Source organism: Ostrinia nubilalis, chromosome 14 (assembly GCF_963855985.1).
Source record: "Ostrinia nubilalis chromosome 14, ilOstNubi1.1, whole genome shotgun sequence".
In the NCBI taxonomy this organism is placed as follows: Eukaryota; Metazoa; Arthropoda; class Insecta; order Lepidoptera; family Crambidae; genus Ostrinia; species Ostrinia nubilalis.
In genome coordinates this window covers 13901739-14182835 of record NC_087101.1, presented here as the reverse complement: position 1 = coordinate 14182835, position 281097 = coordinate 13901739, and the positions used below count along the sequence as shown (strand labels likewise).

General features: G+C 37.2%; 20 protein-coding genes and 2 long non-coding RNA genes across 24 annotated transcripts; 14 read left to right on the top strand and 8 right to left on the bottom strand.

The window, feature by feature from the left end:
• Positions 1 to 10447: 10447 nt before the first annotated feature.
• On the bottom strand, positions 10448 to 11458 carry LOC135077914 (large ribosomal subunit protein bL17m). Its single transcript, XM_063972444.1, has 2 exons — positions 11120 to 11458; positions 10448 to 11034 (listed from the first exon to the last, which is right to left on the bottom strand). Exons 1-2 carry the CDS (start codon positions 11315 to 11317, stop codon positions 10612 to 10614), a joined length of 621 nt encoding a protein of 206 aa, XP_063828514.1. The 5' UTR covers positions 11318 to 11458; the 3' UTR covers positions 10448 to 10611.
• A 256-nt stretch (positions 11459 to 11714) lies between these two features.
• Positions 11715 to 21043, top strand: LOC135078358 (uncharacterized). The gene is made up of 13 exons (XM_063972956.1): positions 11715 to 12256; positions 12339 to 12540; positions 13182 to 13366; positions 13793 to 13931; positions 14231 to 14377; positions 17059 to 17121; positions 17460 to 17588; positions 18434 to 18562; positions 18787 to 18918; positions 19170 to 19301; positions 19715 to 19843; positions 20711 to 20842; positions 20895 to 21043. The coding sequence occupies exons 1-13, from the start codon at positions 11849 to 11851 to the stop codon at positions 21041 to 21043; spliced, it is 2076 nt and encodes a 691-aa protein (XP_063829026.1). The 5' UTR covers positions 11715 to 11848.
• Positions 21044 to 29465: 8422 nt separating this feature from the next.
• Positions 29466 to 42107, top strand: LOC135078272 (uncharacterized). The gene is made up of 10 exons (XM_063972871.1): positions 29466 to 29482; positions 29761 to 29942; positions 29998 to 30119; positions 30830 to 31058; positions 31757 to 31949; positions 35995 to 37600; positions 37793 to 38585; positions 38843 to 39066; positions 39640 to 39977; positions 40797 to 42107. Exons 1-10 carry the CDS (start codon positions 29466 to 29468, stop codon positions 41038 to 41040), a joined length of 3948 nt encoding a protein of 1315 aa, XP_063828941.1. The 3' UTR covers positions 41041 to 42107.
• Positions 42108 to 44320: 2213 nt separating this feature from the next.
• Positions 44321 to 45967, top strand: LOC135077912 (uncharacterized). The gene has a single exon (XM_063972443.1). It carries the CDS (start codon positions 44618 to 44620, stop codon positions 44987 to 44989), a length of 372 nt encoding a protein of 123 aa, XP_063828513.1. The 5' UTR covers positions 44321 to 44617; the 3' UTR covers positions 44990 to 45967.
• Positions 45968 to 109767: 63800 nt separating this feature from the next.
• Positions 109768 to 113771, top strand: LOC135078206 (NPC intracellular cholesterol transporter 1 homolog 1b-like). Its single transcript, XM_063972792.1, has one exon. The coding sequence runs from the start codon at positions 109791 to 109793 to the stop codon at positions 113517 to 113519; it is 3729 nt and encodes a 1242-aa protein (XP_063828862.1). The 5' UTR covers positions 109768 to 109790; the 3' UTR covers positions 113520 to 113771.
• Positions 113772 to 114602: 831 nt separating this feature from the next.
• LOC135078246 (helix-loop-helix protein 1) lies at positions 114603 to 117272 on the bottom strand. Its single transcript, XM_063972847.1, has 3 exons — positions 117191 to 117272; positions 115612 to 115734; positions 114603 to 114986 (listed from the first exon to the last, which is right to left on the bottom strand). The coding sequence occupies exons 2-3, from the start codon at positions 115725 to 115727 to the stop codon at positions 114689 to 114691; spliced, it is 414 nt and encodes a 137-aa protein (XP_063828917.1). The 5' UTR covers positions 115728 to 115734; positions 117191 to 117272; the 3' UTR covers positions 114603 to 114688.
• A 6672-nt stretch (positions 117273 to 123944) lies between these two features.
• Positions 123945 to 278468, top strand: LOC135078232 (uncharacterized). Of its 3 annotated transcripts, XR_010258583.1 has the most exons (5): positions 123945 to 124036; positions 127225 to 127438; positions 128509 to 128669; positions 129631 to 131566; positions 278398 to 278468. XR_010258583.1 is itself a non-coding variant. In XM_063972833.1 (4 exons), the coding sequence occupies exon 4, from the start codon at positions 130119 to 130121 to the stop codon at positions 131430 to 131432; it is 1314 nt and encodes a 437-aa protein (XP_063828903.1). In that variant the 5' UTR covers positions 123945 to 124036; positions 127225 to 127438; positions 128509 to 128669; positions 129631 to 130118; the 3' UTR covers positions 131433 to 131881. The 3 variants fall into 3 exon arrangements, 2 of the variants coding, with proteins under 2 accessions (XP_063828903.1, XP_063828904.1); XM_063972833.1 differs by lacking the exon at positions 278398 to 278468 and having other exon boundaries at positions 129631 to 131881; XM_063972834.1 differs by lacking the exons at positions 123945 to 124036; positions 127225 to 127438; positions 128509 to 128669; positions 278398 to 278468 and adding an exon at positions 128748 to 128817 and having other exon boundaries at positions 129631 to 131881.
• On the bottom strand, positions 131804 to 145542 carry LOC135078247 (nonsense-mediated mRNA decay factor SMG9-like). Its single transcript, XM_063972848.1, has 9 exons — positions 145362 to 145542; positions 145048 to 145285; positions 144686 to 144820; positions 144197 to 144454; positions 143666 to 143882; positions 135484 to 135603; positions 134702 to 134758; positions 134049 to 134203; positions 131804 to 132180 (listed from the first exon to the last, which is right to left on the bottom strand). Exons 1-9 carry the CDS (start codon positions 145395 to 145397, stop codon positions 131978 to 131980), a joined length of 1419 nt encoding a protein of 472 aa, XP_063828918.1. The 5' UTR covers positions 145398 to 145542; the 3' UTR covers positions 131804 to 131977.
• Positions 155912 to 165736, top strand: LOC135078205 (uncharacterized). Its single transcript, XM_063972791.1, has 5 exons — positions 155912 to 156272; positions 159321 to 159472; positions 160268 to 160346; positions 160797 to 161006; positions 163104 to 165736. The coding sequence occupies exons 1-5, from the start codon at positions 155973 to 155975 to the stop codon at positions 163197 to 163199; spliced, it is 837 nt and encodes a 278-aa protein (XP_063828861.1). The 5' UTR covers positions 155912 to 155972; the 3' UTR covers positions 163200 to 165736.
• Positions 166592 to 168148, top strand: LOC135078204 (uncharacterized). The gene is made up of 3 exons (XR_010258580.1): positions 166592 to 166679; positions 167010 to 167118; positions 167641 to 168148. It is a non-coding gene; the product is annotated as an uncharacterized LOC135078204 (long non-coding RNA).
• On the bottom strand, positions 170629 to 172884 carry LOC135078240 (general odorant-binding protein 28a-like). Its single transcript, XM_063972841.1, has 5 exons — positions 172819 to 172884; positions 172273 to 172443; positions 171565 to 171682; positions 171131 to 171216; positions 170629 to 170728 (listed from the first exon to the last, which is right to left on the bottom strand). Exons 1-5 carry the CDS (start codon positions 172864 to 172866, stop codon positions 170699 to 170701), a joined length of 453 nt encoding a protein of 150 aa, XP_063828911.1. The 5' UTR covers positions 172867 to 172884; the 3' UTR covers positions 170629 to 170698.
• On the bottom strand, positions 175160 to 178555 carry LOC135078245 (general odorant-binding protein 72-like). The gene is made up of 5 exons (XM_063972845.1): positions 178456 to 178555; positions 176341 to 176416; positions 175967 to 176055; positions 175552 to 175663; positions 175160 to 175263 (listed from the first exon to the last, which is right to left on the bottom strand). Exons 1-5 carry the CDS (start codon positions 178507 to 178509, stop codon positions 175175 to 175177), a joined length of 420 nt encoding a protein of 139 aa, XP_063828915.1. The 5' UTR covers positions 178510 to 178555; the 3' UTR covers positions 175160 to 175174.
• Positions 179438 to 180706, top strand: LOC135078241 (general odorant-binding protein 19a-like). The gene is made up of 5 exons (XM_063972842.1): positions 179438 to 179544; positions 179708 to 179783; positions 180054 to 180142; positions 180251 to 180362; positions 180576 to 180706. Exons 1-5 carry the CDS (start codon positions 179470 to 179472, stop codon positions 180662 to 180664), a joined length of 441 nt encoding a protein of 146 aa, XP_063828912.1. The 5' UTR covers positions 179438 to 179469; the 3' UTR covers positions 180665 to 180706.
• LOC135078357 (uncharacterized) lies at positions 180829 to 192903 on the top strand. Its single transcript, XM_063972954.1, has 10 exons — positions 180829 to 181174; positions 182633 to 182708; positions 182970 to 183058; positions 183322 to 183433; positions 183775 to 183851; positions 184831 to 184959; positions 185118 to 185193; positions 187262 to 187350; positions 191390 to 191501; positions 192815 to 192903. Exons 1-10 carry the CDS (start codon positions 181118 to 181120, stop codon positions 192901 to 192903), a joined length of 906 nt encoding a protein of 301 aa, XP_063829024.1. The 5' UTR covers positions 180829 to 181117.
• LOC135078244 (general odorant-binding protein 72-like) lies at positions 193607 to 195864 on the top strand. Its single transcript, XM_063972844.1, has 5 exons — positions 193607 to 193720; positions 193920 to 193995; positions 194593 to 194681; positions 195025 to 195136; positions 195751 to 195864. The coding sequence occupies exons 1-5, from the start codon at positions 193658 to 193660 to the stop codon at positions 195837 to 195839; spliced, it is 429 nt and encodes a 142-aa protein (XP_063828914.1). The 5' UTR covers positions 193607 to 193657; the 3' UTR covers positions 195840 to 195864.
• LOC135078239 (uncharacterized) lies at positions 202516 to 207590 on the top strand. The gene is made up of 5 exons (XM_063972840.1): positions 202516 to 202654; positions 204021 to 204194; positions 205192 to 205309; positions 205805 to 205890; positions 207460 to 207590. The coding sequence occupies exons 1-5, from the start codon at positions 202595 to 202597 to the stop codon at positions 207475 to 207477; spliced, it is 456 nt and encodes a 151-aa protein (XP_063828910.1). The 5' UTR covers positions 202516 to 202594; the 3' UTR covers positions 207478 to 207590.
• On the top strand, positions 208269 to 223613 carry LOC135078356 (uncharacterized). The gene is made up of 12 exons (XM_063972953.1): positions 208269 to 208455; positions 208912 to 209088; positions 209527 to 209644; positions 210153 to 210238; positions 210608 to 210626; positions 213710 to 213768; positions 214271 to 214436; positions 220557 to 220702; positions 220901 to 221068; positions 222369 to 222486; positions 223055 to 223140; positions 223523 to 223613. Exons 1-12 carry the CDS (start codon positions 208396 to 208398, stop codon positions 223535 to 223537), a joined length of 1218 nt encoding a protein of 405 aa, XP_063829023.1. The 5' UTR covers positions 208269 to 208395; the 3' UTR covers positions 223538 to 223613.
• On the bottom strand, positions 212714 to 216242 carry LOC135078243 (general odorant-binding protein 28a-like). The gene is made up of 5 exons (XM_063972843.1): positions 216055 to 216242; positions 214268 to 214444; positions 213702 to 213813; positions 213112 to 213188; positions 212714 to 212834 (listed from the first exon to the last, which is right to left on the bottom strand). The coding sequence occupies exons 1-5, from the start codon at positions 216109 to 216111 to the stop codon at positions 212823 to 212825; spliced, it is 435 nt and encodes a 144-aa protein (XP_063828913.1). The 5' UTR covers positions 216112 to 216242; the 3' UTR covers positions 212714 to 212822.
• Positions 216992 to 219652, bottom strand: LOC135078238 (uncharacterized). Its single transcript, XM_063972839.1, has 5 exons — positions 219540 to 219652; positions 219025 to 219201; positions 218504 to 218618; positions 217998 to 218083; positions 216992 to 217254 (listed from the first exon to the last, which is right to left on the bottom strand). Exons 1-5 carry the CDS (start codon positions 219603 to 219605, stop codon positions 217237 to 217239), a joined length of 462 nt encoding a protein of 153 aa, XP_063828909.1. The 5' UTR covers positions 219606 to 219652; the 3' UTR covers positions 216992 to 217236.
• LOC135078249 (uncharacterized) lies at positions 224362 to 229742 on the top strand. Its single transcript, XM_063972850.1, has 8 exons — positions 224362 to 224427; positions 224710 to 224877; positions 226005 to 226122; positions 226235 to 226320; positions 228365 to 228532; positions 229013 to 229130; positions 229364 to 229449; positions 229656 to 229742. Exons 1-8 carry the CDS (start codon positions 224380 to 224382, stop codon positions 229674 to 229676), a joined length of 813 nt encoding a protein of 270 aa, XP_063828920.1. The 5' UTR covers positions 224362 to 224379; the 3' UTR covers positions 229677 to 229742.
• LOC135078354 (uncharacterized) lies at positions 231306 to 242935 on the bottom strand. Its single transcript, XM_063972952.1, has 5 exons — positions 242807 to 242935; positions 242045 to 242131; positions 233515 to 233584; positions 232906 to 233129; positions 231306 to 231802 (listed from the first exon to the last, which is right to left on the bottom strand). Exons 1-5 carry the CDS (start codon positions 242933 to 242935, stop codon positions 231347 to 231349), a joined length of 966 nt encoding a protein of 321 aa, XP_063829022.1. The 3' UTR covers positions 231306 to 231346.
• Positions 274500 to 275601, top strand: LOC135077911 (uncharacterized). Its single transcript, XR_010258545.1, has 2 exons — positions 274500 to 275307; positions 275462 to 275601. It is a non-coding gene; the product is annotated as an uncharacterized LOC135077911 (long non-coding RNA).
• Positions 278469 to 281097: the final 2629 nt, after the last annotated feature.

Sequence of the window (281097 nt, the reverse complement as noted above, 5' to 3'; positions counted from 1 at the left end):
TTAACTTTTCATTCCAGCATCTGGGAGCTTCTTTTAATCCGTAAAGAGCTTTTCTGAGTTTTAGTACTTTTCCTTGTTTTTTTTTATTTACACCTTCGGGATAGTCTATATATATATCTGTATTTAATTCTCCATTTAAAAACGCTGTTGGGATATCTAGTTGTTTGATACTTAGATTTTCTTGAACTGCTTTGTTTATAAATAATCTTATTGTTGTCATTCTTGCTACTGGTGCGTAAACATTCTGAGTGGTTTCTTCTTGAAAGCCTTTAGCCACTAATCTGGCTTTCTTAGTGTTGTCAGATTTTGTACGGAATACCCATTTTGTATCGATTATCTTGTGACCTTTGGGTAATTCACACTCTTCCCATGTGCTCAGCTTTTTATGTGCTTCTAGTTCCTTCTCTATAGCTTCTGACCATCCTTCTTTCTGTATTGCTTCTTTGTAGCTTATAGGATCTTCTGAGATTAATGCATACGCTATATTTGTCATGTCATAGTCATCATATTTCTTAGGAATCTTTACTTGTCTCTTTTCACGATGTAGTTCCTGGCTTTCTTCTGTGCCTTGTACTGGTTCTTCTGTCATATCCATGTTTGTCATATCCGTGTCTGTCATATCCGGTGTAATATTCTTAGAGTTTTCTTCTTCTTCACTTTCTTCTATGTGAATAGTATTATGATTCTTTTCTTCTTCATATCTGTAATCTGCCTCATCAAATCTTACATCTCTTGACTCTATTATCTCATTAGTCTTTGGATCCCATAGTCTATAGCCTGATCCACAGTATCCTATCATTCTCATAGGTTTTGCTCTTGGCTCTAATTTGCTAGGCCTTGGAAGTATTAGGCTCCAAGCCTTTGCTCCGAAAACTCTCACTTTATCCAGATTGTTTTTGCCATACCATATTTTTGCTGGTGTGTCACCTTTAAGTGCTTTCGTTGGTGACCTGTTTATTATATAGGCCGCACATCTGATTGCCTCACCCCAGAGATACTTTGGGAGGTTGGTTTCTAATAACATTGCTCTTACTTTGTTTAGTAAAGTTAAGTTCATTCTCTCACAGATAGAGTTCTGCTGTGGAGTGTATGCGCATGTAGTTTCTTGTATAATTCCATGCTCTTCATAGAATGAATGCAGTTCCTCATTTAAAAATTCTCCACCTTGGTCGGTTCTGATTCTTCTAACATTGTTTCCATTATTTTTCATAATCTTTATGTACCTCATAATATAATCCTTGGCTTCATTCTTTGATTGCAGAAGATGTACCTCCAAGAAATGTGAACAGTCATCTATGATGGTTAAGTAGTACCTTTCTCCTTCTAGTGTTACAGGTGTGACTGGCCCACCTATGTCACAGTATACCAATTGACCTATTTTGTGTGTTCTCGGTATAGGATTTTCTGTAAATGGGTTTCTGCCCGCTTTTGCCTCCATGCATACAGTACATTTTTCTTTGGATAAGGGCAAATCCAGGATTTTCATACTACTGTAATTTAAGTGGCCCATTCTTCTATGCCATAGAAGCTCTTGCTCTTCTTTTGTGATCAATCCGTGTGACGCATTTAGATTCAATTTCATTTTAAATAGTTTCCCATCACAGTTTCCTTCAATTTTAATATTACCTTTTCTCATCATGGCTTTTTCTTTGTTAAATATCACTTGAATTCCTTTCTCATTTAGTTTTAATACTGACAGCAGATTGTGTGTTAAGTTTTCTACAATTAAACAATCTTCTATAGTCACTCTGTATCCTTCTTCAGACATTCCAATTAAGTCTCCTTTGTATAAAGCTGTCATAATTCCTCCATTTGCTGCTCTTATATTTATTTGTGAAATCTTCTTTATGTTTGTCATGTATTTTTCATATTTTTTATTTATCAAATGGTAAGTAGATCCTGAGTCTATAACTAGTTGTATATCTTCATCATGTGACATTGTCTCAGCCGGTATAGTTTGTGTGGCTACAAATGATACATTCTTGTCTTTGGTGTTCTGTCTCTCTCCGATATTTGCCGAGGCTCCTCGGTTTCCTCTTCCTCTGCCTCTGTAGTTGCCTCGTCCTCTATAGTTATTGTAATTTCTCTTCGTGCAATTTCTAGCAATATGACCGAGTCCTCCGCAACTGTAGCATTTGAATGTGGTGCTCTGAAATACATATTCTCCTTTTGAATTATTTGTTGCTTTGTTATGAGCCTTCTCTTTCATTTCCACATCAAGTAATTTGCATTTTATAAATTCCACAGTGAGTTCGGTGTTAGACATTTCCAAAGCTGTTACTAAAGGTTGATATACTTTCTCAATACTAAGTAATAATTGACAGACTTTTTCTTTTTCATCTACTTTTGTACCGCTCGCTTCTATGTCTTGTATTATTTTCTCGAACTTATTTAGAAATTCTTGTACGTTTTCTTCTTTTCCTATTTTTAGGTTACTGAGCTGGCGTTTTAGGCATAAAGTGCTGAGAGTGCTCTTTCTTTGGAAGACAGATTTCAGCTTCACAATCATTTCAAATGCTGATTGGGCTCCTTTGACGTACTCCAAGTATTTATCAGGTATTCCTTGTATTATCAAGTTTCGTGCCTTCGCATCATTCTTGTTTGTTTTCTCTTCACTTTTGGTATAAATTGTTTCTTTTATTCCTTTTTCATCGAGTGCCATCTCAATCCTGAAAAGCCAGTTTTCAAAATTTCCACTATCCAATTATGGCACATTGCTTGTTGTTGCAGACATTGTATATATTTTCTCTGAAATCAAGAGCCTACCCCAGGAGAATTTCTATAACACGTGTGGACCTTTTTTTATGACCACGTTTTTTGATTAGACTTTTTTTTTTTTACTGCCTATTCTATCCTTTGTCCATCTGACTTACTTATGGGACTGGGCCCATAACCTATCGGAATTCTTGTTTAAATGAAAGCCCCATAAGTAAAAGTAATCAGTGACATTTATTTTTAACTTCTCAATTATATCTAATTAAACCTACGCACAACACGTCCGCCATTGCGAGTACGAGGGGACCGGGGATGAGGGTGTCATTTTGACAGCTCCACAGATAAAGTATTTTATCGAATAAGACCAAATAGTACAAGTTTTACAAAACAATAAAACTTGTATTATTGAGCAGAGACGATGCACAGCATCTGGTGAGAGAGATGCGTCTACTTCCGGTGTAGTTTTTTACCATTTTATACCTTAAATGACGTCATTTCCGCAATTATTTAATAGGAATTGATTTGACTTACTTCCGTTTGCCGCCATTTTAGTCACCTGGGGGCGAGCTTGCTCGGAGTTCTTCATAGAGAGCTCACCAGGAGGCCTTCTTGGGATGCTGTGCATCGTCTCTGCTCAATAATACAAGTTTTATTGTTTTGTAAAACTTGTACTATTATTCGGCATGTGACGATGCACAGCATCTGGTGAGAGACTTGTTTATTAGCTCCTGGTGACTACTTACCAATGGCGCTATGTGATGAAAGTTTTCGAGTTTCTGTAACAGAACTAGATTAGAACATGATTAATTTCAGGGTATTAACATGTTTTGTTCTAAATGCACAGTGAGAGCAGCACTAATATCACAAAGTAGGAGGGCTTGTACTTTTGTATATTTGAAATGAATAAACTGGAAAGCTACTGAACTGAATTCAGAAATTCTTTCCTCATTAAAATGCAGATTGAGTGTGTATTGATATAATTTGCCCGTATGGCAGTAAGATTCATGCGAGTCATCAACATAAGTTTATAATACAGGCGTACGATGTGATTGAAGAGTATCCAACATGCATGCTTTAGATCTGTTGATTGAAAGTTATTAATTAAATAATAATTATGTTATTTGGTGTATCGGTCGTAGATCAGTTAATAAAAGTGTCTGCCTTATAATATTGCTATTATTGTTCTGCCTACACCAGTATCTCATCAAATAATTTCATCTATGGCTAAATATCAACCCAAATTAAAGATGCCACAACGAAGTCAACAATGCCAGGAGAGGTTTTAAATCCAACAACCTTTATACTGTTTTTATCCATGTAGATTCCTAGTATTACTTGGTGTTGAAAAAAAAAAAATAATGTGTTATTATATTCCGCTGTTCGCCTCTGCTCGCCTGATTCCAGTAACTTACGCCACCGTAGCAAGGGCATACCTATGTTGTTTTTTGGGATTTGCTGTCATTTTTCCCAGTTGTTTGTATGATGCCGTAACGGTGCCGAACTTACTCGTAGGTCAAGGTTTATTAACTTAATCTTGAAATTATTCAGGTGAGACTATGTTTTGTCATGTCAGCAGCTGATCTAGATGGTAGGAGGAAAATATACATAAGCTAGTCTACGAGAAGCCTCGTAAAGGTCACATTTTAGATACCTACTGTTGGGTTTAAGGCCTTTATCAGGAAGTGAAATTGGTTAAGCTTTTATGCTTAGTAAGAAAATTAAAGTTATCTTTAATATAGTTTTAGATTAGTAATACCAGCCCCCCTAGACAAGTAGCACTTTTTGATCGAATCGAAAATTGGATACGTTATAACTTCATATAGAAGAAAGAAGGCTAGTCGACCATCCTTCGACTGGTTTGCGATTTTAAAGTGAATTTTGTCTAGACCCACAGGGCATAAAGGTAGTAGAAGAGTAGATAAACGATTTAGTCTAGCAAATAAATCTTGCTGTCGAGCTTCAAGAGGTAAGTATATAGCTACGACTGTTTTCCTTAGGCCATTAGTTTAACCACCAAGGCCAGGTTATTTTATAAGTTTTTAAAGTGGATTTTTGCCAGGTATGTTTTAGGAACGATACCTTATTACCCCCAACTCAACATACTAAAAAATTACATGTTACCTGATCCTGACGTGGAGGTCACCATGTGGTAAGAACATGGTGGAGATTCTGTATTTTGAGGGTCGGCCTCGAGCCCTGCTAAGAAAAGCCAGAAAGGTCACTTCGAGGTGCTAAGCAGGTACCTTTTGCTGTGGTGAGAAACGGGACAGCAAAGATTTAGCCTAGTTTACCACCATAGCCACCCTGGTTGAAGTCGTTGCAAAGGCTGCTGGTGAATCTCTGTGGGGTCTCTGGATATCCAGTTTCCCGAACTTTTGGAATATTTACCTTTGGATTTGAACCCAGGAGATGCCACTAAGTAGGTTGTTTTCCCCGTAAATCGACCTAGATCGTCAGATAAATTTGATTGAATCGACCTGGGAGATAATATTTTGCGCTGTCAGAGCTATTTTTACCCGACTGAACCGAAAGGAGGTGATGTTTTTCAAGTTGAAAAGTTAGAGAGACAGTTCCAATAGAGGCTCTGAATGTGCCCCTTCCTCCCTTAGTTTCGAGTATAGGCTATGCTTTGATTGTCCGATAGCAAAATTAGTGAACGCACATGAAATGAATGAAAGAATGAGAAATCCCCCATCGCTGATTATGATTTCTGATATTTTGTAGACATCCAGATGGTTGTTAAGAGATGCTGAGCTGGAGTCTTGTGTATTGGATCGGTTGTGTGGGGTCGAGTTGTGATGAGCCCTCACTGGATATCAAGCTTACCATTATAGGCACTTGTTGAGTCGTATAGATTTCGTATTTACCGACAAAATCCTTAGAGATGACGACTTGTTGAACCTGAGTTCACGTAATTGACAAGGTTTAAAGTGTTCCAGAAGATAAAATGTTACACACTAACCTTCCGTTCTAGTAGTTGCTGTCTCGTCTGGTTTGTCAAAGGTGACGAGGTTTAGTAAGTAGTTTGTGATTGTATTAATGTTTTTCGGTATGCAGTAAAGAACGAGAGATTGATAATTTTAGGGTACCTTGACAAGACATGCGGAGAGCCCGGCGGTGTCTCTGTGATCGGTATCTGCATCCAGATTTAGAATTTAGCATTCACTACTTCAGATCGGATCAATACTTACATAATTGTATCTACTGATTAGGACGTTTAATAGAATAGGTTGTTTGGTCTGTCCTTCTTGCGAAGGAATATTGTGAGGAGCAGGCTCATGCTGAGCGGTGCCTTATCTGGTAATTTCAGCATTTCGGTTTATTTGGTCAGCGTTAGACAGTCAATAGTGTTAAAACGCTGAATAAAGCACGGCGTTGAAGGGACAAGCACCGGCTTGGAGGTGAATGGCAGACGCATCCCTGGAACCATTGTCAGGTAACAGGTTGACCTCCGCAGTCTGATGACGCCTGCCACTGCCTAAGATACGCTCAAAGGCAGCCTCCGTAGAATTTGCTGAGTGGAAAGTCACTTGACTTTGCTATTCTTATTTGGTCAGCGCTAGACAGTCAAGAGTGTTGAGACGCTGAATAAAGCACGGCGTTGCAGGTGCAGGGGCAAGCACCGGCTTGGAGGTGAATGGCAGACGCATCCCTGGAACCATTGTCAGGTAACAGGTTGACCTCCGCAGTCTGATGACGCCTACCACTGCCTAAGATACGCTCAAAGGCAGCCTCCGTAGAATTTGCTGAGTGGAAAGTCATTTGACTTTGCTATTCTTATTTGGTCAGCGCTAGACAGTCAAGAGTGTTAAGACGCTGAATAAAGCACGGCGTTGCAGGGGCAAGCATCGGCTTGGAGGTGAATGGCAGACGCATCCCAGGAACCGTTGTCAGGTAAAAGGTTGACCTCCGCAGAATGATGACGCATGCCAATGCCCAAGATAGGTACGCTCAAAGGCAGCTTCCATAGAATTTGCTGAGTGGATGGTCATTTGACTTATTGGTCGTCAAGGGGACCTGAAGGGACTGATTTGGAATCCTTGGCTTTTTGTTTTATTAGTATTTGACGATTTGTAAGAACTAATTTAATCAGTCTAAGCAAATAAAGATATTATTATGTTTTGATTTTGCTTGAAGTGACCGGCTAGAGAACCAAGGTCGGATTATTTTTTAGATATCACCAGTACGAGCACAGGGTGATTTTGCCGAACAAAAATCCAGCACTGGGAGGGTGCTCCTCGCACAATGCTTATTAGGAATTTTAGCCAGGATACGCTCGTGACATGTTCAAATTCAAATTCAAAAACGTTTACTGCATGTCACATTACAATTTATATGTTGTTGCAAAATAGAAGTATACATGTTCGATGCACTTAGTACATTTTGTCATACTTATTAAGCTTCTTGATTTGCAAAAAACATTAGAATTTAATAATTCAAGCTGTAAGCTGGCTCAGTGTTGGGGGTGGCCACCCAGTCTACTAATAGTTGTAGTTTAAAGTGCTTTGTTGATGTGGTAAAGCATTTGTAGGTGCTTTATTTTATGAGCACAATGAGCCTTTTAAAATGGGTATTTATTAAGAAACTCGTACCAGAAAGAGTTATCGTTCGATTGTGGTGATGCTAACAACGTATTTTGTGCGATTGGGGCTGACGGGGCCGCCGTTAAAATTGTATAAGATGGTTGTGGGTACGTTATTCAATCTATTTATACAATATAGAGATTCGCGAGAATGCTCATTTGATCGAAAAGAGTGTTAAAGCTATCAGAATCCCACGTACCTCGTTTCATCCGTTTTGAATCTCGCCGGGGTCCGAGTTTCTCCGGTATCCGACGCTCTGGGTCCACCTACCTGCTCGTCGTCCGGAAGACACTCGTCCCCTTTGGCGCCAACCACCATCACGTACATGTCGTTCGCGGTCACATACGCGCGGTCAATTGCACTTTTTAATTTTAAACTTAGTATAAGAATGTTGAGAAATAAATTATTTCAGTGAAAATCTGAGCAGAGTTTCTGCTTACGATGTTGCTAGTTTGGAAGTTAAAGACGCTATGAAGAACTCCGAGCAAGCTCGCCCCCAGGTGACTAAAATGGCGGCAAACGGAAGTAAGTCAAATCAATTCCTATTAAATAATTGCGGAAATGACGTCATTTAAGGTATAAAATGGTAAAAAACTACACCGGAAGTAGACGCATCTCTCTCACCAGATGCTGTGCATCGTCACATGCCGAATAATGAATGATTATATTCAACATACTCAAAATAATGGTTAACCAGTCAAATGATAAATGCCTTAAAAATCATTTTAGTAAATACTCAAAGTCACTAAAGAAATGCATTAAATCTTCAAAAAAACTACTTTATACGAATGAAATGAATATGGCAAAAAATAAAACTAAACAAATGTGGAATATAATTAAAAGAATAACTGTTAAACGTAAAAACATTAGCGTTAATAACAATATCCAACTTGAAACACATGATAACTTATTGTTACAATGCCCCCACGACGTTGCCAACACCTTCAATAACTACTTCGCCTCAGTAGGACAACAACCTCCGTCTCAAAGCACAAACTGCCCCCCAGCCCCTCGCGGTCACCCTGTCGTATCACCTGCCACCAATTCCATGTTCCTACAACCTGTAACTGAAAAAGAAATCTTTAACATAATTCGAAAAATCCCTAACAAACGAAGCTGTGGAGTTGATAACATCCCCCCTACATTGCTGAAAGCATGTGCCCACGAACTGACCCCCCCGCTCACCATGCTCATTAACCAGTCATTTTCAGAGGGAATTTTCCCCACTAGGCTTAAAACGGCTATAGTTAAACCTATTCTTAAAAAAGGCGGTAAACCTAAAGACCCCGGCCAGTATAGACCGATTGCAATCCTCCCAGCATTATCTAAACCGTTCGAAAAAGCAATTGCAAACCGATTGTGCAGTTTCATGAATAAATATGACATCCTAGACGACAACCAATACGGATTCCGAGAGAATAGATCTACGACCTTAGCAATCTATCAGTTCATTCAGGAAATACTAAATTACATACGTGATAAAAGCTATGCAGTTGCAGTACTACTCGATATGACCAAAGCGTACGACAAGGTCTCCCACCCTATTCTACTAGAAAAACTACACGGTGTGGGCATCCGAGGATTGACCAACGATTGGCTACGATCTTACCTCAGTGACAGAAGACAGTGTGTACAGATCGATTTTTTTGATGATGTTACTAAGGAACAGAAGCATATTTACTCGAACTACCTCATCACAAATTGGTCTATACCACAAGGCAGCGTTCTAGGATGTATCCTCTTTTTAGCTTACATTAATGACCTCCCAAAAATCTGTAACTCATTGTGCCTACTATTTGACGACGACATCTCGCTTTTGTTTAAAGTCCCCAACAATGATACGGTACATACTGACTGTATCACAAAAACCTATGACACAATAAAAATTTGGCTTCAGGAACATAACTTACTAATAAATAATAAAAAGACTAAAATCATTCAATTTAAACCCCACCAAAAACAGCCAATAGACCTCAAAACAATAGTTAAACACCTAGACGTCGAAGAAGTAGATGAATGTAAACTCCTGGGATTAAATTTAGATACACACCTTAATTGGAAAAAACATATAGAAACCACTAAATCAAAAATATCACAATTCATATACGCGCTAAATCTCCTCAAAACAAACACAAATAAACAGTGTGCCCTGACCGCCTATTACGCCTATGCTTATGCCTGGCTTCGGTACGGAATCGTCATGTGGGGCCACACCGCCGAAGCTAAAGACCTATTTGTGGCCCAAAAGAAGTGCCTGCGAATAATTGTAAATATTAGCAGAAGGGAAAGCTGTAAACCACATTTTATCAAGGAACGGGTCCTAACTCTCCCGTCACTGTACATAATGGAAGCTGCACTATTCATAAAAAATAATAAACACCTGTTCCAAAACGACAAAAATATACGCCGCCGACACCAACTTGCACTCCCAGTCCCAAAGTTAGAAATGTACAGAAACGGTCCACAGTATCGCTGCATCCAAATTTATAATCAACTCCCTGAATACCTAAAAACTGAAACAAAAACAAATACATTCAAATTCAAATTGAGATCCCTATTATTTGACAAAAGTTACTACAGTGTTGACGATTACATGAGTGACCTAACCCTTAAAAAAATGAAAGAGAATGTGTCAATATCTTTAAGAAAGTAAAATGTAATATAGTGCAATATCCTACCTATAATACCTAATAAACAATATAATATATAGTATATAATTGTACAAAATAATATTATAATTTACATTAATATTAAGGAAAATTATTACCACTAAGCATTATTTTGTAATTGTTAATGTTAGATGTTAACTAAGTATTAAATGATTGTGACTTTGCTACACCCTCACAGGGTCAATGTATGAATGCATGTATATCTGTATGTGCTGAATATGTTAATGCAAATGAATAAATAAATAAATAAATAATATAATAAACTTATCAAAAAAATAAATTATGCTAAAACTAGCGCAGACCACCGATTTTTAGTTGGCCGATAGTTGGGCCCGATTTTAATTTGTTTATCAGCATTGTCTTCATTACTTCAAATTATTTAGGTTAAAAATAAACTTAATGCGTCACTCCCACAAAAAATATTGTTCAGAAGAATCAGACAATATTATTTTATGGGTTTTAAATAAAAAGTCTTATACATAATTTTCTAAAACTAGAATGTATTATCATTATATTAGTTTATAAACTTAGATAAAGCTTCATCCAATAACTTTTGATGGCAAATAGAAATTACAGATAATGAAAGTTATGTCTTGTCTAAAAACATTTCTATGTTATTTCAAAATCTGGATTATTGTGTTATTTTAACTTTCAGGTGTTTTACTCTCAGCACTTGTTTTTGAGGGCTCCTGTGATGTTGCCATTGATGCTTGGGTCTCCTCTGCTTTGCCTATTTTTTCGGCCATTTCTGCATATTTTGATTGCCTGTAGTCATATTTGGCTGCATCCAGTAAAACATTTTGGATCAGTTGTCGGTTATTTGACTGCCTGTTCACCAGCGAAGGATAAGGATTCCCTCTCAATTCAAGCACCACTTTATCATTGCATCGGCTGGGAAGTACTCTGGGAGCATTCAACATTCTTGTGAAAGCTGTGTTGCAGTTTTCAAATCGTGGAACCAAAACTTTAAATAGTTTATGAACAAGTTCTTTCTCAAGAAGCCAGAAATTCGCTACATCCATAGTTGGTTTATGACAGTCCCCATAGCGGATCGCCTCTGAAATAAGCTGCAAAACAGAAACAAAGTAAGAAGTCAATAAGTTGGTAAATACCCATGGAATTTTAATAATTATACAAGTAAGTAATACTGACCCTCTCGGCGTACTGGCGAGCTTCATCGCCTCTGTTATGATTTAATTCAATTCTTTCGTATTTGATTAAGCCAGTAACAGTTTTACGTAATTTATCTAGTCTACCTTCGGGGCCTTTCACGTTTTTTAAGTTGCGATGTCTAGTGGGAACCTTTATGCGCAGTTTAGACACCAATTTTGAAACATCTGCTTGGTTCATTTTGAATTTATCTGCGTCGCAACAGAATATTTATGAAATTACTGGTGGTTTATAGTACCTATTTCTTCAATTTCAATATTTTTGGAATCCTGTTTTGAGGTTAGGATTATTTTGTATGATTTTGACAGTTCGCCGACTGGCCGTAGCTTTTGACAGTGACATTCTTTTTTTTTTAATATAATTTACGCTCTAGAACGCTCATAGAAAGAACGCTAGTACGCGAATCAAGGGTTAATTTATTAATTAGTTTATACTATTTTAATTAAAATTAAATGTGCATTCTTCAACATATTAGGTGTATAGTTTAATTAAAAACTATAAATTATAAAAAAATCGAAGTAGGTATTTAAATAAATTTGTTTTCATATAAAATATAACTGTCAAACAAAATATAACCTTCAAATTTTATTTTGTCAACAAAATAGACAAAATATTGTAAATAAGCGAAAATAAAATAATTAAGCCGATTAAAAATATCATGTGATGTATTTATATTAATTAACAGTCTGGTTAATCTTAGGTTTCAAAGAAATGGCCTCATCTGGAGAAGGACCTCCTGAAGATGGAGTTTTCGACCTTCTCACTGAATTGTGCAGTAACACTGCATCCAAATATTGTTCCCACAACCGTATATCACAGAAACGGCTCACCAACAAGATGCGGACCCATGCTTATGAGATAATCCTGAAGAAAACTACGAAGGAAATACCTACCAGTGACAATGATCCAGTGGTTGATTTGTTATCGTTCTACTTAGTTTCTCATCAGAACGCAAAGAACGTTGCAGAGTATAAAAGATGCGTGGAGTTGAAAAAAGCTATAAGTACAATACGACGGCATGATTTTGGAGAAAATAAGGATAACATTGATAGTGTGCTTAAATTCCTGGTAGGATTGAGTAATTCTGTAAAGGAGGATTTGTCCCCAGAAATGTACAAGGTAATATTTTTCGTGTAATCTGTCTTATTGTACCAATATTTGAACACTTAGTATCTTGCCTACAACCTATGTTTTCTTTCAGAGTCCATTTTCATTTGGCCTATTCAATGAAATGCTACCGAAACCTCCTCGTGAAGTGTTTGGATCTCCACAGCCATATCCTTACTTCCCATCTCATGTGTTCGATTTGCCATACTCTCTGCGGCGCCAGGGAAGAATGCTGGACAGCCAGATTTCTCAAACTTACACCGAATACACTGTAGAAAGTTTCGATTCTAGAGCTTGTAAGTTTAATATAATTTTTAATAATTTACAAGATGCAGTAACTGCTTGTAAGTTAATTGATAAAAGTTAGCAAATGTGATTGGCCAAAATAAATGTACTTAGCTGCTTCATGATCTGTTTTTATTGACATGATCTTTTGACTTGATTTGAAATTATAAAAGTAATTACCAACTTAAAATTAAATATTAACACAATTATTTTTTCAATTATTTGTCAGGTGAGCATTACCAATGGCAATAGGCTAGTTTACCTAAAAAAATTTTTTTAGTCTGTCAATTTTAGTATAAAAAGCTATTGCACACGTATATTTTTAATTGTCAATCAAACAAATAATTAAAAAGTTATAGTGCGTTGAAGTTCCGCGCGACGTCACAAAGTGCTGCAATTTTACGCACTCACTGACGTCACGGGCCTTTTCTTTAGAACTTTGGTACGCTTTATCTCTTTACATTTTCATTAGTTTTAAAAAGTGAAAAATAGGTGTTGAGGAGTTTTTGATATAAGCTAACTGACGGACTAATTAAAACTTGCTTTTTTACGCAGGAAACATCCCTATTTGCCATGCTAGAGTTCTTTTTGTTGTTTTATTAGAAACCATAATATTCTAAATTAGAGTATTTTTTTCAATGTAATGTTTCAGTGCTAGCTGATACAGCATCTCAACAGAAGTCAGAAGTGAAGACATTCCTGAGCCCTATGTCTCTAGCATCCATGACTTCCACCCACTTGTCTCCTTATTCAGAAAGCTTGGTGAACTATACTCGGCTCACTGGCCCAAGAGACCTACAGATTCCCTCATCACCACATACTGAGGCCAATATAAAGGTTTGTAAGCTTTCTTGCTAAATATTCATCAAGTATGCAAAATTATAGCCTGATATGATAATGAGATGATGAATTTTTGGGCATTGAAATAAACTGGCAGAAATAGGAAACTGCCAGGGAATGCAGTTTCGATAAAGCCATGTCATGTTAGATATTATTAAGCCTTTTCTAATACTAGCTTTTGCCTGCGGATTCACCCGCGTGAAATTTAGTTTGTCACATATTGTCATAAATTATAGCCTATGTGTTATTCTGGGTTATAAACAATAATACTGTAAAGTTTCGTCAAAATCCGTTCAAACAACGAGTAACAAACATCTAGATATCCAGACATACAAACTTTCACATTTATAATATTAGTAGGATCTAACATGGCAGAGCATGTCAATCCTTGATTATGCAGTTTTTTTATCATCCATGTTTCAGGTGTCTTTCACAAGCACAAATGAGAAGCTGGACATGAAGGAGGTGTTCCGAGCGAAGACAGACGACGAGTCGCTCGACATCTGGGAGCTGGCGACACAAATAGACAAAGACGTGCCCAACGATATCTGGGAGATTGTTTGTAAGTGTTTTCTTTACTTTCTGTCTTCTTCTAGGAAGAGTTTGAAATATTACAAGATTACCTTTTGGAAAGGTTGCCAAAATGTTCAATATCAGTGTTCCAACCCTAAATCAGCTAAAGAAACAAATGTAATATTGCCATCATTATCATCATCATTTCAGCCACAGGATGGCCACTGCTGAATATACACCTCCCTCAATGATTTCCATTCCACATGGGCTAGATATAAAATTGCCATGCTTTCTCTTAGTTCACTTTTGACTCTTTCTTCAATCTTAGTATTTTTCATCTTTTTACAGCAAAGTTGCCCCCAATAACCGAACGACAGCTGATCGCGAGCTCGTCACGTGAACTAGGGCTGTGGAAACGGATATACGCAGACAAAATGGACTCCTTGAAGGTCGTGTCGGAAAGACAATTCATACGGCATATCATGTACCTCATCAGTGAGTATTTGACTTCTTACCATGTACAGTCGGCGTCAAATAGTTGGTGACACCCAAAGTAGCCAATAAGTTCGCATTACGTTTTTGTTACTGGCCACTTTAGGCTTTACGAACTATTTGGCGCTGACTGTATTAGCTCTAATAACAAATACATAATTATCTAGACCGCCAATAGGGATGTTGTTTCCTGGGTCAAAAAGCAAGAGTTTTAATTAGTCCGTCAGTTAACTTATCAAAAAATACTCTACACGTATTTTTCACTTTTTCAAACTAATGAAAATTTAAAGAGATAAAGCGCGCCAAAGTTCATAAGAAGAGGCCTGTGACGTCAATGCGTGCATAAAGGTGCCGCACGTTGTGACGTCGTGCGGAACTTCAACGCACCATAACTATGTAATTATTTGTTAGATTGACAAATAAAAATATATGTGTCCAATATTTTTTGATATTAAACATGACGGACTAAAAAATTTTTTTAGGAAACTAGCCTATTCGAGAGTCGTTAGTTCGATCCTCGTCCACCGCCGCATATGACTTCTCGCACATCTTATTTGTGCAGACTGACTAGTTTTAGCCAGTTTTCTCCCATTACAAATTAGACCTCTCTCTCGCGGAGGGCGTGGCCTTAGAAGGCGTGTCGAAGCCCCGCCTCCGTCGCTACAGTGCTGCGCTGGCGCTTTTATGCTGTCAGTCTTATTTCACGCGAGTTGTGAGATTTAAATAAAAAATTCTTTCAGTTGGCGTCGAAACTAGCTCATTTCCCTACAACGAGGAGACAGACGCTCTCTCTTTCGCAGAGGGCGTGGTTTTGGGAGATTTACGTCGCTACAGCGCTGTGCTAGCTTGGCCGGAATCATACCATACTTACACATATCTCAGTCTTTTTCCTCGCGATTGATTCTTGTAACATTTTGCATAATTACCTTCTAGTTGGCGTCGAAACTAGCTCATTTCCCTACAACGAGGAGACAGACGCCCTATCTCTGGCAGAGGGCGTGGTCTTAGAGGGCGTGTCGCGATCCCGCCTCTGTCGCTATAGCGCTGCGCTGGCGCTTTTATGCTGTCAGTCTTTTTTTACGACAGTTGTGAAATTTTAAATAAAAATTTCTTTCAGTTTTCGTCAAAACTAGCTCATTTCCCTACAACGAGGAGACAGACCCCCTCTCTCTCGCAGAAGGCGTGGTTTTGGAAGGCTTGCGTCACTACAGTGCAGCGCTGTGCTAGCTTGGGCGGAATCATACCATACTTACACATATCTCTGTCTTTTTCCTCGCGATTGATTCTTGTAACATTTTACATAATTACCTTCTAGTTGGCGTAGACAAAATACTTTCCAGTCGGCGTCGAAACTACAACGAGGAAACAGACGCCCTCTCTCTCGCAGTATTTTTTTTCTATGCGATTTATTGCTATGATTTGAAATAAAATATCTTGTCGTAGCTCGTTTCTTTATAACAAGGAGTCAGACGCCCCGTCACTCGCGAAACAGTGCCATAGTTTGGCCGCTAGCGTATTCTAATACACAAGGACACGTGTACATAAAATAAATACCGATCATAGTCGTTTCATATAGCAAAATATCTTCCAGTCGGTGTAGAGACCAGCTCATTCCCCTACAACGAGGAGACAGACGCTCTCTTTCTCGCGGAGGGTGTGGTCTTAGAGGGCGTGTCTAAGCCCCGCCTCCGTCGCTACAGCGCGGCGTTAGCACGCGCGGGCTCGTACTATAGATGCTCTTTCTTTTTCCACGCGATTTATTGCTATGATTTGAAATGAAATATCTTGTAGCAGGGTTAAAAATCAGCTCGTTTTATCAGGACAAGGAGTCAGACCCCCGTCACTCGCGGAGACAGTGCCATAGTTTAGCCGCTAGCGCATTATAATACGCTCATCTTATTTAGTTTCCTATTTAAATAAATAAGACAAAATATCTTCCAGTCGGCGTAGAGACTAGCTCATTTCCCTACAACGAGGAGACAGACGCCTCGCAGAAGGCGTGGTTTTGGAAGGCTTGCGTCACTACAGTGCAGCGCTGTGCTAGCTTGGGCGGAATCATACTATACTTACACATTATGTCTGTCTTTTTCCTCGCGATAAATTGCTGTAAGCTTTTACATTATTATCTTCTAGTTGGCGTCGAAACTAGCTCGTTTCCCTACAACGAGGAGACAGACCCCCTCTCTCTCGCAGAAGGCGTGGTTTTGGAAGGCTTGCGTCACTACAGAGCAGCGCTGTGCTAGCTTGGGCGGAATCATACTATACTTACACATTATCTCTCAGTCTTTTTCCTCGCGATTGATTCTTGTAACATTTTGCATAATTACCTTCTAGTTGGCGTCGAGACCAGCTCGTTTCCCTACAACGAGGAAACAGACGCCCTCTCTCTCTCAGAAGGCGTGGTCTTAGAGGGCGTGTCGCGGCCGCGCCTCTGTCGCTACAGCGCGGCGTTAGCACACGCGGGCTCGCACTATTGACGCTCTTTCTTTTTCCACGCGATTTATTGCTATGATTTGAAATAAAATATCTTGTAGTAGGGTTAGAAGTCAGCTCGTTCTCTCAGGACAAAGAGTCAGACCCCCGTCACTCGCGAAGACAGTGCTATAATTTAGCCGCTAGTCCATTATAATACGCTCATCTTATTTAGTTTCCTATTTAAATAATTAAGACAAAATATTTTCCAGTCGGCGTCGAAACTAGCTCGTTTCCCTACAACGAGGAGACAGACCCCCTCTCTCTCGCAGAAGGCGTGATTTATGGAAGGCTTGCGTCACTACAGTGCAGCGCTGTGCTAGCTTGGGCGGAATCATACTATACTTACACATTATGTCTGTCTTTTTCCTCGCGATAAATTGCTGTAAGCTTTTACATTATTATCTTCTAGTTGGCGTCGAAACTAGCTCGTTTCCCTACAACGAGGAGACAGACCCCCTCTCTCTCGCAGAAGGCGTGGTTTTGGAAGGCTTGCGTCACTACAGAGCAGCGCTGTGCTAGCTTGGGCGGAATCATACTATACTTACACATTATCTCTCAGTCTTTTTCCTCGCGATTGATTCTTGTAACATTTTGCATAATTACCTTCTAGTTGGCGTCGAGACCAGCTCGTTTCCCTACAACGAGGAAACAGACGCCCTCTCTCTCTCAGAAGGCGTGGTCTTAGAGGGCGTGTCGCGGCCGCGCCTCTGTCGCTACAGCGCGGCGTTAGCACACGCGGGCTCGCACTTTTGACGCTCTTTCTTTTTCCACGCGATTTATTGCTATGATTTGAAATAAAATATCTTGTAGTAGGGTTAGAAGTCAGCTCGTTCTCTCAGGACAAAGAGTCAGACCCCCGTCACTCGCGGAGATAGTGCCATAGTTTAGCCGCTAGCGCATTATAATACGCTCATCTTATTTAGTTTCCTATTTAAATAAATAAGACAAAATATCTTCCAGTCGGTGTAGAGACTAGCTCATTCCCCTACAACGAGGAGACAGACGCCCTAACTCTGGCAGAGGGCGTGGTTTTAGAGGGCGTGTCTAAGCCCCGCCTCCGTCGCTACAGCGCGGCGTTAGCACGCGCGGGCTCGGACTATACTTACACATTATCTCTCAGTCTTTTTCCTCGCGATAAATTGCTGTAAGATTTTACATAATTACCTTCTAGTTGGCGTCGAAACTAGCTCATTTCCCTACAACGAGGAGACAGACGCCCTATCTCTCGCAAAAGGCGTGGTCTTAGAGGGCGTGTCTAAGCCCCGCCTCCGTCGCTACAGCGCGGCGTTAGCACGCGCGTGCTCGGACTATACTTACATATTATATCTTGTCTTTTTCCTCGCGATTTATTCTTGTAAAGCCTGGTCCGTGAGCACGTAGAATTTTGTCCAATGACCCCAAGCTACCCATCCTTATCGCTCGCGCGTAATTATATTGCTGTCGCGACTGTGCGACCCGCGCCCGCAGTGAGTGTGCGAGAGCGACAGCAACAAATGGTGATAAGGATGGGTAGTTTGGGGTCACTGGACAAAATTCTACGTGCTCACGGACCAGGCTTTAACATTTTGCATAATTACCTTCTAGTTGGCGTCGAAACTAGCTCATTTCCCTACAACGAGGAGACAGACGCCCTATCTCTGGCAGAAGGCGTGGTCTTAGAAGGCGTGTCTAAGCCGCGCCTCCGTCGCTACAGCGCGGCGTTAGCACGAGCGGGCTCGTACTATAGACGCTCTTTTTTTCCATGCGATTTATTGCTATGATTGATTTGAGATAAAATATCTTGTCGTAGCTCGTTTCCTTGTAACAAGGAGTCAGACCCACGCCCCGTCACTCGCGAAACACATAGTTTGGCCGCTAGCGTATTATAATACACAGGGAAACGTGTACATAAAATAAAAACCGATCATAGTCGTTTCATATAGCAAAATATCTTCCAGTCGGTGTAGAGACCAGCTCCTTCCCCTACAACGAGGAGACAGACGCTCTCTCTTTGGCAGAGGGCGTGGTATTAGACGGCGTGTCGCGATCCCGCCTCCGTCGCTACAGCGCTCCGCTGGCGCTTTTATGCTGTCAGTCTTTTTACGACAGTTGTGAGGTTTTAAATAAAAAAATCTTTCAGTTGGCGTCGAAACTAGCTCATTTCCCTACAACGAGGAAACAGATGCCCTCTCTCTCGCAGAAGGCGTGGTTTTGGAAGGCTTGCGTCACTACAGTGCAGCGCTGTGCTAGCTTGGGCGGAATCATACTATACTTACACATTATCTCTCAGTCTTTTTCCTCGCGATTGATTCTTGTAACATTTTACATAATTACCTTCTAGTTGGCGTCGAAACCAGCTCGTTTCCCTACAACGAGGAGACAGACGCCCTATCTCTGGCAGAGGGCGTGGTCTTAGAGGGCGTGTCTAAGCCACGCCTCCGTCGCTACAGCAGCGCGGCGTTAGCACGCGCGGGCTCGTACTATAGACGCTCTTTCTTTTTTCACGCGATTTATTGCTATGATTTGAAATAAAATATCTTGTAGTAGGGTTAGAAGTCAGCTCGTTTTCTCAAGACAAAGAGTCAGACCCCCGTCACTCGCGAAGACAGTGCCATAGTTTAGCCGCTAGCGCATTATAATACGCTCATCTTATTTAGTTTCCTATTTAAATAAATAAGACAAAATACTTTCCAGTCGCGATTTATTGCTATGATTTGAGATAAAATATCTTGTCGTAGCTCGTTTCCTTGTAACAAGGAGTCAGACGCCCCGTCACTCGCCAAACAGTGCCATAGTTTGGCCGCTAGCGTATTCTAATACAAAGGGAAACGTGTACATAAAATAAATACCGATCATAGTCGTTTCATATAGCAAAATATCTTCCAGTTGGCGTTGAGACCAGCTCGTTCCCCTACAACGAGGAGACAGACGCCCTATCTCTGGCAGAGGGCGTGGTCTTAGAGGGCGTGTCTAAGCCCCGCCTCCGTCGCTACAGCGCGGCGTTAGCACGCGCGGGCTCGTACTATAGACACTATTTTTTTTCCACGCGATTTATTGCTATGATTTGAAATAAAATATCTTGTAGCAGGGTTAGAAGTCAGCTCGTTTTCTCAGGACAAAGAGTCAGACCCCCGTCACTCGCGGAGACAGTGCCATAGTTTAGCCGCTAGCGCATTATAATACGCTCATCTTATTTAGTTTCCTTCCTATTTAAATAAATAAGACAAAATACTTTCCAGTCGGCGTCGAGACCAGCTCGTTTCCCTACAAAGAGGAAACAGACGCCCTCTCTCTCGCAGTCTTTTTTCCATGCGATTTATTGCTATGATTTGAGATAAAATATCTTGTCGTAGCTCGTTTCCTTGTAACAAGGAGTCAGACCCCCGTCACTCGCGGAGACAGTTTTATAGTTTAGCCGCTAGCGTATTATAATACACAGGGAAATGTGTACATAAATAAATACCGATCATAGTCGCCGTCTCGTCGCCAGTCGGCGTCGAAACTAGCTTATTTCCCTACAACGAGGAAACCGACGCCCTCTCTCTCGCAGAGGGCGTGGTTTTGGAAGGCTTGCGTCGCTAGCTTAGGCGGAATCATAATATACTTACACATTATCTCAGTCTTTTTCCTCGCGATAGATTGCTGTAAGATTTTACATTATTATCTTATAGTTGGCGTCGAAAATAGCTCGTTTCCCTACAACGAGGAGACAGACGCCCTATCTCTGGCAGAAGGCGTGGTCTTAGAGGGCGTGTCTAAGCCCCGCCTCCGTCGCTACAGCGCGGCGTTAGCACATGCGGGCTCGCACTATACTTACACATTATCTCTCAGTCTTTTTCCTCGCGATTGATTCTTGTAACATTTTGCATAATTACCTTCTAGTTGGCGTCGAAACCAGCTCATTTCCCTACAACGAAGAAACAGACGCTCTCTCTCTGGCAGAAGGCGTGGTTTTAGAGGGCGTGTCGCGGCCCCGCCTCCGTCGCTATAGCGCTGCGCTGGCGCTTTTATGCTGTCAGTCTTTGTTTACGACAGTTGTGAAATTTTAAATAAAAATTTCTTTCAGTTGGCGTCGAAACTAGCTCATTTCTCTACAATGAGGAAACAGACGCTCTCTCTTTCGCAGAGGGCGTGGTTTTAGAAGGCGTGTCTCGACCGCGCCTCCGTCGCTACAGCGCGGCGTTAGCACGCGCGGGCTCGCACTACAGACGCTGAGAGCGTTCTTTCTGTTTCCTCGCGATTGATTTGCTTTGAAATTTAAAATAAGATCTTGTCAGGGTAGACGCTAGCAAGCTAGCTAGTCGGCGCGGCGTCGAGACCAGCTCCTTACCATACGACGAGGAAACAGACGCTCGCTCTCTCGCAGAGGGCGTGGTCTTAGAAGGCGTGTCGCGGCCTACGTAGCGTGTAGACGCTACAGCGCTGCGCTGGGCTCATACATATTATCTAAGCTCTCAGTCTATTATGTGATTGATTTTATGTGAGATTTGATTTGATTCCGTATAACAAAGAGTCAGACGCCCCGTCCCTCGCGGAGATAGTGCCTTAAATAAAGGAATTTACGTATTAATCTATAATATAGCCGCTGTATAAAATACCGTGTATTATAAATATACACTTGGGAAGTGTTTAGATAAATATTTAGTTTATTATATTAATAAATGAGGCGAAATATCTTCCAGTCGGCGTTGAGACCAGCTCATTTCCCTACAACGAGCAAACAGACGCCCTATCTCTGGCAGAGGGCGTGGTCTTAGAAGGCGTGTCGCGGCCCCGCCTCTGTCGCTATAGCACTGCGCTGGCGCTTTTATGCTGTCAGTCTTATTTCACGCGAGTTGTGAGATTTGAAATAAAATTCCTTCCAGTTGGCGTCGAAACTAGCTCATTTCCCTACAACGAGGAAACAGACGCCCTCTCTCTCTCAGAAGGCGTGGTCTTAGAGGGCGTGTCTAAGCCCCGCCTCCGTCGCTACAGCGCGGCGTTAGCACGTGCGGGCTCGCACTACCGGCGGTTGTATCGGTTTGCTTTCAACCACTCGCTGGGCGACGGAATGCACAGTCGGGGACTGGTTTATGAGGTAAGTTCCCAACCCACACTATCTATATACAGGGTGTTACTTTGCATTCTTGCCATATTTACAGAGGTTACTATATTACTGATACTGAACACAAATCCGTAAAAAAATAATGCACGAAAATTTTGTTTTTTAATCTTGAGTATTTTATTTTATCGACAATCTGTTAAACACACCACTAATTATCGTAACGCATGCACATCACTTGTTGGCGATGGCGATGGAGACTTTTTTACTTTTTATTGTATTTTTAAATATCTATTGCAATCTATTGTCTTTAAAATGTCTTTTTGACACTTGTAAAAAACTGAGAAATCCATCAATCACAAATCACGTTATAAATAATACAAAAATGTCTGAAGCGTATTCAAACAACGAATAATTTAATCAAAATGGTGCTTGGAGTGTCTGCAAGACGTCTTAGACGAAATGCTTGATGACGTGCCCTTAGCGTTACACCAAATGCTCTACTACCAGCAGGATGGTGCTCCCCCCACAATAAGGACGTCAAGTGCGCTTATAATACGTTTGGTGAACAGTGGATTGGACGAGGGGTCCAGTAGCTTGGCCACCACGATCCTCGGACCTGACCCCAATGGATTTTTGGAGTGACTTGAAATGACTAGTATGCGCAGAAGAGATAAACAGTGAAAGGAGAGATGAAAGGATTGTTTTAGTGAAACTGTGAGACAAAAAGTTTATGTGTTGCGAAAACTAAAGCGAAAAATCTACGCTTCGCCGTAGACTGTGCCTTCATCAGATGATCAGAACGGAGGACACTTTGAACACTTGCTTCGCAGTACGTAAACTTTGTAAGTAGGAACTTATAAATAAATAGTTAATTATTGTGAATAAGGTGATTTCATTTCATACTTAATTTATTAATTTGTAAAAATAGGGTACAATGTTATAAATTAATTAAAACCCTAATAATTATTAGGTACGTACTTTTGACGGTCCTAAGCCCGTAAAGTAGAAAGGAAAATCTAAAATCAACTGAAGAGTATTTTAAAATAATTATTATGACTGGATAAAAAGGCTGGTACCCAGAGCCATAAATCAACAGATTATTAAGAACTAGGCCACGCCCACTAGGTTTATTCCACTTGCACCTGTAGAACGTGCGAGACAAAATTGGTTTATTCCAATTTGTACTGAAAAACCAAATTTACTAAAATCTTAGTGTACTTTCTTTATGGGAGTCTCTTGTTTATCTTAAATAATAGGTATTGTTCCCTACTTTTATCTCTGTGAATATGGCAAGAATGCAAAGTAACACGGTGTATATAAAAGAAAGTCGTGTTAGTTACTCCACTTATAACTCAAGAACGGCTGAACCGATTTAGCTGAAAATTGTCAGGGAGGTAGTTTAGAGCCAGGAGAAGGACATAGGATACTTTTTATCCCGTTCGAAATTAAAAAAAAAGTCTGCTTATTTATTGCCATTAAGGCGGAACAAAGTTCGCCGGGTCAGCTAGTAAAAAAATATTCCTGAATTGCATTCTTCCTTGAATTTTATGTTCGTTTTTATCTTCTTGGTTTGTAAATTACCCTCAATCAAAGGGTTAATTCGTCGCTTACCTCTCTAACTGATGTATCTGAAATTTTTTTCGAAACTGAGTTATCTACACCATCTTAATCAATTTTGCAAAACGAATCGATCTGTCTTATCCCCTGAGCATTTTGCTCAATGTCAGTTACGGCAGTTAGAGAGGCAAGTGATTAATTGTGAGACCCGGTTTCTACCTAGGCAGAGCGGAGCAGAGAAGTGTTTTGAATAACCAATCAGATTTCATTATTTCCACTTCTCTTCTGTGCTCCGCACAGCTCCGCTCTTCTCACACATCTCGAATCGTGAGAGCCAAGGAAGATCTTAATAATGTACAGTCGCGGAATGAAAAGGTTCGTCAGTTTTCAAATTGATTCCTTCAACGAATCGCGAGCACATATTACCTTTTGAAACTATGTTACAGAATAATCTCGAGTTAGACAAAATAATCTTTAACTGTTAGTCAGTAAAGTTCAAAATTATTCAGATTAAAGTTGTTTGACATTTATCTTGTCAAGAAGATTATTATGATTGAACTAAAACCTTCTTGTTGGTTCAACCTGCCATTATTATTTCTATTAAATAAAAAAAAATACATTTTGTAACATATTGCACTGATGGGACAGAAAAATAAGCAAAACCTTCTTCGTTAGCAAACGTCACATTTATTTAAATGTTAGCAGCACTGTTTCTTGCACTGTTATGTTGGCAGGTTTGACTCTTACAGTACCTAGTGCAAGCGAAAACCGACACTAAGGTGACGAACCTTTTCATTCCGCGACTGTACATGCGGTTACAATAAAATTATGTATAAATGGAAATGAATGTCCCTTAACTAAACAAACTATCATCTTCGACTAGGCTGCCAGGGAAGTCATCAGACGGTACCTTCTCCAATACCGTCTATCAGCTACTGAGATATACGAAGAGTGTTGCAAGAGCAGCGCCGAAGACATCAACTGCATGCCCACGCTGCTGCAGATAGCTTACCACATGGAGCCATTGGTTGCTGAGATAGAAACCGTCGCTTCCATCTACAGGGTGGCGGAACCTGGTAAGTTAGGAACATTCTAGCAACTACGTACTAAAGCCTGGTCCGTGAGCACGTAGAATTTTGTCCAATGACCCCAAGCTACCCATCCTTATCACTCGCGCGTAATTATATTGCTGTCGCGACTGTGCGACGGGCGCCCGCAGTGAATGCGAGCCAGACCAGGCTTTAGTACCATTTACTAGGCAGAGACTAGGAGTAAAGCTTCAACCACACCAACGCGTGCAGATCGCCATCGCGGTGTGATCAAAGGCCAATGACAGGTCGCGCGACTTATGACAGTTCACGCGACCTGTCATTGGCCTTTGCGCCGGCGATGGCGATCTGCACGCTTTGGTGTGGTTGAAGCTTAAGTGGTGATGGGAGTATCAACTGTATGACTACATACGAAGAATGTCGCAAGAGCAGTTCGGAAGACATCAACTGCATGCCCACGCTGCTGCAGATAGCTTACCACATGGAGCCGCTGCTTGCCGAGATAGAGACCGTCGCTTCCATCTACAGGATGGCGGAACCTGGTGAGTCCAAGGAACATTCTAGAATAAGTTATTCGAATCTGTGACTTATGGCATTCTCTATTCTTTCTTCAAGCAACATCTGTCCCCTCGCCAGCATGGGTTCATCGAGAAAAGATCGACAGTGAGTAATCTTTTAGAATACAAGAACTATCTCTGCTCGGCCTTTGCTCGGGGACTCCATTTACACGGACTTCTCTAAGGCATTTGACAAGGTAAATCACTTCATACTTTGTCGGAAGCTCAAGGGTTATGGTGTCCACGGCAGTCTACTGCGCTGGCTAGAATCGTATCTGGATAATAGGAGTCAAATAGTAAGTGTACATGGGCATCTTTCATCGCCGACAGCGATCACCTCCGGTGTTCCGCAAGGCTCGCATCTGGGACCGTTGCTATTCTCGATTTTCATCAATGACCTGGCTGAACAACTAACGGTTCCCTGCTTGCTCTACGCTGATGATCTCAAAATTTTCTTAGAAATTAATGATCTTGGAAACTGTTCTGAACTGCAGAGGAACTTGTCATTGGTGGCCAAGTGGTGTTCTGATAACCATATGTTCTTAAATACCAACAATTACCTTGTTATATCTTTTGGTACTTCTAAAAATAAAACATATTATGATTATTCTCTACACGGATTTGTATTAAGACGCGAATCCGTTGTCAGAGACCTGGGGGTGTACTTTGACGAGGGTCTTTCATTTCGTTGTCATTACGACCATATTGTCTCCAAATGTACTCAACTCCTTGGCGTTGTCACACGTTCTACAAGGGACTTCAAGAACCAATCTACCCTTATATGCCTATACTACTCACTGATCAGAAGCATCTTGGAGTATGGTTGTGTAATCTGGTCGCCATTCTATAATGTTCACTCGGACCGAATTGAGGGTGTCCAAAGAAAGTTTCTGAATATTCTTTGCTTCAGATTGGGTTTGGGTCGCGAATATAGGTCATACAGGGCAAGGCTACAGCGCTTCAAAATGACGTCTCTGGCCTCCAGACGTGAATGTCTTGAACTGGTCTGTCTGCACAAGATTTTGCACTCTGAACTTGATTCACCAAATCTTCTTTCCCTTCTTAATTTTAACATTCATTACAAATCCCGAAACCCTATCAAAAAATTATTTTCGCTCCAAGTCTACAAAAACAATACCTCTTTTTACAACCCTATAAGGGGCCATCCATAAAGTACGTCACACGAATTTCATGATTTTTTGACCCCCCCTCCGTCCTTGTCACAGGTGGTCACATTTCTGAGACCCCCCCCTCCCTAGTGTGACGTCACATGTTTTGCAATTTCACATCGAAAAATTATTAAATTAACAGCAGTTCGGAAATTAGTTTTATTTCCATTTAAATTAAGTACATTTTTTATGAAATCAACATTATATCAAATATTTAAAACAATTGAAATGTGATGTCACGAAACTTAGGACCCCTCCCACCCCTTGTCACACCATGTCACACTTTGTCAACCCCCTCCCCCCCTCTTTACGTGTGACGTACTTTATGGATGACCCCTAACCAGAATGTGCAGACTTTATAATGACACTGTCACTGAACACTCTTCTTTGGACATATTATGTTCTAAGCTGTCCAAATTCAGGAGAGATATCCTGAATATAAAGTCAAGTTGTCCTTTGTAAACTTTAATAACACTTATTAACATTAAATACTAAGCATAAAATAAGTTAAACTAACACTACTTATAGCCCGACCAGGAACATAAAAACCCTCGCCATGTTGCGGAAAACTAATGGTACTAATTTCTTTTAATGGCAACAGTAACTGAAAACTTCATTGACATGTCACCTTGCATGTCAGTCTATTGCTGTCAAAGTGTAAACAAACTTTATTTTAAATGTGCGCAATTGATTTTGTGAATTAAATTGCTAAAATCTTTTTATAGTCGTAAAAGAAAAGTGGTTCACAATGTGTTAAAGTATTTGTCGAAGAGAAATACTAAGGGTTCGGACAATATTTTCATTGAATAATGTTTCCGACAAAGGTTGTCAAATTGACTGACATGTTTATCGCATAGTACAGTCCACTATGAAAATTAGCTGTGGTTTGTTTCAACTACCTATTTTAAAAATGTTTGTCACTTCTAAGTGTTGAATTTTATGGAATTGGGAAAGAAGTACCGAGTTTGAAGCGTTCATGAGCAAACATTGCAGTTGAATATTCAAGTTCTGAATTTGATTATTGATGAATAATAAAATAAATCCTACTAGCTCGATTGATGGTTTCATTTAATTTATTTAAACCAGGTTACCTATAATAATATTTTTTCGTTAATTTATGAAAATATCAAATTAGCCCGTACTAATCCTGAATCCTGATACATAAAGTTAGCCTATTAATTTAACACAGGTACGACTGTACTCAGTGTTGCACTATCAAATGCAATTGACGCGCCTCTATGCCAGGGTTTTTATATTCCTGGTCAGGCTATACCCTCTTTATTTCATCATTTTCAATTCATTCTGTGCACACATCATGTTTAAGAGTTGCGGTTTAGATTAATCTATGGAATATTATCTGTGCCTGAATATGACTGTAACTTGTTTTGTGAGCCTTAAATAAATAAATAAATAAATAAATTAAGGATTTTGTACCAGACAAAAGTTGGTGGACATAGAAGATTAAATTGTATGCCTACACTGTTGTATTATATTCAAAGCCCCTTTGAAAGTCCTGGTTTCAAAGACTGTATGCCAACGCTGCTGCAAATAGCATATCACATGGAGCCGCTGGGTGCCGAGATAGAGGCCTATGGTAGAATCAATAGTATGTCGACGCTGTATTTAGCGCACCTCGGAACCCCACTCTTGGTTCCTGAAAATTGAGATTGTCACCACCCATCTACAAGAGGGCGGATCCTGGTAAGTGAAAGGAACATTCTAGCAACTACAGGACTGTACCAGCCAGTGAGCCAGTGACATAAAGTAGGTGACGATCGAAGTATCAACTGTATGACTACATACGAGGAATGTTGCAAGAGCAGTTCGGAAGACATCAACTGCATGCCCACGCTGCTGCAGATAGCTTACCACATGGAGCCGCTGGTGGCCGAGATAGAGACCGTCGCTTCCATCTACAGGATGGCGGAACCTGGTGAGTGAGGAACATTCTAGCAACTACGTACTAAAGCCTGGTCCGTGAGCACGTAGAATTTTGTCCAATGACCCCAAGCTACCCATCCTTATCACTCGCGCGTAATTATATTGCTGTCGCGACTGTGCGACGGGCGCCCGCAGTGATTGCGAACCAGACCAGGCTTTAGTACCATTTACTAGGCAGAGACTAGGAGTAAAGCTTCAACCACACCAACGCGTGCAGATCGCCATCGCGGTGTGATCAAAGACGAATGACAGGTCGCGCGACTTATGACAGGTCGCGCGACTTATGACAGGTCGCGCGACTTATGACAGGTCGCGCGACTTATGACAGGTCGCGCGACTTATGACAGGTCGCGCGACTTATGACAGGTCGCGCGACTTATGACAGGTCGCGCGACTTACGACAGGTCGCGCGACTTATGACAGTTCACGCGACCTGTCATTGGCCTTTGCGCCGGCGATGGCGATCTGCACGCTTTGGTGTGGTTGAAGCTTAAGTGGTGATGGGAGTATCAACTGTATGACTAAATACGAAGAGTGTTGCAAGAGCAGCGCCGAAGACATCAACTGTATGCCAACGCTGCTGCAGATAGCTTACCACATGGAGCCGCTGGTAATCGCAGGACTGAGGACCATTCGTAACTTGGTTCAAACTTGGAGTGAAAGTGTGGTTGTATTCCCCAGTCGATGAAGCACATGATATCGTGGCTTGCGTGCCCAAACAACTGCACGCAAGAAGATTCAAATTCAGATAGTTTATTTAATACATAGGCCCTTTCCAGGGCACTTATACACGTCCCAAATATACCTCTTGTAGCAGAGTTTTGGGCTGACACAGTGTGAGTTTGTTGTCGACACGACAAGAAGAGGAAGGTTCGTAACAGCATTATTCTCTTGCAGACAGCAAGCCGTCGATGCCGCACGGCGCGGAGCTCATGTCGTACCTATTCAACGAGATCTCGCTCGTCACGCACAAGAAATCCGCGCTCACCATGTATACTGCACTGTATTCCATCTGCAAGGTTTACTTCAAGTAAGTGGCTGTGTTGCATTTGGCTATGTTTTAAAATAGAGTAAAACCGGGTCTCGGCGGGCCGCCACCAACCGGCTATTGTGGAAATCATTGGGGGAGGCCTATGTTCAGCAGTGGGCGTCCTATGGCTGAAATGATTATAATGATGATGATGAAAGCCGGGTCTCCAGCGCATGTTTTGTCCTACACAATCAACAAAAACATCTCAATATTCAAAAAATTGCCAAAAAAAATGTTGACATGTTTTTGTTGATTGTGTAGGACAAAACATGAGCTGGAGATCCGGTTAAATGTCTACTGTAGATAAGTAATGGAAATCAATTTTCATTGTATTTTCCCTCTTGTTACTTTGTCTTTTTTATTTAATGCAACGGATTACAAATTGCAATCATTGAAACGTTCATGATGATAACCACAATGCAAGTATAGTTTGGAACTAAAGATGTGCTGAATCCTTAAGGGATTATTCATACACAGTTCCATCCCAGAAAGAGTGTGCTCACATTGGAAAGTTCATATTACCTACTAGAAAAAAGTTTTCGGGAACACATTAGGTATTCGGCTACATGAATTACATTTCTGCAGGTTCATAGAGCGCTTCATATTCGAAGGCGAACTCGACGACAGCCAGCACGAGTTCTTCATTCGCAAGGACGCGGCGTACGTCGGCGCGCGCTCCAAGCGATACTGGGACAAGGGCTACCACCTGGCTCCCGGCGCCGTGCCCGGCTTCCTTCGGCCGCTGGCGCGCTTCATCCTGCTGTGCGGCAAGTCGCTGCGCCTGCTCAAGCTGTGCAGCCCTGGCGTGAGTACCGTCCCCAGGGCTACCGGGACAGGGCTGCCACCTGGCTCCCGGCGCCGTGCCCGCCTTCCTGCGGCCGCTGGCGCGCTTCATCCTGCTGTGCGGCAAGTCGCTGCGCCTGCTCAAGCTGTGCAGCCCTGGCGTGAGTACCGTCCCCAGGGCTATCGGGACAGGGCTGCCACCTGATGTTGCTAATGGGACAAGCTGTGCAGTCCTAGTATAAAATTCCAGTAGGAACTTACAGCATAGTAGCTACCAATTCGTGCGCAAGACGTCTTGCTAAACGTGACGTGAGTAATAAGGATGGTCACCCTTATTGCTTTACCCCCTTTAGTGCTACAGTCTCCTCCGCCCGCATCGAGTGCTGGCGCTTATTCGAGGAGCTGACACGGCACCAGCAACTTATAATGACACCTCTTAGCTTATCTGTCTATATTTTATGTCAGACAGTAAAGAGGGTCTCTTCCTTCTACAGGACCCACTAGTGCTACTGGTCTCCTCAAACCACCACCCTCGCATCGAATGCTACCGCTTGTTCAAAGACGTAGCTCGACAGCAGACATCTAGCAAGACGTCTTGCGCTTGCATATCATAAGGTCGTACTAAGCCTGATGTCTTGTCAATCGTGACGGTGACCTTTCTTATTCCTTCTTCAGGATCCGCTAGTGCTACTTGTTTTAAGACCACCCTCGCATCGAATACTGCCTTTCATTCGAAGAGTTAGCTCGGCAGCAGAAACTCTTACAAATGTACCGCACTCGCTGTCTATTAGTGCGCGGACATCTTTCTACGCATTTCATCTTCTTAATTCTTCACGACTGATTATGACGATTCTTCATATTTCTTCACCAGGACCCCCTAGTGCTACTAGTGTCTTCCGACCACCCTCGCATCGAGTGCTGTCGTTCATTCGAAGAGTTAGCTCGACAGCAAGAACTCTTACGAGTGTACCGCACTCGATGCCTATTCGTGAGGGAGCCGGCGTCGCTGAGACAACTCCTGCTCAATAGAGAGGCCGAGAGGAAGGCATTTGCTGAGATGGCTACTTTGAAGCAAGCTGAGACCATGGAGAAGATTATTGGTGAGTTGCTAAAGTACAGAAACAGCAATAATTACTGAGATCTTCTCATTTACAATAGACATGTTGACACCACAGTCAATTGACGTACCTACTTTTTAAAACTGTCAAAACGAAACTCTCCCATAGATTTTGTATGGCACTACAAGCAAGTGACGTCACTATTTTGTCAACCCAATTAAACTGCTTTTTTTCAATTACAATTCGAACAAAAATCGAAATTTATAGGTAATTTAAAGTAAATTAGGTTTTTAAGACCAGTATGAAGAGTCTTTTTAAAACAGTTGTGGTTTCGAATTATTGGGGTATGGTGTCAAACTTTTACTGAGACATGTTTTCTGGAGAATCAACCAGAAAACACGTCATTATCATTGTGCTTGAAAAAGGTGAGTACACCTTTTTCAAGCAATAGAAAATAAAAATGAATAATAAATAAAAGTGAGTAGTAATTCATTCAAACTTTATGCGTGCGCGGATAACGCACGCAGTTCAATATATCTGTATCAGTCGCGTTTATCTGTAAGAGCACACTAACGCTTTTTGAGCGTTAGCGTTAAGTATCAAATTATCATGGAATGTGGCATTTTGAAAAGTTCTAATTGCTAAAAATAAATGGTTTTAAGTATGCACTTCGTTTTCCAGCATATCCTAGCTGCATCCAGTACTTAGAAGTCACAAACACATTCCAATTTCTTTTCCAGCCGAACGCAAACGTCTCGCCCAACTCATAATAGCTGAAAAGCAGCACTCCCTACGAGTGCTTGAAGCAGCTATGGCCGAAGCAAAGGCGGCCAAGCTGAAGGCCAAGCAACGTGAGAGGCGCCGCTACCAGTTGGAACTTGAGGCTGAAAAAGCTACGGAGGAGGTCGACTCCAAACTGAGGGACGATGAGAGGTAAATAGACGAGAGGCGAGAGCTACAATGAGGGCTATCGTTTTAGCGCTCACCAGTAAGCGCCACTGTAGAGTAAGGTCCTGTCACTTGCTAGTAGCGAAGACAGTGGCACCAACTGGTGAGCGCGAAAGTGGTAGGAGAACTATCGCAATTGCACTCATCAAGATGGCGCCACTGTAGAGTAAGGTCCTGTCAATCGCCAGGGGTGCCAACTGTTAAGTATAAAAACGATAGCCCTCATTAACTGCGCACTTGGCAGCCGTGAGGCAGAGTACTCACCTGCAATAGCACGTAACGTATCCAACCTTCAAGTGAGTACGGCCAGAGTAAATACAAATGAGTAGGTCATCTTCATAGGAACGCACGGGCGCGGTTTGTATGTGAGCGCGCCAACACGTATGCGGCGCGCTCACATACAAACCGCGCTCGGTGCGTTTTTATGAAGATGACCTACTCATTTGTATTTACTCTGGTACGGCTCGTCCACGGTCATCGCGTATCTGGCTGCGAGCTCCTGGATCCTACTGCGAGCCGCCTTTGTGCTCGCAGTGATACCGCCAGTCGGCAGGTCGCTGCGATCTCCCTGCGAACCACGCGCGAGCAGCTCGCAGCGGGCTCGTGCCTATGTACTCACTTGATACAGTATCTGATACATCAAGGAAATAATTAACTTTTTAAAAAAATAAAACCGACTTCAAATGCGTGAACACAAAAAAAAACTAAAAATTGAAAATATTGCGTATAAAAAAGTTCATCCCCAATTTTCCACCCTTGGGGGTGAAATATTTTCTTCAAATTCGCATGAAACCACCCTTTTGATAATACCTATTCAACAAAAAAATAATCGTTCAAATTGATTTATAATCGGCGGAGATATTGCGTATAAAAAAGTTCATCCCCAATTTTCCACCCTTGGGGGTTGTTTTTTCTATTATTAAATTTAAATGGGACCACCCTTGAGGTATTACCTATACGCAGAAAAAAGATTTGTTCAAATCGGTTCATAATTGGCGGAGTTATCGCGTAACAAACATAGAAAAAAAAAAAAACATACGGGTCGAATTGAGAACCTCCTCCTTTTTTTGAAGTCGGTTGAAAAAGGAAAAATTTCCGTGCTTTTAAGCGATTATTATTGGCAGGTAGTTGCTAATTGCTCATAAGATAGGCCCCCTTAATTGATATTTATTGTCCGTGGTGCATAATCTTTTCTTAAAGGTTTTATACCTTTGTTTGTCACCTGTCATCCGCTTTGCAATGGAGGGAAGTCGAACCTTAATTTCGAACTCCTCCTATGTTCTTCTGATTAATTTCGTTGCGGGTCCAATGACAGTTTAACTTTCCCTCGGGACAAACTTGACCTTCATTGGTTGGGTTTTTGTGGCGGTTAGGGCATGCATTATTCGTTCGATATTGGTATTCGAATATTTCGAATACTAAAATTTATGGTATTCGAATACTTCGGATAAAACGATTTTTTCGAATACTGCTATTTTCAAAATAATGTAAATTAAAAGAAACACTTTTTTGTCTATAATCATTTTAATAAGGATCAATTTGCTTAATACAATCATCTAACTTCAATAACTACTTGAAAAAAAAACGCTGCTATCGAAGGTATTTGAAAAAATACTGTTCAAACGAATGAAGCCCCAGATCGGTGATCTGATACCTGAACACCAATTTGGTTTCCGGGAAAGACACTCCACAACTGAACAGGTCTACAGAACCACAAACATCATCTCAGAAGTACTAGAAAAGAAACGATACTGCTCAGCTGCGTTCTTGGACATAAGTCAAGCCTTCGACAAGGTCTGGCATAAAGGGCTCTTGTACAAACTGAAACAGAACCTCCCATGCCCGTTCTACGAAATACTTAGGTCGTATTTGAAAGACAGATGCTTTGAAGTCAGATCTGGAGACTCTTGTTCTGCCCTATGCAACAAACCGTCCGGTATATCCCAGGGTAGTGTCTTGGGGCCCGTGCTATACCTATTGTTTACCGCAGACCTGCCAACAACTGCAAATACATTCACAGGAACCTGACGACAATGTAACAATGGCAACACACGACGATCCAGTCACGGCCTCATTCTATATCCAGGAAAGCCTGACGGAAATGGAGAAATGGTACCATTCATGGCGTATTAAAGCGAACAGAGAAAAATCTGTGCATGTTCATGTAACCTTCACTTTAAAAAGAAACTCCTGCCCACCGGTTAAACTTAATAGTATCCAAATACCTCAGGCTGAGCCGCTGAGGACATTAGGTATCTGGGCTTGCACTTGGACCGCAGGCTAACCTGGAGAAAGCATATATGGACAAAGAGGAAGCACCTAGATGCCAAACTAAGAAACATGATGTGGCTTGTCGGAGGCCAGTCACAGCTGAACACCAGTAGCAAAATGATGGTCTACAAACCTATCTGGACCTACGGGATACAGCTGTGGGGAACAGCTGCCAACTCCAATCTCGACATAATCGAGCGCTTCCAGACAAAAGCCATACGTTTGATTTACCAAATCCCGTGGTATTTTAGCAACAGGCTCATCTATCAGGACTTGCCATTGCCCACAGTCAGAGAGGAAATAAAGAGCCACACACTCCGTTACAAGGATAAACTTTCAAATCATCCAAACTCATCAGACCAACAACTCATGACCATTGAAGGCTTCCTATTCAACAGACTGCAAAGAGCTAGTGTCAAGAGTCTCCTTAGTAGATTCCAGGACAGTTGAGAAACCATGACCACTGAGGGCAACTGAGTCACTGGACTGCTGATTTACTACAAACAAAAAATCTCATTACAACAGGAGATAACTACACCATAACACTAGCACCATCGCTGCATCGAAAGCATTTATGTCTAACACTTTAACCTTTTTCGCGAATATTGGTTGGCACTTGAAGGGATATCTGCGATTGCGCGCACTTGTCCATTCATCTAACCTTACCGCTAACTTCTTGCCTGCAGTTTTAATAGTTCTAAGTTTTATTAAGTAGTTTGCGGTCAGATATTTTTACAAGTTTTTAATAGGAAAGGCGTATTCGTATTGTTCGAAAAGACCGAATAATTATATAGATGCTATTCGAATAATGAATGTGGCGAATATCCGAATAATATGGATATCCGGATATCCGAATTGCATGCCCTAGTGGCGGTCAAGCTGTAGATCCTGGCTACACAGGAGTTGCAGTGGTGGGAACGAGAAGTGGGTATAGTCCCGTATCTGATACATCACATGCTACACGGCTAGATGAGTGCCCTGCTTGACGTCACATCGCCGCTCTGGTACGGACGGGGCGAACGCGGGGAGGTGTGATGAGTGGGAGGGAGAGTTGCATTCCAGCAAGATGCGCAGCTAGCTCAATCGGGTTGTGTATAGATTATCAGGTTTTTAGTATAGACAATGTTTTAGATACATAATTAACTAATCGATTCCTCGAGATGCGTGTTGAACCAACGACGACTTTTCGTTTGCCGGGTGACTACTTTACTTTGACCGCAGAGCCGGTCTTTAAATCTGTCAAAAACCCAATTTCATCATCATCATCATTTTTAGCCATAGGACGTCCACTGCTGAACATAAGCCTCCCCCAATGATTTCTACAATGATCGTTTGGTAGCAGCACTAGCAGCCTGCATCCAGTGCCTTCCTGCTACCTCTATGAGGTCGTCGGTCCACTTTGTGGGTGGACGTCCCACGCTGCGCTTTCCGGTACGAAGCCTCCACTGCAGAACCTTGCTGCAAGTTGCTGCCCCATCGGCCGTCAGTTCTGCGTACTATGTGCCCTGCCCATTGCCACCTCAGCTTGCTAATCCGTTGGGTTCTCCTCATTTCTGATTCGATCTCCTAAAGAAAACCCAATTTAATCTAAATTAATTATCTGGACTTAATGTAATGGTATTATGAATTACTCTGAATTATTAACCACTTATCTGATAGCTATATCAAAGGTCGTTACTCTATCGGGTATTGTGCGATAAAATTAATCGTAATTGATTTTTAAGTAATATTCTCTGAACACCTGTGTTTTTTCCCATAGGAACAAGATAATGGAATATTACTCGAAGCTAAATATGGAAGTTGAGAAGAGTAAAATTCACACGGAGTGGAAAATGAAACGATTGCAACTAGACCAAAGTAGAATGCAGCTTCTATCAACCGAAGAACGAAACCTCAAAAGAGAGAAGTTAGAACTTGAACATCAGCGAAACGAAGTGATGGCGATGTCCACACAAAGCGACTGTTTCAGAGACGAAAGCGATCCCAAAGATGATGAAATTGTCGCAGCTATTGATCCCAAAATGACAAAATCAGATTCCTTGGTCATAGGAGAGAGTTCAAGCCCAAATGATAACGCTAAATCAACCAGTGACATGTTCAGTGTTCTTTGCAATGCAGCAAAAAGTATTTTTGGTGTTTCGAAAACTCCAGATGACAATAACGTGCTCAAATTAGATGCCCAAGGAAATATTTTACCTGACACTACAACTTCCAGCGAAGTGATAGGAAACAAACTCGACTGGGCACACGATAATGAACAGTTTTTGAAGATGAGACAAGAGGCATATTTGAACAAGCAAAAGGTAATGGCACACGAGTTTGGGCAGCTGGATAAAGAGAACAATCCAATGAAAGATCCGCCCCTGATACCTTCGATAGACGAAGAGAACAATTTTGAAGATATTTGGTCTCCATTCGCGGAAGCGAAACGCAATAAATTGAAAGTTCTTGGGGCAGAGTTTGGTATGGCCAAACCAGAGGGGGCGCCAATCGTGACTGAACCGAGGACTGATGCTCATAAAGAGGCGTTGGTCAACAGGCAGAAAGTGCTAGGTGTTGAGTATAACCTGCCCAAAGATATGACTAAAAGAGAGCCGGCAACAGAGGCGCAGGAGGAGGCTTTAGTGAACAAGCAAAAGATTATGGGTGTGGAGTATAATCTTCCAGCGGAAGAAACTGTTCAAAGGGAGCCAGCAAACGAGGCACAGGAAGAAGCTTTAGTTAATAGGAACAAGATTATGGGGGTAGAATACAATCTGCCAGCAGAAGAAACCATAAGAAAAGAACCAGCGAATATAGCTCAGGAGGAAGCATTAGTTAATAGAAACAAAATAATGGGCGTTGAGTACAATCTGCCAGCTGAAGAAACTGCGCAAAAAGAGCCAGCAACCGAGGCCCAAGAAGAAGCTGTAGTGAACAGAAACAAAATTATGGGGGTTGAATACAACCTTCCAGCAATAGAGATCGCTCAGAGAGAGCCAGCAAACGCAGCACAAGAAGAAGCATTAGTGAATAGAAATAAAATAATGGGCGTTGAGTATAACCTTCCAATAGAAATCGCTCCGAGAGAGCCAGCCACCAAAGCTCAGCACGAAGCTTTAGCTAACAGACACAAAGTGATGGGCGTCGAATACAACCTCCCTTTAGACGCGACCAGAAGAGAACCGGCAACCGAAGCTCAGGAACAGGCCTTGAAGAATCGGAAGAAGGTTATGAATTCAGATTTTGAGGGCATAGAGCCTAGTCGGAAACCACAACGGTCGGGCTTGACCTTGAATTTGAAGCCGTTTGGAGAGACTTCGACTCAGTTGTTGGGAGTTACTCCGAACACTGGAGCGGTGACCCCAGGAGAGTTCTATTCCAGGGTAAGTTTCAAATACTACTCCTTTATCTATCTATTACATAATGATGTATTTGAAAGTACAAACAGTAAGAGCGATCTCAAGATCATCTTTCTTCTGATGTGAATTTGACAAAATCATTTTAGGTGCTTAATTAATTTTTTTTCTATGCATAACAAGGCAGTTATTTGACCACAATGTATGTTTCTTTTACAGCTGGACTTAGAAACACCAACCACTGCAGATGTGCCTCTCGAAAGCGCTGTGACCAGTGACTTCTATACCCCCCGAAGCGAAGGCAGCAAGGATTTAGACTCCGGCAAGAAGACCGACAAAGACCTAATCACTTCCGAAGGCTTCACCTTCCCGGTCATAGACGATGATACCATAGACTCGGAGAACATAAGCGACGTCCAAACCGGTGAAAGTCCTGAAGTATCTCCATCTAAAATAGGCCTGGAAAATAAAAACTTCAAACGCAACATATCCTTTTTCAACATTCTAGACGGGTCTTACAATCTTGATGAGTTTGATCCATTCGGAGTAAAAGATTTGAAAAGTTATTCCAAAGACCATTTTCACAGTAAAATGGATTTGGAAATGGCGTCATCGTGCTATACGCATCCAGCTATTATTATGGAGGAGGTGAAAAAACGCCCGTATTCGAATATCTTTGCATCCCATTTCGAGGAGGAAAAGGATGAAAAAATTACAAATGATAATATAGCTACGTTGACGGCTTGCCTTCAAAGGTCGGTCATGCTACCTCTGACTTACCAGCTGGAGATTGTGAACAACTCGATTTTGACGTATTTTCTGGTAAACTTGGATATGTATGAGCATCTGAGGAGTTTGAAGGATTACTTCTTCCTGATGGATGGAGAGTTTTCCAGGAGTATTTGCCACAACTTGTTTTCGAAGCTGACGAAGACGTTGAATCCGCAAGAGCTGCTCAATTTTGCAACGTTGCACAACATCCTTGATAAGGCATTGGGTTCTTCGATATCACGTAAGTGTGTTCTTAACTTATTATCCTAGACGTACTAGTATCAGTACATATTAACATTTCAATTCAGAATGATTTGGCAACCTATTAGTTCAATTAACTATTTTGAATACTCTTACCACTGAGATCAAAAGCCTGTATTTTCACTTTTGTTCTATTTTGTCAGATGCGTCTTAAGTTCATTCACTTCTGGCGTCAGTGTGACTTGTAAATTTTGGCACACCCTGTATATGTGTTAATAAAGTTTCTATCTGCTTCAGATGTCCACAAATTCTCGGAAAACCTCTCGTTCACGATAACGGAGTCGCCTCTAAGCTTCCAGCACAGTTCGCCAGACGTTCTCCAGTGTCTATCGCTCACTTACGCGGTGTGCTGGCCGCTTAACATCATTCTGTCGCAGGAGGCACTGCTGCGGTACGCCAAAGTGTTTCAATTCTTGCTGAAGATGAGGAGGATCTTTTGGGTGTTGGGTGAAGATTTTGAGGTAAGAAGATTGGCATCTTTAAGGGTTGTTTTTTTTCAGCCAAATGACGTCCACTGCTGGACAAAGGCCTCCCCCAAGGTTTTCCACAATAAACGGTCCTGCGCTGCCCGCATCCAGGCTCTTCCCGCGACCTTTACCAGATCGTCGGTCCACCTAGTAGGAGGCCTGCCCACGCTACGTCTTCCAGCCCGTGGTCGCCACTCGAGAACTTTCCTGCCCCAACGGCCATCGTCTCTACGAGCTATGTGCCCCGCCCGAGGGTTGTTTGTACTGTAGAAATTTATGTATTTACCTGAAGAAGACTGTCTTGTTTTTTGGACAGATATTAATGGTTTTTAAATGTCTTGAGTAGTGTATACCGAGCTACATATTCGTGATTCAGAGAAGCCGTCAAATGCAAACGAACAGCTCGCTGTGGTGTTCTCTGGATGCATTTGGACTTTTAAAGGTTGATTAATGCTATTATTAATGCTAGATCGGTGTGACTACAGTCGCACTACTATTTATTCTATTTTTGTGAAAGAATAAATACTGATCTACTCATCAAACTAAAAATAAAATATTTTGTTTCAGTCTCTAAAACTATCCGTGAAACTGTCAAAGCAAAACTCAAGAAAGCTTCTCAAGTCCCCTCACTACACATCAATCCAAATATATCGCCACATAATGGCGTCCATGATCCGCGCTTTAGACAACTACATCGTCACCACATGCATACTGTCTTCCTGGACGGAGTTCGAGAATGACCTCACCAAGGCTCGAACCCTGGACGATTTGTACGAATGCCACGTGGTGTATATCAAGAAGGTGTTATTCAGATGTCTGCTGAATAACAGGTCTACGCCAGTCATGAAGTTGCTGAACGATATATTCACGGTTATACTGAAGTTTAGCAGGGTTTTGAAGGCTGGGTGAGTTGTTTTTTATATTCAAGTACTACACGAAGATGTGAAACAACTCAGTTATTCTATTACCTTCAGCTTTTTACAGTGATTCTGCTAAATTAAAAAAATAAATATAAGTGTCAGGTTCTTATTAGGACTAATCGAGTTGAAAATATAGTTTTTGATATTGTATGTTACAAACTTAATTGAGAACTTGACTGGTTTTCTTTTTTTAATTAGGTATCAACATTTTTTCTTACCTATCCCTTAATACCTTTAAGGTTATCAGGTTTCGTAATGTTTCTCGTAGAATCAGGGTTCGAAAATATCCGATATTTATTATAAATATCAAAATATCGGATATTTATGATATATATCCGATATATATCAACTTTGATATATATCAATTTTGTATGAAAGCCATAGTATTATTTTATTGTATTATTCATGAATACTATTGCATATGTGTTACATAAACATTTTTTTAATGTTTTTAAAACTTAAAATCAGACAAATAAAGCAAAAACATAAAATATCTTTGAAATACGGCAAAATCAACTAAAAAAATAAAAATCTTATGTCAAAAAGTACAAATACAGTAACAAATTTTAAAAGTTGATATATATCATCAAAACCGGCTTGATATATATCGGATATATATCCGATATATATCTTGATATATATCCCTTGATAATGCCAGACATGACAACCCATTCTACGGGGTTGTCATGTCTGGCATTATCTTTAGCAAAGTTCTTAGTTGCTCAGATAGCAGTACGCAAAAGTACTGAGAGTAGTAGATTAACTAGACCTAAAAATAATTTCAAATAATCTCACATTTTCCAGCGAATGGCAACAACAAGAACCCAACGGTCACTTCACACACACCAGCTTTACGCAACTCGAAGAATTGTTCCATCTGTTCGAGAAGCTCGCCAAATACCTTCACAAGGTCGTCACGAAGCTTATGGAGTGTGGTTACCAGCGACACTTGGTGGAACTGCTCACTATGGTCAACCTGAACGGGTATTATGACCCAGAGAGGACAAAAGAAGACCACAACGTGAGTGCTATGTCTACAGGATTTTGAGGTTTTTGCAACATAATTTTGTACCTTTTTGAGTAATTTTGGGAAAACAATTTTTTGTTTCGTTTTGCTGGTACAGATTTGACGTACTAGGAAAGGGGACATAGAGCGTTTTCACATTAGGGCGTTCGTAGCGCGACTGCAGCGAGGCAGCGGCGTTTTTATAATGTGAAGGCATGCATCCGCTGTCAAATAGTATGAAATTTTCGGCAGCGCGTCTGTCGCGCGTTTATCGCGCTGCTAAATCGACTGAATGTGAAAGCGCTCTAACGCGACTTGAAAAACTAATGTTGAACGCGTATTTTGATCTAAACGCTTTTGAGGTTGTGATGTTTACATATCTTTCGGCTAAAGATGCGCTGATTATAATGTAGACAGGGCAAGGCACTTTTTACCGCGTTCTCGTTACGATCACGTGTTGAGGTTGTTCGAATATAATTTTGTGCGAGTGAAAAGCTTCTTGAAATCGTACATTCAATTTAAATCTGAAGTGCTCGATGTGGTAAAATGATGTTATGTATTGGACACGATGAGACTTGGAATATATTGCGAAGGAAAATCGAGAATGAAAATTGTTGAAGAAAAAGATCGATGCGAAAAATAGTAAATAACACGGACGAGGATTAAGCGAATCAATATATCTTTTACTTATTTAAAGTCATAAAGTACAATTACTTTTAACTGCATAATGACTTCACAAGGCAAACAAATATGGTGTAAAGCGGAGCGTTACCTTTATCGTACATACCTACTTGTATTTATAATTATGAATTTGAGTTCAACAATACCATTAGGGTCTATTGGTATAATCAAAATCATGTTAACTGGTAATGAACCATGTTTTATATGAAGAAATCTAGTATTCAAAGTAAAAACAAAAAATATGAAATAGTACAAATCCCAAATAATCATAAAACAAAATACATATTTTTCTAGTCTCTTACATAAGCAAATATTATAAAAATTACCCTATCAAAGCCAATAACCTATGCAAACTCTCAATAACGTATGGAAACTTTTAACTCATATTATGATACTGATAATAATTATACTAGATTTTAGCTTATTAATAAGTATAGCCTGACCAGGAACATAAAAACCCTGGCATAGAGGCGCGTCAATTGCATTTGATAGTGCAACACTGAGTACAGTCGTACCTGTGTTAAATTAATAGGCTAACTTTATGTATCAGGATTCAGGATTACGGGCTAATTTGATATTTTCATATATTAACGAAAAAATATTATTATAGGTAACCTAGTTTAAATAAATTAAATGAAACCGTCAATCGAGCTAGTAGATTTATTTTATTATTCATCAATAATCAAATTCAGAACTTGAATATTCAACTGCAATGTCTGCTCATGAACGCTTCAAACTCGGTACTTCTTTCCCAATTCCATAAAATTCAACACTTAGAAAGTGACAAAAAACTTTAAAATAGGTAGTTGAAACAAACCACAGCTAATTTTCATAGTGGACTGTACTATACGATAAACATGTCAGTCAATTTGACAACCTTTGTTGGAAACATTATTCAATGAAAATATTGTCCGAACCCTTGGTATTTCTCTTCGACAAATACTTTAACACATTGTGAACCACTTTTCTTTCACGACTATTAAAAGATTTTAGCAATTTCATTCACAAAATCAATTGCGCACATTTAAAATAAAGTTTGTTCACACTTTGACAGCAATAGACTGACATGCAAGGTGACATGTCAATGAAGTTTTCAGTTACTGTTGCCATTAAAAGAAATTAGTACCATTAGTTTTCCGCAACATGGCGAGGGTTTTTATGTTCCTGGTCAGGCTATAAATCGTATTTTAATACACATTGCATCCATGACAAGTCCTAGAGATATTCCTGAAAAATGTGATATTATTTTTCCCACCTAGAGTGAATAGTAATAGGGTAGGTGACACAAAATATGGCTTGTCTGGCGTCGATTTAGTTGCACGCATTTAGTTAATACTTTATTTAGCCAATATTAAACTTATGTATGGGTATGTTGGATCAAAAATGTGGACTGCACCCCACTCTATGGTTACATGTTATGAAACAATGAAACCTTTTTTGAGGTTAATATGTCTGCATGATTTCAAGTACGGATATTATTGATATTTTAGCGAATAATATTCGAAGATCTGTCTTATAGTCCACTTTCTTGGCTGACTGTACTATGAGCCATATTAACCGTGTCATATTATAATGGTAAATTAGTTTAATAATAGTGTTTATACCCTTACGTTATTATTACGGAGCTTAGCTTAATATTATTGTTCAACTAATGTTTTGCATTTATACAAAATGTTGTCTGTTTAATGTTATTATTACAAATAATCGGGTTACTAATAATACTCCTAGACTTATATTACGTTCCTTTGCCTATTAGTGCATTAAGTTTACTGTTTAGTTGTTCCCAAATATATGTACAGTCAAATGAAAAAATATGTTAACATAATTATGTACTTTATACTTGACATAATATTATTATGTTAACATAATATGTACTTTATAGTTGAAATAAAAAAAAATTGAATCTTGCTACATTTGTCAGGATATTTAGAAATGTTCAAGTCCAATGTGTGCTTGTAATTAGTTTTTGCCCCACAATTTATAAGTGAATTTCGGCATCTGGCTGTACATACAAAAAAGAGGATTTGCCTAAGTCGATCATGTATATTTATTTATTTAATTGTTCATCTGCATTGTTAGATCTGCATGCCATTTTAACGTTTTAAAATAATAACGATATTATTATTATTAAATTTGTTTCATTTCTTGATTTTTAATACACATTTTTTTGAATTTTAGACTTCTTTGAAGTTAAAAGAACGAAAGAAAGAGTTGATTGATAAATAAAAATACATAAAATAATATTCAACACGAAAAAGCTTTTTTTTAAACCCGTAATAAGTGCCCTCTATTCAAATAGTGAAGAAGCATCTAGAAATTTCCAAGCAGCTTTAAGTTCACACAAGCACCACCTCGGTTGTGTAGCGCCATCTGTCGAGGAGTAGCGGTACTAGTCTCGTTGCCATCGCCTACCAGATGGTAGTAATTGCTAAAGTTTTTATAGTTTCTCCATGTATTTAATAAATTTATGGTATAATATTTATTTTATCAGTAGATATTTATTTACACGTCATATAATATTATAGGCGTCACAATATAGGTTATCATTCGCTCAGGAAAACACAACTCGAGTGTATCAGTAGTTTCTTAAAGCGGCCGCTAAGACAGTGGCGCCGATATTTTCCTTATATTCAGGGTGTGTTTTCACGAATACTTCATTCCACCGCAATTCGTCCTAGGGTTAACATCCTATCAAAATCGGTCGAGTGCCAGTGACATTGAAGTGAAAGCCGGCGTTTTCCCATCAGCTCCCTAGCTCGGATTCGGAAAGAAGTCAACATTTGAAAAATATAAAATTAAAAATAAAAGACTGTTTGTTTTGAAAAGGTGATAACCGTAGCGTGAGCGCGAAGCGTATCGATCGTTATCGGCGCTCTCTGTGTTTCGCCGTCCACACTCGCTACGAAGACGTTCAGCCGAGGGACATTTCGTCGCCGAGATGGCGTTCATGATGCCGGTAGTGAAGAACGACTGGGACATCTACAACTCCCAGCGTTCGCGGCGGACTTCGGAGTCCGCGGAGAAGAGTATCGGGCGGGTGCGGAAGGTGTCGGAGTCTCGGTCGGAGGGGCCAGCTTTGGGGGCCATGGGGGCCCGTGGGGCGCTGAGCCCGCACCGCAGTGCGCCCGCTATGCGCTCGCTGTCTTACTGCCGCGCGCCGCCGTCTCGCGCGTCGTTGCGCGTCGACAGCCCCAAGAGCTCGGCTAACGTGGCGCCGCAGAAGGACTCGGACAAGTTTCACAGCAGGTTGGTGGAGAAGCTGAAGCGGGCGCTGGGCCGCGACGGGCGGCGGGACGAGCGCAGCTCATGAGCGTGCTTGTGTGCAGGCGGTGCCGCGCCGAGTCCCCGGAGCGATCGCGCTGCGCCGGCTGCGTGCCGTACTTGTGAGCGCGCCGGCGGCGGTTCCGGCGGCGGTTCCGGCGGCGCCGACTCGCCCGCCGGCCGCGCCCGCCGACACACCATCTGTGATATCTACCCCCTCGCGAGAGATGAGTACTCGAGTGGACACTAACAGCATGACTTTGTCAGCGCTAGGTTGTATGAATGAAGACTGAGTTAGGCCGGTGACGGCGGTTTGCGTTCGGTATCTGTGATTCGTTACTTGTAAGCTGTTATTTATTAATGTTCATTTGACGCGGAAGCGTTATCGCACCTGGCATACAAATTCCGTAGACTCGTCTAGGACAGGATTTAGTTTTAGTTTCATTGCATATGTTTTGGAAACTGTCGATAGTTTGTTTGTAGGAACGAGTTGTAGTCGGCGTTAGGCAGTGATAGTATGTAATATACGTTAGGTTATCGTTCGGGGTCTGGCTCCATATCGTATATGATATCTTTTTGTTACGAATATTGCATGATTCTATGATGTTACGCTGTTTTGACTGTGTATATGGACCAGCTTTACTAAGTATAGTATTATATTAGTATTATGTCAGTGAAACTGAACCAAAATTGATGATTCTAGTGATGCTTGGCGCCTCGGCGCAAGTATGTAATTCTAAAAGTAGGCATATCTCCACGAGATTTGACCAAATGTTATAAATTATTTCAGTAGTTTTTTATTTGCTCGATGTTCCTTTGTAAGTTATTGATAATATACTGTAATTAACTATACACTGTCGTAGTATTGATCGTTCATAATAAACGTTTTCTGTAAAGCAAGCGAACTTACATATTGTGTCTAAGTCTGGTGTAACTGTATTTTACTGTTTTGCATGTATTCAAAAGTTGTCTGATCTGATTTTATATGTGATTGTATGAAAACAATAAACCGAAAGCTTATTCTGGATGTATTTCTTTTATTTCATTAACTCTACATCACGTGAGCATACTTCCCATGTTCAACATTGCCGTTTGTTTACTTACACATTAGCTCTACGTTACGATTTGAAATTCAGCCAAGTGCGTGTGATATACGTAGCGTAGGTATAGCGCCGTCTACGACGTGCCCGTGAAAATGTAGAGCAGAGCCAAAAAGGTAACAATAATTTAGACTAAACCAAAATAGTTCAAAGCCCGGAATGCTGAAATTTCATGATCTAATTAATAAATAATAAATAAAAAGTAAAAACTTTGCCTGCGAAAATGTTATAAGTGTTAGATAATGTAGAAATGCAATTCTGTTACAGAAATTAATTGCAATTAACCTCTTGTTAACTGTTATTATAAAAAAAATAAGATCGTCTTATAATTAAGATCTATGATCTTAATAAAATAGTAGTAATATACATACCTACATCACATACAAGAGGGCATGTATTTTTCGCAGATTTGATTTTTTTTCAAAAAGTATGCGTGAGCTTATTCGAATGAGTGTGCTTTTCGAAATTTTCACTTTTATGGTGTAATCGGGGTTTCTAGATTTTATATTGTTAGTAAAACTAAAACTGCCTCAAAAAATACTAATGCCCAGCACTAAGTCAAGCAATAAGTGTTTCAATCTACAATAAGTATTTCTTTGAATTTCTGGGAGTGTCACAGTCACTGCAGACATTTATTATTATTTTCTTACACTTATCGATCGATAGCAATTGATTACAATCTACGATCGATTTCCATTGTAGACGCATTATGCTGTCATGAATTTTGTGAAATAGGTAATTGATTATATTAAAATGTGCATGGCAAAGTTTAAATATTTACTGATTATGTATTAAAGGCGATAAAGGTACTTTTATTGATAGTAAATTCGCTTTAATTGGGTTTTACTGGAGATTTAGATAGTCGTATCGACGATGACTGTATTTACGAGTATTTTCACTGCTGTCATAATTTACTATTAGCTACGACTTTAACGTGTTGAGAGATATGGGAAGCTTTCATTTTCACTGCCGTCATAATTTGTAACTAAATGTTACTTTATGATTTATGATCTAATATGGGAAGCTTTGTTTGCCTTGAACCAAAATGTTGACCTGATTTTATAGTCCTGACTAAAATAGATGAAACATTTGAAGTATTAACCATTTACTATACATATACATAATAAAATATACCACCCGAATTGCAAATCTCCTCCTTTTGTTGAAGTCGGTTAAAAATTAAGATGCATGTTGGACAGTGGTTTACAAGTGACATTTGATAATATCTTTAAATAGTGCTTAACTTGCTTGCCGTGTAACTTTTTATAAGTAAGGAATTAAAGAATGAAAAACATACCTACTGACTCTATTTCTATTTGTTAGTTGTGGTACTTGTTGCGTGATTTAGAGACAATTTAATGAAACAAATACTTTGTAAACAACTTTATATTTTGGCTTTCAGTGAGGGTGACTTTTTCAAGGCTGAAAATCGCTTTCAGTACGTTTCGTGAAGAAAACATGCAAACGAAAGTTATTTAGTGTTTTTTTTATCGTATGTTTAGTAGATCGACAGAGAGGCGCGGTAACTAGAGCTTTTCAAGGCTGAAGCTTTTGACGAAACGTGCTTTAATTAACGTGTTTTTTTTGTAGGACATAATGGTCGCTCACATCTCCAAAGATTTATGAGTCGTCATAGGTGACTAAGATGGGTTAGTCCAATAAACGTAGATTTTTTTTTCATTTCATTGGACAATAATTTAATTATCCTATAGCTTCTGAAATTCATACATACTTACCTACCTACTTATGTTCTTAAAATGGTAACAAGATGTTTGTCTCTGCTTAATACAAAAATCTTTAAGTAGAGCAGTCGCAAAATCTTACAAAACACTAGCCACAATACCCTTCTTTCGAGACCTGCGCAATTTGCAACCCTTCTCCCTCAAGGCCACAATGCAAGGGGAATCAAACCAACCCTCATCCGACGCAATGAACAGGTGGGCATTGCATCACCCTTCGATCGATCCAGACAGGACGTCTGGAACGTTCGACGCATTCGGGAGAGTGCATTGAAAACAATTGGACGTACTGCGCTGCCCTTTTTGACCGACTTCGAAAAAGAAGGAAATTCTATGTTCCAGTGTTTGATTTTTTTTAGTTTCAATACTGTATTTCTGTATGCCTGAAATCAGATATAAATGAGTTTAGTAGATTATGAATTATGTTAGTAGGATACAGTTTTCAGGAAGCTTTTTGTTTTTCCAAAGAGCTTCCTCGTTGTGGATATATTATAAAGTAATATTAAGTAAGGTGCAATCCAGACGTTTTGAAATCTTATTCATTGTATTAAATTAATAATTGTAGAGTTCATAATTTTAAAATTTAAATAAATTAATACGGTTGTTGAACTCGAACGTAATGTACGATATGTCTTTGATAAATGTATACGTTCCAGGAATGAAATCCTAGGGCATTATGAGGCTAGGGCCCCATGTGTCTCATACAACTCAAGGCCAAGGACATGTCGATAGGACCTTCTTTGCAAGCTCGTTACGCAGATTAAATCTGCACCCTTCGTTTAAAATTATAAGTAATCAACAGCAAGACTACAACATAAATAATGAAAAGAAATAAAGTAAAACTAACAATCGTAACTACTACTACTGTTATGTTTACGCTAACAAACGTATATTAATGAAAAGCTAAATTAAGAACGCTACATTTAGCAGTTGATTAAACTTTTTATCTCAAATTACTCTTTTAACCTTACCAAACGTGTAAAAGAAAAGAATCCCTTACTGTAGGTGTACTAACATCAAGTTTACACACTCATGCGAAGTTTTATTAGTCATTAGGTATTTTTGTATTGACGTCACGTGGTATATTTCCATTCGACTGCTTCAGTGCTTAAGCATGTAAGTGATGCAAACTTTCATGCATTATCAAACGCTGTATATTTTATTATAGATATTGGGCCGGATAAGAATATTAAATACATCAAAGATTGCGTGGAAATGGGGTAAGGTCTGATAAATTGCGATTTCACTGTAAACAAGGATAAGGCTTGGATTAAAACAAAGTTACTCACAAAGGTGACCTAATGACAATAGAAGGTTATGTCCTATCAAGCACCTAACGATTCGATAGATAGGATAACGCTTTGCATCTATTAATTTTTATATTAACTTATCTTTTTTTATAGTCTTGAAAAAATGTACAAACCTACTTGCTATAATATCCATAGCCACGATAGCCGAACGGTGAAGGGGTCGGAGTGGCCGACTCGAGATCCGGAGGAACGCGCGCGGGTTCGAAGAATCCCACCGCTCGACTATTGTGGTGAGCCCACTCGTAACACAAGCTTATTTAGCTTAACACGAGGGACTAATGGGACTATGTATTAGTAATTTGGGCAATACAAATTGCTAATAATCTTTAAAAAATAATAATTAAAACTAACGAAAATAAATTGGAACTTAGAAAAGATTCAGATGTGAGTAGAGCTTACAAAGCACAATGCTAAACGCAAATTGAAATACTTACCTAAGTACTGAAAGAAAACATTCAGTCTCCGGCGCAATTATTGAATACTACTACATATTTATATTCGTGGTACTTACAAATGATATTTTTAGCATCTTGTGGTTTCAGTTGTTACTCTATGTTATTATTTTTACGTCACATGCTAACTCTACATCTTGAGTATTAGTATAAATACAATCATTCACATCACGCGATACGATTCGTTCCATTCCTTTGCTTTGACGTAGTTACACTCACCTATTATTTACAAACAAAGGTGTTGATAATGTAAATACTGGTTTTTGAACATTACACAAACGCTTAAGGGGTATTAAGTTTAACACTGTTTTTATTACCTACTTGTACCGGTCCATTTACAGGAGTATTAACCTTAATGATAGTTATAAAAACGTCACACCATTCAGTAAATTGCTTACAGGATAATTTAGAGTGTTTCTGAAGCAGGTTTCTGTGATAGTCTTACAAAAGAAAATCTAAATAATGACGTCTAAGTCGTTTACCACCTTATTTGCAGTCGGGTATGTAGTCGGATGCGGGCAGCGCAGGACCGTTCATTGTGGAAAACCTTGGAGGAGGCTTTTGTCCAGCAGTGGACGTCATTCGGCTGAAACGAACGAATGTAGTCGGATATTTTTGTTAAATTTAAGAATTTTTGTCAAATTAAGCTTATAAGTTCCTTTTTCTCTAAAGCTTTAAAAACTCTATCTACACTTACAACGTAACTTGAGATTTCTTCAACATTGTTTGATTCAGATACAGCAAAGCTTTAAGCTTTAAATAAAGCTTTCTGTGTAGTATAAACAAATGTACATTTACGTTTTAACTGACGTCATTTAGAGCTGGAATTCACTCACGTTACGTATGGAAGCCATAATACAAATTGTCTGATAGTGATATGCATTGAACGTACCGCCGAATATTGTTAAACGTGTATTGTCGCAGATTAAGATAGCCGGTGGTAAATATTGATAAAAGCGTTAGTACGTGCAATTATCATAATGATATGATTGTAGTAAATGTTTATATTTTTTTTTTTTTTTTTTTTTTTTTATGTGATAGGAGGCAAACGAGCAAACGGATCACCTGATGGTAAGTGATTGCCGTCGCCCATAGACACCCGCAGACCCAGGGGCGTTACAGGTGCGTTGCCGGCCTTTAAGGTAAAGATACGCTCTCCTCTTGAAAGCTTGCTTATATCTTTGATAATGTCGCAAACAGACCAGCGGTTTACGTGCGGCGAAGTGAAGACGCGGATTCGAATTCCGGTAGGGGATTTTTTAAATTTTTCCATATAATAGAAGTATCAGAACTAGGTTATTTTCCGGCTTCCAGTTTACATTTCCACTCGTAATATTAGTATAAGTAGATAGAGTTAAATATAATTCTAACGCCCTTATTCACAAACATTCCTATGAGGTATCACAGTGCGCGTAGACGCACAGGGTAACACACGAACCAATCACGGAGCTCTATTCAACCTGTGCGTTCGATTTGCTACTTCACTTATGAAAGCATCATTCGGGAATACAGGCGTAAGATACTTATTGGACATCTTCCGGGGATGACTTTACTCGTATTAGTTCTATTTTGATTTTCGTTATTGTAATACCTACTACGGGTGTGACTTTATTGAAAAATCTTCATCACTATTTTTTCTCTCATTTAAGTATATTTCGGCGAAACTAAAAATGGGTTAGGTATTGCATAAAGTGACCTAATACCTACATGTATGTGGCCCGATTGCCGCGATAAGAGGGCGTAGGAAAATTCCCATACATTAAAAAGCTCTCGTCTGTCAACAGTGTATGTAACAGGATGTGCTAAAAATACCCGTCTGATATAGTTTATTAGGTTCATTTTAGATTAATACGAAAACCGTGGGTTACGTTGGAAAAAAAAAATTGATAATATCATGTGATATTTTTTCTCCGACTTTAGAACTAAAATAACTATGAATTTATTTGATACAAAAATACGTGGTATTATAAAAAGGGCCAATTTAATAATAGTTTTGTCGGATTCTCTTGATACGTAACAACAACGGTGCTACTATTTAACGTAAATGCGCCTATTACCGCCAGTTTAAGCTGACTTCGGATAAACGTTAGAAAATTAGATATGAGACGTGGTGATAGAAAAGACACTTTAATTTATTTATAACAATGATGAAGTAATCTTAGAATTCAAGTAGCACCAATGAGTATTCAATCACACAATAATTAATAAATAGCAATTTAATCTGAAAAAGCAGTTGTTTCTATTACCGACCTATAGACGAGGTGTGTTTCTATTAACGTTTTTTCTGTTTCTATTACCGACCGCTAAGAATATTGCTCTTCAATTGGGTATATTCCAAGAGGCACGGGTTCGATTCCCGCTCAGAGGCTCGGGAACCACTAGATTTTTTCAAGTTAAATTTGTTTTGCTTTTAGTTTTAGTTAAATTTGTTTTTTTTTTTGAAGTTATTTTTTTTTAATTATTAAAAGAGAAAAGGCACGCTTCTCGAAAATAAATAAATAATCAAGCAGAAATAGTAGAATAATAAATTCCTCAATTATACTTGATTACGCGATACCCGGTCTTCTAGTGAGTAGTGGGGGTCATTATTTAAACTATATTTGAGTTTTAATAAAAAATAATTTTCATTTAATATTTTATTTTTAATTTGACTATAATTTTTAATTCGTTTTTGACTGATGTTTTTGATTTTAATTGTGTGTAATTGTGTATTTTAATTTAAACTATGGACAATTGGATACTGTCTATATAATTATTTTAATTTTTTTTTATTAATCCAAAAGATCTTAAAAAGTTACATAGTAGTTGTGATAATGCATGATTGGTTTGGTGTCATGTCATAAATGTTAGTTATATACAAAATACAGGCTTATAAGTCTTCGCAGGTGGCGTTATAGTTATGAGGCGGTAATAGAATTAAGTATGAATATTACTTTATTCTATTACCGACCGTAAAAAAAAACAGTAACCAGCTAAAATATCTACTTTAATGAAGACGTGATCAGTGAAGTATCATTTCTATTAGGTTTTATTTTATTTCAAATAAGTACTAATTAGAATTTAACAGGTTTTTATAAAATCTATTGTCATACATTATTAGAGATATTCTTTAATGTTCATTGCAGTTTTATGCCAAACCTATGACAATTAATGTATGGCGTTAATTGATTTAATTATGTGAAATATTCTTATGAATCGATCAAGACAACAAAGTGGAGGTTAAATGCGTAATTAAAGATATAAATACTAAAATAAGAAACTTAATCAAAATTCTAACAACGCCATGGGTCGGTATTAGAAACCAAATTATGAAAAGTGTTTCTATTACCGCCCTTATTTAAAATTGTATTTAAGCCACGAAAATACAGCGAGAGGGCTATATTGAGGGTTTATTAAGGAAACTAAAGTACGAATTAATATTGTTATGCAAAAACATGTTGGTATACTCATTTTAAATGTGTTAAAATCGCTAATTAATAACAAGGTGCACCTTAAGTAGCTGGGAGCGCGTCAGTATGAAAAGTGCGACCGTTGCGGGCGCGTCCCATTTAATGTGAAATAACTCCGTTTACTGGTTATTTACGAACACAAACTTTAATCGTTTTGATAGTCAATAAACATATCTAGATATTTTTTAAGTAACGTGTTTTCTGGAACCTGTTATTATGTCTTTTATGAAAGAAAGAAAAATAGGGCGGTAATAGAATACAAATTTTGGGGGGTCGTTAATAGGCGCACTTACGTTATATTAATGTTAAAAGTTCGTACTTAGAAGAAGTTGGTTGATTGAATCCGATCCTGAAAGAAGTATAACATAAAGGTTTTGTGTGATTATCATATACGATCTTAAGATGCTTAGGTACTTGTTTACGAAGAGTGCACTCTACTGCATTATTGGAAAGCGTCCATCGCATTAGGCCTTCCAAGGACCTTTAGTAGGAAGTTGTAATCGCAGGGCTTCTTTCTAGGCCGAGTCGCTGCAGTAATCCAGTTATGTTTAATCTCGTTACAGAAAATGTAGTGAAATGGAAATAGAAATCGATTTTGTGACATTTTCTATAATGAATAAGCGTAGTAGGGACAAAAACGAGAGTATAAGCATTGAGTTATAACGTATTACTTCAATGAGAATAAGTAGCTTTTTCAGTGGTTTTCAGGGCTTATTCATAATCCTCAGAAATTATGTAACAAGATTTTCATATTTTAGCTCTATCAACATCCTCAGCTCATTTAGTCATAACATAAATATAATGTAACACCTAATGTACTATTAAGGAAGCAATAAAGTTATTGAGTATTGAGGAGCTACTGCAGGAGGATGACCCTCTGGCCAGACTGGTAGGGAGCCCTAATATTCGCATCCTTCCTTACTTGCCCTGTGACTGTGCTATTCTAATTCCTGGAACCACACGGCTGGTGGTGATTTTAGTTACCAGCAAATTTATGTCACCGATTACGATATAAAAAACGACTTTTCATGCAGGGTTCAAGTTACAAAACCTCGGTTTAAATTAGTGTGTTTATTGAAAGAATGAATGAATTCCTCGCCAGGTGATCAGCATTCCTCGAGCAGTGCAAGTGCGAACGCTCCACTATGTCCGGCGCGGGTGCGCGCGCGCCGGTGTGACCGGTTCGCGCCGGTTTGCGAGCGATGATTCTGACAGCTTGATTAAACACGTTCGGGTGACCACATGATTGGAAGAAGAGGTATGAGCTTTGATGAATTATTTCCAAAATTTATTTACCTATACTTTTTATGCGTTGGTTTATGGCGTTTCACCCATTGAAGAGTTTCGATGACTCTTTTATAATGCGAACAGCTAGGGACTGGAACTCGCTGCCTGCTGCTATCTTTCCTGAACACTATAATCCGGGCCTTTAGGCGAGAGTGAATAGGCACTTACAGGTCAGATATGTACCATCCTGCCTTGTCCTGCATAAAAAAGTGTTTGAGAATAAGTAAGTACCAATTGGGCATTTAGGTAGATGAGATCGAGTCAGATTTTGATCATCTTTTTAGTAGGTACGTGAATTATAAAAGTTCGGAGCTAATTAAAAAGAAGAAACTCCAACATTTCTTAACGAATGGTGCATCTAGCGATTGTTATTGTCGCACCAACCGATGTAACGATCGACAGATACTGCCCGCCTTAGATTGCTTCTAAATATAGCTAACCGCATCGTTACCATACATCAATGTATACGTACATAAATTGATCTCCTTCCTTCCTTGTCCGGTACTGAGATGCAGAAGTAATGTATTACATAGATAGTAGATACTGATAAGATTATATTTAATTTAAGGTATTTCATGATTGGCAATATTTTGTATGAAATAACTCACGTCAGAAAAATATCTTCCTTTTTTGCGTAGGTATTAATCTATGCTGGGAAGTGCATATAATGACAAAATAATGGACACCCTCTTTTCCAAATTAACAAGAAAACTCGAGCGTAAACCGAAAATCTGTTGACGCCATGACATCAGCTCTAACCAACGAATACCACTTTTAAATTTCAAGTGGATAGAATTGATTAACAAACGTTTGTCTAAGGCTGAGTTACACCACCTTATTTTAACCGTAACAATAACGAAAACCGGTGCTATTTGTATGGAGTTTGACAGTTTTTTGACGTTTGTCAAAGTTAAAGTAAGATGGTGCAACCCAGCCTTAGTATTCTGGATCAACCTGACAAATCTAGTTTGGTCTATGTCAATACCAAGATATGAGATAATATAATATATCATGGCAATCGAACAAAGTAAAAAACTAAAAAAACAAAGTGTCAATAGCCGAACCAAACGCTGCAGGTTCGAACCCCGCCGCCGTTGGACTACTTATGGTGGTGAATCCACTCGTAGCTCAAGTATTATTTAGCTTAAGAATCAGGCGGTAATAACGGTACTATAAAAATCAAAAGCCCGTAGTTCTATTTAGTCATGTCAGAATCAGTAACTCTACATAATTATTATATTATTGATTTTGTGATAAAAGTTCTGATGCATAATAGTCAAAATAATCAAACCTTCGTAGAAAATGAATTTGGAAAAGATAAGGTTTATCTTAGTAAGTGAGAAATACCTAATGAATGAGTTGATTGATATATGATTGATTGACTAACTACACTAACTAGTCATTAATAATGCAGTGGATGATTCAAAGTCAGGTGCTCATAGTACAATGACATTATTCGCGATCAATGAATCAGTTTTAAGCATTCAGAAACAAAAACATTCCTATTTAAGCTTAGGTACCCGTATAAAGCGATAACTCCTATGTTTAAGGTAAATAAAATGTTCTGTCTTGTCTACATGTCTTGAATATGCAAAAATACTATCAGAGTTTAAACTTTTTACATATGTACTTGTTACTAATACGGATTGTCACCTGACTCTATCAACGATCTAGGCGTTTTTAATTCCCTTCCTTTGTTCTAGTTCAAGAAAGCTTTAGGAAACTAATAAAATATATAGTTATTTGCTCGTTATTGATCCCACTTGATTAGCACCAAAATGGAGAATACACGTACATAGGTCCTAATTACTATGTTCCGTTAGGATTAGGAGTAGCATCTTTGACCACCTGGTTATTGGTGTTTCTAATTACTACACTACTGCCAATGTCACGGTTAGCGGCTTTAGGCCAAAGTGACATAATAGAATTTAGAATTAAGTTAGATAAATAAAAGATAGATTTAAGTTAACAAGTAATTTATTTAGATTTAAGAGTAAGAGACCTTAAGGGTGTGGGTTACGAGCTAACTATCATATCGCACGAGATTCATCACCGGTGGTAGTATATTCAAACCACTGTCCTCGCTTATACATAAAAGTAATGTAAAACATATCATTGTCACCTACTCCTAATGCTAATTTAATTCATGTAAAGTTATACTAGCTAGAGATTAAAGTTTGTGGTGAGCAAAAGCGCGAAGCTTAGTCATATTATCGTGTGCCAATGGGGTGTGGCGACCACAACAAACCGCGGCCCAGCTCAGGTGGCCATGTTTGTTTACATTCTAACGAGGTGTGAGGAACGTGATACCACAATATATTGTAAGAGCAACCTACAAGCTCCGCCTTGATTTGAGAGTAAGTACATAGTATAATAATGGGTAATTGGCAGCACACAGACTAGTAAACACACATTCTTGTTACAAAATCCTAGCAATAGTTTCGTCTTTTCAACCGACTTCAAAAAAGGAGGAGGTTCTCAATTCGACCCGTATGTTTTTTTTTTCTATGTTTGTTACGCGATAACTCCGCCAATTATGAACCGATTTGAACAAATCTTTTTTCGGCGTATAGGTAATACCTCAAGGGTGGTCCCATTTAAATTTAATAATAGAAAAAACAACCCCCAAGGGTGGATAATTGGGGATGAACTTTTTTAAACGCAATATCTCCGCCGATTATAAATCAATTTGAACGATTATTTTTTTGTTGAATAGGTATTATCAAAAGGGTGGTTTCATGCGAATTTGAAGAAAATATTTCACCCCCAAGGGTGGAAAATTGGGGATGAACTTTTTTATACGCAATATTTTTAATTTTTAGTTTTTTTTTGTGTTCACGCATTTGAAGTCGGTTTTTTTTTTTAAAGTTAATTATAATCATACGTTTCCTCGAATCGTTTAGTGTGACAATCAATGGGCAAAGGAAGCCCGCATGTTCAGCAATAGGCGTCTAATGGCTGGAAAAAAGTTGGGAATTCCTAAATCAATGAGCTTTTTCAACTTCAGTTCAGTTAAGTTGAAGTCGCGTAGTGGAGTATGGCCCGACCACAGCACTGTGTGCTGAAGCCTGGGGCTTTTGGAGGGATTATTTTATTTAACTAGGTAAAGTATAAGGCTGGAAGACGTAGCGTGGGCAGGCCTCCTACTAGGTGGACCGACGATCTGGTAAAGGTCGCGGGAAGAGCCTGGATGCGGGCAGCGCAGGACCGTTCATTGTGGAAAACCTTGGGGGAGGCCTTTGTCCAGCAGTGGACGTCATTTGGCTAAAACGAACGATAGTTTAAGGAATACCAAAATACCCGGAAATATTTTCAGTAAAAAACAGTGGACTTTAGCAGTAGACTCAAAGAGTTACGGGGAATACCTCTCATATTCATTCCTACCTCATTATAATTCTGTATAATAAAGTCTGTCTGTGTAGTTTACCTAGCACCTTGGAAGACAATTATTTTACGTCAGTGAGTAATTGATGACGTCATATTGGCGTCCAAGTGTCAACCTCAAAGGTAGCTCGGGTTTCACTTTGTTTCCATTTAGTCCCCTAACGGCAACGTGACCTACAGGACATTCAATCTAGATGTCTATAGCAAGGCTCAATTAAGTGTGACGTCACAGTCTGTCACCTCCTCCCAAGGGGATCTCATATTTCAGCTGCTTTGTTTGGTAGTTCGTACGTAACTTCGGCACGGTAATAATATCATACAGTATTGTAACTTCATAGAAACGGACGAAACGCGAGCTTTCCTTCGAAATTCAAATCTCGGTATGCGCTCGACATGCAAAAGTCGGGGGTGTCGCGAATGTGCCACAGTAAAAAACGGACGATGTGTTGTTTTTTAAACAGTAAGCGCTCTTACTTCTTCTAATAAAAATAATTACAAGTACCTATTTATACAGGGTGTTAGGTAAATAAGTTTATAAGCCGACACTAGACCATGTTAACATACTTATGCATATAAATGTTATGGTGAAGTCAGTGATATCATTTTATTTTTTTAATTTTCATACGAAATAAAATTTATAAAATCAGATTTGTATGAAAATTAAAATTATTAAAATTTTGATATCAATTTTCTGACTTCACCATACCATTTATATACCATGGGCTAATGTCGGCTTATAAACCCATTTACCTAAACAACCTGTCTAATAATCAAGCATTTTGTACGCCTAAGTCGAGACGCGTACATTTTACGGTCGTAATTTATAAGATTTGTTACTAAATCTTAACACTAATATACAGGGTGACTGGAACTGAACCCGCCATAGCTAATACGCGTATAGAGGAGGTCATTTGCTAATTATTGAACCTTACTTTCTATGGCTAAAGTTTTATAGTTTAGGAGATATGTCAATTTTTATACTTATTTCAGATTTTTCCGAAATTAGACCTAAAAACTGCTTCAATTTTTTTCTCGCGTGATTTCAACAGTTTTTTTTATTTGATATTAATATCGAATATGTCTTTATTCAAATAGAATAAATTTCTGATCCAGATAATGATTGAATAGCTAGTTAAGAGCCGTTAAAGTCTAACAAAAGTACAAACCACGATAAAAAATTCTACTTCGAATTCGATTGAAACAAAAATTAATGGTGATAATGGATTGCCAATAATCTTAAAAATATCTCTAGCTTCTCTTCTTTCCAATGATATACTTATCACACGTTGTAATTAGATATTGAAATTTGTCAAAAAATCAAAGTTTATGGAAGAAAATGGAGTAATAATACAAAAATTATCCATACAAAATTGATTTTGAATTTTTTTAAACTCTGTTCTTCATAATATGATTATTATTTCAAATTCATTTTTCAAAAAACACGCAAAAATAGTTATGAAAAGGAGTATAGCAGAAAATATGAGATGTTTGAAGAAACTTTGTATGGATAATTTTCGTATTATTACTCCATTTTCTTCCATAAACTTTGAATTTTTAATAAATTTCAATATCTAATTACTACGTGTGATATATCATTGGAAAGAAGAGAAGCTAGAGATATTTTTAAGATCATTGGCAATCCATTATCGCCATTAGTTTTTTTTAAATCGAATTCGAACTTGAATTTTTTATCGTGGTTTGTACTTTTGTTGAACTTTGGCGGCTCGTAACTAGTTATTGAATCATTATCTAGATCTGAAATTTATTTTATTTGACTAAAGGTTTATTCGATATTAGTATCAAATAAAAAAATCGGTTAAAATCATGCGAGAAAAAAAAAATAAGCAGTCTTTAGGTCAAATTTCGGAAAAATCTGAAAAAAGTATAAAAATTTACATATCTTCTAAACTATAAAACTTTAGCCAAAGAAAGTAAGGTTCAATAATTAGCAAATGACCTCCTCTATACGCGTATTAGCTATGGCGGGTTCAGTTCCAGTCACCCTGTATTTTTTTAATTAAATCTACTAATTACAAAACAACATGCATTTTTATCCTATTTCATTCACAAAGTATTTTGTTTGTCAAAATAAAATAAAAATTACAATCACAAAATACATTCACAATACTATATAAAAATTCTAAGTAGGCAGATGTAATGAAAATGGGGTCTGGAAGTGGGCAGCCCTATCGCATGTTGTCATACGGTGACGTTCCGCGCGGCTGTTGACATTTATTTAAAAAATATGGCCGAGTTGGAATACTGTATAGATAGTATTACCGTGACTTCGGCTATAGCCATCAAAGGTCATCGAGGTTAAGGTCATTAGGGAATTTGTGAGGGCTATTATTCACCCTCCTTAATTAATTTTGGTGCCAGTAAATCATGTGGGGCAAAAGAAAGACATGGATATAGCAAAAATGAATAAATATTAAACGGGATGAAAGAAAAGAAGCCTGAAAAAATCTATAATTGGTCAATTTGTCAGAGATATGGAAACGACGGGTTCATCCAGTGTCTAAGTAGCTCAGATAAAAGAGCAGTCACCCGGCAAGCGTAAGGTCGAGGGGTCGATTCCCATCTCAGGCAGTTCGGCTTTTTCGATTTTTATAGGTATGATTTCACAAACAGGTACACGAAGTGATTTGACAAAGTGTTGTTCCTGGTAATACAACCTCCGAGTGGTGGGAGAGGGTCAGTCACATTCTCCTAAGGGATGATTTTTCACTGAAGAATAAGTTTGGCACATTGACAGTTTTGGTATGGGAAATAATATGTCATAATTAACTTTAAAAAAAAATAAAACCGACTTCAAATGCGTGAACACAAAAAAAACTAAAAATTAAAAATATTGCGTATAAAAAAGTTCATCCCCAATTTTCCACCCTTGGGGGTGAAATATTTTCTTCAAATTCGCATGAAACCACCCTTTTGATAATACCTATTCAACAATAAAATTATCGTTCAAATTGATTTATAATCGGCGGAGATATTGCGTATAAAAAAGTTCATCCCCAATTTTCCACCCTTGGGGGTTGTTATTTCTATTATTAAATTTAAATGGGACCACCCTTGAGGTATTACCTATACGCCGAAAAAAGATTTTTTCAAATCGGTTCATAATTGGCGGAGTTATCGCGTAACAAACATAGAAAAAAAAAAACATACGGGTCGAATTGAGAACCTCCTCCTTTTTTGAAGTCGCTTGAAAAAGACAAGTTCATTCTTCAGTAATCTGACGATTGGAAAATCAGTCATAAATGGACTATAGTTCCAAAATACTGAACTGTCCTATCCATGGCATTGACAGCGGGGCGCCACCGTCAATACCGGATCGCTGGTTCCGATTTTTGCCATGTTGGAAACCATAAAGTTGAACGATGGTAGCGCCCCCTGTCATTGAGTTTAGTGGGACAGTTCAGCGTGGGTCATCTTTACACGGACGGACTCAATATACAAAGTCATGATGACTGAAAACGCGTGCTGCAAACGTGACGCACAAATCCAAAGACCTATCAGTTGTCAATGCTTCCTGACATCACGCCGAAGCCGTCATGCCTGAAGGCTGGCTCGGGTTACCGAAACGTGTCAAACTAACGTGCTCGCAACGTGACACACACAGGTATTGTTACAGTAATGATTCTGCCGTCATGATACGTTTTCAGTCATGGTAAAGGTAGGCCACTTATTGCTTTGTGAGTAAAACACTCAAATTAAAGTAATTGGCATCGTCATCCTCTCTAAATACCATAATGCTGAAATAAAACTTCATAATATTGCAAGATCCTGGTTATTTTAAATTATAACTACAAAAACTCCTGGCTATAGATATGTTGATATTGTTAAGGGTTCAAACTACGTAAGATCAAGTAAAGTGTAGGATCCAGATTCCAAGAATGGAAGATGTTTCGCTAATGAACAAGATATTAATTACATTACAACCATATACCTTAATGGTTTGTTTCTTGTTCATGCAAAACAGAAACTGTGTTTTATTTTAAGTATAACTTTTTTACGTAAAAGTTAATTGGTGTTCTTTCTTGATAATTGAAAATACTAAAAAAAATTGGTAACGATAATTAGAATAAGATTATAACTGAAGTATTCTTGAAACTTAATTATTAGCTTAATATGTATTAGTTTTATAATGCCTTTGTTTTATCGTATGTAGAGCTACTGCCGGTTGTTATTGTAGGATTAAATGTAAAGCCTAAAGGATTACGGGCGTCGCCCTGCCGGTAAAGATAAGGTTCGATATCTCTAAATCATTGATCATTGCTTTGTCATAATGGAGATATGTGCAGCAATTATACTTCTTTTAATTGATTTGAAAGTACTATCAGACATGTAAAATGTTTTAAATAAATATTATTTATTTTTGTAAAACTTATGTAAGCAACATCATATGGAAGCTTTTCAGTTTCCAGAGCTTTTAGTTTTACAACCAGGGATGATCCGTATCCGGCTCAAAGGACCGTTTGTTACGGATGTTTTCTTAAAAGCTTGCTACTACATGCTCAGTAAAATTCCCTTTTTCCACATACAGGGTGGAAACGTTAAGTGATCTCACTCGATTATTTCTAAACTATACAAGATATTGAAAAACTGGTTACTGATCCTGAAACTGCTTCATGACCTCTTTCAAACGGTACCAATAAAAGGTTACAGAATAAACTTGATCTATCTGAAAATTCAATGTTTCCAACTTCCATACTAAATGTATGCCAGACACAATATTGGAAATGTAATTTTTTTTATTTAATAATTAACTCTTAAAATAAACTCGTAAATTGTATTCTTATTTAAAATTATTCATGGAAAATATTGGTTTTAGGCTTTACTTGCTATAATGTTGTCACGAGACGAGTGTCATGACTGTGGTAGTACTAAATGTATGGAAGAAGGAAACATTGAATTTTTGGATAGATCCAGTTTATTCTGTAACCTATTATTGATACCACTGGATAGAGCTTGTGAAGCACTTTTAGAATCAGTAATCAGTTTTACGATATCATGTGTAGTTTTTAAAATGATGTGACTTTACCGAATGTATGGAAGCTGGAAACATTGAATTTTCGGATAGATCCAGTTTATTCTGTAACCTATTATTAATACTGTTTGATAGAGCTCATGAAGCACTTTCAGGATCAGTAACTAGTTTATTGATATCTTGTATAGTTTAGAAATAATCAAGTGAGATCACTTATCGTTTCCACCCTGTATAAGTTAATTCATAGTGCAAGTCATCATAAATTGTATACAATTTTCCATCCCACAAGAAAAGAACCAGGCTGTGCATGTCTGAACCGTGGAATATTTTATTTCAAGCGTAGGTAAGTATTAAATGTATATTTACAGACCATGAATATTGCGTCAGACTTCCTTATTTTATGTGAGACGACGTTACAGGGAAATATGTCAACAGTATTATATTTTATGATCGCTAGGTATGACTAGTGTTTAAAGTTTAATGGTTGCCTATAGCATTTTCGAGATAATTTCACCCACAATAAAACCCAGAGAAAGGGACTCTTGACTTTTTTTTATCATAATTCGAGCTTTTGTTTTGACTCTATCTAAATTATATTCCTTTAATCCTCCTAATTTGTTCTTTGTCGGACTCGAGATTAATGCAATCAGTCATAATCACAATTATTAATCGTTATCAAAGGAACTCGCAACGACTTTAATCCAAAGATTAAAAGAAGAATAATGAGCAAAAGTAATTTCAGCCGTGAATTTCAGGGTTACTTTTTGACAACTTGATATGAAAAGTTTTAAATGATTCGTTAGATGTGCGCCGTCATCGTATTTGATTAGGGCTAAAATTGTTAAGTTTCTTAAGTTTTCTGAATTCTGAATAATGTATTAGCTACTAAAATAACTTAATTTTAATAACAAACTTGACCTTTACCTATGAATATTTCATTTTAGTTTACAAAACGTATGTAACGCAATGATAAAGCACAAAATCCTCCAAAAGAAAAACAAAGTCAAGCGTTTCCAAGATGGCGGTCGTAATTTTCCGCGCGCTGTCAAACCGCGCACGTTAAAGGGCGCTGACCTATCGACCTGTGACGTCACGCACTTTTCGTTGAGGAAGGGCGTGTCCGTGATTTGTGCGTGGAAAGTTATCAAGACCGTTTTCGTTAGAGATTTCTTACAAAAATCGTATTTTTTTTTTTGTGAAACGTCTCTGAATGCTTAGATTATATTAGAATAGGTATTTTCTTTTCTTTGTAGTTGTAAGGTGATTCTTGAACAATAGATTAGGAATATTATCACAACAATAGATTAAAGGAAACAAAATGTAGGTACTCCAAGTTATCGCTACATTTATTTCAGCTACATTTACTATTACTAGCTTTCCGCCCGCGGTTTCGCCCGTGTGAAAATTTGTCTGTCACAGAAAATTTTTATCGCGCGCGCGTTTCAAAACTGGGATAAAAACTATCCTATGTCCTTTCCCGGGACTCAAACTATCTCTATGCCTAATTTCATCACAATCGGTTCAGTGGTTTAGCCGTGAAAGCAAGACAGACAGACAGACAAACAGACAGAGTTACTTTCGCATTTATGTATAATATTATTTATTAGTAGGTAAGGATTTATTTTTATTGATTGATTTCTTGTGATAAGTTGTGGTCTCCATTGCCAAACAAATAAAGGTTTTGTTGACTTACTTAACACATTACTATGAATCTTAATAGGTAGGTACACATACAACATTGTACAGGTCCTGTCAGCCCTATGACATCACTTCGTGTTTATTCATGATCATAGTACGACAATGCACACGCCTCCACTGACACGCTCATGTCATGTTACGTCACGCAGACATCCTTGTGATTATGGTAATCGGGTTAATACAGAAAACTGATAAGCAGAAAATGTTAAGTTACCTACAAAATTAATTCACTGTTGTTATTCATCAATTACTCACTGACGTAAAATAATTGTCTTCCAAGGTGCTAGGTAAACTACACAGACAGACTTTATTATACAGAATTATAATGAGGTAGGAATGAATATGAGAGGTATTCCCCGTAACTCTTTGAGTCTACTGCTAAAGTCCACTGTTTTTTACTGAAAATATTTCCGGGTATTTTGGTATTCCTTAAACTATCGTTCGTTTTAGCCAAATGACGTCCACTGCTGGACAAAGGCCTCCCCCAAGGTTTTCCACAATGAACGGTCCTGCGCTGCCCGCATCCAGGCTCTTCCCGCGACCTTTACCAGATCGTCGGTCCACCTAGTAGGAGGCCTGCCCACGCTACGTCTTCCAGCCTTATACTTTACCTAGTTAAATAAAATAATCCCTCCAAAAGCCCCAGGCTTCAGCACACAGTGCTGTGGTCGGGCCATACTCCACTACGCGACTTCAACTTAACTGAACTGAAGTTGAAAAAGCTCATTGATTTAGGAATTCCCAACTTTTTTCCAGCCATTAGACGCCTATTGCTGAACATGCGGGCTTCCTTTGCCCATTGATTGTCACACTAAACGATTCGAGGAAACGTATGATTATAATTAACTTTAAAAAAAAATAAAACCGACTTCAAATGCGTGAACACAAAAAAAACTAAAAATTAAAAATATTGCGTATAAAAAAGTTCATCCCCAATTTTCCACCCTTGGGGGTGAAATATTTTCTTCAAATTCGCATGAAACCACCCTTTTGATAATACCTATTCAACAATAAAATTATCGTTCAAATTGATTTATAATCGGCGGAGATATTGCGTATAAAAAAGTTCATCCCCAATTTTCCACCCTTGGGGGTTGTTATTTCTATTATTAAATTTAAATGGGACCACCCTTGAGGTATTACCTATACGCCGAAAAAAGATTTTTTCAAATCGGTTCATAATTGGCGGAGTTATCGCGTAACAAACATAGAAAAAAAAAAACATACGGGTCGAATTGAGAACCTCCTCCTTTTTTGAAGTCGCTTGAAAAAGACAAGTTCATTCTTCAGTAATCTGACGATTGGAAAATCAGTCATAAATGGACTATAGTTCCAAAATACTGAACTGTCCTATCCATGGCATTGACAGCGGGGCGCCACCGTCAATACCGGATCGCTGGTTCCGATTTTTGCCATGTTGGAAACCATAAAGTTGAACGATGGTAGCGCCCCCTGTCATTGAGTTTAGTGGGACAGTTCAGCGTGGGTCATCTTTACACGGACGGACTCAATATACAAAGTCATGATGACTGAAAACGCGTGCTGCAAACGTGACGCACAAATCCAAAGACCTATCAGTTGTCAATGCTTCCTGACATCACGCCGAAGCCGTCATGCCTGAAGGCTGGCTCGGGTTACCGAAACGTGTCAAACTAACGTGCTCGCAACGTGACACACACAGGTATTGTTACAGTAATGATTCTGCCGTCATGATACGTTTTCAGTCATGGTAAAGGTAGGCCACTTATTGCTTTGTGAGTAAAACACTCAAATTAAAGTAATTGGCATCGTCATCCTCTCTAAATACCATAATGCTGAAATAAAACTTCATAATATTGCAAGATCCTGGTTATTTTAAATTATAACTACAAAAACTCCTGGCTATAGATATGTTGATATTGTTAAGGGTTCAAACTACGTAAGATCAAGTAAAGTGTAGGATCCAGATTCCAAGAATGGAAGATGTTTCGCTAATGAACAAGATATTAATTACATTACAACCATATACCTTAATGGTTTGTTTCTTGTTCATGCAAAACAGAAACTGTGTTTTATTTTAAGTATAACTTTTTTACGTAAAAGTTAATTGGTGTTCTTTCTTGATAATTGAAAATACTAAAAAAAATTGGTAACGATAATTAGAATAAGATTATAACTGAAGTATTCTTGAAACTTAATTATTAGCTTAATATGTATTAGTTTTATAATGCCTTTGTTTTATCGTATGTAGAGCTACTGCCGGTTGTTATTGTAGGATTAAATGTAAAGCCTAAAGGATTACGGGCGTCGCCCTGCCGGTAAAGATAAGGTTCGATATCTCTAAATCATTGATCATTGCTTTGTCATAATGGAGATATGTGCAGCAATTATACTTCTTTTAATTGATTTGAAAGTACTATCAGACATGTAAAATGTTTTAAATAAATATTATTTATTTTTGTAAAACTTATGTAAGCAACATCATATGGAAGCTTTTCAGTTTCCAGAGCTTTTAGTTTTACAACCAGGGATGATCCGTATCCGGCTCAAAGGACCGTTTGTTACGGATGTTTTCTTAAAAGCTTGCTACTACATGCTCAGTAAAATTCCCTTTTTCCACATACAGGGTGGAAACGTTAAGTGATCTCACTCGATTATTTCTAAACTATACAAGATATTGAAAAACTGGTTACTGATCCTGAAACTGCTTCATGACCTCTTTCAAACGGTACCAATAAAAGGTTACAGAATAAACTTGATCTATCTGAAAATTCAATGTTTCCAACTTCCATACTAAATGTATGCCAGACACAATATTGGAAATGTAATTTTTTTTATTTAATAATTAACTCTTAAAATAAACTCGTAAATTGTATTCTTATTTAAAATTATTCATGGAAAATATTGGTTTTAGGCTTTACTTGCTATAATGTTGTCACGAGACGAGTGTCATGACTGTGGTAGTACTAAATGTATGGAAGAAGGAAACATTGAATTTTTGGATAGATCCAGTTTATTCTGTAACCTATTATTGATACCACTGGATAGAGCTTGTGAAGCACTTTTAGAATCAGTAATCAGTTTTACGATATCATGTGTAGTTTTTAAAATGATGTGACTTTACCGAATGTATGGAAGCTGGAAACATTGAATTTTCGGATAGATCCAGTTTATTCTGTAACCTATTATTAATACTGTTTGATAGAGCTCATGAAGCACTTTCAGGATCAGTAACTAGTTTATTGATATCTTGTATAGTTTAGAAATAATCAAGTGAGATCACTTATCGTTTCCACCCTGTATAAGTTAATTCATAGTGCAAGTCATCATAAATTGTATACAATTTTCCATCCCACAAGAAAAGAACCAGGCTGTGCATGTCTGAACCGTGGAATATTTTATTTCAAGCGTAGGTAAGTATTAAATGTATATTTACAGACCATGAATATTGCGTCAGACTTCCTTATTTTATGTGAGACGACGTTACAGGGAAATATGTCAACAGTATTATATTTTATGATCGCTAGGTATGACTAGTGTTTAAAGTTTAATGGTTGCCTATAGCATTTTCGAGATAATTTCACCCACAATAAAACCCAGAGAAAGGGACTCGCCAAAAATTATAATAAAAAAAAACTTTTATAAAAACAAGCTTTATTCTGAAATGCAGTTGTACTAAAACGAAAACAATAATTGTATGCAAGGTTCAAATAATTTCGAAAGCTTGTATCGCGCATGGAATTTATTCCCCTTATATTCTGTTTGCGCTACAAGCTTTCGAAATTATTTGAACCTTGCATACAATTATTGTTTTCGTTTTAGTACAACTGCATATCAGAATAAAGCTTGTTTTTAAAAAAGTTTTTTTTTATTATAATTTTATTTTACACTTTTTAGTTGTATCTCAATCTGGGCCCTGGTCATCAATTTTTTACATCAATTAGCACCAAAGTGCTCGGGAAGACGAATCCAACGAACCCAAACTCGATAAGTTTCCGCCGTTTCGTTTAGGAGTTCTTATGGCCACCTCCCGAATCCATCATCAGGACCCTGGACATTATCTAGCACTAAAGTGCTCAAAAAGACAAATAACGAACCCAAATTCGATGCGATTCCGCCGTTTCGTTTAGGAGTTCCTATGACCACCTCCTGACTCCACCATCAGACCAGCTCAATGGTACCATAACATTGCATTGTCATCGTACTTACATAGGTATACCAAATTTCAGCTCAATCGGTTGAAGAGAACTGGTCTTAATTTCAGTTGCAAGATTTGTCCCACACATACTAACAAGTGAAGTCAATATAAAGCTTGTAATAATAATAAAAATGATGGAACTGAAATGAATATTGTCCACGAAATCACATTGTGATCATCATCTTGTTCTTATTAGATGGTCTATTATGCCTGTAGGTGACATCTTTTTAAAATTATTACGTGGAGTAGTATGAAATTATAGAGTCGAGATCGCCCGAATTACTCGAAATGTAGAAGTCAAATAATGATAATCAATATTTATTCAATTGCTAATGGAAAATGTAATTTATATGATTCAATTCGTTCTATTTACTTTCTTATCTATCACTAGTTAGTTTACCTTGTCATTGCATAAGTTATTAGAACATTGAGTAATTAGTTTAATAGTTTATAAGGTGACTCAGAATACTAGACACAAGAGCAATTAATTAAGTAGATAGTTCTACCACAGAATAATAATAAGTACTACCTACCTATCAATAACATCAAGGTACAAATATAAAAAACATTTTTACTACCCTGAAAAACATTTTTTTCTTAATTTTCAGAAAAATAACGTTTTGAAATTACTAAATTAGCAAAACAAGTTAATTGGGAAAAATAGTGAAGCCATAAGTTTGCTAAAAGATGGCTTAAATGAATTCACTTTTTGACAGATCATAAAACTATTGAAATTAATTTCTTTATAACTTTTTGACGAGTCACGTGTACTCGTGACATCAATTACGTTAGATTAGATAGGGTCCTACGTCAACTGGGTCTTTGGAGGGTACTTCAGAGGTGCACTCAATAGCACATACACTGTATTGTTGTTGAAAAACAGCACTTATTAAAACTGCAATAAAAGCCACTGTATAGGCTTAGTTTGATGTGTTGATGTCTAAACATTGTTGAAATATTTCAGTCAATAGTGTTATTTAATCTTTTGACGTCATTGTATGTAAGTTGGCAATTTCAAAACAAAACGTTTTCTAAATTAACTCGATCAGGATTTTAAACTATGTTAATTCCTCACTTGTATGTAAACTTGTATGTAGGTAAGTAAGTAAATACATTTATGTAATTAATTATTTAGTGCCTGAAAAAGTATCTAGGTTTTTAGTTTCAAAATATTGAATACGTAAACGATATTTAAATAAATGGGTAAGTGAATAGATAAGGCTTTTCATCAAAATGTCAATGATTGATTGATCACCAACCACCACTAAACTGACACACATAGATTTGAAAAATGTAGTCCAAATAATATCTGTTTGTTTTCGTAGAAAACTTCTTGATGAGATAAAAGACAAGGAAAAGAAAAAACAATCTTGGAAGAATGGAAAATTTCATACTGATAAATCAACTTCAAGTCTGAAGAAACTTTCAAACTTTTTCTTCTGTCGTTTTCGTAAGAAAAAATAAATTAAATACAAAAGATGTTAAAGCGATTATTTGAATACAAAATAGGAAGCAATTAAGGGCTTGTAAATGCCCTTTCAGTCTGTTACAAAAACAGCTTTAAGGAAATGAGTTAGTCATTGTTAATCTGATGAAAAGGCACCGCTTCGGGAAGTCCAGTGTAGATTTAACTAAGATTGTAAATATATTTCAACTAAATACTCAATTCAGAGATAGGCCCGAATAAGGTCGAATTATAGAGTAAAAAACATAAAAAACTAAAATATTTAGACATATAGTTAAAGTTAGGTGTTGTTAAGCGAAAAGTTGTAAAATACGAAATGTTCTTTTATCTATGTGGTAAGTAATAAAACAGACTAGAATACGGGTGCAGGTATAATTTAAAATATACCCGCATCGTCTTTAGCCGTACGGTCGTCGAGAATATATAGCACCTATTCGAGGTCATAATTTGATTTGTAGTTTTCTTCAAGAATGTACAGACTCTATCCATCAATATACATACATTGATTCACTTTGATACGAAATAAGCGATTTACTTCAAAGTGAACTGTAAGGGAATGGAGTTCTCTACAACATCTGTCTTCCAGCTCTCCTGTAACTATAAGTGTTTTTCTAGAATGAATAGGTATTAAGAGTAAGTGTGCTCTATCTTAGATCTCATCATCATTTACCATTGCGATAACAAAGAGGTGAGATTGAGGTCAGACACACTCATTTACAAGTAAAAAAAGATATTATGTACCTTTCAGATAAATCTCGTTATGCAAAACTACGTGAGTTATATGTTTACTAAAGTTGTTTAAAGTTATTCTGTTTCTGAAATGTATCCTTCTCCATAAAAGTCTAATATTTTATAGTGCCTCATACAATTTAAATTATAGAGTAGCTGTCAATAACGTCATGTATTATGTACACGCGAGGCACTGAATCGTAATGAACCGAAAAGCGGTGTGTCGGCTGATGGAAAATTTACTGTAGCTTAGACCTATATTAGGTAAGAGGATAGAAGTCTGAAAAACAATAGGTGTGCGTTTGGTTCCGTCTAGTTTATAGGGCTAATCTTTTCAGATCTTTCAATTATTGCTATAGTTAATTAGAAGTATAAGATGCATTTAAAATCGCTGGGTACGAAAGCTGCCAATAATCCCGTGTAAAGCACATACATGAGTTTTCATATCACTGAGATAGGAAATAATGGGTTCACTATTATAAACTATCGTTATTCGTTCCATATTTCAAACGACAACAGGTACCTATTTCGTACGACTAGGGCCCAGTTACTCGTAATGTGGTTACTTTCGTATTTGTCATTTCTTTATACACTTGGGAATTTTTGTTAGGAGTCACTTCTTAACGTAACTTACGGGGGGCACTGATTATAATAATATGTTTTATGGTTGATGGGTATTTTAGGGATCATTCACTGAACCCTATTGACTATTCTCATACATAAGTACATTTTCGTATAGAGCACGTGTTCGGAGGCGTGCCATTGCACTTGCTCTTGCCAAATGTTCGGAAAAATTGGCTCCACTGCCCCAACGAATTTTAAATAGCTATTTTTAAGGGTTCTCTACCACTTTAGAAAAAAAGAGAACACTCAGGTGATCGTCTGTAACAGGTATTTTTCCAAAAACTAGATAGATACTAGCTAGATAGATATTAATAGTGCATTAAATGGTGACCCAAGGAATGACGTACAAATTATTTTCAATCAATTTTAATTAACAGCAGTTAGGATCGTATTACTTGTACATTTGTATGACCTGACCTTGGAGAGCTTATCAGTTCATTATTTTTCGGCCTAGTCGTAATATTTTTCGTAATTGGAAAGTATATCCAGAAAGTTATTGGAAAGAACATAATTAGGTAAAATAACATCCTTATCTGCAAAACAAGATAATTAGAAAAATGTAGAGCGAAATAAAAATATTATGTTTACAATGAAGTGATGCGTTAAAAATGTAGAGAACCCTTACAAGCGAGTAAAGCTCACACTTGACACTTTTTTTTCATTCTCTACCCACAATAGCATTGCTTTTAAATTATTGCTTTGTTGAAGGTGGTCGCCCGTTTGAAAAGTAAATATTTACGTGAACAATCCAAAAAAATATGTTCATCTTTGCTTTTACTTTTTGTTAAAATAACAAAGCGTGATTTGAAGCTTTTTTGTAAAGATGAAACGGTAGGTAAATAGAACTCTATTTCGTTTTTATTCAATCATCTTTAACTGGCAGTTCAATAAAAAGTTGACGCCATCGTTTTTAAATACCTACTGTCTAGTGTTAAGGAATTTAAAAAAGTTTGGATCCTTTTCATGAACTTAACATTGTCAAAAAAAGAAAAGGGTGTAGTGTTTATTTATGAAACATACAAAATAACATATTACATAAGCGATTATTATACCTAATGCCCGATCGAGCAAGAAGCGTGTACCCACTACTTTTCCACCAACTTCCATTGTTTTCGAGGTGCAGTGACTGATCAGGTGTCGTGGAAAAATACTGTCATACGAGCACGCGAGCCACCACGGTAGGCCACTCTACTGCCATAAAATTTACTGCTGGGGCTTTCCTAGCGGTGGTACTCTGGTAACACGAGTGACTATCACTGTGAGTGAGAATGAAGTGAGATTTACAGCACGAAAGAATAGGTCAGCGCCAAATAGTCCGTAACACCCAAAGTGGACAAAAAAAACCTTACTTAAATTGAAACATAGATGTGTTGCGACCTTTTTGGCTACTTTGGGTTGGGTGGTACGAACTAAGTGACACAACTCACAATTTTTAGTAAAATTGTTAGCTACCAAATTTGTTATATCATTAAATAAATAAAATAAATAAATAAACATCCTTGGACATTTTACACTGCGCTTCTAGTCCCAAACTAAGCAAAGCTTGTACTATGGGTACTAGACAACGGATATAAACATACTTATATACTTTTTTTTGTAAATACATACTTAAGTATTATACATAGAAAACACCCAGTCCAATACAAACAAATATGTTCATGTACACAAATGTTTGTACTGTGCGGGAATCGAACCCGCTACCTCCGGAATAGTAGTCCGTTTCGAACCACTACACCAAATTACAATTTATGAACAATGATTTGTAATAGTTGGAACTATCAGTATTTCACAGTGACGCATCGTAGTCGAACGGCTTCAGTGGCAGAGTGATCTATCGCCTTGCCAGAAAAATATTTACTTGCAGTTCATTGATGCCTAGTGCAAACTACAAGTCATTATATTATACTTACATGAAAGATCTACAGTTATGACGTGAAGAATTGAGAAAGTTAAATATTAACGTAGACTTTGCGCCACTACGTGCCTGATTTTTATTTAATTCATAGATAGAGACTTTCATCGGGAGTTTAACAAATATTATATGTACTACATTACGTTTATTAATGTATGTTACGTTACGTTATGTACTCACGGCTTGACGTTTCGGCTGCGATGCTGCAGCCGTGGTCACAAGCAGACTACATTGTTTGTATTAATTACATTGTGGCAATAAAAAGTCATTATTCTATAGCAACTTTCGTTTCCACTCCGCAGATCCTGAATAGCAAAGCTCTACATTTTGCTTAGCTACCAAAAAATCTTAACCAGTGATGGTTGAGTTAGTCCCAGGGAAAGTTATAAACTGACCAAAAAAATAAACAAAAATAAAATAGGATGTGTACGAAGCTCATACATACTGTTTAGTATAAGTTTCGCATTAGAACAGCTATTCTCCAGTCCTAGCCGGTTTCTATTTAGTCTAAACCTGTCTAAACAAAAACAGTGTCAACGACCAAAATCACATGTCTGTCTGTGACAGTAATAAATTAGCATTAGAAAACTAAATGTTCAAACATGATTTGTTTTTCTCATGTTTACTCACTAACAACATCTCGTTTTAATTTCTCACATACTCGTACTTAGGCATATAATCGTACTGTGAAAATATTCTAGTTAGCTTAATTTATCTTTTAAACGGGACTATGCCCACATCTCGTTGCCACCGCTGCAATTCCTGCGTAGCCAGGATCTAAAGCTTCACCGTCAATAAAAACCTTGAGTTTTAATTTATCTTTTTAGTGAAAATTGTATCGAAATTCATATTACTTTGAGATTAGCATATCTATTAAGTAGGTGTAGGTATAAAGATATGCGGAAGGCACCGCGGTGGCGGAATACTTAATATCTTTATTTTATACATGTTATAAGTACATAGGTACCTATATCTTTTATTATCTGGGGCATGTAGTAGTGGCTGATAATCACACTGACAAAGGTGACTGAGTTTCTTCCGCCACTTCTTCTCAGTACCAGCCCATATGTTGTCCCGAAGCTCGTTGCCCTACCAGCTGTGTAGATAGTGTATATGTGCCTTGGAAAGGTCTATGTACTTACTGAATAAACTATTTATTTCATTTCAGTCATTATTTCGTACCAAACATACATTTTCGTAACCTTAGGGAAATGATTGCTTTGTACAAACTTTTATCCACAATCCAAGGGGGATTACCTCTCCATTAAAGTTTTTGTTATTTGTTACAAAAGATTTTCTTTTTGCAGCCTCTCCCTTAAAATTGGTTTTGCAGTTTAATTGAGAAAAAGTAGAAGTAATCAAGCATACTTAACTACGAGTATTTTTGCATTATACTACTAATGTAGAGTGTAGATTACACCAAGGTTGTTTCAGGCCGATTGCATAATTGCATATTCTCTATGTTATTCTTCGTGGGGTTCATGGAAACTCCTAGTGGGAATCTGTCAAACACTGTTTTTTCAACATGCATTTTTTAATGCAGAAAAAGGCAGGTATTTGACTGCAATTACACCGGAAGTTAAGTGAGATGCAGCCTAGGGTAGTACCTGACCTGTGAGTGCCTACACACTCTCGCCTACAAGATGCCCGGATTATAAGGCTCGTAAAAGACAGCAGCAGTCAGCCAATTTCAGTCGCTATTTGTTCGCATTATAAAAAAGTTAGAGAAGTTAGCATTACTGGGATATTGCTTGATTATTACTACTTGTATAATAATTTGTTTATTTACTGTTGTGACGCAGGATCACACGACATAATGTGGTCCTGGGCGGGCAGTTAGCATTCAATTATCAGGTTTATGCTAATCAGTTAAAGTGCTCCATAATGTTTTTGTTTGGATAGAGAAATAGGTGTGTATCTTCGATGCACGACTATAGGCGTGACAGATAACTAGAAGTCTATCTTTTGATTTCCCGTTAACCTCAACAGGTTAGTTAAACGTTAAATATGCTTTTGTCAAAGATCCTCCTTGTTTTTAACCAAAGGTATGTCGTTTTAGAGTAGGGTTTATTCTATCCTATTCCTAATAGTATTATAAAAAAAATGTACGCAATTCAGGCAATATTCATCGGACATGTAAGTGATAGTATCAAGAAATAATCTTTAGTTTAGATGTCATATTAAGTATTATACCTACGACCTTTATCAATCAATTCTAGCAAGTTCTTTATCAATTGTTATTGTATGCCATCTAATCAGCTCCTGTTATCAGTAGCCTACAAATTGATCAAAAAGAATAGACACGCATTCGGAATTAAAGGTTTAGCATTAACGATTATACCTACTACGTGACTGACTCGTGTTACTGCATAGATAGAGAGATACTCTTTTGCAGACTTTACAAAAATTGACAATTGGGTGTTTTAGGCCCGATTCCCACCAAAGCGGAGCGGAGAGGAAACTAGACGAGAGGAGAAGAGATGTGGAAATAACTAAATCTTATTGGTTATTCAAGACAAATCTCCTCATGTCTCCGATTTAGGGTAGATTCGACCAAACAAGAGTAAATATTAATCTCAGAATAAATCGTCAGTTTTGACATATTTCCCATACTGAAACTGTCAATGTGCCAGTTATATCAGGAGTTATTCTCGGATAAAAGTTTGTTTCATCATTAACCAATCAAGTTCTAAGACGTAACTGCTAAAAAAACAGACACATTGCCACAATCAAGGTGAAATCGTTCCTTACATGATGAGCAATCCAAAAAATCTTTGTTTGTGATTTTATTGTTACATTTCTTACATTTAAGCGTCCTAATACCTAATACCTCCTAATACCTAATACGTCCTAATACCTAAAAATTAGATTAGCTTTTTAGTCATTTAGTAAGTAGGTAGCTTTAAAATCAATATAGAGTTCGCGAAAAAGTAACGTGAATTACTTTTGCCATCCAAAATATAGTAGAGTCACTTATACTTAGTTATAGCACAGAATACTTAATAGTAGCAACAGAAATTGCACTCCTTTGTGTAGGATCAGATGCCGACATTTTAACGGTAATAATAATAATGCAAAATATCCAACGCACTTGGTGCATTCGAAATCGCACCTTACTACTACGCTCATAAGAGCGCAATTTTTTTGTGTTCAGAATTGATCTACCTCACAGCTCAAGCGTCAGGGTTGTATAAGCAAAGTAAAATAAATAAAAACTTAATTTTAAGAAGCATTTATTGTATTTACGATTGGTAAACTTTAATCTAGTGGTGTTTGTATAAACGTACCATCACTAAAGTACCTATTAATAAACTTCAGTGTTGCGATAATTCGAAATTAGACAAACAGTTTTAAAAGGTGTAGTGTCGGAAAATAGACACGGTGAAGTAAAGTTAATGTTTATATTAGCTAAAATATTTTTTTTGCTACAGTTTTTTGTCATAAATATTTCAAAATTATTTAAAAAGTGTAGTTTTTTTTAATTATTTAAATTACTGCCGTTAATTATTATTCCTAAATATTACGATTTTCCATTAAAGAAGGATAACAGTGCTGTTGGAACAATAAACCTTGATTGTGACGATGATCGACCGAGCGTGTATAGAAATACGCGTGTGCTCACAGGCGCGTGGCGGCCCTGACTGATTTGCAACTTGAAGTTGTCGCGCGCTGTAGGTAATTATCTCGGCCGGCATAGGCGAGTGACGGAGGCCTGGTTATAGTGTAATTATAGGTACATTATTGGATTTTCTTTTCTTTTTAAACAGGGTATTTCGACTTTTTATTAAAGTTCATTTATTACCCAGATATTACTATAGATATTGCCGTTATAATAAAGGAAATGTATTTATTTTGTAAGGACGGTTTATCGTAAACAAATAAACAATGCTACGTGACTAAACCAACGTTTGACTTTACGCGGCTGGATCGGTAAAACAATTTCAAGGGAATCCCAAGTTTGATTAATTTGAATCGAGCTGTTTTGCTCAAATAATATTTTGTGATATTTATGCCCGTTTTCACCATCAATCCCTAATTTTTAAGTGACCCCGATGTAAACAAAACTTATGAAAATTCCTATTATTTGTTACCATTAGGGGTCACTTAAAAATAGGGATTGATGGTGAAAACGGGCATTAATCAAATAAGTTTACTTTGCAAAAGTTCAAGTTCTGACTTTTATAGGTAGAGTTTTTGTTTTTAGACCTTTTAGACACGTATTTACAGTATTTCAAACAAAAAAAAAGTAGATGAAAAGTATTATTCAGTAAGGGTTTAAGCCTAGTGGCATAATGAGATTCACACTGAAATAAACAACAGTGAATTAATTTTGTAGGTAACTTAACATTTTCTGCTTATCAGTTTTCTGTATTAACCCGATTACCATAATCACAAGGATGTCTGCGTGACGTAACATGACATGAGCGTGTCAGTGGAGGCGTGTGCATTGTCGTACTATGATCATGAATAAACACGAAGTGATGTCATAGGGCTGACAGGACCTGTACAATGTTGTATGTGTACCTACCTATTAAGATTCATAGTAATGTGTTAAGTAAGTCAACAAAACCTTTATTTGTTTGGCAATGGAGACCACAACTTATCACAAGAAATCAATCAATAAAAATAAATCCTTACCTACTAATAAATAATATTATACATAAATGCGAAAGTAACTCTGTCTGTTTGTCTGTCTGTCTGTCTTGCTTTCACGGCTAAACCACTGAACCGATTGTGATGAAATTAGGCATAGAGATAGTTTGAGTCCCGGGAAAGGACATAGGATAGTTTTTATCCCAGTTTTGAAACGCGCGCGCGATAAAAATTTTCTGTGACAGACAAATTTTCACACGGGCGAAACCGCGGGCGGAAAGCTAGTAATAGTAAATGTAGCTGAAATAAATGTAGCGATAACTTGGAGTACCTACATTTTGTTTCCTTTAATCTATTGTTGTGATAATATTCCTAATCTATTGTTCAAGAATCACCTTACAACTACAAAGAAAAGAAAATACCTATTCTAATATAATCTAAGCATTCAGAGACGTTTCACAAAAAAAAAAATACGATTTTTGTAAGAAATCTCTAACGAAAACGGTCTTGATAACTTTCCACGCACAAATCACGGACACGCCCTTCCTCAACGAAAAGTGCGTGACGTCACAGGTCGATAGGTCAGCGCCCTTTAACGTGCGCGGTTTGACAGCGCGCGGAAAATTACGACCGCCATCTTGGAAACGCTTGACTTTGTTTTTCTTTTGGAGGATTTTGTGCTTTATCATTGCGTTACATACGTTTTGTAAACTAAAATGAAATATTCATAGGTAAAGGTCAAGTTTGTTATTAAAATTAAGTTATTTTAGTAGCTAATACATTATTCAGAATTCAGAAAACTTAAGAAACTTAACAATTTTAGCCCTAATCAAATACGATGACGGCGCACATCTAACGAATCATTTAAAACTTTTCATATCAAGTTGTCAAAAAGTAACCCTGAAATTCACGGCTGAAATTACTTTTGCTCATTATTCTTCTTTTAATCTTTGGATTAAAGTCGTTGCGAGTTCCTTTGATAACGATTAATAATTGTGATTATGACTGATTGCATTAATCTCGAGTCCGACAAAGAACAAATTAGGAGGATTAAAGGAATATAATTTAGATAGAGTCAAAACAAAAGCTCGAATTATGATAAAAAAAAGTCAAGTTGGTATAGTAAGGCTGAATTGCACCACCTAACTTTGACCGTAACTATAACGATAACCGATAAAATGTATGGAGTTAGACTGATTTTTGACGTGTGTTAAAGTCAAAGTAAGATGGTGCAACCCAGTCTTAGTGAAATATTTGACTTTAACATCAAATAGCTGAGTAAATGCAGAATTGTCTCTAGGTATGCGAGTGCAGTCGGTAGCACATTAGACCTTACATTTTTGTTACAAAACAGCATTTATTGCAAGTACTTTAGACTTAAGATGCCAGTGTTACCCAGGATTATGTTGTCGTCTCTACATAAAATTATTTTCTTTGCAGAAGCAGACCATGGGTTACATACAGGGTAAGTAAGTATAGTTTTTTATTGAGCAGCTTATGCCCGTTTTCACCATCAAAGCCTAATTTTTAAGTGACTCCTATGAAAACAAAATTCCTGTTATACTATGTTACCATGAGGGTCACTTAAAAATTAGGGATTGATGGTGAAAACGGGCATTAGTCTACTCTAATTGCTTCTTTTATATTTTAGTAAGCTCAAACATTATAAATTAGAAATTGCGTGTATATTTTATAACAGAGACTTGCTGGAGTCATCCTCGTTTGAAGACGGCTTCGTCATAATTTGTCATCAAAGTTAATATTTGTGTTGTCTTATAACGTTTGACTTGCTAAGACGCCTAAAGCCTGTGACTCATAGAGGGAAATCTCCTTTAAGGTGCGAGTACACAACCGAGATAAGTGAGTAATTAGTTGATAAGGCGGTTAAACTAACTGCTGCATTTATTTTTAGATTAATATTATGTCACTGACGTAGACTTGTGGTATCAAATTCAAGTTATAGGTCTAAGTCAAGGACTCACATGTTATGTCATATATTTATGTTATTGAAAACTTACACAAGTGGTTCTGATACGTAATCAGTGATATGATTTTTGGGGTTATCAATATTGCTCTCATTGTAAAACCCGTTACTAAAATATTTTCCTTCCGTATTTGAATTTAATCAATAACTCTAAACCATGAAAACTAATTAAAATAGGGTGTCAATTCCCGTTGGGTCATTTTGTAACCTTATTCGTAAACATGGGGCGTCCTTGGGTCCATGACCGATATACGTTACTCGGTCACGGACCCACCCTCAAGTGAACAATAATAATATTGACTTTTTGTTACCACGTCATGTTTGGATAAAGACTTGTCGCTCATATCAATAGAAAATAATTTCAGTGCGTGCAGTTGCGTGCCCGCGAGGAATAAAAGCTTTTATTGCTTAAAATGGTTCTTATCTAAAAAGCTTTCATAAGATATTTTTGATTCAATATACTTATATCTTAAAATATCATTAGAGTTTCAACGGGGCTATGTGAAAATTTACAATCCGAGAAAAGTATGTAGCAGATTTATTAGGTTTTCACAAAATGAGCGCAAAGTTAAATCCAGTACATAAATGTGTCTTTTGATTCATCGCTACCCCCGCATCGCTTTAAGCGTTACTAATGAATGAGGTATTTATTTATAAATACAGAGACATTAACGAGTGTGACGAAAGCTGAAGCCTCTTACACTGCCACCAATATATCAATATATTGAGTTGGCAGAAAGAGGAACAAACTATCGAGTAAAACTTTCATACGAGCCTGTGTTTATACACATTTTCTGTGTCAGTGCCAGAACACAATTACCAGTTTAATAAGACCTCTAAAATCCCGATAAACTCTGCCTCTTTCTCTCAGTTTCCTTCATCAGAAGGAGGGTGTGTAGGTCTTTCAAAATGGTGTTTAGACCAGGAGTACACAAATTACATACGTCATACGAACTTATTTTTAAATCGAGTCTCGGGCGTGTCTGCTACGAGGAAGCTTTGTTTTAGACCATTCAACATGATTAATGAATATTACCGCATATTTTTTGCATGGACAATGTATGACTCTAATCTGAAGAGAGCTCTACATAATCTCCTGGGTTTTCCGAACGAGTGGGTATATAATACTGATACTGATTGTTGGGCTACAATAGAGTACTGTAGTTCGATAACTGTTGCATACATGAGGTATCACAGCGTTTAACATGACTTGCCACATCGCCTCTACATAAAATAGCACAGGAGAACAAAAACGGTGACATCTATGCAGTTGTAATAAATATTATTTTGCAAAAAAAATTTAGAGTCGACACAGAGCTTAATTTTAACAGGATTGACCTCAATCTGCTGCTGCATCAGAGTGTCAGTTCCGCTACCGTCATAAAATAGAGTTAATAATATAAATGTAACGAATTTATATCTTCGAGGTCACCCAAATACTCTGGAGAGCATTTGGCAATGTTAATCGACCTATTATAAAGTCTCATTGCGAGCGATATACCGTGAACGTAATAAATTAGATAGCGACCTCATTCTTTTTGCCATTAAATTTATTACTCCTGAAAATAACGGCCAATTACAATAAACAGTGCTGTAAAATAAAATCACGAACAATGCGAATTTATATTTTAGTTACTACTAATTAGATGTCTTCTTTTACAGATATTTTTTTCGTAGCAATTTAATTTTAGCTTTCAGCTTACGCATAGTAACCGTCCCTACGTTAATACCATTTTCCAGCAAAACCCAAAGCTGAATCCATAACACGTGTATAAGTGCCCTGAAAAAGGCCGTACTAAATAAAGAGTCTGAATTCGACATAAATAATAAGCTTTTTGCTTTGTTAACCAGATTCAAGTTAAAAACTTTTTGCAAAAAGATTTGAAAGTAGGCGGGATGAGAAGTTAAGCAATGCTTTTCCTATGAACTTTGTACGGTATCAAAACACTGGTTACTATGACATGGAAATTACCATGAATTATAAATTCGCCTGAAGCAGTATCGATCCCTGCACGGGACTATTCCCACCTCTCGTTCCCACCACTGCAACTCCTGTGTAGCCAGGATCTACAGCTTGACCGCCACAAAAACCCAACCAATGAAGGTCAAGTTTGTCCCGGGGGAAAGCTAAACTGTCATTGGACCCGCAACGAAATTAATCAGAAGAACATAGGAGGAGCTCGAAATTAAGGTTCGACTTCCCTCCATTGCAAAGCGGATGACAGGTAACAAACAAAGGTTTAAAACATCGATCGATCCCTGCACTGTGCGCCGTACCCTCGCTCTATTTACCTAGATGCGGCGTGCATTACAAATTCATATCAAGGCTCTATTATCGATTCTGCTTGTGTCCATGCACACAATATGATGGTTTTGGTGGGTATGGCAACCAAGTTTCAGTATTGTGGCATAACCTTCTCGTTTGTAACAATACAAAAGCAATCTACTCACTCCTCTATTCACAATCGGAAGTCAGAATAAAGTTTTTGAATTTCTGTTGTCTACCTACTGGCCTATCACAGTAAAAAAATGGGCTCAAGATAAAATGAGAAACTCATAATGAGAAAAATAAAAATAATAAACCATTTGAGAAAAAGGATAGAAATTGATTATTGGAAACTCAGTGTGATAAGTTTTTGTGCTCTATTATTTTTTAAATTAAAACACATGCTGTTAACATTTAAAATTTTTAGCTAGTACAGTAAAAGTTTGACGTAGCGTTTACGAAGAACTTGATCGATAGACTGTCTAGGGTCCCTGACCCGATAACCCAGTTTGCACTCGATGCAATATTTATAATAGCAGACATATTGATTTCCGTAAGGACTGCATCTTTTGTTGTCCATAGAAATACTACGATGTACTCATATAACATTATACAAAAGTTGACTAAAGAATGAATAAATGAATTCGCCAGAAGTTTTTGTTTGAAGCGAAGACTTGATTCTCTTTCTAGGTTCTAGTAATGTGCCGAAGGGTCCCCAACGAATTCCTAGTTCATATATTCGGATTAAGAAAGAGAGCTTGTTCTGTATTGTCTTAACTAGAAATCAAATTTAGGATCTTCTGGTGTCATACCACGTCGTTACCTGTTAACTTATTATTCTGTGCCTCTGTCGTTACCTTACTCTGCCATTAAGTAGTAAATATTTTCTATGGTGGAAAAAGAGAAAGAAAGTTTAAACACCTTGCCTATTGCCTTCCTTTCTTATACTAAGAAGCGAAAAAACATTGTTAATGAGATAAAATGCGTGCGTATACATAATACTCGTAGATTAATGGGCTTTGTTTAAATAATACTGATTACAAAGTTCATCTCAAAATCTTCAATGTCAACATATAATCAACGTTATTGATGACGCGCGGGATCTGGCTCACTCCTGCGCATACCGACGCGCGCTGGTCCGAGTTAGGGTTGCCACTTTTTTTGCAGCTAAAATACATTGATTACAAAAGGCGAGAATAAAGTCTATAGTATAAAAATAGAGTACATTTTATTTTTATTTGTTATTAGGTTTAAAAACTTATTTTTTATTGTTTTTAGCAGTTCATCAAATTAGTATCTCTATTAAACAATTGCACAGCATCTTTACAGTCTATATTTTTAAACTTACTTTCGAAATCCCGCAGATAGCAAATCATACCAAATAAAGTAACTATTTTCATGTGCTTTAGAGTACAATTACCTGAAATAACATACAATATTTTATTATAAAGTACGGGTGGCAACCTTAGTCCGAGTGCGAATCACACGCATACATCTTCAATTGGACAACGACCAGAGAAGCAAGACCTCCTGGACTGGCCACCACGCTTTTAATAAGCTTCAAAATTTTATATTCCTAGAGGAGAGACAGGGTTTTGGTAAATTGGACACAACATAATAGACCTGAACCAGAATTTAAAAAGCTCTTCAGCAAAATACAGCTTAGGGTCTTTCAATGAAAGTGGATAATAGAGTCGCAGGCGAGATAGAGATCTTTAAAATCTGGTGATTTTTTTATTGTACCGTCAAACAAAAAGCATCGCTCTATTAATAGCATATCAAAACAGAACCCGATCTTCAGAAAGCAGTAAAAAATAGTCTTGTAATTTTTGGCAATACTAAAAAATTTCGGCAGTTATTTTTTAACGAATTTCAAACGCGTGGGCAGTATTTATGCGATAAACAGGCGTATTATTAGCTCTGTTTTGTTATTGTAATGGCATGTAATGCAGATGACTTGGCTTCTTGTCAAATTGACGTGATTTACTGTTGAAGTTTGAAGCCTACGTGTACTTAGTTGGAGAATTTTAACGTGCTCCGAGGTTCTGAGATCATTTCTCTATTGGAAAACACAGTGTAAAACCACTATGGTTAATAATTTAGTTGGAACTTTAGAGATTGCAGGCTTGTAGAAGCAATATTGCTTTATTCATCATCATCATCATTTCAGCCATAGGACGTCCACTGCTAGCAAGCGCTGGATGCAGGCCGCTACCAACCGTGCGATGTGGAAGTCATTGGGGGAGGTCTATGTTCAGCAGTGGACGTCCTATTGCTTTATTGTCTGGAAAGAAATATATTATCTTCAGAGGGCATTTCAGCAGTAGTCGGTTCATTTCAGATTCAGGCAATGTTCGAGGCAAAGGTATCAAATACTAACAGAAAATCTCAGCTTACAATTAGCTTTTTCAATTCACCAGTTCATAAACAACCGTGTATAATTAATTTAGTTTCATACAAACACTTGTTCAGACAGAAACCAGACGTGTTACATAATTCCGCGCGATCTCGGCATACGTCCAAATCTATTATTTGAAACTCAGTTCCAAATAAGACTGAGCATCACGCTGCATTCAGCTACGCCTTAGCCATTTTACTTTGAAAGATTTTATTTATCATATTAAAAAATGAAAATAGAAAACAAAGAGAGGTAATAGAGCCACTTTCATAAGTCATCACCAGTCGCCACAAAAGGCCCTTAAGATTTTTCATGCATTTCATACTTATGGTATCGATAACATTAGCGCTCGAGTGAGTTTTGTCTCGTGACTGGAATCCTAGCCACAAGCAAACGTATTCATGGCTTGTGGCGAATCAGTGCGTATAAATAAAGTAGCAGTAGTAGGTACACACCTAAGTGAAGTATAAAAGTGAAAATAAAACGACCTTTATTTAAGAGCAGCCTTCCATCATGAAAAAGCCCTGACTCCACAATTTTTTGAGGTTTAAATTCAATCAAAGCTCGGGAATACTTTTGAATTTAGCTAAGATGTTACAATAATTTTCAGTACGTTAAACAGACCAGATCTAATATAAAAAGATCATAAAAAGAAAAACTAGAACAACGACAAGCTCCTGTAGCTCCTTACAAGGTCCCAGAAAGTACGAGCACGTGCCTACTTTTCCCCTTACCCAATCAAGTGCGACAAACTAGACAGCAAAGACTGTATTAATTAACGTTAAAAATAACTCTTTGCACCTACTCATTTCCTACCGGTCTTCCAAGCCGTTCAAGGCAAACTCGCCGGTAAAGGTATGGGCGATTCCGTTGGCAAGATTGATATTGGCTTGATAAGCGGTCGTGGTCGAAGGCCAAAGTAGGGCGATGCTTCGACCTTGCTGACCACGTGGGGACCGCGTGCGCAGCTCGTTATGCGCCTGAGTTCGATTACTCGTATCATGAGAACACAGTTGTTTGTGCAGTTTTTTCGATACTTTATAGACGGTTTTTCTTTTTGACATTATCTAATTTTACTTTAAGTAGTGTGAGTCACGATTGAGATCATTTATCAAATCTCTATTTCGTCGTAGAATTAATTAGTATCTTGATTTAGATATGATTTTGGCGATGAAGTATTCCACAAGGATACTTACTTTCTCACACATAATATCAATGAATACTAGATATTTGCTCAAATACGTAGTTTCATCACACTTTCAGTCACAATAGAAATCGAGAAGCTTTAAGCTAAAAAGAAAATTACCATCCTACGTCATATTTCATGTAATGACGAAGTATCGTGATTTTGTCAACATTATTTCCACAATGGGAAGGTAACGTACGTTTCCCTGTAGATAAGATAAATTCTATGACATTTGTCTGTAAACCTTTTGATTGTGATCGAATTATATTATTGCTGTCTAGGGAAAAAACTATAGAATTTCCTTTTCGTTTTACCAGATATGGAAAATTTTAAGAAAAATATTTTGGAGGTCGTTACAAAAAAGAGAAAAAATATGTAATAACAACAAATATAAATAGCAACAAAAACATAAAGTAATATCAAAAAGAGTTTAGGTTTTGATGTGATAAGTTTAAAAATAAATGGAATAATTTAGCTCGATAACATGTAAATATGATGGCATATGAAGCTAAACATTGGGGTATTTTATGTCGTTTTAATAAGTGCGATATTGCAACAAAAACTTAAAAGTTAACCTAAAAATTTTGGTAAATGTGGAATCTACCTACGACCTTTCGAAGATCAGCGGAGTTTTCCTTAATAGCAGCTAAAGGATTTATTGCTGTTTTTAAATGCCAACCTTACCTAACCATATTAATGAAAATGTGAAATTAAAACCGTCTAACAATATCTACGTAAAATGATTTTTGTGAAAATGTTCTCCTAAGTACTCCTAACTATTTCAACTCAATTTATTATATCGACTCATATGTATGTTTATTTCTGAAGTTCTTCTTCTACGTTATATTAGTTCACTTGCGGTGATTTCACAAAGTAATGGAAGGTTTTTTTCCGGTTTACATCATGCCCTGATAATGAAAATATTTTACAACACATGAACTAAGTTAACTCTGTACAGTTGGACGTGGGCATTGATTGAATTAGCGATAAAAATGGTTCAATTGATAACCAACATGCTTACTTACCTGATAAAAAGATTAGATCATCAAAATGATTAGTGTTTATTAAGCATGAAATAAAGGTCTCTTTGAAGTACATAATTTAAAATAACAAATCATAAGGTTTAGGAGTTTTAACTCCATAAAACTATTTGTTCATTTTATTCTACTTTCTTTCGTGTATGAATTGTTGTCCTTATGTCAATAGGTAATAACATGTTTTCTGTACTCCTAGCTCTTCTATTTTCATCACAATATATCTGCAAAATTATAGTGACGTATAACTCCTCTGGTTGTTGATTGGACTGCGAAAGTTTTATGCATGGGATTTTACGAGGCATTTCCTCCATTTCATTAAGCAGATAATGTCCAAACCAAGTGACAATCCACGTTGCAGCAATGGGCACAGCTCCATTTCATCTTAGGAACATTCTTAAAAACATCATACAGACTCTATAATTAAAATTGACCCACAAAAACAAAACATATGAGGTTTATTTTTGGCAGCCCTTCTGGCGTACTTCCGTGATACGACATTGGCCGTGACCCTGGCCTATATGAGCGGCCTCGGCTCCCACTCCTGCTGAGGACGTAGACCTTCGTAGTAGGCTGTATGAGTTCACACAACAGCTGTTTATGTAACTGCTCTTTGAATGAAATGCGTGGCAGGCTTCCGTATTATTTCGAAATAGAGTAGGAACTTAACGATTTGAAACCAATGATCATTTGGGACCGTGATCACAATCGTCAGTAAAAATCGACTGTTAGTTAGGCGGTACCCAAACACCTCTACGAGTATAGGTGTTGGTTCTATTTCACAATTTAGAACTTATTGGTGTGTTCTAAGGTGAATTTCAGGTTAAATTAAATTATGTAAACATTTTTTTTTAATATGGAATGTCATTATTATTTTTCATGCAAAACCCCATGAAAACGCTTTGAATGGGTCTGTACTGTAGACAGAAACCTTAGTTAGTGTCTTATTTTTTTATCGTGGTGGTAGGATGGTAAACAAAAATACTGATAGAGAAATGTACCTACTCGTACTACGAACACGGAAAACAACCAGGGTGACCTAATTCGGGTATTTTGTAACATTGACCCATCGGCCCCCCCGTGACCTTATAAGCCTGGTAAATTAACCTATTTTCCGACGTTTATACGCAGCGGGTCAAGGTCATAGCCATAGCCCAAATTACCGGATTCTGTCAAATACCTTCAAGTAAGATTATATTGATTCTCCTTTTGTCTTTTCTGGTGCATGTTTTACAACAAAAAAAGGTATTGTTTCCAAACTTGTTTATACTTTGTGTGGTTTCTGCTTCAGCTTCCAAAGGAGAATAAAAACTTCTTTCTAAAGATACAGGAACAATACACATTGAGATTCAAATCGCTTTTTGTTTTGCTTAGATTGAACTTGCGAGTGCCTTGTTTCGAAGCAGCGTTTTAGTTTTAAATTTTGGCGTAGTCAGTTATTCAAGATTTAAAAGGAACCTTTTAAACAACTGCAACAGGCAGTTACGCTATGTACAATACCACAATAATTATGCTATTGCGAGGCCAGAGCGGGCAACCAACACTTGCATGGTGTTTAATAATGAGAAGGCCTGATCCTCAACCAGATTTCCGCATTTTCGGAATCATCTTTCCTTTTCCCTCACTCCAGGGCTTCGTGACGAGTAAGCGAGAAAGATAGAGCCCATAAATATGGTCATAGTTCCACGAAACCAGCGCTTGTTTTAGCAGGCGAATCCGCGGTCGGTAACGGTGCGCGTGCTGTACGAAATAGAAAGCCAGGTCGATGACCCCTGTGACCGAGAGCATCTTGTTCGCAGTCGCGGATTCGCTTCTAGTTCAAGCCATGAGCGCAGTGGAAAATTACTGAGGTCGATTTGCAAAAAATTGGCCGCGACTGGTAGGTATAGCGAGAATTCTGAGTTTCATTTGTTAGCTATTTGCGATACTGTTGATGATACAATTTTGTTAATTTGTCTAGTTCTAGGTCATAGTAAAAATTATGAGAACAGGTTGATCGAATACATGCCTATAAAACAATTGAACAACGGAATGAGTTAATTAAAATTAACTCTTATGTAAGTTAATTCTAATGTAGAGATAAATAAAAATCTTTAAATTAATTGGACAGTGTAATAAAAATGTAAATTAATTGAAATGTAGAGTTAAAAAAAACCTTTAAAATTAATTGGACAGAATGATAAAAAATCCCACTTGAGGCAATTCTACTTTTTCAAGTTTAAAAAAATATAAGTAATTTTAAAAGAACAATATCTAAGTAAACCAAGCAGCACCAGCAACTTTTTAATGTGACAAAAGCAAATAATAAACAAAGTTGGAACAAAACATTAGATAAAAATAATCAAACAGAGATACAGCCCATAATATGTCGATGTCGCCAGCTCCCTCCAGACATTGATTACAAAACTTTCCAGCGCCGAAATCTGTCTGTATTCTCCTAACTTGTTGTCTGGTCTAAAAATACTCGTCCATTGAGATGACCTTTCACAACAACGTTATCGCAGAACAGATAATGGAACTGTCGCTATTATGTCCCGGGAGCTGTAAGCTGTAATGGTCCTTTGTGAGCTGGTATTGTTCCGGCCTCAGCGGCTATATTGTAGTCAGTAGCCAATATTGTGAGGGTATTACGAGCTGAGCTCATCTGAGTAGCATAGTTGTATATTGGACAGAAGCAAGACATCTTACAATATTTCTAGATCTTGTGAAGGCCTTTGACATCATTTTGGTACTCATACCGTTACCAAATTAGAAGCATTGGAAACCCTACCCGGAAAATAGACGCTCAACCTGCCTCTTTGTTAACTATTTCTCAAGACGGTTCTAGGATGTTAAGAGAATGAATTCGAAATTTGAGTTCTGACCTTTCTATGAAGGCGTTCTTAAGGGCAGTATTCTTGACCCTTCGTTCTTCCTGGTGTAAATTAAACTGTGCTCATTTGTTGTCCCAGACTATAAATCATTATTTATTGATGACGCTGCCCTTGTCTATTAGATACAGCTGAGTTTCTTATGCCATAAGTCTTATGGGATCATTCATAAGTCTTTCTTAAGTTTACTAAATTCAGTACAGTACTTAGTCTAAATTCAGTATGTAATATAATATTAAATAAGCAAGCTTTGTCGTTCGAGTGTGCTGAAATCGTGTTACCATTTTTGTGATTACACAAAACCCAAATTACATAAATTACCAAATAAGTAGGTGCTTATTAAACTGCTGCAATTAATAACTGCAATTTACCCACGTGCAAAATTGTTTTATAAGGTAAAGCATTTGTGCAAAGGGAAATCATGAAATGCACAGTGAAAGCATCTCAAACGTCTGACATTTTCAGCATAGTTCTCCTAGAAATTAAATTTCGCGATAAAATGCCAAGCAGATTTAAAATACCTTTTGCCCTTTGCTGCTTTCTTGACGAGCAAAATTCAATTTCTTGAAATAGGATGACTAAAAAGAAATAGTTGGAAAGAGCTTCTCCTAGATAACCCAATCAGCCCACCTACGTTCCTTTATAGATTCAACTTGCAGAACAGTATTTTTCCCTTAAAATCATACCCTTTATTCATCCTTGTATGTTTATTTATAGCCGTCCTTCTAAAAGGACGTCGAGAGATTGCGCCGTTGCTTTTAGCGATATTTGCGATGTTCCTCTCTTCAAAACATTATTACCTATTTTTAGAACAAACTGCGTATCAGATCAATCTCGAAGATGTTCAATTGGCGTCCCACTTCCAACACATTGACGACAACCAATCTAGAACGATAGAATCTAGTTTTAAATCATATTGTTGTTCTGCACGTCGGTTGGGATCGGAGTCACATTGGGTACTTCATCCGAGTCAATAAATAAATGAATATGCGCCATATGGTACTCCAATTGATGTATGGTCACGTAGAAAGAAGTTACATACAGAAATTTCATGAGAGTCGCAAACAATTCAATCTCTACTTATCAATAAATCTATCCAGTAAGCGAATCCGGGATTTTATTTTACTTTGTCATTAAAAATGACCGTATTGATAAAAAAAATAGCTTTAGTTCGCTAATCCACCAGGAAGCTGTGCAAGGAAGTAATTGCGCTTTGGGTGAAGAAAAACATAGCCAATTAAACTGTTTCATTTTCATTGCTGCATTGCTGAACTTTTAACAATTTCTTCGTAAGACGGTTTTGTTAGGTATATTCGATATTTCTAAGTCATCCAGGGACATTCAAGAGTGACAGGATCCGATTGACCCTGAAATATCTAATTGCACAGTAGACTCACCATAGAAAAGAGTTTATAACATAAAAGGCTTAGTAAATACGAGTATATACGACATACATAATCAAGGTTACCACTGTGAAGCCTTACATTGTTGTAATAGAAGCGATTTTGCAACAAAAAAGTATTTCTCTGATAACTGCTGATGACTGTATAAGATGAATAGCTGATCAATCAATAAATATCATCATTATTATGGATAGATACTTCAATTATCTCGGTAATTTCATTGTTTATTGCGATAGTTATCTTGAAATATTATGTCACTTATCACAAAGGAGACAAGTTCAGTGGGTACATTCATGCCATATTTCAGATTTTTAGAACAGAATAGTTAACCTCAAACAGTTTCAGTTTCAAGAGCATAATTATATTCATAAACTATGTAATAGCAACAATATTTTTAATTTTCTTTTAATAAAGACCTCTCCTCTAGTTTTTGTCCAGGCGTTACAGATTCAATTTCACGATCGCTTCATGGAGCGAAGATATTACGTCAACTAAAGACAAAGCGATGCTAAGTACCTATTTCATATTTAAAACTATCACGATTATTACACGGCCTTAGATGATAGTGTCCATCATGAGACTGAAATTGTGACTTGAAAATTGCGATGTTATTGTACGAGCTAATATTAGAGTTCTTTCTAGACGTTTTGAGACGGAAGTTTGTCGTCCGTTTGCAGGACCGCACACTGAAAATGATATGACAACGTTAGAATAAAAAAAATACAGTCAATTACCAACAGAGTGTGCGGTCTTGCAAACGGAAGACAAACGTCCGTCTCAAAATGTCTAATTTGAAAGAGCCCTTGTTATCTGTGGTGGTGTTAATGTTACACATCACGTTATTCGAAGTGACCTTACTGACCCTATCTACAGTGTGCCTTATCTCCGCAGTAGGTGTGAGCCAGTTTATGTAACGATAACTGACCTATTCCAGTCTAAATATAGCAACACCATTATACAATGTTCTGCGCAGAAGGCATCACTTCCATAATGCATTTATTTAACGCTCTACAATCCAATTGCAACCTTAGTTTAATGCATTTAACGCTCTATAATCCAGTTGGATCCTTATCATCACGTTGTGGCGTGTTGGAAATAGAACGCAATTGTAATACATTTATTTAATTTAAAATCTAAATCATACCCTTAGAAAGTTAGCAACCACAGGTTAAACAATTTAGACGTTTCAGCATTTCCACTTATATCCACTCTGAATTTAAACGTAGTAGGTACGTTAATTAAAATATCTACCTCTAAACTATTGATGATTGTTAAAAACTCATATTCACAACAATTAGTTCTGAAACAATAGATTAGTAACGACGCCAATGTAAAAATAATACTGGATTTATCCAGCTTTGTTTAACATTGAAGCAAAACATGCATTTGTCAAACAGAGCACTAAGTATCAACACAGCTGTTATTTTTTCACTCTAAAACAAAATGTTTTCACTGAAAAGAAGGCCTGAAAAATCTACAGTCAGAATGATAAAATATAATTACCCGCTGAAGAAGTAATATTAGATTACATAAAAAATAATTAGTAATGTTACAATAACGAAAAGATGATTATTTTCAGAAACTGTTCATAACAAATTTAATTGAAAATATGATTATTGTATCCAGTCTATTATAGAAATATACAATTTAACTCTAAACAAACATCATGACATAAAATACATTAAAATATAAGATCATATTTTCAGCCATCTGAAAAACATCAGTATTTGAAGAAAATATATGGTTTTCCCTTGAAAATAGAGACAAATGTTCTCTTAAAAGAAATTGATGAGTATGAAAGTTGAAAGTGAATGGATTTATTTTTACTGAGTGGACACTAAAATATTTTAGAGTTGAGTGTAGGAAGTGGGTGTATTTTGATTTTAGGAATTTAGCGAAATATCTCCGCTAACATTAACCTTGATTATAGCCTAGTTTACATTCTTTCGGTCGCCTTGTGTCTGCCGTTCCTTTTGTTAATTTTAGACGAAATAAACTACACTTTTTGTCATTTTCGCGAACGAAATTAATTGACTTTTACTCTTGAAAACAGAATCGAAATATTCACTGCGTTTTTAGTTTTTAAACCCGCCACGTTTGTTGTGCCGTGTCTGTATGTAATGTAAATAAATTATTTTAAATATTAAAATACAGATAATGAGCTTAGTACCAACAGTCAATTCAAATTTATACTAACATTATAAATACGAAAGTAACTTTACCTGCCTGTTACTTATTCACGTTTAAGCCTCTGAACCGATTAGATCAGATTCAGACCCGAGAAAAATATAGGATAGATTTTATCCCAGTTTTTTCAGTCAGTCTTTCTCTGTAGGCCTAAGATGCGCGCCGACCTAACTTTTATCAACGTCAATTTGTATGGGCAAAATCGATAAAATGGCGTGATAACCGCCTATCACGGCGCGCATCTTAGGCCTACTTGTAGACCAAAGTTTTCGCGGGTGAAGCCACGAGCAAAAAACGTGGTTTTCAGTCGGGTTACGAAAAAGCATGAGTCGTGTGAAAATATTCCTACAACTCTAATTGCAATTACCATCACGTGTCTCTGATATGTTGTTACAATACCTACTACTAAAGTGTCATTAGTCATAATCATAAGATACGTTGAATCATGCAAAAAGATTAAATTATAACGATACGTTATTATTAAGACCTTGTTAGTTTTTCCGTCACATAAAAAGCCGAATGGAAAATTCTCAATTCATATTCCTCTGTGGAAAAGTAGGACCATTCTTATCCTTATAATCGTTTATTGTTGTATTTGGACTTAAATGTTGAGATGAGAAGCCTGAAATTGTTAAATCCACAGAAACCAAATGTACCAGAGTTAAAAAGGCATTATAACTTTACAAAACTTCGAATTATATTGAGCAAAGCGAGAGCACAATTTATAAAAGTAATTTATTCTTGGTAAGGAGACTTGTAAAACTTTTACGGGGACTTTTAATATAAATTGCTTCGCTGTGTAACTCGGTCTTTACTTAGTATTTTAAGTTTTCAAAAGTCTAATCGGCACTGCACTGCTACATGCAAGTCAACTACAGAATCAATAATAATTTGCTACTTAATTACGACAATAAAGGCTATTTATTGCAAAAGAAAATTTAAAATAGTACAATAATTATGCCACAGAGTTATTTGCTGTGTTAAACATAGACTTATTTCCTTAAACGACTGAAAGAGAACCGGACTGAACTGGTATTCAATCATTATTTTAATTGAACGAAATGTGAATCATTCTCGTAAAATCAGCTGCAAATCAAGACAATGTATGTAGATACAGTTAGCAGCTGAATACATTATTATTTTCGTTCTTATGCCATTGAAAATAAGAGTCTGGTAAGGACTGTACGTCAAGGCCGCGTTTCTTGGACCGCGAAGATATGTATAATACTCGTTGTGTAAGGTTTGCACATAATTCCGAAGATAAGGATAACTATTAAAATATTGTGCATTGGAATTACATTTGTGTAATTTGAATGAATATGGATAATTATAAAAGTAGCGCAAAAATGCCCGTTTGCCTCCTGGCACATAAAAAAAATGGCGATTTATAGATTGGACTCCGATTACCATTACAACTAATAATTAGGTCTAACATAAAATGAAATATTATTTGTAACATTTGTAATATCCTGTCTGCTGGAATACAAATTCCAAAGTCGACTCTACATCATGCGGCCAATTAAAATTGAATATTTTAAAAATAAATATGATTAGTATTGTTTATTTTATTCTGTGATAAATTCACAGTAAGCAGATGGACTTTCATAAGATCGTTGCATGACACAATAGATTAAATCAATCCAATATCTTATACTTAGCACATAAAATTACATGTACCTATGTCTGTTTATACGTCTGTCTGTGTTTAGTGACTCTACATAAAATGTAGCCAATTGATTACTCTTTTGGATTTCATTATAAGCGCCTCAATAGCTTACATTTTTCCCATGTAGAGACAGTATCCTTGAACTTCTTTACTTTATTTCATTCCGAGCTTCAGGATTCATAAAATTTATTGGTGTTTACCATCATCATTTCAGGCATAGGAAGTCGTACTATGATTTCCAGATTGTCCAGTTATCTTTTGCTTTCAGATTTCTTTTATTTCAGATGTGCGCGATATACCTAGGACCTTTTTGGCGCACATTTATTTCTATATTTATTTTAATTCTGTTGAGGGTTTCTATACATTATTATGTTTTTTTCTTTATAATGTGTGCTAAATTAAGATATTGTCTCTTCTGTAAAGAAAGCGTCGCTGGCTAGACTAGCCTGCTAACAGCCGTGGCAACGGAGCGCCTAATCTGTGGTCTCGGACGAGCCGTTAGCACAATTATGCAAGCGAGCGAGGCGCGGGCGCCGACGCGCAGTGCTGGGCACTTCGAGGTCATTTGATGTCGATATCGATAGTTTTGTCCAAAATAATTTGATTTTTAAAGTTGCAAAATTGTTAATGATTCCGCTCTGCTCAGTTCGTACACAGAAGGTTAAAAATATAGAGCAACGGTGATAAGTGAAAAACCGTTTAAAATATTTTTGAAAATTACCTAATTCTTGAAAGTCTCGTTGGTGGAAAAGTCTATCAAAAGCTTTCATAGCTTGGAAATGCGAAATAATTAGAATCAGAGAAGTTTGAAGTTACTTTTAGAGTAGACAACGTTATATTTTCATCATTAATGCTGTGCTGTGTTACGCCTTTAGTAAATGAATGAACAGACTTGTTTGTTGAAAGTAATCGTAACACCTGAGAAAATTAGTGCCTTTTTCAGAATTACCCGAGCAAATTATCGCTACTATAGAAATGCGGCAGAAATTATGGTGTAGTTTCCTAGAGGACTACCATTATATTACCGTTTATCTTGATAAGATGTACTAAACAGCATGTTTGGTAAATTATATTGATGATATTAAAATTCTCGGTCTTATACAAACAAGATAATAACGAGTAGTCAAGTTATCATACTAACAAGATAATTAGAATATTGTAACCATAATTTTGAAAATCAAAATCAAAAAAATCAAAATCAAAAAATATTTATTCAGTTTAGACCACAAGTGGCACTTATGAACGTGGAATCAGAATCATTTTCAGGACTGTGATTTTCCTGCTCAAGAATACTAATCATCTGCGCTGCGTACATGAATAATTCTTTTTGACATAAATAAATTGAAATGACACCTTTGGTGCCATTGAATCACCAATGATTGCCAAAGAATGTTGGCGGTCAGCCAAAACACAAAATAATCTCTATCGATAATCAATAAACTAATCGATACGCTTCGCTATCGCCATCACTAAGCTCTCCCATGCGTTCAAGTTTCATTGTCTGCAGTGGAAAATTCCACGATTAAACACGCAACCTTCGGACGTGCTCCTCTAACATGAATAACTTAACATAGCGCTCTCTCGTTCTGGCGAAATCAACGCAGACGCTCTGACCTAACCGGTCCGGACTGCTTCCACAAGTCGATTTCTCCATAACTCTGTCTCTTTCGACGCCAACAAGTTAACGTTCTATTTTACGAATAGCTCTGTGCTATGTATACTTCTCGGTCGTCGGCCAAATGATTTTTGTTACCTGTCTTTCTCTAGAGCTTGAATGGAGAATTTTGTTTGCTGGTAACAGAGCTACAGCCTCAAATCCAACAAAATACTATGGATACTACAACCACGTGCTCCGGAGGTTAACGACTGATAAATGCAGATAACATGCAATATAAATAAACAATAAAACGGGGAGATGCAGGTCGCGTGACGTCGCGCTTTTTTTCTGGGAATTTCGCTGTATTTTCCAAACGCGTGATGCAAAGCTAGAATCATTGGTACAGCGATTTCTTCGCTGTGAAAAGTGCAATTGATTGGCGATTTTACGGTCGTCATCGTATTTGATTCGTATTTGCCGATGACTTCTTAGATTGGTATTTTTTCGAATTCGTACTTTTCCTACAGTGAAATAATAGAAAAAGTAGAGTTTGGAGCTATTTAATGCCTTAATTTGTTTTAGAATAAAAATATTACTGAAATTATTTAGATGATGCATGCATGACGATATAAAAATGAATAAGGTGAAATAAACGATGCAATCAGGGCCTACATTTGCGTGTCTAAAATGTAGAGTCACGCCTAGGAAAACGTTAGTTTTATGATTAGAAACCATTTCAATAGTTTCATTAAATTACTTGAATAAAATAATAAAACTTATACGAGTAAATAATTAAATTTCTGGGCAAGTGGGTCGAGGACTTGGAAAATTATAATCAGGAAAATATTAAGCGTCTTATTTTATTATTTAGATACGGGCTTTTTGTTTGATGATTGTAAGTAGGTATATTGTGAAAAGTGGTTACGAAACCTACTACTATTTAGTATGAGGAAGTTTTCCTTCGATAAAGGCCTACTTTATCATAATCTATGTTGCAACTTTTTGTAAGAATAAAATTTTCCACGAAAAGTGTTCGATGCCAGTGATTCGCGACCAGAGAGCTGGAAATATAAATATTTTGAGGCGTGTTTATAAACAGCTGGCTGGTGTGGATCCTTCACCGAGCTGGACTCTTTCGAAATGAACGCTTATTCACACAGTTGGTAGTCAGGCGATTCATTTTTGTTGTAAAATAACGCCTATCTAAATATATATAACTTAAAGGTGACTGACTGACATAGCGATCTATCCGATCTAGAGCGATATGACATAGCCCAAACCACTGGACGGATCCGGCTGAAATTTGGCATGTAGGTAGATGTTATGACGTAGGCATCCGCTAAGAAAAGATTTTATGAAACTCCACCCCTAAGGGGGTAAAACGGGATCCACGCGTATGAAGTCGCGGGTGGCCGCTAGTAACATAAAATGTGCAGAGCACTGCAAGGTTTGAAAACAGATTAAAATATTCTGCACTTATTGTCTGTTGATTGATAAAAATAAATGACTTACTAATCTGATATCGTCGTACATACTCACAATCTATTTATTTTATTTATTGGGAAACATAGGGCTTACCTTACAGGTAATACCGATGGTATAGTAAAAGAAAATTACAAAACCGCTTGGGTTTTTCATGGAAAATTACAATGCAATTATACTAACTAAAAATAATCAGAATTTTGTATTTAATACTAAGCTTATTTTACATCCTTTAGTTACGATAATATCCTTAAATTAGATACCATGTACACTGTACAAATAATAGAGCGTAGGAGTTAAGTCACCAGGAAATCCAATACCCTTATTGAATTCGTGCAGGCATTGTCCGTGATGGACTCGCCCACGCGTAAAAGCTTTAATCTCACGGTACATTACAGTGATGATTTTCAGGTGTAAATATGTACACAATGTAAATAGCTAGCACTCGAAACTATTGTCAAGGCTCCGGAGGAAGGAACTATTTCCTAGTGTTGTTTATCCTAGGTATAGTCGGCTATTTATCTCGGTAGATCGTAAATATCTAAAGTTATGTTTAAAGTATTTTACCCGTCATTTCTAGCAAGTACCTACATGATTTCAACTACAGATGTGTCGGTACTATTAGTTTCAAGTTATGTTTCACACTTTATTTAGTGGATTTCGAAGTGCGGTGGCTGGTTATTCACGTAGTTTTTCGTCTTTAGTCACTATGTAGTAGTACAGTAGTACAGTAACTGATACTGTCATGTTTTTCATTGAAAATCATCACCAAAATGTAGAGTCATTGTGTGTGTTCCGGCAGTTAGAGGTAAGATAGCCAGTTCCTCCGTGGTTGAGCATTTCAGGTGAAGCTCGCTTCCATATTCGGCCTGATCATCACTTACCATCAGGTGACGTACAACAGGCCAAGAGCTTCCTCGTTGTGGATTAAAAAGAAAGTCGTATTTTAATTTCGTTAAGACCAAAATAAAGTAAATAATTTTAACACATTAATTCCAGACATAACATTCCGTCCGATGCAGCTTCCGGCGCCCGCGCATGTATCGCGAAGTTTATTATTAACTTTATATTGTAGGGCGGAATCCGCGCGAAACCGGCGCTCGTGACATTGGGCGGTGGCGTCGGCCACCGGTAGCGCGCCGAAATCTGACTGAGGTGCGTTTTCATTTTACTACGAGATTATTTTTTATCCATATCGGAGAAGCTCTTGGCCTGCATCTTGACTTACTTGACTTTAAGTCAAGTCAGTCCTATGTCCCCTAGATGGGGCAGAGGGCGTCCACAACAGTCCTCCATCGCGTTCGATCTTGAGCTTCGCGCTGGATCTCGCTCTAGGGCTTGCCGATTTTCTTCGCCTCGTCTGAGCTGACCTGCATCTTACCTTATGGAAAGTGATGATTAGGCTGAAGGTGGAAGGGAGCTTTACTCAGAATTCTACACCACAGAGGAACTGGCTACCTTACCCCTAACTACTTACTTACAATAGGCGCACAACATCTTTTTGTGGCCGGTTGGTTGCCGTAAGATAGCGATAGGCAACCCTCAACCTATTTTGCATTCATATTTAAATCTGTCTTCATTGTACTGAATCAGAGAGGGCAACTTCAATGTACAGGGAATCCTATAAAGATAACGTCTGGCTTAAGGTTTTTAATCTTTACAAAGGCTGCGCTAGTAATAGAAAAAAACTTTTTACCATTTTAACTTTTTACCAGTTAAGTTTTTTATAAGAACTTGTCTTGACTATCGTCCTCAGTAAGACTAAAAACCATTATCTTATTTTGTCTACGTATTTGATTTAATCTAAAGAATATTGTTACTACTTTATCATTCCCGTGTCGTCTAAACCGTGGAAACCCGGGTAGAGTCATAAACACGGAGTGACGCGGGTGTAGTTACGTGTTTTGGCACGCGCCGTGTTTATCCCGGCCGACCGTGAGTCGGGTTCAAGCCACTCGTAATATTGCCTAAATAGGCTACCTCGGCCAACACGACAAATATTAGCTCCAAGATCAAAAGTATTTATTTTAAAATGTAATCTACCTAACCAACTTTAAGGTTTTTGTAAAAATTTGCGTAGCCAATGTCGAGCTATTTCAAAGTTTCCAAAAGCTTTCCAGTGCCAGTGCTGATAGAGCTTTTTACTACCTGACCTATGTATATAAAAACCTTAAAATTTGTCTCAAATGTTGTGGATGGAAAAATAAAATTACCCGCTTAATTTAATTATAAAGTTAGTCTATAATTACATGGGTACGTAAAAAGTATAAACTAGAGATGGGCCGACTAGTCGCCGACTAGTCGGGAAAGCCGACTATTCGGCATCATTTGTAGTCGGCCGACTAGTGACGACTATTCGGCAAAATATGCCGATTATAATCGGCGCATTACAAAATTAAATATGTGAATGAAATAAACTCATAATCACCAAGATAATCATGAGGTCTAACCTCGTGATGTAACCAAGGGCGTTTATCTAATTCTAAACCACGTTTGACTGCAAAAAATCAGTAAAAAGTGGTTTCACCTGATTTAAAATTTTGACAATCAGTCTTAATTCATACAAAGTTAAGATTAGTTAAAATTACCAGGTAATCATCAAAAATGTGTAAAGTTTGTGTAATTAAAAAAAAAACAGCGTCGTGGCCTTTCCCACCGTGGGCCACGGCATAAGCTGAGTGGAGTCCCATTGCGATGGGCATCGCTGTTGCAACAGGGTGGCACTGCTCAGTTCACTTTTTATTTCCTTGAAATATTTATATGCTATTTCTGTCTTTTTTCCGTATACTTTCTTTGTTCTCTGAGTGATGTTCATCGTAATAAATATTTCTTTCTCTCTTCTTTCTTTCTTCTTTCTTTCTAATTTGTCCATATAAAAATTATGACACTTTTATTTCGGGGAAAAAATGCATGGAATTGCATACCTATCCTGCGGGGAAGTGATAGATTATGTGGGGCTCCTCTCATCGGAAGCATGAGGAATACCCACATAAATAATCCCTGAGATCGCCTTAGTGTGAATAACTATGGGAATCCGGACAAAGCCATCAACTATCACAGTCCGTCCCGGCAATTGCCCACCTGTATGGCGGACCCTGCCTATCCGACGGTGGTGGTAGTCCGTGCAATGCAGGCGGGGGTACCCCCACGCCCCCAGCTCGCTGACTATCACCGTGGAGTGGAGGGTGGAGAGGAATCATTGGCCTAGATATTATTCTTTGGACAAGTAGGTATTAGAATGATCGGCATTGCCGATTAGTCGGCCGACTAATCGGCAATTTGAAAACCGATTAGTCGGCTAGTCGGTTAGTCGGCAAAGACCATAGTCGGCCCATCACTAGATAAACGTTACCAGCAGTAGGTAATATAAAATATAAATTAGGCACAGGACATGTCTGGAAGAAACCACTTGTAGAGCTACATTGGTAGAGTTATTACTCAATTGACGAACGCAGTCTGGCTGAAATTGGCCTGGTACACGTGTCGGACTCGGACTTCGCTTGTTACATTAGCGGGTTCGAATCCCGCTGGTGCCAAATAACAGTGTGATGAGCACGAGTATTATGTAGAGTCATGGTCATTTACTGTTAGTCATTATTAGCTCATATATTTATGTATCTATGTACGTCTTTATCCGTTATCTAATCGCTGTCAAGCTCTACATGGATGGGTCTAGTTATATTGCGTTTTATGCTGCAATATACATCATTGAAGTATCTCTAGATTTTTAGGTATTTACGCTTAACAATAGACGACGTATGCGATGATTAATGCATGAAGGTGAGAGACCAAGTCGAAAGTGGAGGCTTTACAATGTCTACGCATTCAAAACAGAAATCATACTTTGCAATCTGCAATTTTAATATGAATGCTCTTCAACCAATTCCAAAGATATTTGAATTTCAATGCGTATTGTCAATAGAATGCGAGTTTATGTTCACACAATTCTTTCAGTCGTCGGAATCGGGTACTTAAATTTATGGCCTGACTCGTAATAGCTTATGTGCATGTAGCGAATACGTTGGTATAGAAATACCTCCGTGTTATCGCGTTGCATTGCATCGCACGAACGCAGACTTGTGATCAGCGCATGCCTAATGCCTACTATGACTGCAACCAAAGTATTTGCATCTGCTGCGTATCGGCGTACACTGCCAATTTTATTTGCATTAGATAATTTTAATGTGTACCTATGTGGTGCATTAATCCTAACTTTGTATTTTACTGTGTGAAATACATTTTTTTAATGTGTTACAAAAGACTTGGCCCGCCATCTGTCGAGGAGTAGCGCAAAATAAAAGTCAAGCTATTCGCCGCGAGATGGCAATAGTGTCGAACAGAAAGCAGTGCTTGTTTAAAGCACGACAGTACCGCCGTCTGTTGAGTGAGCTAAAAAACCTAGAGCAATCAATGGTACCATTAACTTCTTCAAGATGGCAGTGTACGAGTTTCAATTTCTTGAACCTTCAATGTTTTTTTTTCTGACTGCAGATAATGAGGACTATGTTTTTTGATATGGTGTGTAGTGTATGTAAACAAGACGGTTACGATTTTGTACATGATACAAAATAGAAAAAAAAACAAGCCAAACGCGACTCGACCGCAGAAAATAAGGGTTAAGCTTTTCCTTACTGACGCACAGTAGTTTGATTTTAAAAAAAGGTGGACATACGATCGAAAGTCATAATTTCACCGAAACAAAAATTGTTTTGGATAGCATTTTGAATGCTGATCAAGATTTGTCATTATGCATTTTTCGATAAAACGAGCCTTTCATGCTTAAAAAAAATACGACAAGAAAATTTGTATGGAGAAAAATATTTTTTATTTTTTTTCTGGCTACTGTTGCAAACTGTAGCGGTCAAACCTTATGTAGTCGTAAGTACCTATGGTGCCTAACATTACCACATACATACTTTTTGCGGGCACGCGCGGCGAAGCGAGTAATGGACATGCAAAATTTTAAATATTTTTATTTATTCATTATTGATTTTAATGCACTTAAAGTAATTATTAATAGATAAATATACTTAGTCTAACTTACTACAGCCCCCTATTACCTCATTTCACGCTAAAACCTTTCAAACTAGAACCTAAGTTTGTAGGTGCTAGGTAGTCTAAGTTGTTTTTATTGTCATTATAATATTCACTACTGGTCTACTGGTTATCGTTTAAGATAGATTAGGTAGATATCAACCCTTTACCTAGGTATACAGGGTCCTTCTAAACTAGCTACATTCCTTTTAATGGGGGCATCTATACGGTACACTGAACAAGTTCACCAAATTTGAGTATGTGTTTTATAATGATTTTACAAAGTTACATTTTCTAACAAAAATAAAAATTCATTTCGTCTTACATAATGGAACATGCTGTATTTTTTACTCACACAACAAAGCTGTAGTGTATTCATTCTGCACAGGAACACGAGACACAACACACACAACGCTCACTACCACTGCACACTTTTTTGTTGTTTACACTCACGTCATAACAACTCACAGCAGTCGTCACAGCTGATAGCCGATTAGCTGATCGACTGATTATGCGAGCTATCACTTCAATGTTGCAGGCCTACTCTCATATCGTTGTCTATCCTTATTATCTTATGTTAATCACAGTAAAACGGACTCACGATACCATCGAAAAATCAACCAGCAAAGGCCATGATTTTTAAGGCGCGTCTTAGTAAATTTATTTGCATTTGTGCATCTGTGCGTCATAGTTCACTTCACGAGCACTACAAAACGCACCTTCACACAAGAAAGCTAGTCAAAAACTGAATTAAATCAAAGCGCACGCGCCGACAAATGCCGACAAGCCGCACGCCTTTTGTTGACACAAAGACGCCGACGCCGCCAAAGCAAGAGCCGAAAAGTTGGCATAAGCGTACAGTCGACAAAAAAGAAACTTATTTGTTTATTATTTTATCTGCTTGCTTTCGATTTCAATTGATTCGAATCTAAATTATGGTGTTGAGTATTTCATGGTAAAATATCCTATAACAGATAATAATTAAAAATTAATCGAACTTATTGTTTTGTGAAGGTAACTCAATGCCCTAGTCAATTATTTAGAAACATTAAATTAGAATATTGAAGCAAATAAAACTCTTCAATTTGTTTGTATTGATATTCCATTTATCCTAAATCAAAGTCCATTCTTAAATTAATCGTTAATGTCATCATTTCTATTACAATAGAAAAGTAGATGAGGTAGGTAGGTACCTAATTAGTTAAATAAAATTTCCGAATCATTTCCGTTCCAACTTGGTATTTATTTATGACCTATCTTATGTACCTGTGATTTAACAATAAACACAATTTTAATTTGAATAGTAAAAAAAAGTTTGTTGCATTTCTTAATTTTATTTTGGTGAGTGTACATTGCGCTAGCCGGCGGCCGGCGGCACGTGTCTAAAGGCGGCGGCACGTGTCTAAAAGTTCGTTTGCTGCGCGCCGGCTAGTGTTGTACGATACGACACTCGAGTCTTGGAATCTTAATTATTAAAAGTTTGAAGAAAATAAAATAGCTATGAATGAAGACTGTGTGTTTATTATTTTATTGGACCGTTTTAACTTTTTGATTACGAAAATCGTCAGTCTTTAGAAGGATACTTCTGATTCGATTATTTGCGTTTAATGCAATTTTATTGATATTACATTTGTATAGTGCGATTTATTTTATTTTCAATTAGGATATAACATACGGATGATGATATGAAATCACTCATTATTGCCTATTAGTATACACCAACTCAAGTTCATGTCATGATTCAGTCTAGCTCAAAGAACTTAAAATACTCGAAAGGACTCGGAAGACTCAATTATTCCCTTATTCATGTGACTAACGAGTCCTAGTCTTAAAAATAAACTCAAGTCTCAAAATAAAGACTTTAAAGACTCGAGGTTCTTACAACACTAGCGCGGTCGGCTATTGTGAGGGACGGCTGTCTTTGATACCACCGACTCCGCCACGCATAAATAAGGATGTCAACTCCAAAATTCTTTCTAATCTTAACAATAATAAAACTATCATTATTTACTTTTATAATTTTTTTTTGTTTCTACGATGATTTTAATGATTATTATTTCAGTTTAAAATTGATAGTTGGGAACAATTATTTACTTATTTACTTCGGAATACTAAAGACTGCCGATAATCACAGGTAGATAATTCGATAGCGTTTAGTTTCTGCTATGATCGAGTCAATTACGAATCACATTTTTAATTTGCTAAGGGGATATTAAGCGATTAAAATTAACATGAAAAATGTGCCTGCTTTATCGTAATAATAACCGTAATTCTAAATTTCATAGTCATGGTAACTATCCCATTTGTGTATGGCATAAAAATAAGTCATTGATTTCGGCAACTAACTTTTTTGCTTCGTTTCGTTGCTACGTTTGAAATAAAAGATTTTTACAAGCGCAAAAGTATTTTAACGAACTTTTGAATAAACATCATTCCATTAAGGCCACTAAATAAGTACTTACCACATAAGATTTTTTTATGTTACCAAAAATAAATAAACTTTAATTTTCTGCTTAATTTAATTCCTTAAATAACTAGTAGTAGCCCTAGAATAGCTTGTGTGGCGCCCGGTCCGTCGTCCGGCGGCACTCTTGTGTTCGCGGCCAGTGGCCCAACGGCAGCACAAGCGCAATGGCGGCCATTACGTAAGCTCGTGTGCGTGCGGATTTTTGTCAGTGTAGTAGTGAATCAGCTGAACAGGGTGTTGTATTGGGTTGATAAGAAATAAAGTTGTTTCCTTAATTATCTCGGAAACTAGCCTGAATTTTTGGCTCAAACTTTGGGAACGTATTCAGTGTGACGTATACATGCTCCCATTAAACGGAACGTAGCTGATTTAGAAGGACCCTATATACCTAGTTCTTGGCACTTATAATACCGACATTATAATAAATACCGACCATACATGATTTAAAAAAGTCTTCAAGCAAGAACCCTTGACTTCAATGGTTATGAAAGATTTTTTAACTTTCTAGAGTAGTCCTGAATAGATCCTTAAATCATTTTGACTGTCATAATCGATTACAGTAGGTAGTGGGTTCAGTAAGGGTTTCAACCCATATAGCTCAGGTGATCCGTCTGCTCGTTTGCCTCCTATCACATAAAAAAAAAATAGCAAACAATACATTTTTATGGCTCTCCATTCAGTTAGTCAAATAATTCCATCATAAATGGAAATATCCGTAACCCTCTTCTACACATTATTCATCATCCATCATCATTTCAACCATAGAACGTCCACTGCTGAACATAGACCTCCCCCAATGATTTCCACAATGGCCGCTTGGTGGTGCCCTGCATCCAGCGCCTTCCTGCTACCTTTATGAGGTCGTCGGTTCACCTTGTGGGTGGACGTCCTACGCTGCGCTTTCCGGTACGTGGCCTCCACTCCAGAACATTGCTGCCCCATTGGCCATTAGTTCTGCGTACTATGTGCCCTGCCCATTGTCACTTTAGCTTGCTAATCCGTTGGGCTATGTCAACGACTTCGGTTCGTTTACGGATCTCCTCCTCATTTCTGATTCGATCTTGTAAAGAAACACCGAGCATAGCCCTCTCCATAGCACGTTGTGCAATTTTGAGCTTATTTATAAGGCCTATATTGAGAGGCCACGTTTCCGAGCCGTATTGCCACACATTATTGCAGATTCATTATGTACACCTCTACCTATAGTTTTATATGCCAGCTAACGTACACAAAAACTACTGATACATGGTGCAGATAATGTGATAACATTTTTGTGTACTGCAAACCTGCCTATTGGATTCTTTCGGAAAAAGTAAGTATGTGATGGACTTTGATTATTTTGAACACTCTGATCAAGATAAGTGAATAGGCTAAAATATCTTTTTTTGATTGTTTTTCGAACGAAGATAATAATTGAAGACATGAATGGAAGAAGGTGATAAATGTCGGATTTCAGATTTTTCTCAGTTCGATGATTGGGTAAAGGTATGCTTTATGCTTTATGTTTGAGGCTACTTATAAAGGTGTTATGTACGTTATCTTTTAAGACGAAGGGAAAGAAACTTACACCTCTTTAAAGGAGCCAAAAAAAAAAATATTTTTGCGAAAGTATAAGACTATTCAACAGAAGAACTGGAAATTACAGTTCTATCAAAATTGAAACTATCCCGCTACCTACTGTAATCGATTATGACAGTCAAAATGATTTAAGGATCTATTCAGGACTACTCTAGAAAGTTAAAAAATCTTTCATAACCATTGAAGTCAAGGGTTCTTGCTTGAAGACTTTTTTTAATCATGTATGTCGGTATTATAAGTGCCAAGAAGTAGGTATATACCTAGGTAAAGAGTTGATATCTACCTAATCTATCTTAAACGATAACCAGTAGACCAGTAGTGAATATTATAATGACAATAAAAACAACTTAGACTACCTAGTACCTACAAACTTAGGTTCCAGTTTAAAGGTTTTAGCGTGAAATGAGGTAATAGGGGGCTGTAGTAAGTTAGACTAAGTATATTTATCTATTAATAATTACTTTAAGTGCATTAAAATCAATAATGAATAAATAAAAATATTTAAAATTTTGCATGTCCATTACTCGCTTCGCCGCGCGTGCCCGCAAAAAGTATTTATGTAGTAATGTTAGGCACCATAGGTACTTACGACTACATAAGGTTTGACCGCTACAGTTTGCAACAGTAGCCAGAAAAAAAAAAGATTTTTCTCCATACAAATTTTCTTGTCATATTTTTTTTAAGCATGAAAGGCTCGTTTTATCGAAAAATGCATATTGACAAATGTTGATCAGCATTCAAAATGCTATCCAAAACAATTTTTGTTTCGGTGAAATTATGACTTTCGATCGTATGTCCACCTATTTTTAAAATCAAACTACTGTGTGACGGTAGTTTTTTCTTCCTACCGGCTATCATCCTAACTTTTTTTTCAAGGTTCCTTATAAGTTAAAACATGAGTTTCTTTACTACTTGCTAGCCAAACTTTCAATTCTTAGTCCAATACCCCAATCTCATCACAACTACTGGACCGTGTGAATGGTCCAGTCACCCCTCTATTCCATATCAATTACCATGCGATGCTGATTTCCCAAGGCTGCGATAGGCGATTTGTCTCCCACACGCGGCTTGTCAACGCCCATTCTCCAGTAATCACTAATTGATTAGCTAATTTGGGAATTTGCCGCTGGTGGATAACGTGTGGGGGTGTGAAAGATGGGACCACTTTCTTAATGGAATAGTAATGATGAGTTACCTACATCTTACTTTTACTTAACTTTACTCTATAAGTAGCTATAGAACTAGTGAACTAGGTAGGTTCATAAGTAATTTGGCTTTGAGCTCAGTAGGTAGCACTTACTTTCAGACTACGTTAACGATTTGTTCAATACCCGTAGCACGAACAAATTTTAATATCGTACTCGTTAAGGTATCGTTTTTCTTGTATGAAAAACAAAAAAATACTACATGATTACGAGATTCATTTATGCTTGGGACATTTAATTAAACTCAATTCTCACAAAAAATTAATGAAGTAAAGGTTGAATTTTAATATTTTGCCCAATTAGACATTTATTACACCTTTCATTCGATTATATTAATTTCCACTTCATTTGTTAGGCGCGAAAGTACGATATCAAATTCCAAAGATCTTCATTCTTTTATCCAATAAAAGACCGTAATTGTATTTGAAAACGATCTAAAACTGTTAACAGTTCCCTAATTTCCAATCTAATTCAACGCACACGTGCTCCTGAGTCCGTACCGAGTTAAGAATCCATTACATTCCCCTCGACGGAGTTCTATTGCCATTATGTCGCTGGTCAATTGAACATCTAATGTGCTTATTGAAATCTGTTTAAGTTGTACAGTGAAGCAGGCTTTTAAATCATCAACACAGCAAGGACAGTTTCTTTCGCATTTAAATTGGGTATTAGTACTTAGTAGGTACTGTGCTATCGTACAGATTGGGTACGTACTATAAAGTCGATGATTATTTAAAAGATAAAAATGTTTGGGATGCGTTACTGCCTAGCTCGCATAAATATTTATAACTTTGTACATTTGAAAGCCTGTAAACCTTTGAAAAAGAGGCTGACAATAGTGACTGAGTTTCTTGCGCTGTTTCTTCTCAGCACTGGCCCATTTATTTATTGTCCTGAAGCAGTGTTAGGGTTAATACTGGGACGTGTAAAAGTGCTTTTTTAAGCCTATTTACAGAAATAAATGAGTTTTACTGAGTTTTATTTTTTTACTGAGTTTACTTAAGTTTAAACATTTTCAAGAAGTCTTCCTAGGTAGGTATAGGTAGGTACTCTATCTATAAGGATTTCGTGTCCAATAGGCTCTTCCATTCCATGTAAGTACAGTGTTAACATATTTTACGAGAACGACATCGTAACACGAATATTGATGTGAATTTCTCGTGTGCGCTGCAAATGTTATTTTTATCGCCAACATTCGGTAAATATTTAACAAGAGGTGCGATCGAAGCGAGCCGCAGATTATTGGCTCGTTTATATGTATGGAGATGTACGAATAGGCAAGCAGCTGTGTTGCAGGGAGCTTGCTCCCCGTATTCCCCAAGGACGCCCCTCTCGACACCTGCGTCCACTGCGTCTCCCGATTTAACGTTATCTAAAATTATCGTAAGAAATTTGGACTGTTACTTAGTCACATACGTCGTAATTATCATGTCAGTTATCTCAGTTAATTCCAGATAACGTATCGATATTGACGTCTAATTTACCCGTGGTCCAAATTAGTCGATCATTTCGTAACGAGAGCCAGTGTGAGCGACTCGTCGTGGGATCATGAACAGTTTATAAAAAAACGTTACAAGTTCCAAAATGAAGCCTGTTTTAATTACTGTGACATTGTTGTTCCTGTTGGGGCAGACCTCAGCAAAATGCGTAATGCGAGGGGAGTGCTATTCGGTGGGAGGGTTCCCACAAAATTGTCCCGTTGATGAAGAAGCTCCTCCGCTGGTCAATGGGCTGTCACCTGAAGACGCTGCAGAAGCTGTTTCTATAATCAGACACAGATGTCCAGAATTGGCCACAGACGAGAATGGAGAGCCGATACCAGACGACCAGATCCGTGTTTGCTGCGCATTGGACCAATTACGCGGGATGACGGAGAGCTTGCTGTTAGCGGATGGAGTCCTCGGCCGTTGCCCAATCTGCTTCCGCAATTTCGCCCGACAGATCTGCGAGATGAACTGCTCACCGGATCAGTCCCGATTCGTCACTGTATATGAAGGTCTCGGCACGAATAACACGCGGTACGTTAACGAGGTAGACTACAGAATGTATCAGGACTTCATGGATGGCGCGCACGCGTCTTGTGCTGGAGTGATATTACCTCAAACGGGAACGCCGGCTATCAATATGATGTGCGGGAACGCACCCGAGTGCACCCCAGAAGCATGGTTCGGCTTCACAGGCGACAAGAGTCAGAATCCACTAGCTCCTGTTCAAGTCAATTTCCTAAAATGGGAGACGCCTGAAGATTCGATGAGTGTGCGAGCGCCTCCATGCAACGAGACTCTACCAGGAGACCTGCCGTGCAGCTGCGTCGATTGCTTCAGCACTTGCCCGGTGGGCAACGAGCCAGTCGTCACGGAATCTTGCACAGTTTTCTTGTCAGTTAACTGTATTTCTTTTTATGTCGGCATTGGGTTCTTCGCACTTGCTATCTTGATATTTGCTACCCTAACTGTAATAGAAGTAAGAAGAACCTCTAAGCCTTCGCAATCGTCAGGCGGCAACAGAATTACTCGTGTCTTCCAAAATATCTTCGCTGGCATTGGTGCATTCTCAGCGAGTCATGCCGTTCTCGTACTTATGCTTACTTCATGGGTTGGATTCGGAATGATCTTCGGAGTGTTCAACCTCAGACTTACATCGAACCCTATCGAACTTTGGTCAGCACCTGAATCTCGCAGTCGACAGGAGTTGGAATATTTTAATTCAAGATTCGGACCTTTTTACCGGACTTCGCAAGTGTTCTTGACAGTGAAGTTGGATCCTTTCACAATTTTCAATAATGCAACAAACTCGAGTATTACATATGGCCCAGCATTTAGATTTGAAGCTGTGCAGGAGTTAATAAAACTAGAGTCCGATATAAAGGCCTTGACCGCCGGCAGCGTCACCTTAGATCAAGTGTGCTACGCTCCTCTTCGTATGCCAGGCGACAAGTCGGATATTGATCTGTGCGTTACTATGTCAGTTGCTACTTATTTCGGTGAAGATGCCGGTAACATCAATAACGTAACGTATCTTGATACGATGATGGGTTGTATAAACAACCATTTTGCTCTGAACTGTATGGCACCGTGGGGAGGAGGCTCAGAACCGGAGCTCTCTTTAGGAGGGTTTGAAGACAATAATGTGCTCAGTGCAACTACTTTGACTATCAATTTGCCTTTGAGCAATTTTCTTTTAGAAGACGATCTCGTACCTGTATTAGAGTGGGAGCAAAGGTTTTTAGACTTTATGCATGCATATGAGGCGAACTCGAAGCCAGACTTTATTGAATTGGCTTTTGCTGCGGAGCGATCAATAGAAGATGAGATAATACGCGTTTCGGTGGCCGAGGCTGTGCCAATTGCAATCAGTTACATAATAATGTTTGTCTATGTCATATTTGCATTAGGACACAAAAGGTCTTTTAGGACGTGGCTAGTCGACAGCAAAGTTTTAGTAGCAATTGGTAGTATTTTAGTTGTAGTCACGTCGATTTTCTGTGCGATGGGAATGATGGGTTATCTTCAAATCACTGCTACTTTATTAGCAATCAACGTGATACCATTTTTCATACTTTCAATTGGTATCGATAACGTTTTCCTTATGATAAATACTTTGCACGAAATAGAAAGTAATTTAAAGAGCTATGACGATTATAATGAAAATTTTGATTTCGAAATGAAAAGAAAATTCGTGTTTTCGAAAATGATGGGCACAGTTGGGCCCTCAATTTTCGTTTCTTCGGTGACACAAATTACTTGTTTCGCAATTGGTTCTCTCGCTAATTTCCCTGCTGTTGTAACGTTCGCTATTTTCGCTAGTTTTTCTTTAGCTTTCTTGTTCGTTTTTCAAATTACTACTGTCGTAGCTATAGTATCACTTGACTACAAAAGAGTCTCACAAAAACGCTTAGATGTTTTATTTTGCGTTCAAAAGAAGGTTTTGGATGACACTGATCCTCTCCACTCTGAAACACCTCATCAAGGTGTGACCAAGAGGCTGATGGAACCATATGCCAATATTCTGCTGAAACCGAGCATAAAAATAGTAGTGGTAATATTTTTTGTTGCTCTCACATCAGTAAGCATAATTCTGATTCCCAGTATAGAAATAGGATTGGACCAAGAAATGGCTTTGCCTACTGATTCGTACGTCTATCGTTATTTGCAGGCTGTCGCTGAACTATTGCAATTCGGACCTCCAGTCTATTTCGTCTTGAAAGGTGGACTTAACTTCACCAATGTTGAGCACCAGAATGCAATCTGTGGCGGCCGACTTTGCAACGAGACATCTCTCATAACACAGATCTTTTTAGCTTCTTTACACAGTGATATAACGTACGTTGCGAGAAGTTCAAATTCTTGGATTGACGATTTCATCGATTGGACCGGTTTGCCCGGTGCTTGCTGTAAATACAACACTACGGATGGCAGCTTTTGTAGCAGTATGGACCAATCTGCAGAGTGTCAGTTCTGCGAAATAAGTAGAGACGAATGGGCCGGTGGCTTGCGACCCTCGGCCGAAGCTTTTGAAAAGTACATTCCATTCTTCTTGCGTGACACTCCTAACGAACAGTGTAACAGGGGAGGTTTAGCTAGTTACTTCAGCGCTGTGAACTATCTGCTAGATTCAGAAGGACGAGCGACTGTCCACGATACAAATTTCATGGCATATCATAATGCTTTAGCGTCTTCGCAAGATTACATAACCGCTGTCAAGTACGGCTACGAGATTAGTGCTAATATTTCGACAGGAATCAAAGAGTTGATAGGCGTAGAAGTCGAAGTTTTCCCTTACTCCATCTTTTACGTGTTTTACGAGCAGTATTTGACTATGTGGTGGGATACTTTTGCTTCTATAGGATACTGTTTGATAGGAGCCGTCGTTTTCAATTTGGTAGCATCAGGATTTAACTTCTTGACGACTTTTGCTGTGATGTTCACCGCGATCATGGTTGTGATCAACATGATGGGCGTAATGTTCATATGGAACATCCCTCTGAATGCTGTGTCGTGTGTGAACCTCATCGTCTCTATAGGAATTGCTGTAGAGTTCTGTAGTCATATCGCCTATGCCTACTCTACGAGTACTGAACCCTCGGATGAGAGAATCAAAGATGCTTTGAAAAGAGTAGGATCCACGATCATCACTGGAATCACGTTTACCAACATCCCGATCATAGTTTTAGCATTCTCGTATACGCAAATCATTGAGGTATTCTTCTTCAGAATGTTCTTCAGTGTGGTTATTCTTGGTTTCACGCACGGAATGATATTCTTCCCAGTATTTTTATGCTACTTAAATAACTTGACCTGCCGCCGTTCATAGTGTTAGCTCTACGTGATTTCAGACAGATCTTGAAGGCTATTTATGTTTTATTTGTTAAGAATTCAGTGCTTAAATAAATAGCCAATAATGATATTATACCGTTTAAAATAAGAAATACGATTTTAGTCATAAGTGTAACAATATAGGTATTTAAGTATAATAATAGCAATTGTTAATAATAGGATCGAATATATCAATTATAGAAAGGGTCCACTTGTAAATATTAGTAAATAAAAACGATTTCATAACGAATATCTAGTTTATTGTTATTATGTATAATACCCTACTACTAAAATACATGAACAACCAAGTTAATTTATCAACTAAAAATATAATACACGATAAGGAAAGGAAGACATCACTACAAGTAATTTACATTAATTATTTTTATTTACATAAACATTGAGTTACTTTGACTAGAAACGTGCAATAATGAAATCTACTATATAAAAATAAGTCGGGTTTTCCTTCCTGGCGCTATAACTCCCGAACGCACGAACCGATTTCCACGGTTTTGCATTCGTTGGAAAGGTCTCGGGCTCTGTGAGGTTTATAGCAAAGAAAATTCAGGAAAATTTAACAAACGAAATTCGAAATTAGTTAAGTTAATAAGAAACCTATAAACGATTTGCAATAATTAAACCAGTTACATATACAGATGAAAGTTAAAATGACTAGAAATTAAATAGGCACTAAAGACTTTGGCACATTGTCTTTGAAAGTTTATGGAGAGATATTTCGCTATCACATTTTAATGACTAGAAATTATATAAGATAAATGTACTTACTGCGAGTGAATTACGTCTTATTTTCATTTAAATTAATTACTAACGAAGAACTAGCCAGACTCTCAATACTCAATACTCAATATGTACCTTATAATACCTTACTATCGCAGATAAAGCTGAAGAATATCCAAGAATTTATATTGTAGGAGATTGGTGCAGTTCTATTATGCCCTTAAAATTTGAACGACCAAGTAAAGGTCCAATTTGAGATTACAAAACATTTTCATTCAAGTAAGTTTAAATGTTTAGTGTTAGTGAATGATTTTTAGATACAAGCTTTGACCCATTCACAATGCTGTTTGACTGTCTGGAAAGTAAAAAAAAGTATTATAAACCTCCCAAAATTTTCAAGAATAAGATCATGTGATACCACAATAATACTCAAGCCTCCAGCACATGGTTCAAGTACGCAATGTAACAAATAGCCAGCCTCAAGATCTCTATCTTGGACAGTTTCTTATCTGGAGGCAGAGTCGGCAACAGTCTCCTAAGAGCTGCAAAAGCTGCATTGAAGGCTTCCACCCTGATCCGTTCCCTGGTGGCGTGGGCGGTGCGGTACTTCAGGGTAGCTCGTCGCCGTCTCCTCCGTTCTTCCCTGGATAGACCGGCACAGGGCGACCCTGGCCCGCTGGAGAGGTACGCTTCTTCTGATAGGGCGCAGGGCTCGAGAGTTCTTTCTCTGTGAAGAAGGAATAAATAAATAATAAATCCTTGCACATTTTACACTGCGCCGCTAGCCCCAAACTAAGCAAAGTTTGTACTATGGGTACTATACAACGGATATAAACACGTTTTATTTACAACCTAAAGAGACAAACCTAAAGAGGATTTAGGACGCTATTTGGATCAAATATGTAATTGCTCAATAATGAATAATAAATAAATAAATAAATAAATAAAATAAAATATTAAGAATCAAAATCAAGTATTATTAGTGTGGCAATTACCTATAGCAAAGTTTATGTTTCAATTGTAGGGTCGACTGCTTTCAATTTTTAAGGCAATAGATTCAACAATAGTTGGTTGGCACCTACATATTATTATGTCACTAACAGCATCGAAAGCATATAGACTACCTACCTATGCCAAATAGCAACTTTTACAACTACATAAGATGTTACAGTATTCAGCTTTAGGTGCATGTGACGTCGCCTGTATCACTGTATTAATTTTGTCAATTACTAGATATGTGCTCAGCTCATTGTATTGAAAAGATAAACGACTGCATACGTATTGTTCCTATGTCTAAGAACATAGACTTTTTGTTTTACTAAAGTTAGTAATAAGTAAGTAAGGTGCCCTACCTCTTCCTTGGTGCCAGGTTCTCTCTGCCAGTGATGGGCAGCAATGCTTCTCTGGGTTCCGCCAGCATGCAGGGCAGAGAGTCCTCCATACCGGTCGCTTCTAGCCAGCTCTTCATGGTGAAGCTGCCACAAAAGTACACTTTAAAATTAAGACACTCTTTTGCTCCCAAGGTTTAAGTTCCGTTTCTTAAAATATGCGTAATCAGTGGCGGATTTACAGATTTGCCGCCCGTAGGATGTTGGATCTTATTTGACTGGCCTAGCGAATATTGATATATTCATATCCGAAATACGTACCTACTTTGTGTATGTAAAAAATAATTATGAACTAAGTAAATCTGCCGCCCCTTAAAATTTGCCGACCTAGGCTTCAGCCTACTCCACCTGCTGGTAAATCCGCCACTGTGCGTAATATAAAATAGTCGCTCAAAATTTGACTCTACTACCCAATGCACTACGAGTAGGTATCAACCCTTATGACATACTTAAGCAGTAGAGATACTACTTTAGTTCCTAGGTAGTTTAAGGTTTGCAATTTTAGTTTTAGACCAGTAAGAATTAATAATGTATAGACATAGAGCAATAATATCAAGTAGTCAAGTCGAATGGATTCGATACGGGTTGATCGTGATTCGATTACCCCATCCACTACACAGGGGGCGATATAAAAAGAATAAATACGGATTTATTATCCCCTAAAGGCCCGCTTAGGAGGTGCGAACTTATTATTTATACACCCTTCTTGTGGTTCAATTAGATTTGGGATCAAAACAAACGTGTCAAGGGTTAGGACGTGGTCAGAGCATCCTTGGAGTATTCTTAAGATATTCATTGAGTGTCCTTTGAAGGGCAGGATCAGATGGATGTAACCTTTGTGGGTTGCATTCTAATTTTCAATTGAGAATGTAAATCTGTTAAATTGTCTTTCTTCTCCTTATCGTTCCTGTGGGCACTTCCATTCCTCTGTGAATTCCGACGTTATTTGTCTCTATTATCTTGTATAAACAAATATAATTTTTACTTTTGTGTTGTGTTGCGGTAAGTTCAGAAGAATGAATATTATGCAAACTTTTTTACTCAAATGGTAACTTTAGTATTTTTCAAGTTGGTGTTTAGTGCATATCTCTGCTGTGTAGAGAAACAATAAAAATGAATACATACTTTATGATACTATATTTTAAATCTAAACACCAGTATTTGGTCGAGGTGAGGATATACTCGTAGCTCTACTTTTGTGGGGATTATCACGAGTGGCCTTTATCACCCTTAGTCAATACTTACAACATAAACATAGTCGTAGTAAACAATATTACATTTTTATTACTTCTCCATAGTCACCTAGATTAATAATAAGTGATTTCGAATGGTTTCTGCTATACACTACTCACAATCTTCAAATCTTATGATTCTACCTGCTTCTATTTAAGATTCAAATAGGTACTAGGTACTTAATATTAGATGTGGAAAATTTGTTCCAGAAATTATCCCCCAAAATGCATAATTACATAACTTTACAGAAAGAGAAGAAAGGGAAAAAATTTAAGATAAAAACAGAAGTAATTTACAAATGCAACCACACCTTTTGAAATTTCTCTTTCAAAAATTCCACAATCCACTATCACCAATGTCCAATGACACTACCGCACCATTTCACACACTCCTCTCACCACACTGATCACACTGAGAGTGCCCTCAGCATCCCTCCGGTTATATGACGTCAGAGGGCCGGGCCAGCCCTCTCGGAGGGCGGCGCTTGTGCAAATAGCGGAGGATACAAGATGAGGTGCAGGATGCAGTGAGGTCGTGTTTTAATAATATGTCCTTCAAAATTGAGTTAGCTTTAGCCCGGAACTTCGACAACGAAGTCATTTTTTTTTAAAGTATTGTGCTGTAGGCATGGACCTATAAAAAAAGTCGGACGGATTCTCATCAACAAAATACTGTGACATTAGGATACACCAGCTTGCCTGTACGTACAGGCCTGCACGCACACATTCACACCCTGTTACACCACTTCGAGTGCAAACTTCACACAGTTGACACATTTAAGCAGCGAAAAAACAACACGAATACGACATGTCTTGTGTGATGAAATTGTGTAAAAACCGTTCTGTTCGAACAAACAAAAATTAAGGAATCACATTTCACAGGCAAAATAATAATCCAATCACTTATTTCCCGATATTAAAATATTGAAATTAATTGAAATCAAACGTCATTCACTCGAAAAAATAATACGTCAAAGACCAGTGTTCTCAGTTATTTACGTGGGAAAATTACCCGAAATAAGGGAAATTAATAATAATTTTAGGACTTTTTAGTTATTTATTACGCATACTATGGAAATAAAATAATTTATCATAATAATTGTGTTTTAATGGGATATATTTTCATAGGCAAATTTGATCCTTCCCAAAAATGTGGAACTGCAAAATTCAAATTTTCTTACATTGATTGCAAGTCAGTGTCAGGTTGTATGTTAAAAAAAATCTTTCAGAGATAATAATAACAACTGTCTACAGCATTTTTGCGCACGGGTTATGCATAGCTTATTTTTATTGCTTTAATACCTAGAAATAAGAATAACAACAAAAAATTGTTCTGAATTTGCTATTATGTGTAAAAAATAGAAAAATTCATATCAATGAATGTATGAAACATGAACATAGAGAGGATTTAATTAGTTGCCAAATGTATTTTTTTCTTTCTTTCTTTCATTCTTTCTAATTATTAAAACATACCAAACATCCATTTAAGACTCATTTTCACAAGAGAAAATTTAAAATAGAGTCCAAATATTTATTAAAAATGAAAAGTTCTAATTTCCTGTCATGTTCTATAGAAGATTTTTCTCATAAAAATCTAACCCTATCATGCTTTCAGTTTACTGGCCTTGGTAACGTCATCTCTCAAATCCCACTATATTTTGATGAAAGCGTGCCCCTTGTTCTTGCGAATAAGCCCCCATAATTATCTATAAATATATCCCAATGAGAATGTGACGTGCATCTTTAGAGACATTCTTCTATGAAGATGGAAAATTCAAATCGCTATAACTCTTTAAAAAGCAAATATTTTCGATTTGTAATCGCACTTTTTATATAAATTTGCTTATACAGGGTGTTAGGTAAATGGGTATATGAGCCGACACTAGCCTATGTTAACATATGCATATAAATGGTATGGTGAAGTCAGAAATTTGATATCATCATTTTAATTTTTTAAATGTTCATACAAAATAAAATTTATAAAATCAGATATGTATGAAAATTAAAATAATTAAAATGATGATATCAATTTTCTGACTTCACCAGACCATTTATATGCATATGTTAACATGGGCTAGTGTCGGCTCATATACCCATTTACCTAACACCCTGTATAATCTGAATATAATAAGTAAAATCCATGCGCAAAAAAAAATTTTTTTTTTGTTGACCGGTGTAATATATTGATGATGCATAAGATTATGATTATAATGTACACAAGATTCGTAATTTGTAACTGCGTGAATCATTTTTAATCAACATTATGTACATACCCTGACACACTGACTTGCAAACAATGTAAGAAAATTTGAACATTGAAAATTTCGCGCCTACCTCAACGCATTCACCTTTCATCCTTTTAAAATGGCACGGAATAATTCTGTCTACATTTCCAACATCTGCCGATCTATGTTTTTCTTAAAATAAATGGGTAAAATTTTTTGGCTAACATGGCATCCCTAAATTCACTCACACAATAGACAAACGCCAAAATTTTGCGTCACAGTTTTGTTGTAGCGCGAGTTCCGTCCGCCTTTTTTTATAGGTCCATGGCTGTAGGTATATTTGAATCCGTTCAGTAGTCGAGCACATTACCTGAAATAAGTACCCCTTCTACTCTAATTGCAAGCTTATGAAACCAATCGCTTTGTGGGTAGGACATACTGAAAGATTTTGAAACTCTACTTAGGTTGTAAAAGAAATACAAAGCCAATAAATATTTTTATTTTATTTGTTTAACAATTTGAAAGCTTTCAGTAGGTATGTCTGTGTCATCGAGTGGTTGACTGAAAAGTATTGGGAACTTTAACTAGAACTCTGCTGCTGTTTTTCCTGAACACTATAATCCGGGCCTTATCAAGGCGAGAGTGAATAGGCACATACAGGGCAGATATGTACCATCCTAGACTGCATATTACTTAACACCAGGTACGATTGCGGTTAAATTCCTTGTCCTGCGTAAAAAAAAACTTACTATCATAAAAACTATTGCAGTAATTAACACTATGCCATATTGTCGTTAGGCTGTGCAGGTGTTTACTAATCCCGTTGTCTGCCTTAACTGCCCGATACGATATCACGGCATTATAGATAGTATTTAAATGCGCGGATTATTCGTCATCTAAAGACACATGTTACATTGTAATTATGTCGTGACTTTCGAATTTTGTTATTAGTATTTATCATTCAAAGTCCGTTATAATGTTGTCATGCAATCAGCTTTTGTTTCAGTGGCTGGTAAGCTAGACGCTTTTCACTTTTCAGAGGTAGCGAATCCTAAGTGGTAATTTTTTTTCATATTAGTTAGATCGTTTAATTAGCACGAAGACATTATATTTTGAGATTTTAATATAGTAGGTAGGTCCAATATAAAAAGTTGTTGTTTTCAGCACCAGAATCCGTATTTTTTTTATCCACAACGAGGAAGCTCTTAGTCTGTATCTCACCTGATGTTAAGTGACGATCAGGCTGAAGGTGGAAGCGAGCTTCACCCGGAATCCTCAACCACGGAGGAACTGGCTATCTTACCTCTCTGACGGAACACAACAATCCTGTTAACATTGTTGTTATGGCGACAGACTTAGGTAAGATGGTGGTAGCTAGCCAGGCGGACTTAGAACAAGCCCTACCACCAACCAAACCGAACAGAAAAATCTGCCCCCACTGGGAATCGAACCCTGGACGCAGAGGGCGTCTGAAGCTTACCACTAGACCACAGAGGCGGTCGATGTATGGGATCACATAGAGTTGACAGGGTTATTTTTTTTTAAATACTGCTTCGAAAAAGCAGCTGTAACTTCCATTTTCTGTCCTGTCCCGGTGTATCCCGGTCCTCCCAGCCTCCGACTCCGCCCCGGCCAATCCCGCGTCGCCCCGCCTATCGATCCGGGATCAGGTGCGCCCGCTAATAAGAGTCCCGGGTTGGAGCCCGGGATGGGACACCTGTGCCTTGAAGTACTTGGTTTAATGGGGAGAGAGGATAGATACATGTTTTATTTGGAACCAGTCTTACTGCTACGAATATAGCATTTGAAATGGCTCCTGTAGACTCTAATTAAGTTTGAAATAAAATTTAAAATTATTAACACTGGGTTGCACCATCTTACTTTAACCATAACTGCACTTCCACCCCCATCACTTAGATGGTTGGCAGTCCACAACAGTACGTTTCTCTAGAAACTTCCTGCCCCGTACAACCAAACTGTGGAATGGACTGTCGTCTGCGGTGTTTCCGGACGGATACGACCTACAAGCTTTCAAGAGGAGAGCGTATCTTTACCTTAAAGGCCGGCAACGCACCTGTAACGCCCCTGGGTCTGCGGGTGTCTATGGGCGACGGTAATCACTTACCATCAGGTGATCCGTCTGCTCGTTTGCCTCCTATCACATAAAAAAAAAAAAAAAAAAAAAAACAAACGTCAAAAGTCTGCCGAAATCCATACAAAAACACCGGTTATAGTTACAGTTACGGTTAATATTAAGGAGCTGCAGCTGAAGCTTAGGAGCGGACAAATTCAAGTCTGAGTTTTTATAGCGTTGTAAATCACAAGGAAGTTTCCCTTGTACTTTCCTTTGTTTGTAGCTGATATGCCACCGGAGAACCCATCAAACCTAGAACCACCTGGCTGTAATTTAAGTAGCATTTAAGTGTTAAGATATTCTAAATATGACTAAATATGATAACTATTTCAAATATTTTTCAGGATTCGGGGATCAACACAATAATGTACTAATCCATTAGAATTTCTTCTTACTTTTTACATTCACTATTAAATCAACTTTAATAAACTAATATATTGATAACTATAGTTGAGTTAGTTGAACATCGAGTTGTGCAATCTAGCTGTAGCGCTGTATTTCATCAAGTTACCATCTAAAAATAGACCGCCTCGAAGTAACTTGAATACAAATCAGTATTCCTCGTTAACTTTAAACTATAGTAGTGGAGTTTAAGCACCAATAAATATGAGTGACTGTTGAATTTAAATCACTAGCGTGCTGTCACGGCTCTCCCAAGAGAGCGGGTAATTTATGCACAGATCTGTACCGGTGTGCGACGTCCACGGATAATTTTCTTTGCGATCCGATATTAACGTAATAAGCAGTTATACAAGTCGCGGGTAAAGGTGGATTTTACTATTTATACATCAAAACTTTTATCACTTTTCGTCGATTAGCGATTAGTGGTCAAACTTCGCGATGTAACCACATCCTATGTTCCTAACACTCAACCACTGCACTCAGTCAGTGATTTAAATAGACTATGACTACTTATTGACTTAATAGAATCAGAATAATGAAAAGCTTCAACAAATCTAGGCATTTTAGCAAGTTACGCCAGCCGCAGTGCAGAGCTGGCAGACTTTGGAAGAGAGTCCCACTTTCCAGCTGCCTAGTCGTCCACTCACGTCAGAGCGGGTAGACAGACTTTAGGAGAGAGTTCTACTACCTTCCAGAGAGCAGGAAGATAGACATTCTCCTAATGTGTGTCTCCAACTATCTCCATAGATCCACTCTCTCTCAGTCTGCATGACGATGACGTAGAGGCAAATCCATCCGTTTTTCAACCGCTTCAGTTTTCCTATGTAACCGCAGCATGCTCCTCCGCCGAAGGTCGCGGCACACTAATTTAGTTTATAGCGATGTCGCGGGGAACACGCAACATGCCAGATAAAGGTTTCCCCTTTACAACGGTATTAATGGTCTGCAGAAATGCCTTTTGCATTTGCCATCAGTTTCGTAAATGGTCGTAATCAATTTAAGGTTTTTTGCGACTCGAAACGGCGGTCAGGGTTACGTTCATAAAGTATTTTTGTCGTTAAAACGATTTTTTGCCAAGGTTGTGGAGTACTACGTAGGTGCTTGTAGCATTCTACGAAGGCATAGACAGTTTTCAGAACAAAAAGTTTTCGAAAGGAAAATACAAATGCAATTGTGTGCTTAGCAGTTTATTTAAACCTAAATAAAATGGCTCATTATGCGTCACTTCGAAGTAACTGTGTTCTAAAAGTTTCTTCATCTTTATCAGCCTACAGCAACTGCTGACCTTCCCCATAAGCATGTCTTTAAGGCGCTCCTTTGCTGTCTGTGTCTTCCAATCCAACCGCTACCTCGAAAGATACTGAAAAAGTTATGTATCTGCACATTGTTCTGACTAATTACGTCAATGTTATTTAGAAGCTTAAAGTATTTTTGATTTATTGCGGTTGTTTCGTCTGCGAAGTTCTATCGAAGAAAATTAGTTTCTTTTTATAGTTACGACGTTTCGATATTAAATTTTTGCCTCCGACCATAAATCCAGAATAGGCATATTGTAGAGGCAATGATGATAAGATATACTTAGGATTTGGTTAAATTTTGTCCCTTTTATGAAATTTAGTAATTAAAAAGACGTTTTGTGTATGATCTAGATACGGAGGTCACAACAAACTACAATAATTACCGCCAAAAGTTAGCTTAACCATTTGGTTTTATTATCCAACTTTGATAATTATATTGCTAAATGATTAGGTCTAACGTTGGTAAAAATAAAACATTGTTCAAAGAGCTTGCGGATTTTCGAAGCAAATAAGTAGTTGAATGAAGATTTTGTCGATTCACTTGCTTTTATAAACTTTTCAGTTGAGAATTCCCTTCAAAGTTCTAAGCAATTGCACATTGACACGATAGATTCTATATTTAGTTTCGATTAGCTACTTGTTAGGTTTCGAAACGGATTTAAGTACCTTTTAATTAAGATAAAAACCTTTGATTAAAGACAATACGTTTTCAAGCGTTAAATAAACATTTAAATTACTTAACTGAAACGTCAATGCCCAGTTCAGTCGGCGAGCTATGAAAAGTTCGTCGACCCCACAGTCCTGCTTGCGTGTGTCAACTAGGAAACTTTACAGGACGCGTCGGGAAATCGTTGCCTCGGAAACCACGCAGTTGTGCCGATAGTTTCTCCCATTTTCACAATTTTCCGCCGTTCGAAGTTCGAACTACGAACCTCTTTACTTCATAACCTGCCAGTAACAGTGTTGGCAGCGATTAGTTTTTAATTTTTTATTCTGTGGCAACTGACATTTTGTTGTGCTTCAAAAAATTGTGACTGTTTTTGAATTTTAATTTTTGTGTATTATTTTGTGATGGCGTTCAATTTCGATAGCGGACAAGTAAGTAGCTAATTTATAATGTTGTTGCTGCAGGTATTAAAACTTAAGTTACCGACCTACATTACTTGTAACTTGTTTATTACATAAGTAGTAACAGCGTTTAAAGTAAGTTATAAATCTTGTATTCTTGAAAGAAAATACATATCCGTTTATTGCTTTTTACGACAGGTATACTAAAGAACTGGTAGAGACAGTCTAAGGGTGTCATCATCATCATTTCAGCCATAGGACGTCCACTGCTGAACATAGGCCTCCCCTAATGCTTTCCACGTTGATCGATTGGTAGCGGCCAGCGTCCAGCGCTTCCCTGCTACCTTTATGATGTCATCGGTCCACCTTGTAGGAGGACGTCTCACGCTGCGTTTTCCGGTACGCGGCTTCCATTCCAGAACCTTGCTGCCCATAAGGGTGTACTAGGGTGCATTACATACCTCATGTTTTTCAGGGGATTTTGTACCATATTTCAATGAAAAGCTATTATAGTAATTAGATTAAAGTTAACATCTTAATAAGAAACCAGGAGCAACGCACTAAATAAACCAAGCTGTTTTTTAAACCGTTTTTAAAAGCCCCAGAGACGTAGGGTAGGTAACTATTTTAAGGCATAAGTTTTCCAGCTTGCACTTATCGTCTATAGTACTCGTAAGGTACATATAGTAAGGACTGTCTTGCCGTGTTTCTACTCCAGCTAATCTAACAAAGTTAATCCCAGGCTTCGCTTGACACCGGCCACGCGTCGTGCCCGCACCTGCATCGTCCATTCTCCCCAGAGCCTCGTTTTTTGCGCCATACAAATTGTAATTCCTTTAATCCAACTTAGTTTCATCCAATTACATTGCAAACATCTTAAGTGTTATCACCAAAATTACATATTAAACCCTAAAAATAGACAATGTAGAGTCGAGAGTCGTCTGTATTTTGTTAGAATATTTTATTTTTGAGAAGAGGGGTGACTTTGTATGGGTGTGGATAGTTTTTTACACCATTGTGTGTAGTGTTGATCCGTGTTTGACAATTACTCCACTGGTGTTTAGCTAATAGTGCAGTGAATCTGCATTTAATTGTTTTCGTCTATTGTTGGACGCGATAAAAAATGATGGCTCAGGAACTTGTCATGTTTTAGAAATCCCATGTAATGTATGGGGTTACAGTGACTTTATTTTTGTTAGCGTTAAGATGGCCTTAATTTATCTGTTGCATAAGTTTTTGTAGAAATCACTTAAAATACAGTTTTGGGCTCATTGTCATTAACCTGCTTTCCTTGCGAATGTTTTTTTGATTACACACAGTAGCAGAAGTTGAAATGATGAGCGAGCATAATCCTTTATTAGAGTAACCTAACCATGACTGTCTTTTGTGAATATCGATCAATTTCCAAAGGGCTAAAAATAGATGTCTATTCGTATAATCTATTTTTATAGGGCTCGAGGTAATTTTATGAGAAGTTAGTACCTACATACTTTGGGAGTCTGATTCTTTATTCCGTAGATAGGTATGGCGTGTCGCGGGCTACTTATCCAAGGCTTATAAAAGCATGGTTTTAAATGAAAACATAACTAGAAAAAATGTATGACTGTCTTCATTCGTATCTACTTATTCGGCTACGTGCTTTTATCAATCATTTCGATAAAAGTCATAGAACATTTACTTACATAAACGTTTCTAAGTAACTACGGTTGCCATTAAAAATATTCATTCGTTTATTCATCTCTAAGACAAACCCCAATAAAAATTCAATGTGCTCATTAATTACGTCAGGATTTCGATCCACTTTTGACAAGATAATGCTAAATTATGGCGGGCATTTATAATTTGGCGAATGGCACCATAATGTATGGCGTATAATGTAAATAACCAACCCTTTCGAGGGGATGATTATTGTGACGCGCTCTGCAGGGGCCGACACCTGCTCTATGGCCAATATTTTTTGGTTCGTTAGACTTAATTTGGGACTGATAAATAGTTCTGAACTGACATAATTTGCCTTGATTTTTAATAACCTTTTATTGATTGCGTTCAAATTAAATCAAATAAAAAAAAACAATAAAAAAAGTTCAAAACGCAGACCGTTCCAAACAGACCAAAGCTATCTAGACCTTGAATTTTATTTAAATCAAACGTTAAGTACATTATCAGAAGCGTGTAATTGCGTTTATACGCACACCATCATAATTTTGCGATATTTCATTGCAATCGGTAGATAAAGGTATTAAACTTTAATCTACACACGTGTTTTTTTATATCTGAGATAAATGCAGTCAGGACTCGATAGAGAAAATCTTTTGGCCTTATCAACATATGAACAGACAAGCATATATCTAACTGCTTAGTGTCTGAAAAAATATCCAATATGTAATCTGAAAAGATATCCAATTTGAAATTTGATATCTTGCAACTGTTTTTACTTACATAAATTGCGTTGACAATTCAAGGGAAGGAATCCTCTATCCCTGATGACGGATTGACACATCAGGCTATCACCATCCCATCTCATTTGTTGCGGTTGTTTAAAATTTAATTTTACAGCGCTGTCACGTGCTGTGCGCACGCGGCGGAGCGGCGAGTAATCAAAATACGCGTGTCAGGTTCCTTGATTGAGGGTTTGCAAATTACAGTGGCGGTGCAGTAGAGGATGATCTAGTAGGTTCACTTTGTAGGTATGTCAACAGACAGGCAGAATCACGCAGATTTGCCGTGCAAGTGCGTTTTTGCTTCGTGCTATCGGCGCGTGCACCGTGTGCAAGTTAAGAGATAAGTAATGCCGTGTGCGTATCTGACGTTATCAAAAAATTAACTTGTCTGCAAAATATGTTTTATCTTTAATTATTATTATTGTGGCGGCATTAAAACTGCCACAATAAGAAATAAAATCATGTGACTTCTTTTGATCTCTCTTCGATACTTAATCAGCGCAAGCCTACTGTGACTATGAGCTACATGATGAATAAGAAACGACAGATGAATTAAGATATCTATACACGTCTTTACGTAGATGCATTTGACAGACAGAATGTGTAATTGGGTAGATAGAAAATGAATAAATTATTTCGATCATGGAATATTAAAGTCCTTTGTTGAGATTGACTGACCACGTCTTGTTGTCCAGTGAAGGTCTGACACGACGTAATTTTGTTTCAGAGCATAAGTATTTGACTTATTTCTGCCATCAATAAATATTTTCTCTGCAGTTCAACAGGGAATCCACGCCGAAGCGTCTCGGCAACTGGCAGGTACCACGTTGGGCGCCAACCCGCGCCCGCCCAATGGAGATGCGGCCGAACCCTAAGCCGATCTGCGATATGAACGGCCATTTTCTGCCGGGCGCTCCGAGGGGCACGTCCAGGTGCTTCGGACACTACACCGGCACTTGGGACCTCCCTAGGAAGATCACTAGGAAAGTCGGTAGGTGTATCGCATTCTGACAAAGACTTTTTGATGTTTACAGTTAAGGCTGGAGTTTAAACATCTAGAGATATTAAGGCAATGTGTACTTCGACATAGTATCAAAATTATTGACAACCCAGCTCTAGATATTTCCAACAATAAACAAATTATCAAAACAACATGTTGGGCGCCAATATGTGCAAGTAGAATAAAATCTTAACATCAGTTGCGATTGTGGTCAAATACCTGCCGTGTTATGTATATGTCACCGTGAAATCGTGAATTCCGTCAGATTATAATCTGACGTAGTTAAATTACAATCTAACCTAACCTAACCCACTGTTAGTTTACAATCTAACGCGTTATATTATAAACTGACAGAGTTCACAATTTCACGTTGACATATATAAAAAATCGGAAATTAAAACTCACAACGAACGAAACTTGATTTAAGCTTTACGTAACTGAGAACGAACTTTACATATCTACAAGGAAATCATCGGAACCATTCCAACCCGCATTATTATCTCGATGTGTTATGGGTAAAATCGGCGATGTTGACATGACCTTGACTTGGTCGTAAACCCATTTATTTGTCAACATACACGCACAAACACTTCCTGAAGCGTGTCGTGTCTCAGAACAATTTGTTGGACCTGCGATGTTCAGCATGAAGCCAATATTTGGGTTAAGCTGATAGTCGACCTATTAATCATTTCTTGCATCTATTTAAAGATCAGCCGTTGCTTTTGTCTGACAAATTGCTGTTGGCGAACCAGGTGGAAGTTTGGTATAAGTAATCAAACAATCGTTTTCGTAGAATTATTCCATTTAAATAATGATCATCGGCTTAGTTTATTACAGTGATAGAGTTAATAAAAATATTACATACCAACCACCTATGCGATTAATTTTTTTGTCCCATAATAATGGTATGTGTAATGTATTGAAATACGTTGTAAATATTGCGGAAATATTATGATTCTGCCGTACCTGGTGCTCTTTGGGATTGTGTCTTAGTTACCTTATCGTAAGTAACAATAATGCGTATGAAACACACATTTAAAAATGCAATGGCATTTTCACAGCTGAAGAGCTAGCAAAGGAGCCACCTGACCACAGATTCCCAGATTGGATCAACCTCCGCGTGCAAAGACCCAAGGCTGCCACCGCACGCATGCGCCCGACCAAACGCGCCAAAGCCAAAAAGGAGGAGGCACCGTCTCCACAGGACGAGCAGACCTTCAAAGTAAGTCAGCTTGGGCACACGCCAACTCTGTCAACCAACCTCTTTGACAATCGCGATAAACTTTTTAATCTATATCCAACTACGTTACTACTCTGTGCTCAATCGATGTTGGCGCGAAAACGATTTGTATGTGTCAGTGAAGAAGTAGGTTAGTGTCGCGGTGCTGTGATAACTTGAAGTTTATGCATGTTCTGTTCTATTTACATTATTGTTTCGTGAAAGAAAGTACTGACACGCTAAGGAAGTCAGGAATGTTGTTAGTTTCTATGCACTGGCTCTACATTTTAAAATTCTTAACCTTGTCTGTCAATTGAACGAGATCTAATGAAAAGCGGTATTTCGATATTTTTAGAAATTCTATCTCAAAAAGTCAAAATATCTTGTCCTCCTCTCTTTAAGATTTCATTAGATGACTTTGTTGAGTGGAAAGAAACATTACTTTCTGCCTCGGCATCTTCATCAATCATAAAACATGCGTCACTATTAATTCGTAGCAATCAGAATAAAACCATTTTGGTAAACTATTTGCATGCACATCTTAGGTTTCAGCACGCTACGACCAATACACACGTGCACTCATAAAAAGCAATACCATTTTTTACTTTATGAGCATTGACATAGAGCTCACATGAGTTACACAAAACCTGAGCGGACATAAGGAGTATCATTTACATATGCCAGTAGGGCACGCTTTGTTTTTGCTTCGTGCGCATAAACGCGGTTATGTAGCTAGTACAATCCAATCTGCCCTTCGAGTTGATATCTCTAAGAAACTTACGGTAACAATGGAGACATAATAAATCGTGGTTTACGCGAAGTAGTACTTAAATAAATTTACCTGACGTCGAGACGTTATTATTACCTTCATGTAGAAGTAGAATTCCTATTTACCTACTTCTGAAGACAAATGAGACTTGCTTTTAGTTATGCACGTTTTCATTTGCAATTCTTATATTTTCAGCCATATCAATGTCCGTTCAAGCACAAACACAAAAAAACGAAAAAGTGAAGACATGAAGATTATAGAAAAAATGCACTCGCTTAGATATATACACAATTTAGTTAGAAATTAGAAAACTTACCAGTTTTTTGAAGTTAATTTTGTGTAAAATTTTCCATGTCTGTACAAAAAAGGACCCGGATACTAATCAGGATTTTCAAATAGAAACTAAATATACTCAGAGGGATAACTTTGAAGAGGAAAAAGATATCCTAAAAACCCCCGACAATCCATTGGGTTTTATAAAGAAAGAACCAATCGACGAGGATGGTAATGGACCTTATATCCCTGGAGCATTAACTGAACCAGAAAAAAGGCACGACAGTCACGACCTTCTAGTCAAAGAAGCCGTAGAACAGATTCATGGTCCTCAAGAAGACGACGAAGACACATTTTGGCGGAAAGTAGCCGAAAACGCCGAGAAAAATGAACAGCTACGCGAAGATAATATGAAACACAAAAAAAGTGGGACACCCAAACTACCCTACGTCAACGTCTCTCAAAATTTTCAGTTCGCGAAGAAGATGCACGTAGGGAATCTGGAACATCAGCCGCTTCCAGATACATTGGGTTACCGTAATATGACTAAAATCGCTGAGCACAGAGACTCGGATATTATTGTCAAACCATACGCCATTGGCTGGAAAGGTTACGGCGCTTCAGGACCTACTTGCTGCACAAAAATGCGCGTTCATAGACCAAAAACTTGTGATAATAAGAAAAGTGAGGGCGAGAAAGATTCGAAAAGGCCGTCCACATCAGGACCTAATTTAGGCGGTCAATATAACAAGAAACCACTGTCTCTTATGGATCTAGCAATTTGTTGGGACTTCAGACCTGACGATCCAAATCACGAGCCTAGACGACCAAAACATATAGATGGATCAAACGGCTCGAAAGCACCGGCGGTGTTTACTATGGTGCACACTCCTAAAGAGGAGGTAATCGAAGAGTTGACCGGACACGCTAATCCAATTTTCAATCAGAATCGACTAGGCGATGACATGAGTCGTCATCCTGTGCCATATTTCGAGAAAGATATGACTAAGGATAAACGGAGAAATTCGTGTGACGTTCAGTACTGTCCGCAACACAATGCGCACAGCGAGAAAAGTTCAAAGTCGTCGAGCAGGAAGAGTTCCGCACACTCTGCGAAGAAGCCAGAGTGTGATGGGATACACGGTTGTGGAACTCCAAGCGACACTAGCCGGAAGTCTAGTCGCGATAGGAGGCCAGAAAAACTCCAGCCTATCAAAGATGCGTGGAATGTTCACACGAATAAAAACACTAAAGTTGACATCAACAGCAATCATAGGCACAGTCTGGAATCTTACGAGAAGACTCCGCTCGCTCAGGGAAAATTGCATCAGAGTTCTCCAATCGAGTCGCAGAATTCCAGGCGCTCGACTAAAGATAGCGTGTCGACTACTCGGCATAAGAATTGTCTGCCTTGCTGTGAGAAGGCTCCTCCTGAGGTAAAGCAGAAGGAAGACTACAAGTTTGCGTTTAAAGCTGGGAATCCGAACTCGGTGAATAGCGTTTCTGGTTCAATGGATTCGAAGGGTGTGAAAATTCCGAAGATGCGTCATCCTTATACAAAGAAATCTTACACGATTCCTACTTTAGCACCGCCATTCAGTATCTGGCGCGAGGCGAATGCCAGTGGTTACCCCGAGCACTGGCGCTTAGCTAGCGTTTACCAACACGCATACAAACCGCCGGAACAAAGACGCAAGCCTCTCATAGAGAGCGTGTACCAGTGAACACCGCTATAACAAAAGAGTTTGTAGTACTTATTCCAATATCAAAAACTTCCACTTCAAATATTTTATCTCTGTATTCATAATTTCTGTGATTCAGTGTTTATTGATGAGTAATTTCAGAATTTGCCAATAAAGTTATAGATAGTTATTTGATATCTAACAAACAATAAAGGTCGCTGGTTACCAGTAATTTTATCTGCCCGATATGTATTATTGGACGCTTTTGAAACTACAAGAATATCTATTCCATTTCGTCTATTTCATCCAGTTGGACATGCGGGTAAACTTGTATTTAAACTTCTATTGGCAAACTCTGACCTTCTAGTAATCTTATCCTGCTCATTTATAATCGTAGGTTAAAATGAAAGCAATTGTTCCACATAAATGTTTATTGGGTCCAATTACCAATACATTGCAATGTACAGTTTAAAATAAATTCCTTCTCGGTATCTCGTTTATCATTGATAAGGCGCAGGTGGCTGACACCTGCGTTCTTATCTCCATCCGTTGATAAGGGAATTTCGTCCTTGTGTCACGCAGCTAGTTCAGGGAAGGAACCTTTCGTACTCCATGAAGAAGGTGCATTTTCGGATGGTCTCCCAGGCCTTGGTGCAGAAGTGGAACCAGCCTTTTTCGGAGAGATTGGGCACGTTGGTTATCTGGTGGCGGTGTACTCCCATCACCATCCAGCGGAGACGCTTGGCCAGCTGTTCGAATGGCGGGTGGCCGCGGTAGGTTTCTTGGTTACCTGTAAAATAGGTGTAATCAGTAAGTAAGGTGTTTATGTAAGAAACTGTGGGGCAGATCATTTCAAAAAAATTACCAACGCTTACTTGTAAAATATAGGGTTCATGTACTAGGATGGCTCATACATGAAGTGCGGTTAAATTTTTTTGATATGTTACAATAATGTCGATAACAGAACGATTATTGTTCTTCAATACTATCGAATTCGATGCGATTTTGCGTACTATTCCAAGTTCTCAACATAATATACACATTTTGCTCTATCGATGGCTTAGCAACAATTATTGAGCTACCGGTAGACTATCGATACTATGGGGACGTCACTATGCTCACCACAGGGATGTATCCGGGCGGCAGCCAGAGGTTGAGCCTGGCCCGTTGCGGTTTGAGGTCGTTACTACCGCATACCGGTAGCAGGAAAAGGTTGAGCGGAGCATCGCAGCGTTTGCAGGCCCGTTGCGGGAGAGGTTGCTACTGCCACATACCGGTAGACTATCGATACTATGGGGACGTCCTTTATTCGCATAATATCAGATTCTCAAAATATCCGATTCTTAAAATATCAGATTATCAAAATAGCAGATTCTCAATATAGCCAAAGTACAATCAAGACAACATTTTATTTTTTAAATCAAATTTATTTTTAAATATGAGAGAAGAAAAAAAACCCCATAGATTTAAAAATAAATGCAGCAGCAATCATATGCATAAATTATACAGGGTGTTTGGCAGAAGGTTAGACAAACTTCGTGGGTGTATAACTAGGTAAGGTCATTTTAAGAATACAAGTTTGCCCATTTGACCCTAAAACTATGTATTCATTAGGCAACATTTGTTGATAAACTGTTTATGACTAGTGTGAAACAAGTTTACCATAAACACAGGTTTCTGAAACTTGACCGTCCATACTTTCTTGCTCTCAAGTCAAAGCGGGGAGCACGGCAACATGTATCATAAACAATGAATGTTATGTAACTAAATAATAATCTTCTCAACAAGTAAATTAGCATTCTTCATATTTATTTAAAGTAGATAACATGTTCATTTCGGCCTGACCTCTACTTTTTGGACATCCTGTATAGGTAATACAATATCAGAGTAAATACAAATATATTTTTCACGCTGAGTGTAAAATTTTGGTTATATTGAGATTCTGCTATTTTGATAATCTCATATTATAAGAATCTGATATTTTGAGAATCTGATATTATGCGAATAAAGGGCTCAGCGCGCCCATACTCGAGCCCGGCCCGTTGCGGTTGCTGTCGCTATAGATACTGTACGGTAGACTATAACGCACCTGTAACGCCCCTGGGTCTGCAGGTGTCTATGGGCGACGTTAATCACTTACCATCAGGTGATCCGTCTACTCGTTTGCCTCCTGTCACATAAAAAAAAGACTATCGATACTATGGGGACGTCACTAGTGCTCACCGCAGGGCTGTATCTCGGGCAGCAGGAAGAGGTTGAGCGGCGCTCCGCAGCGTTCGTTAAGTGCTTCCATACTTGAACCCGGCCCGTTACGTTTCGCTATAGGTACTGCCGCATACCGGTAGACTATAACGCACCCGTAACGCCCCTGGGTCTGCGGGTTTCTATGGGCGACGGTAATCACTTATAGTTCCAAAATACTGAACTGTCCTATCCATGACATTGACAGTGGGGCGCCACCGTCAATACCGGATGGTTCCGATTTTTGCCATGTTGGAAACCATATAGTTGAACGATGGTAGCGCCCCCCCTGTCATTGAGTTTGGTGGGACAGTTCAGCGTGGGTCATCTATACCATCAGGTGATCCGTCTACTCGTTTGCCTCCTGTCACATAAAAAAAAGACTATCGATACTATGGGGACGTCACTAGTGCTCACCGCAGGGCTGTATCTCGGGCAGCAGGATGAGGTTGAGCGGCGCTCCGCAGCGTTCGCTCAGCGCGCCCAAACTCGAGCCCGGCCCGTTGCGGTTGCAGTCGTTGTACAGGTACATTCCCGACTGCAGTTGCAGGTTCGACTTCTGGAAGGCTTTCCTGGAAACACACCATAATCCATCAAATACTAACGCCCGTATTCATAAACGATACTTGCTTAAGTGAAGCAGCAAATGGAACGCACAGCGTTGAATAGCTCTGTGATTGGTTCATGTAAAACGCATAAAATGAAAAAAACATTTATTCAGTAACTTTTAAGTTAACATATTGTTGCAAGTGGCTGGGGTGTCCTTTTAAGTATAATACCTGTGTTAGGAGGCCCCAAAACACATTTATTTCCGCAAATAGGCTTTAAAAAGCACTTACACGTCCCAGTATTAACCCTACCACTGCTTCAGGACAATAAATGAGCCAGTGCTGAGAAGAAGCAGCACAAGAAACTCAGTCACTATTGTCAGCCTGTGTGTCCACAAGCACTGTGAGACCTCATAGTAATGTTTGTGAATACGGGCGATACGCCCACGTCACTCATTTGCTTTCTTTGACATGGACAAACGTCACGATAATAATCAACTGGCAACCAAGTTTGGGTCATACCTGTAGACATCTTGCATAGCTGTAACAGCTTCTGGAGTGAAATCTTCAAGCTGGCATCTGAAACAAATATTTCAAATAAAAAAACTGGTCTTCTAATCAACAGAATTCACAATGAACTTGTGTACTTTTTTCAAGTTCCTGTCAGTATAGATGACCCACGCTGAACTGTCCCACCAAACTCAATGACAGGGGGGCGCTACCATCGTTCAACTATATGGTTTCCAACATGGCAAAAATCGGAACCAGCGATCCGGTATTGACGGTGGCGCCCCACTGTCAATGTCATGGATAGGACAGTTCAGTATTTTGGAACTATACTGTAGATGAACTACAATGAACTGTCCCACCCGTGACATTGACAGGGGGCGCCACCGTCCATACCGGATCGCTGGTTCCGATTTTTGCCAAGGAAACTATAAAGTTGAACAATAGTGGCGCCCCCTGTCAATGAGTTTGGTGGGACAGTTCTGTAGTTGATCTATAGCAGGGGTGGCCAACCGGTCGATCGCGACTATTAGTCCAGTTGATCGTGGCAAGGCAAAAAATACTACATGATTGTGTACTAAACTATGCTGTTTCATTTAAGATTTCAAGAAGTATGTAAGTGGTAGATTACCTAGGGTTTCGTTAGTAAACAGTTGATCTTATGTCTAATCAAGTTGGCCACCCTTGATCTATAGTATTTATTCTGTGGTAGTAGGTACAGTCAACAGCAGATCCAACAATACATTTTTGTTGCAAAAATAGCTCTTATTTACAATTACATAAGATGCTGTATATACCTGTTGTGTAACAGCAGTAGATGCGGTTGCGAGTCCGCGCCGTGTGCCGGCTCGTTGGGCTCCTGGCTGCCACTTGAACCTGACAAAGATGGCTTCAACATTTCCGCAGCTTGGATGTACCTGAATAAGTTAAAAACATAAACATTTTAGGCCCAGAACAGACGGTGAACGCAACTGCAACGAAACTGCAACTTTCTGATAATTCTGATGAATGAAACTGAAACTGAAACTTTCAAACTGGTCGCGTCATGTGTGGTCTCTCAACGGACGCTATGGCGGAAACTAAGATGCAACTCAAAAGTAACTAGCCGTTGCAGTTGCGTTTCACCGTCTGTTCTGGGCCTTAGATGTTCTATGTAACATCCAGTCTTATGGGATCTAAAATAGTAAGACACGTCTTAACGCGACGTTACATACAGAATAATGTACATAATGTAACTCATTAATAAACGTCGCGTTAAAACCCGTGTCTTAGGCTGAGTTGCACCACTAAACTTTAACGGTAACTTTAACGATAACCGGTACTTTTTGTATGGAGTTTGACAGATTTTTTTGAGATGGTGCAACCCAGACTTACTATTTTAGTTGAAATGGAACGCAAGTTTAAAACTTATGGGATCTACTATTCGATAAAGGGCAAAATTGGTTTCTAAGTGTAAATGAGTAACAAATTATTATTGGTTTAGAGCTTAACTTAATTCGGTCAGTTTGAGGTATGGGAGCGGCACAGGAGTGTTTTTGAGACGAGAAACGTTAGTGAGACTTCAGATAATGCTTCAGATTTGTATGCTCTTTTAGAATAGGCGCACACCGTTGATTTTTCGTCGGCCGATAGTTAGTCGGGCAGTTGATCAGTATGGGCATGTGGGAGTGCGCACACTACGCCGATTCGATTTGGCCGATTCTTCATACAAATTAAAATCGGGCACAACTATCGGCCAACTAAAAATCAACGGTGTGCGCATACTCTAAGTCATAATATGTCAATGCCACCCCTCCCATGTCGCTCCCATACTTCAGACACTACTGAGTTAAGCGCTAGAGCTATAGTATGATTTTAATTAAACATATTTCCTTACATTACACTGGTCAACAAAAAAATTTTTTTTTTGCGCATGGATTTTACTTATTATATTCTGATTATACAGTGTGAGTCACGTTAAAGTGTACATATGAAAATAGATGAAACTAGACCTATTTTTATCGACAAAAAAGAGGTCAAAAATTTTTTGAGATTTTTTTTTAATTTTTTATAGAATTTTTTTTCTTCCAATCACTTATTGTAAATAAAACGTAATAACTTTTAAACTAAGCGGTATATCCTGATAAAATAAAAACAGTAATAATGCTAAATAACAGGCGATACTAAAAAAATACATAAAATACACACAAAAGGCCAACAAATAATAAAAAATAGCGACGTTTTACCTGAAAATAAAACGTTTATTAAACATACTTACCTTATTCGAAGCCTTTATAATGAGAGTAGTGTCTGTCTTTTCCTGTTTGAGTACTAGTTTTGACGTATAATCTGCCCACGTGACTTCCGCTCCGGTCCCCCACCGCCTAAGCACGCCTCAATTAGCGACACTAGCGCCACCAACGGTAGCTCGAAACTAGGTTTCGATATTCTCGCCATTGTGTTTTATGACACCAGGTAGATTTAAAAAGTAGGCTTCGAATAAGGTAAGTATGTTTAATAAACGTTTTATTTTCAGGTAAAACGTCGCTATTAAACAGTACTGTACCGTTATTCGAAGCCTTTATAATGAGAGACGTGTCTATTATCTCCTGGTGGCGCTGTGTAATCGCCAATGTGATCAATTGAAGAATAAGACATTGATCAGTGAGAAATGTTATGAATTAGTTAGAACTTTAGCTTATCTGTCTACTGAGTGGTAATGTACTGTGTGTAGGTACATTATAATATTTTACAGAACGCAACCTGCATCTGCATCTCCGTAAATTCACGTCTAATGCATCGTTTATTAACAACTATGTAATAATGAACTATCGGTTACTTTACGTCATGTAAAAGGCGCAAAAGCTACGTCCACCCTCACTCACAGTATCAGACCGTTGGATGAATTTAATAAGCTTCGGTAGGAGTGAATAATTATTAGGTATGGATAAGAATATTCACTGGTACAGTTAAGGTCGCTTGCCGATAGCGGGCGTTTGATGATCTCCAACATTTCCCACATTTAGGTATCAGCTCAGATTTTAATATTTATAAACCTTTACAGGACCGTAGCCTAGGTGGACGGTGTAATGAATAGGTGACAATAGCTAGCCGGCTATGTATAGGTACGATACTTTTGTATTGCCTGAGTATTCCGCGTTATCGCTGTTCGCTAGGGATAGCGAAGTTTGAGTCGGAATTGATAAAATTTATAATAATACAGACTTTCCTAGTACAAACTTAGTAAGCTTTGCGGTTTACAAACGTCGGTGCTGTGGTAAGACTGTGCGACCATTATCTTTAGGGCTAACAGTGATAACTTGTCAGCTAGATCAGCTTATTGACGGTTAGTCAACCAGCTTAATTCAGAGCAATCTTAATATGTAATTATGTATTATTGTAATTACAATTATGATAATAATGTTATAGGGCTGAACAAGAGTTTGTTTGCATCAACACAAAAACTATCTTTGTATTGGAGTCCTTTAACCACGAATTCTATGTATAAAATCATAATAACATCATTCTACCACCAATAGTAGCGGAGCATCAATAAGAATGTTGCGAAAGCGAGAAAAGTTATGCAAACGAAGTCGCAAGCACAGCTAGAATTAAATGATAGTTTCGTAGCCGATCTAAACCTTATCAGGTTTCATCAAGGCCCTTAGGGTGGGCATCGGATTTAATTTCGAATGATTTATTTTCATCACCCTGAATGCCGTTGGACGATCGCTCATTTGCACGATGTAATAATATTTATGTAAAAATATTTATGTAATGATGTTTGTGTAACACTAAGTTTTATATCATCGCCAATGTCACTCATGATTCATTGAAGTGTACATACCTAAGTTGCCAGTAGGTAGGTAAGTACTAATTTTTTGTGACAATAGTCAGCAGAGACAAATTACTTTATTGACATAGCGAGTCGGGTAGGTATTAGAATATTTCACGAGGCTGTTGTAAACAAGTTAACTCGTAAACAGTTGTGTGTGCCACAACATTTTGCTTGTGACTACCTTCGTTACAGTATAATAATTGATGGATTTAAATCACATCAAATACGAATTTTGTAAATTGTACTATGTAGGTAGGCGAAGGACTTTCGGCCCCAAGCAAAGAGCTTAAGAGTGCGGCACATTATCCAAAATTAATTCCAACCATGTTTATGTACTTCTGTGTGACCCTAAGGTCACAGTGATAATTGGAAAAATCAGAGTTAAATTACTTTCTTGGACTGAAGGTTTTGATTTATTCCCTTTAACTCCTCGTAAAAGTCGTTCATATTCATACGACAATTTTTATTGAACCACAGAGGTGCACAAAAGGTCGAATTAACAATATGACATGGTGTCATATGACATTAATAATAAATTATATTTATTTACTTAAATTAAGTAGACAAGACGTAGTCATTGACACTATAATAGGGCACACGGAAAGTTCAGTTAAGAGACTGAAGACTTGTGTGACTTTTGGTATGCAATCTTTTCTCCAACGAATGTAATGGCTTGTTTAAATGAGAAAATAACAAATTGTAGTATGTAAACCTACGCGGTTTAATATATATTTAGTAAGTACGGTTTACTAAAGTCACTGTTTTCGTTGCACAGTGAAATTCAATTGCGAAATGCGTTACCATGCAGCGTGCCCAATTTGTTTTAAGCTCAGATAAGCTTTATACTTTTGGTTATTGTGGATCATAAGTATTTGGTATTGGGTGCCATGAGCGCCTCAAGTTGGCGGTTAAAATGCTCTTTGCCTCACGCAAATCATGAATTGTAGTGTTATAACATGAGAAGAGCCAATGCTTTAGGATTTGTAACGTTACGTGACTTGATCTGTATGTTTTTGGTAACCGAGACTCGGTTAGGCCATTTTGTATTTATGGAGTTCACCTTTTACTGTTACTAGTTTGTAAGACTGTTATTATTTTGTTTATTTATTTTATACAGGTAAGGACCGACTTCATTGTGTTTATTATCCAGACTTGTGTGCTTTTATTACAAAAGGGGCATGGGTTATATCTGACCCCGAAGCAAGGATGGGTCCTGAGTTACCCCAGAATGAAGTCGTCCAATAGGTAAGGGCGCGAATGTCGCGACTCTTTCTGTGCGAATCAATTGCCGTCAGAACATTTGCATGAGTCTGTCGGTATACTATAGGTATGTATAGCAGACAAATACTTATTTTAGTATTCAGTACTTTGTGGTACCCGCCAAGCGTCTATGAATGTATACCTTATTTAAAAGACTACCAGGTCAATAGTTGTAACTTTACTATGCAGAGGCTGCATAAAGGCTTAAGTTTATTTAATTTCTCCAGGCGTTAACTGTTCGGTACCAAAAATTCAGGGCGCATAGCTGCGGCCCCGATTAATTAACATCCTTCAAGATTCTGAAGGTTTAGGGCGATGCCCTTGTATCATCTCGGCAGTAATGAAATAAGCCAAACTGACACGAATCGAGTAATTTTTGCGTAATCTCATGATCTCTGTCTCCACCTTTTACCCATGGCAGGTCTTAAATAGCTTACTTTTGTCATGAAATAAAGCATTTTAATTAGGGTTCCATAACCCTTGAAAATTATGAGGATTTGGGGCGATGCCCTTATGTCCTCCCGGCAACATTAATTTTGCCGTGTTAAATAGAATTTCAGACCCTTTTATAGTTATGCGGATTTAGGGCGAAGCCCTCATGTCTACTCGGCAACTTTACTTATTTTCGTTTGCCGTGGAATAAGGCGTTTGGGTTCTATAACTCTTGAAAAATTATGAGGATTTAGGACGATGCCCTCATGTCTTTGAACCGCAAATACAAACGAGCGAGGTTGCTTGGCTCAAAATGTAATGATTTGAGTCCGATTCTCCTTGGGTAATCTCCTATCCCAGAGGGATGAGGGATAACATGAGAGTTTAGAGCGATGCCCTAAGATCTCTCGACGTAAATAAAAATGAGCAAGGTTGCTCGGCTCGAAATGTAGTGATTTGAGTCCGGTTATCTTTGGGTAATCTCCTATCCCAGTGGGATGAGGGATAACATGAGGGTTTAGAGCGATGCCCTAAGACCTCTCGACGTAAATAAAAATGAGCGAGGTTGCTCGGCTCGAAATGTAATGATTTGAGTCCGGTTCTCTTTGGGTAATCTCCTATCCCAGTGGGATGAGGGATAACATGAGAGTTTAGAGCGATGCCCTAAAACCTCTCGATGTAAATAAAAATGAGCGAGGTTGCTCGGCTCGAAATGTAATGATTTGAGTCCGATTCTCTTTGGGTAATCTCCTATCCCAGTGGGATGAGGGATAACAAGAGGGTTTGGACCAATGCCTTACTAAGACCTCTCGACGTAAATAAAAATGAGCGGCGTTGCCTGGCTCAATATGAGTGTTTGAGTTTTCTCCTATCCCGGTGGGATGAGGGAGAAAATGTTCTGGCTCCTGGTTTTTCCCTGTTTGCTCCAAGAGAACTTACCCTCGCTACAGGATTATGCTGCTGCGTTTTGGTTACACTGCCATCTAGCTTGCCGAGTAGCCAGTTTGAGTTTTCCACTGTAGGTATTTAGCATAAGGCGAAATCTCAGATCGATCTGCGGAGCAGAGTTGCGATCGTATTGCTGCCGAAAAATTTTCCAGACGCCGCTAGCATCAAATAAACTGCGTATCAGGCTGAATAGACGATGTTCATCCTTCACCGTTTATTACACAGACTCACTGTTTATCTACACAGTAACAGCATAGCGTTTTCCTGAAATCATAGTTTAAGAAAACCACAAAGGTATTATTATACCTACGTACCGTATCCTAATAGGACAAACTGCACACTTCACTCTTGGGTTATAAGCCATGCGTTAGACTTCCATAATGGCGGTAGAATAGGTACGTCGGTACGCTACCCTACCTAGTGGAAGTTTTCATACTTTCCCCGGATGCATATTGATAAAGGTAGTTTACCGTTTATTTATTTTGTTGATTTATAAATCAACACAATCCGTCCGATGGAATTCGTATGTCTGAAATGGTATTGGTAAGTTGGTACTTACAGCTTATTGTAGTAAGCAATCACATCTTGCGACTATCACATTACACCACACCATCCTTTGATTTGACCTCTACGCCAACTCTTGCTCCTCTTCTGCACGTGGACATAATATTTCCTCTTTCCTTTTGAAAATAAAGACATCTAACGGAAAACCCTTAGGAACAAACACAGCTAAAAAGGAGTGTTATACCGTTAGGAATGAACATTGCTAAAAAGGAATATTAGTTTTAAAACACATCTAACGAAAACCGTTAGGCACAAACATTGCTAAAAAGGAATGTTAGTTTTAAAACACATCTAACGGAACACGCCGTCAGGTACGAACATTGCTAAGAAGAAAAGTTAGCTTAAAAACATATCTAACGAAAAACCGTTAGAAACAAACATTGCTAAAAAGTAATGTTACTTTTGAAACACGTCTAACGGAATACCGTTAGGTACAAGTATTACTAGAGAAGAAAGATAATTATTTAAAATTACACTGAGTTAGATTGAATGCAATCTACCCCCGAACGGTAACACCGTTGTAAAAATAAATTACACTGCGAAATAAGTAATCACAGTAATTTTTATAAGTTTTCAGCCAGTACATAATAATTTAAAGTACTTACATTATGATGGTAATATTTTACCTGAATCACGTCACGACTAGTACCTGTGAGATGGGTCGCGAACTAGCGGAGCTAATTCTACGACCGTCTCGAACGGGAACTAAAACACCAATGGCGAGAATATCGAAACCTAGTTTCGAGCTACCGTTGGTGGCGCTAGTGTCGCTAATTGAGGCGTGCTTAGGCGGTGGGGGACCGGAGCGGAAGTCACGTGGGCAGATTATACGTCAAAACTAGTACTCAAACAGGAAAAGACAGACACTACTCTCATTATAAAGGCTTCGAATAACGGTACAGTACTGTTTAATGATACTTTTTGAAAAAAATCTGTTTTTAATTTCGTGTTTTTTTGGTTATTTGATAAATTTCTCCAAAAAATGCCCCTATAACCGGTGGTTTTTATTACTTTTTATTACTCTCTATCGTATTACCTTTGTAAAACCAAAAATCACATGTCTCTATCCCTATCACAACATTTGCTATAAAAAATACATAAAGTATTTTTTTAGTATCGCCTGTTATTTAGCATTAATACTGTTTTTATTTTATCAGAATATACCTCTTAGTTTAAAAGTTATTACGTTTTCTTTACAATAAGTAATTGGAAGAAAAAAAAATCTTTTAAAAATTAAAAAAAAATCTCAAAAATTTTTTGACCTCTTTTTTGTCGATAAAAATAGGTCTAGTTTCATCTATTTTCATATGTGCACTTTAACGTGACTCACACTGTATAAGCAAATGTATATAAAAAAGTGCGATTACAAATCGAAAATATTTGCTTTTTAAAAAGTTATAGCTATTTGAATTTTCCATCTTCATAGTTAGAATGTCTCTAAAGATGCACGTCACATTCTCATTGGGATATATTTATAAATAATTATGGGGGCTTATTCGCAAGAACAAGGGGCACGCTTTCATCAAAATATAGTGGGATTTGAGAAACGACGTTACCAAGGCCAGTATACTGAAAGCATGATAGGGTTAGATTTTTATGAAAAAAATCTTCTATGGAAGGACAGGAAATTAGAACTTTTCATTTTTAATAAATATTTGGACTCTATTTTAATTTTTCTCTTGTGAGAATGAATCTTAAATGGATGTTTGTTATGTTTTAATAATTAGAAAGAATGAAAGAAAGAAAGAAAAAAAAATATTTGGCGACAAATTAAATCATCTCTATGTTCATGTTTCATTCATACATTCATTGATATGAATTTTTCTATTTTTTACACATAAAAGCAAATTCAGAACAATTTTTTGTTGTTATTCTTGTTTCTAGGTTATAAAGCAATAAAAATAAGCTATGTATAACGCGTGCCCAAAAATACTGTAGACAGTTGTTATATTACATACCTGATAAAATTATAATCCGTAAACCAGTCCTGCACTCCAATTAGAACATGGCATATCGCCATCAAGTACGAGGCTATCTGCAAGCAGTCCACGGTCATTACGTTAGTGCTCCTGGCTGTTATAGGGTTGGTGTTTGACTCTTCGATCAGCGACGGAGACCACAGCGCTTGGCAGTCTAGCAGGATGACCCTGTCGTTGGTTATGTACATGTCTATGCCTGGAATGCGAAAGAAACATTGTGATGATTGTGAATTTAGTATGGAGTTTGAATGCAGCTTAGAAAGGTGTTAAGCTGTAGATGTGAAGTAATGTGAGACATTTGTAGCTACTTTTGATGTCGTGACATCTCATCTATTTGTGGTTGTTTGCCTGTTACTTGTGAAAATACTATGCTAATATGCCAATTTCATAAGAATAATATGGTAATAATAGGATTTAATAAGCTATGCAATAATATTATATTTCGTGTGTGTTGGTTGATTTACATTTTCAAAGTTCTGTAACAAATTAATCATCAGTAAATAGCATTACCTTTGGTACAATGGGTGCCCCTTTCAATCTGCTCAATGTCCTGCATTTTGAACTTAAAGTCAACAGCAGAAGTTTTCTTTTCGTGCATCCCAGAGAAGTCTAAGGCTTCCAACTGATTAGAAACTGCAGACACATCATTCAACACAAATGTGCTGTCGGCCAGTTCGTGTGAGTGTAATATATGGTTACACAGTTCTTCTGTGTGTGTGTTCAGGGCTATTAGATTCATAATCATTGATTTCCCAACTCCTTGATTACCTGAAAGTTATAAGTGAAACATAAAATATTGTGTTAGGTATTTCATTTAGGTTTTATCCATAATAAAAATTTAGTGGATGGAATTTACATTGTTTTGAGACAGTGTCAAGGTCATTCAAGTGGGTTCAGATAGCTTATGCTTTTTTAATATAGTGTAGTAACTACATATTTGTTACACTCATACATAGGTATAAAGAAATAGTGTTAGTGTCAAATAACTAGAATACATACCAATAATGCCTACAACTAAATAGTTGGTGCTAGAATCATGTAGGAATTCCAGGGCAGCATTGTTAAACTCCAAGTTCTCATCCAACAACTTCACAGGCTCAGTCATGAATTTTAATGGCGGACTTGGCTTTGACTCTGAAACATTTTTACAACAGCTTGTCTATAAAATAGAGTAAAATCAAAAACCTGAATATCTATTAAAAAGATAATTAAAAAATCCAGTTACTACAAACTAATAACTAAAATTATGGATATGACAGTGAAAATAGATTTATCTACTGAAGTTACAATTTGATAAGGATTTAAGTCACACTTTGTTTACTCTGAAATTAGCAATACATACATAATGTTATTTCAAATACCTCTTTTTTCCTTATTTTCATTATGAGCAATTTTTGACGGCTGGATTCCATCGTTTTCTGATGTTGGAGACTTTACACTTTTGGGGCTTAGCGGGCGTTCTTCCTTGGAGGTGCTTTGCTCACGTGTCTTAAGTATTATTGTGGGCTGCTTTTCCCTCTCTGGTTTTTCTTTAGGTTGCTCCTTTGGAGGATCTCTGTCTGATTTTAAAATGACCGGACGCCTTGTTGTAGTGTATTCCTGCATTTTATAAAATTTGTTCAGAACTACTTCTATCAGAAGAAGTACCTACATAATAGGTGGATTCTTAACTTACCTTCGGCGTGAACACTTTTTTCTTTTTATCAGACATGCTGCATTAAAATAAATTTACCTACAGTCCTACAAAGATTCTGTTTTGTTGACTTTTTGAGGTTGTTTTGTTTTGACATCTTTTCACTTTTGACATTAATCATTGACGTATGTTATTCAGATGTTTTTGTCATTGATGATAGGATAATATTTATTATCCGGTAGCAGGCTGATGGGTCTGTATGAGGCAGCTTCGTGTGGGGCTTTACCGGGTTTCGGTACCATGACTACATGTGCAATTTTCCATTGCCCAGGGAAATGTTCAAGTCTTAAGCTGGCATTAAAGATGTTAACCAATTTCATTACACCTTTATGAGGCAGGTTTTTAAGTAATGTGGCATCAATAAGGTCATAGCCGGGTGCTTTGCCTTCCTTGAGGTTCCTTATTTCTTTTACAATTTCTTTTGGGCTGGTACTTTTTAATGGAAGACACATTTGATTCGCTGATTCGAGGTATTCCTTGATTTCCCTATTATGTTCGGGATTGCTTTCAGGGAGTGGTTGGAAAACTGCTTTCAGATGTTCCGCAAAGATTGTTGCCTTTTCTTTATCAGATCTAGCCCATCCTCCTTTTCCATCATTGATAGGTGATTTATGGATTTTCGGGCGCTTTAGATTCTTAGTAGCCTTCCACAGCGAGTAGTTTGTGTCTCTCGTTGGAGTTAGATTTGAGAGGTAGCGCTGAATATTATCATTTTCTAGGGTGCTGATAAGGGCCTTGAGTTCATTTGAGAAACGATTGAATGCAGCTTTATCACTTGGATATCCTGTAGTATGCCAGACTTTTCTCAAACGACGACGTTCTTGTATTTTCTCTTTAATATACTTTGGATACGAGCCATTTTTTAGAGGTTGTCCTTTACCTGTCCCTTTTGGAGTTGCAGAATTGGCAGCATTGTGGACAGTTATATTAAATTGCTCCAGCTGTCTTTCTAGTTCTTCTATTGTGTTAATTTTGGTCTTTAGTTCTGTCTCTGTCGTGATTATATTTCTGTAGCTTGTCCAGTCTGTAGTGTTCAAGTTGTATATTCTTAGGGGCGGAGCCACCAGGTTAACTGTTGTAGCAACATTCAGTATGACGGGTGTGTGGTCAGATGTGAGATCCATTCTTGGTTCTATGTTTAAGTAGTTACTATCTATGTTTTTAACTATAAAAAAGTCCAATAGGTCTGGGATTCTTTGTCTGTCGGTAGGCCAATAGGTAGGTTCACCGCCAGAAAAACATTCCAACTTCATCTCTTCTGTGGCTTTACAAAGTTGTCTTCCTCTAGTATTGGTCAGCCTAGATCCCCAATTCAAATGTTTAGAGTTCCAGTCGCCAGCACATATGAATCTGTTACCAAGTGTAGAAAAGTATTCCTTAAAGTCGTTGGCAGATATTGTATGTTTTGGAGGACAATACACAGCGGAGAATACCGTTTCTAGTTTGTTGTCTGCAAGTTTAATAGATGTTGCTTGTATTTTTTCCGTTCGGTATTCCTCTATAGGGAAGTGTTTAATGTTGCTTTTAACAATTACGGCTGTTCCTCCATGGCTGTTCCCAGTTGGGTGATTGGTTGTGTACACTGTATAATTATTAAAGTCTATGTGTGTCTTCGGTGTGAATCTTGTTTCAGAGATTAGTGCTATATCAATCATCTCTGTTCTGAGAAACGTTTCTAATTCTTGACGTCGTTCCGTCAAGCCGTTGGCGTTCCAAGTTACTACTTGGAGGTTTCGGGTCATTTTTTAACTAGGCTGCTGAATAGCTGGACCATGCGGTCCATCATTTTGTCCATGATTTTTTCCATCATTGTCATCATTGAATGTTGAAGTTTTTCAAACATTATCTCCATTAAGTCAGTAGGGTCTCCCAAATCATTCTGTTTATCTTGTTGAGTGTGTTGTTTTTTGGTTTTCGTTGCTTCTGAATAAGTCTTAATTAAGTTTCGATTACTTGTACGGTTAGGATTAGAAACCGGGTGGGGATCCGGGTTTTTGATCTCTATGTTTTTGGGCATTGGTTTTTCTTTTGACTTAGAGTCTAATTTAAGTATTCTCTCTCTATACTGTTTGTACACTTTGCATCCTTTGTAACTAGCGGGGTGTTTTTCGTCACAGTTCGCGCAAGTAGCCTCCGTGTCTGGTTTTTTAGTACATGTTGTTGTGGGATGAGCACTGCCGCATTTGACACAGCGATAGGGCCTAAAACATTGGTTCTTGGAGTGCCCATATCTCTGACATCTCTTGCATTGAATAATTTCCTTTTTCTTATATGGGGCTTCAAAGGTAATCTTCATGTTATTCAAGTATTTTACATCAAAAATGGCTTTGTTGTTTGGCTTTGGTTCTAAGTCAACATAAAATACAGGCAACGGTTCCTTTGTAGCTCGATGTCTGATGTTGACTATTTGTCTCACTTCATGTCCAATTTCATACAGTTCCTTAGAAATTTCTGTGGTGTTTTCTGATGCGTGGAGTCCGCGTAGTACTACTCTGTATGCTCTCTCGCATTTAAGCTGGTAGGTAAGTATAGTGTGAGATATTATTGGCAATGAAGTTCTCCCGAATCGTTTTGTATGTCTGGATGTCTTTGGGAATAATCTTTATAACGTGTCCGGATCTAAGTGTAGTCATGAGGTAAAGGTCGGTTTTTACAAATTTGTTTAGTACATCCCTTAGTGTATTCACATTAATTACTCCAGTAACAAAGATGGGTTCTGGCTTTGGTACATATGTTTTGTCTTTATTGTTGGTTTCATCCGTAGGCTCCGAGTCAAGTAGTTCAAAACTATTGCGTGTAGGGATCGCAAAGTCTGGTGAATTTTTCTGTTTTTTATTCCCGACCTTGTGAATTGGACTTGTTTCTTTCCTTTTCTTTCTCTTGGTGGGAATTTCGTCCCTCTGCCATTCTTCGTGGTCTGAGGTTATGTTGTCGCTGGCAAGTTGGATCTCGGTCTGTGAATCCAGATTGTCTATCTCCTTGTTCTGTTGAATGGAGTTATAGTCATTAAGGTCTGTTGGCAGAGACGATGTCGAGCTGCTTCTGTTCCGAGTAAACATGCTTCTATGAAAAGTCTGCTGAATCATGTTGTTCGGGTCGGTTGGTTTTTTTGAGTTTGGTAGGGTTTGTTGGTTTTTTGTATTTAATAGGTTCATCTTGTTCCCACGAGTAAGGCCGATATAACAGGTCGCTAGAAAGGTGACGCCTATTCTTCCTAGAAGGCTAATACAACGACGTTTGCCAGCTCCGTCGAAGTGGATCGTTAGCGACTGGTCTCCCACCAGCCATGCAGTCCTTTGGCACGAATCTCACCGTAGACTTGGGGTGATTTTTTTATAGAAGTTGTCTTCTTCATAGTCCGGGCGGTTAAGCCAAGACTACCGATCCTGCAGGCAGCATTCACAGGGTTGCGGTTTGTGGGAGTCATTTCCTACTCTCACTGTTAGACCAAGCTGGTTAGGCTGGTATGGTCGGGTTAATTGACCGCCGCCCGAGACCCGGCGTTGTTATTCATTTGGCACCACCCAGGAGGCACGTGTAGGGTAGTGGGTAGGTAGTTCCTACGGACGCGAATAACTCTGCCCCCTTTTATTTAATTAAAAAAATAATTTTAAATGTGATACTTTTTATTGTTGAAATCTATTAAGTGGCGATCGTGGACCGAAACGTAACCACAATTGACATTTATCATTGTTGAAATGTTGACTGACAGAGCATCAAATTGACAAATCAACAACTCTTGGAAATGCTGCTATGCGATGTCCCCTTAATCCTCAGAAATAGGCATGTTTATGTAAAGCGATTTCATAGCAGCTATTTTGGTTGTTACTTCGTGCACTATACGATGCACAGTTGGCTGTTAGATGTGGAAGATATCACCTAGTACACGTTCATAACTTCCCGTTGCGTAGAACAGTAGGGTTATAATAAGTATTTGGTCCACTGGTTGTATGGCATTTGGTGAGGGGTTTCAAAGAGCTAAAGAGAGAAACAACACCGTTTCTTTACGGCCGAATACTGAAACGCCATTTAAATATTTGACGGCTTCTCAAATAGTTAAGCAGCTCCTAAACTTACATTTCGCATACTCAAAACAATATCTGAGCAGTTCTCAATTTTTAAGCACCTCTCAAATTAAGTTGCACTCAAACGCCACTCAAATGAATTTTCGCATACTGAAACGCCATTCAACGCTAAGCATTACTCAAACAACTGTCAAATCGTCTTAAGCAGCTGTTAAATTTGAGAGTGCTTGCCCGGTATCTTAAATCCTATTCTTATACCTAAATCGACCTAAATAGTGGTAAATAATGTGTGTCATCGTTATCATTTCTTTCGAGCCTTGAGGAAATACCTAGATCTAATCGCAAGAACGCAATAAGGCTGAACGCTATTGAAAAATATTATTATAATGACATGCAATTCCGAGCGAGGTTCCGCGTCTCTAAAGAAACGGTGTTGTTTCTGGATTCATAATTTGGAAGCTCTTTGAAACCCCTCACCAAACGCCATACAACCAGTGCCAGTGGACCAAATACTTGTTATAACCCTACTGTTCTACGCAACGGGAAGTTATGAACGTGTACTAGGTGATTATCTTCCACATCTAACAACCAACTGTGCATCGTATAGTGCACGAAGTAACAACCAAAATAGCTGCTATGAAACCGCAATACATAAACATGCCTATTTCTGAGGAATATGGGGACATCGCATAGTAGCATTTCCAAGAGTTGTTGATTTGTCAATTTGATACTCTGTCTGTCAACAATGATAAATGTCAATTGTGGTTACGTTTCGGTCCACGATCGCCACTTAATAGATTTCAACAATAAAAAGTATCACCTTTAAAATTATTTTTTTAATTAAATAAAAATGCAAGCATTAATTTTTTTATATGATAAAACGAGATTTATATATAATAGAAACTAAAATTAAACTGTTCTATGTTAAGTTGATTGAGTATATTTCCATAAAAGACAATACATAACCAAACGATGCTGCGTGTAATGGATAAAAAACGTAAAGTTATCATTTGTGTAAATGAAAACATACTTTTTTTGGTAAATGTTGCCAGTAGGTAAACATTTGAGAGCTGCTTAGCTGATCACGGCTTCAAATCCGTTGAGTGGCGTTTGAGAATACCATTTAAAATTGAAGGATACTTAAATTTAGGAGCCCGTCAGCTGAGTGACAGATTTGAGTAGTGTTTCAGTATTCGGCCGTTAGAGACGCGGAACCTCGCTCGGAATTGCATGTCATTATAATAATATTTTTCAATAGCGTTCAGCCTTATTGCGTTCCTGCGATTAGATCTAGGTATTTCCTCGAGGCTCGAAAGAAATGATAACGATGACACACATTATTTACCACTATTTAGGTCGATTTAGGTATAAGAATAGGATTTAAGATACCGCGCAAGCACTCTCAAATTTAACAGCTGCTTAAGACGATTTGACAGTTGTTTGAGTAATGCTTAGCGTTGAATGGCGTTTCAGTATGCGAAAATTCATTTAAGTGGCGTTTGAGTGCAACTTAATTTGAGAGGTGCTTAAAAATTGAGAACTGCTCAGATATTGTTTTGAGTATGCGAAATGTAAGTTTGACGGCCGAATACTGAAACACTACTCAAATCTGTCACTCAGCTGACGGGCTCCTAAATTTAAGTATCCTTCAATTTTAAATGGTATTCTCAAACGCCACTCAACGGATTTGAAGCCGTGATCAGCTAAGCAGCTCTCAAATGTTTACCTACTGGCAACATTTACCAAAAAAAGTATGTTTTCATTTACACAAATGATAACTTTACGTTTTTTATCCATTACACGCAGCATCGTTTGGTTATGTATTGTCTTTTATGGAAATATACTCAATCAACTTAACATAGAACAGTTTATTTTTAGTTTCTATTATGTATAAATCTCGTTTTATCATATAAAAAAATTAATGCTTGCATTTTTATTTAATTAAAAAAATAATTTTAAAGGTGATACTTTTTATTGTTGAAATATATTAAGTGGCGATCGTGGACCGAAACGTAACCACAATTGACATTTATCATTGTTGACAGAGTATCAAATTGACAAATCAACAACTTTTGGAAATGCTGCTATGCGATGTCCCCATAGTTATTCCTCAGAAATAGGCATGTTTATGTAAAGCGATTTCATAGCAGCTATTTTGGTTGTTACTTTGTGCACTAGTACGATGCACAGTTGGCTGTTCGATGTGGAAGATATCACCTAGTACACGTCCATAACTTCCCGTTGCGTAGAACAGTAGGGTTATAATAAGTATTTGGTCCACTGGTTGTATGGCATTTGGTGAGGGGTTTCAATGAGCTTCCAAATTATGAATCCAGAAACAACACCGTTTCTTTAGAGACGCGGAACCTCGCTCGGAATTGCATGTCATTATAATAATATTTTTCAATACCGTTCAGCCTTATTGCGTTCCTGCGATTAGATCTAGGTATTTCCTCGAGGCTCGAAAGAAATGATAACGATGACACACATTATTTACCACTATTTAGGTCGATTTAGGTATAAGAATAGGATTTAAGATACCGCGCAAGCACTCTCAAATTTAACAGCTGCTTAAGACGATTTGACAGTTGTTTGAGTAATGCTTAGCGTTGAATGGCGTTTCAGTATGCGAAAATTCATTTGAGTGGCATTTGAGTGCAACTTAATTTGAGAGGTGCTTAAAAATTGAGAACTGCTCAGATATTGTTTTGAGTATGCGAAATGTAAGTTTAGGAGCTGCTTAACTATTTGAGAAGCCGTCAAATATTTAAATGGCGTTTCAGTATTCGGCCGTTTGTGAATTAAATTGCTAAAATATTTTTATAGTCGTGAAAGAAAAGTGGTTCACAATGTGTTAAAGTATTTGTCGAAGAGAAATACTAAGGGTTCGAACAATATTTTCATTGAATAATGTTTCCGACAAAGGTTGTCAAATTGACTGACATGTTTATCGTATAGTACAGTCCACTATGAAAATTAGCTGTAGTTTGTTTCAACTACCAATTTTAAAATTTTTTGTCACTTTCTAAGTGTTGAATTTTATGGAATTGGGAAAGAAGTACCGAGTTTGAAGCGTTCATGAGCAGACATTGCAGTTGAATATTCAAGTTCTGAATTTGATTATTGATGAATAATAAAATAAATCCTACTAGCTCGATTGATGGTTTCATTTAATTTATTTAAACCAGGTTACCTATAATAATATTTTTTCGTTAATTTATGAAAATATCAAATTAGCCCGTAATCCTGAATTCTGATACATAAAGTTAGCCTATTAAATTACTTTTCTCTATGGGTACGACTGTACTCAGTGTTGCACTATCAAACAAATGCAATTGACGCGCCTCTATGCCAGGGTTTTTATGTTCCTGGTGGTCTAGACAAAGTGCAAATTATAATCGCAAACCAGTCGAAAAGTGGTCGAAAAGCCCCTTTTTTGTATGGAGTTTTGACGGATTCGATTTTCGATTCGATCAAAAAGTGCGTTTTGTCTAGGGGGGCTGGTCAGGCTATATGCACTATAACGGCAAACTGTTTGAGAGAATATTGCTTAACAGGATGAAGGAACACCTAAGTACAGTATTACCAAACCACCAATTTGGATTCCGAGAAAAACACGGGACGATCGAACAGGTACACCGTATAGTTGACACCATTAGCAGAAGCCTAGAAAACAAATTATATTGCTCTGCAGTCTTCTTAGATATCAGCCAAGCGTTTGATAAGGTGTGGCATGACGGCCTCCTGTTCAAGCTAAAGAAGCATCTCCCGCATTGCTTGTTCCGGATACTTAAATCCTACTTAGATAAAAGATGCTTCCAAGTGAAGTACAGCGATGATCTCTCAGAAGCACACGAAATAAAATCAGGTGTCCCTCAGGGCAGTATCTTGGGCCCTGTACTGTACCTCATCTTCACAGCAGATATCCCAACAACTGATTACACCACGACTGCGACATATGCTGATGATACGGCGCTACTGTCAGCTCATAGCAACCCAGAAACAGCATCATCACAGTTGCAGAGACACTTGACAGAGGTTGAGAAGTGGCTGCAGCGTTGGAGAATAAGAGCCAATGAGAGCAAATCGGTACATGTAACATTCACACTCAGGAAAGAAACATGTCCACCAGTAACGCTAAACTGCAAAGTTATTCCTCAAGACAATAACGCAAAATACTTGGGCATGCACCTAGACAGGAAACTTACGTGGCAGAAACATATTTGGACGAAGCGCAAACAACTGGATGGAAGGCTGCGGTCACTGAACTGGTTAATGGGACGCCAATCACAATTAAGTCCTAGCAGCAAGATGCTAGTGTACAAAACTACCATAAAACCGATCTGGACTTACGGTATACAACTGTGGGGAACGGCCAGCAACAGTAATATAGATATCCTGGAGAGATTCCAGACCAAAGCTCTGCGAATAATGTTTGGCATTCCACATTGTATAAGTAATAGATACATATACCTCGACCTCGGCCTAAAAACAGTTCGGCAGGAAATAGCCCAAAACAGCCTGAAATACCAGGAGAAGCTGACCGCCCATGTTAACGAATTAGCGCACGCTCTGAGTGGGGAAGGCGCTCTTCAACACACCCGGCTAAAGAGAAATGACATACCGAGCCTACATAAAAGATTTACCACCTGACATCAAGAGAGTCGTGTGAAATGAATTTTCATACAAGTATGGCTCTCGAAGAAAACATAATCTGAGGAATCAACCAAAGAAGTGGCTTATTGTTGAAGAAACAGATTGCTATGAAGCAGAATCATCAAAAAAAAAAAAAAAAAAAAAAATTAAATAAAAATGCAAGCATTAATTTTTTTATATGATAAAACGAGATTTATATATAATAGAAACTAAAAATAAACTGTTCTATGTTAAGTTGATTGAGTATATTTCCATAAAAGACAATACATAACCAAACGATGCTGCGTGTAATGGATAAAAGACGTAAAGTTATCATTTGTGTAAATGAAAACATACTTTTTTTGGTAAATGTTGCCATTATGTAAACATTTGAGAGCTGCTTAGCTGATCACGGCTTCAAATCCGTTGAGTAGCGTTTGAGAATACCATTTAAAATTGAAGGATACTTAAATTTAGGAGCCCGTCAGCTGAGTGACAGATTTGAGTAGTGTTTCAGTATTCGGCCGAAAATCAATTGCGCACATTTAAAATAAAGTTTGTTTACACTTTGACAGCAATAGACTGACATGCAAGGTGACATTTCAATGAAGTTTTCAGCCCCCCTAGACAAAACGCCCTTTTTGATCGAATCGAAAATCGAATCCGTCAAAACTCCATACAAAAAAGGGGCTTTTCGACCACTTATCGACTGGTTTGCGATTATAATTTGCACTTTGTCTAGACCCACTGTTATAGTTTCAAAATACTGAACTGTCCTATGCATGACATTGACAGTGGGGCGCCACCGTCAATACCGGATCGCTGGTTCAGATTTTTGCCATGTTGGAAACCATATAGTTGAACGATGGTAGCGCCCCCCTGTCATTGAGTTTGGCGGGACAGTTCAGCGTGGGTCATCTATACTGTTGCCATTATAAGAAATTAGTACCATTAGTTTTCCGCAACATGGCGAGGCGAGGGTTTTTATGTTCCTGGTCAGGCTATAGAATCAAGGTGACCATTTTAATTAAATTGTAAGCTTGCTGTCTTGCTGACTTGATTAAATTATTGGCTTTAACAAATTAAATAATAATTAACATTATTTTTCAAGATACTTTGTGAGACAATTATTTTTTGTATTAGAGGCTGTTTTGCAAGTGTGCTTTTGCAATACAATTAAAAAAAAACATTCTGATAGAACTTTGTCCATTTTAGGGATGTGCGAATAAAAATTGATTATCGATACTTTTCACTCTGTCTTCTTTAAACTTTACTAAGGCTGAGTTGCATTGCACTTACAAAGTAACTTTATCGATAACCAGTATTAATAATATAATAATAAATAAACTTTATTTCTCTTTCACAGAGGTATAAAAACTTATATCTAGTTACAGTAAGTTATCATCATACAGCAATAATACCTTTGTGAGAGACTGGTATTTGTACTAGGGTGCCAAAGGCACCCTGTCTAACCGATTACCAGGCCCTCGCTACTACAGACCTAACTACAACTAGATTGGGTGTGTGTGTGTGTGTGTGTGTGTGTGTGTGTGTGTGTGTGTGTGTGTGTGTGTGTGTGCGTGCGTGTGCGTGTGCGTGTGTGTGTGTACCAGTGTTTTTTTGGAAACTATAGGTATTAGAGAGCCGGCACAAAATGGTAGAATAAAATTTTGAAAACTATTTTTTTTAGCGTAGCTCCCCTACATGTAAAGTGGGGATGATTTTTTCCCCATCGTGTGCCCAATCCAACTTGTCCAGGGGGGCAGGTGTGAAAATGCATTTTGTGCACTACCTTTAAAATTCTATCGATAAGCAGCAAGTAGAATTTTGTTCATTAATGTTAGCAAGTTAGCAACACTAGTGTCATGTCTGATGACCTGTATGTTTTGACAGAGGGACGATACGCAAAAGATTAATTCGATTTTTTGAGACGATGGCCGTGATAAGTAATATAATAGGTTTTGCATTCGTTTATTTAGTGTTTTTGGGACCCTTTGGATGTAAAGCAGACACTTGTGCGCAAAAAGGACCATGCAGTTGCGTGTACCCAAACGGCACCGGTATAGACTTAAGTCCTTCGGTGCTTCCTCAAGGGTTCTACCAGGTTCAGGGTTTTAAGACATTCTACAATGCGTCTGTAGTATCCCTATATGAACTGGACACCTACTACTTCCACCCCTGTGCTGATGTTTCGCTGAACGTATCGCGCTTCTCTTGCAATCGCCCTATGTCTGTAAGTAGAATCACATGTAATTACAAGGCATTATAGTTTCAAATTACTGTTTACGTAAGCTACAGATATTCAGCGCTATGAAAGAATCTGTCTTTTATGAGTTGCATGTACATTTTCTCTATCAAAAGTCAATAAGACTTCTTTTTTTTTACTAGAATTGTTTAAATAAATGCAGAAAAATGCCACTCAATTATTTTGTAACAAGCTATGCGATATTTTAGTTTATAGAAATTGTTAAAAGATGTGAAACTGCAAGGACATATCGTCACCGTCGTGGCAGAATTAAATAACTGACACTTTTGGCAAAAATCACTTTTTCCACTTTTTGTATAGTAGAAAGTGTTACCTATATTTTGGTCTTACTCTCGTGGCAATATCTATGATATTTCCAAAGATATCTTCAGTTTAGTGAAACTATTGACCATAAATTACAACTCTGTTTGTTGTAAAATTTACCTGGCAAAACTGAATAAGTGACTTTATTTAATTCTGCCACAACTCACTGCAAAACATTGCTTCAAAATACTTGTACTAAGAAAGTCAATAAGTGACTTTATTTAATTCTGCCACAACTCAATCCGAAACATTGCTTCAAAATACTCGTACAATTGTGTTTTTGATTTATTTCATTTTTGTAACATTACTTTAAATGTTACTTTTAATTTCAATGTTCATTACTCATATGTTAAACCTTCATCATCATCATCATTTCAGCCATATAGGACGTCCACTGCCGAACATAGGCCTCCCCCAATGATTTCCAATATGACCGGCTGGTAGCGGTCTGCATCCAGTGCTTTCCTGCTACCTTTATGAAGTCCACGTTGTGCTTTTCGGTACGTGCCCTCCACTCCAGAACCTTGCTGCCCCATCGTCTGTCAGTTCTGCGTACTATGTGCCCTGTCTCTTGTAGAGAAAAACTGAGCATAGCCCTCTTCAACGCACGCTGTGCAACTTGAGTAAGAGGCCGCGTTCCCGAGCCGTCATCAGTGGTAACACATACAGATTGTAGATTTTTGTCTTTAGGCACTGAGATATTTTGGACGAAAGGATGTTGTGTAGTTTTCCGAATGCTTCCCAACCGAGTTGGATTCGACCTCTTTCTCTACCTAGCTGAAACGTTTGTCCGAGGTAGACATACTTGTCAACAATCTCAAGATTCGAGCTCCTAACCAACAAAAGCTTTCGACAAAAGCTTCGTTTTTCCATGTTGTTCACCCGAAGGCCTACCTTTTGGGAGACTAAGGTCTTCGAGCATTGTGCCAAGGTCTTCCAGTGATTTTGCCATGACCACACAATATTGTCGGCAAACCGAAGCTGAATGATGTACTCGTCGTTGATGTTTGTGCCGAATCCTTTCTATTCAAGGAGTTTGAAAGCGTCTTCCAATGCAGCGGTGAATAGTTTCGGAGATCCGGAGATATAACATCTCCCTCATGCCTCGCTGCAGAGGAATCACCCTCGTACTCCACTCCTGTCTCGGACCAACATGGTGGCGTTTCTGTACAAGCACTTCAGCACCTCGATATGTACCGACACTTTTCAGAAACCGGCTTGTTCGGGAGGCTAGAAATCATCGAACCTACGCGCGAGATCATTCGTGATAACTTTCGCAAACAGCTTGTAGACATGACTCGGAAGCAAGATGGGTCAGTAATTCTTCAGCAAGGTTTTATCCCCTTTCTTGAAGAAGAGTACCACCACGCTTCTGTTCCATGCCTCTGGCGTTGTTCCCTGGAGTAAGACGAAGTTAAATAGTCTCTGAAGGACCGAGGTTATCCCGTCATGACCCGGTGCCTTGTTGTTCTTTAGGTGTTTGAGAGCCATCCTAATCAAATAATTTATTTGGACATGATGTGTATTTCTTTCTTATTAATACTGCAATTGTTTATTATTAATAAGAAAATATATTGAAAATTTGACATGTAATGAACATTATGAATAAACTTATTCTTCTTATTCTTATTCTTAATCTCGTATAGGCTGATAATGCTGATATCCACAATATCTTCGTCGAGGTATATAGCTGTCCATAAAACTTTTCAATCTCACCCAGAACCTCGGCTTTTGTTGGCGTTACACCACCTTCCGCAGTCTTCAGCTTCGTCAGCTAGCTTCGCCCAATAGAGTTATCTCTAGCGAACACTTTCGAGCCTTGGTTCCGCTCTATCGCCTCTTTAATACTATTTGTATTAAAGTTGCGAAGATCATGTCGCAAGGACTTCCATATCTGTCTATTGAGCTGCCGATGTGCCTTAGCGTCAACGGAGATCTGCAGTGACATTGAACGTCGTTCTGCCATGACGTTGAGGGTAAGGGATCCCTATGGATCCCTAGGGAGATATCCCTATTACAGTTTTATTGTTTTTGGATTATTTTAATTTTGATATTCATTTTGATGTTGGTTCTTTCAATTTAATTTCAATGTTATAGGAATCTGATGTTGATGGTTACCATACCAATTTGTTAAACATTTATAAGTATTTAATAAGTAGGTATATTCTAGTATTATTTAACAATTTTACAGATTTTGACTAAAATCGCATTAACAAAACAAATAAAATAAAATGAATAAATCAACATTTAGGTCAATAAAAGTGTGGCAAAATTAAACAAGTGTACTTATTCAATGGAAATATTCGTTTTTGTAACACCTTGGTTGTGGCAAAACTAAATAAGTGACATGCAAAAACTAAATAACTGCAACTTAGTTGTAAAATACGGTTGTGGCAAAACTAAATAATTACATTTTTATTTTTTTTATTTAAAATAATACAAAATATAAGGTAAATTTGCTGTATAAAATATCAAAAGACCGACAGTAAAATATTTTTACCCTTAAAAGTTATCGCCATTTTTAACGAAAAAAATCACAAAAACGTGAATATCTCGCAACTTTGGTTTTGTCAGTTATTTAATTCTGCCACGACGGTGACGATATCTTGTTTTGTATCTAAAAAGATTTTTTTAAACTATTAATGCATTGCGAAAGCTTTAAAAAATAATATTCAATAAGCAGTTGATCATTGACACGGAAAACTGTTACAGATGTATCGGGAAGTGTACAAGTTGAACAAAACTGCTGGCGCAGGCATAGGTTCCATGTTCAATTTGTCTTACACTAATTGTGAATTTCTGGGAAATAAAGAGGATGTAAACTTCACTTCTGGGCCATCCATCAGCTTCCGTAATGGACCTTCGTGAGTATTTTGTATTTAATAAGACAATAACCATTTCTACAAAACTGTATGTCCTAAACATACAATACAATTAATCATTCTTTTGTTTGAAAATAACATATTAATTCCATTTTGACTAATACTTTGGCACATGAGTTTCCTTTTTATTGTACTCATAGTGTACACTTAGAAAATACAGTACTAGGTTATTGTGCAGGATTAAGTATATTATTTGAATGCCAATAAATGCACTAACTAATCTATGACCTACTTTTTCTAGAAATAGAAATAAATAAAAACATTAAGAGCTATAATAAAACTTATAACTTTCATTTTTGACTTCTAAACCAAACAAGTCTTTTCTTAGTTAAATGTTAACTCAAATGGCACAAAACAGGTTTTCTTTACATTAACCACTAATTTAAATATGCCTCATTATGTATGTATCAAATAAAAGTATACTAGTTAGTTTAGGCTGATGGAATTTTGACAAAACTGGTTGTTGTATCATGGTTGACTTTAGTAATTTATTAAATGATACCTCTATAAGACTTGCATGGTAACACCACATACTAAATTAAAACTTGATGCTTTGTCTTAAGGTAAAAATTAATACAACATTTGTTAAGATAGGCTTTTTGATGGTTTAAATATTTTATAGCATCTTCTGTATTTTGAAAATATGTAAGGTGACCAAATTAAAAGTGTAAACACACCTGTGCAGATGACTATTACAAGTTGAACAGTATTAGTTTACTTATGTAATGAGTAGGCTACTTCAAAACTAACTTATATAATTTATTCTATTCTTCACAGTACCACTACCATATTGTTAATATGCAGTGAGGGCGACAGTCGACTACAAATCTACTCATTAACCGAACCAAATGCAGTCGTAAGTGTAAAACAGTCATAATAAATTATTATTGTTTTGCTATAATTTAATAAACTTTTTAAGATATTAACTTTTGGTTTTGTAAAATAAAGAACAATGAGACATTTTGTATGAACTCCGTCCCCTATTATTTATATTTTGAACTTTCGATATTTTCATCATTCGATATTTTGATCGTTCGATATTCTGATTGTCCGATGAAACGTGTTCGATATTTTGATTTTCGATATGGCGGAGCTAACCCGTATTAAAGTGCTACAGTTTTGGGGACGTTTGTCCCATTGTTCTTTGTGATAGTAATGGGTAGTTCAAACTTCTATTTCTTGGAAAAACATAAAAAGTGTCTTGTAACTAGGTAACATTTTCCTCCTCAAGCTTTAGAGTCTTTCCTCAATAACTTTGAGTATTTATTATACTGTCTTAACATACATAAAATTTATTTTCTTACAGATTTTAGCGTTCTACTCAAAAGATGCATGTCTGAAGCAAATCGAAGAGCCTGGGAGGTCCTTTGGCTCTACTCTCCTCATAATATTCTTCTCCTTCATCATATTTTACCTCGTCCTCGGAGTTTGTACGAAGAAATTCCTTATGGGAGCCACCGGGATAGAGGTCATACCGAACTTAGCGTTTTGGTCGGATCTGCCGAATCTAGTCAAAGTGAGTACCTTTTCTTATAATAGTGTATAATGTCATAGTGTGTGTGACTTGTAGTCAAACAAAATTGGCTTAATGATTAGTTCAAGCAATGCTTAATTAATTTGAGAATAGAGGTCGTAAATTCGTCGTTTACCTTTGAAACTGGTTTTTCGATTTATAAATAAACACGTTTTTTATATTTGTGGAAATCCGAAACCGACACGTAATATCAAGTTTAGAGGAAATAAGAGCCATTTAGATAAATGGCCTTATGTAAAAACAGATGTGATTCAGATTATCACATGTGTTTCTAGAAAATAGTAAACAATGTTTTGCCAAATATGAGTTTGATGGTATGTATTTCATGTATTTGGTTTGGAAGAGGCCAAAAATGGAAATAGCCCTTGTGGAATCTTAAGAAGAAATCTGATATTTAGTAGTAGGTTGTCATAAGGTTGACTGGTAGAGCACACAATCGGACAACAATGCTATTATTACCACAAATAGAGGAAGCTGCCAATCATGGATGCAAATGGTTTTTTTACTGACTGACTTTCTCTTGCAATAGATCTACCATCTGAATGAAAATAAGATTATTTTCTACTTAACATCATAAATATGCATTATAATTAACTTAAAAAACAAATTATAATAATTTAAAATGTGCTTGTCGCAATTTATCGATTTCTTCAAGTGTCCTCAGCTTCAGCGGTAGAGTCCATTGTAAAAAAATAATTTCAATCGTTCGATAGCAGTAGTTTCCAATAGTTAATTAATAATACATTGGTCAATAAGTCCACCGGATAGCTGTAAACCGGCGATATTGGTTGAAATGGGTTAAATAAAACGCCTAGTGTTGCAATCCACGCAGTTACTAAAGAAATGTGTGCGATTTACGCTAGGGTTGCCAGGTCCAAAAACACAAAAGCCGGACTCTGTGCTTCATTTAGCCGGACATTTTACCATAAAGGACGCAATGTCAAAACGGGTGCAATTAGTGTCATAGCTTACGAGTGAGTACTATCATCGTCGGTTGCCGGACAGGCCGGAAAAGCCAATATTTGGTCGGACAAGACCGTAAAAAGCCAAACATGGACAGATACCTGGCAACCCTATTTACGGCCAGTCTGGCGAATGTCGATATCTTGTTTGTGTCATAAATGGAACAATTCCATTGCCAGGATTTCAAATCACTACCTCAAGGATGAGCAGTAATTTTGGGGTCGTTACACCTATTCATTGTCACAGGCTAAAGAAACTGCAGACAAAATGATTGCTGTCCATAACACGTTTTACACGTGTGATAAAATACAATCGTCCGCGTCATCGCAATTGGCAACTCTCCAAAAGATGCTTCTTTCAAGCAAGCATTAGGATTTCCAATTTCGCTTACGAATGCACATTTGGTAGAATACGTATAGGATTTTTTGTGGTACAGTCAGCGTGAAATAGTGATACCCAAGGCCAAAGTAGCCAAAAAGTTCGCAACGTAATATTATTTGATGTCTTATTGACTGTACCAAAAACTTGATTAATAAAACTAATTAGTAACATTGTATGTCAAATACTTAATGAATGTGATAAGAAAACACAGTTAACAAACAAATGATATAATGACATAGTGTGTTCAACAAGCTGCTATTTGTCTTGCATCGACTGTTAGCATTTTGATAAAATAAATAAATTAATGTTCTTCTTTAGTCGCCTTGACTCAAGGTTAGTTTTTAGGATACAAAAAAAAAGAATTACCTATTTTATTTATTTCATAATGCCATATTTATTGGATCATAAGTCGAACTTAATGTTACGAGGCATCATTCGAGCTAATCAACAATTGATGCTTTAAAAAGCGAGTACAAGAGAGTAGTACAAGAGTAGTAATAGTACAGCCGCTACCAACCGTGCGATGTGGAAGTCATTGGGGGAGGCCTATGTTCAGCAGTGGACGTCCTGTGGCTGAAATGATGATGATAACTGCGTAAGACCCTACAGTGTTTACCTTGACGTGCCGTCGTCTGTACATAAATGAATTAATGAATGAAAGAAAGATTTTTTATTTAGTCCAAAATCCTTAGACTACAACATAGTTAATGCAAGTTGTGTTTTGTTCTATTCCAGGACGGCTGGGCGTTCGCAATCAGAGGTTGTCAACTGCCCACGCGTGGAATGAGCCCCGCCGGCCCGTCGGATCCCAACAGCTACGACAGCATATAACATCCAACCGCCGAGAACTTCAGCGAAGGTCAGCTCGTTCTCGTTGAGTAAATGAAACATTCACCCCCTACGTATAACGTCGTAAGTGCACTTACGATGTTGTTCAGTTATTTACTTAGTGATAAATTGGTAAATGGTTGTATTACACCATTAAACCAGTCACTGGTTCGGCATAGTTTCGCCTCTTCTCTGTTTTTCTTATTCATTAAAATTATGACAAGCTTGAAATCGTATTTTACCGTTTAAGGTAAATAAAAAAACACAATTTTAAGACAAGGTGCTGCTGATTTGAAACTGGTGAACTGGTGTAATACAAATATATCACTACCTAACTTATAACAATTAAAACATCAATAGTAAATGAGTAGCATAACATCGTAAATGCACATACGATATTGTTCTTTGTCTATGTTATTCATAGGAGGTGTTTGAAGTTCGCAAGTCTTAATTCTCTTGAACATTATCTTCGGCGAAAAAGGCTTGTTAAATTGAAACTGATTGCTTTAAAAATTCGTATATTTATTAGTTTTTTGTGCCTTCTGTAGCCTAAATACCATGTCTGAAATGCGAATTCATTTATGAAGCTACAATTTGCAACTTTCGTACAGTTTTTTTTACACAAAAAGTTACATTTCATGGAAATGCGATACAAAAGCAATTTACTAAAATATACATTTTAATCGTCTTTCTATCGAAGTCTACTCAGATGCTCTGACGTGTTTTTTTAAAATTATAGCGAGTGCGTACGTATTAAAAATAGTTCTTAATCTATTTCGTGTATCGTTGATGAATTCACAACAAGTGTATTACCTACCGTTGCATTGAAAATATATACTGCCGATAAACGAAAAGTGTACTAAAATTACTAAAAATTATATTTACTTCAATAAAAAAAATATTGAGGATAAGCAAAAAAACATAATTAAAATCTACATGGTTTATCAGTCCGTAATAATTTTGTACTCATTAATGTTGTATTTACTTACATAACACCTTGCATCGCTTCATCAATAACAAGGTCGTATGTGTTAATTAAGTGATAGGCTCGTCTTGCCACTACAAAACGAAGTGTAATGCACACATTGGACCTATTTTATTTTCGAAAGCAACAGGAAATTTTGGCGCTAAATGGTTGGAAAAAAAATCCACTCCTTGATGGAACTAAATCAGTCACTTTGTTAACTTTTTCCAACTAACTTACTAATTTCATAGCAAACTAATTTTAGAAAATAGAAAGAAATAAAGATACATTTATTACATACAATGGACGTCACACAAATACAGGCAATTACATAGACATGACAGTGGCACATAATAATGGAAGAAAAAAAAAACAAGAGTAAACTGAGCAGTGCCACCCATTCACCATTATACAGGGTGTTAAGTAAATGGGTATATGAGCCGACACTAGCCCATGTTAACATGGGAATATAAATGGTATGGTGAAGTCAGAAATTTGATATCCTCATTTTAATTTTTTTAATTTTCATACAAAATAAATTTAATAAAATCCGAATTTTATGAAAATTAAAATAATTAAAATGAAGATATAGCTCATATACCCATTTACCTAACACCCTGTATAATAAAACCCTAATACCATTTTTGCACACATTAAAAATGTTCCAGTGAACATCTTCATTTATTACTAACGACTAATGACCTAGAGAAAGACGGAATTACTGATCTTCACGAGTCGGATACAATAGAAGGACTGAAAGAAAATACAAATACAATGTTGTAAGTACTAGTAAAGTTCATTTTTAGGCCCCATGGTTGTTGGATTGTTAAGATTACGGTTGTATCAGCGTTGTTTGGAACAGTACAGTAACAGTGTCAGTATAATTATTATAATGGCGCCTTCAAATTAAAGGCGTGTGCGCCAAAATGTACTTGCAACTGTGCTTCTAGAAATGGTATGAAAACTAGTAAGCTCTTCGCAAATGGGCCACCGACCACAGCCACCGGAACACACTTTTTAATATAAAATATTTTGTATAGACGCGCCGCATACCTGAATCCGGTGGCGACCACTCGTTACAGTAGTGTTCGCGACTCGCCACTAGTGTGTCTGACACACAGTGGCCCCACTGCAGCACTCCTTACGCCTCTAATTTGAAGGCGAATAAAGTGTTTTATTTAGTTATTATTTGGTTTCTACATTTGTATAATAAATATTTAATATAACTATACTGTAACTCGAATATTTAACATTTGATATATGAAAGTGCCAATTTATAAAAATATAAATTTATTTAATTTGGAACTTAAGGCACACACTGGAATCGGTGGTTTGTTGTGGTGATATAAGAAATTCTCAAAAATTGCGATCTTATAAAAATGTTACTCGTCTGAAATAAATGAAAGAATCTTCTATATTCGAATTTAGCAATAATTTTAATAATAGCAACTGCGCACGGATACTTTTATGCGTTTTTATCTAAGACTTACTCGTAAAATATCTATACCTTAATAGCGAGAACTGTGTAACTTGTAAGACATAATCTATTTTGATCCTTATATGTATTTGAAATGAATTATGTATATTTAACTACCTTCACATATCTAATATAGATGTTATCGGCGGTCTTACTTTCTGAAATTATTTAAAAATTTATTGGACCAATTTAAATATTTTCTTAACGTTTGATAGTGATACGTATACCTACCACCGTTTTGGTAAGGTAAACCAGCCTTTATGTTGGATCTATAATCTATAATAGTCATATCGCTAATAATGGCTAAAACCGGATAATATTCTTATTATTAATAAATAACTGTCTGAATAATTTTATACAAATTTGGAAAACATAGGGTAATATTTTTGATTGTATACCATAATAGCACCCATATCAATAAGAGCGCTTTCACTGGGCGTTAGTAGCGCTACAGCAGCGCGGCAGCGGCGTTTTTGTAATGTGAAGGCAGGCATCCGCTGTCACATAGTATGAAATTTTCGACAGTTCGCCTGTCGCGCTTTTGTCGCGCTGCTAAATCGCCTAAATGTGAAAGCGCTCTAAGAGCCAAAACACACGATGCTTTGCGGCAACGGTGCGACGCCGGAGCGGTGTCGCTGCGTCGTCTTACATAGAAATTTTACCTGTGGCGGGCACACGAGCGGTTCGGTGCCGCTTCGCGCGATTCTTCGAAATCTTTGCGGTGAAACGCATCGTGTGCTTTGGGCCTAACATCTGCACAAATTTTAGAACACACACTAAATTACATAATAAATAGACTGTATAGATATTAGAATCTCGATCAAGAATAGATGCGCTGTGAAGATATTTTTGTTAGAACACCTAGTCACTTTATTCGTCCGATGCAACTTGAACCTTATATTGATTACTTTAAGCTCTATAACTCTGGTCCATTCCCAAGCAGCACGACAGGCTGTATAGAAGCTGTATTTTAGTTTATTTATATGCCACAGGCTGTATAGTGAGGCTGTACAAGGACTGTATAAGCGCTTATACATCCTCTGTAAGTAAAAATTGGGCCCATTGTTATACAGCCTAATGCGTTATTATAGCTGTATAGTAGCTGTAAATTAAAAAAATTGGCTGTACTATAGCTGTAGAAGAGCTGTAGTATGGTATTGAAGAAAACAATAGGCGTATAGTTATTCTCTTATAAGTTTCTTAAAAAGATAATAGTTCTTCATTGGTTTTTTAAGAAGATTACAAAGTGAAATTTATGAAACAATCGCATCTTTTTAGTTTTTAGTTATGGTGGGCCGCCAATTTACTGTGAAGTTAATAAGTCAAGAATAAATTTTGGACTTTAGGTCACTATCTATCACTATAATTGCAGATTCAACGTGCCGACACATTTTTACTGTGAAATAGTGCATTGTTTTGTGGAAAAATATTCACGCGCCCGCGAAATACTGAAGAATTCAAGAGGAATATTACCAAAACAAGTAAGTAAGTTTATGAATTTGAGGTTAGAATCATAAGATTGTTAAATAATACTGTACAACAGGTACCACTTATAATTTTTTTCTCTGAAAATCATAACTATATCTTCAGCAATACTCAAAATAATGTAAGAAGTCACATTTTCTTTTGTTGTTATTTGTTCGAAAATGGCGACAGATTTCATACAGCCTAAAAGATATCTGGAGAGTATTATAGATCCCGTGGTTTTACTACGCACTTTCTGGATACCATTACACAGCTTTTACCCTTTAATAGCCGTTATAATCGAATATTTTTATTATATAGGCTGTACATCAGTTTTCAGCAAATAAATTATACAGCTCTTTAGGGTTACGTGTTAAAAATGAAAAACCTTCTAGCATATTTCTTATCAATAAGTTTTGCAAACAAGTGACGCTTATTTGAACTATTTTCAAGTTAAACTTTCGGTTAAACTTATAAAATATAAATTTGTTTATTTCGACTTGTACTATCTCATTAATTAATTGTATATGTGATTTCAGGCATTCAGTCAACCAGAAAAGCCGTCAATTTCATCTACAGCAACGTGAGCAACAACATCTACACCAGTAGTTCCAAAATCTGCAGCACAATACGTCATTTAATATGTGGATGAATCTGATGTGGCAGCAACGGTTCCACAGTAAAACACTGATGTAAATCAGATGGAAAATTATCTAAAATTGATTTTAGACAGTCAAATTAATAACCCACAAACAATAAATGCTCTAATGGACAGCCAAAAAAAATGTTTCATAAATTGGCAAGTCTACTGTGCAGATAGAATACGAATTTTCCAAGTGTGACAATACCAAAAACACAGATGTGGTCGCATTGGGTAAAACCAGCAATCCAATCGAAAATGAAGCTTTTGTCATAAAACCAATTGATTCAGTTAATTATGTAACTGTTTTTCTTGTGTATCTAGTAAATAAGTAACTCTTTGATTATTTTTAGTTACTTAAGATATCCACTGATGGATATTTCTATTATGTTTGAAGTGCCATTGAAAACCCGTATAGACTGGTTTTTCAATGAATAAAAATATATTTTCTCAATGACAAGTTTTTTTATTTCTATTTTAAACTGTACTCGTATGTAAAAGGGGGGCTTTTCTAAATCCTCACTTTTATTATCGTATGCCGTTTTTGCTACGGACCCTTCATTAGACGTTGACTGAACTTGCGCTTGACTATAGATTGTTCGATCAATGAATTTGTTCTTTTCAATGTCTTCACATGTATCACTGGTTTTGTTGATGATTAGTTATGTTTTGATATTTTCTTTGAATTTTCCTTTTTACTCCACCACATGTTTTTCTTTTTTTCCACATATTTCTATTCACCACACAACGTTTCTACAAATCAAGGACAACTGTCAGTAATACAGATCAAAGCTGTATTACAGAATTCATTTATTAATATAGTTCTTTAGAATCATATTTGACAGTAGTTATGAAACTATTACACTGACAAGAGTGTACAATTACGCATTAATAATAAGCTTTAGAAAGGAGTTTTAATATACCATTATACAGAAACAAGTATAAAGTGATACCATTTTAAAACTTATAGCTGTAGTAAGAAAGTGATCACATGCAAAATACAGCCACTATGCAGTTTGAAGGATAACATTAGATTGAAGTGTCAAAAAATGCTTAGGGTTTTAAAGTGGAGTTAAAATATTCTATTTTAAAGCCTTAAGTTTACACGGAGTATTTTATAAAAACTTAGTACAGCTTTATCTGTATAATAACGGTTTAATCACTTTTATAAGTAAATAATCTTTTCTTGACACCTTTATAGATCGCCAGTAGAACTCTAAGTTCTAATAGTGCTGTATATTTGATGTCGGCAACGCTTGCGTGCTGCTTGGGTTGTACATCCTGCATAATGTTGACATAAATATCATAAAATTCTACTGTCTGTTGTACACAGAACATAGTCGTAAATAATTTTAAAATACACTTTATCACACACATAATAGATATGAATCTTGTGTAAAATACTTTTCATTATTGTTACAATAGTTAGGTTAGGTACACATAACATTACATATACAATTGCCAAATATAATTTCAAATGCGCTAGGTATATTTTATACTTATGTAGACTTTGAGATATAATGTAGCCTACACTTTATAATTATAATAATTAAGAAGATTCAAACAATATATTGTATTTTATGAGACTCTTTGAATAATCATAATATAAAAAATATGAAATTACCTTGAATATAATCGAATACATAATATTATTTTTATATTTAATATTCCATTAGTTTTCTTACAGTAGCAGTCGAATTAGTACACCTAATTATCGAATATCATAATAATGTAGTTAGGAATTATGTAATTTTTGTGATCTTGTGAAAAACATAACAATTCGAATAAATGTAGTTTACGATAAGTGGAACAACAAGTATTAACGACTAAACTAGTGTATTAAAATGTTAAATTGGCAGCAAAAAGGTCTTTGTGTAGTAATAATATTAAGTGCTATACACACTCTTCAGATAAACTTACAAAAGTGACAGATGTAATTTCGAGTTTCATCGTACGTAAAATACGCTTCGTGAAACGATTTCGAAAATGTAGCTGTCACTAATGTTACTTTGTCTAGACCCCCATATAAATATAAGTCATTCTTCTCAACAATAGAGTTGTCGATCTACTCACAATTATCTGCGGATACGCAGCGGGCTGTGTGTACAGCGCTTTATATCGAGTCAAATCAGTTAAAATCCACATTACTTGTTATTGCACTTAATAACTTAGTAGTAATCTGTAACTTAACCCAAAATTCTATTGTTCCACTCATTCGTTTCGTTTGTAAGGCAAAGTTGTGTTTTGTTTGGACGGGTATTAGCACGTGTGTTGATGTTTCACGTATTATAATGAAACAAGAATATATTTTTTCTAAATCTTATCGTATAGATCGTTTCATCCATAAGCCGCGCCCCACCATTCTTCCGCCAATGTTTGAGTGTCATCGGTACGCGCTATATTATCCATGAGTGCACACGCACACTACAATAATGATGCTCGGATTGCTTGGATCAAACTCCCCGCACCCCGCGCTTCCCTCGACCAAAAATTGGTGGTGCGCGTCTTCGTGGATGAAACGATCTATATTTAATTTTGTTCTCTTTGTGAAGGTATGAGTTGGAAACAACAACCAGCCTACCGCCGATTTAAATTTTGTTTTTTGCCGTTGTCTGATTTTTGGTTTGACACATTTTTCTGTCGATTTGTCAAAACAGTCGCCATTAAAAAACTGTGAACTTTTAGATCTTCCAGGATAGTTAGATATTTTCGAAACGTATTATTTTTGGTTGTATTTTTTTAATGTTAAAATCTTTTGTTACAATATTTAAAATCTCTACATAGTAAATAAAGCACAATAACGTCGCATAATGTATTAGTTGGTAGTTTTGTATTCTTTTGAACACAATTGTTTGTTTTTATAAGGTTAAATAAATAATTATTGCTCATTATGAATGTTTTATTTAATCAAGAACTTATTGTATAATTTATTATGTGGAGCTAAGCGTGTTTTCTTCTTATTGCATTTTTGACAAATCGAAGCCCAGCTGAAAATCATAATAATAAATTAATGATTGAAAAATTATTAATGTTTTCATTATCTATTATATGAAATCGAATTAAGATTCTCAGAAATGCGGTCTGATCGCCATCGCTGCACGCCGGCTGATCTCGTGTGATCGCGTTGGTTTGCCTTTACACAACACATTCGTAGGGAAGAAGGTGACAGTCAGAAAAAGTTATTCCACTAAATATGAAAGGGATCTAAGGCTCTAAGCTATGATGAGCGCCAAGAGTAAAAAATATGTATACCTTATCCCGGATAATATTATGTTTTCACGATTACATCTTTAGGCACTGAAGCTAAGCTTATGTTACTATAATAGCTTCTACAGAAGAGCCTGATAAATTATTTCTACCATTGGTTTTGTGATAGTCTTTGTAATTACCTTAGGAGCGTTGTCAAGGAAGCACTTAGCCAAGTTGTGAGCTCGTTCGCAACCAGCCTCCCCGTCGGACACTGCCTCGTCGTTCACTTAAAAAGAAATAAAAAAATATTTGGCACATAACATTATTTTGAAGTGAACAAAGAATTAATTTTGTGCTAATTCAGCGGGCATATAAAAAAGTGTGCCAAAAATGTCCCCGGCTCAGCATTAGCCGTGACAATGTATGCCACGACGCTAATTTTCAGCTGGGACATTTTGGGCACTGGGCTGGGTGGTAAAAAAATAAAATAAAACAAAAACAAGAAATAAACCCAAATCCTTAGTTAACATGATTAACAAATTTTAAAAATAAAATTACAGTCAAATCAAACAAGAATTTTGATAAAATTAAACAATTGTTTCAATGTGACTCCTCATTTCGTACAGAACATTACCTGTTTTACACAATTCAAATATTTTTTTAGCATTCTCCATCTTAGTCGGGTCGTCTGCGTAATCTCTGTCCGCCATTTTTTTGGCCGTTTCTACATTATATTGTCCTTTTTCATCCATCTGAAGGCAGAATAAAATATTAAAATTCAGATTAATTTTTAAGAGAACACTGGCTAAAATAGTAAAAAAAAAACAAGTTGTATTCCGTTTGATTAATAAAAATGACCCATCTACCTACACGTTACTGCAGCGACTGTTTCAAATAAAAATAAAAAACAGGTTTTAGACGTTCCCTGTTTTTCGAACAAGAGATTCAATACTTGTTCATACGTTTCTATGCATCAGAATAAGCACGCAGATTATTAAAAAAAACATAATGTTAGACTTGTACTTATAACATGAAAAAACATAATATAACATTGTCGGAATGACTGTACCACGGTCGAAAATATTGTGCAAATGCGGGTGGGTAAAGAAAATTGATCGCGCCGGAGCAAACGACGCCGCATCTCTTCAGTCTGCCCGCTACCGCTACCATGACTCGTGCAACTGAGTCGAAACGTCGGGAAGGTAAACCTTAATTTTACCTTGTTTGTGTGTTGCCAAATCGTGTATTAGTGATAATTTAGTAAAAAATGCAGCATAAAAGTTTAAATAAATATTATAAAAATAATTGTCCTAGCAATAACGAAGAAGGATCGTGAACTCACCCATACCACCTTCTTATAGACGCACGCTATAAAGCAGTTAGAGCTTTTCGTGTTAGGCAGATGGAGACTCATCAACATCTGCAGTTCCTTAGCGCTCACGAAGTTACTCTTGGTGCAGTCCAGGGCTTGGCTCAGCAGCCATTGCCGGATTTCTGCTGGAGACCGCGACGCCTGGAGATAAAGTGGAATGAAGTCACCTATTTTAGAGGTATGTGCTACTGATTCTTGCTGTCTTTCATACGTGTTTTTTTAGCTTCAGTATTCTAGAGTTTATAACACTAATTTTTAAAGGTTTAAACCCTTCCAAGTGTGCTAAATGAAATATGTATGTGCGTGTGTCAAAAGTGACTTCTCTACAACAATCCAACGGTTAACGAAGATCTAACTGGCATTTCTCAAAAGTCGATAGTGTTGGATTCTCAACACTTAGGTGCGAGGGTGATTAGTGATCACAAAGGACAGGTAAGTTAATTTCATTTTATTATGTGTAATTGTGGTGTTAATACATAAGTACAAAATGGTTGATACAGTTATTCTATTACTTACGTGAGTTCCAGCAACGATAAACGCCACGAATATTATCTTAAAAATCATTGTAGCAGACGAACGCAGTGAATGGCGATTTTGTGGTGAAATTGTTTTTTATATACCGTTATTATGACTGTCTAATTATGCATGTAATGTTCGTAACGATCGGATTTCGATCCTGAAACTGATTCACATTTAGATAATGATTTCGATAGATAGTTGATCTGGACTTACTAATGGCGGCGTATCATTTAGAGATTTTTATTAAACGACCTTGGCGATACAGAGATACAGTCAATTAGGTATCGTGAGCTTGCTGAATTTAAGTTTTTAACATTATTCACCTAAAAATAGCTACAAAACACTTTTGTGATGCTACTGCTAATGCACCAAGCTAACCACCAACAGGCAAAGATGGCGAGACATCTTTTTTTTTCTTCTGGTCTTTACTCCTGAATCCAATCCATACATAAAGGTAGGTACTACTCCTGACGACTACGACCACTCTGTCAAGAGTGTAACGACTGAGAAGAAGAATATGCTGACTATAAAGTAGGTACCTACGAGTATTTTCAATGTGACTGTTCCTATTGCGAGAAAAATATATTGTTTTTCCTGATCCCAACACACCCTGTCTATTTGCCTAATTGGCAATTGCCCTTAAATAAGTAAGCATACTTAAGTGTAATATTACATGACACCATTTATACCTTTATACCTTGGCGTAAGTACCAAAATATTAGGCAACTCGTTTTCATTACCTTCTCGGTCATCATTAGTGACGATCCGGTGGTTTCGTATAAAGGCTGCAATCATTTTGATACCGACAATAATTTGGCTTTTTCAGGTACTTGGTTATAGCACTATAGTGGTTATAGTAACCACTTATTTGCTATTATCATGATTCAATGTCAGTCCATTGCTGGATATGGTCCTGTTCTTCTGCGTTTACAGTAAAATATGATTGAGTAGCCGCCGAAAAACATACCTACTTAGTGTGGGCAGGGCAGGCTTCTCGATAGGCTAGGTGGATCGACGATCTGATGAAGGCCGTGGATAGTACCTGGATACGGGCAGCGCAGGGCATACATACAACGTTGTACTTATGAAGTATTTCCCTTAAAATTTTATTTTATTTTATTAAAAGCTGATGCATACAAGCGCGCGCGAGTGCGAGTCGTTGTTATGTGTCATCAAAGGTGTCCCTTATACACCATATTGTAATTCTGGCAATTTTTCGTGGAAATCTTTAATATAAAAAGATCGATTTTTCAATCCTCGATAACTCAAAAGTACGCAGAGATAAGTGACATGGTATCTTCGCATGAAATACTCAAAATTACTTGTTTTATAACAAGTGTGATCGGCATCTTGACATCTTTTAAGAATTTCGAAAAATTGACAGAAACGTAATTTCTTCCATACAAAAAATATGTATATATTTTTTTACTACGAAATAGACGTAGTAGGATTGTAATATTTTTTTGCCTTATTAGTTATCATAAAAGTAACCATCAAAAAAAATTTCGTGCTTCTAGCATCAATGTCCATGTTTTATTAAATCGGGATCACTGTGGGCCGGTCGTTGTGGAAATCTCAATCCAACAGTAGACGTTATTTTCTTGACACTTTTGATGTGTGAATGAAATAAAATTCTATGATATTTTTGTCTTCTACGTTTGCAATTTCATACAATGAAATTGCTCTTAATTATACAGGTGTTATACGTGAAACGACACAAATTATAAGTCTGCAGAAAAAACGCGTGTTAATGGACCATTATGGCTGCATAGTGTTTTGCTGGCGGAAGTCTGTGATATTTTAAATATTTTTCTGTTCTCCTGTATAATTATGTTAGTCAGTAATTTTTTCATCACATCAAACATCTACTTCTAGGTAACACCTAGACTAGATTAAGACTATTGGTACATCGACTGCCTCAGGTGGAATTTGAACTATTTATTTTTTATTTAGCAGGCTAATCTCTTCTTTTCTTTCTTGTTTCTTGCGCTGCTTCTTCTCAGCACTGGCCTATTTATTGTCCTGAAGCAGTGGTAGGGTTAATACTGGGACGTGTAAAAGTGCTTTTTAAAGCCTACTTACAGAAATAAATGAGTTTTACTGAGTTTCTGTCTCTGTCGCCTAAGGGTTCCAATCTGTTCGGTGTAGGCCCCGAAATCAAACAAAAAAAAAGTTCGTAGGACCGCGAGAGGCTAACTAAACTCCTGGGTCTATAAAAGTCTTAGTTCAAATGGGAGTCTTTCGTTGGTGCAGTCGGCCTCAGGTGCCTTACAAATCTTTCAGTTGGTTTATCATAAAAGTTCTAGTAAATAGGTGTCACAAAATAAAATAGTTTACGAATGAGTACTTTTTATTATGGGAAAAAGAATATACTTGGGTTGTGATTGTAGATGCACTTGGTGACGTGGAAAGCTGCGTCACACGTGTCTTTGTATGCGTCCGCTGAAAAATAAACATAAATATGTACTTAATAATAACCTTTTTTTTAACCCATTTACGAACATTTTGTGTATTCGATTGGGAGGAAATTGCGAGTATTCGCCAATGCTTGGCAGGCGGGTTGGCGAGCGCAATTTTTTTAAAATAAGTTTTGCACGTAGACGCTGCTGCCCATTCGTGCTACAGGATTTAGTCGCCTCTTACGACACGCCTCCTGTTGGCGGTGGGGAAATGTATTCTTTACGGCCGTTCCCACACGGTTTAAATAAATTCACATAACATAACACTTACGAACTTTTCTGCAAGCTGCTAAAGCCTCTTTGGCTGGTTCCTTCATGTCTTCAGGGAGCAGAAGGTCTACTTGTTTTATAGCTGCTTCGTAGTTTGGTTTGCCGTTTTTTATCTGGAAGGAAATTATTTATGAAAATACGACCTTCTTTGACATCATCAGATAATTTAGTCTTCGCTGCAGGAGCAAGACCCTTAGTAGGTACTTAACTTTGAAAGGAATTAAAATACATTTGCAAAAGTATAGTATGATAAGTAAGTACAACCCAGTCGAGTTAACTGCGCATCTGGCAGCCGTGACGTCACATCGACGCTCTATGGTACGGCACGGGGCGAATGCGAGGTGTGCGGGTAAGTGCGAGGGAATCGCATTCCAGCGCAGTGCGCAGTTAGCTCGATCGGGTTTTAAGGTACAAACCGTGTTAGCCATTTTCATGATGCAGGCCATGTAGCATTTGACTTCCTTTTCGTCTATAAATATGCCGTCATTTAATGGGTCGATCTTTTCTGCAAAAACATCATTAATATCTAAATTACTAATATTCCTGCTGATTCTTTCACTTAAACTTGTGTTAGGAGTAGGTTCATCACAATAGTCCGATGTTCTAAGAGACCTCTCGAATCGTGCAGTTCGCTGCTTAAACCGTCGGGCTACTGTCGCTTAATTGTGTCTACAAAAACTATCACAAACCAATGGAACTAAAATACCCTGTAGAAAATCGGTGGAGTTTATAAAACACAAAATCATGATGCATAAACTTTCAAGTTTTATGTACTTTTAATGATCATTACCATCAGCGGCGTTGTTTTTCGGCTGGCAGGATTTCCTCATCATCTTGCCGGTGTTTTTTATCTGTTTCAAAGTCATCTGAAATAATAGAATTCACTGAATGCTTATGTCACTTTTGTATGAGTAAGTGGGCTAACAAGTCTTGTTAGGAATAATACGGTAGGTAATAATGATCACTGCAGTGTAGGTCACGTAAGTATTTTAATAAGCTAGATGTAATAACTGTTCCATTATCTACTAATTAGAAGCCTGTTCTGCTTTTTCTCAGTACTGGCTCATATTATTGTCCCGAAGCAGTGGTCGAGTTCGTTCGTTCGTTCGTTTCAGCCAAATGACGTCCACTGCTGGACAAAGGCCTCCCCCAAGGTTTTCCATAATGAACGGTCCTGCGCTGCCCGCATCCAGGCTCTTCCCGCGACCTTTACCAGATCGTCAGTCCACCTAGTAGGAGGCCTGCCCACGCTATGTCTTCCAGCCCGTGGTCACCACTCGAGAACTTTCCTGCCCCAACGGTCATCGTATCTACGAGCTATGTGCCCCGCCCACTGCCACTTGATTTTAGCAATTCTGCGAGCTATGTCGGTTACTTTGGTTCTCCTGCAGATCTCCTCATTTCTGATTCGATCACGTAGGGAAACCCCGAGCATAGCCCGCTCCATCGCCCTCAGTGGTCGAGCCCATGTTGCGAATTCATGTCCTGAATGTCTAGTTTCGGAGATTGTTGACAAGTATGTCTACCTCGGACAAACGATTCAGCTACGTAGTAGGTCTAATTTCGAGAAAGAGGTCCATCGTGGAATCCAACTCGGCTGGGCAGCGTTCGGGAAACTACGCAAGATCTTTTCGTCCAAAATACCTCTTTTTTTGACAACCGGGGCGGAAAGACAATCGCACATCTTCCCCCCCCCGTATCATGACATACACCGCAAACTTGCCATGCAGATGCGCCAGTGGGTACTAATGTGCGTGACTTGTGTCACCCCCTGATGCTTGGCACCCGGGGCGGACCGCCCCCACTGCCCCCCCCCTTACGCCGCTAGTGCGAAAGTCTACAACCAATCGATGGCTCCTACGTATACTGGCGTAAGTGAAAAAAGTAAATTTTACAGGAGAGCCATTTTAGTGGCCAGAACCATATTTTTGGGTCATATCTTCTGACCTACTAAAACGAATTTAATGAAATTTCACATTTAGCCTTAACATGTAATGCTTTTGCTACTGCTATTATCAATTTTTATATTTTTCTTATATATTTTGAGATTTTACGCATTGCCCTTTTACGTCGTCACATTTCTATAATTTCATGTATATTGTTCAACGTAAAGAGACTTAAATGACAACGTAAATATAATATTTTAAGCGATTACTCTCTTTATTTATGCATGTAAATATTTTAATTGTTATCATGTGCTATATCAATAATAAATCAGTTAGAAAAAGTTGTTTAATGTATCGTTATTACGTTTTAACGCAAATACGCCCATATACTGTGCTCGAGATTTAGTTAGGTCTTTTAACATAATGTGTCATATTTTTAAAAATTATAAATAACTTGAAAAAATCGAACTGCCTAAGGCGGGAATTGAACCCACGATGCCTTAGGCAGTTAGATTTTTTCAAGTTATTTATAATTGTCAAATTAGTTTGAGATGCGACTCTTAACGCTAAAAATTAAATAACTATATAGTGTGTCATAATTTATAAATAAAACAATTTGCTAAATATTTTCATGGCTTTATTTAAGATTTGGATTATAAAAAATATATATTTATGTAAGCAACTACTCGTATAGATTGACGAATCGTATGATTGGGCTTTATACGTGGCGTAGTTTTGCACATACGCCTATTTGCCTAAAATTTTATTTTGTATCTAATGGAAAAAAAAATTTTTTTCTTACTGACGTTATAGATTAGAGCAAAATGAAATCATTGCTTAAATAATTGGAAAAAGGCGTAAGCGGCAGTTTCGCCTTTATACGTAGGAGCCATCGCAATGTGTGTTTATGATGGACGACATATGGTTCGGAAACTTGGCCTCTCACTATAGGCCATATTATTATACAGAAACTCATAGGGTAGAGTAATGCATTAAAATATTTGTTCGGAAAAACTCACCGCATCACAGGTTGCTAACACCACTAAGTATTTGGCTAATTGTGTAAGAAGCATAATATTATTTTGACTATCGCTCTACTTAACTGTAGGACATGACATGACCCTGATATGCCAGCAAGTTTGGTCATCTCTACCTTTATATATGAGGTTCGACATAATTACAGGAGACGATTCTAAGACGAATGGTTAATCAGTCCATTGGCTATAATAGTGTGTCCAGAATTCACCAGAATGGAAGACCTTCTCAAAATAACGGATATCGTCCCTGTCATCGATGTGTATAAAATACACTATATTTTACTTTGTTATTCGCTTCTGCCTAGTTAGCAAAGATGCTAACCAAGATTTTGGCGTTAGCTGTTCTTGTCGTTTCATCAAAAACATAAATACCTATGAGTTTTCGTAGTAGGGCTGAAAAATGATGGGATTTGATTTCAATATTTCAGGACATACATAATGTTCCCTTTTGGATTGGAAGTCATTTCTTATCTTCTCACGATTCACATGATTATGTGGACACCCTACCTAAAACAGAGTTGCAGTTTAGTGAAATTATACACCTCTAATTGTTAATTATTGACAGCTGTTAAGTTCCTAGTTTTTCATAATTACCCTCGTTATTACGTAAGTAACTTACAAGACAGATCTTTGTGATGTATTTTATAATAAACCAACTAGTCCAGCGGACTTCGTATTGCAAAAAATACGCCTATTTTCATCAGGATTATAGACTTCTAATGGAAGAATTTACCTAACCTAACCTTAGTATTTATTAGGTACTCATTGCTGGTTTATGAATGGACTGCCATGTGACTATGAGTGAAGCCTGAAAGGCTGTATCAGATACTCATTACATTCATAATGAGACGGAATGCTAAGTTATTTAAACGTCAAAATTACGAGTACATTGTAATCAATCAATCTCGTAAACGATAAGTAGGGTATAAAATTAAATCCTTAGACAACATACAAATAGTTTCTTTTAGACTTGACGGTGTTAAACGTTTCATTATAATGGCTGTGAAAAAATCTTTGCTTCTTTGTGAATTACTTTTAGTTCTTATTTTACTGCTTGATACAAGTTTCGGGGTAAGGTTTTAATTGTTGATAATGTGGTTGACTCTACAACTTAAATAAATGCATATTTTTCTAAGATGATTCGGATCCAAATCTCTAGTCAGATTCAAATAAAGTCCTGAAAAAGTTATTTTTTAACTGAAAAATATTAAAATGTTGACCTACCGTATTTTAGATGACAAGGCAGCAACTGAAAAACTCAGGGAAGCTTATGAAAAAGTCTTGCATGCCCAAAAACGATGTCACGGAAGGTAAAATTTTCTTCATTGTAGATTTTGTGTTCCAAAAAATGTACAGTCATATTTGTTTGTTATTTATTATTTTTATTCATATTTTCTTTGATGGCTTAGTTACTTCTTTTTTCTTTGTGGCCAGGGTTGAATGGATTGTATGAACACAGCATGAAAATGACTTGAATATAAATTCATTTGTTTAATTATTACGTCATATTTTAATGAACACGTAGTATGCAAATAAACAATTTGAGTTTGACTTTGAATTTGACCTATCATGTTTTGTAGAGCAAGTGGGTGAGATCGAACAGGGAAAGTTCATAGAAGACCGGAATGTGATGTGTTACATTGCCTGCGTCTACTCTATGACACAAGTCGTAAGTTTTTTTTGTATGATGATTAGTATGATTTTTAAGAATATTTTGCGTTAGTTGACTTTTTCTTGATAGATTTCAGATATTTAACTAATAAAAGTGGCTTTTCAGGTAAAAAATAATAAGTTGAGCTACGAAGCAGTTCTGAAACAGGTGGACATGATGTTCCCGCCTGAAATGAAGGACGCGGTAAAGGCTGCGGCGACGCACTGCAAGGATATTGGTAAGTTTTGGTAACAATATGAAAAATTCAAGGGATTTTGGACTTTACCATAATCATCTTTACCAACATCTTTCATACAACGTTTCACAGAAAGGCTAGATAGGTTAGAATATGTACATTTCGTTCTACGAGTATCCATGGATCGACTTTAAATTTTAGTCTGCGGTCGTCTCTTGTGATTTAATTATACGAGTACGTTGTTTTTTGTTACAGCTAAAAAGTATAAAGATATATGTGAAGCTTCTTACTGGACTGCAAAATGCATGTACGACTTCGATGCTGAAAACTTCGTGTTCCCGTAGACTCTTACTAATATGATTGTTCATGGGAACATTACAACACAGAAGGAAAATTAAAAAATATTTTTTTAGATTAGAATTTAATTCGTAGTAAAAATAGCAAAACTGAATAAGATTTTGTACGAATTCGTAGTTAATCAAATGTGAATTTTAATGCTCTAAAATCTAGCAAAAAAGTGAGTGTATTTAACCCTAATTTAGTACAGTACGAGTAAATGCAAAATTACTACCAGTAAGTGGTTTTACTTTTAACCTGTCATTACCAAAATTCATTCTAACAATAACTCAATTGAAAACGAATGACAAACAGTTTTTTACCATTCAATTAAGCCACAAAAATTATAGGCCACCTAAACGGACGTTTTTAAAAACATCCTTAAATTATTCACGAACCGATTTTTTGGGTTAGTCTGGCTTCATTTGTAGAGTTTTGAGGTTCTGAAGATTAAAAAAAAAATGAAAAATATTGTTGTGGTTTTACTATTCCTGCTCTACACTGAAGATGTATTTGGGGTGAGTATAATATTAAAATTTCAGAATCAGTTAATCCTCTAGTATAGACTAACTCTGAAGTATGGACTCTTATAATGAAGAATGTTCACTAATTTTGATTTTTAGCTTTCTGTATTCTCTGTTAAAAATAAAAAATACACGTGAAAGAATTATTTCGATACGTCAATTAGTTTCCAAGATATTGAATTTTAAAAGTGCGGGCGGCGGCCGGCCCGCCATTTTATGCGCGTGACGTCATATTACAGTGACTGGTTCATATTTGTATGGGTGGAATCTTGCAAGCTGAATTAAGACCCACTTCCAGGCAACCGATTAAGCTGAAATTTCGCAAATACATGTGATTTGGATGACCATGCAATATTATGATGACATGGAGCTGATCTGATGATGGAGCTGGAAGGTGGCCATAGGAACTCTATAATAAAACGACTTAAATGCATCGAGTTTGGGCTCGTTCGTTTTGTATTGATGAGTATTTTAATTCTATATAGTAATCGGGGTCTAATGATGGAGCTGGAAGGTAATTCGCAATAAAACGACACAATCGCATCAAGTTTGGGTTTGGTTCAATTTTAATTTCTGTGATTGGTCTGGGTGTTAATATGTATAATAAGTTTGTATTTACAAAAAAAAATGTATTTAAGTATGTTTATATCCGTTTTCTAGTGAGCGGACACTGTGAATGTACGTCACGCGGGGTCACGTGACCGTTGGTGGGACTCAATAATTAAGCGAACTTTGAATGCCTATAAAATCATAACTACTGGGTATTTTTGAATGAAATAAAAACTAATGTATTTGTAAATGTAAAAGCTTAACTGTAACATAGGTTTCAAGTGATTTTGCATACCTAGTAACATTCTCAATTATTGTGTATTTGAAATTGTCCATTGAAAATCTACAGGCAAGTTTTGACTTCAATAATTCATTTCGATGACTATTTCCATTACGTATTTATTTGAAAATATTCAAATACCTATTTCAATAACTTTTAAAAAAATAAAACCGACTTCAAATGCGAGAACACAAAAAAAAAACTAAAAATTTAAAATATTGGGTATAAAAAAGTTCATCCCCAATTTTCCACCCTTGGGGGTGAAATATTTTCTTCAAATTCACATGAAACCACCCTTTTGATAATACCTATTCAACAAAAAAATAATCGTTCAAATTGATTTATAATCGGCGGAGATATTGCGTATAAAAAAGTTCATCCCCAATTTTCCACCCTTGGGGGTTGTTTTTTCTATTATTAAATTTAAATCGGACCACCCTTGAGGTATTACCTATACGCAGAAAAAAGATTTGTTCAAATCGGTTCATAATTGGCGGAGTTATCGCGTAACAAACATAGAAAAAAAAAAAAAAACATACGGGTCGAATTGAGAACCTCCTCCTTTTTTGAAGTCGGTTGAAAATAGTAAATATTTTTTAAAAGACCCCATTTTATGTATTTAGATGACAAGAGCTCAACTTAAGAAGACTTTAACTGTTATGAAGAAACAATGTATGCCCAAAATTGGAGTTTCAGAAGGTCAGTTTATAAACATTTATTTTCATAGACTAAACACACACCTATTTACAAGACTTACTATTTGTTCGGATACCAGTTTTCATTTAAAATATGTTTAGAACATTCAACTAGTTACCCTGAACTTATTTATTAAAATTTTCGGTTTAAATAAGTAGGTACGTATAGTAAAAATATTATTTGAAAGGAGATTGACAAACTTTTCAGTGCCCTTTTGAGATTGTCATTTCAATTATTTACGTTGAATAATTTAAAAACTTTCAGACAAAGTGAAAAATATAGAGCAAGGAGAATTTATAGAGGATCGTAAAGTTATGTGTTACATCGCTTGTGTCTACAAAACTATTCAAGTGGTAAGAACGAAGATTTAGATAAGTAACATGTTGGAATTACTTAGATGTTAAAGAAAACTCGAAGGACAACGAAAATTAAAACGCCACAAATGAGAATGTGTTTAAATTCATGAGTGTACGTTTAAAGCTGCTATTTCCAGTTAGGTCTAAGTTCAAACACTGCGATTCAAAATTTCCAACCACCACTTAAATTATTGCACACACATAACAGGTTATGTAGTCTTATTTAGTCAAGTACTAAAAAAACCACGCCACCATTTCAGGTAAAAAACGAAAAGATAGACAAGGATCTAGTAAACAAGCAGGTGGATATTTTGTACCCTGTCGACATGAAAGAGTCCGTCAAATATGCCGTCGACAAGTGCTATGGCGTTCGTAAGTTCACATCGATTCAAATGTACCTACATAAATCTACTGCAATTTTCATAATAAAGTAGCTAAAAAACAACAGAGTCAACCAAAATTATCTCTCCTTGTTTAGATCAGAATTCAAATATTTTCGTAGTCACAGAGTTATCCAATTTTCCGAAACATTATCGCGAGGAAAACAAACAAAGCGTTTTTGAGAAAATACTTTTATTTTATTTTCAAGACTCAGACAGATTACGGTTAAAAAAAATATAGAGGTGCCGATAAAATTGCATTTTTTAATGTCTTAAAGCTTTAAATTAATGACAAAAAAATAAATTGAATTAATAAACTAAAATGTATTGCAGAGGCCCAATACAACGACCTGTGTGAAGCAGCTTTCTACGCAGCTAAGTGTCTGTATGAGACAGACCCGCCGAACTTCGTCTTTCCTTGAATCGTAGAAGAATACACAAACAATAAATAAACACTAATTTTAGTTTGAAATTTAACAGCATGTTGTGTAGTGTGAATTACTAATTTGATGTGCTGTCGACTGTACACTATTCTACTCACTTTAATTTTAAGCACACATTTATTGTAGGATTATAATAGTAATTGTTGAATATTATTAAAAGACTATCCCCACCTCGCCCACTGCTACAAATCCAAAGCAAAGCACTATTTATAATTTTTATTAGTATTATTGAATTTAGTGAAACGCCAAATAAACAAAAGAGTTTTGCTACCCATACCTCAGAGCTTTTTCTCTATTAAAATACTCCCGTATAAAGATGTTAAGATTCACGTATCTGATCGCAATTGCTGTAAAAATAGAATTAATAGTATTTTATCTGAATACAATACCTTTGCAATTATGTAGTTCAAAAAGTTTATTGTCACGTATTAATTACAATTAAAAGGCGTTTCTTTGTCGAATGAAATGTGATTTAGTTAACACGCGGGCGTGCACTAGCGATTTGTATTACCTAAAGGAAAATATGAATACAAATTACTTATTGTATCTCTCTGCCCTTGATCTTAATTTGATTCAATAATTGAAAAATGCTGGAAAATTTCAAAATAATGTTTACAATTACATCGTTCGCAAGTCTCTTAATTGAAAAGAAGTGGAAATTTTCATAAAATGATTATTATTTTCCAGAATTCAATAGTCAAAACATTTACAATAATATTTTAACCACAATTATAATGCTGACAACTTATATTAATTAAGATTTAATTATAAAATGGCAAGACATCATAAGAGTGGTTAAAAAATGCAAAAAAAAATACTTCAATATTTTGTGTATTCTCTTAGTCTAAAGTGTGCGCATGATTAGTAACTAAGATAACTAAGTGTGTAACAACTAGTATTTAATTAACGCCTTCTTAGCCTATAAAGAACACCTCTCCAAATACAGATTAATTGTTCGTCCGTCCATTTTGCGTGCAACCTTGTCTCTGAGCTCATCTTGACAATGTTCTTTAGGCAACTTCATCTTAACTTTTTGGTTCTTTTTATTTTATTAAGCACTTCTTATGTTTTATCGGTAAGTAAATTGATCAAAAATAAATATCGTCGAAGTATATCTATATTTTTAATTTCTTTTCCAATAGCTTTCACTAACTTTTCTAAAGAATGGCATGGTTTTAGTTTGCATTTTGTTTCTTTATGCCTAAAAATAAAAACTTAGCTTAACTTTTGCAGATGACAAAACAACAACTTAAAAATTCCGGGAAAATTTTGAAAAAGACTTGCATGCCGAAATGTGCTGTGACAGAAGGTATTTTTTTTGGCATAATTAGACTAGAAAATTAGTAATGAATAAAAATAATACTTTTAATATGCAGGGTGACTAGTTGAACGATGTTACAACACATTTTTAGGGTTTTATTTGTGTAATTAATCTTAATCGCTGCCCCATAAATTATTGAAAACAATTGTTACCTAAGTAGGTACTTTGTAAGACTTACGAGTATAATGGTAATACAATACGCACATAATACAGGGTGGCCAAAACAGTGAGGTCTAAAAGAAAAATTTAGATTCCTTACATCAAGGTGTACCTAAATCACCCCCATGTATATTATACGATTGTGCTTAGTTTAGGAGATAGAGTTAATTTTGTGATATTTTAAAATTTTATGACCTAGTAGGCTTTAAACATTTTTATCTTTTTTTTGGGTTGACTTTTTTCAGATTTCTTTTTTTCGACAGATTTGTTATTAATTGCAGATGTTTGAATAAAATAATCACATTCCTATCTTTGATTCAAGATACAAAAGTTTTGCTAGAAACAATAAAATTATGCTTTTATCAGAACACTATCAAATTTTCAACTTAAAAGTTAAAGTAAAAAAAAGAACTTCCATAGATCCAAAACCATTTTAAAAACTGCACCGTTTCCTGGACATTCATAATAATACAAAAAAACATGTACTTAATGGGTCACTATTTCCTGTAATCGGTCCACTAAAGTTGTAAGTCGGAGATTCCGTTACATGTTTTTGACTTTATTAGAGTTAATTAATATTGGGAATCCTCTAAGTTTACATTACGTAGATCAGATTTAGAGCAGTAACTGGACAGAACTTGATTTATTCTCAACGAGGAAGCTCTTGCCCTTCATCACACCTGGTGGAAACTGATGATTATGCTGAAGGTGGAAGGGAACTTCAACTACAAAGGAACTATGGCTTCCTACCTCCAAATTCCGGAACACATTGTTATTTTAAGTAAGTTTTGATGAACATAAACCAAATCTCCCTCCTTCTTCTTCTCACTGTAGTAGGTATTTCAAGGGTAATAGTAAAATGTAACAACTACCTCTGTCTTCAAGTGGTAAGAGGTAAACTTCAGAGGTCCCGGGTTTGATTCCCAGTGGAGGTGAAATTTTCTGCTCGGTTTGGTTGGTGGTAGGGTTTGATCTAAGTCTGCCTGGCTAGCAACTCTATTTTCCTAAGTCTGTCACTATAACAATAATGTTAAAAGCATTACTGTATTCCGGCATTTGGAGGTAGGAAGCCATAGTTCCTCTGTAGTTGAAGTACCCTTCCACCTTCAGCCTAATCATCAGTTTCCACCAGGTGTGATGAAGGGCAAGAGTTTCCTCGTTGAGAATAAAAACATGTTCTGTCTAGTTACTGCTTTAAATCTGTTCTACGTAATGTAAACTTAGAGGATTCTCAATATTAATTCAATCTAAGAAAGTCAAAAACATGTAACGGAATCTCCGACTTACCACTTTAGTAGACCGATTACAGGAAATAGTGGCCTATTAAGTACATGTTTTTTTGTATTATTATGAAAGTTCAGGAAACGGCGCAGTTTTTAAAATGGTTTTGGACCTATGGAAGTTCTTTTTTTTACTTAAACTTTTAAGTTGAAAATTTGATAGTGTTCTGATAAAAGCATAATTTTAATGTTTCTAGCAAAACTTTTGTATCTTGAATCAAAGATAGAAAGGTGATTATTTTTTTCAAACATCTGCAATTCATAACAAATCTGTCGAAAAAAAGAAATCTGAAAAAAGTTAACCCAAAAAAAAGATAAAAATGTTTAAAGCCCACTAGGTCATACAATTTTAAAATATCACAAAATTAACTCTATCTCCTAAACTAAGCACAATCGTATAATATACATGGGGGTGATTTAGGTACACCTTGATGTAAGAAATCTAAATTTTTCTTTTAGACCTCACTGTTTTGGCCACCCTGTATAATATTCAATTCATAACATAATAGTAAGTTGATTACATTGGTAATTCTCACTTGTTTTCATTCTGTATCATACCATTTTCAGTCTATTATGAAATAACATAAAAAAAATGTTACACATATTTTATTTTACAGAGGAAGTTGGAGACATTGATAAGGGGAAGTTTATTGAAGAAAATAACGTCATGTGCTACATCGCGTGCGTCTACACTATGGGACAAGCCGTAAGTTGAATAGTTACAAAATGTTATCCATTCAACCATAATGTACAGAGTAGCTGTTTTTCATCAATTTATCTCATAGTAAAAGATGTTCATAATCACGTATGATCTTTTCCTGAAAATTGCATGTAGAGCTTACTTTACAAGAAACTCTACCTAAAGAAATAAAATCTATGCGAAGTTGTCGTCCGACTATAATTTAACACACATTTAAACAGGATTGTGAGCGTAGTTCTCACGACTCACACGTCAAATGAAGGACGCATTTTTATTCTTCATAGTTCTTACTTAGTTGTCACAACTCACACGTCAAATGAAGGATCTCTCCTTCATAGTTTATACACTCAACATCAAATAAATCGTACCTTCCGCGACGCGAACTTTAAAGATTTTCTTTTGACACAATCATGGTGCCCCAACAATATTGGTGTTATTTGAAAGCCTAATAAATAAACTTAAAGAAAAACACATTTAATTTTTTTATAAACAATTAACAGGTACCATAAATGTGACTTGAAAAAAGGCCTCACTTGGGGCTCACCTATGGGACCAAGTAGACCAATTTTTGTGGTTATAAAACCAAATAATGATCTTACGTGTCCTTTTTAACAGATGGATAGCAATAAATCCCAATTTAACAGTTTTATAGCCATAAAAGTTGACTCTGGATCCTTCTAAAGACACATTTTTGGGACAAAAACCTTTCATTTAATGAAATGAAGTTTCATCATTTTCATCATCATTTCAGCCATAGGACGTCCACTGCTGAACATAGGCCTCCCCCAATGCTTTCCATGTTGATCGATTGGCAGCGGTCTGCGTCCAGCGCTTCCCTGCTACCTTTACGATGTCGTCGGTCTACCTTGTAGGTGGACGTCCCACGCTGCGTTTTCCGGTACGCGGCCTCCATTCCAGAACCTTTCTGCCCCATCGGCCGTCAGTTCTGCGTACTATGTGCCCTGCCCATTGCCACTTCAGCTTGCTAATCCGTCGGGCTATGTCAGCGACTTTGGTTCGTTTACGGATCTCCTCATTTCTGATTCGATCTCGCAAAGAAACACCAAGCATAGCCCTCTCCATAGCACGCTGTGCAACTTTGAGCTTCTGTATAAGGCCTATAGTGAGAGGCCACGTTTCCGAGCCATAAGTTATCACTGGTAACACACATTGGTTATACACTCTAGTCTTCAGGCATTGAGGTATTTTGGACAAAAAGATGTTGCGTAGTTTCCCGAACGCTGCCCAGCCGAGTTGGATTCGACGATTGACCTCCTTCTCGAAATTGGACCTACCTAGCTGGATCGTTTGTCCGAGGTAGACATACTTGTCGACAATCTCGAGAATTGAGCTCCCAACTGAAACTGGGTAGGGCGTAACATGGACATTCGACATAAGCTTCGTTTTGTCCATGTTCATCCTCAGGCCTACCTGTTGGGAAACTCGATTAAGGTCTTCGAGCATTGTGCCAAGATCTTCCAACGATTCTGCCATGACTACAATATCGTCGGCAAACCGAAGGTGAGTGATGTACTCGCCATTAATGTTTATGCCGAATCCTTTCCATTCCAGGAGTTTGAAAGCGTCTTCCAATGCAGCGGTGAACAGTTTCGGAGATATAACATCTCCCTGCCTAACGCCTCGCTGCAGTGGAATCGCCCCCGTGCTCTGCTCCTGTACTCGGACCGACATGGTGGCGTTTTTGTACAAGCACTTCAGCACCTCGATATACCGATAGTCAATACGGCACCGCTGGAGAGATTGTAACACTGCCCAAGTCTCAATCGAATCGAAGGCCTTCTCATAGTCCACGAACGCCAAGCATAGTGGCAAGTTATACTCCTCAGTCTTCTGTATAACCTGCCGCAGCGTATGGATGTGGTCTATGGTACTATAACCTTTTCGGAATCCGGCTTGTTCGGGAGGCTGGAAGTCATCGAACCTACGCGCGAGACGGTTCGTGATGACTCTCGAAAACAGTTTGTAGACATGACTCAGAAGCGAGATGGGTCTGTAATTCTTCAGCAAGGTCTTATCACCTTTCTTGAAGAAGAGCACCACCACGCTTCTGTTCCATGCCTCTGGCGTAGTTCCCTGGAGTAAGACGGAGTTAAAGAGTCTCTGAAGGACTTTCAGTATCGGTGTTCCACCCGCATTCAGAAGCTCCGATGTTATTCCGTCATCACCCGGTGCCTTGTTGTTCTTTAGCTGTTTGAGAGCCATCCTAATCTCGTATAGGCTGATGTCCGGGATATCTTCGGTATAGTGTCGAGTAAGCTTAGCTCTTGGATCTGAAGTTGAGCTATCAACGGGTTTGGTGACCGAGGTATATAGCTGTCCATAAAACCTCTCGATCTCACCTAGAACCTCGGCTTTTGTTGACGTTACACTACCGTCCGCCGTCGTTAGCTTCGTCAGCTGGCTTTGCCCAATAGAGTTGTCTCTTGCGAACACTTTGGAGCCTTGGTTCCGCTCTATCGCCTCTTTAATACTGTTTGTATTAAAGTTGCGAATATCATGTCGCAAGGACTTCCTTATCTGTCTATTGAGCTGCCTGTATGCCGTAGCGTCAACGGAGGACTGCAGCGTCATTGCACGTCGTTCTGCCATGAGGTTGAGGGTGTGGTCGGTGAGCTTTTGCGGCTTGTCTTTACGACGAGGTCTAAAGAATTTAAACCCAGCCGCCTGGACAGTTTCTACGAACCCGTTATTGATCTCATCCACTGACTCGCAGTTTTCCAGGCATGCAAAGCGATTTGACAACTCGAGCTGAAAGCTCTCGGGGCAGTGGATATGGGAATTGTAGGGTCGGAGCGTAGACTTCATCAGACGGGACCTTTCTAGCTTGACGTTAATATTTAGTATGCCTCTGACCATTCGGTGATCACTACCGGTTTTCACCCTGTTGATCACGGAGACATCACTAAATATTCGTCGCTTTGTGGTCATGATGAAGTCAATCTCATTTTTCGTAGAACCATCGGGACTCATCCATGTCCACTTCCTATGAGGCGGCTTCTGGAAGAAGGAGTTCATCGCAAAGAGGTCTTCCTTCTCCAGAAATTCGGCCAGCCTCTGCCCCCTGGGGTTCCTTTGCCCACATCCAAATTGCCCCACTCTCAGCTCATCATCACCTCGCATGCCCAGCTTCGCGTTGAAGTCCCCCATAACAACATTGAAGTAGGTTTTAGTAGTATGTATGGCCCTACTTATGTCCTCATACATAGCCTCTACTTCCTCATCTGGGTGTGTAGAGGTCGGTGCGTATACCTGAATTACCTTCAGCAAGTATCTTTTGGATACTCTGAGTATCAGGGAAGCAACCCTGCTCGACACACTTCCGATGGTGATGATGTTGTTAATGAGGGACTTGTGGACGAGAAACCCGACACCACCTTGGGACAGTTGTTCGCCCTCCCGGTAGTAGAGTAGGTTGCCGGATTTTAGGGTGATCGTGTCCTCGCCCTCTCGTCGGACTTCCGATAGTCCCATTATACTCCATCGCAACCTACTCAGTTCGTCTTCCAACTCTGTGATCCTTTCGTCAGTCCTCAGCGTGCGTATATTATGGGTTACCAGGGCCAGTCGTCGTTGGTGTGGGTAGCCAGTCCGCCTCGGGAGATTCTTAGCACCCCCCGCCCCGCTGCTACCCTGACCGCTACCGTAGCCAGGAACAGCGGGGCCACCGGAGACTGGGGGCCTGGTCGCTGTTATGTTTTGCATTAAGGGGATTTGCCGATACTCGCCACGCTTGGCAGGCGGGTTGGCGAGCGCAGTTTTTTGTCAGTTTCGCACGCAGACGCTGCTGCCCATCTCGTGCTACAGGATTTTGTCGCCTCTTACGACACGCCTCCTGTTGGCGGTGGAGAATTGTATTCTTTACGGCCGTCCCCACACGGCACGGAAATGAAGTTTAGAACTAGGCTTTCAAATGGTACCAATATTGGTGGGAAGTGGGGATGCATACGTTTGATAAGTGCTTGTCGCGGGAGGTGCGATTTATTTGATGCCGAGTGTAGTTAATAACAGTCATAAATACTTTCAGGTAAAGAACAACAAGATAATGCACGACGCGATGTTGAAGCAGGTGGACATGATGTTCCCGCCAGAAATGAAGGAGCCCGTCAAAGCAGCCATAGAGCAATGCAGGCCCGTCGGTAAGGAAAATGAAAAAGTTCTATAACTATAAGTGGGTAGGTCTATCATCGTATCTCCTGACTCCACAATTTCACGTGAGATTTCATTAGAAGGAGGAGAGGAGATGAGTCGAGCCCGAACTATACAGTGTGTCCGGGCTTGTAGTGATCAAACTTTAAGGGCATAATCTATGGACAATTTTATCGATGAAAATACTTCAAATTTGGGGCTTGACCTATTACTCGCAAAATTACGAGGATTTAAGTTTTTAATTTTTAGTTTTCACCTCTTCCTTCAAAAACAAGTGAAAGCGTGGGTAGCTTAACACTAATAAGCAAAAATTTTATATCATGCGATAGCCAATAAACTTATCTATTAGCAGAAGTAGAAAACAGATACAAGTTTCATACATTTTAAGGGAGTAAGAATGGTAAATCCATTCTTACTATTAGGAAAAAACATGACTTTTTTCACTTCTTTTTCAGTTATTTTCCAACACAAGAAAAACCAGGTCGTTAAGGTATGTTTTATTTGCATTGTATTATTAGTATTTGAGCGGTTTCCATAGCGCACGCGACATGCGAAAATGCACTGCCTGAAAGAATCACACAACCTATTCCGATTACTATGGAAACCGCTGGGAAGGTGTATCTATGTTCAACAATTACGTCGAAACTAATAGACGTAGACTAATAAATTTACATTCGTTTTGTAGAATAGCTCAAATACTAATAATACAATGCAAATAAAACATACCTTAACGACCTGGTTTTTCTTGTGTTGGAAAATAACTGAAAAAGAAGTAAAAAAAGTCATGTTTTTTTTCTAATTAAATCCATTCTTACTCCCTTAAAATGTATGAAACTTGTATCTGTTTTCTACTTTTGCTAATAGATAATTTTATTGGCTATCGCATGATATAAAATATTTGCTTATTAATGTTAAGCTACCCACGCTTTCACTTGTTTTTGAAGGAAGAGGTGAAAACTAAAAATTAAAAACTTAAATCCTTGTAATTTTGCGATAAATGCGTCAAGCCCCAAATTTGAAGTATTTTTATCGATAAAATTGTCCCTAGATTTGGCCCATAAAGTTTGATCACTACATGCCCGGACACACTGTATATATCTTACCAAATATCACCAAAATTACTCTACGTAATTAATTTATCTTACGAGTATATTTGGGGAATGTACTATGTATCACGCACGATTAGTCTTTTAAAAAGTAGTAGAACACTCCAGAAAATGACAAACAATGCGTCAAATAAATAAAGTTATCCTTTGAAAATAAATGAAAATGCAGTAATTTAATAAAGTTTTTCCTTTTACAGCTAAAAAATACAAGGACATCTGCGAGGCGTCGTATTGGACGGCCAAGTGCATTTACGAGGCTGACCCGGACAACTTCGTTTTTGCTTAAACATCTACTACATTAATAATTATATTAATTTACGAATATAAAATTAAGTACAACGAAATGAATCAACGAAAATTTTGGTCATTTTAAAGTTTGCTATTTTTGACTTATTGCTACTTACAGTGCGGCAATGATGAATGTTAATATAATCTTTAAAGTATGAAAATATTGTTTCATTTTCTGTTAACTACCACGACATACCTAAGAAAATATTGAAAAAGCATAACTCTACCAAACAGTATTTAAAAATATTATGTACCTACTATCCTATTTATGTTTGATTGTTTTGTTCATATAATCTTGGCGTTTTACGGTCAACATCAACACGGTGTATGGTTTTAATTAAAACTATTTAAATGCATGATCAATAGTTATGCATTTTGTTACAATTGTAACTTAATGAATTGTTTAAAAAAAGTTATTTAGCAGTGCCCGAGTAAAAATAAAATAACGTGATATGGTAACATTTTTTTATATGAAGAACAAACAGCACCTGTTGTTTATGGAATGCAATCACAAGAGTAATTCGTGCTCAGGGTACAGTTACCATTGCTAATTACTAGTATGCCATAACACAAGCTATAGTACTTTACAGAATGCACATACAAGGCGTGGTTGCCAGATAAACCCATGTAATCACCATGTCATTTGTCAGTTATCTAACTTAAGTACATCTTGTAAGCATTAATAAGGATGTCAGTCTTCTTTATATTTATGACCGAGAAAGAAAAAACACAGTCTTTGCTCTACTTTAACTATGACTAAAGGAACTGATTTGTTTTTGTTGCTGTTGGCGTTTTTTATCAGTTCCAGTGATGCGGTAAGTACAAGTTTTTTCCTTGGGTCCGATTTGTAGACTTTGCTTACAGTTATTTACCCATGATACAGTTACGTTTCATTTGGAAAACATTAAAAATTAGTGTCACCATTTCATCTATGATTCACAATAATTTTTTTTGTATTTGTGTTTTGTATAATTTTAAAACTGTTGTATTTATTATCAAGTATATTTTCTTCAGATGACCAGACAGCAACTGAAAAATTCAGGGAAAATGCTGAGAAAAAATTGCTTGACAAAAACAGGAGTCGCAGAAGGTACCATAATAAATGTAATATACTCAACATCAAATAAATCGCACCTTCCGCGACGCGAACTTTAAAGATTTTCTTCTGACACAATCATGGTGCCCCAACAATATGGGTGTTATTTGAAAGCCCAATAAATATCCTTAAAGAAAAACGCATTCAATTTCTTAATAAATGATTAACATATACCATAAATGTGACTTGAAAAAAGACCTCACTTTGGGCTCACCTCTGGGATCAATTAGACCAATTTTTATGGTTATAAAACCAAATAATGATCTCACGTGTCCTCTTTAACCGATGGATAGCGATTAATCCCAACTTAACAGTTTTATAGCCATAAAAGTTGGCTCAAGCGTAACTACCTATTTTTTTAAGAAGTGACTCTGGATCCTTCTAAAGACACATTTTTGGGGTAAAAACCTTTCCTATAATGAAATCAAGTTTAGAACTAGGCTTTTAAGTAGTGCCAATATTGGTGGGAAGTGGGGATGCATACGTTTAAAAGTGCTTGTCGCAGGAGGTGCGATTTATTTGACGACGAGTGTATTTCTAGCGATTATAACTAAAAAATATACATATACCTATATTTTTTTATAATTTTAGATTTAATCAGCGGCATTGAGAAAGGCAAATTTATAGAAGACAGAAATGTGATGTGTTATATTGCCTGCATTTACCAGATGACACAAGTCGTGAGTACCCATAGTTTTAAATTTTCCTTTTGTTAGTCCAGTCAGCGTCAAATAGTTTGTGACACCTAAAGTCCGCAAAGTGGTTGATTTGTCAACTTTTTGGCCACTTTCGGTGTCACGAACTATTGGACGCTAAAACTCATTTATTTTTGCAAATAGGCTTTTAAAAAGCACTTTTACACGTCCCAATATTAAACCCACCACTGCTTCGGGACAGTAAATGGGCCAGTGCTGAGAAGAAGCAGCGCAAGAAACTCAGTATTGCTGACTGTACAAACTCCTGAAGTTTATAAATTAGGTTTGACACGATTTCGGGGGTAGTCCTTTAGTCTATTTTTTTCAGGTAAAAAACAATAAACTGAACTACGAAGCGTCTATCAAACAGGTGGACATGATGTACCCCAATGATCTAAAGGAATCTGTCAAGAAATCCATCGAAAAGTGCAAAACTGGTTGTAAGTCATTATTCGCATTTATTATCTTAACCTTAATCTTTGGTCGGCCGTTTGGTGTAGTGGTTCAGAACAGACTACTATGCCGAGAGGTCCCGGGTTCGATTCCCGGCCGGGCAGAAATTGAAATGATGAATTTTAATTTCTGTGACGGGTCTGGGTGTAAATATGTATAATATGTATGTATTTAATAAAAATAAAAAAGTGTATAAGTAGTATATCCGTTAAGCTAGCACCCATAACACAAGCATTGAGTTGCTTACTTTGGGGCTAGCTGGCGCTGTGTGAAATTGTCCAAAGATTTATTTATTATTATTAATGTTCCAGTCGTTTAATTCATCATCATTTTAGAGAACTCCCCAGTGACTTCCACAATGACCGATTAGCAGCGGCCTGCAGCACAAAAAATATGACTCTGGGGACATAAATATCAATCCGATTGAGACATTTTAGACGCTTATGTAATCGGAATGCCATAAAGCCACTTATCAACTCTCACACCAGGATCCACTGAAGGAGAAAATAATTATTTTGCTCATGGAAGCTCTCACACGCAGTCGCCGGCAAAATTAATCTTTGAATTAGGTATATTAAAATGTAATGTATTTTTTTTTCAGCCGATAAATACAAGGACCTCTGCGAGGCGTCATACTGGACGGCCAAGTGTATCTACGAGGACAATCCGAAAGATTTTATATTTGCTTAGTTCAATAAAAACATTCCATTTTGTACTTAGTTCTTTTGTGAATTCCTTATACCCTTGCTGGTTAAAAGTCCATAGAGTTTATTCTGTATTTGTACCACGTAGCAGCAGTGCAAGTGAGAGTCCTCCACTCTAGCGTTTTTGAATGTCAGAAAATTAATACGTTTCATAATTTTGGTATCTTCGGTTATTTTGAATCTTATTGCCTTGTTAAATGACAAGTCTTGTCGTTAATTAAGCAAGCTATGGCGACTGAATAATGTGTTTTTTTATCTTGATTCTTCCCTGAGAAAATTCTCTAGAAATCAACCAGTGAATGGTAGAAATATCGAAACTAAACTACTTACTAACAACTAATAACCAACATTTTTTTATTAATGCTTGTAAACATTTTTTTTTCTATGTTGGTCAATGTCTTAGCTTGGCGAATAATTTAAATTCTATTTAATTTATGGCATGACATAACAAACATGTACTAATGTTGGTGTACCTACTGAAAATAAAGCCTAAAATATGTTTCCAAATAAACTGGAATCGTGATTATAAAAAGCATTCTTCTTCTTCTTTTCGTGTCGACAACAAACCTACACAGTGTCAGCCCAAAACTCCGCCACAAGAGTGGCGTTGTCAGTAGCACTCATCAAATCCTCCTGAGTGCAGTTGCTTGGGCACTCAGGGCATGACATCAGGTGCCTCATCGACTGGGGAACAAAACCGCACCTGCACTCCATGGTCAAGCCATCCAAGAATCCCCACCTGGCCAGATTGTCCTTACTACGGCCAACCTGCGTCCGAAGTCTATTTAAAGACTTCCAGGTAAGCCAGGGGAGCTCATGTCCAGGTGGAGGACTCTCAGACATAGGAACAAAAGGGCAGGGGAGATCAGCTCTCTCGCGCCATAACCTGCATCTCTCTTTTGACCGATCGTGCTTCTTTTCTTCTTTTCGATCTTTGCGTGCAAGAGACCCATCGAGACGAAACACAGAGCCGCCCACAAATAGCCGGACTTAAGCTTATCGCCGAGATCTCACATCCGAAACACGGTAACGCAGTGTTTGCTGCTCCCGGTGTAAGCATCATTTCCACCTCATGCTCGTCACAAAATGACATAAAAAGCATTGTTTGCTCCACATTATCCTATTTTGACAAACCACAAGAGTTGACTTTTTGCTTCATTTGGTGGTTAAATCAGTCCATTGTCCATAGTTCATGGTACGTGGTAGAAACACTAATGGGAAGTAGGTTTTTCCTTATTTTATTCTTAGATAAAATTTTCCGCCAGACTTCAAACTTTGATCGGTATAGACACGACAGTTCGTGTGTACTTCTGTATAATAATGGATAATAATGATAAGCCATTTTAATTGTAGAGTCGTAGAGTAAAGGTTGACAGTGGTATACAGGGTTAAAATATGGAATGTATCAAAGAATTTAAAAAGCTGGAAAATAAATAGGACTTGTATTGCTTGAAAAGAAAAAGCACTTTTTGGACTTCTTTTTAAACCCTGAAACAAAAAGCTTTAATAGTTATTTAATTTTTAGCATTAAGAGTTGTATCTCAAACTAGTTTGAAAATTATAAATTACTTTAAAAAAATCGAACTGCCTGAGTCGGGAGTTGAACCCACGAAATTGAAATATTAGCGAATAAGCGCAGTCGTTGCCTAGAAAAATTAAGTGATGAAAAAAATCGGATATAACTGAAAACCCTGTATATATTAAGGCTCTACATAGCTCAAGAAACATTTTAGGTACCTACTATGGTAGCAGATGAACCTTTTTTTATCCAAAAGATAAAGATTTAAGTAAGGTTTAGGTTTTACTTTAAACTAATTTGAGGATTTGTTTACGTTTGTCAGTGAAAACAAAAAGTGGGTTTTACTGTTTAGAATATACTACGCAGTCAAAATGTACATTTCGAAGTAAAAAAATGTGAACTAAGTAAATGGAATATAAAATTAATATAATGTCTTCAGTCGTCCGTGATATCACACTACAGCAATATCCAATAGGCTCATAGTAATCTTCTTGATGTAACGTCGTCCGTACATTAAGTAGTGTATTTGACTAAAAATGTTGGTTTCAGCTTTTAAACTAAAATACATCTTATCGAATTCAGAAAAGTAGTCCACCTCGGACTGCGTTATTTTTGCAACACCCCTTATACTCTCTGAAAAAACAAAATGGTAGCTCGAAATCAAGAAGCAAAATAATAAGCAAGCTATAAGAATGAGAATGTTTTTGTATTTAAGTGCCATGAAAAATTCTTTCCGTTTTCCTTCCTTTTCAATCAAAAGATGTCCGCTGCTAAACTAAGATCGGCCTTTTCAGGAGTATTCCGCAACTCTCACCAGAAAAGGGTTAGATACTAATTATTAACTTTACGAGGTGCATCCATTATTTTAGTTAAAAAAAACTATTCCCACCTCTCGTTCCCACCACTGCAACTCCTATGTAGCCAGGATCTACAGCTTGACCGTCAATAAAAACCCAACCAGTGAAGGTCAAGTTTGCCCTAGGGGAAAGTTAGGCTGTCATGGACCCGCAACGTGTTCGAAGTTCCCTTAGTACGCCTATTCTGTTAGTAGGCCTACTATATTCAACTCCTATTGCAATAATAACGTCGAATCATATTCTCTTCGTTGACCATTGTTTTATAATTGCGATGTGAGTGCACGAGATCACTCGTCCGCTGATCCGACTGCAATCAAGGCTAGCTGACCATTACTGCAGTTAATTGCATGGACAATTTATTCTGGCTCAGAGACTTTGTTGCAAAAATGATTTTTATTGTCCAGTCAATGAAGTATTTTAAAGAGGGAAATGCGCAGAACACAATTTCTGACTTCGGGACTTTTTTTAGTTCATAGTCATGTCACTAGGACGCATAGTTTCCGAGGATTAAGCGGAGAACCGAAAAATGGTACCTTCGAACCCCCCTCTCCCCGCCGGCTCAAGGGCTAAGGGCGGGGACTTTTGACATGTTCACCTCCTAACTAGTCTAAATAAAGTCCCGAAGTCAGAAATTGTGTTCCACGCATTTCCCTCTACACCGTCGTTAAAGCATTCATTGACTGGACTACATACATTATTTTTGCAACAAAGTCTCTGAGCCAGAATAAATTGTCCATGCTATTAACTGCAGTAATGGTCAGCTAGCCTTGATTGCAGTCGGATCAGCCGGACGAGTGATCTTGTGCACTCATGTCGCAATTATAAAACAGTGGTCAACGAAGAAAACATGATTCGACGTTATTATTACAATAGGAGTTGAATATTATAGTAGGCTTACTATCAGAATAGGCGTACTAAGGGAACTTCGAACACGTTGCGGGTCCATGACAGCCTAACTTTCCCCTGGGGCAAACTTGACCTTCACTGGTTGGGTTTTTATTGACGGTCAAGCTGTAGATCCTGGCTACACAGGAGTTGCAGTGGTGGGAACGAGAGGTGGGAATAGTTTTTTTAACTAAAATAATGGATGCACCTCGTAAAGTTAATAATTAGTATCTAACCCTTTTCTGGTGAGAGTTGCGGAATACTCCTAAAAAGGCCGATCTTAGTTTAGCAGCGGACATCTTTTGATTGAAAAGGAGGGAAAACGGAAAGAATTTTTCATGGCACTTAAATACAAAAACATTCTCATTCTTATAGCTTGCTTATTTGCTTCTTGATTTCCAGCTACCATTTTGTTTTTTTCAGAGAGTATAAGGGGTGTTGCAAAAATTACGCAGTCCGAGGTGGACTACTTTTCTGAATTCGATAAGATGTATTTTAGTTTAAAGGCTAAAACCAACATTTTTAGTCAAATACACTACTTAATGTACGTATCCTCGGAAACTATGTAGGACGCATAGTTTCCGAGGATTAAGCGGAGAACCGAAAAATGGTACCTTCGAACCCCCCTCTCCCCGCCGGCTCAAGGGCTAAGGGCGGGGACTTTTGACATGTTCACCTCCTAACTAGTCTAAATAAAGTCCCGAAGTCAGAAATTGTGTTCCACGCATTTCCCTCTACACCGTCGTTAAAGCATTCATTGACTGGACTACGAGTATATTAGATAGATAATTTTAGCCGTGTAGTTCTGACAGAGTAGAATGAATAGGACACTTCCACTCTTCTTAAAGAGGTAAAAAGGGTGTCTTGACTAGGCGAATATCAGACCTTCCCAATCCCTCTGGCCGGCGTGGGAAGTGTAGGCTAAATCTTACATTTGCCTCTGGTAAACTAGAGCGAGTCGTGCTGCGGTAATAGAGACTAACCATCCAGACTTCTATAACCATTGGATTGTGTCACAACCACAGAAACGCGCGCCATCCTAAGGAAGGATCTACGCTACATGGAGTTCTTTGTGCACAGAGACTCCTAGCTGCACAAGCTGCTGTAGGGAAATGTACTGATATAATGATAGTTAAGACTTCGGACGCAGGTTGGCCGTAGTAAGGACAATCTGACCAGGTGGGGATTCTTGGATGGCTTAAACATGGAGTGCAGGTGCGGTTTTGTTCCCCAGTCGATGAAGCACCTGATGTCGTGCCCTGAGTGCCCAAGCAACTGCACTCAGGAGGATTTGATGAGTGCTGCTGACAACGCCACTCTTGTGGCGGAGTTTTGGGCTGACACTGTGTAGGTTTATTGTCGACACGAAAAGAAGTAGAAGATGATAGTTAATATTCTTACAGAAAATAGCTCGATGGCATAGATAATGGGTCGGTAATTTCATACAGGTCCAGTAATAGTAACTTACACGATTACTTATTTTAATTACTTGTTTTTATTCATGATCATGTCGCATGCAACAGTGCTGAAATATCGGTATCATGATCATATCAGTCTCGGGAAGTCCCCCTCAATGATTTTCAGATTGGGATCGTTTGAATCTTGGTCATATTCTGTCCATCTTGAGTGTGGCCGTTCTAAACTAAACTTTGGCCCTTCTCTTCTTGAGAGTTGGTAAGTCAAATAAAAAGGTAACAATAATTAGTGGACCGACGACCTCATAAAGGCAGCAGGAAGGCGCTGGATGCAGGCCGCTACCAATCGGCATTCGGCCTTTGCGGAAATCAAATGGGGGAGGCTTATGTTCAGCAGTGGATGTCCTATGGCTGAATGATGAATTAGTTATGGTATTTTAAAATTTTCATTCCAGCTTGTTAAATCGTTAGCTGCTTTGTGACAAGTATTAGGCACTTTATTTAGTAATTTCCTCAAAGTACGTTTTAAGCGAATAGGTATAGTACACAAAAAACTTATGTTTTAAATCATTGTTCTTAGTATTCCTTGTGCGTCATAGTCATAACTAAGCAGGTTAACATTTACAAGTATTTTTACTAGCGAAAAGAAGACACTTTACTCTATTTGTTCAAACCAGTACTTGGTAGAGAAAGTAATAAGGTGTTCCATGATAGTTTGGTTTCAACATTAGTAATGGTAACTTACGCAACTTTTTTTGAATGAAACCCAGGAAGGACTTATGCATCAGGGGATAGGCACAGTTCTAACTAATAAACATAATTTAATGTGATTATTTGTTTTAATCTTTTCTATTTTTAATGAAATATTTCTAGCTGAAATGATTATACCAATTTTAAGTAACTAAACCATAGTATTTACCCGACTGCACCAGGAGCAGGGTTATATTTTTTTTAAATAACTTGAAAAAATCGAACTGCCTAAGGTGCGAATCGAACTCACGACGAATCTCGCCAGAAAGTTTCAATAACTAAACTATAGTTACTGGCTACATATAAGTTTACATGACAACTGCATCGTGACTAGGTATGACTACCCAAATGATATTAAATCGTACAATGTATGCACATTGCACAATGGACTTAGTAATGCTACTTGATAATCACAGAGCGTGTAATTATAGTTTTTATCACGAATAAAGAATTCATCATCTAAAAATAGCGACTATCTGTTGGCTACATCGAATAATTCAAACAATTGATTATTCTCACTTGTATTTTGTTAATAAAGTTCATACTTTTCTGTAGTACTACTTCTCCATAGTGAAAACATTATAGCATTAGATTACGAATATTAGACAGATTTCAATCGGGCTACACCTAATTTCGTGCACAAGTTTGGAATTTGACGAAATTTCAGTAAATAACTGAAATTAAAAGCTCTAATAAAATTAAGCTTTTACTCCCTGGCGACATAATCATCGAATATTTGTACATTTCAGGAGTGAAAATTTTGAATACCTACTCGTAGTAGGTATGGAAAAATCTTCTTCATATTCATAAAGCCACAGTGTTTAGCTTGATTACTTAGCAGTCATTTTCACAACACAAATTGAACTATAAATAAATAAGCTGTATGTATTTTACTTTGATTACATATTTACTACATGACATCTCATTTAGACTGAACGTCCATCCATCAGCTATTCATATAGTCCAGTCCTCAATTGTTGTCCAAACTAGCCCGAAAAATTCAAAAATTCAAGGTGACGATTATCCAATCTCCCAAATTCTCGAATTAATTTCAAATTACCCTCATCTAGTCGCTGTCGCACGTTACATCTAAATCACGTTGTTTACCTGCCAATTCCATATTTTTGCTCGTTACCGACTTTTTGCAGGTAATTTTTGAACCGTGTGTGAATGATGCGGGCAATTATATCAAAGCAAAATTGCTCCTGTACTTTATATAAAAAGGACGGCCGGTACATGCCACAGACAGTGCCTTTGCGTGCGGTACAAAGCTTGGATTGTATTTTATTGTTTATAATATTAATATTTTATTATAATGGCTAAGTTTTTGGTTCTGTGTCTGGGTGTCTTGGCTGCGGCTATCAGCAGTACCAAAGTAAGTGTTCGTTACTTTTATTTTTATCATAATACCTTACTTTTAAGCAGAATATATGTAACAACTATAGAGTCAGGTAGAAATTTTTCAATATTTTTAAGTGTAGACTACTTCAAGAAGGACATCTCAAACCTGGGTGTCAAACGTTATGAAGTAAGAATGGCCTATGGCTCAGGCATCCCTACACCATAAGATACTCTGAAGTACAAAACAATTTATTTTCTTGGACATTCTGCTGCAGTACGAAGGCGCTGGATGCAGGCCGCTACCAACCGGCATTTGTGGAAATCGTTGGGGGAGGCCTATGTTCAGTACCTACTGGACGACGTCCTATGGCTGAAATGATGATGATAATTCTGCTATGAAGCCTGCAATGTACCATCTACATGGATACATCATTTTTAACACTATTATTAAGTTGGTCTTACCTGGATATCGATCCCAGAATCTGTAAGTCGAGAGTTCCAATCTTTTACCGCCCACAACATCTCTTCTCTCTAAAAATCATTTGAAAGTGGCATAAGCCTGATTATGTAGCCACTCGTGTATTTTATAAAGATTTGAAGCAATAAATGATTGAGTCATCATCATCATTTCAGCCGTAGGACGTCCACTGCTGAACATCTTCTACTTATTCGTTACGCTCTTGGCAGAGTGGTCGTGGTCACGTTGAGGCGTTGTTCACTTCGGTTGTAGAGGCGGATACAACTTTCCGCAAGATCTCCCGCCATCTCTCTCTATTAGCAGACTGTCTGGTGCAGTCACATACGCCGTCTCCCACTGCCGATTTCACTTGAACATAGGCCTCCCCCAATGATTTCCACAATGGCCGGTTGGTGGCGGTCTGCATTTAGCGCCTTCCTGTTACCTTTATGAGGTCATCGGTCCACCTTGTGGGTGGACGTCCTACGCTACGCTTTCCGGTACGAGACTTCCACTCCGGAATCTTGCTGCCCCATCGGCCGTCAGTTCTGCGTACTATGTGCCCTGCCCATTGCCACTTCAGTTTGCTAATCCGTCGGGCTATGTTAGCGACTTTAGTTCGGATCTCCTCATTTATGATTCGATCTCTGAATAAAAGAGTATTGTCGCGGACCAGTCTTGACGCACGGGAGGAGACGTGCGGGAGGAATCCCACCACCACGAGCAGCGCGCCGTCACACACTCGCTTGGGCCCCCAGCCATACATAGCACGTACTACTCGTTTGGACCTCCAACTCGCGATCGCCATTTTGTATCACCACGTCGTATAGTTTAATACTTAAACCTAATTGTAAACGGATATTAAACCAGCCTATCGAAATACAGTACAGTCTTTCATTTAAGTTCCCAGTGGGACCCTTTTCAGTATTGATCACGATTTCAGGCTCTCACCTCCGAGGAGCTCCTCAAGATCGAAGCAGACATGTTGGTGTACGTCAAGGACTGCGCGGACAAGTTCAGCGTCAGCGATGACGACCTCAAGGAGGCGAAGGAGAAGGAGAACATAGACAACATCAGCCCCTGCTTCTTGGCGTGCGTCTTCAAGAATGCTAATTTGGTGAGTGTCATACTTCATAGGATGCTACTGATATCAGTCTGATATTTCTAGCCATCATAAAAATATAAACTGGTAAAAAATTCATTTAAGTTCACCATTGCGTTTAAGAATTACATTCATCTGAACACGACCAGTCGAAAAGTCTTTGTCCTTTCTGTGGCCAGTTGGCCACCCATACACAAACTTGCGGTGGAAGCCAAAAGAAATGCGTTTTAATTTAAAATGTTCAAAAACCTATAATATTCTCTAGATCTGACTCTCACCTACGTTAATAACTCTTTTTCCGATTTAAAAAGTAGTTCAGGGCCCTGATATTTGAGGATATTGTCGAGGCAGTGTCCTATTTAGGCCTTTTTAGAGAGTCAATAAAATCATCTGACTGGTCGTGTTCAGGTTAGGATGTAATTCTTAAACGTAATAGTGAACTTAAATTATTTTTTTACCAGTTTATAGTGAAGAATTTAAGCTACCTATAATTTTTTTTTCTGATTTTTGTGATGGCTAGAAATATCCCATTCTCATTACTTTTTGAATACCCCTTGTATTTTTTGAGATCGCCTGGTCAGACTTGTATGTATCACAACTAGATGCAGAATTTTGATGATAGGGTGTCATCAACACCGCTGACGTGGTGAGTCACCTTTCATAGGCCGCTATGTTGTCGACTACGATTGAAAGAAGTCAATAAATCTTTTTTATTTGTATTATGTTGGGTAGGTTGTCTGTTGACATGCGAGAGACATGACCGGGATTACTCAATACCATCACTTGTAGGGTTACATTGGCAGCTAAACTGGAGATCCTGGTTTTATTTCGATGTATTGGTCGTCATAAATAAGTACCTACATAATCAATTACCTTTAGGCGTATTATGGCAACCGACTCGCTAATGGACTACTTCTCATTATGGCCACTTCTCATAGGGCTACTTCTCATCACTGCCAGAATCCTTAAACTCTTCGTACAGTGAAAAAAATATTGCTGTTTTTTTTTTCAGATCAATGATAAAGGTTTATATGACCCTGAAGTCGTCACTGGCAAACTGAGTGACAAGTACCTGAGCAACGATGAAGACAAAGCTAAGATGGCTGAAATCGCGAAGGACTGCACTAAAGGTATGTTAAAGGTTTTTAAAATAGGCATTTACCCAATAAACGCTTCTGTATTTATTTTCGTAAGGACTGACCTGATAGCCTTGAGCGGCTTTCTCAGATTTACCTGTGAGCGCAGATGGCTCTCACTCAACCTCAAGAACCGCTTCTGTAATCTAGTGGTCAGACCCAGAGGTCCCGAGTTCGATTTCCAGTGGGGGCAACATTTTCAGCTTGGTTTGATTGGTGGTAGGGCTTGTTCTTAGTCCGCCTAGCTAGATAATACCATCTTATCTAAGTCTGTCGCCATAACAAGAATACATGATTCATCCTCTGTGGTTGAGGATTTAGTGAAACTCGCTTACACCAGCGGTCTGATCATGACTTTCCATCGAGTGAAAGAAACCAAAAGCTTCTCTGCTGTGCGCAAAGGATAATTAAATTATAAACAAAATTTTTAAGGATTTTAATTTAAACCATAGAACCATTATCAAGTGTATTTATTTAATGAATTTTCAGTGAATGATGAGTCGGTTTCGGATGGGGCTGAGGGCTGCGAGCGTGCGAAACACCTTCTGGGATGCTTGGCTAAGCACAAGGATGCTGTAAGTTTAATGTTAAAACAAATAATTACCTCTTAGATTATCTGGGGGCACGGTAGTGCCCCCACCAAGTCGAGCAAAAAAGCGGCACGGCCGTACCATCCTTTTCTCGAAGCAATTCAGGCCATTTTCGACCGCCTGTAACTTCGTTGTGGATAAAACTAGAAGGCTGAATTTTCATTAGCTATGCAGGCATTGTAAAGACACGGTATATTTAAAATTTCATTCAATTTGAACCAGTAGTTTAAGAATTATAACGGGTCAAAGTTACTTAATTTTGTCACTCACTGACTCACTGACTCACTGACTGACTCACCGATCATCAAAATTCTAAGGCACTTCTAGCAGACCTAGAAGCTTCAAATTTGGAATATAAGTAGTGTTTGGTGTATGAATCAAGGAAAAACTAAAATATTTGGGGGCACGGTAGTGCAACCGCCAAGTCCAGTAAAATTTTTCAATTTCGGTCCAGTTTTCTAGATACATAACTGCTTTCTACAAAATACAAAAAGAAATGAGATCCCATCAAAAACAATACTTGTCAAAAAAACCAAGTCTCGCAACTCAGTTGTTCTACGGTAAAAAGTTGTGAGATCCATGTAATACCAAGTCCAGGCCAGGAAATCTTTAACGTTTTACATAAATATATTGACTTGGCCATCGCATGAAAACACGTGTAAATTAAATTATTTAGTGCGATGGCCAAGTCAATAATTTATGTAAAACGTTAAAGATTTCCTGGCCTGGACTTGGTATTACATGGATCTCACAACTTTTTACCGTAGAACAACTGAGTTGCGAGACTTGGTTTTTTTGACAAGTATTGTTTTTGATGGTACCATATTTAGATTATATCAAGATTTATCTTAGAATATGACAAATGTGCCGATATGACGAGCCAGAAGTGTGAGCAGGCCTCTCACAAGGTGGACCGACGATCTGGTGAAGGTCGCGGGAGGTGACTGGATGCGGGCGGCGCAGGATCGGTCTTTGTAAAAATCTTTGGGGAGGCCTTTGTCCAGCAATGGACGTCATTCGGCTGAAACGAACGATGATAAATGTTGATTTTATGAAAATAAGTAAGGGACCTGATACCACACAGGTCACAAAAGTGTCTACGCAGGTTGCTGCCTCTAATCCTACTAATATTATAAATGCTAAAGTTTGGATGTCTGGATGTTTGTTACTCTTTCACGCAAAAACTACTGAACGGATTTTGTTGAAACTTTACAGTATTATTGTTTGTAATGTAGATTAACATATAGGCTATTATTTATGCCGATCTGTGACACTAAATTTCACGTGGGTGAAGCCGCGGGCAAATGCTAGTGCTCTATAAAACTGTCTAAAAACGACTGTGATTCTTCATTCCGTTAAATGGAATCCCGATTCAAGATCCCTATTCCTAATATCGCTAGCCCAAATGCAGGCAAGCGTGGGGGTAGGCTAAATCTTCATTGTCTCTAGTAAATTAGAAAGGGTCGTGCTCCTTCAGTGAAGAAAATTACCTACTTGATAATAATGATGATGATTATGATGATGATGATGAACACCCATTTTAATTGTTTTCAGCTCAAAGGCGGGCGTTAAGGAAGGACATGGTGAAATGAAGCTGACGTTTACCGACTAGGATAATTTTACAACGGAACTCTACTTATTGTATTGTATGCTCACTTTTTGTTTATTAAATGAAATCAATGTTCTATCCGTTTTTAATTATTTCTAGCGCCAACAAAGCAAAACTGAGTAAACCTGTGATAAAACCTACTATGATAAAAAAACAATTGAAAACCATTACTGGTACAGACTAGATAGGCCCTGGCATACAAAGTTAACCTATGGTTAGAATGGATTGCATCGGAAACTACATTTACAATAATCAACTTGTTCATTTATATCTACAATTTTATTAATTCGAAACATTATACAGGGTGTTTGGCGGAAGGTTAGACAAACTTTGTAGGTGTATAGGTAAAGTCAGTTCACCCATTTGACCCTAGGTGAGCTACTTTTTTTTAATTGATATTTTTGTTTTGGAGATTTAACTGTAATAGGTAGGTACTTTAGGCTAAAAATTCTGGACAAACTGAAATGAGTTACATAAAGTACAAAGCTATTTTTAAACTGGGTCCCATATAGTGATCCAATCTCCTCAAGACCGACAAATTCTCTACTATCTATGTATAGGTTTAGAAGAATCAATTACTAAAACAAACCTAACGCTTCACGGCGAAGCGACAAACACAAGTCTTAACAGACGCTCCTTTTATCTGCCTTTCGTTCCACCAGCATATCCAATCAAGACAAATGATCATCATTCGGTTTCCACGGATTTAGCGTACTTCCTACTAATCGAAGGCTGAATCCTCGGAAGTGGGTTTACATACACGATTTTTGCACTTCATGCATGCTTTTAGACTAGTATAAAATAGTATAGTGGTTGGACAGGGTGTCATTATTGAACTATCCTTCGCTAGTTTCAATTACAGTGATTTAAATCAAGTAACAATGGTTAAAAATGTTATTTTCTGGATGGCAGCCGCGGTGTTGTGTGCGGCGAGTGCTTCTGTAAGTAGATTAATTACTGTATGTATGTATCTACTATCAGGATATTTATTGGCAAATAAAATGAAATGGTTGATACCACAGTTAACTGTATTTTGTATTTTTGAGGTCTCATTTCAGTCCCCTTGTTGGTTTCTCAAACCATTAAACCATTTCGTCTAAAACCATTCATGAATATCTTCTTTTAAATAGAAAACAAATGAAAGTATTTAAATACGAATAAAGAAATGAGTTTAAATACTATTTGTTTAAGTCCTCTTTTGTCAGTTACTTTTCGTTCTTTTTTAAGCGTTCCAAATTCGAATCAATTTTTGTTTCTGTCAAAATACGGCCATGTTTATTTTAATATCAGAGACAAAGCCAATACAGCATTATTAATAAAACCAAATAAGGCCTACTACAAGCGATTCTATTAGGTATACCGTCATCGATCATCAATCAATCCTATTCTCATTCCAGTCCCTGAGTGCAGACCAGCAGGCTATCATCCAGTCGAAGCTCCTGACCAGCGGCCTGTCCTGCATCAAGGACCACCCTCTGACAATAGCAGAGATTAAGGTCCTGAAAGACAAGATGCTGCCAGATGGGAAGAACGCCAAGTGCTTCTCTGCTTGTTTGTTCAAGAAGATTGGTGTTGTAAGTATTTATAGGGCTATGATCTGGACAATATTGGAAATAGTTATTGTTAGTGAGAAATAGTGATAGCCTCATAGAGAGAAACTTTGTTGCATCTATACTTAGTTTTTGATCCAGAGATGATGTAGATATCAAGGACTACTTTCATAACTTTAAAATTTATGTAGATGATGCCGTTCACGATAAACATAGATCTTAGCAAAGTATTCTGATAGTAAAGTTATTACAACTCTTTCTCCTAAACTTACTTAACTTTCAGTATGCCTCTAGGCCTAGGATGCGCGTCACGATTAGCGTTTATCACGTCATTTTATAAATTTTGCGCGATAAGCCGTCGATATTTGTCGTCTAAAATCATCGATAAGATTTTATCACCTCGATATAAAATATGTTAAGTGTGTATACTTTATTTCATTTTTTTTATTATATTGTTTACAGATGGACGACATGGGCAAATTCAACCCGGATGGCGTAAGGAAGAACGCGCAGCAACTGTTCAAAAACGACGACGAGCACTTGATGAAAGTAGAAGAAGTCATTACAAAGTGCTCTGCCGGTTAGCATAACGATAGCATGCAAACATTATTCATCTTCATCATCATCATCATCATCTTAGCCATAGGACGTCCTCTGCTGAACATAGGCCTCCCCCAATGCTTTCCATGTTACCCGGTTGGTAGCGGCCTGCGTTCAGCGGAAACATGATTAATTTTCAGAAATTTAAAATACGAGCTTGTTTTTACTTGTGTGTCCCGGGATCCGATGGAAATTACGGATTGAAAGAGTCCACCTTTTTAACCAGTAGACTAAGGAAAAGTCATCATCATTTCAGCCACAGGACGTCCACTGCTGAACAAAGGCCTCCCCCAATGATTTCCACATCGCCCGGTTGGTAGCGGCCTGCATCCAGCGCCTTCCTGCTACCTCCATGAAATCATCTGTCCTCCTTGTGGGTGGACGGTGAAAAAAATTAAAGTAGAGTGTCAAAATATTATTTAATTTTGCTACAGTTGTAAAAAGTATATTCTAATGAAAAACTTAATTTTATTATTTCTCAATTTCAGTGAATGACGCCTCAACGTCCGACGGTAACATGGGTTGTGATCGAGCGAAGTTAGTTTTTGACTGCTTAACTGGTTATGCGGATAAAGTAAGTGATAAGTAGATTTTAGCTACAGAAATCTCTGAAAATCAATTATAAAACTATCAGCTGCAGTTCCCTTAAGAACGCAATATAGAGTAACTACCTACATATGTACCCAATACTTATTATTCTCAGCCGCACTCATGTTGATTGTATAAATAAAACAATACAAATATGAATATATAAGTTCTATTATTTTAGAGTCCATGCCCATTGTACACCACGTTTTTTCAGGCGCATCGCTTCAGATCGCCTGAAAAACCTGAAAAAATAAACGCCATAATGCTTATACAAAGGCACATGCCCTCAATGTTTTTTTTATTTGAATGTGTATTTATAAAACATACTAAGAATAAAATGCATTTTCATTTACAGTTCGGCTTCAACATCAATTTCTGAAAGACATTGAAGATCATGGATACTTTTAGTTTTACCACAGAATAATAATAAGTACTTGTTTTACGTCCACATAAAATGGTTGGCTGTAGAAATTATTGTCATGACAGATATTAATTTATGAAATTAATTTAAAATAAGGTTATATAAATAAAATAAAATAAGGTTATAAATATAGTTTATTTTATTAATAATTTCATTGTTTTGCGGAATCTGTAAATACTATTAAGAATTTCAACCTAATAAAGTATTGTGTAAATAAAAACTCGTTTTGTTTCATAAATTTATTTTCTATAACTACTTAACATTGGGTTTCAATTAAGGTTTCATAGAATCACTATAAGTAATATGATTCATCATCATCATCTTCAGCCATAGGACGTCCACTGCAAATATTTTATGGAAAACCTTGAAAGTGGAGCAAAAATCCGAGAATCACGGCAGCGAACTTCCTCCGGGAGGAAATGCTAGTTTGTTACCATACTAGCTCTGTTTTAAGTTTGTGATTTAGTGTGATGTTGGGATCTTATGGTAAAATATTTCTCATGTTTAATAACTATCTATTTTAAGCTGCAAAAAAAAGAGTAATAGGCTACTTTCCTAACAATTAACTTTTAGTTTTTCAATTACACTATCAAAAAATATTGAACACGTAGCCAACAAGGTAACCAAGTAATTACGAAGTTATGATGCGTTGAAGTGGTTTTTATGAAGATGACCTACTCGTTTGTATTTACTTTGGTTGAAGTTCCGCGTGACTACATTTTTAAGAACACCTTGACGTCACGGGCCCCTTCTTTCGCGCTTTATCTCTCAATTTTCATTAGTTTAAAAAAGTAAAAATACGTGTCGAGTATTCTTTGATAAGTTAACCGACGCACTAATTCAAACTATTGCTTTTTACCCAGGAAACATCCCTAGGGATAGTCAAGCATACAAAATTGCACAAAGTGTAATTTTATTACAAATCTTCATAGTATGTATTAGTGTTGACGGGGGTGTTTTAGTATTTCTGTACCTATCTAATTGCTGGCCTCGTAAAACATTTTGAACTGGGCTATCCTCTCTTAGTTAGAGTTTTTCCAATGCGTTTCAATGATGAATCACAATACTAAATTGAACTAAAAGCGCCTTCACAAACTATGAATGTAAACTAGCCTGCGAAAAATTGCTTGCTCATGAGGTAGGTGACACAGGGTATAAGCAAAGCACTGACTGCAAAGTAATGAATATTGATATCATTTCATATCTGGATTAAAATGCAGTATATTTTATTAAAAAAAAAACAAAGTTCTATTTTAATTTTACAACTCGCGCTACTAAACGTTTCGATAACTTTTTTCTAATGCGAACAGCTAGGGACTGGAATTCGCTGCCTGCTGCTGTCTTTTCCGAGCACTATAATCCGGGCCTTTTTAAGGCGAGAGTCAATAGGCGCTTACAGGGCAGATTCCTGTAAGCGCTTATTGACTCTCGCCTTAAAAAGGCCCGGTACTATCCTAGACTGCATCTCACTTAACACCAGGTGCGATTGCTGTCAAATACTTGCCTTGTTATGCATAAAAACATTTCAAAATTGAATTGTATCATGCAGTGTATGAAAACGCTCTTAAAAAATGCTCTTCAATTAAAAAAAAACTGTACTAGGCAATTAAGTCAATCTGAGTAAAAAAAAACTACTAATCTAAAATACATAAATTTTTATAAATCGTGTTCAGACAAAAGTTTTTATTTTTATTACTTTACCATAAACACCCTGTGACTCCTACTCAAGAAAGTTGGCAAATTCTTTATTGCACACAAAAATTAAGATACCTAAGGCGAACTTAATGCCGTGTGGCATTCTCTACCAGTTAAAGGTTAACTGTTAAATTACTTACGATAATTTTATCATAATAATTGTTGTCTCTACTCTCTATCATAAATGATCGTTCGTTCGTTCGTTTCAGCCGAAAGACGTCCACTGCTGGACAAAGGCCTCCCCCAAGGATTTCCACAAAGACCGGTCATAAATCATCAGTAGTACCTATTTGATCACTGAGATAAGGTTAAAAAACGAAACAGTTTGTTTGCTTAACTTATTTAATATTTATAATATTTTAATGTCCACAATCCTATTTTATAATGCCTTCTTAACTAAATAATTTCATCAGGTTTCCATAAAAATCCCAGCCGAAGCGTCTTCTTCTTGTGTTTAGAAATCGTACTGGAACAAAAATATAAAAGTTATAATTACTCGTACTTTTTTGAATAATGGAATAAAGGAGCCACTGTTAATATAATCTACAATCAAGGGAACTTACATAAAAAGTAAAGTTGTTTCTTAGGGGCATTACTTTGGGACTACGAGTAGATGGCGCAGTACAAAATATCCAAGGATATTAGGGAATCTTTATTGTTACTACAATTTAACTAAATAATTAATAGGTTACATCTGCCTCACTGTATTTCCAAAATGATTTAAGATCAATGTTAAAGCTAACCTTTTCTGAATGCTCCACGAAACATTTGAAGACAAGTTTGGCGCGTTCACAGGCGTCTGCTCCGTCCACAACAGAATCTGAAAATAAACGTAACGTTTCAAATATTTTTTGTAGTCTATGGCCAAAAGGCTGCTGTCCAAATTCATACTACGAATGACAGATGTCAATTTGGCAGTAAACGTCAGTTACGCGCGCTTCATGGCGAGATTTAGGATTCAGTGGAGGGTAGTTGAACGGGAAAATGGTCGATCTGTTTTAATGGTTTTAATGTATTATTTAATGGACTTTAGTGTACAAATCTGGTGTTAATTTGTGTTCTAAAGTGCGGTGAAGTGATAAATATAAGAAAATATTGAAGCGCTTCGAATTCGATAAACAACCCGCTTAGGTCCCGATGGCATCTTGAAATAGTGTAAGTAGTAGGTATAATGTTAAGTATCTAATGTTTTTCTATGTAATTGTAGTTGACGACCTTCAGATTTCTTCATATTTGTATAAACTCAATGAAACACAAATACTATTGATATGTAACCTAGTTAGTAACATATTTTTGTTACAATTTTAACTATAGGATAATTAACTTTTATTACCTTTGCAGGTTTCTATGAAGTCTTCAATGGCTTTGAGCTCGTCCCCATCGCCGAAAATGTCCTTGGCGTTGGTCACTGCTGTTTCCCGGGACAGCTGGCCTTCGTCGTCTATCTGCAATAAAACAAGGTATTTTATTCAAAAGAAAATATTATTGTATTAATAGACCACCACCATCATCCTATACTCATTTTGTTCAGCTATTTTGTAAGACTGGCTTTGAAAAAAAAAACGTAAAAAGTGCTTAAAAACGAATTTGAATATGGAAGAAGTATTATCAACGCACAGCCCAAACCACTGGACGGATCGGGCTGAAATTTGGCATGCAGGTAGATGTTATATGACGTAGGCATCCGCAAAGAAAGGATTTTACGAAACTCCACCCCTAAGGGGGTAAAACGGGATCCACGCGTACGAAGTCGCGAGCGGCCGCTAGTTATTAGTATAGAATTCATTCATTCTTGTAGTTAACACTCAGGTCATTTATTGAATATCTAAGCTTCTAATAGTATGTATGTCGCAAAGAAGAGACTTGTCCACTTTAGCCACATAAGATAAACCAACTTACCAGTCCGATATTCTTGAGCACGCAGGCGCTGAAGCAGGCTGCCTCCTGACCCTCGGGGAACTCCCTGCTCTTGAAGGCAGCGATGACCTCCTCAGTGATGTTGTTCTCTTTGGCGCATTTCTCGCCAACCGTCTCGAAGGTTGCCTGGATACGGACCTTATGCTCTTCTGTTAGGGACTGGAATATAAAAGCATTAAGAAGCAAGAAGAAATTACCGTGGTCTCATCCGACCACTTAGGTATACTAAATGTTCCACGATTTAAGGACATTGTCCCACGTAACCGTGAAGTGAGAAAGTTGTAAGAGCTGGGTAGGTTCCTATGTCCCGCTTCAAGTGTCGCTCTACCATGTATATTTATACCACACCATCATGGTTCGACTGATCACCATGGGTCTATGTAGTAAGTCCAGATTTGTTAGATTCTGATGCTTTTTATTTCAATACTTGGACTATTATGAAGAACTCACTCCTAACACCTTCTAACTGTATTGTATTACCAGGCCTGTTCATCTCCGCGAGTTTACATCGAAAACAAAACACGCACGATGGCCCACCTACAGGATACTATTCGCCAAGCCTCACATACGAGCGAACATTGACTCACGCACGCGTATTCTTGTGTATGATGGAATAAAATAAAGAAAATGGTGTACTAAATACTGTGCAGTATTTAACTGCCTAAATAATAATAAAAACACAGAATGTACTTTTTTAAGTTGCCTCAAGACACTGAGAGCTAAATAAGTAGTTATTATTATTCATGATAATTCATGCTATAGCCTGACCAGGAACATAAAAACCCTGGCATAGAGGCGCGTCAATTGCATTTGATAGTGCAACACTGAGTACAGTCGTACCTGTGTTAAATTATTAGGCTAACTTTATGTATCAGGATTCAGGATTACGGGCTAATTTGATATTTTCATGAATTAACGAAAAAATATTATTATAGGTAACCTGGTTTAAATAAATTAAATGAAAACATCAATCGAGCTAGTAGGATTTATTTTATTATTCATCAATAATCAAATTCAGAATTTGAATATTCAACTGCAATGTCTGCTCATGAACGCTTCAAACTCGGTACTTCTTTCCCAATTCCATAAAATTCAACACTTAGAAAGTGACATAAAACTTTAAAATAGGTAGTTGAAACAAACCACAGCTAATTTTCATAGTGGACTGTACTATACGATAAACATGTCAGTCAATTTGACACCCTTGTCGGAAAAATTATTCAATGAAAATATTGTCCGAACCCTTAGTATTTCTCTTCGACAAATACTTAAACACATTGTGAACCACTTTTCTTTCACGATTATAAAAAGATTTTAGCAATTTAATTCACAAAATCAATTGCGCACATTTAAAATAAAGTTTGTTTACACTTTGACAGCAATAGACTGACATGCAAGGTGACATGTCAATGAAGTTTTCAGTTACTGTTGCCATTAAAAGAAATTAGTACCATTAGTTTTCCGCAACATGGCGAGGGTTTTTATGTTCCTGGTCAGGCTATAAATCATGTATTTCCTCCGCCATTTTCCGCAGTTTGGCACCTCACGTCACATCATTTACCGAAGTCAGCCCTATAGCTTCGGCGCAGTGCCGATCACTGACGTTTGTCAACAAAATGGTGCTTGACTCTTGAGACAGGCTAAATTACACCATATTGTTAATGACATTGAGCATACATTTTTTTAAATACCTTCGCGAAGTAAAACTTCTGTACGTAGTACTTATTATTATTCTGTGGTATTACGTATTTATTGACTTCATAACTTACCAAAGCCAACTGCAGAACGCAGGCGCACAGAACAAAGAAAACTCCACGTGTAGCCATGTTGTTTATTTATCACTTCTTCAAATGACAAAGTCCAGTAGCTAACTAAATACAAAACTCAAGATCCAATACTTTTATAATGGAACTCCCGAAGCGACATCCTGCATGATAGTGTCACTATTGGACACACCCAAATTGATTACACGAACCTTATTTCTCGGCTATTGAGAATCGCTGATGACAATTTGGAGAAGTACAAAGAATCATGACTTGAGTTTCGGGTGACCTTGAAAGTTCAAGTACTGACTCTATGTATGTAGCAGCAATTTCGAATAGATTGCATTTCATTATTGGAACTTTTTTCTGAAAGTTGGTGGATAATGGTTTGAAATCGTCTTGATGGTTGCTATTTTGACGAGGTTCTTTAGGCAATTCTTCAAGTTTACTGCTTAATAATATGTACCTATAGGTACTCCTTATAAATAATAAAATGTTATCGACCAAAGTTGTACATTAAAACCAGAGTCGTAACTTAGCTTATGTTTTGATTCGAAAGTTAGTCTCTACTTGGTGCTTAAAGTTTAGAAAATAAGTCATCATAATAATATACCTGACTTATTTTTGACCAAAAAAGCAAACTTTATAAAATCTTTACACATACTGACTCAACGTTTACCGATTGGGTTTTTATTGAAAGTTGTTGACCCCATCCATTCACGGGGATTTCCCCTAAAGAGGGCCAATTTAGGGCAACGATGGGAAAATTTCTGCGCACCAGAACGAAATCATGCCGTTCCAGCGTTTGCGCACGCTATTACTGTGTAGGAAATAACTTTTTCCATGAAGCATTTGACCACAAATGAACTACTAACAATATAATTATGTAATACCTAGATTAATTTAGGTGGGAAAGGATATTTACGCAATAAAAATTAAGATCAATGAGTACTTCCATTTTATTAAATTAAAAAACTAATTAAGTCATAATAAATCATATTTTCCATTATTCGTTCAGCCAAAGTCAAATATTATCCAATATTACATTGTCGAGATAATACGTACGAGTAAGTTGCGTTTATAGGTACATTAATTCAAAATTCATTAATTTTATTTTTGTGAAATATTTTTAGTTTTTTGATGTTTTGAGAGGTCTTAATAGTGATGATGCTGCAAACTTGTTCTTCATTAAACGTCGATGCCAAACTGCAAACAATAAATAATCAAATTAATATACTAGGCTAAGTATCAACATACTACCAATGGTTTCTTGAAAAATATTTTTTTCATTTTAATGTCTAAAAAGGCTTTGTAATTTATAAGGCACAAAATTAAGGACATATAACCTGAAAATTATCAATTGTTGTCAACAAATAACGGCAAACATTTATCTTCTTTAAAGATCCAGAGACAATGGAATGAATGCGTTATAAGATCTGCTGGATTTGGTTCGGGTGCCTTTTTCACGCCTTTCCATTTGCCTCAATTTACTTTGTATGACATATAAAATGATCTGTGCAGCTTTGAACATCTGCCGACAAATGTTTTTACGTTACGTGAATTCGCAAAGTCTGTAATAAATAAATTATATCCATAATTCGGAGACCGTATGGGTTTTTTTTTAATTTCACACTTTTTGGCATTAACAAATCATCCAGGGCTTCTGCACTTCAAAAATCTCTAGAAATAGGTACCTAAGATACAGCTATTTGTAATCTCGTGTCGTCACTATACCTATACATTGAAACGACAAGTATCCCATACTAGTTGGTACTGTGACGTCACGCTCAGCTACATTTTTCATAAAAAAGTTTATAAGCTTTCACTTTTTGGTTTCCAGTCTGATTTGAGACAATATTTTACAAAACTTCTAGGATTTAACTACATATTCTTAATTTATTAACTTTTATAATCCATGCATATTCCCTTAGTAAAGTATTTGTGTTTACCTTGGGTGCATTCTCCTTCATGCATTTGTACGCGCTAATTGCTCGCTCGCAGCCCTTCTCTCCGTCACTTACGGCTTCAGAGTTTACTGTAAAGGAAAATATAAAATAATAGTTATTTAATAAGCTTACACGATTAAATATCTGAGAGAAAAAAATTGTATCATTTAGGGACTGTTTAGGTTGTTGTTTTTGTTTAGGTTGAGTTGCACCACCTTAACTTTAACGGTAACAATAACTTCAACCGGGGATTTTGTATGGAGTTTGACAGACTTTTAACGTTTGCTACAGTTAAAGTAATATGGTGCAACCGTGGCTTAGTCACTTTTTTGTAGGAAGATACGGATTGATATAAATCTATTATCAAGGACGAGTGATACGAGTAAGAAACTCATCACTATCAAAGTAGAATGGAATAAATATTAAAGTTTTGAGTCAAATACTTAACAATTGGCTGGGTCTGGGTTCTTGACGCTCAGTCTTGAAGGAAAAAGAATTGATTGACTTACCAGTATTACACGAATGGAGATAATCAGCAATAATTTTGAGTTCTTCTTCGTCATCAAACACTTTCCTCGCCAAATCCAGAGCGTTTTCAGAATTCAGCATGCCATGGTCATCCATCTGTGAATTCATTTTTGAAGTTTTATAATCATGTACATTATCATTGGTACTCAAACGGTTTGGCTTTAACGCTCTACACTAGTATTATATTATCTATGGCTCTACATACATACACTTCTCATACAAATGTGTAGATACATATTACATACAACTCGCAACCAACTCGTAGTAGATACAAATTTTGGGTAGGGTAAACTAATTTGATTTTTCATTATTCTATTAATTTTAATTTTTAAATGTTACCATTGACCTCATAAAGGTAGCAGGAAGGCGCTACTATCCGGTCATTATGAAAATCATTGAGAGGGGCCTATGGTCAGCAGTGGACGTCCTATGGCTGAATTGATGACGATGATGAAGAGTTGGCATTTGCAATGTCGTATTTTGATGGTCTGTTACAACTTACCACACCACATTTCCTCAAGACGCAGGCTATGAAGCATGGGGCAGCAGGTCCTGAGGGCACGTTCTTGGCCCGCAGGTCGTTGATGTCCTGCTCAGTGATCGGGTTGTCTCCGATGCACTCGATACCAAGTTTCTCAAAGTGCTCCCTTATCACTGCCCTTTGTTCATTTGTCATGGCCTACATGGTGGAAAAGAAATATAAAGAAAATGAAAAGAAAAATATTTTTTAGTCTGACGCCCGTATTCACAAACATTACTATGAGGTCTCACAGTGCGCGTGGACGCATAGGGTGACACACGAACCAGTCACAGAGCTCTATTCAATGCTGTACGTCTGATTTGCTGCTTCACTTAAGCAAGCATCGTTTGTGAATTGCTTCAGATGAGACTCACGCCCGTGAGTCTCATCTGAAGCAATCGATATTTTTGACTAAAAATCTAGTTTAATGTTTATCTTTTCAATTAGAACAGTCTTCAGAAAACACACACATTTTTGGTATTAAAATATTTACTTACATTAACCGAATAGGAGGTCAAAGCCAAAAAGTAGAGAGCACACAACAAAACAAAACCACGAATCATTTTGTATCTTGACTTCACACCACCGAACTATTCAAAGGTACTGTTTGAATTTGGCATATCCTTCCCAAAACAAGTGGTTTTATAGTCCCAGATAATAATAAAATAAGCAGGTTCACAGACTGTGATTAGTCTAATGAAACGACTTTGGATGTAACATTGAAATACGTACAATTGATTATTACTTAGATGTATGTAATTTGCTCAAATTATCAGCTCGTTAAAATTGCAATGTGACAAACTGAAGAAGGAAACGCCTATTGTTAGAATGAACTTTGTACATCCTCATACATAGTTTAAGTCAAAAGAACTCAAAAAGAATGATAGGTATTAAGTAAGTTATGTTTGAAAAAAGTTTGGAGCACCTCAGGGTTCTACAGGGTGTTAGGTAAATGGGTATATGAGCCGACACTAGCCCATGTTAACATGGTCATATAAATGGTATGGTGAAGACAGAAATTTGATATCATCATTTTTAATTTTTTTAATTTTCATACAAAATAAATTTTATAAAATCCGATGTGTATGAAAATTAAAATACTTAATTAAAATGAAGATATCAACTTTCTGACTTCACTATACCATTTATATGACCATGTTAACATGGGCTAGTGTCGGCTCATAATATACCCATTTATCTAATACCTTGTATAATGGGTCCTTTACTTTATTTCAGAAATGTTTTGTTTAAAATGACAATTTCTAGAAAAAAGTGTAATAATAATACGAGAAAAGTAAGAGTTTGTTTTGTTAAACGATCATTATTTGAACCCTTTTCATCAAAACGGCAAACACATTGCGAAACAAACAGTTCATCACTGCATGGCCATTAGCGATTTACCTACCTCATTTCGCGCTCATAAACCAGTGATGGTGACATTCCCATTGTTACCATCAATTTCATGGTGTGAATGGACATGTCCAATATTTCCCCATTCATAAACTTTATAATAGTTTTGAGTTTATATAAATGCGTTTACACAACTTTACACCTTGTTATTGCCATTTTTAAATCATCGGGAACAGTTTGGTGTGGAAAGATGTTTGCTCTTGTGCTGAATATTCTATTTGTTTCTTCTTTAATTCAATTGAACGTTGAGGTGAGTAATATTTTAATTACTATGGTTTATCTTCTTGAAGAAAAAAATCTTAATCACTTTTGATGTCGGATAATTTCTGTTCCATTAGAAATGGAGAGATGAAGGGAAAGATTTGTTGCCGATTTTCAAGTTCCTAAGTTATAAATACTGCAGATCTTTGACATCAATATTAGTATACCGATCTGTTATTAATTCCAGGCGGATTCCCAGCAAGAATTACAGAAGCAGTATATGGCCGCCCTGAGAGAATGTTCCCAAGAATATACCCTTTCACCTGAGGATTTAGAAGAGCTGAAGAATTCTAAGATGCCCGACAGTGAGAAAGTTAAGTGTTACTTCGCTTGCGCCTATAAGAGGGCTGGTATGGTAAGTGATTTCTTCTCCCTAACCTTTTCTTCTATTCATTTGCCTCTTTCAAATCCAATGTAAATACGTTGGATTTCCGGTATCTATGTAGTTAGGACATAAAGCCTGTATGTTCGGATTACAAATGTTTTTACAGTTGATAATGGTAATTAATCTTTCCCTTATTTGGTAGGTACCAGGGATGTTATGGATATCCGTAACCGTAACCGAAACTTTCGGATATCCGAAATAAAAAAATACCCGTAACCGTAACTGAAACCGGTATAATATTATTCCTATTATCCGTAACCGTATCCATAACATCCTTACTAGGTGTAGGTACATACTCGTACCTACTTCATAAGTCGTTCAAATGGCAAATTGTTTAAAATGTTAATGCTATCTATTCCCAAACTCAAACAATTCATATTATTATCAACACAAAGGGTTATTGAATTAAAAAGGTTTTCCTGAAACAAATTGGCTTCATTATAGACCATTTATTTTAGGAAAATTTTATGAAGGATGAATATTATTTATTTGAAACTATAGTCAGGTCCATAGGTCACACGTATGACGGGACTCCAAGGTCTCTTACAGTGTACTAATTTCACGGTGCGCGGTGGTCATAAGTGGCCTCGCCTAAATTGTGACTAAATACGTTGCCGGTACAGTGCCTGTCTGTTTGATTTTATTTTACCCTATACCATTGGTTCCCAAACTTATTTGAGACGCGCTCCCTTTCGACCATACAAAAAATTCCGAGCCCCCCTCCTCCAGTCTAGATTATTTATTGGTCGTATCGAGCAGTCTGGAATGCATTCTTATACTTAAGTACACAGATGGCCCGCGCCCCCCTTTAAAGGTCTTTGCACCATGCCCTACACCAGAATTTTGACTTCTCGCTTTAGTATCGGAATGGTCTTGTAAGGAAAAAGGATCGTCTTACGAAGTAGTAAAATAAAAACAAGTTATCCTTAGATACCAACCGGCCAATCTGGAAATAATTTAGGGAGGCCTATGTTCAGCAGTTGACGTCTTACTTATCATAGGACTCCTAAGCCTAAAGTGGTGTTGATAATGATCCTTAGATTAAGTAAGCGAATGCTAAATTTAAGGAACTTTATAGATTCCAATATTATGCTTTTTCCTTCTAAATTGCTACTTTGCGACTTCGTATCGTTGCCGCGGACGCCATATTGAGAAAATAGCGTTTAATAGCAGATTTTTGATAGAAATTCGGTATTTCAACCATTCCAAATTCCAGAAAATAATTACTTGCGAAAATAGGTCTTAATTACGTCATCTCTGATGTTTGTAGATGGACGGAGAAGGAAAATTTTGGGGTGAGAACGTGAGGAAGATGTCTTTACAGCAATATGGGAATGACGAGAGTGTTGTTCAGAAGATTAACCACTTTATTGACGCCTGCAATAAGGGTAAGTTTGCTATAGAAATATTTGAGAAAAGCGTAGTTGTCTTGAGCATAATAAGATGGTCAGTAATAGTTGTTATAGTCTGACCAGAAGAGGTAAAAATGGGAATATTTGCTGAAGATTGGATTCAGCTATGTGCTCAATACATACCCTTAGGCCAGACTGGCCTGGCCAGTATTACAAATTGATTCAAAAGTCAATCTGGTTATAAGCGGAATTTTAATATTTTTATGCTTAAATCTTTATTAATATCGTAATATATGAGTCTAATCCCGGTGACTAATGCCCGTATTCACAGGCATTACTCTCACAGTGCGCGTGGACGCACAGGGTAACATGCGAACCAATCACAGAGCTTTATTCAACGCTGTGCGTTCAATGTGCTACTTTACTTAAGCAAGCATCGTTTGTGAATACGGGTGTAAGGGACAAATTATATGCTAATATCAGACTTCCTTAACCAAATCTTCTGCTTATTTGCCTCTGGTTTAGGGAAGATTGTTCTTGCAGTGGAAACCGAATGACCTGTTGAGGACGTAGGGTCATCGTAAAAAAATATGTATATTTTCAGTGAATGAAGTCCAAGTCAGTGACGGAGAAAAGGGCTGCGAACGCGCAGCACTCATGTTCAAGTGCAGCAATGAGCATGCTTCCGAAGTAAGTATAAAGATAATAAAAGTATTAATGGAATCTTAGCTGACTTTATTATCATCAGTTACTGAATGCAAATTAGTCTTTGAAGTACGAGACACTAAAAATTCAAGTCTCATAAAAATGACACAATTATGTATTTTTAAGTATTATTTATCAGATAAATAAATAAATAAATAAATCTTTATTAATTTCTTCATAAGTAAGTTTCCAATTACATATACTAACAATAAAACGCATTTTTTAAACAATATTACTTATTGTGAAGACTGGTGCTTGATATGGGTTGAGACAACCTGTCAAAGATTTCTACTTGCTATTGTAGCTCTAGATACAATGACAAATAGTTGAACTATTTGTATTAATTCTGTTTTTTTTTTTATTTCAGCTTGGATTCATCTAAGAACACCAGACAAAATATTTTAATTTTTTGATATTGTTGCCTGTACGGATAATTTCACGAAATAAAATCATTCGCCAATTATGTGTAATAATGAATTATGAATAATAATAATAATTTATTTCCGGTCCCAAGACACTCATATAGAAAATAGATCTTTAAAATTTATATTATTACATTTCAGTTAAGATATTCTGATCCATTTAGCCCGTCAAACATTTAAATAATATCAAAAAACTAATTAAACAGAAGAACATAAAACTCATTTATTATTTGCAAGTAGGTTATTTAAGAAGCGCTTTTAGCCTTTTACCCGTCCCATTATAATAATAAATCCCATTATAATGTAGTATAATCCTTAACCCTACCACTGTTATGGACATTAAGGCCAGTGCTGAGAAGAAGCAGTGCAAGAAACTCAGTCAGAGCAGTATAAATTATGGAGATCTTCCCTCCATTGCAACCTTTAAGAAATGGAATGATCCTGTAACAGACAATTAACAATTTCATATACTCGTGCAAGGTTATTAACATTGTTGAAAATCATACCTACCTGGGTTCAGTGTGTGTGTACATCAGGCGGTCATGACTCTCCAACTTCATTTGTTGAAATAGGTATAGTTATGTAGGTATTTAATTTGAACAATCTAATGATTGATAATGATGACAAAAATAACATTTGTTTAAAAGGGACAGGCTTATTTTCATGGATTTAAATTATAGTATTATAGTAATTTCGGTTTTTATATCAAATTGGTTTTAAAACAGATCCTGCACGTATAAATACAGTGTCGTATTGCTAAACATTTAAATTGAAATTGGATTTAAAAGACTCAACTTCCAAAATGATGCGGATATTGTTTGTGGTTTTGGTATTTGGAGGATATAGCTATGTGAGTATTTTACATGTTTTAATGCACTTCTTTAAGTATCTATTACGCAATATGTGCAATATTATTATCTAAGAAATCTTTTCTAAATACTGGGGTAAGTTTATTCAGATGTATAAGAAAGTTAGGTCAAATGTGCTCATACCTATGTGTATTCATATAGCTAAGTTATTATTTTAAGACAAAGCGCTTCAATGTATAAATTGCTTGTACAATAAATTAAAATGTCTTTGGGTATTGCTTCACTTTTAGTAAGGTATCTATTGGTTGTGATTTGGCTTCCAGGCTCTAACAGAAGAAGAACTCAAGGCAGAATTCACAAAGTTGGTGATGAAATGTCTCAAAGACCACCCAGTGGACATGACTGAGCTGACCGCCCTTCAGAAGCTGGTGATTCCCAAGAAGCCCGAAGTCAAATGTCTTCTGGCCTGCGCGTATAAACTGGATGGAATTGTAAGGAAGTCATCAGCATCATCATCATAGTTTTTTTTTCTGGCGTTAAGAGTCACCTCTCGATCTAAATATTTTTAAAATAACTTAGAAAACATCATTATAATTTGCAGCCATTGTCGTCCACTGCTGAACATAGCATAGGCCTCCCCCAATGATTTTCATATTGACCGGTTGGTAGGGGCCTGCATCCAGCACCTTCCTGCTACCTTTAGAAGTTCGTCGTAATTAATATTGACGGTTAACTAGGCCTGGCTGACATAGCTCGTAGAATTTCCCAAATCTAGTGGCAGTGGGCGGGGCATATAGCTTGTAGAGACGATGGCCATTGGGGCAGAAAAGTTCTCGAGTGGCAACTACGGGCCGGAAGACGTAGCGTGGGCAGGCATCCTACTAGGTGGATTGACTATCTGGTAAAGGTCGCGGGAAGAACCTAGATACGGGCAACGCAAGAGTCGTTATGGAAAGCCTTGGGGGAGATCTTTGTCTAGCAGTGGACGTCATTTGGCTGAAGCTATGGACTATGAATTACTTATAACTATGATTGAGCTTGCATGCTCGATCCATTAAGATAGTTCTTTCGAAGTAATCACGGACGTTGTCTCTAAGGACTTATTAGTTAACTGTTCAAAATCTAATTCGCATAGATACCTGTATAATCATGTAGCAGAGAATCGTAAGCAATTGGTGCGACTTCGTATCTTAAAACTCTGTTTATCTCTACACAAAACATGTCGATAAATCCTAAGTAGGTGCCCGTACTCCCTCCCCAACCCGTCTGGCCAGCGTGTGGAGTGAAGGCTAAATCCTCCATTTATTTGCCTCTGGTAAATTATAGAGGGTCGTGCTCCTGCAGTGGAGATGGTAAATTAGAGAGGGTCCTGCTCCTGCAATGGAGACTAAATGACCGGATAATGAGGTACCCGTAGTCTGAAGAGCGATATATGATTTTGGCTCTAGGTAGGTACCACTGATTCTATAGAAAGAAGTCGAAATAGCACGTAGTATTGAAAAATCGATCAACGTGGATTAGGGGAGGCCTATGTTCAGCAGTGGACGTCCTATGGCATAAATGATGATGATGATGATTGAAAAATGAAGATGATGTTCTTTATATTTAACTTTTGCAGATGAACGACAAAGGTCTCTATAATATTGAACACGCTTACAAAGTGGCTGAGCTTGCCAAGAATGGCGACGAGAAGAGACTTGAGAACGGAAAGAAGATGGCCGACGTGTGTGTCAAAGGTACTGTTTTATAATTTTGACTTACTTTCTTACTCCTAAGCCTTAGCGGCCTTTCGAGATATATGCTTTTTTGGCAATCAATTAGTACATTTTAATAATCTTTGTATTTCAGTCAACGATGTTGAGGTCAGCGACGGAGAGAAGGGTTGCGAAAGGGCAGGGCTTATGTTCAAGTGTGCAGTAGAAAATGCGCCAAAGGTAAGGTTTTACATTAAAATTATTAAAAAAATCGACTAATACAGTAGAAGTTTCACATTTACTACTTCGTACATACTAGGATTTGCTAATTCACAAAGTCATATTTCGTAGATTGACAGCTGGCGACAGTTACGCACAGCTTATATTTCCTCTCCTCTAATTTTGGTGGAAATAATCTGCCAGTAGTTATCGCCGCACATCTCCTCTAGGCCTGTAACTGATGATTTTACTCTCCTAAGCTACAAATCATATTTATTTTAGACTAGCGACCGCCCGCGACTTCGTACGCGTGGATCCCGTTTTACCCCCTTCATCTATCTTACGCGGTTTAGATTTTTTCATACAAATGTTTTTTCCCGCTAACTCCCGTTCCCATGGAAATTTTGCAATATCCTGTTGTAACTAAGCTTTAAGTTTACTAAGATACCTGTATGCCAAATTTCAAGCGTCTAACTTAAGCGGTTTAGATTTTTTCATACAAATGTTTTTTCCCGCTAACTCCCGTTCCCGTGGGAATTTTGCAATATCCTGTTGTAATTAAGCTTTAAATTTACTAAGATACCTGCATGCCAAATTTCAAGCGTCTAACTTAAGCGGTTTAGATTTTTTCATACAAATGTTTTTTCCCGCTAACTCCCGTTCCCGTGGGAATTTTGCAATATCCTGTTGCAACTAAGCTTTAAGTTTACTAAGATACCTGCATGCCTAATTTCAAGCGTCTAACTTAAGCGGTTTGGATTTTTCACACAAAAGGATTTTCCCGCTAATTCCCGTTCCCGTGGGAATTCCTAAGTATACTATAACCTGCCCAGGAGTATGAAAAATAATTGTACCAAGTTTCGTTAAAATCCGTCGAGTAGTTTTTGTTTCTATTAGGAACATACAGACAGACAAACAGACAGACAGACAGGCAGACAGACAGACAAAAATTTTACTGATTACTGATTGCATTTTTGGCATCAGTATCGATCACTAATCACCCCCTGATAGTTATTTTGAAAATATATTATTTCATGTACAGAATTGACCTCTCTACAGATTTATTATAAGTACAGACAAAAATTATCTTCCCAAGCACCTTCAAGTTTGTGCAATCTGGTAAACTCAGGACATCACAAATGCTTTAAATTGTGTATTATTTTAAATTTAATTAATAAGCCAGTGCAATTCAGGGATAATTAACACATGTATTTATTTTCAGTTCGGATTCAAGCTCTAGAATACCAGACAATCTGCTACTATAGCTTGGCATGTAAGAAATAAACCACAGTGACCAAGTCGATAGAAAGGATTAAAAACCTATTGAACAGGCGATACTTAATTGAAATGTTTTTGTAATGCTCCACATACCTAATTAAGTTTTAAGATGTTACAAATAAATACTTACAATTAATATTCTGGAATATTTTTTTATCCCTAAACTGAAGAAGAGGTGGCTTGTAGGCTCCCCTTTGAATATTGTCTTGTCATAAACACTGCTTACTATGTTTTAAATGGCAAAACTTCCGTATTTAAAACCAAACACACGTGTAAACGTATTAAATAAATTACATAATTTCATACATAGATTATGATTTCAAGATATAAGTATTTTATAATAATCAAAACCTGAAATGTAATAGATGAAGTATAATAGAGATGGGTTATTATTATAATTTATTTTATAGTTTACCTACCTACATACAAAGACTTGATTTTTATCTAAAATTAGTCATTTACATGTACCTACATCAATTATTTCCAAACATAGTATAAATTGACAAAATTTTTGATGAATATTCATTCCAAAAACTAATATTGAAGAAAATCCATCATTATGATACAGTTATTTTTTATTGCTGTGGCGTTATTTAGTGGATATGGGAATGTAAGTAAAATATACAATATTTATACTTTTTAAAATGGTCTGGAGAATTCCAGAAATTGCTTTTAAAGGACGATTCTAGGACTGCAGCGAATCATTCTAATTGAAAGTTAATAAATGTGTCCTTTATTTTATAAACTATCAGATGAGTTATAGAAATAACCTATTTATAAATTACAGGCACTGACCGAGGAAGAGATTAAGGCAAACTTCATCAAGCTGATAGTGCAGTGTATGAAGGATAACCCGGTGGAGATGATAGAGCTGGTCAACCTGAAGCAGCTGATCGTCCCCAACAAACCTGAAGTCAAGTGTCTGCTGGCTTGCGCTTATAAGATGGACGGCCTGGTAAGGATGTTATGGCCCTTATTTGATTGAAAATATTTTGTAACGAGATGTTCTCAATGATTAGGTCCGTTAATATTCGACGTGAAATAAGATTATGCAACGATGATGATTATGATGTTGAACAAAATGTGGAACGAACGATCCACATTTTGTTCAACATCTTAATTTAAGTCAGTAAATTTTTTCACTTTCCTTAAAAATCAAAATCAGACTGATCCAAAAGGGGTAATCTCATGATTTTTTGAGGATTCTATATTGGTACCTAGCAAAAATATGTAATTTCGGATCGGACTTTAAAATTTTGTATAGATAGCTCATTTCCATTTTAATTTCCTATTACTGAAGCACTGAAAAACTCTTGGAAATCTTCCATTTGGGTAACGTAAGACCGCACCATAGGCAATAAAGAATTATGTTAAGAAAGTCAATAAACTTGTCACTGTGAATTCGTACTTAACCCTAACATTCTATATTTTACAGATGACTGACAAAGGTCTCTACAATTTAGAGCACGCTTACAAAGTGGCTGAGCTCACAAAGAATGGCGACGATAAGAGACTGGAAAACGCAAAGAAGATGGCGGACGTGTGTGTCAAAGGTAATACAAACAAATCACTATCGTTATTAAATTTTTAGCGTTAAGGTCGCATCTCCTTAAGCAGTTCGATTTTTTCAAGTTATTTATAATTTTCAAATCACTATCGTCTATCCTTCCAATGATGGATATTAAAGAGCACCTTCTCTACTATAAATATTAAAGAGCGAATTCGTCAAAATAAGTATCTAGAAAAATCTAGAGAATATTTTTTATCACCAACATTGTTCTTTTAGTAAACGACGAAGAGGTCAGTGATGGAGAAAAAGGCTGTGAAAGAGCTAGACTGATCTTCAAATGTGCTGTAGAAAATGCACCTAAGGTGAGCTTAACCATTAATATAAATTGCTAACTAATTATTTTTAAGCCCAATGGGGGTTTTCTAATCAAAACGACATGTTGACACCTTTTTAAGCCCTTGCTAACGATGTGCTAAACTGCTAATAGTTTTTTTGAAGGTGTTAATTTTTTTGTCAATTTTTTTAAAACCTTGTGGAATTGTAACTATAATTTTTATTTTATTTTCAGTTTGGCTTTAAAATAAAATGAAGAAGACCGAATACATCACAATAATAATTTAGGTAATGTTCCACATAATATTATTTAAGAAGTTATATTATTAATTAAAATGGTAAACAATCTACATAACTGTTATTTATTTCATAATCTGAAATACAAAATTAATATTATTAAGACAAATAAATACTGAGAAACTATACTTCTTTATGATTAAATAATACATATAGTTTCTCAGTATTTATTTGTCTTTTAATAATATTAACTTTATAGTTGAAGGTCAGATTTCACATACTTCCTTTTATTTATTTTATAAACTCACTCAATGCTAAAAAGCGGCATCTATCGGTTATTATGAAAACCAAACGCGGCAGTGTTCGCTTGCTGTTTACTAAACGCAGGTTAACTAAATGTTAAGGTTCTTGTTTTGAGACAGATGGCCTACCCACCCTTAAGTTACATCTGTGTATTTTTTTTGGTCGAATCTTTATTATCACAGAGTTTTTTTTAAACTAAGGCAAACTTAACTCTAAACAAAATAAAAATATATTATAAACTTATTTATTACTCAAAAATAAAAGTGTATTCGTGAGGCAAAGAGGCGAGGATGCTGGCTGTGTATTTGGAAATTAAACTATCACAATAAAATACAAAGATTATAGGTAGATCTAGATAGATAGTATTTTGCAGTTTAACATATTAAAAGGACGGTCTTTGTTACCTACAATCTACATCAAGACTACATTTTTGTAGTAAAATATCAGCGTTTATGAGTAGCTTGATGTGCAGTCGTCCGTACTTACAAGACACCTTGCTAGTAATTAATCTTTCCAACGACGTTAACCCTTATCTTTTGTTTTTGGATACTCTCAAAAACATCACATCTGTCAAACCATCTGTCGTTTAATGATTTCACGTCCGTTTGAACAGGTGAACTGAATATACACTGGTAATAATACAGTTCATAATTACGCCAAAGAAGAAACCATTTACGAGAACTAGTTCAAAAATAATTAAAAAAAAAACTACCAAGTTGCTATTAATTTGTAGCTGTATTAGCTATGTTGATGTGTGACATGGCTTAAAATTTACTAAAACACAATTCAAGCGTAGAAAAATAATCGATATTGGACTTTAATGCAAGAATGCACAAATATGCGTTAATATCAACACTGCGCTCATTCTACTAAACACTTTATCGCGACGCAGCAAGGATCAGAATTACGGTATCGATACCGGCATTTCACGCACACGTGCGCAAAATAAGAGCAAGTTTTTCAACACACCCCTGCGCTTGGGCATCCGTCCGCACGCACACAGCTAGACCTAAGCAACCAACTTCATTGATCGAGCTCTCAGTTACTCGGCTGACTTCACTCCCGTATGATCCTAGTGACGTTTGCCCAAACAATTGACGTGCCGCATTTGTTTTGTCAATATTTAACTGTTTAATATTGATTGTTCGGTCTCCAAATTGTGTCATTGTTGTGTTTAGTGCTGTTAACATTGTGCTAATTGTCTAGTTTGTGATGTGTGATTGATCTTGTGCGAGTTCTGTTTTTGGTGTTCTGTGCGTGTTTTCGGAATTATATTTCTTGACTCGGGTAAGTTTTTAAATTAATCAAACTAATTTACAATGTGTATCAAGTGTATTAAAAATATTCTTTACAACAAGGTAGGAAGGTAATTTCAAATAACTTAAACTAGTTACTGTCGTCGTCTTTCATCATGAGCGGTATAGGAATGTAATGTTTATCTATAAAATCTTTATTATTCTCCATTTGATTAAAAGCCTTTTGAATAGCAGTTTTTCCAGTTGGATTTACATTTCTGAACAATAACCTATGGCTGTTATTCTTGGCTTTATTCAATAACATCCCTTTTTTAGTGCTGCTCGGTCTATTATTATTCACTTTTGAATTGGATGTAGTGTCATTATTCTTATGGAAATGATTCAAATTGTGTATGATAAATTCATCTTCGAGTCCCTTTTTGGTGAATATTTCTTGCTTGATATTAGTTTCTTCGGTGTCACGTCTTCTTCTCCGACCTGATACGACTCCAAGTTGGAGAAGAACTGGGTTGCTGACTAACGCAGCTGCAGCCCCCAATAAGGCGATACCGGCTATGGGCCACAGAACTGTTTTTGCGGCGAGTGCCTGAAACAAAATATTTGCCTGAGACTTAAATGGTCTTACGGGGCAATGCCCTACACAATCAAGAATTACAGGTTGTTGTTATTCGTCGGAGTTTTCAGGTTAGACCTGCGTATTTTATGAGAAAGCGCAGTAGAAGACATTAACTAATTATCTGCTGCTATTTTAGGTACTTATCGTAAATAGAATCATGATAACAGCTAGAATATCATATAAAAACTAATATTCTCAGGTCTATGAATCTAAGATACTTATGAATAAAGACATTCTAACTTCATCAATTATTATTGTTGGTCCATGTTTAACAAATTCTATTTTGAGAAAATTTAAAAAGTGAAGGGCTGATTATCTGGTTTCATGAATAAATTAGTACCTAGTTCTACCGTGGGATTGTTAGGCAAGACATGAGCACGGACGAGTAGGTGTGACAGACATAATTTATAATATCCTGCATCGAGGTCTTTGCACAATGATACTTGAACCTTCGTGGGATTGGTGAAGGGTGTTCTAGAATCAAATTGAGTAATTTGTCAAAACTTGATAATGATAGTTATTTATTTTTTAGCGTTACGAGTAAGAGTCGCATCTCAAACTAATTTGAAAATTATAAATAACTTGAAAAAATCGAACTTGAAACTTTCGACGGGTTCATCCAGTGTCTAAGTAGCTCAGTTGGAAGAGCAGTCGCCCGGCAAGCGGAAGGTCGTGAGTTCAATTCCCGCCTTAGGCAGTTCGATTTTTTCAAGTTATTTATAATTTTCAAATTGATTATGATATTCTTACGAAATCTAATTATACCTAGTAGAACTATAAATAAATCCTAGCCATAGGAATATACACGTAAATATTCGAAGTTGTATAGCAGTTAGCCATGTTGTTTGCCAAGAATTTCCTAAAAGGCTTTTAGTGAAAGCTTCCATTTGTATTATACCTACCTGAAATATAGAGAAAATATTGACTTTCCCTTGTAGATAAAAGCTTTTGGGCTCTTAATTCAGTTAGCAGTGCAAATGTCAAAATATTTCCATCAAGATATCTACCTAAGGCGATGTCTTATACAAAATGTGTATTAGATCCTTCTACACTCGCCGCTTTTGTTTACTTACATGATCGTAATGTTTATAATGATGCCCGTAGCCATGTTTGTAATCGTCATGATGGACTAGGTGATGATGACCATAATGCTCATGCCCATGGTGATCATGCTCGTCATAGTGGTCATGGTGATCATGGTGATCATGGTGATCATCATAATGACCGTGATGATCATCTGGGAAGTGATACTCGTAGCCATAATGAGGGGTTTCTTCGTGATCCAAAAGGCCATACCCTGAAAATAATATAAAAAAATCACACATGACTTTGATACGTTAAATGTTAGGATTAACAAACTGTTTGAATACGGTGCTTGTTTTGTATTAAAATGTGTCTAGATAGATAAGTACTAGGTGCTGAGGAAACTTATTTACATCTTTACATTGTCTTGTGAACGTGTAGGTTCTAATATTCATGTCATAGGCGTGGTGTAACTATTAACTGTTATGGTTAAATTATCGTCTTTAATGGTAGAGTAGAGATACATATTACAAACGATAAACATAGATGCTAATGCTATTACAAACCAGTCAGCAAAGTTATAGCTAAAGATTGTGGTATGTCTTGGAAAAGACAATGGTCTTGGAGATTGTAAGAAACTGTAGATGGTTAATATTTACCATGATGGTTTAGATGAAGCAGTCCTCGACCGTGTGCTGAACTAGGCGATAAAGCACTATCTGGTACTTCCTAGAACAAAATTAAACAAATAAATAAAATGTATAGAGTAGAGCATTTTTGTAATGACATTAATTTTCAGCAGCTACTGTTGTTCTAGCAAAACATGCGTCATTTCTTATCGTTGTAAAACTAACCAAGTGAATTTGAATACTATAAAAATCTTTTACATTATCCTTATTTTAATTATAGACTAAGAGCTAGTGAACGCCAGACCTACGTTATTTTATAAAGGCTGAAAGTTTGTCAGCGCATGCTCCCAACATAGCTAAGAACCATGGCCAAACCACAGAATAAGTAATAGTACAGGTACAGAAGGATTACTCCGCAAGACGATTTAAATAAATGCGAGTCTTGCTACGACGCGATAAAGTGGAATTCAGCTCGCACAGCACTACGTACCTACAATTTTATTCACCTACAAGTTTTGTCTCTTTCTATCGCGTGCCTCTGAACTCTTCTTACGCTGTTAGGGTTGCTGTCTAGTGAAAAAATAATTAATCTTCTTATATGTAATGAGGTACGTACTATGTAGCATTCATGACTCATACGCATTCATTATGGAAAACCTTGGGAGAGGCCTTTGTCCAGCAGTGGACGTCATTTGGCTGAAACGAACGAACGCATTCTGAGCAGTAGTCATGGTAGGTTAGGTTCCTATCTTACATTAATTATTGGCTTTATTAATCTAAGGTTCCTATACTATCCTAAGAATTATTGATTACCTACATGGTTAACATACCACATCAGCATCTCTGGGAAGCGAAAAAAGAGATAAATCCGGTAGAATTCTTTTCGAATTTAAACACCCGAACGCCGCACAATATTTCTTTCTCTTTATGTCCATTTTTAAATAATACTTCGATCATAGAATTAGGTACGTACTACAACGCACGCCAGCGTCCTGACGGGCGCGCGCGTGACACTCGACTGATATAATACCCGCCGGCGGGGCGCTTCGCTGTAGGTAATTATCGGATGTACCGCGCGGAGTGAGCCAGGCCTGGCCAAACATGAAGTTTGGGTCATGGTGGCTTTGGCAGACAGACGGTACTAAAGGTGAGTAAAATCCCAACTTAATTACGTCAAAGTATAAAGGCTGATTTTTTGATATTTCCTTCAAAATGTTATTAGAAATGACGTCATTAATTGACAGACACCTACCATGGTGGCAGCCCTTAGCCAGACACCTTAAAGTTCATGAAAATGTAGTCCTACTTACGTCATACTATAAAAGCTGATATTTACATAAAATATTTGAACTATCATTTGATGAAGTTTCCTCATCAGCCAGACACTTCTGATGGTTCCTTCGCCTTGCCAGACAGCTTTTAGGGTGGCTGAAAGTGCGAACGCGAGGCACTATAAATATTGTTTTTTGTACTTTTTCTTAAGTTACTCAAGTATTTGAGTCTGTAAATCATCATTTAATGTTGTAAGCTGATGATGGAAGGTAAGTACAACTCCTTAAGGCTTAGGTAATCCCTAATTTTAAAGTGATTACCTCTGAAAGTTGCCTAGAGTAAAGTTCTTAGCAATATTATCATTACCTATGTTAATGCTAATGTTGCTAAGAACTTTACTCTAGGCGTTTAGTAACTATTTTGAATATAAAATTTGTGGCACCACATTTTCCGTGTATATAAATTCTAGTGAGGATTTGGGGGTCCTAATTCAATATAGAATTGTTATAGTATTACTTGATACTATAAATTTGATTATACTATGCATAGTAAGTAATAGATATATCGTGATGGTTTTGCTGGAAGGATACTCTGCAGCGCAACCACTTTCAATAACAAAATACGGCGAAACCTGTGACATATTTTTTTTTTAAAATAGGACTAGAATTTTATAGACATTTCAAAGATTTATTTTAGAAACTTACACTAGTTAAATCAAAAGTAGTTCCGCCGGGGAGCATGATGTGAATTATCCTACAACTCCTAAGCGTTAAGGAGTTGTACCTTCCACCAACATGGGATGATGACTAGCTGATGCAAACACCCAAATAATTTTAGAAACTATACTTATATATACTGGTTAAAGAATTGTCCTCCAACTCCTAAGCCTTAAGGAGTTGTACTTAGCTTCCATCATCAGCTTACAACATGAAAAATGATGATTTACAGACTCAAATACTTGAGTAACTTAAGAAAAAGTACAAAAAACAATATTTATAGTGCCTCGCGTTCGCACTTTCAGCCACCCTAAAAGCTGTCTGGCAAGGCGAAGGAACCATCAGAAGTGTCTGGCTGATGAGGAAACTTCATCAAATGATAGTTCAAATATTTTATGTAAATATCAGCTTTTATAGTATGACGTAAGTAGGACTACATTTTCATGAACTTTAAGGTGTCTGGCTAAGGGCTGCCACCATGGTAGGTGTCTGTCAATTAATGACGTCATTTCTAATAACATTTTGAAGGAAATATCAAAAAATCAGCCTTTATACTTTGACGTAATTAAGTTGGTATTTTACACACCTTTAGTACCGTCTGTCTGCCAAAGCCACCATGACCCAAACTTCATGTTTGGCCATGGTTCTTAGCTATGTCGGGAGCATGCGCTGACACACTTTCAGCCTTTATAAAATAACGTAGGTCTGGCGTTCACTAGCTCTTAGTCTATTAGGTAGTGCAACCGCAATTGTAGCTACAAATCAAATTTTAAATTACGCACTGGCCACAAATTCGCTGTTCGAATCCCACCAGCAATTTAAAAACATTTCCCAAAGAGTTCGTGTGAACCCAGACCAACTCCTGACCATCGGAGCGTAGTGCAGACACGAAAAAATTGCTTTCTTAAGTCAAAGCAGGAAGGTCGAAATTATAATTTCTTTACTGACCTGCAGCGACAGGCATAATTGAGTTCAATTATACTGGTTCAGGAAGCCGGGTGTCTTATCAGGGCGTAATTTAATTTTCTATTTTAGGTCTTATTACATTAGAGGGATAAGCGGTTGACACTTTCAATTATTTTACAGCTTTATCAGCTGACATTAGCATAATATGCATCATGTCTATTTTTGTTAACCTTTCTTAGTGCGTATGTCATTTGTTTGAAAGAAAAGGGTCTCATTGGCTTTTGTTTTCAGCCGACTTAAAAAAGGGGAAGGTTCTATGTTCGGCTGTATGTATTTTTGTTGTATCAATCAACAAAATGATATGACAGGTCAGGTTCAAAAACTGGGATAAAACTATCAAATTTTTTACATTTCTGATTTCCAGTGATTATTGTAACAAATAACAATGGTATGAAAATAATATTCGTAGTTAAATGTTAGTTCATTGATAAGTATAAATCCCTCAATTTTCCTTATTGCTTTCATTAAATCCATGAGTCAAAACACAATATTTTCCAATGATACCCATATTATTGGGAAGGGAGACTCATTCACAGTTACCGCGAACTGGTATCAGTTATATCTGAGTAAGGTCGAGGTCGTCACGGGAAAGATTCTTAGGCATTCGGAAAGTGGCTTCGTGAGATGCGCGTGCGCACCGTTCTTATTACCTGCTACATAGAGTTCACATTACACTATCAAGGTAGAAATAGAGGTAACATTTTGTAGTAACGTTGATTATACTCAAGTCTTTATTGTGTAAAAGATAAGATTCAAATTGGATGGGGGGGTGTCGGTGCTCTAGTTGTAATAGCAAATTATTTTCTCGAGTGTTAGAATAATGACGGTGGTTAACGAAGAATGATGGGAATTTGGAACTGATGCTATCTGTCGGCTAAACGTACATGCATTGTAACAACTTGCCGACATTTTTAATGTATGAGTTAAATACTAACTATTCAGCCACATTGTTTTTCTATCAGGTGTTATAAACCTATACTTAAAACTGACATTTAGAGCGGATTTCTTTTAGAGTTTAACTATTAGTTTCAGATTTGTGATTGTCATGATAACGGATCATTTGCGTAAATATTAAAAACAAACCTATGAAAATAGCGTTACCCACTAGGTATTGACGAAAGACATCTTTTTATAGTTTGTAATGAATTATTTTCTCTTGTGAGAGCAAAAAAAACCGTTTTTATGACAATAACAGCTCTGACAATATGTTAGTTAACTCTTTTATTGGAGAAATCGGCTCTTAGTAAGTATTTTTACTGCTAATTGATGCATTGAAATAGGTTACTAATGCTTGACTGGTTCAGTTCCATAAACTAAAATGAAGTATAGCTGGTATGAATACTCATGTAGGACGTAATAATCGTTTGGTATCAGAATTTATGACTCCACTTTATTGAAATAGCTGTTGAAATGTTTTTTTTATCCACAACGAGGAAGCTCTTGGCCTATATCTCACCTGAAGTGATGATCAGGCCGAAGGTGGCAGCGAGCTTCACCCGGAATCCTCAACCACGGAGGAACTGGTTATCTTACCTCTAACTGCCGGTACACAACAATGATGTTAACATTGTTGTTATGGCGACAGACTTAGGTAAGATGGTGGTAGCTAGCCAGGCGGACTTGGAACAAGCCCTACCACCAACCAAACCGAACAGAAAGTACTGCCCCCACTGGGAATCGAACGCGGGACCTCTGCGTCTAAAGCAGGTGGTCTAACCACTAAACCACAGAGGCGGTTAAAACAAAGTGTTAGAACTAACTCAAAGGGAATTAGTAGAGGGTCCTGGTAGCTAGTATCTATTCTGAGTTTCTGATTAACTGCGGGGCCAACAGCTCATTAATATTAATGAGATTGTGTAAGTAAGATTACATGATTGGCAATTTAGTACTTGTTTGTTAGGTATTTTTAGGATCATTTCCCATTGTGCGATGAATGAATCACATTACTGATTCTCGTGTAATAATTTATTTTATTCCTCTATCATTTTTTTTTATTGTCTTATTTTCTTACTTTGTATTGTTCCATTATAATGTTCTACTACAATTTTTTTTATGCTAAAGCCTGGTACGGACCAGGCTTTGTCGGCTGTGTCGGCTCATATACCCATTTACCTAACATCCTGTATAAGTCACATAATAGATCACCTAAATAAATATAGCGAGGATTGAAATCAACACCCTGTATTATACCTCGGTCACCAAACCTGTTAATAGCTCAGTCACAGGACAGTTCCAAGAGCTAAGCTAACTCGACACTATACCGAAAATATCCCGGACATCAGCCCTTACGAGATTAGGATGGCTCTCAAACTGCTAAAGAACAACAAGGCACCGGGTGATGACGGAATAACCTCGGAGCTTCTGAACCGGCGGGTGATAAGCCGATACTGCAAGTCCTTCAGATACTGTTACTTCGTCTTACTCCAGGGAATAATGCCAGAGGCACGGAACAAGGCTTGGTGGTGTTTTTCTTCAAGAAAGGGGTAAAACACAAACCCATCTGGGTTCTGGCTCTGAGTCATGTCTACAAGCTGTTTTTGAGAGCCATCACGAATAGTCTCACGCGTAGGTTCGATGCCTCTCGAGGAAGCCGGTTATCGAAAAGTTTCACTTGCCTATGTGCCTGGCGTTCTTAGACTATGAGAAGGTCTATGAGCCTGGCTGAGCACGAGGGCGATTCCTCTGCAGCGAGCTGTGAGGCAGGGAGATGCAATAATACGTCGAATTCAACTCGGCTGGGCAGCATTTGGGAAACTACTAACATTTTTTCGACCAAAACACCTCAGTGCCTAAAGACGAAAGTCTACAATCAGTGTGTGTAACCAGTAGTGATTACATACGGTTCTGAAACGTGGCCTCTTACTAAAGGCCTTATAATAAGCTGCAAAATTGCACACCATGGTATGGAGAGTGCTATGCTCGGTGTTTCTTTTCGAGATCGAACCAGAAATCAGGAGATTCGTAAACGAACCAAAGTCGCCTGACATATTATTATAGCGATCGGATTAGCAAGCTAAAGTGGCAATGGAAAAGACACATAGTACATAGAACAGCAAGGTTCTGAAGTGTAGGCCACATACGTGTACGTGTTTGTCTGGAGGCGCTTTATTTTTTTAACCAATTCCGGAACTAGAACCGGAATTCCGGAGTTGAGTGCCCAATATCGGAAATCAGTTCCGGAGTTGAAAACTATCCGATATTGCAAGCCCTAGTACAATGATGCTTGATTCATCAAGTTATCAATTTTATTTTATGTCATGACATTCCTCACATTTTAAACTTCCATGAAGCATTTTCTGATTTTCGGGTTTTCTCGTTCTGGATTGTAGAAAAAAACCCTTTATGCGGTTATTCCTTTAGCTTTTGCTTCAATTGTTGCACCAAGGGTTTAATCATTACATGCATCCGCAGATCCACACGGCAGGTGGCATTCTCAGGTGATTGATCTCCATCCATGTTACATCGCGTCAGTTAATTATGTTAACCATTCCACCAAGTTCAGCTAGCTAATCCTACATACAGGATGTGCCAGAATGGGTGAATCAAACTGCTAGGGGAGGTAGCTCTACTAATGTACTATCCCTAAAAAATATAAAAAAAAATTTTTGAGTTCGGATTTTTTTTTAAATAATGTGCTCTAAACTCGAAATCTAGTCATTATTTTCAAAAGTTTGTTTACAGATAAACGAAGCGATCGTGTAAAATTAATATTAGTAAGAAAAAAGTACAAATAAACTCCAAACGCAGCAATTATAGCCAGATACTTGGGCAAAGCTGATTTATTTTCACTTTTTCAAAAAACATTTTTTTTGTATCCTTACGCTTTATTTCTTTTCATATTTTTAGGGATAGTACATTAGTAGAGCTACCTCCTCTATCAGTTTGATTCACCCAATCTGGGACACCCTGTATGACAAAGGATTAGTGCCTTTTATGTTTTTAATTCCTGCATCTATTTCTGTTATTTCCTAGGCTCATAGTCACGAAGTAATACCTATCTCCTTCAATGTCGTAAACCATCATCTGAAATTTTAGTTGTTAGAGAGTTCAACTTTCTGTTCACTTGAACTTCTGGGCATCTATGGCACTAAAGAGGTTTAAATAGCTTCGGATATTTCTTTTCTTTTTTATTTGTTTTTGTTTCATTATTGTAGGCTTGAGTCAACTTCCAGAAGGCACGTTATACCAGTTGGTCCAGTTGGTCTGTCTGAGTCAATCTATGGCGGTTTATAATAGTTACAGTACAGAAGACGTATTCCACTTTGAGCACCCGCCCAAATAGCACCTGCACGAATAGCACCTGGCCTATTCCACTTAGAGCACCTATCGATATTTTGGGCAGGTGCTCTAAGTGGTATTATGTTACGACGTATTCCACTTAGTGCACCTACAACACAGCAGCTTAGTGCTGCCAATTTTGTTAGGCAGGACGTTATTAATTTCACCCTAAAAGTACCAGGGTAGGTGCTATTCGTGCAGGTGCTATTTAAATGGGTGCTCAAAGTGGAACATGTTCACAAGAAAAGTAACTATGTACATTACTACAAGCAGTCGTTGTGAGGATAATATTTTTAAATTGCGACATTCCCGACTCGTCTGAACAAGTCTTCGAACATGCCCCATGGCCCATATTGATAGCGAGCGGACATGAGTAACCGGTAGCCGATACAATAATAAAATGAAACAATTATGCTATCAGCTCTGCGCGATGCGATACGGTGTAGTATTTATAGTTGGGCGGTATTGTTGTAATGCTCGTGTAAGTGTTAGAAAAAACTATGATTAAGGGCCAGTTTTACATTATTTTATGAGAAGCGGTTAAATAAATCTTTGGACAAATCTTTGGACAATTTCACACAGCGCCAGCTAGCCCCAAAGTAAGCAACTTAATGCTTGTGTTATGGGTGCTAGCTTAACGGATATACCTACTTAGATATTATTTTTTTTAAATACATAAATATTATACATAGTCACACCCAGACCCGTCACAGAAATTAAAATTCATCATTTCAATTTCTGCCCGGCCGGGAATCGAACCCGGGACCTCTCGGCATAGTAGTCCGTTCTGAACCACTACACCAAACGGCCGACAAAATAAATTTTATACAATCCGATTTGTATGAAAATTAAAATAATTAAAATGAAGATATCAATTTTCTGCCTTCACCATACCATTTATTATGACCATGTTAACATGGACTAGTGTCGGCTCATATACCCATTTACCTAACACTCTGTATAACCTCCTCCTTTTTTTAAGTCGGTTAAAAATTGTTGATTTGACTACAATGTGCATCACAAAACTGGTCCTAAGGTGTATTTATTTATTTTATTTATTTATTTAAATAAATTAAATGGTCCTAAGGTGTTAGTTTGTGAAATTAGGGCTTGTTGAGTAGAAATTTGAGTGTGAAGAGTTAAAAGTTCGGCTCTACCTATTGACAGTGCGAGCCATAAGGTTTCGTCTTGGCAACATTTTATAAATGAAAATGTTTTTCATTAATTTTCCTTTTTTCTTCTTGCAAAATTGCAAAAACACTTTATGTGTCGTCTTCTTGTACATGCAGATTGTAGATTTAGGTAGAAATAAATTTTATTATACGCACCTTAAACCGCACTGTATTGCTGACCGGCGCTAAGTGAGCGTATCTTTCATACAACTCTTTCTGCAAAGTTTTCACATCCGAGGAATTCTGAAAACCAACAATGGAAATGGAAATTACACTCTTAACTTATTCAGTGCAGAACTATGCGAAAAAATGATTTCAATATGATATAGGTAGTGTGGTGGCAAATTTATCTCTCTTAATAAATTCATGTATGTTCTTAAGCTACCTGTTTTACATTTTTTCAACAAAACTGAATTTAACATAATTTTCTAAACTAATGCGTCAACAGAAAAAATACACATTCAAATAAGGCATGTTGTATACAATAGATCAAAAATGTCTCAATATTGACATTGGTCTTATTTGTGTAACACATTGTGTGATTCTATTGGTGTCGATTAGCAAGCTATCTCATCACTTTTTAAAGTATAATGAGGTCACACACTACATACTCGTACGTACATGATTATACTCAAAACAATTAATTAACTCATTTTCGTTTCACAAAGATCTTTGCAAACATTGAAGCGATGAAACTACATAATAATAATATAAGTAGTTGTACTCGAAGCTATGATGTTAACTTTGTGGCATAACTAATGTACTAATTTATTAGACATAAATTTCTATTTTCAGTACTTCATTTTATTTCTTTTCACCGGCATTAGCCACTGCCATCGACAGAGATCGAACTTTCAAATTAGCAGTCCTATGGCTAAACAGCTGAGCTAACGTTGTCAAAATAAAAAAAATACGTACGGTATCCTCAGTGACCTCAGTCACAGCATAATCCCGTAAACTTGCATTGAATTGTGTATTGCTAATCGCGGTACACGTTCCCGTATGTTCCAACGCCAAAACTATCAGCATCAGAAACCGTTTAGGCATTTCGAACCACATAACTTCAGATGCACAAATCACACACGCAACACGAATGCACAACAAACATTGGTGGATTATTGGGTAGAGCATGGCTTATAAAAAATAAAAGTGGTTAAGAATGAGAAGGCAGGCATAGCGAAGGGTTCCGTTGCTGAAATTGTTTTGATTTTTTGAATAGATGAGATGGATGCAGTCCTAAATGTAGTTCGACTGGACATAATAGATGATTTGGTAAGGGTAGGCGAGAAAAGATTTTTCGTTGGCACTGAATCATCATTATTGAGGAAGAGAAATGTATTCTTGTTGGAAATACTATAAGTTAGCCAAAAAGAACAAGGGGGTTCATAAGTTCATAGTAATGAAAGTAAAAAGGTAAAAAAAGTTACACCTTTTAACTGAGAAACCGATCTTTAAAGGTCGTTAAAACTTATTATGTATCTGTGACAAAACTTTGTTGATTTTGAGACGTCTAGACCTAGGGAAAAAATCGGTCATTGTCTGACCGCATTCAAAAGAATGAATGTATTATTCAAAATCAAACGTTCTAATGGCACTAAACAGACACGCGTGAAGAGCTTAAAGTCCCTTTAAATAAGACGTTTTAGGCCGGATGTTAGTCAGTCATTTGCAGTAGGTATAACTGCTCGTAGAGACGATGGCCGTTGGGGCAGAAAAGTTCTCGCGTGGCGACCACGGGCTGGAAGACGTAGCGTGGGCAGGCCTCCTACTAGGTGGACCGACGATAATAATAATAATAATAATGTCGAGCATGCCACCGTCCCGGAGAGTCACTCAGGCATATAATTTCTGGTTGTTCGCATCTTGCTAACGGTGAGTACTTACACAGGCATAACCTAGTAGCCAGAATCATCCATCAGCAACTTGCTCTTCAGTACGGCCTTCTTGAATCTGAGACGCCTTATTACCGATACCAGCCGGTGCCAGTTCTCGAAAATGGTCATGCATTGCTCTATTGGGATCGTTCTATCATCACAGACAGGACTATTGTCTGTAATAAGCCTGATATTGTGGTGGTTGACCGATCCCAACGTCGGGCAATGCTCGTTGACATTACCATCCCGCATGACGAAAACCTCGTGAAGGCCGAGAAGGAAAAGCAAAGCAAATACCTTGACTTGGCCCACGAGGTGACCGCCATGTGGGATGTTGACTCGACGATCATTGTCCCGATAGTTGTCTCGGCAAACGGGCTAATAGCGAAGAGCTTCGACCAACATCTAAAGAAGCTCTCGCTGGATGGTTGGCTCAAGGGTCAGATGCAAAAGGCGGTGATCCTCAGCACGGCACGCATTGTCCAGAGGTTCCTCAGCCTGTGACCCTGACCACTGGTAGCTTGGGCCCTGCTCCGCTACCAGCGGAATAACTATTTTTAAGTATTTTTTTATAATGTATTTTTTTTTATTTTTTTTTATAATTTACATTGTAAAAAAAATATTTAAAATTAAGAACCAAAGTTAATAAAGAGAATAATAATAATAAATACTCTTTATTGTACACCACATAAAAAGAAATAGAAAGAAAAGGAACACATAAGGTACAATTAGGCGGTCTTATCGCTATGAAGCGATCTCTTCCAGACAACCTATAGAGAGGACAGTTACTTAAAACAAATGAAGGGGAAGGCGGTGTCGACACTAATGAAATAAAAATACTGGTAAAGGTCGTGGGAAGAACCTGGATGCAGGCAGCGCAGGACCGTTCATTGTGGAAAACCTTGGGGGAGGCTTTTGTCCAGCAGTGGACGTCATTTGGCTGAAACGAACGAACGATAACTGCATCTGCCCTAACTGGGGAGTAGATAAACTAAAATGGTTTCACCAGCCTCCTGCTGAACCCTAAACCGCACAGGGGGGTTGACAATTTGATGTCAGATAAAACAATGGGCCCACCTGGTCACAGGCTGTTGGCGGCGGTTTCACCATACGTAATGGTCAGGCTAACTCGGCCTGTCATGGTACTAAGAAAATTATACCCATTGTGTTCTGTTATGATATTTTATTAGAGCTAATATAACGATGTGTTGTTGGAAACACCTTGGTTTTGGACATTGTTTTGGAAGATGATGATGATGACTCTATTTATTTTTTATCGGTGAAGGTCTTTGGAATTGGATCACAATTTGTAGTATTGTTCAATTTCGGACTTTGACTCTTATTCAGGATTAACCTTAATAACTAACTTGAGCGTTAGTATTTCCACATTTGGGTCATCTCATGTATGGTCTCTAGTTTGTACCTCTACATTTCTATACCACGCGATGGCGCCCAAAACTTAGACTCTATTAATCTATCTATATAAATAAAAATGAATTGCTGTTCGTCAGTCTGATTAAAACTCGAGAACATCTGGGCCGATTGAGCTGATTTTAGTTTTAAAATGTTTGTCGTAGTCCAGGGTAGGTCTAAACGGTGAGCAAATAAGGAAAAATTGCGATGACATATTTATTGCCTTTAAGGCGGAACAGAGTCGCCGGGTCAGCTAGTTAATAATAGGATTTTCGATAATTATCTTTCCCTTTCGTATTCATTGCTATACCTTTTCGATATTATGTTTTGTTTACTCACTAAGTCACTTGTGATTAAATATATGTATGTATAAACTAGAGATGAAACGGATATCCGGTAACTATCCGGTAGCCGGATATCCGGCCTAAATTTACTATCCGGCCGGATACCGGATAGTAACTCACTATTCGGCCGGATACCGGATATTAAAAAACTACGACAATTTCTTTTATCTTAAAATGAAATACATTAATCTTTGAGGTAAACGTCAATAAAATGGCTTATAATAATGACGGCTTTAATCTAAAGTCCAAAAAGTTACAAAAAGCCATATTAAGGCCTTTAAAAAAACTAATTTCTTTTTCTAGGCTATTATTCACTCTACTGACGAATACATAAATAGTAAATATCTGTTGAGTCGAAATATTGCCAAATAAAATAGGCTATCTTTTTTTTCACTGATGGTCTGATGTCATGATGCAGTTCAGTCAGATTACGCAGCAAGTAAACTAATTTAATTTTCGCTATTCAATCACACACTCACGATGGCAACCGAAATCGCCCGAATTAATCTACCCCCTAGACAAGTGGCAAAATCTGACATTCTGTTCGGACTTATTCGATTTTCGAAAAGTGTGACTAGTCTAGTCTACTAATAGACCCACTGATCGCGTTCAAAGCACCTGTGCGGCGCTAAACTCGTCAAGACATGTAACGAGACAATGGGCCAACTATCCGGCCGCCGGATATCCGGCTATCCGGCCTAGCAGCTGGCCGGATATCCGGTATCCGGTATCCGGCCAAACAACTATCCGTTTCATCTCTAGTATAAACAAAGAAGACCTTATCTTAAAACAGATTGAGTACCACTGGCCTACTAATAACACGTAGTTAACTGCAAAAAAGTGTCCAACTTTCAGATAGAACGGAAACTACTAGTATCTTACTTACATACTTTTAGTCTCCGAGCATCTAGATCGGCACTAAACATTCCTATTGACGCGTTCTTTCACCGGGAAAGGATGCGGTAGATTTCCTATTACAACTGCAATTATCTTTAGTGAAGTGCTTCGTAAATTATCGAAAATAGTATTTTTAAGTGCTTGACATAAGACATTTTTCTTTTCTGTCTTTAGTACCTTCATGGGTAGTACCCGCAAGTTTACTCATATTAAATACGAATGCATTCATATCAACTACAAAATATTTGGTCCATGAATCACTGGTTTAAAATACAACCTGTCAACATCGATGAAATCCCACCCTTGATTTATGCGGCACAGTGGAGGTGGACACAGTAACCTTCTACTGGAAAGATTCGATAAAATGTCGATTGTGATTGTGACTCAAAGTTTTCTTGTTTTGTGTGTGAATTATTTATCTATATCTTATCCATGCTCGAGCTTCAGCTAGGGATTTTTTTTCATACATTCCTTTTTTACCTGACTTGAGCCAATCTAATAAAACATCTAGAATATCTCATTCATTAAAAGGATTACCTTTTAATCCTATTTTGTGAGTTCTAAAAAATAATTCAATTTAATAAATTAATATTAGGTAGATAATATTTAACAGTTATTGTAAGAAACCTTATGATGGGGCAAATGAACCTTCTGTATGCGTCTCTATTATAAGAAATAGTGACACATATAACATTCTAAATACCACGAACGTAAAGAAAGCCACGCGTTTCCGCGGTGCGTAATGCATTTTCTGATTTCGATCACTAACATCTGTTTTGAGCTTTATTATTTTTATGTTAAAGTACAATTTTCGTTGTCAGAAGCATAGAGCTGCTTAGTTGGTCACAATAATGCACTTAAATTGCTTATGCAAGAGTTGAGTAACCATACAGTATTATGAATGTAGTTTAATTGTTAATTTTAATCATTTATTTTTTGTTAACAATAATATCTTAGACAGAGTTTGTGTTATGGTGACAGCACAGGATATCCACTGCTGAATACAGGGTGATACAGGCTTCCCAACATACGTGTTGCCCTCCGGTTTTTAACCGACTTGGAAGTATTTAAATTATTTATTATGCAGATCTGACAATTATTATGAAGGCTCGATATTTATTTTAAGAAGAACTGTCATCATTTATTGACCTTCATTATGCGTTGTAACATGGACATGGGTCATGTTAGGTATGATGCAGCAACATTCCTTACTGCAAGTGAGCCTTTACCTTTCAATAAAGTAAAGAATCAATCAGCAAATCAGGTGCATAAAAATATTTCCGACCCCCGAATAGCTATAAACCAGTAATGACGTTCTTGCAAGCAAATCGTTAGGGGGAAGGGGGAGGGGGATGCGCGTGCGTTTTATTAGTTTTAAATTATTTATTTCGCCGCAACAGATTTACGGGGGTACACCCTATATATCAGACGCCCGCCAATAAAACTCGGTGCACCCTGTGTAGAGATGCTGGATGAGTCTTTAAGTTTAAAGTAATAAAATAAAATTATTGCTTGTCCTTCTAAGAATTAAGAAATTTCCTAAGAAACTACTTCTTGAAGGAGATGTGTAAGGTGTAATTTCATGAAAAAGCTATTAGCAACCCGAAAATTAAAAAATATTTCTTCTTCTTCTTCTTTTCAGCCAAAAAATATTTAAATCTATAAATTATGTAGGTCTATGTGACACAACTAGTTGAATTTTTTGTAAATCAATTTTGTTAGGTACTGACTTAAAATAAGTATGTAAAAAGAAACGTAGTTAAATGTAAAAAGTGTCACGATAACAAAAACTAGATAACTGACTCACACACTTGTAATTTTTCTACATAGGTAATTTTTAAAATGAAATAAGTACGAACCTTTTGACCGAAGCTAAACTTAATAACTTAACTTACTGACCACCTACTCATTAGATTCCTTTAATTCTTATATCGAAAAGGCTTAGCAGGGCAATCTTTCTTAAATTGTTTGTTTAATGCCTGTTTTCACCATCAATCCCTAATTTTTAAGTGACCCCTATAGTAACACATAACAGGAATTTTGTTTTTATAGGGGTCACTTAAACATAAGGGATTGATGGTGAAAACGGGCATAAGAATCTCTTCCAGTATTATCTACGAATCATTGTACATTATCCCATTGCCTAAACACCCGCAGGTATCGCCCCCTTTATTTTACGAGCTTAAATTCTTCACGAGGTTCATAGGTGAAAAAAGTCCCGCTCTTTTTCAATAGCTGGAACTATACAAGTGGGGGGGAAGGGGATCGGGATTAATGGGTCGTTCTTCTTTTTAATGCTGCTGTTTTATTTATTTCATTATTTAACGTGGGATGCAACTTTGGTGGCTAAAACTTGAGATTCGTACTATTTTACTATTAGGTAGATTGTTTGTTGTATCGAAATAAAACATACATTAATTAATTACTCCGCTCAATATCTATCTTTATCAAATGTAGGTATGTAATGTAATGTCACCGTAAAATTAGTAAGCTCAGTCCGCCTTATTACACAACAGTTAAACGCGCGATGAACACTAGTTTAAAATGTCATTTCCTAGAAATTAAAATGTAAACTAGTGATCAGTTTACCTAAAATCTATCGTAGAAATCTAATCCAACGGTTAGTTTACAATGTCACACGTGATTATAAACTGACTGAATTTACATTCTTATGATACCCATATTTTATAGAATGCATCATCGCTAGAGTAAAATAATAATGAATCCACTTTTTAGGTTTTATGACTATGAAAAAAAGCCCATCGCAATAATCATAGCTGATTATGATTCGAAACGTCTTGATTCATTATGGATTAGCAGTAAATAGTCCCACGATTGTTGATGTTTCTCGGCTTTCTACACTGCACCGAGTGAATGATACCACCTACTTTAACTGAAAAAGGAGATGTGTTTGAATCATGATTATTGATGTCTTTAGATTTTACACGAATCTTGTGATTATCATTAAAATGAACTTCTCCCAAAGTAGGTCATTCACTGGTAGCTATTGCTATGAATCGTACTATGTAACTCAAATGTTATGTTAAGAAATAACATAAAATAAAATTAGGTATACAATATACTACATAATGAGTGGAATCGTTTATTCAAATGCCCTGTATTTCTTGTTAAAATTGACAGAGTATTCTTCATCATCATTCAAAGGGTATTTTTGTCTACTGTAGGAGCACGAGCACGACCCTCGCTACTTCACGAAAATAGAGGATTTTGCATATGCCATTCATTCTGGTCAATTGAGTTGAGGAGTTTTTGCCTTGAAGCGTACTCGCAAAACTGTGATAGCAGCTGGGCAATATGAGGATCTATTATTGTAAATATAAGTTTTCAAAGATGGTTTCCATTACCAAGTACCAACTGGTCTAGAGGGCCTATAATAGAAAATAATCCGTCTAGTGCTAAACCTTTTAAAGTCGACTCTACAGTCTGATCCATCCATCAATGTCCCCGTTCAGAGCGCTAGAGCAGACGCACGAAGTTGGATTAGAGCGCTATCAGAAAATTGCTGTTTGAATCGAGGTGTTTTGTAATCGATTAGCTTTTAATAAGAAATCGATTAAGGAACCTTTTTGCACGAAAATGCTTTGGCTGATTTCTGCAAATAAATCTAGGCACTTTTACTAAACGACAGACGTCTTTTATGTTTTAAACAGAACAGTTACAAGTAGATGAGATAGAGGTGAGTTCTCAGTCAGACAGTCTCCCCTAATCAAATACATATTGTTATCATTGACAAACTCAGAGACGGATATTAGTTTAATTTGGAGAATTGCAATAAAACAGTTACCAGGGACTTTACTGAGTATCGTTTCACTCTTAGGTAGAGCATACCTATTGAACTATACTTAATTAATATTATGCACTCCATGCCCTTCACGCCGTAAAAATAAACTTGCTATTTAAAGGTTATTAAAACTTTTTCCAGTCTCCATCTTCATTAGCATTTTTATACTGATGGGCTGACCCATGATCACAATCTTTAAATCTGAAGATTGCACTTGCGATAGTGGAGCTTGCCAAGCAGATATCACAAGTGACTGAAAGGCCTTCAGATTTTGAAATAATCAGTTAATTTCCACACCATGCGTTGTCTATTATGACCATTTTAAAATTGTTACCAATATTTGAGTTTGACAAATCAGTCTGAAAATTACAACAACTTAAAAATAAACTCATGAAACTCATTTATTTATGCAAGTAGGCTTTTAAAAAGCATTTTTACACGGCCTAGTATTGATGGTAGAGACCACAGCTTCAGGACAATAAATGGGCCAGTGCTGAGAAGAAGCAGCACAAGAAACTCAGTTACTATTGTCAGCCTCTTTTTGAAATTCTTTGTGATTAAATATTTTATACGCCCTTACACATTTGACTGGTGCAAGACGTACACCAATTTTCTTCGTCCCTTAGTAATGTATGAGTAAAGCACGACTTTTTCATCACATCTCTCATGCCGACACTCGTCTCCCTAGGCGCTGCCATCAGCAATATGAGAGTGACGATCCTGAGAAAAATCGACGGCCGAGTTTCGAAATCGGATAAGTCCAAAAAAACTTAAAAGTCAAACTTGCAACAAAGGACCGGTTTCTGAATTTTTAGCTAGAGTGTTAGCTTTCTACTGTAATATGAATAGTTCACACTTGAGTAGAGAATTAGTACGTTCAAGCCAAAAATGTAATTCAGATACCGGGTTGAAGTGCTTTTTGTTATGGGTTCCATTTTGTTAACCCAAAAATTTCATCTAAAATAGTAAGACACGGGTCTTAACGCGACGTTTATTAATGAGTTACATAATGTACTCATGGCTTCACGTTGAACGCGAAAGTTTAAAATCTTATATTACAAAAATTTCATACATTATCAAACTAAGTTACTGGATGGAAAAAAATACTTCTTAATTAGTGTTAGAAAATTGTTAACTTTGACAGAAGAAAGTAAGTGATTATAACAGGCAAGAATAAAATGTTAATCATTTTAATTGAAAGATGCCATGTTGTAATTATCGTCGTTATTATGAATTGAATGAGTGTACTAAATAATTAATTTAATATCCTGTCTATTACTTTACCTTGGTATTATTTCAGTCTCAAAAATATTACTTATCAAAAATTTCAAATTATTTACTTAACTTACTCGCTTTTACGAGGCGGACGAGAAAGTAATGTGACATAACTCCACACATTAAGGAGTTTGAATATGCGAGGGTGCAAATGTGTCGTCACTGGAAATAGAACCAGGGGCGGGTTGAACCATTTTGTGGTATTACAGCTGCGTATGTGGTTTTAAAATAGTTTGAAATATTTAAAGGAATTAGGAGTTACAGTCATATTGGTCGTAAACGGGGTGGTTGAGGTAAATTAGACCATTGTTTCAAATAATGGAAAAGTTTCTTAAGTTTATGCGTTTTATATATAACTAGCTTTTGTCCGCGCTTTCACCCGCGTGAAATTTCGTTTGTCACAGATCGTCATAAATTATAGCCTATATGTTATTCTGGGTTTTATATATTGAATACTATAAAGTTTCATCAAAATCCGTTCAGTAGTTTGTGCGTGAAAGAGTAACAAACATCCAGACATCCAAACTTTCGCATCATCGCAGTAGGATGGGAAATAAAAATACTGCTTAGGTACTCTTCTTGAATAAACTATTTTTCCACTTTTTCATGTTTTGTATTGATTGTTTTGAATTCATTTTTGTTTGTCTGAGTTTTATTTAATTAAATCTAGGTGAAAAAGAGTGTGTGGTTAAGTTTGATTAAAATTGCCAAATTTTGTAATCGTTAAAGGCGCTAAAAATGTCTTTCGACTGTCAGATTTTATCGGTTGAACTATCAGAACAACTATCGTCCAACCAAAATAACCGAGTTAGTCACATTTTGTACCACAACTAGCAAATCTTTTATGCTAGTATCGTTACCCCAATTACCAAACCAATCCTTTACCTAACGCGACATCATCTTGTGGCGGCCCTAGCGCGGGATTACGGGATTGTACGCGTGACGGACGCGGGCTCCGATTTATTTGCCGCGACCCAACGCGGTTTATGCTTTACCAAAGTTTAGTGCAACCACATACGAGATTCTAGAATTGTTGAACAAAATTATTTAAGTTTTATTGCTTTTGATCTTGTGTTGGCAGGCCTCCCACTAGGTGGACCGATGATTTGGTGAAGGTCGCGAGAGGGGCCTGGCGCAGGACCGGTCTTTGTGGAAAACCTTGGTCCAGACAGTCATTCGGCTGAAACGAATGAACTTTAGATCTTCTTTATTTCAGCTTAATGTCAAACATAGGCCTCCTTCAATTCTCGCACATTCAGATTGCATACATTTCAGTATTGAGATTTTTTTGAGCGAAACTATTTATGTGTCGATAAGCTAAAAGAAAAGCTGCCTTCAGCTAACAGTTTCTAGTCCGGTGGAGGATACTCTCTTCTCTCAACCTTATGTTAGTACGAAGTTAGGAAAACAATTGAAGACAATAGTTAGATATTACTCTAACTATTGTCTTCAATTGCATGATGGGCATGATGCTACGTTATTTGACCAGAAGTAATGCATTATGTACGTTGTTGCTGAGCTGTGACAGCGCAATCTTGATCATTTTTGACTGTCTTTCAATAATAAATATAGCCCTAAGGTGCTTCTTATTATCTAATGTTGTGTATCGAGTGTGCTGTTGCCCTTATTCGCGAACGGGATCAGTGTGTAAATTTTGGGCATGCCCCGCGCCCGTTTAATGGGGATTAATAGTGCGTGCGCATCGATAACGCAGTGTATTCTGTTTACCTTCGCCGCTGAGGACTGTGCTCGGATTGTTTATATTATTGTGGCTAGCTGGACTGGATTATTTGTATTGTTCCATCCAATATATTAATGAAAGTCACTTATTATTACTTACTAGCTTTTGTCCGCCACTTCACTCGCGTGGAATTCAGTTAATCGTGTTTCAACTTTGTTGAACAGTAACTGTTTTGTGTGATATTGAAACAAATTAAATGTTAATTCATCCATCCTCACAAAATTTTACATATTTTATAATATTAGTAGGATAGTACTTAAAACTATAGGTTCTACCATTCATATTTCTCCCTTACACAAGTTCTACCGAGTAGATACGGCCAAACTTTTAGAAGACGTAATATTGTATCGAAATGGTTTAAAACAATATTAAAGTAGTGGTTTAGATTCAAAAATAATACAATTACATCATACCCCATTCGAAACACACAGTTCTTTTAAAAAATGATCATTACAATGTAAAAAAAAACCTCTAAAACAAATTGAAATTGTCCCACCTACCCAGGTGATGCTGCGTCCCTCATTAGTCGATCGTAGTCCTCTCATTTGTCCCCTCCCAGTTTTTTTATCAACGGCAATCCCTCTTACGGTAATGAGCGTAATTTTTTTCAGAGCCCTCTGGGTAAGCTTGAGATTGTTACCAGGAATTTGGAGTTTCAGAGACTGTCTCAGTAATGGGAATAACCATAATAATGTTGTATATTCTACATCCTTGCTAATATCACAAATGCGAAAGTTACTCTGTTTTTCTGTTACGCTATCACGCCTAAACTACTAAACCGATTTTGATGAAATTCGGTACCTATAGAGATAGTTTGAGTCCCGGGAAAGGATATGGGATAGTTTTTATTCCGAATTTTTAAACAGGGACGCACGAGGTAATTATTCGCTGAATTTTGCTGTAGTCTGATGTTCACTGTACTTACGTCATTAGGATTTCGCGGCTTAATTTGTTTTAAGATTATAAATTCTTAGGAAAGGTAGTAGGTAATAAATTCTTAGAATGGGTTGTACCATCTTACTTTGACTTTGACAAACGTCAAAAATCTGTCAAACTCTATGCAAAATGCACCGGATATGGTCATAGTAATGTTAAATAAAATTACACACGTATAATAAAAATCTGTCCCCGAAAAGCCTTAAATTCTGGTTCTCCTACTTCTGAGATGCAGTCTCTGTGAAATGTTTCGGGAGGTCATTGGACTTTTGTTTACTTTTATTGGGCTGGGACTTGGGCGTCGGTAATGTAAACAATATCTAACTACAGGAATTTTACGACCAAAATGTAAACTCCGTTTAAATACTCATAAGTTCATCGTTCATTCATAAGTTTCGCAGAATTGGGACGGAATGAAGAAAAATTATTTTCAGTTTCTTATTTTTTTATTTAGATCAAATAAATATAAAATATATTAAAATAGGGCTGTATGTCTCTTAAATAAAAAAAAAAAAGAATAAAAAGAAAATTGCAAGACAACAAATTAATAGTTTTTATTTTTAACTAATAACACCAAACTTGCTTTTAAATAAAGACAGTAGTTTCTAATAACTTATTTATATCTTTCCTTAGTCTGATAAACATGACAATACATGTTCATTGTTCACTACTCACAATCGGGACTCGGTTAGTAAAAAAAATGAAATGACTCAAGTATTTATACATTTTTTATAATAAAGATTTCACTAATACTCAATTTACAATATCTAGTCGCTTTTTCAGCGTTTCGTATCGATATTCGTTCGTTCGTTCGTTTCAGCCGAAAGACGTCCACTGCTGGACAAAGGCCTCCCCCCCCAAGGATTTTTACAAAGACCGGTCCTGCGCCACTCGCATCCAGGCACCTCCCGCGACCTTCACCAGATCGTCGGTCCACCTAGTGGGAGGCCTGCCCACGCTACGTTTTCCAGCTCGTGGTCGCCACTCAAGAACTTTTCTACGAGCTATGTGCCATCTATCGCATCGATATTATCTGTCAAAAATATTTGAAACACCATTTGAATTATGAACAGCTCTTTTGATATTCCGTTTGGCACCGTCATCAACGGTGTCCATAATCCCTCTGTATTTGGGCGCGATATTAGTATCCCATGGATTATCGTGTTTGTTTTCTGTCTATATTTGTTCGGTGGGGTTCATTTTGTACAGGTGTTTGGTGTAAGGGTTAATCCTGAAAGTAGATGAAGATGATAATTTATATTGGTATTTGAAGTAGCTTACTGTAGACGTAGCTATTAAGATTTATTTGTGAATTTGATAATTATAAAAATATCATTACCATTATCATAGTTATTGTTGCTATCTTAATCTGTGTTTTTTAGAATTATTCTTTATTTGTTAGTTAACCTACCATGGCTAACATAAAATTACTTTTCATAAATTGTATCTCAGTGATTAGGTGGTGATTTCGAGTCCCAAGCAGGCTATTTTCAGGCAATTATTAAAGAATTACTTAGCTTTATGAATGCAATAATCTTAATAACATCTGAAAACAATAATACCTACTTTCAACAACTTCAGTAATCCACAATCGGTTTTTATGAATAACTACATAATTTCCAGTTCCATAAGTTACAACGTTTTTGTATGAGTAAGCAACGATATAGATAATTTCCAGTACAAATCCGCGCTATTAACATACAGCCATGTGTCACCCCACCTATCACAAGCCGTCATCCTGCAAAGCGTTCGTTTCGGCAGTTCGGCACTTTCGGCCCTCATGCAAATTGTCATATTTACGGCCGTAACTCATTCGTTTCGGCACCCTTCGAGCGACACTCGTAGGGACCAGGAAATTACTAAACAGGGCTGTTGAGAACGCCAATTTGGTAAAAGACAGGAGGAAAAAAGTTTGCTTTTTAATAATAAAAGCGCTTTTAATAAATTAAAACTCTCGCGGCACTAGAAACTCTGGAGAAGTTAAGTAAGTACTTGTATAATTTTCTTTGTATTCGAAATTTTGTAAGACTTCCTAGGAAATTATCTCTTTGGAAACATCTTGGTGTAAATTCTGAGTTCTATTCCCGAAATGCAGTAATGCACACACCAATTGAAAAAAAAAACTGTTTATGTAAACGTAATTGCTTCCAGTGTAGTTGCGATAATACGGTTTGGATAAATCTGAATCTGACTGCTAACTACTTATTTACTACTAATTATTACTAACTACTACTAATTATTACTAACTAGGTACTATTATTTATTACTAAACGTACTAAATACTAATTCAGCCAGCACCTTTGTAATAAAACCATATAGAGTCACACAGCATCTTTTTCTTATTAGACAAAATAAGTTGTAAACTTTATTTTTCCCTCGCAAAATGGTTGGGTTACCAAAAGACAGTAAAAAGGAGAGTTTACATCCCATAAATTGGCGTGTGGTGACCGTTGCTAGGCGACGATGGGGTGTCTCACACTGAAACGTTTACACGCAAATTGACCGACAAGAGGAGCAGCGTATTACGGACTGTTTGGACACATCAAGGGTGGAGATGACAATTTAACTAAATTGTATAAGGGTTAATTTACAGCTTTATCTAACAAATAAATGTTACTGATTTATCTGTGATGTCTCTCTCTGAGACTTGTGAAAGTATTTTTTAGGCAGAACAAGGCAAGTAAGTTTGTGACCGCAAGCGCACCTGATGTTAAGTTAAGTGAGATGCTGTTTAGGATGGTATATTCTGCCCTGTACGTGCTTATGCACTCTCGCCTTGAAGGCCCTGATTATGGTGTAGTAATTACTAGTGTTGTCTTTCTAACTTATAGGCAGGTGTAGACTTTATTTAATACAGATCCTCAATAAACTCTCTCTCATTATAAGATTAGGATGGAGTTCTACTTACGAGTACATTATAAACGTTGGTTTTCACATCATTCCTTCTTAACAAATACTGGACAGATTTTGAAAACATTACGATGTAGGTAGGGCATGCAATTCGGATATCCGGATATCCATATTATTCGGATATTCGCCACATTTATTATTCGAATAGCATCTATGTAATTATTCGGTCTTTTCGAACAATACGAATACGCCTTTCCTATTAAAAAATTGTAAAAATATCTGACCGCAAATTTATTAATAAAACTTAAAACTATTAAAACTGCAGGGAAGAAGTTAGCGGTAAGGTTAGATGAATGGACAAGTGCGCGCAATCGCAGATATCCCTTCAAGTGCCAACCAATACTCGTATTCGCGAAAAAGGTTAAAGTGCCAGGCATATGGTTTCCAATGGTGCTAGTGTTATGGTGTAGTTATCTCCTGTGATACTGAGATCTTTTGTTTGTAGTAAATCAGCAGGAGTCCAGTGACTCAGTTGCCCTCAGTGGGCATCCGGTTTCTCAACTGTCCTAAAATCTACTAAGGATACTCCTGACACTAGCTCTTTGCAGTCTGCTGAATAGGAAGCCTTCAATGGTTATGAGTTGTTGGACTGATGAGTTTGGATGATTTCAAAGTTTATCCTTGTAGCGGAGTGTGTGGCTCTTTATTTCCTCTCTGACTGTGGGCAATGGCAAGTCCTGATAGATGAGCCTGTTGCTGATATACCACGGCATTTGGTAAATCAAAAGTACGGCTTTTGCGTAAAAGTTCTCGATTATGTCGAGATTGGAGTTGGCAGCTGTTCCCCACAGCTGTATCCCGTAGGTCCAGATAGGTTAAAGGATAGTTTTGTAGACCATCATTTTACTACTGGTTTTCAGCTGTGACTGGACTCCGACAAGCCACATCATGTTTTTTAGTTTGGCATCTAGGTGCTTCCTCTTTGTCCATATTATATGCTTTCTCCAGGTTAGCCTGCGGTCCAAGTGCAAGCCCAGATACCTAACGTCCTCGGCGACTCAGCCTGAGGTATTTGGATACCATTAAGTTTATCCGGTGTGGGCAGGAGTTTCTTCTGAGAGTGAAGGTTACATGAACATGCACAGATTTGAGTGAGAGTGAGGCCGTCACTGGATCGTCGTGTGTTGCCATTGTTACATTGTCGTCAGCAAAGGTTCCTGTGAATGTATTTGCAGTTGTTGGCAGGTCTGCGGTAAACAATAGGTATAGCACGGGCCCCAATACACTACCCTGGGGTATACTGGACGTTATGTTGCATATGGCAAGACCAGAGTCTCCAGATCTGACTTCAAAGCATATGTCTTTCAAATACGACCTAAGTATTTCGTAGAACGGACATGGGAGGTTCTGTTTCAGTTTGTACAAGAGCCCTTTATGCCAGACCTTGTCGAAGGCTTGACTTATGTCCAAGAACGCAGCTGAGCAGTATCGTTTCTTTTCTAGTGCTTCAGAGTCGATGTTTATGGTTCTGTAGACCTGTTCAGTTGTGGAGTGTCTTTCCCGGAAACCAAATTGGTGTTCAGGTATCAGATCACCGATGTGGGGCTTCATTCGTTTGAACAGTATTTTTTCGAATACTTTCGATAGCAGCGTTTTTTTTTTCAAGTACCTAGTTATTGAAGTTAGATGATTGTATTAAGCAAATTGATCCTTATTAAAATGATTAATGATTATATACCTAGACAAAAAAGTGTTTCTTTTAATTTACATTATATTGAAAATAGCAGTATTCGAAAAAATCGTTTTATTCGAAGTATTCGAATACCATAAATTTTAGTATTCGAAATATTCGAATACCAATATCGAACGAATAATGCATGCCCTAGATGTAGGTAACATGTTCTAACTTACTCGTATCAAAATTGCTCATAGGCTTACTTACTTAGCTACTTTTCATCAAAATCTACTCGAATGAAATCCCGGTTCAAACCCGCTTATGTAAAAAATAGCAATGGGAGTTAAACAGTTTTTGTGGCGCTATAAGTAAACTAGTTTAGAATTTACTCCGTCTTTAAATGGGACGGAAAAGGGTCGGGCCCTTTTATGCGATTTTCAAAGCAAAACTGCTTAACACAAAGTACTGGTGGCCGTGGCTAAGATTGTAGGGGCATTGGGAGGGGACAATACTACGAAATTGTCCAGGCTCTGCCTCACTTGGATGCCTTATTGAAGGCTTTTTGGAGTCTTGTGGCGGCCAAATAATTATAATTAAGTATTTTATGTATAATTTTAATTAAAAGCTGCGATATTGCAACTAATATACATCGACTCTCATAAAGGCAGCAGGGAAGCGCTGGACGCAGGCCGCTACCAAGCGATCAACATGGAAAGCATTGGGGGAGGCCTATGTTCAGCAGTGGACGTCCTATGGCTGAAATGATGATGATTATACATCGACTCTACAATGATGAACATTAATGGAAAATGTGTACTATGTATTTGGAATAACTGTATTAAAAGTTCAAAAACAGGTTAGCCATATCCCGGCTCTCCATTTGAGAACCCATTTTCTCTTCTTTCGTGGGTTCTGCTATGATAATTCTTAATTTTCTTCTTCTGGGCCATTTGAGGTCAGTTCTCCTCGTTTTATGGCATTAATAAAACAGTCTGTCCGGTCTGGTTTTCCGGTCGTTGGTCGAAGCTCGTTAAAAATTTCTTGAAACTGAACTGAGTGCTATATAATAAACACTATTAATGACTCTCTCTTGGAGGCCACGTACCCGAAAGCGCAGCGAAGGACGTCCACCCACAAGGTGGACCGACGATCTCATAAAGGTAGCGGGAAGGCGCTGGATGCAGGTCGCCACCAACCGGCCATTGTGGAAATCACTGGGGGAGCAGTGGACGTCCTATGGCTGAAATAATGATGAAAATGATAATAATAATAATAATAATAATAAATCTTTATTTGCCAGTAAACATGGTATACAAAGATGGAATATTCATAATGTTTCAGACATGTTTAGCCAGAGAATTAAGCATGCAAATTATGGTAAAAAAAAAAACTCAAAACAATGCTCAAAGTTTAGCCGGGCCTTACAGTTAATAATTCTTTAATGTCATAGAAGTTCTGTGAGACAAGCCAATTATAAAGATGCGCCTTAAATTGATAAATATTTAATTCTTTAAATTCTTTGGGTATATTGTTAAAAACCTTTACGCACATAGTCAAACAGCTTTTGCTGTATTGCATGGTTTTTGGAGTATCTTGCAGAACCAGTCTATGAGGATCTCTACTATTTCTGGGATAAATGTCACAGGCCCTCAAAAACAAATGCTTATTTTGCATTACAAATAAACTTATCTCTAGGATATACAGTGATGTTAATGTCAGCAAGCGAAGTTTCTGGAATAGTGGTCGACAGGATGTAAGCGGTGGAACACCACATATTGCTCTAATGCATTTTTTTGTGCAATGAAGGCTCTTTTGATATTGGTACTGTTTCCCCACATCAGTAACCCGTATCGTAATATGGATCCTACATATGCGTGATAAATGGTGATTGCAGTTTTAACATCAGTGACGTTTCTCGCTTGCTTCAAGGCATAAACAAACCTATTCACTCTATCACAAATATTATCTATGTGAACTTTCCAATTTATATCTTGATCTATAGTTAGTCCCAAGAATTTCGTTTGTTTTACCTCATTAATTTTTGTGTCCTTATAATGAATGTCAAGTTTAATGTTTTTATATTTATTGAATTGTATGTAGTTAGTTTTAGTCAAGTTAATTTTTAGGTTGTATTTGTCAAGCCATTTTAGTAATAAGTCAATTGTATTAATAATTTCATTTTCATGTTCAGTAATTGTATTATTGGATGTCACTACTACCGAAATATCATCGGCAAACGCTACACATTTATGGTGTGACACGTCAAAAATGTCATTTAAATAGAGAATAAATAAAATTGGACCCAGTACGCTACCCTGGGGCACACCTTGTTGGATATCTTTATATGTATTCAGATTTGTAAGTCACAGACTCGCTGTTTTTGTCTATTTTGTCAATGACAACGCATTGCTGTCTGTCGCTAAGGTAAGACTTTATCCAATTCAGTGCAGGACCCCTTATACCAACTGCTTCTAATTTAAGTAGTAGCAATTTATGAGAAACGTGGTCGAAGGCTTTGGATAGGTCAATGTATATGGCAGTGGTTAAGTTTTTGTTGTTGATATTGGTCAGAATAAACTTCATAAGGCTATGAGTGGCTAATGTCGTGGATTTATTTTTTTGGAATCCGTATTGTTCATTACTTATAATATGATATTTAGTACAGAACTCCACTAGCTGCCTATACATACATTTTTCGAAAATCTTAGAGAACACTGATATCAACGCAATGGGACGATAGCTATCCATATCCTCAGTGTTCCCTTTTTTGAACAAAGGCTTGATGATTGACGCTTTAAGCAGTTTTGGAAAAGTACTCGAACAAAACGATGAGTTTATTAAAAACGTTAATATTGTTACGATTTCATTAGTACATTTTTTCAGGACTATGGTAGGGCAAGTGACCCGGTTGTGGCCACCGACCCCTTTGTGGCCATTTAGAACTTCAAATCGTTATAACTAAGGCAAAGACTAATATATTACTGTATGGTTTACGGGAATAAAAATATCTAATATTAGCAACACTGATAGCGTTAACAGCTTTGATGTGTCAAGCTTTACTTCAATCCAACAAGTCATTATTTTTTGAGAAGCGTTAATTGTTTTAAGTCTTAGCAAAAAGGCTAAGGCGAGCGGGTGAGTAAACAATCATTATTTTCTAAACCCTTCTTATTTTTTTAAATGTTTATGTTAATCCTTAATAAAGAATACACTGTCTAAGTAGTACTAATGATATTTTATCGCTATTTGTTTATTAAGTGGGTTTATGAGAGGTGGCCACTAATGGAGCCAGAATGAATGAATTTTCCCATCTTTGGCCACATGACTGGCCAAAAGTGGTGCGCGAAGAACCCCACTTTTGGCCATTTAGTTTTTATCGTGATTTTTCAATTTAATTACTTAGCTATTTTGATATAAGTAATCGATTCATTTTCAGAGTTACGATTATAATGCCTCCATCGAAACCAAATACTAAAAAAATCGGTGTTGTGAAAAGAAAATTGTTCCAGTACTAACCGCATAAACTTATACTATAGGTTAATGTTGATCCTTAATTGTAATTTCAATTCAAGCTAAGATATTATATTTCATACTAGCGGCCGCCCACGACTTCGTACGCGTGGATCCCGTTTTACCCCCTTCATCTATCTTACGCGGTTTAGATTTTTTCGTACAAATGTTTTTTCCCGCTAACTCCCGTTCCCGTGGGAATTTTGCAATATCCTGTTGTAACTAAGTTTTTCAGTTTACTAAGGTACCTGCATGCAAAATTTCAAGCGTCTAACTTAAGCGGTTTAGATTTTTCATACAAAAGGATTTTCCCGCGAATTCCCGTTCCCGTGGAAATTTCGGGAATTCCTTGTAACTAAGCTTTAAGTTTACTAAGGTACCTACATACCAAATTTCAAGCGTCTAACTTAAGCAGTTTAGATTTTTCATACAAAAGTATTTTCCCGCTAATTCCCGTTCCCGTGGGAATTTCGGGAATTACTTGTTGTGACTAAGCTTTAAGTTTACTAAGGTACCTACATGCCAAATTTCAAGCGTCTAACTTAAGCGGTTTAGATTTTTCATACATAAGGATTTTCCCGCGAATTCCCGTTCCCGTGGGAATTTCGGGAATTCCTTGTAACTAAGCTTTAAGTTTACTAAGGTACCTACATACCAAATTTCAAGCGTCTAACTTAAGCAGTTTAGATTTTTCATACATAAGTATTTTCCCGCTAATTCCCGTTCCCGTGGGAATTTCGGGAATTACTTGTTGTGACTAAGCTTTAAGTTTACTAAGGTACCTACATGCCAAATTTCAAGCGTCTAACTTAAGCGGTTTAGATTTTTCATACAAAAGGATTTTCCCGCTAATTCCTGTTCCCGTGGGAATTCCTAAGTATACTATAACCTGCCCAGGAGTATGAAAAATAATTGTACCAAGTTTCGTTAAAATCCGTCGAGTAGTTTTTGTTTTTTTTTGATGAATTTTGATGGCCACAACTGGCACATGACTGTGGCCAGAAATGGGGTAAAGCTGGCCAAAAGTGGCACAAATTCCCATTTCTTTTTCTTTTCTACAGGATTATTTTTCCATTGAATCATTATGAAAAAAAATGTATCCTTAGGCTAGATCTAAATATATTTAATCACTTTTTACAAGAAATAAGTCCGTGATAACAAAAACTGTAAAATGATATAGCCTCAAAGTCTAAAAAATTCTTAAAATGGCCAAAACCGGGTCACCTGCCCTAGATACTTCGTCAAATCCTTCTGATTTTTTATTTTTTAGTGTCATGATTTCCTTTTTAACGTCATCTTCGGTTAAGGCCTTAAGGAAAAGGGAATTAACTATCTGTTGATTAAATTTCAGTTTTTGTGGATCCATATTTTTGTTTGAGTGTGGAAGATTGATAAAGTAGTTGTTAAATGCTGTAGCTATAGCTAATGGTTCTGTTAGTATTACGTTATTACATTTTATTTTATCTATAGTTTTGGTAGTATGTTGTGTATCGTTCAATTCGTTTTTTATAACGGTCCAAGATGCTTTACATTTATTTTCGCTTTCATTGATAAAACGAATGTTTGCATTCTTTTTGGCCTTGTAGATACATTTTTTCAGTATTTTTGAGTACTTTATGTAGTTTATTCTGTTTAATTGGCTTTTCTTTTTATAATACACGAATCTGTGCTTTCGTTTATTTTTGCAACTTACCCTCAGTCCATTCGTTATCCAATTTTGCTTTTGTTTTTTTATAGTGTTGATTTTAACTTTAATTTTGGGAAAACATAATTCATAAGAGTTTAAAAAGTTCATGGAATTTTTCAAAGCTATTGTTGAAGTCGGACTCAACGTAGACTTCGGACCATGAGATATTTTTCAGACAATGTCTGAATTTCAAGATATTTTCTCTGCTATAATCTCTCCTGTAAACAGAAAACGTTAAAGTTGCGGCGTTTTTATGCTTAATAGGAAAACTCAGCAATTGAGCTGTTTCATGATCAGAGAGATGGAGCGGTAGCACTGATGCTGTAGCGTCTGAGACATTGCTTATTAAGTGATCTATGCATGTCTGTTTACGCGTGGGTACCGTTATGTGTAATTTCATACCATAACTTTGTACTAAGTCATGGAGGTGATTCGTAATATTGTTTTGGTTTATTGTATTAATATTCAAGTCACCTGCTATTACAATTTTTATTTTATACTTGTTTTTATTAATTATGTCATTTAGTAAGCAGTCAAGCCTATTCAAAAATACAGTAGGATCAGATGCCGGTGTTCTATATAGGCAAATGATTATTAAATTGTTTGATATGATTTCTACACCACAACACTCGAATGTTTTTTGTGATGCGTATTTGGTGAAGTATGTCAATTCTCTACAATTTAGCCCCCGTTTGGCTAATATGCAGGAGCCACCTCTTTTTTTATTTCTTGAGAAAGCAGTAATCATTTGATAGTTATGGATGTTAACGTAATTCTCATGACCCGATTGTAAAAAGGTCTCTGTCAAACATATTATATCAGCCTCCCTAGACAAAACGCACTTTTTGATCGAATCGAAAATCGAATCCGTCAAAACTCCATACAAAAAAGGGGCTTTTCGACCACTTTTCGACTGGTTTGCGATTATAATTTGCACTTTGTCTAGACCCACTGGTTCTTTATTATCTTCAATTAATTCAAGGATAGTTAAGTCTATGATTTCTTTTTTTGATAAGATACTGGCTATGTTTTGGTGCAAAATGCGAAATTCTAGTTTAGGCACGAAAAAGCGTGTTAATGTTATTGTTATTTGTTTTTTTTTTTATGTGATAGGAGGCAAACGAGCAGACGGATCACCTGATGGTAAGTTGACGCTGACTTTGATTGCATTGGGACTGTTCCGTCGCTATCTTCTGATTTTTTTGTAGCCTTAAAGTAGAAAGGTATAGTGCCTTTCTTTTCTATTATTGGAGGAGTAGTAGTTTGATAGTTTAGCGAATTAGTGATTTTTTTTGAGTGAGTTAATTTCCGGATGTTTTTGTTTTCCCTACTTCTTACTATGCTACGTGTATTTTTAAATGTCAAAAATTGTTTTTTATACTCTGAGTAATCAATATAAATATTTAAATTCTCACAGATAACACTTGTGTAACTAGAGTCATAAAGTGAAATCACGTTACAACGTTCAATAATATTACAATTGTCAAAATGTCTTGATGAATGACTCTTAGGCAGTTCTGGCTCTTGTTGGCAAGGTATCCCAGTGAGACAAGCCCTTAAATTTCGTCGAGATTTTTCCGCACATCCTCGGAACCGCTTCATTGGACTCCAAAAAGGAGCGATTTATTTCATTTTAAATGATCTTTTAAAACATGAACGGTCGTCAAGGAGTTTTCGAGGGTTTTTCTTTGGATGAGTTATTTTAGGCCAGGGTGATTTGAGGGCTTAAAAAACTCGAGTGAAGAGGGTTCCGGCTCGGTTATTATAAAGCGGTAGAAAAACAAATTAATTTAATACAGCTTATATCGACGTTTTTTAAGTTAATTAAATGTTCTGCTCTACTTTTCAATGGGTTGTAAGATATTTTGGGAAATCGCTCCTAATATTCATTCGGATACAATTCCCTAATCACTAGATTTAGTTAGATTTCGATTTATAATACAGCAATAATCATATAAAAACATAACCCTCTTCTAGCGTAGTCGGGTAACTAACTAAAAAAATCGGATTTATCAATAGTTTTTTTCTGTTTTGGAAATCAGTTTTTTTGTTATTTCCGAATATTATCAATAATATTACCATGCTTAGAATCAATTAGGTAAAAAAGTACAAGAATGTCGTAACACACAAACGCTAGTGTATAATGTAATAAATACAAACATGAGTGCTCATGAATACCGTAGTGTCTTCAGACGTGTGCCCCCATGCTCTTGAGAGATTATTCCAGTGTCGTCTGTTTTGCGAAGATAGCATAAATGTTGTAGTTTATAAGCTATACTTTAGTCTGGTAGCAGTTGTGCTTTGAATATGTCCTACTCAGTTTTCAGGTATTTTATTTAGGTGCCTACAGTGTTGTCTTTTATACGAAAAATAGGCATAGCATAACAAAACATAGATTTTGTAGTTTGTCATGCTAATAGCAGTTGAGCTTTCAGGAGTTGAGTTTTCACCTTTAGACAGCTACGTCGAAAACTGAGAGTTGATGAAGGCTAGGGTCGCTATCAACCTACCTAGTTAGTAGGCATCAAATCACTCTTTCTTGAAAAATCAAGTCTTCGTCAAAGAAGATATCGGTAGACAGTGAGTTCAAGTTCCTTAATTAAGTTAATCCTTAGCTTAGCCACTTACGTAAATTATCGAAGTTAAGCAACTGTCACATTGTGAACTGTTTAATTTACCAAGTTTAGTCAATGTTAATGAATAGATGTAATCTAATAGTGGTAATGTTAGTTAATAACTTAAATAATGTATTAACACCAATTCATTAAATAGTAAGTAATGTACTACTGTTAGGTCATCGTAACCTAAGTAACGTTATGGCATGGGACGTTACATAAACGTTATAAATGGAAACTACCGCAGCACTGGGGTGAAAGCTGCGGGCACCTTCCTTTCTTAGAGTAGGCGCACACCGTTGATTTTTAGTTGGCCGATAGTTGTGCCCGATTTTAATTTGTATGAAGAATCGGCCAAATCGAATCGGCGTAGTGTGCGCACTCCCATACATGCCCATACTGATCAACTGCCCGACTAAACTATCGGCCGACGAAAAATCAACGGTGTGCGCCTACGAAATTTAGTCTTTGAAAGTATACACGTATCTAATATAATACGAATCCTATAAACGTAAATGGATAAAGTGACTGCTGAAGTAGTTTGTTAAGTATTATTTTTCTTTATAATAGAACATTTTCCGGGGAAATGGACAATGGTGCTGGTTGCATTGTTACAATATTTTAAATATTATTAAGATTTAGTACATAAGCCCTCAATGTAACTGTTTGTTGTCCCAAATAAAGAGAAAAAAAAATTAAGAGTAAGTATTCTCTTTTGTATGTGATACTAAATTAGAACATGGGATACCTTTTTAGTGACCATGAAAGTTTAAAACAATATTTATAAATATGATTGATACTAGTGTGAAATAAAATTTAAAATTATCTATCTGCTTTTGGCTTTGGTTGTGCTTATTCGTTTTAGTACAAATTACTCTGTATTGTTTAGCATTTATATGTATCAGTTTAATTAGGTACTTACGTTGGTAATTTACGGTCTAAAATGCAACAGTTAAAATATCTGTAACTTCAATTTATGGAACGAAACTAAGGCTGAGTTGCACCACCTAACTTTAACGATAACTATGACGATAACCGATGCATTTTGCATGGAGTTTGATAGATTTTTGACGTTTGTCAAAGTCAAAGTAAGATGGTGCAACCCAGCCGAGTAAATTCACTTGAAACTTTATTAGAGCCAATCTTAGATTTTCTTAGAACATTAAATTGAAACTGCTGTGTATTTATCAAGAATTTCTTCCAATCCGAGAACCATCCCGAGTACTCGATTGTTTATCGCACCTTCCGATTGGAGCAGATGTTCGGAACGATTTGAGACCGAAATATGCTCGTTGTATATTTTTATCGATTTCTTATGAAGATGGTAATAGAGTTTAATCTAATATGCTATCGAGAGTAAAGATGTGAAGAAGAGTTTTGTTATCGATTGTTTTACACAATATTCTCGACTTTGAAAAGATTTACTAATGTGTTTTATTTATTTATAAGGCCTACAATCATTATTTATTAATGATTCTAAGTTTATTCGCCAACTCTAAAGTTAAAATTATCAAAAGTGTTTGGAATTTGTGTTGAAAATTCAAACGATCAAAACCTCAATATTGGTTTAAAATAGATTTATCTAAACATTCATGTCTCTCGTACTTAATTAGATCATTATACTTAAACCGAAATATTCTTGCAACAACAATAGTCTTTGCCTTTGACTCTACCTTTTCATCGATATTTTATCGATATTGTCTAGCACGGCCCTAATCGAAGCCAGACGAAGCGGAAAGTTTTGTCTGTGGCCGAAGCGACCAGGGAATCCTCGAAATAAATCGGCAGAAAGCAATCCAATGTGGAAAATTAAACTAAATAATGCGGCTGCATAGAAAAAGATTATAAGGCTGCGTTTCCACTAGAGATGTGCGAGGATGCGGATCTACCTCTCGGTAAATAAAGCAATTCTATTGCTTCTTTACAAACACACCCCTCGCTACGCATCCTCGTACATATATGCAGCTCTGGTGGAAACGCAGCCAAACAAACAGTACAGTTAGAGTCAGAGAGGGATCGATTTGGATTGGTTGGTGGTACTCGTATGTTCTTAGTCCGCCTGGTTAGCTACCACCAATGTCACCATTGTTGTGTTCCGGCAATAATAATTGGAGACAAGATAGCTAGTTCCTTTGTGGTTGAGGATTCCAGGTGAAGCTCGCTTCCACTTTTCAACCGACTTCAAAAAAGGAGGAGGTTCTCAATTCGACCCGTATGTTTTTTTTTTCTATGTTTGTTACGCGATAACTCCGCCATTTATGAACCGATTTGAACAAATCTTTTTTCAGCGTATAGGTAATACCTCAAGGGTGGTCCCATTTAAATTTAATAATAAAAAATACAACCCCCAAGGGTGGAAAATTGGAGATGAACTTTTTTATACGCAATATCTCCGCCGATTATAAACCAATTAGAACGATTACTTTTTTTGTTGAATAGGTATTATCAAAAGGGTGGTTTCATGCGAATTCGAAGAAAATATTTCACCCCCAAGGGTGGAAAATTGGGGATGAACTTTTTTATAATATACATTAAGAATATGGTCTCAATGTACTGCCTACCTTCAGTGGTAACATCAAGGTAATAATTAGTTAACTAAAAAGCAAGAAATAAGTAAAATTTTATTAAAAAAAAACCGACTCCAAAAAACCTACACTAAAAAGTAGAAAAATAATTACTAATTACCTACTTATTTATTAGGACGAATTATTAATATTTATGTAGGTATACCATGATATTTGATACTTTTGGAGTCGGTGCAGGCAAACTTTACATGTTTCATAATCTTGGCACCGACTCCAGTAGGGTAATTCAAGTGCAATCTGTCATTTCAATCTATTCTATTTGTCATTTAGCTTGTTTAATCTGTGCTGAATAAAGTGCACAAAGGATGATGGGCACTTTTCTATGGAATCTGGGCGTAAAACCAACAGAAATGTAACTACTATTATTTGTTAGGACTTAATGTCAGAAATATATTTTCATATAAATAACTACCAAAAACTCCCGGGTTTGCTTGGAAATTGACATAATGTGTAATAGTAATAGGTGCTTTATTGCGCAAACAAAAAATATTATTAATTAATAACTTATCTACTTGTATTTTAAATACAATAAGTTATTCATCCATTATTATGTCCAACAGTTCAGGAGTGGGGCCAACAAATGGTATATTTAAACCATGTTCTACATTATAAGCGTACGACCATACCTAGGTACCATTTAGAGAAATGACATGAACAGTCATGTTTCAATGGGATTTCTACCAGTTAAGTTGTAGTGTTGTCGCATAATCGATCATGCATCGATTATTAATCGATATTGCTAAATAACGATTTATCGATTAACAATTCGATTAATCGATTTTATTGATTACCATCATTACTATCATGTGATTGTTAATTCAATTCCTTATTTTCAGCAATATAATCGATTATTGCAATCGAATAATCGATTATGATTTATTCGGTATACATACTTACTAAATCGATAGAATCGATAGTAAGATATGATACAATACTCTCAATATGATCGATAAAAGCAATCTAATTGACCTAATACTATTTTTATTACCCTAATGTGATGTGAAATACTATGGAAACTTTGCATATTCAACGACCTCTATCTCCGTATCCCCGCGTATTTCAGGATTGTTGTTATACTATGAAATGAAATACTAGTATTAAGCTTCAATTTAGTATACTTTTTGTTTCTGTTGATTTAACGCCCAATATGCCCATCATCCTTTAAGCAGGATATGGTTGCACGCGGATTTTTAGAGAGTTAAATCTTTTGGCCAATAGAAAACGTCATAATAGTTATTATATGAACTGGGATTGGTCAATGACTTTTGAAATTAAAATCCGATGGCCTGAAAAAATCGGTTTTCCAACAAACGTCAGTTACGCGCAAGGAGGTTTAGCTATTTATCCATCGAAGTTAATAAGGGAGAAGACATAAGACTAATTTTATTATTTGCCTGCCGCGACCCGATTTTTACGAACAATGACGATGACGAACGATGAACCAGTAACGAGGAGCACACTTAGCAATGCTTCCAGGTTGCGCCTCGGTATCAATTAAGTAACATTTTCCGTTAAGTTTACTTTATGGCCAACTAAAGGACTTTTGCCGTCTCCATGGACAAACTCGAAGTATGATAACTACAGTCATTGTCAAAATTTTGCACTGCCATTGCCGCTGGATACCATATATCGCTACTATATTCATAGATAATAGACTTTCAGTTAATCGTCAAAATTGACATTGTTTTTTAAATAACAACAAATGGTATGAATTTTTAAATGTGATATTTTTATAAAGGTAAGTCCCCAAAACAACATTTGATAGCCTATTTTCTTTCGTTGGCATCTAAGTTCCTGTTTTCTACATATATGTTACTACTACCTATTGGATAAGTAACTAAGAACTTTGTCGTTTATTCCATGTGAACAAAATCCCTAAAAGCCCATTTGTAATAATATTCTTACTAAACACTGCTGAAAAAGGACTAAACTTCTGAGCTATGAACGTATAATCCAGTAGCATTAAGTAGGTAGGTACGTATAGCGACGTTGGAACTTGATATAGAAGTTAGCTGTTTTATATTTTATTTCACAGCAGAAATCTTTATCTTTGATCTTAATATCTGATCGTACGTATTGTCTTTTAAAATATTACATTTGCCTAAATAAAAATAACCGACCTGCTGCTTATGTAAATTATAATTATTTATAACCCTACTTACAATGCATAACAATCATAATTAGGTATTATAACCCTACTTAACAATGCATAACAATCATAAGATAGTTTGGCGTATAAGTAGGTAGGTAGGTACTATCTAGGCCGAAGGTGGAAGCGATCGACCCGGAAATATTCTCAACCATCTCAACTATCATAATATGTATTTAGAACAGTCCCTCCTTACCAATGATATTATAGATAATACCATTGCTCCTTACCATCAATGCAATCGAGCAGACAAAGGACATTGATAAAAATCGCCCTAAGATTTTCAAAGACTTAGTATGTACCATAATTTTATGTATATTTTATTTATTTACTTGCAAGTGTCCAAACCTATCGGACAAGTTGCAGTTCGAAAAAATATTTTAAAAGTATTTAAACGAAATCAAAGTCACCGACATATTGACAGAGCAGAGACAGAGATGCGCTTTTTTAATTCGATTTAAGTAAATAATGGTATGATCGATTAGACTAGAGTCTAATCATTAGACCTTTAGACGGGCGCAGATCCGCCGCGCCCGCAGCGCTTCAGTGGATTATTGCATTTTATGTATATTTAATCACATTTATTTACCTACATTTACATATTTACTCTTTTCTTTAAGTGTAGACACTGTTTATGTATAAGTCCACTATTGCATGCCGTGGCAACCTATAATTAAGGCAGCACTTAGATTAAGTTAAATACGTTGTAAATATTGATTGTCTTCCAGTGTATGTCTTGTTGGTTGTCCTATTAAATAAATAAAATAAATATTTATAGCAACACAATGTTTAAAAATAAAATTTTTCAAAAACGATCAATTTAATCGATTATGTCTATTCTAAATGGACATCCCTATTTGTTAGTCAAATTGTCATTCACTCGCATCACCTTTTCTCTCTCACTCACTCTTGCTGTGTTGCTGTCTTGCTTGATCCTTCTTTGTGATTCGTTTGTGTTTTAGCTTTTATTTTCGGAACTTTATTAACTACAAACTTGGCTATTCAAACGGACTCTGATTGATTGCAATAACGACATACTCAGCCTGGTATTTACTGTTTTTGTGTGGCTCGGCCAAGGCTCGGCTGGTGGTTCTATGGTGTTAGAAAATGAGCAACTTAATTATACACAACAATGGGCAGCACCTCGATCGGTAAGTACCTACATTTTTCTCTGCAATCTTATGAATAAGTACTAGCCTTGCCAAACTTCTGAATTGCCATTCTCATGGCGGGTTGTCTTGAAATGAATGTTCCGCTATTATCTGTGGTTCAACCCTGGACAGTGTGGACAGCCAGGCCCGATTCGATTGTAAGAAACTAGTCGATGGTACAGCGCAATGGAGGCATGAGCGAAACAACAATTATGTTGACAATCCAGCTGGTTTTGGTGTAAATCTAAGGAATTATTTACTTTGACACTATCTCCCTGCTCTCAATGAAAGCTTGTTTTGTTTTGTTTTTTGGAACTAAGACTACTAGATTATTATTTTTTGTAACTAAGTTTGTAACACGTCATAATTAATTATTATAACAACAATGCTTATTTACTAAAGCTGTTTAACCCTACCCTCTGACCCAAAATTCTACTAACAGCACATAATATTGAATTATCATTTTTTTTATGGTTTGCGGCTCAATTTATTCAACGCACAGGAGTATGTGTGGCATGGCATGCAATGAATCTATTTATTTTTACAGGTTACAGCTCATGATCTTATATGCACAACATGTTGGACCCAAGCCCAAGATACAACACAAATGCATCTACTTCAAATCTTAGCAGAAAATGTGTGCTTTGCAGTAGAACACTAGAGCCTAGAACACGTTCACATCAGCTCATGTCCCTGAGAACTAACACTCAACATCATATTAACATCAGGAACATAATTGTGGAACGACTAACTCCATTAGAGGTAATGCACGCTAAAGTCCTTATTTAATAAAATGTTATTGGCTATACAATCAGTCTAATTCTTGTAAAGTTATTGGTTTCTGTTGATGAGCACCTTCATGCTGTATAACGTAGAGCTGGCTAGCTGGAACCGCTATGATAGAACTGTCATTTATATTCAAATGTGATGTTGTCTTTAGCTGTGTAATGGCTGTGCCGAACTCTCTATTGTAAATATTCTACGTGTGCTTTGATACCAATATATTTATTATGTTACTACCAACCACTGTGTTTATTGCTCTGTAGCGGACTTAATATATCCCTAACAAGGGTTATGGGCCCAGAGCCCCAGAGCAAAGTAACATTTTAAAATAGTTTGTCGTGAAAATAATTTCGTATAAAGTGACGTGAACAGAATGTCGAATGTACGTATTGAGTTATTGAGAAAAGACAACTATGATAGTTGGAAAGTGCAAGTAGAAGCCCTATTGATCAGAAATGATTTTTGGGAATATGTAAGTGGAGAAAAGTCAAAACCCACGGATGAGACATTATCAACAGCATGGGATTTTGCTGACAGAAAGGCAAGATCGGAGTTGATTTTGTCATTGGATCCGAGTGTTGTTCATCATGTGAAAAGATTGAAGACTGCACGAGAGGTTTGGCTGAAATTAGAGAGTCTGTTCGTATCACGTGGACCTGCGAAAAAAGCGACCCTGATGAAAAGGCTCATGCTACACAAGATGAGTGAGGATCAGAACGTATGCGAACATCTTGATTTATTTTTTGAAGCTGTCGATAAGTTAGAAGAAATGGACATCGTAATCCATGATGATCTTTTAGCGATTATGTTGCTGTATAGTTTACCAGCAAGCTATGAGAACTTCAGATGCGCCATTGAAAGTAGAGACGAGCTGCCAAAGCCTGAACAACTTAGGGTGAAAATTATCGAAGAATACAGTTCGAGAGGCAATACCCAAGTTGAGAGGATAGAAGGAGCTATGTATATAAATAAACATCAGAAGAAGAATGGGACTGGACCTGAAACAAAATTTAAGTATAAATGTTTCAAATGTCATAACTTTGGACATAAGGCATCCGATTGCAAGAAAAAGAAGTCTTCTCAGGCTTCAGAACAGAAACCTTCAGAATCTAGTTGCGTTGAGTCGTGTTCGACTGTAGAACATGAAGCTTTAACTGTGTATCATGTTTCAGATAACTGTTTAGCTATTGATTCCAAGCGTCTTCATCAGGAATGGTTGTTTGATAGCGGTTGCAGCTCGCACATGTGTAACAACGCAAGCAGGTTTGATAAAATATTGCCAAGTAAACAACAATTGAAATTAGCCACTGATTTTTTGACAACCGTGCAAGGTAAGGGTACTGTCAAGATATTAGCATGTAACGATGATATTACGCGAAAAATCCAATTTGAAGATACGTTGTTAGTTCCTGATCTACGTAGTAACTTAATTTCGATTTCTAAACTTACTGATCGAGGTTGTATAGTCACTTTTAAACGTGATGTAGCATATGCAACTAAGGATGGTGAAGTTAAGTTGACTGCTGATCGTAGAGGTAATTTGTATTACCTGAGAGAGCAGGATGCTTCGGCATCTGTAGTATCAGATAAGGATGTGGATTTGTGTAGATGGCATGAGCGTATGGGACATTTGAATGCTAGGGATCTTATGAAAGTACTGAAGAAATCGGGTATAGACGCCACCAAGTCTGATACTGAATTGCGCGATTGTGATGTGTGTGCTAAGGGAAAGATGGTTGCGTTGCCTTTTGTGAAGTCCAGTCAGCCATGTGACGAAAAGTTAAAAATAATTTATTCTGATGTGGTAGGCCCAATGAGAGTTCAATCAAATGCGGGAAACAAATATTTTGTTACATTTATTGATGATTGTACTCGTTGGTGTGAAGTTTTTATGTTGAAAAATAAAAGTGACGTCTTGTCAAAGTTTAAAATATTTAAATGTCAGATCGAAAATTTGACAGGTAAACAAATAAAATATTTCCATTCCGATAATGGCAAGGAATTTGTGAATAGTGATTTTTCGAAATTTTTACAAGAAAATGGAATAAAAAGGAGGTTGACTACGCCGTATTCACCGCAGAGTAATGGAATTGCAGAACGGATGAATCGCACCTTACTGGAGAAGGCAAGATGTATGTTATTATCCTCTGGTCTACCAGCAAGTTTTTGGGCGGAAGCTATTGCAACCGCGTGTTATTTGCGTAACAGATGTCCGACTAGCAGCTTGAATGGAGAAATTCCATATGAAAAATTGTTTAATAAACCTGTAAATATTGGTTATTTCAGAACATTCGGTGCGAAAGTTCATGTTTTGGAAAAGGAGCCAGGAAAGGATAAGTTCGCAGCACGAAGTTCTCCCGGCATTTTTGTGGGCTACCCGGCTGAATCTGGTGGCTATAGGGTGTGGATATCCGAGAAAAGAAAAATAGTGGTGTCAAGAGACGTCAAGTTTCAGGAAGATAAGAAAACTGAAAGTGAAGTTTTGAAAGAACCATCTATTGAGCTGCAATGTGAACAAGATAGTGTTGATAAAAGGAAGACTATCGAGTTTGAATTGTCCAACAGACAATGTAGTTCACACTTTAGTGATCAACCTTCGAATATTCAAGTTCCAATAGATCGATCTCAAGATGTACCGTTCAGAAACGAACTAAACACAGAAGATACGGAAGTTACTAGTACTACTGATAGAAATGAGGCATTTGACTGGAATATCACTTTGAGAAGAGGCCCTGGAAGACCTAGGATTGAGAGAGGACACGTTGGGCGCCCCCGAAAAATCTTTAATATGGTTGAAGTTAGAGAAACAGAGAATAGTGACAGTGAGTCACAGGAAGAAGAATATGGTGACTGTGATGATTTTGCTGGAGCTATTGAGACAACTTTGAAGGAAGCTTTGGGAAGTGATGAAAAAGTCAAATGGGAAGAAGCAATTTTATCAGAGTTAAGAAGTTTAGTGAAGAATGATACATGGAAAATAGTAAAGAAACCACCTGATCGAAATGTCATTGGATGTCGATATGTGTTAACAACGAAGGTAAATGTTGATTTAACAGAAAAGAAGAAGGCCAGGCTTGTCGCGAAAGGATATAGTCAACAACATGGTCTGGATTACTTCAAGACATTCGCCCCAGTTGCTAGGATAGCAACGGTTCGTCTATTGATTGCTTTAGCAGCTGAAATGGGCATGGACATAGATCAGATAGATATAAATACTGCTTATTTAAATGGAGATCTTGATGAGAATATTTATATGAGAATTCCAGAACTGCTGAAAGAAAGTTTAGAAAAGCTGATAAGCTTGGATGGCAGAAAAAGCGAAATAGGCAAAAGAGCTGTGAAAATGCTTGAGAATATGAAAGCAGGGGGTGACACCTGTCTTTTGAAGAAGTCGTTATATGGTCTCAAGCAAGCTGGAAGACAGTGGAATATGAAGCTGGACATGAAACTTAGAGAAATGGGTTTGAGACCAACAGTGAGTGAACCTTGTATGTATCATAAATGTGACAATAATGGAGCAGACCTATTTGTCGTTATCTATGTTGATGATATATTAATTGCTTCACGCAAGAGAGAAACCATAAATAAATTCAAGCAGGAACTGGCAAAGAGGTTTGAACTAAAGGACTTTGGCCAAGCAACCTTTTGTCTAGGGATCGACATAAAGAAAAATGGTAATGAATATCACATGTCACAGGAGAGATATGTAAAGACCATTTTGAAGAGATTTAACATGGAGGACTGTAGTCCTGTACAAACTCCAATGGAGATGGGAAAGATAGCTATGAGTGGCAAAGAGAAGGATGAAGGAGGAAAGTCTTTTCCGTTCCGAGAACTCATAGGGGCACTTATGTTCTTGAGCGTAGCGACTAGATCAGATATCGCGAACGCGACGGCAAAACTCGCACAATTTTCAGAGAATCCTCAGGAAACTCATTGGAGAGCTGCAAAGCGGATCCTTAGGTACCTAAAAGGTACGATTACTCAGGGTTTAACATTTAAACCGATGGGCAAGTGCATTCAAGGTTATGCGGATGCAGATTGGGGTAACTGTGAAACAGATAGACGATCTTTTACCGGCTATGTTTTCATTTTAGGCGGAGCAGGTATCTCATGGGCATCACAAAAGCAACGCATCGTTGCGACGTCGACTTGTGAGGCCGAATTTGTTAGTTTAGCGGAAGCTATGAAAGAAGCAGTGTATTTGAATGGCTTACTGAAGGAACTTGGTCTTCACCATTGGTCTAAGGTAAGCATGCATGCTGATAACTTGGCTGCTATCTGTCTAGCTGAAGATCACGGTGTTTATCACGCGAAAAGTAAGCACATCGACATTAGGCATTTCTTTATAAGGGATGTGCTGCGTGACAATAAGTCGATAACTTTAGAACATTTGGCAACTGAAAATATGCTGGCAGATATTTTCACCAAACCTTTGCCTCGTATAAGGCATCACTTGCTGAGTAAAGGGTTAGGGTTGCGCATACTCTAGTGCCTTGTATAAAGCATGAGTTGAGGGGGTGTGTTGATGAGCACCTTCATGCTGTATAACGTAGAGCTGGCTAGCTGGAACCGCTATGATAGAACTGTCATTTATATTCAAATGTGATGTTGTCTTTAGCTGTGTAATGGCTGTGCCGAACTCTCTATTGTAAATATTCTACGTGTGCTTTGATACCAATATATTTATTATGTTACTACCAACCACTGTGTTTATTGCTCTGTAGCGGACTTAATATATCCCTAACAGTTTCTGTAAATTAATACTAAAATAAAATAATTTAAGTGCGGGACATTAAAAAACTGATAATTTTTTTAAACTTATTTCTAATTATTATTATTTTTAAACAGGTTACTGCAAATGACTACATCTGTGGGGCTTGTCACTCATTATTGCAAAGAGATACCACACCTACTTCACAAGACTCTCCAGATATGCCAACCGGTGCCCCGGTAGGTCACCAACAAGTTTGTGTTGGATGTGGTTGTTCATTATTGCGAACTTGAAGTCATTGTTTGGATACAGAGAATAATCAAGATATATTAAACATTGTTCGAAATTGGATTCAACCCAGAGAGGTAAGAGCCCTGCCAGTTTTATAATACATAAAAATAATTATGCCGGTTTATTATAATAATAAAAAAGGTTTTTTCCGAATCAGCCTTCCCATCCTTCAACTCCTTCCATTGCTTTCAATCTGCCACTACTCTCATCCATACAGGTTATACAGGGTGGAAACGATAAGTGATCTCACTCGATTATTTCTAAACTACACAAGATATCGAAAAACTGGTTACTCATCCTGAAAGTGCTTCACGAGCTCTTTCTAACGGTATCAGTAAATAGTTACAGAATTAACTGGATCTATCCGAAAATTCAATGTTTTCAGCCTCCATACTAAATGTATGCCAGCCACACAATATTAAAAGTGTTATAGATCACTTATCGTTTCCACCCTGTATAATACAAATAGACTTATATTATTAAAATATTGCAATATTATTACTTACATAATATTAAACATAATTTTTACTATTATAAAGCCAGTTAAAAATTCCCTGAGCCAAATAAACTCAGTAAAGTTTTATTTATACTTCCTGCATAACAACAGACTACTCTTTTAAACTACCACTATTCTCACTCTCAATCCTCGTTCCTCATTCATCCCTTTCGTTTCCTCCATAGACCAATCATTCCTCATCATTCAGCGTTCAAATCATAAATTATCTTTCATCACTCATCTTACTATTCCGTTACACACAAAAGTCGTTAATCCTATATAAATATTGCTCTTCTTATTGTTGAACTGTGAATCTGATGTTTTATTTTATTTTCAGATTCGTCCTTCAGATCTTCTTTGCCATAGATACTATCAGAGAGCACGAATTACTACAGTTGGTGCTTATTTAATGAAGCTGAGGACCGGTGATTCAGATGACAGAATAGCTACATTACTTGGCATTTCAAGGAGTACTCTTACAAAATATGTAATGAAAGCACGCAGTATGATGGAGGAACATTTCGTACCAGCACATTTAGGGTTACAACATATTAGTAGAGAGGAAGTAGCCCAAAGAAACCTTTATGTTCCAGTCTCTTTTCGGGAAGCCAGGAAACGATTTACCACAAAGAAAGGCTATTGTCATCATGGATGGTACATACATACATTTATGTGCAAAAAAGTAGCAATTATAATAATAATAAGCCTTTTATTTCCGAAACATTTTTACATTTTACATTTGACACTTTCTTCACTTAAAAAAAAAAATAAGAAACATTCACAAAATGTCTAAGATTTCGGTGTGCCTATTGGCAAAGGCCTCCTCCAACTCCTTCCATTGCCTTCTGTCCTCCGCCACTCTCATCCATAGAGGTCCTGCGGTCAACCTCAATTCGTCCTCCCATCTTAAAGCCTTGCGACCTCGGTTTCTGGCGCTATCTCTCGGGTACCACACTGTCAACCGTTTACACCACTTCTCCTTGTTACAGCGTAGCATATGTCCCGCTCATCTCCATTTGAGTTGATCGATGCGTGTTAGGATGTCTGTTAGTTTCGTTTTGCACCTGATATCTGTATTTCTGGTCTTGTCCATTAGTTTCAATCCTAGCATGCTCCTTTCCATTCCTCTCTGACACCTTGCTAGTTTGTCCCTATGGCGTTTTGTCAAGGCCCAGGTTTCGCAGTTCGATTCCAGTTCCCGTGGGAATTAGTTTACTAAAGTACCTACGTGCGAAATTTAAAGCGTCTAACTTAAGCGGTTTAGATTTTTCATACAAAAGGATTTTCCCGCTAATTCCTGTTCCCGTGGGAATTCCTAAGTATACTATAACCTGCCCAGGAGTATGAAGAATAATTGTACCAAGTTTCGTTAAAATCCGTCGAGTAGTTTTTGTTTCTATAAGGAACATACAGACAGACAGACAGACAACAATTTTACTGATTGCATTTTTGGCATCAGTATCACCACAGAATACATAATAGTAGCAACAGAAATTGCACTCCCTTGTGTAGGATCAGATGCCGACATTTTAACGGTAATAATAATAATGCAAAATATCCAACGAACATGGTGCATTCGAAATCGCACCTTACTACTACGCTCACAAGAGCGAATTTTTTTTGTGTTCAGAATTGATCTACCTCACAGCTCAAGCGTCAGGGTTGTATAAGCAAAGTAAAATAAATAAAAACTTAATTTTAAGAAGCATTTATTGTATTTACGATTAGTTAACTTTAATCTAGTGGTGTTTGTATAATCGTATCATCTCTAAAGTACATATTAATAAACTTCAGTGTTGCGATAATTCGAAATTGGACAAACAGTTTTAAAAGGTGTAGTGTCGGAAAATAGACACGGTGAAGTAAAGTTAATGTTTAAATTAGCTAAAATAATTTTTTTGCTACTGTTTTTTGTCATAAGTATTTCAAAATTATTTAAAAAGTGTAGTGTTTTTAATTATTTAAATTACTACAGTTAATTATTATTCCTAAATATTACGATTTTCCATTAAAGAAGGATAACAGTGCTGTTGGAACAATAAACCTTGATTGTGACGATGATCGACCGAACGTGTATAGGTACGCGTGTGCTCACAGGCGCGTGACGGCCCTGACTGATTTGCAACTTGAAGTTGTCGCGCGCTGTAGGTAATTATCTCGGCCGGCATAGGCGAGTGACGGAGGCCTGGTATCACCCCCTGATAGTTATTTTGAAAATATATTTCATGTACAGAGTTGACCTCTCTACAGATTTATTATAAGTAGGTACCTATAGAAGATAGAAAATGGAAATGTACTTCTGTTATGCTAATAACCTCAAAATCTGAAGCATTTTTATTAATCTAAGATTGTAACGAATCTCCCGCTTATCCGTGCTTTAAGTATCTACACTAATATTATAAAGAGGAAAACTTTGTTTGT

Bases quoted from the DNA above. Each gene is read 5' to 3' on its own strand.
- LOC135077914 (XM_063972444.1), bottom strand. From the start codon at position 11,317: ATGAACCAAGCAGATGTTTCAAAATTGGTGTCTAAACTGCGCATAAAG. The intron at 11,035-11,119 runs GTCAGTATTACT...TCTGTTTTGCAG, and splicing joins CTCGCCAGTACGCCGAGAGG to CTTATTTCAGAGGCGATCCG.
- LOC135078358 (XM_063972956.1), top strand. From the start codon at position 11,849: ATGGCCTCATCTGGAGAAGGACCTCCTGAAGATGGAGTTTTCGACCTT. The intron at 13,367-13,792 runs GTTTGTAAGCTT...TCCATGTTTCAG, and splicing joins ATACTGAGGCCAATATAAAG to GTGTCTTTCACAAGCACAAA. The intron at 14,378-17,058 runs GTGAGTATTTGA...AATATTTTCCAG, and splicing joins GCATATCATGTACCTCATCA to TCGGCGTCGAAACTAGCTCG.
- LOC135078272 (XM_063972871.1), top strand. The intron at 29,943-29,997 runs GCAAGTCGCTGC...TACCGTCCCCAG, and splicing joins GCGCTTCATCCTGCTGTGCG to GGCTACCGGGACAGGGCTGC. The intron at 39,978-40,796 runs GTGAGTTGTTTT...CACATTTTCCAG, and splicing joins AGCAGGGTTTTGAAGGCTGG to CGAATGGCAACAACAAGAAC.
- LOC135077912 (XM_063972443.1), top strand. From the start codon at position 44,618: ATGGCGTTCATGATGCCGGTAGTGAAGAACGACTGGGACATCTACAAC.
- LOC135078206 (XM_063972792.1), top strand. From the start codon at position 109,791: ATGAAGCCTGTTTTAATTACTGTGACATTGTTGTTCCTGTTGGGGCAG.
- LOC135078246 (XM_063972847.1), bottom strand. From the start codon at position 115,727: ATGAAGAGCTGGCTAGAAGCGACCGGTATGGAGGACTCTCTGCCCTGC. The intron at 114,987-115,611 runs GTAGGGCACCTT...CCTTCTTCACAG, and splicing joins AACCTGGCACCAAGGAAGAG to AGAAAGAACTCTCGAGCCCT.
- LOC135078232 (XM_063972833.1), top strand. From the start codon at position 130,119: ATGAAACACAAAAAAAGTGGGACACCCAAACTACCCTACGTCAACGTC.
- LOC135078247 (XM_063972848.1), bottom strand. From the start codon at position 145,397: ATGTCTGATAAAAAGAAAAAAGTGTTCACGCCGAAG. The intron at 145,286-145,361 runs GTAAGTTAAGAA...TATAAAATGCAG, and splicing joins AAAAAGTGTTCACGCCGAAG to GAATACACTACAACAAGGCG. The intron at 135,604-143,665 runs GTATGTAATATA...TAACTTATTCAG, and splicing joins ACGGATTATAATTTTATCAG to GTACATCCAAGCTGCGGAAA.
- LOC135078205 (XM_063972791.1), top strand. From the start codon at position 155,973: ATGGCCGTGATAAGTAATATAATAGGTTTTGCATTCGTTTATTTAGTG. The intron at 156,273-159,320 runs GTAAGTAGAATC...AAACTGTTACAG, and splicing joins CTTGCAATCGCCCTATGTCT to ATGTATCGGGAAGTGTACAA. The intron at 159,473-160,267 runs GTGAGTATTTTG...TATTCTTCACAG, and splicing joins AGCTTCCGTAATGGACCTTC to TACCACTACCATATTGTTAA.
- LOC135078240 (XM_063972841.1), bottom strand. From the start codon at position 172,866: ATGATTTTTAAGATAATATTCGTGGCGTTTATCGTTGCTGGAACTCAC. The intron at 172,444-172,818 runs GTAAGTAATAGA...CTTTATCTCCAG, and splicing joins TTATCGTTGCTGGAACTCAC to GCGTCGCGGTCTCCAGCAGA. The intron at 170,729-171,130 runs GTAATTACAAAG...TATGATTTTCAG, and splicing joins TCCTTGACAACGCTCCTAAG to CTGGGCTTCGATTTGTCAAA.
- LOC135078245 (XM_063972845.1), bottom strand. From the start codon at position 178,509: ATGCTTCTTACACAATTAGCCAAATACTTAGTGGTGTTAGCAACCTGT. The intron at 176,056-176,340 runs GTAATGATCATT...ATGTTTTTGCAG, and splicing joins GAAAAACAACGCCGCTGATG to AAAAGATCGACCCATTAAAT. The intron at 175,264-175,551 runs GTAAGTGTTATG...TTTATTTTTCAG, and splicing joins AGCAGCTTGCAGAAAAGTTC to CGGACGCATACAAAGACACG.
- LOC135078241 (XM_063972842.1), top strand. From the start codon at position 179,470: ATGGCTGTGAAAAAATCTTTGCTTCTTTGTGAATTACTTTTAGTTCTT. The intron at 180,143-180,250 runs GTAAGTTTTTTT...GTGGCTTTTCAG, and splicing joins TCTACTCTATGACACAAGTC to GTAAAAAATAATAAGTTGAG. The intron at 180,363-180,575 runs GTAAGTTTTGGT...TTTTTGTTACAG, and splicing joins GACGCACTGCAAGGATATTG to CTAAAAAGTATAAAGATATA.
- LOC135078357 (XM_063972954.1), top strand. From the start codon at position 181,118: ATGAAAAATATTGTTGTGGTTTTACTATTCCTGCTCTACACTGAAGAT. The intron at 183,059-183,321 runs GTAAGAACGAAG...CCACCATTTCAG, and splicing joins TCTACAAAACTATTCAAGTG to GTAAAAAACGAAAAGATAGA. The intron at 183,434-183,774 runs GTAAGTTCACAT...AATGTATTGCAG, and splicing joins CGACAAGTGCTATGGCGTTC to AGGCCCAATACAACGACCTG.
- LOC135078244 (XM_063972844.1), top strand. From the start codon at position 193,658: ATGACTAAAGGAACTGATTTGTTTTTGTTGCTGTTGGCGTTTTTTATC. The intron at 193,721-193,919 runs GTAAGTACAAGT...TATTTTCTTCAG, and splicing joins TTATCAGTTCCAGTGATGCG to ATGACCAGACAGCAACTGAA. The intron at 193,996-194,592 runs GTACCATAATAA...TTATAATTTTAG, and splicing joins AAAAACAGGAGTCGCAGAAG to ATTTAATCAGCGGCATTGAG.
- LOC135078239 (XM_063972840.1), top strand. From the start codon at position 202,595: ATGGCTAAGTTTTTGGTTCTGTGTCTGGGTGTCTTGGCTGCGGCTATC. The intron at 202,655-204,020 runs GTAAGTGTTCGT...TCACGATTTCAG, and splicing joins CGGCTATCAGCAGTACCAAA to GCTCTCACCTCCGAGGAGCT. The intron at 204,195-205,191 runs GTGAGTGTCATA...TTTTTTTTTCAG, and splicing joins TCTTCAAGAATGCTAATTTG to ATCAATGATAAAGGTTTATA.
- LOC135078356 (XM_063972953.1), top strand. From the start codon at position 208,396: ATGGTTAAAAATGTTATTTTCTGGATGGCAGCCGCGGTGTTGTGTGCG. The intron at 208,456-208,911 runs GTAAGTAGATTA...TTCTCATTCCAG, and splicing joins TGTGTGCGGCGAGTGCTTCT to TCCCTGAGTGCAGACCAGCA. The intron at 209,089-209,526 runs GTAAGTATTTAT...TATTGTTTACAG, and splicing joins TGTTCAAGAAGATTGGTGTT to ATGGACGACATGGGCAAATT.
- LOC135078243 (XM_063972843.1), bottom strand. From the start codon at position 216,111: ATGGCTACACGTGGAGTTTTCTTTGTTCTGTGCGCCTGCGTTCTGCAG. The intron at 214,445-216,054 runs GTAAGTTATGAA...TTTATATTCCAG, and splicing joins GCGTTCTGCAGTTGGCTTTG to TCCCTAACAGAAGAGCATAA. The intron at 213,189-213,701 runs GTAATAAAAGTT...GTTTATTTTCAG, and splicing joins CTTCATAGAAACCTGCAAAG to ATTCTGTTGTGGACGGAGCA.
- LOC135078238 (XM_063972839.1), bottom strand. From the start codon at position 219,605: ATGATTCGTGGTTTTGTTTTGTTGTGTGCTCTCTACTTTTTGGCTTTG. The intron at 219,202-219,539 runs GTAAGTAAATAT...TCCACCATGTAG, and splicing joins TGACCTCCTATTCGGTTAAT to GCCATGACAAATGAACAAAG. The intron at 218,619-219,024 runs GTAAGTTGTAAC...ATGAATTCACAG, and splicing joins TCTTGAGGAAATGTGGTGTG to ATGGATGACCATGGCATGCT.
- LOC135078249 (XM_063972850.1), top strand. From the start codon at position 224,380: ATGATGCGGATATTGTTTGTGGTTTTGGTATTTGGAGGATATAGCTAT. The intron at 226,321-228,364 runs GTAAGGTTTTAC...TATAAATTACAG, and splicing joins CAGTAGAAAATGCGCCAAAG to GCACTGACCGAGGAAGAGAT. The intron at 229,450-229,655 runs GTGAGCTTAACC...TTTTATTTTCAG, and splicing joins CTGTAGAAAATGCACCTAAG to TTTGGCTTTAAAATAAAATG.
- LOC135078354 (XM_063972952.1), bottom strand. From the start codon at position 242,935: ATGCCTAAACGGTTTCTGATGCTGATAGTTTTGGCGTTGGAACATACG. The intron at 242,132-242,806 runs GTACGTATTTTT...GTTGGTTTTCAG, and splicing joins CTGAGGTCACTGAGGATACC to AATTCCTCGGATGTGAAAAC. The intron at 233,585-242,044 runs GTGCGTATAATA...ATTTTGTTCTAG, and splicing joins GCAATACAGTGCGGTTTAAG to GAAGTACCAGATAGTGCTTT.